Source organism: Tamandua tetradactyla, chromosome 13 (genome assembly GCF_023851605.1).
Source record: "Tamandua tetradactyla isolate mTamTet1 chromosome 13, mTamTet1.pri, whole genome shotgun sequence".
Taxonomy (NCBI): domain Eukaryota; kingdom Metazoa; phylum Chordata; class Mammalia; order Pilosa; family Myrmecophagidae; genus Tamandua; species Tamandua tetradactyla.
Window position 1 is genome coordinate 39120064 of NC_135339.1, and position 288358 is coordinate 39408421.

At 37.5% G+C, this 288358-nt stretch overlaps 2 protein-coding genes, 1 long non-coding RNA gene and 4 pseudogenes across 5 annotated transcripts; 4 read left to right on the plus strand and 3 right to left on the minus strand.

Moving 5' to 3' along the window:
- Positions 1-907: 907 nt before the first annotated feature.
- On the plus strand, positions 908-10011 carry LOC143653368 (aspartyl/asparaginyl beta-hydroxylase-like; annotated as a pseudogene).
- A 41966-nt stretch (positions 10012-51977) lies between these two features.
- On the minus strand, positions 51978-86376 carry CISD1 (CDGSH iron sulfur domain 1). 2 transcript variants are annotated; one of them, XR_013161600.1, is made up of 5 exons: positions 86166-86376; positions 83021-83115; positions 81999-82204; positions 63100-63209; positions 51978-52528 (listed from the first exon to the last, which is right to left on the minus strand). XR_013161600.1 is itself a non-coding variant. In XM_077125283.1 (4 exons), exons 1-4 carry the CDS (start codon positions 86228-86230, stop codon positions 52439-52441), a joined length of 456 nt encoding a protein of 151 aa, XP_076981398.1. In that variant the 5' UTR covers positions 86231-86341; the 3' UTR covers positions 51978-52438. The 2 variants fall into 2 exon arrangements, 1 of the variants encoding a protein (XP_076981398.1); XM_077125283.1 differs by lacking the exon at positions 63100-63209 and having other exon boundaries at positions 86166-86341.
- LOC143653896 (uncharacterized) lies at positions 86220-87407 on the plus strand. Its single transcript, XR_013161601.1, has 2 exons — positions 86220-86370; positions 87058-87407. It is a non-coding gene; the product is annotated as an uncharacterized LOC143653896 (long non-coding RNA).
- Positions 87408-88739: 1332 nt separating this feature from the next.
- Positions 88740-90834, plus strand: LOC143653369 (uncharacterized; annotated as a pseudogene).
- An 11544-nt stretch (positions 90835-102378) lies between these two features.
- On the plus strand, positions 102379-170702 carry IPMK (inositol polyphosphate multikinase). 2 transcript variants are annotated; one of them, XM_077125284.1, is made up of 6 exons: positions 102379-102915; positions 137755-137849; positions 143489-143585; positions 154529-154701; positions 163725-163806; positions 165448-170702. In XM_077125284.1, the coding sequence occupies exons 1-6, from the start codon at positions 102726-102728 to the stop codon at positions 166068-166070; spliced, it is 1260 nt and encodes a 419-aa protein (XP_076981399.1). In that variant the 5' UTR covers positions 102379-102725; the 3' UTR covers positions 166071-170702. The 2 variants fall into 2 exon arrangements, with proteins under 2 accessions (XP_076981399.1, XP_076981400.1); XM_077125285.1 differs by having other exon boundaries at positions 137755-137840.
- LOC143653897 (nucleophosmin pseudogene) lies at positions 146252-146941 on the minus strand (annotated as a pseudogene).
- A 116395-nt stretch (positions 170703-287097) lies between the features above and the next one.
- The window catches only part of LOC143653105 (NEDD8-activating enzyme E1 catalytic subunit pseudogene), a 1371-nt pseudogene continuing 110 nt past the window's right edge, over positions 287098-288358 (minus strand).

Here is a 288358-nt window from a genome sequence, read left to right on the forward strand (position 1 = left end):
TGCTGAGTGTGTATATTTTCACCCCCTTCAAATAAGAAAGTAAAGACCTTCCGAAAACCCTCCAGCCGGCTGTGCGTCAGAGTAGCTAGAACCACTTTGTAGAAATCCGGACGGGGCAGAGAGGTCAGGCAGCGGCCCCGCAGGAGCGCGCGGGGAGCCCCAGCCGGGTGCCACCCGGTCCCTCCCGGCGCGCGCTTCCCCCAGGCGCCACCCGCCCCGCCAGACCCAGACTTCGCCGCCGGGCCCCGCGCCCCAGGCGGCTGGGAAAGAAGACCGCGCGGTGAGCCTCACCCTCTGCAGTGAGGGGCCCAGTGAGGACGGGAGACTCTGCTGTCCCCTCGCAGCAGGGCTGCGGCGAACCACTTCTCCAGGACCCAGTCCAGCTTCTCGAAGAGGCCACAGGAATTTATGTTGCCTTTTCAAGAACTGCTGTTAAAGAGGAATTCTCTGCAGCATATGGAGAGAATTGTGGAATACACAGCAGTTGCCCGGTATTCATCGGAGAAAAAAGGGTCCAGAGAAAGAAGCTGAAATTAGGAGGATGGCAGATTTGGAGAAGTCTGTGGAGAGGACGGCTGACCGAGTGGAAGAGGTGCAGAAAAGAGCTCACTGGGATCAGGCAGGATTTTCTGGCCAAGGATTTGCCGGCTGAGCCCCTCTGCACACCCGACAGGAGACTAAAAGCGACAACCCAGCAGTTACTGAGGACGTTGGAGGAAACTGACACGCCGATTCTGCCGGAAAATTTCAAAGAGAATAGAGTGGATAGAGTTAGGTAAAAAGATTCAGGGTGCACGGGTGGTTCAGTGGTAGAATGCTTGTCTTTCATGCCGGAGATCCGGCTTCGGTTCCGGACCAGGAACCCAAAGAAAAAAGAAAAAAAAGATTCTAGGCATTCCTGGCGAGGATGCAAGGCATCAGCCAGGAATACAGCGGCTACAAACTTCAGCTTGGTCTTGGTCAAGAGGACAGTAGGGAGTGGCTGTGCTGAGTGAGAAAGCACCACCAGTTCTGCTCTCTGGAAAAGAAGGCACCTGAATTCTCAAGTACTGCTGGAGACAGTTGTCTGCTTGACAGTTTTGCTCCTTTCCCACTTCTCTATGAAGTGTTGTTTTTTCTAACTTAAGATCTCATTTCCTTTTCCCTCTGTGCCTCTCTGCGGCTGTGCTGCCCATTGGTTCATGGAGCTTGGAGAGCACCCTACCCAACTCTTTTGATCTGCAGGTGCTTCCTTCAGGCTGGTGAGACCCCTCATTTATCTTGGGATAGTTCCAGGCTTAAAGGCCACTCCAGGCTTCGGATACAAAGGGGCCTTTCCCCGCCTTGTGATCCAATAGTCCCAGAACCGAAACATCAGAAAGTGAAGTCCAGTTGGGAGAGTTGGGGATGGATCAGAGCATCCTTCAGTGAAGAATAGGACATGCATCACTGGGTCCTATTTCAGAACAGCTGCTGGATTGTTGGCTCACAAATCCTCCCCTCAACTAACCCAGTCCAGCCACAGACCATGAGATCTTAGGGGCCATTCCTGGGGCGGGACCTGTGGGTTGATGTGTGAACTTTTTTGTCCCCTAGCAAATCTCCGTAGGATTAGAACCCAGTGTGAGACTCACAGAGTGAGTCTGTGATTGAAACCAAGCTGGAACCCTGGTGGGAGGGCACAGAGTAGAAATGGAACTATGATGATGCCAACCATCAACTTAGTAGCGATGCATGCCTCCTTCGAGCGTGTTTCTAGACCATTCCTGTCTATTCTGTACCCTTTTCTTTCCATTGTTAATAAAAATCAGGTTTGAGCACCCAACAGCCAGCAGAAGAGTGTTTGAAAGGTTGTTGTTTTTGCTTTTCATTGATGAGGTATGGATTGGACGTGGTTCTGGTCATGATTTATTTTATTAAGTTTCTGAGCAGCCCTGGGTAGCTAGAAGTACCCAAAGAAGGGGCTCTGATGAGGCAAACTGGGGCAGGGAGCCATTTTACAGGAGTCCCAGGAATTTAGGACTGGGATGGTGGGAGCTAGGATAAGGTGATGGGAGGGCAAGAAGTGATTGAGGCTTTAGACTCAGTCCATCTCAACCCCCAGCTTTAACTGGAGCAGTTCAATATTTATCTCTTTTCCTAAACTAGCTGAGCGGCCTTGGGTAAGTTCCCTCACCTGAAATCGTAGGATAGCATCTCCCTTATGTGATCACTGACACAAAGCAATGTATGTAGTGCCCTTAGCATAGTTTGGGGAGAATGGTGCATTTTCAGAAAAATGTTATCTGCTGTTCTGTATGGATTCCACATTAGAGTTTGTTAGAAGATCAGCTTCCAAAACTTTAAGAACAGATTAGGATATCACTGGTTTACTCATCTCCCTCTTTTAAAAAAGACTGAAAAGAAAAGTTTGATAAATTATATGAATAGTATGTGAGTTCATCAGTATTAATATTTTTAGAAAGATGAGTCAGCAATTTTCCTTCATTGATTTTAAAATAAAAAATATGATACCATGGGAAAATGTCCCCAGTCAAAACAGTTCACGCTTTGCATGTAAAAAAATTAAGGCAGTGATAATCCAGAGTAGAAAGTTACACGTATTTCCTAATTAGATACCTTTTCTTCTTTTGCAGAGTTCTTCCTTTTCAGTTCTCTCTCTCTTTTTTTTGTTTTTGTTTTTGTTTTGTTTTGCAATTACTTTAAGCAGTTTTCTCCTATGCCTGGAAGTCTCTTTACCTCCCAAAAGCATTTTCAGAAACTTAGTGCCTTCTCCCTTGAACGTGAATTGTCATATTAAACTAAGACATAAGTATTCTGGATGCCTTCCACCCCACCCCCACATTTTGTCACTCTGTGTTACAATAACTACAAACTTTGCTTCTAGTAGTGTTATCTAATAGTAAAGCCTTTTCTGTTGAATCTCCCCTCTGTTGATTCTCTAGGCTATTCCAGGACAATATGTTGCAATTTACTGAGAAAGAGGGATGTTTATAATTTTACTCCCCAGTTTAAACAATAATAAACATGTTAATTCTATAAAAGCCATTGAATAGGTTTACATGATACAGCCATTTAACAAACAAATTTATTTCCAAGTATCCCTGAATCATGGCTGGATGTCCTTTTCTGCAAAGCTTGGCAGGATCTACTTACAGGCAGTTAATGCAGAGCCAATTATATAAGGATTAAGAGTGATGAGGACTCCAAAAGCCAATCTGCTCAGAGGACCTTTGTAGCTATATATTTTGTGAAAAGGCACAAAGGTGATTACTTCTGACTGCCAAGGAGAATTTGGTGGTTGGACTCATCCTGGGTGAAATGTGGGACAAAATGTACATTCCTAATTCTTTTCTATACTACCTTCTCCCTTTCAGAACTTTTCATCCTAATATCTTCCTCCCCCTCTTTTCATCTTCCTGCTTTTCCCTCTCCCTCTCCTTCACCCAGACTGTAAGAGGTGAGGCACAAAAGGATAGATACTGTATGATTCTACTTATATGAAGTAACTAGAAATTGCAAATTCACAGGAGCAGCGGGAAGGTGACTGAGAAGTTATTGCCTAATGAGCACAGGGTTTCTGCTTTGGGTGATGGAAAATTTGGGTAATGGAAAGTAGTGATGGTAGCACAACATTGTGAAAGTAAGTAATGTCACTGACTTGTATTTTTGGGAGTGGTTCAGATAAGAAATTTTATATTGTATACACGTTACCACAATTTTAAAGAGAGACTAAAGAGACAATTATTAAATATAATACATGAACCTGGACTGGAACTAATAATGGAAGAGAAAATGGTCCCTAAGGACAATATTGAGACATATGAAAAAAATTGGAGAGTAGGCTTTATATAAATGTTAAATCTCTTGAATGTGACAGCTGTACTTAAGATGGTTACATAAATATCTTTGTCCCTAGGAAATGTGCATGAAAGTGTTAACTGTTGAGCATCATATATGCAATATATTCTCAAATGTTCAGATAGAGAGAGATAGAATGATATGTCAAATGTGGAAAAATGCTAAAAGTTAGCAAATATGGATATCTAGGTAGAGGGTATGTTGGAGTTCTATGTATTGTTTTTGTATTATCTTTACAACTTTCCTGTGAGTTTGAAGTTATTTGAAACTAAAACATTAAAAAAAAAAAAAAACTGCAAGAGAGACATTGCTTAACTCTAAGGATGAGAGATAAAGTATTTGTTACCCTTCAAAAACCCACTAAAAAGAGAGGTGAGTGTTGGAGAGACTTGAAAAAACTGGAACCCTTATACACTGCAGGGAATGTAAAATGGTGTAATCACTTTGAAAAGACACTTTGACAGTTTCTTGAAAAGTTAAACATAAACTTAACCATATGACCCAGTATTTCACACTGAAAAAACTACCAAAGAGAAATGAAAACATATCTACACAAAGACATGCATGCAAATGTACATAGAAACATTATTTATAATAGCTAAAAACTGCATACAACCCAAATGTTCATCAACAGGGGATACGTAAACTGTGCTTGGTATAGCCATACAATGAAATATTATTAAACAAAAAAAAGGAACAAAGTGCTGACACATGCTATAACATGAATGAACCTCGAAAACACTATGCTAAGTGAAAAAAACACATGCAAAAGAGTTGCACATGTATGGTTCCATTTATATGAAATGTCCACCAAAGGCAAATCTATAAGGACCAAACGAAAGCAGATTGGCGGTTACTTAGACTTAAGAATACAAGTGAGGGTTAACTGCAAACAAACACAAGAGGAATCCTTGGGGTGGCAGAAATGTTTTAAAACTGGATGATAGTGATGGTGGCACAACTTGGTACATGTACTGAAAATCATGGAAATGGACATTTTAATTGGTGCATTTTACTGTATGTAAAACCCATCCCCCACACATGGGTGATCCATCTTGGCAATAGGTCTTCCAAACTGGGCTGGTGCCTCCTGGAGCACAGGTGAGTTGTCTCAGCTGCGTTCTGCACAAGTTGAAGATTTATAAGCAAAATAAATGCACACATATTCACAAACCCCTGTCCCCCAATATAAAAATAAATTCCCATGTTCCCACAGATGCTAACGTGCCTCCTCAACTTCCTTGAAAGGAAATGCCTGTTATCTGAGCATTTCCATCAGCCAAATACACTTTTCACACATTACAACTTTTAAGCCCTACTACAACCCAACGTGGTAGGTACTGGTAGATATGTAATATAAAATAGCGCAGATAAGATATCCCAATTTTATAAACATTTAAATACAAAAGAGCCTGCCTTCAAATTAAGGAACTATTTCATTAGCCCCATTTTACAAATACTCAAACTGAGGCTTAGAGAGAATAAGGTCATACTGGGAGGTCACGCCACCTTGTGACCAAGCTAACAGTCATGCTCATAGCTATGGCACTGTACCGCCTTCTACTGTACCGCCTTCTACGACACTATCATCTGGTTTTCAAAATATATATGCTTCCCCACAATTAAACCCCTTCCCTTGAGAATCCTTGCTCTCTTAGAGAGTGGAATTTTGCATTCACTCAGTCTACCCTTGGGCAGTCAGGTCAAAAAGTGTAGCTCAGCTCTTCTATTGTGGGGACGGCAGCTGGGTGGCCCTTAAATCTGTCAGCCAGTTTCTCCTGCAAGCCTCTCTTTCCAGCTTTTTGTTAGAGGGCTCTGTCGTTGTGCTGGGTAAAAAAGGGACTCACTCCATCATTAGGTGATCACAAAATGGAAGAAATGAGAAGAGATGGAAAAGAGGAGTCAATCCATTTTTGTGAAACTTGAAGATAAAAAAGATTACAGCTGCCAGGGAAAGAGGGAACAGAAAGTACAGCTGACCAAGAGAAAAAACTTGAGACTTCTGGGCAGAGGTCTTTATTTGTTAAAGGATAAGTGTGCTGCTTTGATGCTTGCCTGATGGGGGAAGGGGAAGAGAGCAATTGAACAGAAATGGGAAGGAAAGCTACAGTTTCTGGGTTTTGACAGAAACACCTCATAAAGTGTGAAGCTACATAAGTGACTGCCATGCTGTGAATTCCTTTACTTACCTCAGCCCACCCGTCTGGTGGGGGATAGGAGACAACTGAGGCACATCTGAGCTTCCCACCCACCTCAGAACAAAGCAACCTTCTGATACCGGGATTGAAGTTTCTCCTGTCTTTGCAGGAAAAGGAGGTTGAATTTGTATGCCTGTAGGTGTTGTAGCTACACAGCTGTTGTATTCTTCACACCTCAAAAAAATGAAAGATCACCGTATTCTGCGGTGTTAAAAAGTCTCAGACAATTGACAAGTTTAAGAACATTAATCCTCTCAGAATAATTTTCAGATATTTATAACACAGAATGCTGGAGGGGAAGAAAAGGTGAAGGAGAGAGAGACAGAAACAGATAATTTCTGCAAGACAGAAAATTCAGCATGAGGAAGGAAAACTGCAAGGTCATCCCTGAATATGCCAATTAGTGCCATATCATACAAGCCCCTGAATTACTGTGGTTTACCATTTGTGCAGCTGTGCCATCCGTATATATGCACACCACATACTTTAGATCCCTGTCCTTGATTTTAGAGTTTAACAGACTAGAACTTAATAACAACTATGTTACATAGTATTATGAGTACACTCACTGATCCAGTGGTGTGCCAAGGGTGCCGTTTACGCTGGGTGCAGACTTTACACAGGGGTGCGTTGTTAATAGAGAATGTTAAAACAGTGCAAAACTGATTAAAAGTCAGTCTGCCAAAGGCCAGTAATTCTAAGCAATGTTAGTGATGAGATACCCCTCCCCTCCACAAAAGTAATCTTTCTTGGTTAAAGCTCTAAATAATCTCTGCAATTCCTGTTGAGTTTTCTTTACAGATTTTCTGAGATATAACTTATATACTATCAAATTCACCTTTTAGAGTGTATAACTCGATGGTTTTAGTCTATACACAATTTTTTGCAGACACTATCACATTTCTAAGTTTAGACATTTTCATCACCTATTGAGTTTTATTAATACGTGTATAAGCTTCTAATTAGCACATTTTAATTACTGATCCTGTAATAGCTGTGTATACTACATGGAAGTTAATTTGGAGAATTGCCAGATATGCTGTTGGTACCTCACCCAGTTGAGGAAGACACACCCAGTTGTGTCTCCAACCCCTGCACTTTACATATTTCTGCATTTAAACAGTAGATTCAAAATAAACCATCATAAATATGAATTATTTTTTCCTGTTATCTTTTTTCCCTGACTTGAAATTTTGATATGAGGTTATCAGATACAAAAGTATTTTCAAGCAACCAGAATCCAATTTGAATAATGTACAGTGATACACCAAGTCTTAAAGTTGTTCCTTAAATATATACACTTGAACATTGTGGAGAAAGCTATACAACAGAATGTAAGGGAATGGGTCATTTACATAGAAAAAAAGAATAAAATTTCAAAGATGAATGCCAAGATAACAAATAAAAATGCTGGTGCTCTAGTTTGCTAGCTGCCGGAACGCAATATACCAGAAATGAATGGCCTTTAAAAAGGGGAACTTAATGAGTTTCTAGTGTACAGTTCTAAGGCCAAGAAAATATCCCAATTAAGACAAGTCTGTAGAAATGTCCAATCTAAGGCATCCAGGGAAAGATACCTTGGTTCAAGAAGGCCAATGAAGTTTAGGGTTTCTCTCTCAAGCGGAAGGGCACATGGTGAACACGGCATCATCTGCGAGCTTCTTCTCCTGGCTTCCTGTTTCATGAAGCTCCCCAGGAGGCATTTTCCTTCTTCATCTCCAAAGCGCTGGCTGGTAGACTCTGCTTCTCATGGCTATGTCATTCTCTGCTCTCTCAGAGATCTTTCATTCTCCAAAATGTTTCCTCTTTTATAGGACTCCAGTAAACCAATCAAGACCCATCCAAATGGGTGGAGACACATCTCCCCTAATCCAGTTTACCAACCACTCTTGATTGGGTTGTATCTCCAGAGAGATGATCTAATTACAGATTCAAACATATAATATTGAATAGGGATTATTCTGCTTTTACGAAATGGGATTTTGATTAAAACATGGCTTTTCTAGGGTCCATACATCCTTTCAAACGAGCACAGCTGGTTTTACATTGCTAGAAGAAATCAAAGTTAAAGTTTGAATACTGTCTTAGTTTGCCAGGACCAATACCATACTATGGGTTGACTTCAAGAAACATTTATTGTCTTACAATTTTGAAGGCTAGAAGTCCAACAACGAGGCCTTAGTAGACCATGCTATCTCCAGGGGTCTGTAAGTTCTGGGACTGGCTTGCCCAACTTGGGGGGTTCTTGGGCTCACACTTCCATCTCTATCACACTGTTTCCTCCTGTGGCTTTCTCTGACTTCTGGCTTCTACATATTCTGGCTCTTCTTTCTGTTTTCTAGTTTTTACTGATGAGCTGAGTTTGAATTTCTTCTCTTTATAAGACCTTCAGTAATATGGATTAAGATCCACCCTGATTGAGTTTGGTCACACCTTAATTAATAATAACATCTTCAAAAGGTCCTATTTATAAATGGATTCACGCTCATGGGAACAGGATTAAGATTAAGAATGTGTCTTTTTGGGGGGTGCATGATTCAGCCTACCACAAATACCAAGCAATGGACACCGATTATAAAGCAGTGGGTTTGAATCTAAAGTATCTCCAAAGAAAGATATTGCTCTGCAGGGGTTTACACAGAGGACACAAGAATGGGGTGAAAGGAGTGATGAAAGACTGTACTAGGATGCAGATGATGTCACATACCAAGACTATGATGGACCAGTATATGAGCCATCCGAAAGTGAAAGGAAAGATATTTCAGATAATGTCATAGAATATTCAGACATAATTTCAGAAGAATATCCCCCCTGCACAAAGACAATAAGAAGTGCCACCAGAAACATATAGAAAAACAGATAATCCAGAACAAAAATTAAAAGTTAAGAAAAAAGAAGCCTAAACTGTTAAATACATTTGATAAGCCTATTAAAGCTGAACTCCATGCTGCAGAAAAAACTCTACAAAAGGGAAAAAAATTGAGAAACAGTGAATGCATTTCAAGAACTACGCAATTGCCTATCCAATCCACGAGTAAGCTAGGGGAAGGCTCAGTGTGACGATGATTTGGCTGAGAAGAGGAGAAGAAATGAAGTGTTACCTGGGGACTTTGAGACCTAACAAGAGGTGGTCATCCTGCCCGATGTTCCTGCAGACCTGGTGAAGCTGGATTTGAAGCTACGGTCAGGCAGACAACAATTTCTAGGTCACAAGAGAGGCTTGCCGCTTACCTGATAGAGATTAGTTCAACTATTTCCCAGTGATACTTTCTTAAAGAATGACCTTGGGGTGGTTACCTCTTTATGGGAGATAATGACAGTGCAAGAAGGTTTACGAAGAGGTTCTGAATGTGACATCTAATGATGGTTTCCCTAAAGTACATTATGCCTTTATCCTGAAGACACAGAACAAGACTGAGGAGGGTATCCCTATTCAAAGGAAGGAATAGAACTAGGTGATCCTAGCACTGAAGACAGGTGATTTTATTTCCACCTGGGAAATAAATGTAGAGTGCCAGGAACAAAAAAAAGCATATAAATGGTATGAACTTGGGAAAAGAGAGGACACTTTGCATCTGTTTGACAGTGATCACTCCATAACGTGAATGAACTCAAAGCTCATCTGTAGTGGACTGCAAAAGAAGCAGGCTATACAGACTTAAAAGAATCCTTAGAAAGAAACTGGAAGCTAATTCACGATGAAAGCATTGCTGTGATGGATAAAGGCAAAAGCCTCTTCCTACCTGAAAATGAAAACCCCAGGGAGAAGAGTGAGTGGAACCAGTTCACACTGCGGCAGCAAGGAAGGAAAAATGAAAAAGTCTGTAAAGATGCTTCTAAAACCTACATGTTACTAGAAAAATTTCCTTAGACCATAGGATGCAGAAGAGGACAGATCAACTATTCTGTCATGCACCCTGGAATGCACATGTGGCTGCACACAGGAAACCATGTTGGTATTCTCCTATCTTGATTCTTTTGAACACTTATCTAGTTTACCGTTTAAAGGAATTACCAGAATTTAATTGGCCAACCCTCTATGATGCATATTTTTGGCTGTTTCTAGTCTTTGGTTAGGCAAGGTCAATTTTAATGTTGGGAGGGGTTAAAAATCAGACTTGGAGAGAAGAGGAGAGGACAGGAGAAAGGCAGGATGGGGCAGATGATCTAAGGGCAGAACAGTGCACTACCTCACCCGTCAGTGCCAGGGCCAGGAACGATTTAGACTGCTGCCGTCCAAAGCAACTTCAGCAATGATGGAAATGTTTCATGTCTGTTCTGTCCATTATGGTAGCCACTAGAAACATGTGCTTAAATGAAAATTGATTTAATTTAGATAAAATTAAAAATTCTGTTCAGTTGCACTAACCACATTTTAAGTACTCAAAATCATATGTGGCTATCTATGCAAGTCCTTTGCCCATTTTTAAATTGGGTCTTTTGCCTTTTTGTTGTTGAATTGTAGGATTTCTTTAAGTATTCTTTATATATATTTGGAAACCATATATCTAAACAGAGTATAATATTTAGAATTATTATAAATAATTATTATTCTAAATATGATACCCAATTTAGATATATGGTTTCCAAATATTTTCTTCCATTGTGTAAGTTGTCTTTTTACTTTCATGATGTCCTTTGAGCACAAAAGTTTTTATTTTTGGTGAATTCCCACTGTGCTGGTTTGTACCCCATAAAGGTCATACTCTCTTAATCTATCCCCGTGGTGGTAGACCTATTATTGGCTAGGACATTTTGATTAGGTTGTTTCCATGGAGATGTGACCCAGCCCATTCTAGGTGGGTTAGGTGGGTCTTAATCCTTTACTGGAGTCCTTTAAGAGTGCTCACAGAGAGAGAGCACGTAGAAAGCAAATGCCATGGGAGAAGCTAAGAGAAGAGGAAACACTCCAGGAGAAGCCAGAAGGATCCAGAGGAGCTGAGAGAGCCATTTAAAAAGCAGGATCCAGGAGAAAAGGACCAGCAAACGATGCTATGTGCTTTCCCATGTGTTCTAGTTTGCTAGCTGCTGGAATACAGTATACCAAAATCGGAATGGCTTTTTAAAAGGGGGAATTTAATAAGTTGCAAGTTAACAATTTTTAGGCCATGGAAATGTCCCAATTAAAGCAAGTCTATAGAAATGTCCAATCTAAGGCATCCAGGGAAAGATACCTTGATTCAAGAAGGTTGATGAAATTCAGGGTTTCTCTCTCAAGTGGAAAGGCACATGGCAAATACAGTCCAGGTTTCTCTCTCAGCTGGAAGGGCACATGGCGAACATGGTATCATCTGCTAGCTTCCTCTCCAGCTCCCTGGGAGGCATTTACCTTCTTCTTATCCAAAAGTCACTGACCGGTAGACTCTCTGCTTCATGGTTCTGAGGCGTTCTCTATTGTGGCTTTCTCGTGGCTCTGCTGTTCTCTGCTTCTCTCAGAATCTGCTACTTTCTCCAAAATGTTTCCCCTTTTATAGGATTCCAGCAAACTAATCAAGACCCACTTAGAATGGGTGGAGACACATCTCTACCTAATACATCTGCACCTAATCCAGTCTGACACCCACTCTTGAGAGAGTCACATTTCCTTAGGGATAATTTAATTAAAGTTTCTAACATACAGTACTAAATAGGGATTAGAAGAAACTGTTGCTCCCACAAGTTTCATTAGGATTAAAACATGGCTTTTCTAGGGTACATAAACCTTTTCAAACCAGCACACCATGTGACAGAGGAACTCGAGATGCCAGCAGCCTTTCCTCAGAGAAGGTATCTCCTTCTTGTCGCCTTAACTTGGACATTTTCATGGTGTTAAAACTTACACTTATAACCTAATAAATCCCTTTTGTAAAAGCCAATCTATTTCTGGATTGCGTTCTGGCAGCTTTAGCAAACTGAAACACCCATTTTGTTGTTTGTGCTCTGAGCATGAAGTCTAGGAAACTGTGGCCTAACAAAATATCCTGAAGATATTTCCGTGTGTTTTCCTCTAGGAATTTTATAGGTTTGTTTCTTATATTTAGGTCTTTGGGCCATTCTGAGCTAATACTTGCATGTTGTGGGGTAGGGAACTGCCTTCATTCCTTTTGCAAATGGCTATACAGTTTTCTGGGTGCCATTTGCAAAATATTGTACTTTCCCCATTGAACGGATTTGGCACCTTAGTTAAAAATGAAGTGGCCGTATACATGAGGGTCTATTTCTGAACTCTTAGTTTGATTCCATTAAACTATTTGTCTGTCCTTCTGCCAGTGCAATACAGTTGTTTTTGTTTTGTTTTGCTTTTTAATTTAAGAGAAATTGTGGGCTTACATAACAATCATGCATAAAATACAGGACGCCCACCACACCACCACCAACACTCTGCATTGGTGTGGATCATCTGACACAATTGATAGCACACTTTGACAACTGCACTATTAATTAAAGTCCATGGTTTAACATAGGGCTCACTGTTTATATACTCTATTTCCTCAGATTAAAAACAAAAACAAAAACAAAAAACCATAAGACTATACAAAAAAAACAGAGAATCCTAATGTAAATCATGAACTGTAGTTAATAGTACAATTATAACAATATTTTTCTATCAATTGTAACAAAGGTACCACACTAATGTAAAGTGTCAATAAAAGGAAAAACTACATGAGTGTGCATTTGGGAACTCTATTTTCTGCATGATTTTTCTATATATCTACAACTTTTCTAATTAAAAAAGAAAATTAAAGAAAAACAAGTATGAGGAATATATTGCTTCATCATCCCCATCTCATAGAGGCTGATAAACAACTTGTCCCAAGACACAAGGGCACAAGCAGTCATCAGTGATTCAAACCACAGACTGCTCTCCTAGGCCCAATGCTACATTGACATTTAAACTTCCGTGTCCCTCCCCTCCTTGCGAACTTCTATATCTCTAGGAAATTTGACTTTGGGCTTATGGAGAGGCGCTCTAGAGTGTGGAGAACTAAAATCCGACTATAAAACGGCCACCAACGATCACAGCCTCCTGATAATTACCCTTTTGTGCATTCTCTTCTCCTTGAGCGTGGGTGTGACCTGTGATTGTTTCTAACTAGTAGAATTCTACACAAGTGCAGGGATGTCACTTCAATCACAAAATGTAAGACTATAATGGTTGTTTTTGCTAGGGTATCTTTTCCCTTTCTGGTCTGATGAGGCAGAGGGCTGTTTTGGAGAGGTGCATGTGACACATGTGGCTGAGGGAGCCCTTTGGCCAACCACCAGCCTGGAAATGAGGCTGGCTTCCTGCAGGCAGACAGCCTCCAAGAACCAGACTCTGCATTCGAAAGACCACACAGACCTGATTTCTATCAACTATCATCTGATTTTGGAGGCTCCTTCCCTAGTTGAACCTTAAAACTGATACTGCAGCCCTGCTGACACCTTGACTTCAGCCTTGTGAACTCCTGAAGCTCAGTCATGCTGGTACTCCTGATCCACAGACACTGTGAGATAGTAAATGTTTTGTTTTAAACTGTTAAACTTGTGGTAATATTGTTATGTAATAATATATAATTTAATATATTCCCATTCCATCTTTCTCTTCCTATTCCTCCTTATTTATCTTTTCTTTTGAATGATCTCCTTTCCTTTCTCCCTTTTTTCCCTGCTGTTTTCCTGACTTTCATGCCAACTATGCTCTAAAACATTTACTTTCCTTTTGAAACAGGGCAAGTAATAACGTCAGCATTCATCTTTGTCTCGGATTGAGTGAAAAACAGAATTGTGTTAAAGAGAATGGAGTTTTGGTCAGTGTGGTAGTTAGATTCAGTTGTTAAGTTGGCCAGGTGAAGGTACCTAGTTCTGTTGCTGTGGCCATGAGCCAATGGTACATGAACCTCATCTGTTGCTGATTACATCTGCAGTCAGCTAGGAGGCATGCCTGCTGCAATGAATGACGTTTGACTTAATTGGCTGGTGCTCAAATGAGAGAGGGCAACAACATAGCACAGCCTAAGCAGCTTGGCATTCCTCATCTCAGCCCTCACAGCTCAACCCAGGCCTTTGGAGATGCTGAAAGGAATCACCCCAGGGAAAGATATCGTAACCCAGAGGCCTGGAGAGAAGGCCAGCAGAGATCACCCTGTGCCTTCCTGCATAAGAAAGAACCTCAGTGGAAAGTTAGCTGCCTTTCCTCTGAAGAACCAACAAAATAAATCTCCTTTTATTAAAAGCCAATCCATCGAGTGTGTGTGTGTGTGGGGGAGGCCCTCAGTTTGGCGCACGGGCCGGGTGAGGGGTGAGGGGGCTGGCCGGGGGTGGGGGGAGCACTGGGCGGGGAGCCGCGGCCGCGGAGACAGCCACCCACGTCGCACCCCTGCGCAGGCCGCGCGCCCAGGAGCAGGACTGGCATCGGGACAGGCTGATCCCCCCTGCCAGGGCAGGATTCCAGCAAGCAACTCCACCTTCAGTGGGTGGAAACACACCTCCATGGAAATCATCTCATCAAAAGTTACCACCCACAATCAGAGACTTCCGGAGAAGATGGTGGCTTAGTAAGACACGTGGATCTTAGTTCCTCCTCCAGAACAGCTACTAGGGGAGTAGAAACGATACAGAACAGCTCACGGAGCCATGACAGAGATCAAAAGACAGCGTACCCCATCCTGGAACGGCTGACTGGCTGGGAGAACCCGCTCAGGTGAGAGCGTCAAGGGGCGCGGGCTTCCCCGGGCCAGGGCGACAAGCGGTCGGAGTCCCTTCCTTCCTCCTTCCCGGGCCAGCTGGGAGAATTGGGCAGGCGGTCCACTCAAGCCACGGCGGCTGGCGCCCCCCCCATGCCTGACCCCCCGGACCAACTGGGAGATTTGGATCGGGGATCCCCAGGCTGCGGAGAACGGTGACCGCGGTCCCTTCCAAACACGTGACTTCCCGGTCCGGCTGGGAACGGTGCACTCTCCTGGGCCGCGGTGGCTGGTGCCCTCCCGCCACACTTGGCGCCCTGGGCCGTCTAGGAGATTCGGATGGGCGCTCTCCCGGGCTGCAGCAGCCGGCGACCCTCCCCGTGTTCAGATCCCCAGGCCAGCTGGCACTCTTCCAAGCTGCTTCAGCTGGCGAACCTCCCCCACGGTGAGATTTTCCAAAGTTAAAGGACCCACAGCACATTTTACTGGTGGGACCCGTAGACAAACGTGTGCCACGAGCACCACCTACTGGGCAGGATAAGAAAAACAGAACCCAGAGATTTCACAGAAAAATCTTTCATCCTGTTGGGTCCAACACCCAGGGAAATCTGACTAAATGTCCAGATGCCAGCAGAAGATAATGGATCACGCTCAGAAAATTGAAAATATGGCCCAGTCAAAGGAACAAACCAATAGTTCAAATGAGATACAGGAGCTGAGACAACTAATGCTGAATATACGAACAGAAATGGAAAACCTCTTCAAAAACGAAATCAATAAATTGAGGGAGGACATGAAGAAGACATGGGCTGAACAAAAAGAAGAAATAGAAAAACTAAAAAACAAATCACAGAACTTATGGAAGTGAAGGATAAAGTAGAAAAGATGGAAAAAAAACAATGGATACCTACAATGATAGATTTAAAGAGACAGAAGAATTAGTGATTTGGAGGATGGAACATCTGAATTCCAAAAAGAAACAGAAACTATCGGGAAAAGAATCGAAAAATTTGAACAGGGGATCAGGGAACTCAAGGACAATATGAAGCGCACAAATATACGTGTTGTGGGTGTCCCAGAAGGAGAAGAGAAGGGAAAAGGAGGAGAAAAACTAATGGAAGAAATTATCACTGAAAATTTCCCAACTCTTATGAAAGACCTAAAATTACAGATCCAAGAAGTGCAGCGCACCCCAAAGAGAATAGACTCAAATAGGCATTCTCCAAGACACTTACTAGTTAGAATGTCAGAGGTCAAAGAGAAAGAGAGGATCTTGAAAGCAGCAAGAGAAAAACAATCCATCACATACAAGGGAAACCCAATAAGACTATGTGTAGATTTCTCAGCAGAAACCATGGAAGCTAGAAGACAGTGGGATGATATATTTAAATTACTAAAAGAGAAAAACTGCCAACCAAGACTCCTATATCCAGCAAAATTGCCCTTCAAAAATGAGGGAGAAATTAAAACATTCTCAGACAAAAAGTCACTGAGAGAGTTTGTGACCAAGAGACCATCTCTGCAAGAAATACTAAAGGGAGCACTAGAGTCACATACGAAAAGACAGAAGAGAGAGGTATGGAGAAGAGTGTAGAAAGAAGGAAAGTCAGATATGATATATATAATACAAAAGGCAAAATGTTAGAGGAAAATATTATCCAAACAGTAACAACACTAAATGTTAATGGACTGATTTCCCCAATCAAAAGACATAGACTGGCAGAATGGATTAAAAAACAGGATCCTTCTATATGCTGTCTACAGGAAACACATCTTAGACCCAAAGATAAACATAGGTTGAAAGTGAAAGGTTGGGAAAAGATATTTCATGCAAATAACAACCAGAAAAGAGCAGGAGTGGCTATACTAATATCCAACAAATTAGACTTCAAATGTAAAACAGTTAAAAGAGGCAAAGAAGGACACTATATACTAATAAAAGGAACAATTAAACAAGAAGACATAACAATCATAAATATTTACGCACTGAACCAGAATGTCCCAAAATACGTGAGGAATACACTGCAAACACTGAAAAGGGAAATAGACACATATACCATAATAGTTGGAGACTTCAATTCACCACTCTCATCAATGGACAGAACATCTAGACAGAGGATCAATAAAGAAATAGAGAATCTGAATATTACTATAAATGAGCTAGACTTACCAGACATTTATAGGACATTACATCCCACAACAGCAGGATACACCTTTTTCTCAAGTGCTCATGGATCATTCTCAAAGATAGACCATATGCTGGGTCACAAAGCAAGTCTTAACAAATTTAAAAAGATTGAAATCATACACAACATTTTCTCGGATCATAAAGGAATGAAGTTGGAAATCAATAATAGGTGGAGTGCCAGAAAATTCACAAATACATGGAGGCTCAACAACACACTCTTAAACAATGAGTGGGTCAAAGAAGAAATTGCAAGAGAAATTAGTAAATACCTCTAGGCAAATGAAAATGAAAACACAACATATCAAAACTTATGGGATGCAGCAAAGGCAGTGCTAAGAGGGAAATTTATTGCCCTAAATGCCTATATCAGAAAAGAAGAAAAGGCAAAAATGCAGGAATTAACTGTCCACTTGGAAGAACTGGAGAAAGAACAGCAAACTAATCCCAAAGCAAGCAAAAGGAAAGAAATAACAAAGATTAGAGCAGAGATAAATGAAATCGAAAAAATGAAAACAATAGAGAAAATCAATAAGACCAGAAGTTGGTTCTATGAGAAAATCAATAAGATTGATGGGCCCTAGCAAGATTGACAAAAAGAAGAAGAGAGAGGATGCAAATAAATAAGATCAGAAATGGAAGAGGAGACATAACTACTGACCTCACAGAAATAAAGGAGGTAATAACAGGATACTATGAACAACTTTACGCTAATAAATACAACAATTTAGATGAAATGGACGGGTTCCTGGAAAGACATGAACAACCAACTTTGACTCAAGAAGATATAGATGACCTCAACAAACCAATCACAGGTAAAGAAATTGAATTAGTCATTCAAAAGCTTCCTAAAAAGAAAAGTCCAGGACCAGACGGCTTCACATGTGAATTCTATCAAACATTCCAGAAAGAATTAATGCCAACTCTCCTCAAACTCTTCAAAAAAATCGAAGTGGAGGGAAAACTACCTAATTCATTCAATGAAGCCAACATCACCCTCATACCAAAACCAGCCAAAGATATTACAAAAAAAGAAAACTACAGACCAATCTCTCTAATGAATATAGATGCAAAAATCCTCAATAAAATTCTAGCAAATCGTATCCAACAACACATTAAAAGAATTATACATCATGACGAAGTAGGATTCATCCCAGGTATGCAAGGATGGTTCAACATAAGAAAATCAATTAATGTAATACACCATATCAACACATCAAAGCAGAAAAATCACATGATCATCTCAATTGATGCAGAGAAGGCATTTGACAAGATTCACCATCCTTTCCTGTTGAAAACACTTCAAAAGACAGGAATACAAGGGAACTTCCTTAAAATGATAGAGGGAATATATGAAAAACCCACAGCTAATATCATCCTCAATGGGGAAAAATTGAAAACTTTCCCCCTAAGATCAGGAACAAGACAAGGATGTCCATTATCACCACTATTATTCAACATTGTGTTGGAGGTTCTAGCCAGAGCAATTAGACAAGAAAAAGAAATACAAGGCATCAAAATTGGAAAGGAAGAAGTAAAACTATCACTGTTTGCAGACAATATGATATTATACATCGAAAACCTGGAAAAATCCACAACAAAACTATTAGAGCTAATAAATGAGTACAGCAAAGTAGCAGGTTACAAAATCAACATTCAAAAATCTGTAGCATTTCTATACACTAATAATGAACAAGCTGAGGGGGAAATCAAGAAACGAATCCCATTTACAATTGCAACTAAAAGAATAAAATACCTAGGAATAAATTTGACTAAAGAGACAAAAAACCTATACAAAGAAAACTACAAAAAACTGCTAAAAGAAATCACAGAAGACCTAAATAGATGGAAGGGCATACCATGTTCATGGATTGGAAGAATAAATATAGTTAAGATATCAATCCTACATAAATTGATTTACAGATTCAATGTAATACCAATCAAAATCCCAACAACTTATTTTTCAGAAATAGAAAAACCAATAAGCAAATTTATCTGGAAGGGCAGGGTGCCCCGAATTGCTAAAAACATCTTGAGGAAAAAAAATGAAACTGGAGGTCTCACGCTTCCTGACTTTAAGGCATATTATGAAGCCACAGTGGTCAAAACAGCATGGTATTGGCATAAAGATAGATATATCGACCAATGGAATCGAATAGAGTGTTCATATATAGACCCTCTCATCTATGGACATTTGATCTTTGATAAGGCAGTCAAGCCAACTCACCTGGGACAGAACAGTCTCTTCAATAAATGGTGCCTAGAGAACTGGATATCCATATGCAAAAGAATGAAAGAGGACCCGTATCTCACACCCTATACAAAAGTTAACTCAAAATGGATCAAAGATCTAAACATTAGGTCTAAGACCATAAAACAGTTAGAGGAAAATGTAGGGAGATATCTTATGAAACTTACAATTGGAGGCGGTTTTATGGACCTTAAACCTAAAGCAAGAGCACTGAAGAAAGAAAGAAAGAAATGGGAGCTCCTCAAAATTAAACACTTTTGTGCATCAAAGAACTTCATCAAGAAAGTAGAAAGACAGCCTACACAATGGGAGACAATATTTGGAAACGACATATCAGATAAAGGTCTAGTATCCAAAATTTATAAAGAGGTTGTTCAACTCAACAACAAAAAGACAGCCAACCCAATTACAAAATGGGAAAAAGACTTGAACAGACACCTCTCAGAAGAGGAAATACAAATGCCCAAAAGGCACATGAAGAGATGCTCAATGTCCCTGGCCATTAGAGAAATGCAAATCAAAACCACAATCAGATATCATCTCACACCCACCAGAATGGCCATTATCAACAAAACAGAAAATGACAAGTGCTGGAGAGGATGCGGAGAAAGAGGCACACTTATCCACTGTTGGTGGGAATGTCAAATGGTGCAACCACTGTGGAAGGCAGTTTGGCGGTTCCTCAAAAAGCTGAATATAGAATTGCCATACGACCCAGCAATACCATTGCTGGGAATCTACTCAAAGGAATTAAGGGCAAAGACACAAACAGACATTTGCACACCAATGTTTATAGCAGCGTTATTTACAATTGCAAAGAGATGGAAACAGCCAAAATGTCCATCAACAGAAGAATGGCTAAACAAACTGTGGTATATACATACGATGGAATATTATGCAGCTTTAAGACAGAATAAACTTATGAAGCACGTAATAACATGGATGGACCTAGAGAACATTATGCTGAGTGAATCTAGCCAAAAACTAAAGGACAAATACTGTATGGTCCCACTGATTTGAACCGACACTCGAGAATAAACTTGGAATATGTCATTGGTAACAGAATCCGGCAGGAGTTAGAAACAGGGTAAGATAATGGGTAATTGGAGCTGAAGGGATACAGACTGTGCAACAGGACTAGATACAAAAACTCAAAAATGGACAGCACAATAATACCTAATTGTAAAGTAATCATGTTAAAACACTGAATGAAGCTGCATCTGAAGTATAGGTTTTTTTTGTCTGTCTGTTTGTTTGTTTGTCATTTTTTTGTACTATTATTATTATTTTTATTTTTTTTCTCTATATTAACATTCTATATCTTTTTCTGTTGTTTTGCTAGTTCTTCTAAATTGATGCAAATGTACTAAGAAATGATGATCATGCATCTATGTGATGATGTTAAGAATTACTGATTGCATATGTAGAATGGAATGATTTCTAAATGTTGGGTTAATTTCTTTTTTTTTTCTTTAATTAATAAATAAAAAAAAAGCCAATCCATCTCTGGTGTGTTACATTCCAGCAGCTAACAAACCAGAACAGTCAGAGAGACTTGGATTTGAATTCTGATCCCTCTACCAAACAGCTGATAATTTGGGCAGGTTATTCAATCTCTCTGAGCCTTACTTGCAGTAAAATGGGTATAAAAGCAGCGTACCAGGGTGGAAGCCTTGAATATCAGGAGTTAGCTTATAGTCAAGCTGTTTCTTACAAGGAAGACTCTAAATGTGCCCCTGATAGAGCAGCAGCAGGTGGGTAGTAATGTCAGCTCGTGGTAAATAATGTCAAATATGAAAGGAGTGCTCATTAAAAAGTCACTCATGTCATCTCGGAGGAAAATAGCCAATAGATATTAAATTTAAGTTCCTGGATAGTTCTTACAAGAAAATTTCCTTAGATATTTATTTGGTAATGGGGGAGATTTTACATATTTCATTTTACATCTTGAAATAATAGGAGATTTCAAGTTTGCTTTTATTTGACCTTTATAATGTTCGAAACAGGGAACTGCCATTTCAGTGGGTTCTATTGGAACACACATCATTCACTCAGTTAAAGACGATTCTAGTGCCTATTATGGACAAAATGCTTTTTGTTGCTGTTATTTAGTTGTCTTAGAAATGAGAGATGAATTGAAAGTATTTTTAGAGGAAAGTGGCTGAATATGTTAGGACGGAAAAAAAGAATTCCTATTATTGCTTAAAAAGAAAAGAAAAGAGAAGACAGAACAGAAGTTTGCAGTATTTCCACACCCAGCAGATGGACAGCAGGAAATGAAAGGCCAGTGTAAAGGCCAGATGGCCCAGTACCTCCAGGCCTGCACCCCAGGGCTTGGTGGCCCCTGTTTCTATGGCTTCTAACTGGTGCAAAGAAAGAAAGGAAGAAAAGATCTGGTAAAGAAAACAAACAAGAAATGAGATGAAAGGAAGGAAGGGGTCTAGGAGGAACAGTTTTTTGGGAGACACTTTCCTCTCCATTCTTTATTTAGGCTGTCTATGCTGATCTAAGAGGTCCCAGAAACTGGGTGAGGTCTCTATTCTGAGCATTTCTCTTTCACAAGGAGATTCCCGGATTAGAACCAGATGTTCCTAGGTTCTGCCTTGGTTCAGAAAGGGTATTTGGAAAAGATGGGTTCAGTTGAGATAAGCAGGCAGAGAATAGTAAGAGCTAGAGATGGGAAGTACATATGGGAAGAAAAGGGAGTTTATGAATAATGAGGTTGTGGGAAAGGATGAAAAACTAAAGTAGAAATAGTAGAGTCTTTTCTTCTGGTCATTCCTTTGGACTTTAATATGGGAACAGGGTCATGGAGGCCCTTGATTTGTTGGGAACTGTGTAGGAGAGGGGAGTTTGGGGGAAGGCCAGGGGAAGCTGGGCAACACTTCAGAGGGTGGTCTCTGGAGAGGGGCCACTCACCCTGTGGGGGACTATCAATAGTTTAACATGTGTTATGGCCAAGCTGGCGCTTCCTGGGCTGAACATTAACCATACCAACCTGTTCCAGTCATTTGCACAAGAACCCCATCCTATTCTTACCACATTTACCTGGCTCATGCATTGGATCAAATGCCCCTCTTCACCATACTCTTCTAGTTTTGAGCTGTCTGGAAACAGTGCTGAAATGCTATCACCACCTTTCCTTCCAAACAGCACATGCACCACACACATGCATTCACACTCTAAAGGAGGTCTGCTCTGTGATGAGTCTTGATAGTCTTTCACAATTTGCCTGTCCGATAGCAAAATCTCACAAGGATCATCCCCAAGCTACAAACTCCAGAAGCAAAACACACCATATATAAGGAAGGAAAGTGACCAATACTTCTATAGGAGCATAAACAATCATAGACAAGACCACAACACATTCAGCTCAATATAATAGAATCCATCTACCACCTCCCAAAGGCTCCTCTACAGTCACCTATTGAAGCATTCTGTCTGCATATGCAATTTGTGTGTCCCTGACTCCAGGATTGTTGCTGGGTTCAGTGACATGTTGCTGTTACCTTTAGTACACACTAAATTGTACAGAGAATTGCTTCCACTGGGCACTTGCCATCTGCAATGAGTCCTATGACTGCTGCTTTTATCAGACACCTCAAAAGGGACAACCATTCACATGCTGGATCCCATGCAGTGCTTGAGTGGCACTGTGTTCTCTGCAGTCTTCAGTGTCCTGGTGTCACATTGTATATGGTACATGAGAGCAAAGAATAACTCTTCTTACCTTTTCCATTCTGCTCAGACAGAGCCTTGATTCCTAGCTCTAAGACTTCGTACATCCAATCTCTCCATAGTTGCTTAAGAAACTTCTCTCCCAATAATATGGAATATTAAACTTTACCACCAGGGAAACCCTGGATACTGTATCAAACATTAAGGATACCCAAATCAATAGGCCATCCTTGATTTTGAGTCTTCTTGTGAAGCTTATGTATGTAACAGAGAAGCTTAGCCTACCTGTAGGTATGCCTAAGAGTCACTCTGGAGGACCTCTTTTGTTGCTCAGATGTGGCCTCTCCCTCTCTCCAAGCCCAACTCTGCAAGTGAAATCATTGCCCTCCCCACTACATGGGACCTGACATCCAGGGATGAAAGTCTCCCTGGTGGAGTGGAAGATGACTCCCAGGGATGAGTCTGTCCCTGGAACCATGGGGTCAACAATGCCATCCTGACAAAAAGGGGGAAAAGAAGTGTAACAATTAAGGTATCAGTGGCTGAGAGGGTTCAAATAGAGTTGAGAGGCTCTTCTGAAGGTCACTCTTTTGCAAGCTTCAGTTAGGTACCGCTACTATCATAACTTGCCAAATCCCAACCAAAGCCATTCCTGCCAATCCTAAAGAATATCTAGGGCATAGATTCTACAAAGGTTCCATGTACTAGAGTGCCTTTCCAGAAACCTACAACCTCCAGATGGGTCCCTGGACCAGATAAATCCTGAAATGCAGAGCGTCCAGCCTTTCCAGAACGTCAGCTAGTTCCATCCCCCATCCCATATTATTGACAGCTCCTTCCAATATGAAAAAGCTAGAATGGGCATAGCCCAAATACCCTTAAAAAGTGAGAGAAAGATCAAAGGTGATAGTGGAATTATACAGAGAAGTTTGGGTTTAGCAAATGAGTATGACTGCTGAATCATTATATTGATATTTGTTTTGGTCTCCAGTGTCTTGGAGCAGCTAGAAGAAAAAATGAAAAATTGTGGAACAGTAACCCATATCAAACTTTAAAATCTGTTGTAAACTACTTGTTAAAATGTACTTGAAAATTTGTTGCTTTCTTAAAATATATATTTCACAATTAAAAAAAAACATTAAAAAAGTAAAGAAAACTCTCTTCCTTGATCTGCTGTATATCTTTCCCTATCTTCATCATCTCATTCTTTTTAAATTCGCATGCTCCATCCCGATTCCCAGTGTTTAAATTGTTCTTGTTGCTTGGGTTATCAAAGATGGGGCTGGGAATTTCAGATTCTGAGTATTGGACAAGTAATAGGGAAGAGGTCTGTATTAGTTAGGGTTCTCTAGAGAAACAGAATCAACAGGGCACACTTGCAAATATAAAATTTATAAAAATGTCTCACATGACCGTGGGAACGCAGAGTCCAAAATCTGCAGGGCAGGCTGTGAAGCCGATGATTCTGATGGAGAGTCTGGACGAACTCCACAGGAGAGGCTCACCAGCCGAAGCAGGAAGAGCCTGTGTCTTCTGAATCCTCCTTAAAAGGCTTCCACTGATCAGATTAAGCAATACTCATTGCAGAAGACACTCCCCTTTGGCTGATTACAAATGGAATCAGCTGTGGATGTAGCTGATGTGCTCATGATTTAATTCTATGAAATGTCCTCATTGCAACAGACAGGCCAACACTTGCCCAACCAGACAAACAGGTATCACCACTTGGCCAAGTTGACACATGAATCTAACCATGGCAAGGTCCTTTCTGTGTTCTGGACACAGGGTAGATTATGGTCTGTGTTCTGGACACACAAGAGAAAGCTAATCTTTAACACTGTTAAACTTAGTTGCCTACCAGCATAGCTCCAATATGCTGAAAGGATGTCTGTCTCTTTCTTGGTGTTGAATTGCACTACCAAAGTTCCTCTATGTTTTCACAGCTTTGGAATATACCAGGAACCAAGAAGGAAGTGGGAGAAAAAACTTTGTCCTTACATGTCTTGTACCACGATGTCTTCTAGAATTTTTTTTTTGTATGCTGTATGGCAGGGTCACGTTTCATTATTTTTCCATGTGGGTATCCCGTTATTGCAGTACCATTTGTTGAAGTTTTGTTGGTTTGTTTTGCTTGTTTGTTTTTTGGATAAGTGCATGGACCAGGAATCGAGCCTGGCTCTACTGCATGGCAGGTGAGAATTCTACCACTGAACTACCTTGCACCCTACTGCCTTCCAGAATTCTAAAGAAACGATATGTTTGGTTTATATTTACAACATTTCCCTCCCTCTGCCTTTCCCATCCTCCAGTCCTCCCCAGCAAATTTTGGCATGAACCTAGGTGGGACTTGGCTCAATGAAGAACATGAATTAAAAACATCACGCGCAGGGGTGCAAGTGAAGTTCAGTGGTAGACTTCTTGCCTGCTTTGCAGGAGACCCAGGTTCAATTCCCACCCATGCACTTCCCAAACAAACAAACAAATGAAAAACCAAACAAAAACTCAACAAATGGTGCTGCAATAAGGGGATACTCACATGGAAAAAGAATGAAATGTGACCCTCACCATACAGCATACAAAGGAAAAAAAAACAAAACCCATCACGAGCTAATTAAAATCATTCCCATCAGTGACAACGACTTAAGTCTTTGGTACTAGTCTTAGTTTAACTGCCTTTTTTTTTCTCTCTCTGTAAATTATGACATATATTAAACATATAAAAATGCCAAAATTGTGTAGAAGACCTCCATTACAGCCTATGACCAGCAGTCAGATTTAAGGAATGTTTACATATTGCCACATTAAACATTAAAGATAAAGCTATTTTTATTTTATTTATTATTATTTTATTTATTTATCTTATTTATTTTATTTTCCTACTTTTTTTCCAAATGGGGTAGCTCCTATGCTGAAGTTTTATATGAACCTTCCTGTGCATGTTTTTATAACTATTTATTAAACCTTTATGAATACATTATTATATATAATATTGGTTTGTGTCTTAAATTGTACATTAATAGTAACACACTGTATCTATATGCAACTTATTTTCTTTGTTCAATAACTGTTTTTGAGCTTTATTCATTTTGATGCATATAGAGCTTGCTAAGTAATTATAATAGCTGTATATTTTATGAATATATCACTTTATTTTTATCTATAGTTCATGTCAGTGAATATTTAGATTGTTTGTTTCGCTAATAGGTTTTACCATTTGGCTCTTACGTGATTAAATTTTTTTCTGGGTTAAATTCTAGAAGTGGAATTGATGTTCACCTTCAATTTCATTTGATATATTATAAATTTCTCTCCAAGCTGGTGTGTCAACTTATGCTGACATCCCTCTACCTATATTTAGTATTATATGTTTTTGATAATCAAGTATGTGTCTAATGGTATGTTATTATTATTTTTTAAGTCTGCATTTCCCTGATTACTCATGAGGCTGAGCATCTTTTACCTGATTATTGACCACCTGGGTGTCCGTGTCTGTGAATTGCATTTCATATCTTTTGCCAATTTTTCTTTTTTCCCCTTATACATTTGTAGAAGTTCCCTATATTTTCTGCATACTAGCTAGGTTATCTTTTGTCAAGCAGAAGTTTTAAATATCTAGTAATACCTTCACATCTATGGCCAATTAATTTTTGAGTAGGGTGTCAATTTCACTCAGGGGGAAAGAATACTTTCTTCAACAAATGATGTTGAGAAAACTGAACAGCCATACGTAAAAGAATGAAACTGGACCCCTACAAAAAATCACATACAAAAATTAACTTAAAATGGATCAACACACTAAATATAAGAACTAAAACTCCCAGAAGAAAATACTGGGGAATATCTTTGGGATCCCATGTTAGACAATGGATTCTTAGACTTTACGTCAAAAGCACACAACAACAACTAAAAATAGACAAATGGGATGTCACCAAATTAAAAACTTTTGTGCACTGAAGGACATTATCAAGAAAATTAAAAGGCAACCCACGGAATGGAGAAAATATTTGGAAACTGTATATCTGATAAGAGTTCAATATTCAGAATATATAAAGAACTCTTGCAACTCAACAACAAAATAATAAACAACCCAATTTAAAAATGGGCAAAGGACTTGAATAGACATTTTTCAAAGAAGATACACAAATGGCCAGTAAGCACATGAAAAGATGCTCAACACCTTCAGCCATTAGGGAAATGCAAATCAAAACCATGAGATGCAACTTCATACCTACTAGTATGGCTATGATTAAGAAAACAGAAAATAACAAGTGTTGGTGAGGATGCTGGGGGAGGAAGGATGTGGGAAGAATGAGTTATAAGCAACCCATCGAAAAAGGGTTGCAGGTCTTGCCATTTAATAAACAGATTGCAATTTAGCCTTCCTGCTTGCAGTCCAGCTTCTCACCACGTCTAGAGTGCAGTAATCCAGTACTCTCCATGACAACCTCTCCACAGAGTAAACCTCTCATCATCTTTCAGAAAGTGGGAAGGAGGTTGAGGAGATGGAGGGAGCAGTCATCTGCCTTTGTGGGCCTGACACAGGATCTGGTGGGGGAGGTCTCTACAGTTCCCTAGACAGAAATATCTATCCTCTTGTTTTCAGTGCCCCCTTCTGTTGGGTAGCTGATGGCTGGTTAGCTGATGGCTGGGGGTAAGTGGCCGTACTGAGTCAGTCACACGGACATAGAGCACACAGCACACTACTCAGGGGACAACCCTTGGGGGAGAATGGAAGGCATCTGCTTTATTGAGCAAGTGCACAGGCTTATATATGTTGGGAGCATGCAGGGTCACGTGTCAGGCTGGGATTGGTCACCATTGTCGCTAGGGTGGAGGGCAGATTTCTGGGATTGGTCACTGTTGTTGCTATGGCGGAGGGCAGATTTCTGGGATTGGTCACCATTGTTGCTAGGGTGGAGGGCAGATTTCTGGGATTGGTCACTGTTGTTGCTAGGGTGGAGGGCAGATTTAAGGTCAGCCATTTTGTGTTGCCTTGCATCAGCCACGGCAGCCATTTTATGATTTCTCCATCACCTTCCCTCACCCTATTCATGTTCAAAGATACCCTCAATTGCTGAATATCTGAATTTCCTTCTCAATATTTTTATTATGAGATTTTTAAAAAGTAAAAGTGCTTATTAATACAGAAAAGTTGAAAAAAAAATAGTGTATATATCTATAATGTGAGTTACAACTACCCCCCCTGCCACCCTCTCTAATCTTTCATGATTAGCTTAAAAAAAACATTTTTTAATTGCAAAATACAACATAGATACAAAAAGCTATAAATTTCAAAGTACATTTTCATAAATAGTTATTGAACAGATTTCCACATTTGGGGTGGGCTGCAGTTCCACAATCTCAGGTTTTTCCTTTTAGCTGCTCCAAGACACTGGAGACTAAAAAGAAATATCAATATAATGATTCAGTAGTCGCCCTCATTTGTCAAATGCTGTTTTCTCTGTTATAACTCCTCCTTCTGCTCTGATCCTTCTCCCAATCTTTAGGGATATTTGGATTATGCCCATTCTAAATTTTTTCATGTTGAAAAGGGGGTGTTGACAATATGGGATGGGGGAGGGTACTGGTTGACATTCTTGGAGAGACTGGCACCTCTGGGTTTCAGGAATTATCTGGCCTAGGAACCATCTGAAAGTTCTAGGTTTCTGAAAGGTAAACAACGCATGAAACTTTTGTAGGTTCTCAGGTAAAGCCCTGGGTGCTCTTTAAGGTTAACAGGAATGATGTTGGTTGGGGCTTGGCATACTATGGCAATTAGTAATATCTAGCTGAAGATTGCATAAAAGTAACCTCCAGAGTAGCCTCTCAACTCTGTTTGAACTCTCTTAGCCACTGATACCTTTTTTGTTACATTTCTTTTCACTCTTTTGGTCAGGAAGGTGTTGTTGAACCCTTGTACCAGAGCCAGGTTCATCCCTGGGAGTCATGTCCCATGTTGCCAGGGAGACTTTAACCCCTAGATGTCATGTCCTACATAGGGGGGAGGGTAATGATTTCACTTGCAGAGTTGGGCTTTGAGAGAGAGAGAGGCCACACCTGAGTGACAGAGGAAGTTCTCCAGAAGTACCTCTTATGCATAATTTAGGTTGGCTTAGCTTCTCCACTACGTACATAAGCTTCACAACAGCAAGCCTGAAGACCAGGGGCTTGGCCTCTTGATGTAGGAGTCTCTGGTGTTTGAGAGAGTACTGGGGTTTCCCAGGTAGGAAAGTTTAATAGTTCCATATTTTTTCTCCAGTCCTTCAAGGGACTTTGCCAATACTTTTTAATTATTTGCTTAATGTACTCTGGGATGTATCCAGGTATTACATTAAGCCAACCAGAATTACCAGCCCTTGTTCCCATTCTGGGCTTCATGTATTTGGGTTGTTAAAATGAACTATCCAGACAGGTTGAGTTAGATTGTATGCTACAAAAATTTAGGTTTTGGACAAGATAAAGCTTTCCTTGGTCTCATAGAGGAGGTGAATTTCTAAAACATAGAATGTCACCCTTTACCCTGTATTCTGATTCACCTTAGTTCCAACCAGATTGGCTTTGTTCTTCTCTCTAATTGAAGCCTGGTCTCATTTTTTGTTTCTTTAACAGTTGCTGTATGTAGCAAGGCTTTCAGAGCTACAGAACTCCAACTCTGAGTCTTAGGTATCACATACTTTCCCAAGGTTCTAGGGAAATACCATGTATGTATAAATGTATAGCACACGTTTCAGAATCAAGGAATAACATTTACAACTCAGAAATAAATTTGACTGCTATAAGAGCTTATGATCTAGTCAGGGAGGGATTTTTAAATAAGTATTTTCTAAAAGAGACCATGCAATATTTGTCCTTCTGTTTCTGGCTTATTTTGCACAACATAATGTCCTTAAGGTTCATTCACCTCATTGTATGCCTAACAACTTTGTTCCTTTCTGTAGCCGCACAATATCCCATCATATGTGTACACCAAAGTTTACTTTTTTTTTTTTACTTCTCCATCACTTGGCCACCTCCATCCATTGGGTATCATGGATAATGTCCAAAATAACAAGCCATGTCTCATAGTCTCCTCAGTTGTACAATCATCATCATTCTCAATCTTAGATAATTTTCAATCCTCCAAGGTGAAAAATAACAGATAAACACATCCTCACCAAAAAGAAAATCCAAAACTTCCTTTAATTCTTGTTCCCCCCTCCCCAATTATTTACCCTAGTATTGCTGTGGTACTGGTGGTGTCTTCTTGTTATAGGTCATAGTACGCAATAGTAGTTCCTTCCATATACCCCTTTATTATTGACTCTTTATACAAGATTCATATCTTTGAAGTAGTTCATACAATAATTTATTTGTATTTGTAGTGTTAATTGGTGAGATATATGGCTCTATACAACCCCTTTCAAACACATTCATCTTCAATATGGCAATATTACTTGTAAACCCACTAATGTATTCCTGTCACCTCTACTCATTCCCATACATTTAAATTCAATCTCATTAGGTAACTTTGGTTAGCTTTTGATTTTATTCGTGTTTTCCATTAAGATTGTTTAAAAAATGAAGTTTAAAATGATGGCTTCTGTGTTTTGTGTTATATCTGAAAATGTCTTTCCCACTTCAAGAGTTTAAAAATATTGTCCTCTTCCTGACAACATGGGACAGAAATCCTAGAATGAGCTGGGACTCAGCATCAACAGATTGAGAAAACCTTCTGTGCTGGTTTGAAAGGATATATGGACCCTAGAAAAGCCCTGCTTTAATCAAAACCCCATTTCATAATGGCAAAATAATCCCTATTCAATACTGTATGTTTGAATCTGTAATTAGATTATCTCCCTAGAGATGTGACTTAATCAAGCTTGGTTGTTAAGCTGGATTAGGTGACAACATGTCTCCACCCATTTGGGTGGGTCTTGATAAGTTTCCAGAGTCCTATAAAAGAGGAAACATTTTGGAGAATGAAAAGGAGATTCAAAGAAAGCCAGAGAAGAATGACATAGCCACAAGAAGTAGAGAGTCCACTAGCCAGGGACTCTTGGAGATGAAGAAGGAAAATGCCTCCTGGGGAGCTTCATGAAACAGGAAGCTAAGAGAGAAAGCTAGCAGATGATGCCGTGTTCACCATGTGCCCTTCAAGATGAGAGAGAAACCCTGTGTTTTCCATGTGTCTTCTCACTTGAGAAAGAAACCCTGAACTTCATCAGCTTTCTTGAACCAAGGTATCTTTCCCTGGATGCCTTTGATAGGACATTTCTATAGACTTACTGTAATTGGGACATTTTCTCGGCCTTAGAACTGTGAGCTAGCAGCTTACTAAATTACGCTTTTTAAAAGCCACTCCATTTCTGGTATATTGCATTCCAGCAGCTAGCAAACTAGAACAGATTTGGGTACCAGGAGTGGGGTTCTGCAGCAGTTTGCAAATACCAAACATGTTGGAATGGCTTTTTAAATGGATAAGGGGAAGAATCTGGAAGAGCTGTGAGGACCTTGATAGAGAAGGCTTAGAATGCTTTGAAGACACTGTTGGTAGAATTGTGGACTCTACAGATACCTCTGACCAGGTTTTAGACAGAGATGTTATTAGGCACATGTTATTATAGACTGGAAGGAAAGTGAGCCTTGTTTTAAAATGGCAGATAATCTGGAAAAATTGACTAGTGACTTTGGCTGGAAGGCAGATTTTAAAAGCCATGAACTTGGATATTTAGCAGAAGAGATCTCCAAATTAAATGTCGAAAGTGCAGCTTGGTTTCTCCTAACAGCTTACAGTGAAATGTGACATGAAAGAGATAAGCTGAGAACTGAACTCTTGGGTACAAAGAAACCAGAGATTGAAGTTCTGGAAAATTCTGGGCCTCCAGAATGGGAGACCCCAGAGAATAGTGCCCCATGTGAGGATTTAACCAAATGTGGAAATAGTCAGCCACTTCAGAAGAAGCCGGGCTTGGAGATGGAGTTATCCAGGAAGGATTTGTGGAAATTCCTTATGTCTGATGGGCATGATCCAAGGCTACTGCATAGAAAGCCAATGAGATGCTGTGGGACCTGTATAAACAGAGCTCGCTGCCAGTCTGGACTGGGGGTGGGGGTGGGGTTCAGAGAAGGGACACATTGGAGGAAAAATAACTTCAGAGGCAAAGCTATGGAGGCTGAGGTCTGAAGGCAAGAAGCCTGGTGCCAGGAGAGTGGTCCCATCCAAGCTTGTGAAGAGGGTGACTTTTCCCCAAAGGCAGAGGATGGATCTTCCACCTCATTGCAGTGGAAGAGTCATGCTACCTCAGGCCTTGGAGAGGGTGAACCTTGGGGTTTTTGGAGAGCTTGGCTGCCACCACATGGAGGGGTTGAGCATATGCCCTGGAGATGGCAGAGTCCAGGTGTAGCCCCAAAGCTCGGAGAGGGTGAGGTTGAGAAAAAGGTGGTCTCTCCAATATCCCCCAAGGTTGCATTCAGAGAGAGGCAGGCCTTGTGTAGGCCCTTGGAAAGGGTGGGGGCCCTGAAGATGAATGACTCTCAGACTTTGGAAATCTAATGGACTTTGCCCTGCAGGTTTTCAAAGGTGCTTGGGTTCTGTGACCCCTGTGTTCTTTCCTCCCTATGGAAATGTGTATATATATCCCATGACTATTCCTCCTTTGTATGTTGGCAGCAAATAACTTGTTTTGAGTTTTCATAGGTCCAGAGCCAGAGGATAACTTTGCCTTAGAACAGACCATGCCTGTAACTAACTTTGATAGCAGTTTGTACTGTTTCTTTTCTTTTCTTTTTTTTTTTTTAACATGGGCAGGCACCGGGAATTGAACCTGGGTCCTCTGGCATAGCAGGCAAGCATTCTCGCCTGCTGAGCCACCATGGCTCTGTACTGTTTCTAACCTTGTATTGTATTTGTAATGTTACTGAAATGGTTTAAGGTTATCTGATATTGTTATGGAAAGAATGTATTTTGTATATGGGAAAAACATGTCTTTTTTAGGGCCCAGAGGGTGGACCCTAAAAAAGGGTCTCGGGTCCAGAGGTCCTTGAAAGGCCATGTTTTAATCAAAATCCCATTTCATAATGACAGAATAATCCCTCTTCAATACTGTATGATTGAATCGGTAATTAGATCATGTCCCTGGAGGTGTGATTTAATCAAGAGTGGTTGTTAAGCTGGAGTAGGTGATGACATGTCTCCACCCATTTGGGTGGGTCTTGATAAATTTCTGGAGTCTTATTAAAAGAGGAAATATTTTGGAGAACGAAAAGGAGATTCAAAGAGAGCCAGAGAAGAATGACATAGCCACAAGAAGTACACAGTCCACTAGCCAGCGACCTTTGGAGATGAAGAAGGAAAACGCCTCCTGGGGAGCTTCATGAAACAGGAAGCCAGGAGAGAAAGCTAGCAGATGACGCTGTGCTCACCATGTGCCCTTCCAGATGAGAGAGAAACTCTGTGTTCACCATGTGCCTTCTCACTTGAGAGAGAAACCCTGAACTTCATCGGCTTTCTTGAACCAAGGTATCTTTCCCTGGATGCCTTTGATTGAACATTTCTATAGACTTGTTGTAATTGGGACATTTTCTTGGCCTTAGAACTGTAAACTAGCAACTTATTAAATTCCCCCTTTTTTTTAGATGCAGGCAAGCCTGCCTTTTTTTTCTTTTTTTTTTTAACATGGGCAGGCACCGGGAATCAAACCCGGGTCCTCTGGCATGGCAGGCAAGCGTCCTTGCCTGCTGAGTCATCGTGGCCCACCCTAAATTCCCTCTTTTTTAAAAGCCATTCCGTTTCTGGTATATTGCATTCTGGCAGCTAGCAAACTAGAGCACCTTCTCATCCAAAAGGGGAAAGAGTGAAATAAGACAAAATAAAGTGCCAATGGCTGAGAGATTCCAAACAGAGTTGAGAGGAATATCCTGGAGGTTATTCTTACGCATTAAATAGATATCACCTTGTTAGTCAAGATGTAATGGAGAGGCTGGAGGGAACTGCCTGAAAATGTAGAGCTGTGTTCCAGTAGCCATGTTTCTTGAGGATGATTGTATAATGATAAAGCTTTCATAATGTGACTGTGTGATTATGAAAATCTTGTGTCTGATGCTCCCTTTATCTACCTTATCGACAGACAAGTAAAACATATGGAATAAAAATAAATTATGGGGGAATAAATGTTAAAATAAATTTAGTAGATTGAAATGCTAGTGATCAATGAAAGGAGGGTAGGGGGTATGGTATGTACGGATTTTTTCTGTTGTCTTTTTATTTTTTTCTGAATTGATGTAAATGTTCTAAGAACTGATCATGATGATGAATATGCAACTATGTGATGATATTGTGAATTACTGATTATATATGTAGAGTGGAATGATCAAAAGTTAAACAAGGGCAGGCCACGGTGGCTCAGCAGGCAAGGACACTTGCCTACCATACCAGAGGACTTGGGTTCAATTCCCAGTGCCTGCCCATGTGAAAAAAAAAAGTTAAACAAAAAAAGAATGTTTGAGTTTGTTGTTATATATTTTTTAAATTTTAAAATTAATAAAAAAAAAGAAAAAAAAATCTTGTCCTATCTTTTCTTCCTGAACTCTCATAGAATTTTCATAGATTTTTCTCCTGGAATTTTCTAATAGATTTTTCATTGATTTTAAAAATCATGTTCCATTATCACACCATTTCAATTATTATTGTAGTTTAATAAAAGGTTTGATTATCTGGGGTTGCTAATTTGGGGATTAATAACAGTATTTCCATCTTCCTATATTCTGGAAAATATTTCACTAAATGTTCAGGTAATTCTTTCTCTCTCATGCACTACATCCAATCCATCACCAAATCTGGTCTATTCTACCTTAAAAATATATCCCGAATCTGAACTTCTCTACTGCTGCATCCTAGATGAAGCCACCATCATCTCTCTCACCTATATTATTATAATAGCTTTTCAAATGGTTTACTTGCTTCTGCATTGGTGTGTCTCCATAGTTTACTCTCCACACAGAGGCCTGGGTTATGCTATTATACGTAAATCAGATATCAGTCTCCTGCTAATAAACCCTTCCATAACAAGGGATCTGGGCAATAAGGTCTTCGCTGATGGAACGAGTTAAAATGCCGGTGTATTGAGAAGAGTGGACCCTAATTCCAATATGACTGCTGTCCTTATAAGAAGAGGAGACGCAGAGATGTATAGATACATATAGAGAGAAGGTGGCCATGTGAAAACAAACAGAAACTGGAGTGATGCAGCTACAAGGCAAGGATTGCCAAGGATGGCTGGCAACCACCAGAATCAGGGAAGAGCAAAGACCTCCCTAGAGACTTTGGAGGTTAGACTTCTGGCCTCCAGAAATGTGAGAATAATTTCTGTTGATTGGGGTACTTTGTTATGGGGTACTTTGTTATGGCAGCCCTAGGAAACTAAGACTCAGGTAAATGAGCAAAGCATAGTGTATACCAGACTTTTCTACTGGCTGTTCCTCCTACTTGAAACTTGCTTCTGTCAGCTGTCCATTTAGCCTGGTGGCAGAGAGAAAAGAGAAGAGAAAGAAGTACAAATATTCCCATGTCATCATTTTTAGTAAGCAGTAGCTAGATGCTATCTAAATAGAAGATTTAAGTCTATTTCACAATAAAGGCAACCATTGAAACAAAAAGACAAATTTCTCAAAATAGCAAAAGAAACACACACAAAATAAGCACAAAACATAACTATTACAATATTGCAGTTAAAAATAAGAAAATATAAAAATGGTAGAACTAAGTCTCATCTAATTGTCATACCTATAGATAATGCTAAAATATACCTATTCTTAAAAAAAAGACTCCAATTGAATTATAAAGCAAAGAACTTTCTACAGTGTATATTCTGTATGTAGAGCACTGAATAAAAATTTATAAAGTTTGAAAATAAAAGGATGCACAAAGACTTTGTAGAAACATACAAACAAAAAGAAATTAAAGGTTGCAATATTAATATCAGATAAGATTAAATTCTGGAAAAAATTACAAAGACGGCACCTTATGAAGAGTATAATACACAATGTAGATCTTACAGATATGCCAAAATTATATGTATAATTTAATGAGGATTACTGGAGGTTGGAGGTGGTGTGAAGGTTAAGTTTGAGTGTCATCCCGACTATGTTCTGCTGTGCAATTGCTTCTCAAGCAAACACTGAAATCATTAGCCAGTTGATAATATCTATGATTGATTACATCTACAATCAACAAAGGAGCTTGCCTTTAGCAAAGGGAGAAATCTCATCCAGTCAGCAGAAGGCCTTAAAGGGAGAACTGATGATTTCAGTAATCAGAAAGAATTTCCTTCTCTACTTCAGCCAGCCAGCTTCTGCTCGGCTATTCATCTTAAATCTGTATGAGTTTCTGACTCGCAGCCTGTCCTATGGAATCTGGATTTGCAAGTCCCCCCACATCATGTAAACCAATCCCTACAATAAAACTCTTAATCTCTGGAGAACGCAAATACATGTGGGGTAGAGGGTGGGCAGTGGTAGGGAACCTAGGGGCCCAGGTGGAGGCTCTATGACTTCAACCATCAGCCAAGTATCATCTTCATTCTTTAGGTCATTTCCAAGTAACTATTTCCAAGCAACATTTCCAAATAACTGTACAGTTATTTCCCTTGTATTTTTGTTTAAAGTGACTCATTTCTTATCTGAAATAAGTTTATTTAAAATACAAACTGGTCAACTTCCGGGTCAAGATGGCAGCTTAACAACGTGCGCGTTTTAGTTCGTCCTCCAGAACAACTGCTAAATAACCAGAAACAGTACAGAACAGCTCCTGGGGCCACGTCAGTGACCAGACACACAGCGTACCCCAGTCTGGACCAGCTGGACCGGCTGCAAGCACCCCCCAAAACCGTGAGTTCCCAAAGCTGCGGCGGCCAGCGCCCCTCCCCCACAAGCCGCTTCCCAGAGGGGAAAGGAAAGGACTTTACCAGCAGCAGGGACTGGGCACAATCAAACGCCAATTGTGGAACTAATTAACAAATTCTGACTACTAAAAATAGGCCCCCAGCTTAGGTGAACCCGATCAAAGCGGAGGTTGCTCATTTTTGCCCTGGCACCAAGGAGGCAGGACTGACAGAAAAAGGGGGGAAAAAAAAAAGAAGGAAACAGGTTTTTGTGGCTGTGTATCTACAAAGAATTGACTGCCTCTGGATACAGCAGCAGGACTTTTCAGGCTGCAACTGCCCTAGGCATAGGCAGAAGTGAGTTCTTTTGGGGGCTTATCTGGAGCCTGTGTCTTCCCCAGGGGAGGGGTGAAGGCCCACCCAGGTGGAATCCCTCTGTTCTAGTTTGCTAGCTGCTGGAATGCAACACACCAGAGACGGATTGGCTTTTAATAAAAGGGGATTTATTTTGTTGGTTCTTCAGAGGAAAGGCAGCTAACTTTCCACTGAGGTTCTTTCTTACGTGGAAGGCCCAGGATGGTCTCTGCTGGTCTTCTCTCCAGGCCCCTGGGTTCCAACAACTTTCCCCGGGGTGATTTCTTTCTCCATCTCCAAGGGCCCGGGCTGAGCTGCAAGTGCTGAGATGAGTAATGCCAAGCTGCTAGGCTGTGCTACATTGCGTTCTCTCATTTAAGCACAAGCCAATTAAGGTAAACGTCACTCATTGCAGCAGACACGCCTCCTAGCCAACTGCAGATGTAATTAGCAACAGATGAGATTCACCTACCATTGGCTCATGTCCACAGCAACAGAACTAGGTGCTTTCACCTGGCCAAGTTGACAACTGAATCTAACTACCACATGTCCACCCCTTGTCAACTTGGCAACTACTCACATCACCTTAAACAGGTACAAAATATTCTCTTCTGGCTGTGGACCTGTGAATCTCAAAATAAGTTGTCTAGTGCCAAGATGCAAAGGAGGATATTCACAGGATATTTCCATAGGGAGAAATTGGAAGGAAGATCTGCAGGCAAACACCATTGGATTTCCAAGTCTGAAAGTTATTTATCCTTCGGCTGTAGAAAGCGGCAGTCCCACCCCTTCCAAGGGCCTATGCAGTGGCCGGCCTCTTTCCAAATCAACCTCGGGGAACATCGAGGAGACCACCTCTGGGCTCCACTCTCTCCAGGCATCAGGGCCACCCCTGGGCTCTCTGCCATTTCTGGGGCGCACGCTCAACCCCTCCACATGGTGGCAGCCAGGCTCTCCCAGTCCCCCAAGGAGCGTGCTACGCCTTTTCCAAGGCCCGAGGCTGCACAACTATTCCACTGCAATGAGAGGGGAGACTCATCCTTGCCCTTCCGGGTAAACTCACCCTCTCCACACATACAGGTGGGTCCACTCTCCTGGCCGAGGTTTCTTGGCTTCAGACCTGAACTTCCACGGTTCTCACTCTGCAAACTCCAATCTCTCCCTTTTGTGTCCTCCTTTGTCAAGATTGGCGGTGGTTCCATCTACACCAACAGTCTCTTCAAGCCCTCCAGGACTTCTCCATCAATCTCTTCACAGTTCCTCCAAAGTCTTCCCCTTAGCCATCCAAAACACAGTTCCAACAGATCTGGCATTTGCAAACCGCAGCAGCACCCCACTCTCCGGTACCAACTCTGTTCTGGTTTGCTAGCTGCCAGAATGCAACACACCAGAGACGGATTGGCTTTTAATAAAAGGGGATTTATTTTGTTGTTTCTTCAGAGGAAAGGCAGCTAACTTTCCACTGAGGCTCTTTTCTTACGTGGAAGGCACAGGATGGTCTCTGCTGGTCTTCTCTCCAGGCCCCTGGGTTCCAACAACTTTCCCCGGGGTGACTTCTCCAAAGGCCTGGGCTGAGCTGCAAGTGCTGAGATGAGGAATGCTGAGCTGCTAGCAGTGCTACGTTGCAATCTCTCATTTAAGCACAAGCCAATTAAGTTAAACGTCACTCATTGCAGCAGACACGCCTCCTAGCCGACTGCGGATGTAATTAGCAACAAATGAGATTCACCTACAATTGGCTCATGTCCACAGCAACAGAACTAGGTGCTTTCACCTGGCCAAGTTGACAACTGAATCTAACTACCACACCCTCCATCAAGGAATTCAGACACCAGGGCTTGGTAATTTGAAGCCATTAAAACCAGCCTACAACCTCTCCTCTGTCTCCAACAAACCCCCAGCCAAAGTTAAAGGTACCGCATCATCTTATGCTGGTGGGACCTGCAGTCAGACAAGCGCCACATACTGGGCAGGATAAGAAAAACAGAGTCCAGAGACTTCACAGGAAAGTCTTTCAACCTGCTGGGTCTCATGCTCAGGGAAAACCGACGCAGGTGACTCTTTCCTCCTGATAGGAGGCCAGTTTGGTCTGGGAAAATCTGGCTTGGGTCTATAATATCTAAGCAGACCCTCCTAAGTCTGTGGGGGGGGGGGGCAGGTACCACACAAGCAGGGCAAGAAAACAAGAACTGAAAAATTCTCCTTTGTTAAACAAAACCTAAGCTAAAGGTTCAGATAAAGCTGAACAGAATGTCAAAGAACAGATAGACAAAAAATTCATCCAGCAAGAAAACCCTAGATAAAAGAAGTGAAAGCAATCTCCAGAATAAACTAATTAAGGTAATCAAATGCCTAGACGCCAGCAAAAAATAACAAATCACACTAAGGAAATTGAAGATATGGTCCAGTCAAAGGAACAAACCAACAATTCAAATGACATACAGGAGCTGAAACAATTAATTCAGAATGTACGAACAGACATGGAAAACCTCATCAAAAACCAAATCAATGAATTGAGGGAGGATATAAAAAAGGCAAGGAAGGAACAAAAAGAAGAAACTGAAAGTCTGAAAAAACAAATCACAGAACTTATGGGAATGAAAGACACAGTAGAAGAGATGAAAAAGACAATGGAAACCTACAATGGTAGATTTCGAGAGGCAGAACATAGGATTAATGAACCGGAGGACAGAACATCTGAAATCCAACAAGACACAGAAACTATAGGAAAAAAAATGGAAAAATATGAGCAGGGACTCAGGGAATTGAAAGACAATATGAAGTGCATGAATATACATGTTGTGGGTGTCCCAGAAGGAGAAGAGAATGGAAAAGGAGGAGAAAAAAATAATGTAGGAATTATCACTGAAAATTTCCCAACTCTTCTGAAAGACTTAAAATTACAGATCCAAGAAGTGCAGCGTACCCCAAAGAGAATAGATCCAAATAGACATACTCCAAGACATTTAATAATCAGAATGTCAGAGGTCAAAGAGAAAGAAGAGAATCTTGAAAGTAGCAAGAGAAAAGCAATCCATCACATACAAGGGAAGCCCAATAAGACTATGTGTAGATTTCTCAGCAGAAACCATGGAGGCAAGAAGACAATGGGATGATATATTTAAATTATTAAAAGAGAAAAACTGCCAACCAAGAATTCTATATCCAGCAAAATTGTCCTTCAAAAATGAGGAGGAAATTAAAACATTTTCAGACAAAAAATCACTGAGAGAATTTGTGACCAAGAGACCGGCTCTGCAAGAAATACTAAAGGGAACACTAGAGACAGATACGAAGACAGAAGAGAGAGGTGTGGAGAAGAGTGTATAAAGGAAGACTATGAGTAAAGGTAAAAGGAAGGAAAATTAGATATGACATATAAAATCCAGAAGGCAAAATAGTAGAAGAAAGTACTACCCATACAGTAATAACACTGAATGTTAATGGATTAAACTCTCCAATCAAAAGACATAGTCTGGCAGAATGGTTTTAAAAAACAGGACCCATGTATACACTGTCTCTACTCAAAGGTCATGAGGCCAAGGACACAAATGGACATTTACATGTTTATAGCAGCATTATTAACAATTACCAAGAGGTGGAAACAGCCAAAATGTCCATCAACAGACAGTTGACTAAACAAACTGTGACATTTACATAACATGGAATATTATGCAGCTGTAAGACAGAATAAAGTTATGAAGTATGTAACAACATGAATGGACCTTAAGGACATTATGCTGAGTGTGATTAGCCAGAAACAAAAGGACAAATACCGTATGGTCTCACTGACATGAACTGACATTAGTGAATAAACTTAGAATATTTCCTTGGTAACAGAGACCATCAGGAGATAGAAATAGGGTGAGATATTGGGTGATCGGAGCTGAAGGGATACAGATTGTGCAACAGGACTGAATATAAAATCTCAGATATGGACAGCACAATACTACCTAACAGTAATGTAATTATGTTAAAACACTGAATGAACCTGCATGTGAGAATGATAGGAGGAGGAGGACTGGGGACATAAATGAAATCAGAAAGAAAGATAGATAGTAAAGATCAAGATGGTATAATCTAGGAATGGCTAGAGTGTATAATAATAGTGAAATGTACAATGTACAAATTTAACAAATGTTTTTGCCTGAGGAAGAACAAAGGAATGTCATTATTGCAGGGTGTTGAAAATAGATGATAATTAATACTTTAAAATTTCACCTTATGTGTGAGACTAAAGCAAAAAATGTTTATTTGTTACAAAATTTATATTTTGACTAGAGCATTTCCTAATATAACTCATTGTAGATAGTTTGAGTGAATGTCATAAGTACTTGGAATCTCAGGTAGCATATGAGATTTTGTTGGTTTGTCCAGAGTGATGCCCCGATGAATCCCAGAGTGATTTGATCAGTGACTGGAAAATTATTTGCAAGCCCCCTTCGGGGAATGGTGAGAGTGGGGAGAAATTCAACTTCCCCAAGTTGAATTCTTGATATTCTCACAAGCAGTGTGGACAATCAAAGCTATAGGCTGAGCCCCCAGGCTTGGGGTTTGTTCACATGAAACTTAACCCCACAAAGGGTAGGTCAAGTCTACTTAAAATTTAGGCCTAAGAGTTACCCCCAAGAGAGCCTCTTTTGTTGCTCAGATGTGGCCTCTCTCTCCAGCCAACACAACGAGCAGTCTCACCACCGTCCCCCTCTCTGCGTGGGACATGACTCCCAGGGGTGTGGACCTTCCTGGCAACGTGGGACAGAGATCCTGGAATGAGCTGAGACTCAGCATCAAGGGACTGAGAAAAAACCCTAGAATGAGCTGAGAATTAACATCAAGGGATTGAGAGAACCTTCTCGACCAAAGGGGGAAGAATGAAATGAGACTAAGTGTCAAAGGCTGAGAGATTCCAAACAGAGTTGAGAGGTTATCCTGGAGGTTATTCTTATGCATTAAGTAGATATCACCTTGTTGTTCAAGATGTAGTGGAGAGGCTGGAGGGAACTGCCTGAAAATGTAGAGCTGTGTTCCAGTAGCCATGTTTCTTGATGATGATTGAACAATGATATAGCTTTCACAATGAGACTCTGCGAATGTGAAAACCTTGTGTCTGATGCTCCTTTTAGCTACTATATCAGCAGAAGAGTAGAACACATGGAATAAAAATAAATAATAGGGGGAACAAATGTTAAAATAAATTTAGTTTGAAACGCTAGTGGTAAATGAAAGCGAGGGGTAAGGGGTATGGTATGTATAATCTTTTTTTTCTCTGTTATCATTTTATTTCTTTTTCTGTTGTCTTTTTATTTCTTTTTCTAAATTGATGCAAATGTTCTAAGAAATGATGAATATGCAACTATGTGATGATATTAAGAATTACCGATTGTATATGTAGAATGGAATGATCTCTTAATGTTTTGTTTGTTAATTTTTTTAATTAATAAAAAAAGTTAAAAAAAAATACAAACTGGTAAAAGTGAGAGTAATGCCCTAACTAGAAAAGACAGCTTTGCCTCAGTTCTGAGAATGCAGTCAGTCCCACTGTTACCATGTTTTTCAAGAGAAGCTGAAAATCCATCTTATTATATAAAATCTCCTGATTTTTGTGTTTTCAATATCAGCTTAAAGGGACAAACAACATTTGTCTGTGGTTCTCTTGTCCACCAGTTTTCAGCCTTTGTATCAGTGGGTGTTGGAGGATCAAGTGAATACTTCTCTTGGTCTATCTCAAACGGTGTTAAAAAGGTAGTAGAAAGAAAAGTGTATCTTCTTCCTGCAATAAATAAAGGATGGAATAGGAAAAAGTAGGAAAGGAGGTGGATAGGTCAAAGGGACATCTGAAACTTTTGGTATATGTTCATTCTCCTAAGGTCACGGGTATGAGAAAAGGGAGGTCCGCAGTGTCTCGGTGTGGGTGAGTGGGTGGGTGGGGTAAATGAGATTCTAGAAATCTGTGCAAAGGTTATCTGTTGCTAGCATTAGTTTCAGAGTCAGTTGGTTCTCAAGGATTATGGAGGTAAAATATTTATGTAAAATCCCATTTTGCCTAAATTTTAGACAGACTGCTAAAAAAGGAATAGGATGTAAGATTTATGGCTTATGTATGAAGAAACATCTGAAGGAATGATGAGATCTGAGGACTGGGTTTTACAGGAAATAGCATTAAGCAGTAATGCCAAGGAGACACTATGACTTGGTGAAAGACCTACTATACTAAATCAGCAGAGTATAACGTGGGGCAGATTTTTATATGTGGACCTGGGCATATGAAGGTACGGTGACATTGTGACAAGTGAATTCTGAAAGAAAAACTCAAGTCATATATCCAGTTATAATGTGATATTTTTAGATGATGTGAAGCTGTGGACTACGTCTCGAATCGAAGTCCCAGGGAGCATGTATGGATCATTACATGTTTCAACGTCTCTGATTAGCACAGGAGAGGCCAACCAACAGACATAATCCATGCCAAATGGCCTGTTGTCTGTTAAATCAGAATAGAACAAGGATGAGGAGAATAAGAAAAGCTAAGTAGACATTATTCAGATTCTTGAAAAGGAGATCAGGCTGAGGGTTAAGATATATGCAACAAATAAAGGAATAAATAAATGGGAGAATTTAATAGACCTGAGGAAAAATACAGGGAAGAAACCTCAAAAGAAGTGTGGAAATAGAAGAAGCTATAGAAAAGAAAATTAGCTATATTACATGGTTGGGAAGAGGTGATCTGTTGCCACAGATAGCAGGTGGGACTTGGAATCAGCATATAGGAATTTGACTCCTGTTCCTCTTACTAATGGTGTGACCTTTGCCAGATACCTAAATTTTCAGGCCATCTATAAAATGAGGACCAAGAAACACTATGTACTTTACAGGGTTGCTGTGATGCTGAGATGTATGAGAAAGCATTGTATAATCTTTGTATAATCCTATACAGACATAAGATAGTATTTCTTAGTAGGCAGGTTCTAATGAATTCATCTGGATTAAACTAGTTGCCCAATTGTAAATGGATATTAAGAAAATGTGATGGTATTAGCATAGGAAGAAGGTTGCTATGAAATTCAATTTCTTACTGAACTCTTCTTCCATGGATTTGAATCCATGCGCAAACATTTTTGAGGGTGAGGCTATTTATTTGTGCTCCTACAGCTGAACTGACAGCTATGACAGGTTTTTCATTATTGTGGGATTTAAGACCCAACTCGTGGTTGATTTTCTCCATGTAGTTTTTTCCATCTATTGAAACCTAAAGTGCTCTTTTTCCTTTTAATTCCTGCTTGTTCAATTGGCCTTCCAATACAAATTAGAATTCCCAAAGGCATGTTTACTCCCTTTGTAATTGCATATTTCAAACTTACAACTTTGTATCTGTAAAGTGACTTTTTAATTTGCCGTTGATACTTACATAAAAAATATTTACCATGCATATAAATACCAATAAATATAAAGAGATAGAGATAGTAGACTTTTGATTTTACCCTATGAAAGAATTATGGATATATGGAATCCTTACCAAGCAGCAAAACATATCATTACTCTGAGAAAAATGAGAAAATGAATGTTAGAGAAACGTGCTTCACTTGGAAAGTGTACTACTTTAAACACAGTCTAGTTTAAGATGTATTTGAAGGCAACATGAGGTTAGGAATAGTATCTGATATTGAACGTGGAGCCTCTTAGAGATCTTACCCAGCAAGTGTGCATTAAAAGAACAGTCTGAGATTTGTTTGTTTTGACTGGCCTACTGTCAGAGTTGATGGTGTCCTCAGGGTTTGATGGTGCCCTCAGGGTTTACATTCTCCCCCTACCTATTCTCCCCCTGGGGACACTGATAAAAAGGAAGCTGGTTGAAAGTGCTTTTTTGAAATCAAGTGGTACACTCCCTTTAGTCAATAGTACTGTAGTTTATCTAATCTTGATTAAATGTTAATGAGAAACTTACTAAAAAGAGACTTTGAGCCACTATACCTATTACCTTGAGATGGAAAGGGGTGGCCAGGATGCCCCCTGGCGGACATGGTAGTGAATGGACGGTACTCTCTACAACTTTGCATTTCGCCATAGGGTTTCATTCTAAGGAGCAGACATGGAGGACAAAGGTAAAAAGGGTAAGAGAAACTGCAGGAGGGCTTGGGTTACTTTTCTCAGTTCAACTTTCCAAATCCCTTCACCTTTGTGTTGCTTCTGAATTTCTCCAGTTCGTACTTCTGGGTCTTTAGACAATGTTGATCAAACAGCAGTTTTAACAACCAAAGTGATCTTAGACTCTATAACCAACTACAGTTAATTGACTGCAGTCCTCACCAAACTTACTGTGATCAAGAAAACGGCTTTGAATTGAAGTGGTCATGACTATGCAGCAGTGCTGATTCCTGTAGCAATCTGACATGCAGTTAAACAGCTGAACAATAATGCAGAATAATGAATAATTGAGCACACTTAGGTGTTGGGTGGTGTAAAGTGCTTCATATGTTTCTAATTTTCATGATAGGCCCATGAAATAGTGCCGCTAGAGTTAGGCCCTGATTTATAGGGGCTCAGAGAGGTTAAGTAACCTGTACAAGTTTACATAGTTATTAAGCGGGAGAGGAAGTGCCTTAGCTCTTTTAATTTGCTAGGGAGTTTCCAGGTGCTCATTAATAGGCAGCAAATACTGAGAATGTTTTGTTATAAACACCCACTTAGCCTTCCTCTTCAAAAGTATGCTATGGTTACAGCATAATTTAAAACATCACTATTGGTACTGAGATCACGAAACATTCCCATCTAGGTTAGGAAGTTCTTCATTAGGTAATGATGACAATACCTAGCCAATGTTGACTTAACTTTAGGTCTGGCTAAGTGATCATGGTTGAATGGTTGAATGTAAGACCTCTAAAATTTTGGTTAAGATAATAAGAACCTGCCTCTTCAACTTGGGTTTAATAGACTTTGTCCTGCCTTCTTCTGATAAGTTAGGGATGACAACTGGATTTCATCCTGTATGTTAAAAGCCAGGAAGAAGAAAATAGTATTAGTGATATAATCCCACAGGAAGGTGCACTGAAGAAATAAAAAGTGGTGAACCAACAAGGGCCAAGTCTATGAGTCTTGAAACTTGCCTTCCCGTCTTCCCATACAAAGATTGTTGGTCTTAATTTATTGCCCAGACTTCTAGGTCTGGGGTTGTGCCCCTTGTACTTACCTCCCCTACCTCATACTTCCAAACACATTGTCGATTATTTGTCTGTTACACTAATCTTCCCCTCCTTCTGGAGGCGGGAGGGGGAACTGATAAACTCCTCAAGGGTAGGGATTGTTTCAGTCTTGTTACTTGGTATGTAGCAAATAGTAATTATTTATAAAAACACCCTCTAATTTTAAATATTGAACTTTTTCTCATACAGAAAAATAGGGGAACTTTTTTTTCCTTTTTTTGCATGCTGTATGGCAGGGGTCACATTTCATTCTTTTTCCATGTGAGCATCCCCTTAATGCAGCACCATTTGCTGAATTTTTGTTTGGCTTTTCATTTGTTTGCTTGTTTGGGAAATACATGGGCCGGGAATTAAACCCAGGTCCCCTGCATGGCAGGTGAGAATTCTACCACTGAACTACCCTTGCACCACCCAAAATAGGGGAATTTTTTAGAAAATTCTTGGGAATGTTAAAATAAGTTTGCCAATGTTTAATCATTCCTCTAAATTATTTATGTAGAAAACTCTCAATCTCTCTATTCCTTTTTGTCAGGGGACATGAGTTTAGGGGTAAGGAAGCCACGTTTTAGGGGTAAGGAAGCCACGTTAATCCCTATTATTGGTCAGATATAGATGCTTAAATTCATTATTATCTTTAACTCTTTCAGTAAAGGTACAGTCTCTATTTTACATGTATTGAGAAAAAAAATCCAGGAGAGAATGATTTCTTCAGGGTCTTAGCTAATTAGTGGCAGAGCAGGGATTTGAACTTATGTCTGAGTTAGAAGTCCATGATTGCCCATCAGTCCACACTGCTCTCAAGGAGGAAATAAGTGCAATTTATAGGCCTTTTAGGCTGATAAACACAGAAGCTTTAAAAAAATATTTTTTTTTAATGCCAGTTCTTCCTCTTTATCCCAGAGTAGTGCCTGCAGAATTGAAATGTCAAGATCACCATACTTTTCCCCATTTATGATGCCCTACACACATACTTTTTAAAAACCAGCTGATCTGGATAGAAGTAATTTTTGCTTAGTGGTTTTTTGGTTTAGGTAAATAAAAATTGATTATGTAAACTAAATTAAACCTAATGTTGTCAGGATAAGACAGCTATTTAGCAAAATTTCATAATAGGCATGCTCAGAAGTCTAGAATGTGGGATGTAGGGGAGGAAGAGATTTGAAAAAATATATATATATCAGGGTTTGGGGGCCAAACAAGGCAAAAATATTGACTAAAGGCAATTGCCTTTTTGTTCCTTTAAAATTATATTCAAGTATCATATTTACTAACTTAAAATATCTATTAAGAACTTGCTAGGTAACTGTAACTGTTCTAGGCACTGGTGATACTGTTATGAACAAAATTTGAAACACTACTTTTTTTTCTCAGTGAGTCCTGGAACATTACAATTTGTCAACCAGATACTAAAAGACTCTAAGTCACAGAACTCTGCTGCAAGTGATCAAACTTTTGCGGGCACCAAGGTACTTCAGGTTTAGGGACTTAATTCAAGTATACATGCTCTGATGGCATGGGGAAACTGAGAAATGTAAGTTCATGGTTTAATCATTTCCTCATCAGAGTCTCTCCACTAGGTGGCGTCCAGGGTTAGGACAGAAGCAGTAATTAGCAAGGGAAAGTCACTAGTCACTATTTTTTAGCTTCTGTGCTATAAGAACCTTCACTGTGGATCATAAGAGAAATAGTAAGGAGAGAAAGAGGTTGCTTAAGTGATGATCAAAATGTTCTTTGTTGGAAGGGATGAGGAGGTGGAGAGATATAAAAAATGAACCCGTGAAAACGACAGGACTGCAAGTTTGGAAGGTGAGGGCTTGTCTGGAATGAGAGGGAGCTTGTGTTAGGATAAAGAAAAAAGGACTACTGCACAGAGGAGGCGATATGTCAATGGAACTCTTTCATATTTCAGAGATTTTGAAATAAATTGAACAGTGATGATCAAGCCATAAGATACAGCATCTCTTATTTATCTTACATATTGAGTTAGATGAGCCAAAATGTTATGTCTGTATTACCAACAAAAAATAATTTATCCCTCAGCAATTAAGCATGTGGGGCAGGTGGGTAATGCTCAAAACTAAAAAAAAAAAAAAAGTAACAAACCTAAATATCTATACAACTCTGCATGCTTACAAATGAAAACAACTTTTGAAGTAGCACTTGAAGAACTTGACAGAAACTAACTTCAAGAACTGAGAAGAGACAAGCTGGAAGAACTAGCAAAAGATAGACTATCTTCAGAGATTTAGGTATTAGTAAAAGTAAAGGAAATCTAATTTACACATGGCTGAGCTGACAACGTTGTAAGCTTCACATACTTTTGCTGCACGTTTGAAGTTAAAATGCCTTTTTTTTTTCAGAGACCAACGGGTGCCACCATACAGATAAATTAATTACGTCCAATTTATAATCTTAATTTCATCTCTTTCTGATAAACTGATTAGGAGCTTATTTCCAGTCTTTCCTTTTTGGCATAATTCCTGGCAACTTCAAACAGTTAATATATGCAATTCCTTTGTTTATGAAGTAGTTCTTCACTTAGGTTTTTGGATTTTTATTTGATCATTTAAAAATTACAAGGGAGAGGGCAGTGCAGGAGTCACTCAGTGGTAGAAACTTGTTCACCATGTGGGAGACCCAGGTTCGATTCCTGGAGCCTGCATGTGCCAAAAAATAGAAGAAAAAAAAAAGTTGTAAGGGAGTTGGGATGGATGGCCTTACTCTTAGACCCACGATCGTAAAGTGAATGGAAGTAAAAAACTTTCTTTTTACAATAATGACTTTCCATGAAGACTGAGCATTAAGCTAATAAATCACATAAGAAAAATTTCAAATATGGACATTAAGTATCAAAATAAACAAAAATGCTATTTTAAAACCTAAATAAAATAAGCCTAGGAACTTTAGGAAGGAACTTGGTTTAGGGGTTCCCAGTGAACAGTTAAAAAAAAAAAAAGCGGAACCAAGATAGGGCTGCCAACTTTTATTTGGCCAAATATGGATATTAAAAGCTAATATCTAATCAACAGCCTATAATAATAAAAAAAGGAAGCTTTAATATCACAGAGGCTGGAATACCCTTATAGTAAAACTTAGAATTCATAACAGCCCTTTTTTTTTATTTGTGGACTACTGAATAATTTAGGCTGAGCCTAGAATTTTGGAACAATTGCTTAAAATGTCATTTAGCACAATCAATTTAATTTAAAAGGCTAAAGGGTGAATGGCTTTGCCTGAGGTCAGTTAGTGTTAGAAACAGGGAAAGAAAGCATAGGTTCTGATACCTAGTACAGGAATACATGCTTATAGACACCCAAGCACTAAACATATTGCTAAGGAAACTTAGTGTTTTATCTTAAAATACATACCCACAAAACTAATATAAAATCAAATAATCCTACCTTACTCTGTAAGTGAAATATCTTTGGTATATATGACTGTAATTGTTAAGATTTGCCAAGAAAATTAATCCCAAATCATAAACTAAATTGTTTAACCTAAATTATGAGCTTCTAATTCCCCAAAAGGTTTCATTTTCAATGGCCCATCGGAAGATGATTACTAAATGTCTGTTGTGTAAACAAATGAATGTCACTTCAATCACTGCAGAACAAGTTTCTTTACAACATGAATAACTTCTCAACCCAGCACCAAATCTTCCTTAAAATGATAAAGAGAAAAAAGATTTATGGCAGCGATGGAGGCAATGGTGGGGTGGGGTGGGATGGGGATAGCTACCCATCTGATAAAAAAGAACTTATTTGGCAGACTTTAGCAGAGATATCTCATTTAAGCGATAAAGTAATTAGAATCTTTAGGGTAATTAGAAAAAAATCATTTTGTGTGAAAAAAATTCACTTTAATCTAATCACATTCGTTTTACTTTTTAGGTTAACTAAGTAACATGAAAAGGTTTTAACATCCGGAAGGAATTCTAAATCAAAAGCTTATGACAGAATTTTAACATGACCCTGAAAATACATATATCTAATTATTTTGGGCTATCAAAATGCTAAAGTCTGTATGGTAAATGATAGACTACAGCTGACAGTTCCATTATTAAAATGTTCTTTCATGAATTGTAACAAATGTACCACCCTAACGAAAGGTATTAATAATAAAGTGGTGTATGGGAACTCTGTATTTTATGTATGATTTTTTTTTTTTGTAAACCTACAACTTCTCTAATAAAAAAAGTGCTAAAGTAGATCTGAATTTCATAGTAAGGGGACCGTTTTTAATTTCACCATACACATGCATGCACACAAACACATACAATCCTTTATCTTTGAAAAATACGGTTTTGAGAACTGAAATTGTTTTTTTTCTTTCAATAACTACAAAAATATGATTAGCAATATAATTTCAAATTCAAAATTAAGAAGTTAATTTTGTCAAGTTAAAGAATGTTCCTTTGTCAGAAACTTGGAAAGTAGTTTATGGAAGGGTTTTTCTTTTTTTTTTTTTTAACTACCTTTAAAAACATGATGTTCTTTTGCGGAGTAATTCATAATTCTTAAAAAAAAAAAAAAAAAAAAGAGGGTGGTGGGGGGAGCATGGAGAAGATTTGCTCTAACAACCTGATAGGGAGAATCAGGATTTGTAGAACTTTAGATTTGGAGCTGATGATGTACCTTAAAGTCATGTTCAAATATAAGTCACAAAGGCTTCTTGAAACTAGTGTATACAATTTTGCTATTAACGTTATCTTACACAAATACATAATATACAACTTTATATTTTTAAAATATTAGTGATTCTATATAACAGGAATGTTAAATATCTACTTTCATGGATTCTTGAGAGTTTCAATGTAACTGGACTTTGGCAATAGGAAACTTGTGATTGACTATGACTGAGAATTCAATTATATTAAAGGAAATAATGGGCATATTTACCTGTTTGAGTACTTTTACCAATCTCAAATAATTTGTTTTACTTAAATATATATCATGTATGAACTGTCATTTTTTCCTACTAACGTATCAAACCCAAAAAAATACACTTAACTCCTGTTTTCTCTCTCTCTCTTTTTTTTTTTTTTGGAATGGGCAGGCACCGGGAAACCAATCCAGGTCTCCGGCATGGCAGGCAAGAACTCTGCCACTGAGCCACCATGGCCCGTCCTAACTCCTGTTTTAATTCATTGATTATTTCTAATTGTTTTTAGTTTTGATATTTTCTTTTTTCTGAAATAGTAATGGATGGAAGATTTCTAGTCTCAATCTTTGAAGAATATTATATAAACACATCTTCAAATTCTTGCTTTTAAGAAAAAGAGCATACAACTTAGAAGAATATGTAATTCTTAATTTTCTCTTCAAAATAGTTTCTCTATTAGTACTAGCTATGTGCTGGATTAGCCAAAATGAGAAAAAAGTCTCTCAACACCTAAGATTTAGATTTGTGACCACCATTTATGCCATGGATGTGTGGTTTTGCATTCAGAAGACGTGACGTTATGTCCTCCCCCAATTCTTTCAATGTCGCAGTTTAAGTGCTTGCTGTTCCTTGGGCTAGAACTTCAGAACATTATATATTAAGAGAGCCTTCACAATGACTTTAAATCTAATATCACTTTGTTCTAAATTTCCACTATCGGTTCCTTTAGTGGACTAATGCATACAAAGAAGTTACCACCCCTTCATTATTGATCTGGTCAACTCGAAATTAAATAGAATGCTATTCATAGTACATTTTGATTGAAAACTGTGAAAACCCGGAAGCCACATTTTCTCAGTGACATTATTGTCAAGAAGAAAAATCAAGGTCGTAAGATTTTTCCTAGATTGTATTAAGAAATTAATGTAGTTTAATCACAACCAATTTACTTGCTAGGTTAGTTAAGTAACATGAAGAGGTGATAATTTTTCTTTGAAAATTACAAGTACAATCTCTATATACATGATTTTGAGAATAATTTGTTAATGTCAACATACAACTATATTCTAATACCACTATTTTAAATTTAAAGAAATGGTTCCTTACAAGACTGAAATAACCCACAGGCCATGAGGTTGGTTTTTCCTTTTTCCTTTTTTTTTTTCTGTTTAAACAAATGTGCACCACGATGTTTCAACAAGTAAGGCAAACCATGAATGTGAAAGCTGTAGTTTGCAATATATCACACATCTAGAATCTAGGAGATGCAAATCACACAGAAGTGGTATTCATTCTAATTAAACAATCAGGTAACATTATGACAAGTTAGTTTGCAGCATCAAAACTGTTCATTTAAGTTTCTTTTTTCTTAATGATCAGAGGTCCCACGTTGTCTCCAGTCTCCTCATTGTGCTTTGTGTGAGAACCATCACAGAGTGGGAACTAGGAAAAAGAGAAAGAATGTGAAATGTCTACCAGCAAAATCAGTTGCTATGCTTGGCAGTGAGGGCAATACTTAATTCACACATGTAATGTGGTAACTCAATACAAAGATTTTTCTAACCATCTTATAGACTCTTATAAAGTGAGTATGCAGAGTAAATATACCAATTAGGAGGAAGATATCAACTTGTGGATAATACAGAAATTAAAAATCATATTTCCATTGTGTTATCTGATTATGAACGTTGAAAACTTTTCCTTGTATATATGCTAGTTATATATCATTTTTTCCCTAGATTACCGCTTATTCATTTGCAGGAGTCTTTTAAAATCAATTTGCAAATTATCCCTTTATTGATCATCTTTGCAGCCAAATCCGCCCCCTAATTTTTTCATTTTCATATAAACTTGCCAGTATTTTCCTTTAAATGTCCTTTACTGAGATTTCTTTTGTAAGGATGTAATAAGTACAAGTTCCCATTCCTTTTCTGATTTTAGATATAACTGACATTTTGGTGTCCAAAAGGATTTAACCAAATTTCTAACATACTGTTTCTCAGTGTGTTCCAAAGAAGACAGGTCCTGAAAGATTTTCTGCTTTGGTTTCATTCTGTGTTTAAAAATACATACCGTATTGGAGTTCCAGGAAGATGGCAGAATAGGATAGGTGAAGTTCACCCCTGCTCCAAGGAATAGCTAGAGAGGTGACAGAAAAACGACTGGGACAATGATTCCAGGGTGTGACCTGGGACGGTCTTCTATACCACACAGGGAGGCCCTGGTTGCAAAAGCTGAAGAATTGAGATGCAGAGAACTGGAGACCGATCAGCTAGTGCAAACAGTCTAACACGCCCCTTTCCAAATGGAGGCCTGGAGCCATGAAGAGAGCATGGACAGAGAGATGACAGGAAGCAAACCAAGCCATGTTCCTTGAACAGGCAACACTAATGTGCGGTGAGTCCCCCAACACCTCACGCACCTAAAGATCATCACCAGCCCCCCACCCGCACCCTGTGCTTCTAGTACCCCTGCTCCGCCCACTCCAACCCTCATGCATGCCCGCCACACACATCCTACCCCAGCCCGACCCACCTCCCCATGTAAGAGCACAATCTCTCCTTGATCCTCCTGCAACCCACGCCCAGTACTCATACAGTCGTGCTACTCTGCCCCACCACCCCTGAGCTCTGCACACATGTACATCAGTGTCTAGTCCGCCCAGACACATGCACGCTCACACCCCCACCATACCCTCTCCAGTTCTGGGCAAGCGCTGACCTGTGTATCCGAGCCACACCCAGCACCACCAGGCCACACAGGCACAACTCTGTCCCACTGCCCCTGAGCTCTGTGCACGTGCACACCAGGGCCCCGCCCTGAACCAGGCACACCAGGGCCCTGTCCCCCAGACCCGCACACATGCACAGACACATCTCCCCCCACCCAGCACCCAAGCATCCCTGCACTGACCTCGTGACCCCTGCCATGCCCACGTGCACACACTTTACTCACTCCTGGCACAAGCACCCTGCTCCCACACCTGGCAGGTGCTCACCTGTGCATCTGTGCTACATAGTCCCTGCCATGCACATGTGTGCATCACTGCACCCCACCCCCCACATCTGTGCCAGGGCCCTGCCCACACAACATCACCCACCCCAATCCACATTCCTCAACCCCCATGACTGGTGACCCACCCTTGCACTCTCAGGCACTGGCATCCTGGCCTCTCTGGATCCTTTTCCCTTTGCAAGGACATACCTGCACCTTGCCCTCCCTGTACCCTGACATCTGTGCCCTGTATCTTACACCCTATATCCATGAGCCTCATGATCCATGCACCCACTCACATCCTATCTATGTACCAGCCCCCTTGCATCTGCACAGCAACCCCATCCGCCTAATGCCACACCCAACCTCAGTGTCTCCCACAGGGCACCCTGCTCCTGTGCTCCAAGGCCTGCCTGAGATGTACTCTGCCCCCACAGCCCCTGCACTGTACCTCGATAACCCTGAGCCCCGCACCCCACATTCACAGGCATTGGTGTAGAGTCCCGGACCTATGCCTGAGCTACAAACTGTCAACACAGTTATGCCCTAGCCCACGGCCTACATCCTGGTCTATACCTGTTGCACAAATACAAACCCTGAGACTACTGAAGGAAATCAACTTCCTAAGCAACACTATCAAGACATTTACATGCCATGAAGGCAACAAAAGATCATTAAGCATATCAAGATGCAATCAGATATAGCCCAGACTAATGACCAAATTAAAACACTGGAGGAGACACAGATTCTGTAACAACTAATCAAAGATGTGCAAATAACTCTACTAAATAAAATCAGTCGGTTGGCTAAAGACACAAAAGAGATCAAGAAGACACTAGAAGAGCATTAAAAGGAATTTGAAGGAATAAATTAAAAAATAGCAGAAAGCACAGAGATTGAAGATGCTGTAGACAAATAAAATATACACTAGAGAAACACAACAGCAGATTTGAAGAAGCAGAAGAAAGAAAAGGTGAACTAGGACAACTGATTTCAAACACACAGAAGGGCACAGGGCAAAAAAGATGGAAAAATTTGAATTGGATCTCAGGGAAATGATGGATAAAACAAAATGCATAAATATAAGAATCATCAGTGTCCAAGAAGGAGAGGAGAAGAGTAAAGGGACTGGAAGGTTAGTTGAGGATATAATGGGGGAAAACTTTGCAACCCTTATAAAAGATATAGATATGCAAACCAAAGAAGTCCAATGAACTCCAAATGGAATATATCCAAATAGGCCTACTATAAGATACATACTAATCATTCTGTCAAATGTTGAGGAGAAGCAGAAAATCCTGAAAGTGGCAAGAGAAAAACAATCTATCACGTATGAGGGAAACACATAAGACTGAGTTCGGATTACTCAATTGGAACTATAGAGGCAACAAGGCAGTAGTATGACAAATTTAAGATCCCCAAAGAGAAAGATTTCCAGCTAAGAATTCTGTACCCAGTCAAACTGTCCTTCAAATCTGAGGGAATGATTAAAATTTTCATAGACAAGCAAATGCTGAGAGAATTTGTCAATAAGAGACCAGCCCTATAAGAAAAACTAAAAGGAATTCAGCTGACTAAAAAAAAAGAAAAGAAAGGAGAGGGAGGTCTGGAGGACAAAGAATTGAAGAGTACCAGTATGGGTAACTTAAAAGAGAAAAAGGGCAAAAAATATATAGATTTGACAAATAAAATCCAAAGGATGAGAAGATGGACTCAAGAAATGCCTTTACAGTAATAACTTTGGAGGTTAGTGGATTAAACTTAACAATTAGAAGATACAGATTGGCAGAATGGATTAAGAAATATAGCTATATGCTGCTTACAAGAGATTCATCTTAGACACAAGGATACAAATAGACTGAAAGTGAAAGGATGGAAAAAGATGTTCCATGAGAGTTGTAACCAAAAGAAAGCAGGAGTAGCTATACTAATATCAGACAAAATAGACTTTAAATGTAGACACCCTAAGAGACAAGGAAGGATACTATATATTAATAAAAGGGACAATACACCAAGAAGAAATAATCATAAATGTTTATGCTCCCAATCAAGGAGCTCCAAAGTACATGAGACAAACATTGGCAAAACTGAAAGAAGAGATAAATGTTTCAACAATAATAGTGAGACACTTCAATACATTTCTCTCCTCTATAGACAGAACAACAAGACAGAGAATCAACAAGGAAAAGAGAACTTAATTTGATAGATGAATTAAATCTAACAGACACAAATAGGTTGTCACATGGAAAAACACCAGGATATACATTCTTTTCTAGTGCTCACAGAATATTCTCCAGGATAGAGAGTATGCTAGGGCACAAAACAGGTCTTTATAAATTTAAAAACACTGAAATTATTCAAAGCGCTTTCTCTGATCACAATGGGATGAAGTTGGAAATAAAAAAACCACTAAAGAATGAGAAATTTCACAAATATATGGAGATTAAATAACAGACTTAAACAGTGGGTCAAAGAAGAAATTACTAGAGAAATCAGTAGCTATCTGGAGACAAATGAAAAAAGAACACAATATATCAGAACTTATGGGATGTGGCAAAGGCTGTGCTGAGATGGAAATTTATTGTCCTAAATGCCTATATTTAAAAACAAGAAAGAGTAAAAATTGAGGACTCAACTGCTCACCTTGAAGAACTAGAGAAAGAACAGCGAACTATCCCAAGCAAATAGGAGAAATAACAAAGATTAATGCAGAGTTAAATGAATGGGAGAACAAAAGAACAACAGAATTAGTAAAATCAAATGTTGGTTCATTGAGAAAATCAATAAAATCGATTGCCCACTAGCAAGGTTGACAAAGAAAATAGAGAGGATGCAAATAAACAAAATCAGAAATGAGAGGAAGATTGTTACCACAGACCCTGAAGGAATAAAAGAAATCATAAGAGAAGACAGAAGATCTCAAAAAAACAATCACAAATAAAGAGATTCAATCAGTCATCAAAAATCTTCCTATAAAGAAAAGCCCGGGCCATAAGACTTCACAAGGGAATTTTTTCAAATATTCCAAAAAGAACAAACACCAATCCTGCTCAAACTTTTCAAAAAAATTGAGGAAAAATGAACACAACCTAACTCATTTTATGAAGCTAACATTACTTTAATACCAAAACTGGGTAAAGATGCTATAAGAAAGGAAAACTACAAGCCAATCCTCTAATGAACATAGATGTAAAAATTCTCAACAAAAATACTAGCAAACTGAATCCAACAACAGATTAAAAGAACTATACACCATGACCAAGTGGGGTTTATACCAGGAATGCAAGGATGGTTCAACACAAGAAAATCAATTAATGTAACAAAGCACATTAATAAAATGACAGGGAAAATCACATGATCATCTTGAATGATGCTGAAAAAGCATTCCACAAAATTCAATATCCTTTTCTAATAAAAACAAGTCAAAAGGTAGGAATCAAAGGTAACTTCCTCAGTATGATAAAGGGCACATATGACAAACCCATAGCCAGTGTCATACTCCATGGAGACAGATTGAAAGCTTTCTCCCTAAGATTGGGAATGAGACAAGGATGCTTTCTGTCACGACTATAATTCAACATCATACTTGGGGTTTTAGCTAGAGCAATCAGGCAGGACAAACAAATAAAAGGTATCCAAATTGGAAAGGAAGAAGTAAAATTTATTTGCAGATGACATGATACTATATTCGGAAAATCCTGAGAAATCTACAACAAAGTTACTTGAGCTAATAAACAAATTTAGGAAGGTGGTGGGATATAAAATTAATGTGCAAAAATCAGTATTGTTTCTATACACAAGCAATGACCTAACTGAGGAGTCAATTAAGGAAAAAATTCCATTCAAAATGGAAATTAGGGAAAGGGAGGGGTTAGGGGTATGGCATGTATGAATTTTTTTTTCTGTTTTCTTTTTCTGAATTGATGCAAATGTTCTAAGAAATGATCATGATGATGAATATACAGCTATGTGATAAAAAAAGAATGTTCACATTGTATGTTGAAAGGTTTTATTAAGAAAAATTAAAAAAAAAAAAAAAAGAAACTAGGAAACTAGGGTGGCCATGGTAGCTCAGCAGGCCAAGTTCTCACCTGCTATGCTGGGGACCTGGGCTCGATTCCTAGTGCCTGCCCATGCCAAAAACAAAACAAAACAAAACCAAAGGTGAAAATGGAAACTACAAGAATCAAGTATTTGAGGTGCAAGGATAGTTCAGTAGTAGAATTCTTTCCAGCCATGTGGGAAAACCTGGGTTAGATTTCCGGCCCATGAACTACACCCCCGCCCCCAACCAAAAAAATTCAAGAAATGGTGCTGCAATAACAGGATAGTCACATGGAAAAAGAGTGAAATATGACTCCCACCGTAGAGTATACAAAAAAAAAAAAAAGAGAATCAAGTATCTAGGAATGCACTTAACTAGGGATGAAAAGGCCTTGTACACAGAAAACAACATAAGAAATCAAAGATCTAAATAGGTTGAAAGGATAGGAGTGTTAAATGTAGTTAAGATGTCAATTCTACTTAAATTGATCTACAGATTCAACACACTGCCAATCGTAATTCCAACAACCTACGTTGAAGAGTCGGAAAAGGTAGTTACCAAATTCATCTGGAAGGGAAAGAGACCCTGAATAGCTAAAAGCATCCTAAAAAAGAAGAACAAAGTAGGAAGATTAACACTTCCTGATTTTAAAACTTCTTATAAAGTCACAGTGGTCAAAACACAAGGACAGAGAAATACTAACCAATGGAACTGAACTGAGAGTGCAGAAATAGACCACTAAATCTATGTTCAACTGATCTTTGACAAGGTCCCCAAATTCACTGAACTGGGACAAAATGGTCTTTTCAATAAACGGGCATGGGAGAACTGGATCTCAATAGACAGAAGAATGAAAGAGGACCCTTATCTTACACCCTATACAAAAATTAACTCAAAGTAGATCAAACACCTAAATATAATAACAAGTACCACAAAGCTTCTAGAAGAAAAGGTAGGAAAACATTTTCAAGACCTAGCAATAGGAGGTAGCTTCCTAAACTTTACACCCAAAGCACAAGCAACAACAACAACAAAAAATAAATGGGAACTTCTCAAAATCAAATGCTTTTGTACTTCAAAAGACTGTCAAAAAGGTGAAGAGTCAACCAACTCAATGGGAGAAAATATTTGGAAATCACACATCAGATAAAGATTTAATATCCTATATACATAAAGAAATCAGATAACTCAACAACAAAAGAACAAACAACCCAATTATAAAATGGCCTAAAGATATGAATAGGCATTTTTCTGAAGAGAAAATACAGATGGCTCAAAAGCACATGAAGAGATGCTCATTCTCATTAGATATAAGGGAAATGCAGATCAAGACTACAATGAGATACCACCTCACATCCAAAAGAATGGTTGCTATTAAACAGGAAACTACAAATGTTGGAGAGGATGTGGAGAAATTGGACACTTATCCACTGCTGGTGGGAATGTATAATGGTATAGCTGCTATGTAAGAGTCTGACAGTTCATCAGAAAACTAAATATAGAGTTGCCCTATGACCTGGCAATACCACTACTCAGTATATATCCAGAAAAGCTGAAAGCAGTGACACAAACAGACACTTGCACACTGATGTTCATAGTAGCATTATTCACAATGGCCAAAAGGTGGAAACAATCCAAATGTCCATCAACAGATGAGTGGATTAACAAAATGTGGTATATATACACGATGGAATATTATGCAGCAGTAAAACGAAATGATGTCCCAAAGCACATGACAAACGGATGAGCCTTGAGGACATAATGCTGAGTGAAATAAGGCACAAACAAAAGGACAGATACCGTAGTATGATTCCAATTTTATGACCATGGTAAAGGTAAAATCAGAGGCTTATTAATACCGAATAGAGGGGACTTAGAGATATACAGAAGCTAGAGATGGGTGAATAGTTAGCTAATGGGGTTGAAATTAAATGTAAGGGGATAGAAGTGAAGGTGGTTATCTAGTGGGTCTATAAGTAACTTACCATATTGAAGGTGAACATGATTGAAAGAGGTTGTAGAGACCTATGTGTCCCACTGATTAACACTACAAATATAAATAAGTTCTTGTATGAATCACTACAAAGGTATGAATCTTGTACAAAGAGTGCATAATTTCGGGGTATAGGAGGGAAACTGCTATTTGCATGGACTATGTTTAACAGGAAACAATCAACAGAACCACAGCAATACCAGGGCTAAATAACTGGGGGGTGGGAGGAGAGGGACAAGAGTTAAGGGGAGGTTTGGATTTTCCATTTGATGAAGGTGTGTTTATTGGTTATCCTCTTGGGAACAATGAAATTATCTAAAATTGAGAGTATTGATGGACTGTTGACTTTGGACGTTATACATGATGTCCAGAGAATGGGGGTGGCTGAAGGATGCACTGAGTGAGAAGTAAATTTGCAAACGATGGTGTATACATATGCTTGAATACTGTGCTGCTACGAAAAAGGAACAAAGTTGTGAGGCATGCAAAATTGTGAATGAACCTGTGGGACATATGGTGAAGCAAAATAAGCCAGAAACAAAAGAGCAAATATTGTATGGTCTCACTTAGAAAATACTTATAAGAAAACAGGGGCCTAGATTGTAAGTACTTATAGCACTCACATTTAGTCCCAAGCAGTAGTTGTCATTTCTGGATTTTGAGAGGCTGTTCTATATAGGTATAACCTGGTATTTAGAGATAAAAATGAAGCTGATCAGGTCGGGAATAAGGCAATTCAGAATACAGGGGTAAGGAAGACATTGTCTACATTTTAGAACCTCATCTACTCTTTGAGACCAAAGGAAGAAAGATATTTTGCTAGAACCTAAATTTTTTGAGGCACATTATGTAACTCAATCTGTCTGGACAGATCAGTTAAACAACCCAAATACATGGTGCCCACGATAAGAATGAAGGCTTTTAACCCTGCAGTGTAATGCCTGGATACATCCCAGAGTATATTAAGCAGATAATCAAAAAGTATTGGCAAAGTCCCTGGAGGGATGGGAGAAAAAATATGAAACTATTCAACTTTACCACCAGGGAAACCCAATACTGTGTTAAACATCAGGGACACCTACATCAATAGGCCAAGCCCTTGATCTTGAAGCTTGCTCTTGTGAAGTTTATGTATATAGCGGAGAAGCTTAGCCTACAATAGGTATGCCTAAAAGGTACTATCCGGAGGACCTCTTTTGTTGGTCAGATGTGGCCTCACTCTCTCCAAGCCCAACTCTGCAACTGACATCATTGCCTTCCTTGCTAAGGAGGACATGACATTAAGGGGTAAACATCTCCCTGATGGAGTGGGAGATGACTCCCAGGGATGAGCCTAGCCTTGGCACTATGGGATCAACAATGTCATCCTGACCAAAAGGGGGAAAAGAAGGGTAACAAATAAGGTATCAGTGGCTGAGAGTTCAAACAGCTGAGAGGCTACTCTGGAGGTCACTCTTACACAAGCTTCAGTCAGACATTGCTACCTATCACAGCTCACAAACCCCAACCCAAGCCATTCCTGCCAATCCTAAAGAACACCTAAGGTTTTATATAAGATTCTACAAAAGTTCCACATACTAAGGTAACTTTCCAGAAACCTACAACCTCCAGATGGGTCCCTGGACCAGATAAGTCCTGAAAGGCAGAGGAGCTAGGATCTTTAGAACATCAACTATTTCCATCCCCTCATCCCATATTATAAACAGCCCATTCCAACATGAAAAAGTTAGAATGGGCATAGCCCAAACACCCCTAAAAAGTGGGAGAAAGATCAAAGTGATAGTGGAGTTATACAAAGAAGATAAGGTTTAACAAATGAGGATGAATGCTAAATCATTATACTGATATTTCCTTTAGTCTGTAGTATTTTAGAGCAGCTAAAAGTAAAAACCTAAAATTGTGGAATTGTAACCATACTAAACTCTGCAATCTATTCTACAACTAATTGTTGTGATGTGGTTTGAAATTTCCCGCTTTTTTTAATAGATGTATTCCATGGACAGATATGCTTTATTTTAACATTTGCATAACTATGAGTTAAGGTGGAACAATACTAGGTTTCTCTAAAGGGTTAAAATTTGTTTAGTCAACAACAGTATTTGTATCTGAATTCAGCTAACTGACACATTATAAGTAGTAGTCCCCTATCACTAATCATTTTTAGCAAAGACAAAATCTAAAATCTTTAGGTGGCATTTCTCATTTCTCTGGAAATCTTTTAAACTACTTCCAGTTGCAATAAGGCAAAGTTTTTTCTGTTCATATTCACTCCACTGGAGGCACAAACATCCCTCACTTTTCTCATTTAAATTTGCAAAGGTAATATATAAATATAGAACTTAATGTTAGCACATAATAAAAAAGTATAATCTGTGTATACTTTAATAACCTGTTTAAAATTTTTTAATTAAAAATTATTTGTTATCTTTCCACAGTTACAAAAAATTCCGAAGTATAATTATACATCTTGATTTAAAAGTAAGAATAAAATGTTAAATTCCACAGGTTAGAATTTCTGAATAACACTGACAGGCATTTAGTGGAAGGAATACAACATTAAACCTCAAAATATTTTGTATTTCAAGGCCAATTAAGTTTTTGAAAAGCTATAACTTTGTTGACAGGCACAGTCCATTCAATAACTTGATTTCCATAAAGATGAGATTAATCTGGTAGATGGAGATTTGCATACTAAACATGCTGCACACTTCCATGCAACTGAGTGGTCATCTCTTAATTTTTTGCCAAGAGACGCTGGCTGTAGGAGCTCAGCCAAGTCCAGCTTCAATGCCTTGGATCCTTCTGGCCACTTGTACATCCTTCAGGAAAAGGATGACACGGCCAGCATGTAAAGAGAGCAGGTAGGCGTCCTCGAAGAGATGAACTAGAAAAGTTTCTGCTGCCTCTTGTACGGCCAGCTTGGGCCTGGGTTTGCCAGTTAAAGTCCACACTGCGAGAGAATTTAGCACATATTTCTCTTACCAGGAGGCTGAAGGGCAGCTTCCTTATCAATAGATTTGTGCTCTTCTGAAGCTTTTGGATCTCCTTCAGAGTCCGATGTCTCTGCACACCATGCTGACTGGAAGAAGTGCCTGGGGGGGGGGGGGGAGGGGCACATCTCTTGGCACTTTCTTCTTCAGGCCTGAAGATGTGCCTTATTTTATATATTTTTATGGTTGCTATAATAAGGTATGTTTCCATATCTGATCAATCTTGCTATATGTATATATATATATATATATATATCAATGCTTTTTGCAAGTTTATCCTCCCTACTGTTAATAACAGTTAAGAATTCAGCAATGTTTTCAAGTGGCTTCTTAGGATTCTATACTTAGAAAGCCCAATGTTCAATACGTTATCTTCCTTCTTTCTGCATTTATATCTTTTGTTTCATGTTAAATGTTAGCTAGCATCTGTTTTATCCCTGATGTCTTCAATACACCTAGATTATTGATTTTCACTGTTTAGGAGACTGACAATGATGGTATATAATCCTAAATTTTGATAATCTTAAGTCTTTACTCTAAGATTAAAATAAAATGGTTGACCCCTGGGCTGATGAAGATGGCCCACTGAGATGCTCCAGGGCTCCATCCTCCTGTAGTAGCTTTGAACAACCAGTAAAAACTAGTAAGAAAATCCTTCTTAACAGTCCAGAATATAAAGGAGTCCAATAATGGGGTAAGGACAGATACAGCAGGCAGAAGAAAGAACCAGAGAAACTTTAAGATAAGACAATGGAAATCATCTAGTCTGAAGTTCAGAGGAAGAAAGAATAAAGACATGTGAACAAGACTGAGGAACTTGTGAGACACCATCAAGTACACCAATATATGCATTATGGGAGTCTCAGGAGAAGAAGAAAGAATGAAACATAGAGACTATTCAAAGAAATAATGGCTGAAAATTCTCAATTTAATGAAAGACATGATTATACATACCCAAGACGTTCAGTGAACTCCAAACAGGATAAACTGAGAGACGCATGTCTTGGTATATTACAATTAAACTGCTGAATGCAAAGATGCATGGTGGCAAGAAGGCAATAGGATCACATATTTGAAGACTGAAGGCAAAAATATTCTTTATCTTGCAAAACTTTTCAAGAATTATATACCTTGTAAAACTTTCAAAAATGAAGGAGAGATTAGGACATTCCTAGATAAATGAAAGTTACGGGACTCACACTGGCTGACTTTAGAGTATATTACAAAGCTTCAGTGATCAAAACAGCATGGTACTGGGCAGACCATGGTAGCTCAGCAGGCAGAATTCTCACCTGTCATGTTGGAGACCTGAGTTCAATTCCTAGTGCCTGCCCATGCAAAAAGAAAAGAAAAGAAAAAAAAAAACAAAACAGTATGGTACTGGCATAAAGACAGACATATTGATCAATGGAACCAAACTGAGAGTTCAGAAATAGGCCTGCCAACTGATTTGACAAGACAGCCAAGTTTACTCAACTGGGACAGAACAGTCTCTTCAACAAATGGTGCTGGGAGAACTGGATATCCATATCCAAAAGAATGAAAGTGGACCCCTAATAAAAAAATTAACCGGGACTTCCGGGTCAAGATGGCGGCTTAACAACATACGCGTTTTAGCTCGTCTTCCAGAACAACTACTAAATAACCAGAAACAGTACAGAAAAGCTCCTGGGGCCACGTCAGTGACCACAGTGTACCCCAGTCTGGACCAGCTGGACTGGCTGCGAGCACCCCCCAGAACCGTGAGTTCCCAAAGCTGCGGTGGCCAGTGCCCTCCCTCACAGGCCGCTTCCCAGAGGGGAAAGGAAAGGACTTTACCAGCAGCAGGGACTGGGCACAATCAAACGCCAATTGTGGAACTAATTAACAAATTCTGACTACTAAAAATAGGACCCAAGCTTAGGTGAACCTGATCAAAGTGGAGGTTGCTCATTTTTGCCCCAGTGCCAAGGGGGCAAGAGTGACAGAAAAAGGGGGGAAAAAAAGAAGGAAACAGAGGTTTTTGTGGCTGTGTATCTACAAAGGCTTGACTGCCTCTGGATACAGCAGCAGGACTTTTCAGGCTGCAGCTGCCCCAGGCATAAGCAGAAGTGAGCTCTTTTGGGGGCTTGTCTGGAGCCTGTGCCTACCCCAGGGGAGGGGAGAAGCCCAACTCAGGTGGAATCCCTCCATCAAGGAATTCAGACACCAGGGCTTGGTAATTTGAAGCCATTAAAACTAGCCTACAACCTCTCCTCTGTCTCCACCACGCCCCCAGCAGGGAGAGTCTGCCAAAGTGAAAGGTACCACATCATCTTATGCTGGTGGGACCTGCAGTCAGACAAGTGCCACACAGAGGGCAAGATAAGAAAAACAGAGTCCAGAGACTTCACAGGAAAGTCTTTCAGCCTGCTGGGTCTCACCCTCAGGGAAAACTGATGCAGGTGACTCTTTCCTCCTGATAGGAGGCCAGTTTGGTCTGGGAAAATCTGGCTGGGGTCTATAATATCTAAGTAGACCCTCCTAAGTGTGTGTGGGGGAAAGGCACCACACAAGCAGGGCAAGAAACAAGAAAACAAGAACTGAAAAATTTTCCTCTGTTAAACAAAACTTAAGCTAAAGGTCCAAATAAAGCTGAACGGAATGTCAAAGAACAGATAGACAACAAATTCATACAGCAAGAAAACCCTAGATAAAAGAAGTGAAAGCAATCTCCAGAATAAACTAATTAAGGTAATTAAATGCCTAGACGCCAGCAAAAAATAACAAATCACACTAGGAAAATTGAAGATATGGCCCAGTCAAAGGAACAAACCAACAATTCAAATGACATACAGGAGCTGAAACAATTAATTCAGAATGTACAACAGACATGGAAAACCTCATCAAAAACCAAATCAATGAATTGAGGGAGGATATAAAAAAGGCAAGGAAGGAACAAAAAGAAGAAACTGAAAGTCTGAAAAAACAAATCACAGAACTTATGGGAATGAAAGACACAGTAGAAGAGATGAAAAAGACAATGGAAACCTACAATGGTAGATTTCGAGAGACAGAACATAGGATTTCAAAACTGAAGGATGGAACATCTGAAATCCAACAAGAAACAGAAACTATAGGGAAAAAAAAAAAAGGAAAAATATGAGCAGGGACTCAGGGAATTGAAAGACAGTATGAAGTGCATGAATATACATGTTGTGGGTGTCCCAGAAGGAGAAGAGAAGGGAAAAGGAGGAAAAAAACTCATGGAGGAAATTATCACTGAAAATTTCCCAACTCTTCTGAAAGACTTAAAATTACAGATCTAAGAAGTGCAGCGTACCCCAAAGAGAATAGATCCAAATAGACATACTCCAAGACATTTAATAATCAGAATGTCAAGAGGTCAAAGAGAAAGAAGAGAATCTTGAAAGTAGCAAGAGAAAAGCAATCCATCACATACAAGGGAAGCCCAATAAGACTGTGTAGATTTCTCAGCAGAAACCATGGAGGCAAGAAGACAGTGGGATGATATATTTAAATTATTAAAAGAGAAAAACTGCCAACCAAGAATTCTATATCCAGCAAAATTGTCCTTCAAAAATGAGGAGGAAATTAAAACATTTTCAGACAAAAAATCACTGAGAGAATTTGTGACCAAGAGACCAGCTCTGCAAGAAATACTAAAGGGAACACTAGAGACAGATACAAAGACAGAAGAGAGAGGTGTGGAGAAGAGTGTAGAAAGGAAGACTATGAGTAAAGGTAAAAAGAAGGAAAATTAGATATGACATATAAAATCCAGAAGGCAAAATAGTAGAAGAAAGTACTACCCATGCAGTAATAACACTGAATGTTAATGGATTAAACTCTCCAATCAAAAGACATAGTCTGGCAGAATGGTTTTAAAAAACAGGACCCATGTATACACTGTCTCTACTCAAAGGTCATGAGGCCAAGGACACAAATGGACATTTACATGTTTATAGCAGCATTATTAACAATTACCAAGAGATGGAAACAGCCAAAATGTCCATCAACAGACAGTTGGCTAAACAACTGTGACATTTACATAAGATGAAATATCATGCAGCTGTAAGACAGAATAAAGTTATGAAGTATGTAACAACATGAATGGACCTTAAGGACATTATGCTGAGTGTGATTAGCCAGAAACAAAAGGACAAATACTGTATGGTCTCACTGATATGAACTGACATTAGTGAATAAACTTGGAATATTTCCTTGGTAACAGATACCATCAGGAGAGAGAAATAGGGTGAGATATTGGGTTATTGGAGCTGAAGGGATACAGATCGTGCAACAGGACTGAATATAAAAAGTCAGAAATGGACAGCACAATACTACCTAACTGTAATGTAATTATGTTAAAACACTGAATGAAGCTGCATGTGAGAATGATAGAGGGAGGAGGGCTGGGGACATAAATGAAATCAGAAAGAAAGATAAATGGTAAAGATCGAGATGGTATAATCTAGGAATGCCTAGAGTGTATAATAATAGTGAAATGTACAATGTATAAATTTTAAAAATGTTTTTGCATGAGGAAGAACAAAGGAATGTCATTATTGCAGGGTGCTGAAAACAGATGATAATTTATACTTTAAAATGTCACCTTATGGGTGAGACTAAAGCAAAAAATGTTTATTTGTTACAAAATTTATATTTTGACTAGAGCATTTCCTAATATAACTCATGTAGATAGTTTGAGTGAATGTCATAAGTACTTGGAATCTCAGGTAGGACATGAGATTTTGTTGGTTTGTCCAGAGTGATGCCCCGATGAATCCCAGAGTGATTTGATCAGTGACTGGAAAAGTATTTGCAAGCCCCCTTCGGGGAATGGTGAGAGTGGGGAGAAATTCAATTTCCCCAAGTTGAATTCTTGATATTCTCACAAGCAGTGTGGACAACCAAAGCTATAGGCTGAGTCCCCAGTCTTGGGGTTTGTTCATATGAAACTTAACCCCGCAAAGGGTAGGTCAAGTCTACTTAAAATTTAGGCCTAAGAGTCACCCCCAAGACAGCCTCTTTTGTTGCTCAGATGTGGCCTCTCTCTCCAGCCAACATGACATGCATTCTCAACACCCTCCCCCTCTCTGCCTGGGACATGACTCCCAGGGGTGTGGACCTTCCTGGCAACGTGGGACAGAGATCCTGGAATGAGCTGAGACTCAGCATCAAGGGGCTGAGAAAAACTATAGAATGACCTGAGAATTAACATCAAGGGATTGAGAGAACCTTCTCGACCAAAGGGGGAAGAGTGAAATGAGACTAAGTGTCAATGGCTGAGAGATTCCAAACAGCGTCGAGAGGTTATCCTGGAGGTTATTCTTATGCATTAAGTAGATATCACCTTGTTGTTCAAGATGTAGCGGAGAGGCTGGAGGGAACTGCCTGAAAATGCAGAGCTGTGTTCCAGTAGCCATGTTTCTTGATGATGATTGAACAATGATATAGCTTTCACAATGAGACTCTGTGAATGTGAAAACCTTGTGTCTGATGCTCCTTTTAGCTACTATATCAACAGAAGAGTAGAACATATGGAATAAAAATAAATAATAGGGGGAACAAATGTTAAAATAAATTTAGTTTGAAATGCTAGTGGTAAATGAAAGCGAGGGGTAAGGGGTATGGTATGTATAATCTTTTTTTTCCTCTGTTATCATTTTATTTTTTTTCTGTTGTCTTTTATTTCTTTTTCTAAATCAATGTAAATGTTCTAAGAAATGATGAATATGCAACTATGTGATGATATTAAGAATTACTGATTGTATATGTAGAATGGAATATCTTAATGTTTAGTATGTTAATTTTTTTAATTAATAAAAAAAGTTAAAAAAAAAGAAGATTAAGGTAATCCAGAATACAGGGTGTGCTGATTTGAAAGAACGTATGTCCCCTAGAAAATGCCATGTTTTAATCTAAATCCCATTTTGTAAAGGCAGACTAATCCTTATTCCATACTGTCTGTTTGAATCTGTAATTAGATCATCTCCCTGGAGATGTAATCCAATCAAGTGTGGTTGCTAAAATGGATTGGGGGAAATGTGTCTCCACCCATCTGGGTGGGTCTTGATTAGTTTCTGAAGTCCTATAGAAGAGGAAACATTTTGCAGAATGAGAAATTCAGAGAAAGCAGAGCAGAACAACACAGACACAAGAAGCAGAGTCCATGAGACAGTGACCTTTGGAGATGAAAAAGGAAAATGCCTCTCGGGAAGCTTCATGAAATATGAAACAGGAAGCCAGGAGTAGAAGCTAGCAGATGACACTGTGTTTGCCAAGTGCCCTTCCAGATGAGAGAGAGACTCTGACTGTGTTTTCCACTTAGAGAGAATCCACGAACTTTATATGCCTTCTTGAACCAAGATACCTTTTCCTGGATGGATACCTTTGATTGGACATTTCTATAGACTAGTTTTAATTGGGATATTTTCTCAGCCTAAGAACTATAAACTAGCAACTTACTAAATTTCCCTTTTTAAAAGCCAAAAAAAAAAAAAAAGAACTCAAAGTGGATCAAAGATCTAACTACAAGAGACAGGATTAAAAAACTCTTAGAAGAAAATGTAGGGAAGCATCTTCAGGATCTTGTATGAGACAATGGTTTCTTAGACTTCAAACCCAAAGCATGAGTAACAAAAGAAAAAATAGATAAATGGGACCTCCTCAAAACTGAATACTTTTTGTGCATCAAAGGAGTTTGTCAAAAAGGTGAAAAGGCAGCCTAATCAATGGAAGAAAGTATTTGGAAGCCACATATTTGATAAGGGTTTAATACCAGAACATATAAAGAAATCCTACAGCTCAACAATAAAAGGACAAACAAATGAATTAAAAGATGGTCAAAAGACTTGAACAGACATTTTTCCAGAGAGGAAGTACAAACAGCTAAAAAAACAACACATGAAAAGATGTTCAACATCACTAGCTCTCAGGGAAATGCAGACCAAAATCACAATGAGATATCATTTCATATCTATCAGAATGGCCATTACCAAAAAAAAACCCCAGAAAACTACAAGTGTTGGAGAGCATATGGACTAATAGGAACACTTAGTCACTGTTTGTGGGAATGAAGAATGGTGCAGCCACTTTGGAAGGCAGTTTGGTGGTTCCTCAGGAAACAAGTATAGAAATGCGATATAATCTAGCAATCCCATTATATGTATATACCCAGAAGAAATGAAAGCAGTTCAAACAGATACCTACATACTAAATGTTCATAGTGACACTATTGATAATTGCCAAAAGAAGGAAACAACTTATGTCCATCAATTGATGAATGAATAAATAAAATGTGATATATACTTATGATGGAATATTATTTCAGCATTAAGAAGGAATGAAGTCCTCAAGTATTCACAACATGGATGAAACTTGAAGACGCTATGTTGAGTGAAATAAGTCAGATACAAAAGAACTAGTATTGTATGATCTCATAATACAAGCTAATGATAATAAGTAAATATACAAAGTTAAAATCTATTATATGTTACCAGGAAATAGAATGAGGGTACATAATGGGGAGCAGAGGCTTAATGTATGCAGAATTTTTAAACTAGGTTGTATTTAAATGTTTAGAAATGAATAGAGTTGATGGTAGCACTATATGGTGAGTATAATTAACAGGACTGAATTGTGTGTGTGACTGGTTGAAAGGATAGGTTCAGAGTTGAGTATGCCACTCTGGAAGGAAAGCTAGAGGATAAAACATGGGACTGTATAATAGTGAACCCTATGGTTGATGATGACGGTGATTAATAGTACAAATATAAAAATGATCTTTCATAAACTAGAACAAATGTACGTCACTAGCACAAGGAGTAATAGAATGGAATATGGTAAAAACTGTACCTATTGCAAACTATGAACCAGAGCCAACAGTAATATTTTAATATTCTTTCATCAACAGTAATAAATGTAGCATACCAATACTAAGGGGAATGGGGTATGGGATTTTTTTTTTTAGTAATGGAAATTTTCTAAAACTGAACGTGGTGATGAATACCCAAATATGTAACGATACTGTAAACCACTGATTGTACCCTTGGATGGATTGTATGATATGTGAATATACCTTAATAAAACTGCTTAAAAAGAGAGTTGAAGGATTGCATTACCACTAGACCAGGCCTACAAGTGATGCGACAGAGAATGTTGCAAGCTGAAAGGAAGAAAACAGACAACAGACTGAAGTCACAGGAAAAAACAGATAACTCCAGTAATGGTAATGACAGGGGTAAATATAAATGCCAGTATTATTGTATTTTTGATTTGTAACTCCACTTTTTACTTCCTACAGGATCTAAAAGGCAAATGCATAAAATACAATGAGAATCAGGAGTTTTGGACTCATAACGTACAAATATGTAATCTGTGACAAGAGCTACATAAAGGTGGAGGGATAGAGGGGAGAGGAATAGTGTCTGTGTATACTACTGAAGTAAAGTTGGCATCAGAGCAAACAAGATTGTTATAGATTCATGATGTTAAATTTAAGTCCCATGGTAACTACAAAGAAAATATGTGAGGATATGCAAGCTCACAGACACAAAAATTAGAGTATAGGCTGCCAGGGGTGGGGACCAGGGAGAATGGAGAATTAACACAAAATGGGTATAGGGTTTCTGTTTGGGGAGATGGAATCAAGTTTTAGTACTGGAAGGTGGTAAGGGTACCTCAACAGAGTGAACTGATTAATTCCACTCAGTGGTGTGCTAGGAAGTGACTGAGACGGGAAAGCTTATGTTGTATGTATATTCTCACAATAAAAAACAAGATCTACTAAAAAGACAATGGCAAAGGTAATACATAATTCTTAGACAAGATCTGACAAGGGACGAGGGAAGACTCAAAGAGACCTTACCGGGGCATGACAAAATTAGAATATAGACTGTAAGCTCTATATCAATGTTAAATTTCTTGAATTTGTTAACTGCACTGAAGGTGGATACAAAAGTGAATATCCTTTTTCATAGAAATGTACATGTAAGTATTAAATGTTCAAGGAGAATGATGAATACCAAGTGTTCAGAAAATGGACTGATAAAAATAGACAGATAGATGGATCAATTCATGGATAGATTGAATGATATGACAAATGTGGCAAAATGTTACAATTGGTGGACCTGGGTAATGGGAGGGTAGGGGCTTGCTGGAGTAGTCTGAATGGGGTTTATATTATTTTTGTATCTGTTGTGTAAGTTTGAAAGTATTTCAAAATAAAAAAGTTTTTAAAAATCATATATATATTACTCTATATAGCAATAAGATTGAACACACTAAAATTGCACCCAGTAAGGGATGAATCACACAAACTTTATGTTTACTGAAAAAAGACAGCATGAAAGAGCAAATGTTTTATGATTCTACTCATATGAATTTCAACAATGTGCAAAGCTAATCCATGGTTTAATATGTCAGGATAAGGTTAATCTTGGTGCACGGAACTACTATTGATCATTTCTTGTTCTAGATTCTAGTCACATGAGTATGTGTATTTAAGGTTGAATATGAGGTTTTATTTATTTATTTTTTTGTAACTAGAGATAATATCCTATCTAAAAGACCAGAAGCAAATATTCTCATAATATATTAACAAAATGAAGTATCAAATATCAAATAGTGGTGACAAAAATAGTTGTTTAAATTAGGAAAAGAGTTGTTAGGTCTTTCTTCTACATTCACAAGCCTCTCTCCCCTTAGTTCATTCCAATTTCAGTTCAAGTATCATCACTCCATAGAAACCTTTCACCACCATCTTAGTTTAAAAAAAAATAGAAAATAAGCACCACTTATTACTTAGAAATTATCTTGCTTTAAGCTTGCCCTCTAACATCTATCAACACCCTAGTAATATTGTAAATTTATTTACCATCTCTCTTCTAGACTAAAATGTACGCCCAACCACGTCAAGAACGTAGCTTTTCTTCACTTTCACATCCCTAGAACCTAGATCAGCACCTGCATAGGGTAACGCTCAAAATGTATTTGTGAATTAATGAATGAATAAGTGAAGGAGTGTTATGGTTAGGGACATGTGTCAACTCGGCCAAGTTGTGTTAGCTGTTTATCTGATTGGGCAAGTACTGGCCTGTCTGTTGCAATGAGGACATTTCATAGGATTAGGTCATGATCACGTCAGCTGCATCCACAGCTGATTCCATTTGTAATCAGCTAAAGGGGAGTGTCTTCTACAATTAGTGATGCTAAATCTAATCACAGGAAGCCTTTTAAGGAGGATTCAGAGGAGACAGGCCCTATTCCTGCTTCGGCTGGTGAGCTTCTCCTGCGGAGTTCATCCAGACCCTCCATCGGAGTTGTCGGCTTCACAGCCCACCTGTGGATTTGGACTCAGCATTCCTGCGGTCACGTGAGACATTTTTATAAATTTTATATTTGCAAGTGTTCCCTGTTGATTCTGTTTATCTAGAGAACCCTAACTAATACAAGGAGGTTGGAACGGTAAATAGAGACATAACAATAAGCATGTTCAAGGTTTTAAAAGGACTATGAAATTCTTTGGAAAATAGGAAGTCACAGAATTTAGTCAAAGGACTATAATGATGATCTTTATAGTTTTGGAAAATTGCTCATGCAGTGGTGTGGAATACGGATTAGAGCAGAGGGGACACAAACGCCTGAGAGACCAGTTAAGAAGCTACTGCCACAATGTAGGAATTAGTTTATAGGATCTTAAATTAGGATTTAGTGAAGACCTAGAAGAGAAGAATCAAGTAATGTGATAGAAGTATAATGGCTAGTTGGGTGCAGGAATGGGGAAAAGAATAGTATCTAGGATGCTTGTCAAGTTTCCAGTGTGGTGGAGTGGAGGGATGGGATGCCCTTTAAGCAGGAAAGAAAACACTCTCATAGTAGTGCTTTACTTGCTTATTTGCTCAATTGATTTTTTTTCTTTCATTTAGTGGTGGCAGGTGAGTGGAAATGAATAAATCAAAACTTCAGGAACGCAGTCTAGATGAATGGCATAGTAAAAAAGGGGTTAGTGCATGATATCTCATATGAAATACTTAGAATAAGCAAATTTCATAGGGAAAGAAAGCAAAATAGTGATTACCAGTGGTGGGGGAGGGGGGCTGGGTATAAATATTAACTAAGTATGAGGTTAGGTTTGGGATGATCACAATAGAAATAGATACTGATGAGACTTACACAGTATTGTCAATATACTACTGTCAAAGAATTGTCCACCAAAATGGTTAAAGTGATTTTATGTATATCTTACCACAATTATGGTATATCTTACCACAAAAATAATTGTAAAATATCTGATTGATGCTAAAGAAATCCAGATTCAAATAATTTTACTGTCTCTATAAAATTCAGTATATCCTACATTTCTGGTATCAATTCCATCCTGGGGTAGATGGCTATGGAAATATTGATGTATGTAAAGCTTATATTATTTCTTCTTTTAGGTTAGTAAGATGTAGCATACAGTACATTCATATTAAAAACAAATCCTTGCAGCAACAACATGAACCCAAGTTTTCAGTTTTTTTCTTGGCATGGATGAGGAAAGAAGCTATAAAAAAAAAAACCAAAATGTATCCCACAGCAAAGAATAGCATTTCAAAGTGGCATATGTTTGATAAACAAACAGATGATTTTATAATGAAAAGTTTACATTGTAAAAGGCTCCACTTCTATAAATAGCACACACAAAACATTTCACTGTACAGTTTAATCCACACAGTTTATAAAGTGTTTCTAAAAAATGAAGTATTTTTAAATAAAAAGCCTCAAGTATTAAAAACCAAAGTCATACATCTAAAATGAGAATATACTTTTTATACTAATCTGATTCTGCTTAAAAACTGGGTAGCTTGTTTTCCTATGTTCTTAAAAATATACAAATAAAAAATAAATATTTCTTTAATAAGTAGTAAGCAGAATCATCATATGGTAAGAATGCTTGTGTTTTTATGTTGGTATGTTCAATAAATAAAGAAAAAAGAAAAAAAGAAGTAAGCAGAGATCCTGGTTATTTGTTAATAAACTTTTTAATTTTAAATTATATGGAACTTTTATGTCTTCAAAATGTAATCTAGGTATTAAAAATAATCTGATTCTGAGACAAATATATCCTTTAGTAATACTCTTTTGTATCACTTCACTCTAGATATTGATTTCAGTCAGCATCATCTCTCAAACTTCAAGTGAAGATTAGGTTTTCTCACAATATTTATTCTTTAGTGATTTCTCATTTTAAGTTAATGAAAAGAGTAAAAACTTTTTTTCAACCAAGGGCCAAAATGGGTAATTTCAACTTAGAATTAGCAATATCTTAAATACATTTCACATATTAATGGAATATATTTATAAAAATTCATGGTTCTCAATAACGTATAAGTGAATGAGTGAATGAGTAATTTACATAACAATATTCATGTTTTTCCATAAATGGCTTGTTTTATTTCTAACCTCGATGCACAAGAAAGAAATTGGTGAATATATACTTTCAAACAACTTATAAAGTATAATAACTTTGTATTAAATACGAATGTGATGAAACACGAGACGATCACTAACCTCTCACACTTAAAATTATGAACTTTTTAGAAATGTAAAGCAAAGAACTGAAATTACAAAAAAACCCCAATGTGTATATTTAATTCAGTTCATGTAGTATCAATCCTTAAAACTAAAAGCATTGACTAAGTAACATTGGCTCATAGTTGATTTTAAAATTTGTTCTAAGACATCAGTGTTTGTTTCTTAACAAATTATGGAGAAGGTTTGTGAATCAAATTGGCCGAATTTCCTGTATTTCTGGAAAATATCCTATTACGTTTGTTAACCAAATAAGAAAACAACAAATCCCAAATATCCTAAAAACTGGGGAAGAGAGAGTTGAGAAGAGTGGTTGGAATAAAGATTTAGGAGGAAAAACACTAGAAATCCTTGCTCTCCACCTGCAAAGATAGCAACACTATCAAGATCTTCAATTAAATAGACTTGTTTCTATTTAATGACTTCACACATCAAGTTATGATATTTCTGTGTTTAGGGTGATTCAAGATAGAAATCAAATAAATCCTCCTTGATACACCTATTTCCCTGTAACCATTTTTTAAAATTTAGCTTTAGTTTTGTAATTCTGTATTTTTAATAGAGTTCTGATCATATTTCCCAGGGAAGTGGACTGGGGCCATACCATAAACTGCTATGAGAAGCATGATTACTTTGGTAGAGAAAGGCAGCTAAATGAGATATTGAAGATTACCTCAGAAAACAATATATTTTGTATCATGCTTACGTATTTAACAAAATGTAAGACAGTAGATATAATAGAAAAATTTATAAAAGGAAATTAAGATTATATAAGACTATCCTTATGTGGATTGGCCAAGGAATGCAATCATTGTTCAGAATATTATTTCTAGGAATATAGGGACTTGGTGCAACCCACTTTCAACTCATTAACAGGATGGGGACCTTCTATAACTCAGCTGTCCATGCATGTGTGCACAAAAGCACATACTCCAAAACAAAAATAAGTTCACTCAAAAGATAGAAGCTCAAATCCCAAAGTTGTAAATAAAAGAAAATTCTACATATATGTCCAGTTGCATTTCATTTCAATTTCAGTTGGACTACTGATGCTAACTGGAAGATTTTGCTCTTATTTCCTAGATTGATTCCTCTGTTTTTTCTAATCATATTCTTCTGCCTCTTAGGCAGCCACTAAACAACTCAGCAACTGACATAAACGACCCAGGGTGAATGGGTGAGGAGATAGCAATCTAGCAAGACTGCTGCATACTCTTCCAGATTACATCAAAGTTCTCTCATCTTCTTGTTTCAAAATTAAGATTTCTTCTTTTTAAAGGTTAATATTTACATCTATGTTCTTACTACCATTTCCTTCCACCTTCTTCCAATATACCACTCTCTCAAATACTATCTTTCCCTTTAATTATTTCCTCTCTATCCTCACTTCAAATATGGTTAGCACTTTTGGAAAATCTATAAAATAGGCCAGAGTTCTAAAACAGTATTAAGTACTCAAGAAGCACGACATATACACCTTCAGTCAAGTGTTCAGAATATAGATCGGTATGTAGACAGGAAGACAGACGCATAGATGGACAAAGGAATGAAATGACAAATGTAAAATGTTAAACTGATGTATCTGGGTATCTGGAGTGATAGGGGTATGCCAGAGTTCTCAGTATGGGGTTTGCATGATTTTTTTAATTGTCCTGTAAGTCCGACAGTATTTCAAAATGAAAAGTTAAAAGACATATTACTACTAACACCCACAAGGATGGCTATTACTAAAAAGAAAAAAAAAAAAACAGAAAAAATTACAAGTTTTGGGGAGGATCCAGAGAAATCGGAATCCTTATACATTACTAGTAGGAATGTAAACTGTTACAGCTGCTGTGGAAGGCAGCATGGCGGTTCCTCAAAAACTTAAATATACAACTACCATATGACCTCCCAATCCCACCCCTAAATATATACCCAAACACACTGAAAACAGAGACTCAGGTACTTGCACACCAATGTCCCTAGCAGCATTATTTCACAATTGCCAAAAGGTGGAAATCCAAGTGTCCATCAACAGATGAATGGATAAAAATGTGGAATATACACACAATATAATAATCGGCCATAAGAAGGAATGAAGTTCTGTGATATGCTACAAGGATAAACTTGAAAACATGCAGAATAAAATGGGCAAGGCATATAAGGACAAATACTGTATAATTTCATTTATTTGAAATATATAGGTTAAGCAAATTCATAGAGACAGAAAATAGATTTGAGGTTATCAGGGGATGGGGCAAGGGGGTAGGGGAAGTTGTTGCTTGGTGGCTACAGGTGTTTGCAAATTTTTTAATTAAAAAAAAGTAATTTTTGCACATTGCTAAAAGCTTCTGATTTATTAGGTTAGGGAAGCCTGCTCAAAAATATTAGACACAAGACAAGTTACTAGTGACTGTACCTTAAGAATAAATTAGAATTCAAAGTTCATATCACATACAATGCTGTCTTTGAAAGTGGCAAAAATGCATTTATATTTGTTATATAAAATAAAATCAATTTGTATGCATGTAGGAAAGATTTAATATACACACAATACAGCCAGTGAATTAAAGGTATTAATTACAAGCCTTCTGTGAACTGGCATTAAAGTGTGTGACCTGGCACTTGTGTGATAACCTCAGGAATGTAGGAGTTTCCAAAGGTGTCAGATATAAGGAAGTAGGCTCTTAATTAATTAATTGTAATTGTAGGAATAACAAGTACCTGAAATTCAGTGGAAATTCAGAACTGATAAATACTAGATGCAAAGAGGATTACTAAACGTATGAACAAACAGTAAGCCAAAAAAAAAAAAAAATGCTCAAAGCAAAAGAAATTTGGAGAAAATTGAAAATAAAATGTCTGGTCTGGTATTCCTTCTCTTGATATTTGCCTATGGGAACTGGCAATCTCCAGTCTAACCATCTGGAAACTCTAAATACAAACTGAAGGACTAAAGAATAATCTTGGAATGTTTTGTTGAATTATCAAGTCCAATAAACATTTAAACCACGGGTCTGTGATTTGTCATTCTTTCTGCATTACTTGTGATCTTAGTCCATACTGGCTTTACTGGATCCCTTACCCTCTGAGTAAACCCAACCAAAGTAAACATCCTTTACTGGCCTTACAAAACCAAGCTTTAGAATTCACTCAAGCAATTACTTTCTTTCTTTTTTTTTTCCATTCACTGGCCCATTTATTGAAATTTTGCTGTATACTCAGTCTCCTAACATTTATTTTATTAGTAATTCTCATCACAACCCACTTGGACACAGCTTCTATTCTAATTATTCTGTTGAAATGACATCAGAATGTCAATTACCTCTAACTGCTTATTCCAACAGTCTTACAATAATTGTTTAGCCATCTGGTCATCTTTGCACAGGCCCAGGTTCACCACCAAGTCTTCTTTGAAACTTTTCCTTTTACCACTGTAAAGCCAGGCTATTCTTAGTTTTCTTCTAACCCCTCTTGCCCATTCCATCTCTTTTATTGGCTTTTTTCTTTTCAAAATGCAGACAATTTTCCGAGATTTCATACTTAGTCCTTGATTTCTATCTGTATCCAAGATCTCTTGCATTCCTACACTTGACTCATCAGTTTTCCTGATTTCTGTCTCCAACTGTGATGTTTCAGCTTTAGTCCCATATTTCAAGATTGTCTGCTGCACATTTCCATTCAATTGCACCTCAAATTCACTCTGAAATGACCTTCTATCACTGACCTGAAAAATCAGCTTTTCACCCTGAATTCCTCAGTTCTGTTAATGACACCATTCCTCTTCTAAAACTCCACACTTAGATCCTTCAACGAATTTCAGGCTTCTTCCTACTAGTTTTCCACCCAAATCAGTCTTCACTGATTTGGCTGATCCTTCGCTCAATGTTTGAATAACTGCTTTTTTTCCCCCATTCCCATAACCAGCACCCTAGTATAAGTATCAGAACTTTTATGTCTGAGACCCCTGCCAAGGAGCTCCCCTATATCTAGAGGAACAAACTTGTTCCTGACATTCAAGACCCTCTTCAATTTGGATTTATTGAGGAGAGCAGGGTAGAGGTGGTGATACAAAGACCAGAATAGATTTTGCAGGAATCTCACCTTTATACATGTAAGACCTTTCCAGCAGATTTTCTCTCTTTTTTTTTGGGGGGGGGTGGTGCATGGTCCAGGAATCAAACCTGAGTCTCCAGCATGAAAGGTGAACATTCTACCACTAAACCACCTGTGTATCCTTCAGCAGAGTTTGAGAAAGAATCCCCAATATTTGCTAGCTTATTCAAATGCTACCTATCTTTCCAGGACAACCGAACTTCTATGTATATCACTATGCCTTTCCAGAAACTTCTTGCCCACAGTATAAGCTCTCCCCCCCCCTTTTTTTTTTTTACATGGGCAGGCACCAGGAATCAAACCCGGGTGCTCTGGCATGGGAGGCGAGCATTCTTGCCTGCTGAGCCACCGTGGCCTGCCCAAGCTCTCCCTTTTATGTTCCTTTAGTTTACTTGTGAGTAAAACATCTAGCATACACATCTATGACACATGCTATTTTATTAACTTTTATTATACATGCATATATAGTAGATGCTAAATGAACTTTTATTTAAGATCACTGACTAAAGGCTATTAAACTCTGACTCAAAAATTTCATGATTTCTGGTTATCCTGGAGGTTATTCTTATGCATTAAGTAGATATCACCTTGTTAACCAAGATGTAATGGAGAGGCTGGAGGGAACTGCCTGAAAATGTAGAGCTGTGTTCCAGTAGCCATGTTTCTTGATGATGATTGAATAATGATATAGCTTGCACAATGTGACTGTGTGATTGTGAAAACCTTGTGTCTGATGCTCCTTTTATCTACCTTATCAACAGCTGAGTAGAACATATGGAATAAAAATAAATAATAGGGGGAAAAATGTTAAAATAAATTTAGTTTGAAATGCTAAAAGAAAAAAAAATTTCATGATTTCTAGAAACAGTACTTCCTATGTTTTTATGTTTTATAAAGCAACAAAAGATCGGAGCTTTTATAGACCAGCTTTTTAAAAACAAACAAGGTTTAGACTTCTGAATATTACTGCATGAGTATTTTCTAATAACCCCAGTAGTACTTACCACTAATAATCTCACATTCCAAATGAACAGTGCTTTTAAGGTACGAGTTGTTATAATGGGCATGTTTCATTGGTTCATCAAGCAGTTTCTGATCACAATGACAAAATATAAGCACTATATATCTACTGTACAAACCAATCATATGGAGAAAAGGTGGGGAGGGTAGTAGAATATACTTTCCAGTAGTTAGCATATAGCTTCTTCCATATCTGTGAGGTAATGGCTCTCCATTGTGGGAAGAGCTCCCAAATAAAAAAGGGGCTTTCAGAAATTCATTTATCATTTTTATTGCCTATTTTCTTAGGCCTTTTAGTGTTCTCTTTAGTGAAATACACTGTACCTGATTTCTAATAGTGGCAGTACATGCAGTGTTTTTACCATATTTCTCAAATACACCAGATATTCTGAAGTCATTCAGTGTATGAAGTCTTTCAAGATGACCTTAGGACAGCATTTTACATCTTTAGATCACCAGCTATCATCATTGCCTAAAAGCTGCAGGTATGAAAGATAACATTTTCAAATAGAACTTGATGAAATGCAGTTCTCACAAAAGGAAGTAAGATTTTTTTCATTCAATGTTCTTAGATATTTAACTACAGAGGCTGCAGCTCAAAGATGGCTTAGGATATAAAGAATATATTTATTTACCACACAAGGAAATTTCAAGAAAATTTTTTAAAGTTTCTTTTGAAATTTCTAAAACTTGTCCTAGAATCTAGGACCTTAAAAGTTCAAAGAAAGAATTTTCTACTTTTGCTTCTCTTTGTATTTGGGCTGCATATTCCCTTTTCTGGTAGTAGAGGCTAAGATCAAGAAATTCTAAGAGGAAATACAGGGATTTTTTTCTCTTCTTTGACCTGAACCCTATGAGGATATGATATAATTTCATGACACGGTGGTTATATATTTTAGTAAGTATATACCAGGAGAGCACTGGAAAACAAAGAACAGTTTTCATTAAAAACAAAGAAAGGGGGATATCTTGACAATACCTAGCAATACAGGTTTGAAAAAATAATTTAAAAAGAAATGTTATTGGCCTATGAACCCAAAAAACAAAACAAAACAAAACAGAAACATGTTGTGAACAAAATTCCCTATGATATCACATATTTGTCTCTGTGTTTGTGTATTTATAGATGTAGAAATACATATATGTAGGGAGACATTAAAAAAAAAGAAACATTACGTTAAATATGACACAAAGTAAAGGAGCTGTTTTCCTCACCTTTTTGGACCTCCAACAACGACAGTACACAGCTTTATCTCCCAAATCCTCCATGTCAAAAGCATGTACTACCTTCGGGTTGTCTTTCTGGATGTGAAGGTTTACCATAGCTTTGTTGCGATGATCTTTAACATAAAATCTTTTGTAGGCTAGATAACCAATTGCAGCTGTTCCAGCAGCAATTGTAACTGCTGCAATCCATTCAACTAGAGTGAAAAAAGAGAACAGGAATTATCAAAACCAAAATATATACTAATAATCTAACATGAATGTTCAGGAAATCCCAGTATTTGAGTATTAAGTGTCCCAACACAAAAAGGTTTTTATGTTAATAAAAACATCAGAACACATTGGTATAAAAGTCCTTTGTCAAGATTTTCCCCAGCCCTTACTGAGGCAACTCTGTATTTTCTATTGAGTGATGAAAGCTGAATTATGAGAGAAGAGGGAAACAAAAATTATTTTATAGATAGAAAAGAAAAAACAGGGCATAGTAGTCTTTTTAAAAGTGTTCATAAATAAATTTAATGCAGCACATGAGCTTGCAGGTGCCTATTGCTTAAAAAAATCTGAAAGGTAAAATATTTAGACAATAAACAAGACAACAACAACAAAAAATGTGATTATGTTAAAAAAAAAAAGACTCATCAGAGTTCATGTAAATAGCAACACCCCTTAGTGATTTTAGAATGATTTGATTTACCAAAATTCAATAGTAACTACTGCATAACTATAACCACAAGCAATCATTCAAAAGTTTTTTAATTTAAAACTGCCTTTCTTATTAAAACAAAAATAAGAATGTACTAATTTCATAACAAGATTAACAAAATTATAGCCATAATTCTCATTTAATAAATTCTAAATTTCTATTATTCACCAGCAGATGATGATCTAAATTCTCTATAAACTTCATTTAAAATATAATGACATTATTATGGGCAATTATTTGCTTGACTACAAACTTTTCTTGTAGGTTTTCAAGGAGCCCTTAGAAACCCAAGCATTTAACAACTAACTACCCCAGCTCCAGGGAATGTTGGAGAGAAGAAAGTTCGGCATAGTCTGGTTAGCCTCAGCCTCTGAGGAGAGTTGTCTATTCCCAGCATGGAGTGGGCTGCAGGAAGAAGTTGAACAGGGGTCAGAATAAACACACTGGACTGCTTCCCAGCATTTCCTGAGGCAGATCTTCACAGTGTTTGAAATAAGTTCCCAGACTATCTATCTTATCCCTAGAGAGGTAAGTACAAAAAACACATTCCAAGGCCAACCATAAACATAAGCTTAATGAACAATCAACCGTATGGCTAATTTGCACTACTGAGTCAAATTTCTTATTTTACTAATATGATCAATCATAATACCTAACAGTGCTTTACATAAAACTAGAGCTCAATCCTATAAAACTCTAATGGAAAGAGACAACTAATCTCATAATAGCTCCTTTCATCTTGGCCTTCTCTTCTAGATTATTCAATAATTTAGTTTTTATCAAATGTTTCTGATTAGCATTTTCTTTGGACACTATTTTCAACCACAGAAATATTTTTTTTTCTACAAAGTAATTTAGTTCGTTTTCCTTCCCACAACATTTTTACTCCTTCACACAGCAATCTCTTAAGATAAACATTAATGTTATGCTCTTCCCAGGTGCTGCATGACTGAGAAAACAACTTAAGTTAATAAGTCATCTGACAGCTTTAGACCTTTGACTCCTTTGAGGGAGTTAACTACAGGTATTGTAAGATTTTGTCCTGTGGTGATTCCAGGCAGAGCTGTATGTTTATGATTTTTTGATTCATGATATTCCCTTCTGATGTATTATTTACCATGGACATTCCTTTTTTCAGAAAATATTCCTTACACCAGGAAGTATAACAATATTCTCCTTAGGAAAGTGACTCTACATAGCCAATATCCTTATTGCAAAATGGGTTAAAATATTGCTTTGCTCAGTATATGCTCAATATTTTATATGTTCTTTAGTATAAGCTTAAAAGGGAAAAAGCGTCTCAAAACTAAAGTAACACAAGTCCCTGAATGCCGGTTGATCTTAGTTATATTATGAGGTATTCTCTAGCACACTTGTTCTTATGGTGCCTACATAGGGCAAAAAGCTCCACTACGAGATCCAAAGACCAACCACGTTCAGCTAGTATTTGTTTGTCTCCTGATACAAAAAAAGAATCCTACAGGATTTCTGCCTGAAAACCATGATAGGTCAAAAGAATCTCTTCCAGCCATTAAAACTTTCTTCTAGTTTCTATTCTCGTATTATCAAACGTTTATATCATGACTCCTTTTTTTAAACCTGATTTTTTGAGCGTGGAAGAAATGACATTAATCAATATGGAAAAGAGACAACAGCAAAGGCATCATCTAAAAAAATGGGAGCTGACCCTAGATATTACCCAGGTGTGGCTGCCCTATGGGAAAACAAACATGTATTCTGTGACTCCTGCCTACAGAAAGGGTAACCTCTGACCCTTTCACATGCAAACTACCTTATGTGTGCTAGAAAATAGCTCTGTATTTATTCCAACTGAGTTTTTTTAGAATCACCAAGCTAGATCAGGTCTTAAGAAAATAATTTCTATTTCTTTTTCTTTCTTTCCCCAAGCACTAATTCTCTAATTTCATTAAGGACAAATCTAAGAGTTCCCAGAAGTAAGATAAATGTTGCTGTTTTATCATTTCATTATTGCAGCCTGAATCAGCAAACAACAACAACAACAAAAAACTATGAATGCCACTGGTAAAACCAAGGAAAAGAAAGAAAAGGAAACTAGAGAGAGAGACAAAAATGATGAACTAAAAAGTCAACAATTAGTACTACTCTTCCCCCTACATGGGACATGACACCAGGGGTGTGAATTTGCCTGGCAAAGTGGGACATGATTCTCAGGGATAAGCCTGGCCCTGGCACTATGGGATCAACAATGCCTTCCTGACCAAGAAGGGAAAAAGAAACGTAACAAAATAAGGTATCAGTGGCTAAGAGATTTCAAACACAGTAGAGAGGCTATTCTTGAGGTTACTCTTATGTAAGTCTCAGTTAGATACTGCTAATTGCCACTGTTTGCCAAGCACCAACCAACAGAACTCCTGTAAACCCAGAGGTAACCCAGGACTCTATCTGAGACTCTAAAGAAGTTTCACTCACTAAGTTTATTTTTCAGAAACCTAAAATCTCCAGATGGTTCCTAGGCCAAATAAGCCATGAAATCCAGAGTTACTAGTCTCACCAAGAGCATCAACCGTTTGCATCTCTTAATGTTGATATTCCTCTTCAACATGAAGAAGTTAGAATAGCCAATGCCCTAATATTCCCAAAGATTGGAAGAAGGATCAACAGGGAAGGAGTTGGTGTAACAGAAAAGATAAGATTAAACTAATGAGTAAGACTACTGAGTCATTATATTTCTTTTTAGTCTCCAGTGTCTTAGAGCAGCTAGAAGGAAATATCTGGAACCGTGGAACTGTAAGCCATACCATACTGTGAAATTTGTTCTATAACTACTTGTTAAAATGTATTTTGAAATTTATTGCTTTTTTGTATATATATTTCACAACAAAAAATGTTAAAAAAAAAAAAGTCAATGATTAGGATAAAGATTGAAACCTAGAAGACAGCAAAAGAAATAAAAATAATAAAACCCAAGTAACAGTTCAACTGAATAGGATATATGACTACTGAAATTGGATTTTGTCTTTAGTTAGTCTCACAGACAACAAGGGACTTTACCAAGACCCAATTTGTCAAGATATATCATTTCAATTGTTACCTTTCAGACATCGTTTTAGAATTGGGTACAGAAATACCTGAACATTATTTGTGTTTCTTCTGGTTTACTTCCCTTTCCTGTTCTACAGATATCTCTCAAGATACAGTTAATGGTATAGATAAAAATACCACCGTAATGAACCTTGCTTAATAATGTTTTTCTATCTATACAAACACCATTAATATAAAGAAAATAAAATAGAAAGGTAACGTCTAAATAACTCTAACTCTTCTGTTGGTTTACTAATGTATAATCTTTGGATTTCGCTCTTAACATTATTGAGAGATTGAAAAAACAGAAACGTCTTCCTAACTTGTTTAATATCCATTCCTAGGCTTTTCTTTACTCTGGGGACTGTTTTGCTTTTACTTAGAAATCTCACCCAGCTTCTTTTCCTTTAGCTCCTTTTCTGCCAAAAACTGCTTTCTGACAACTGTCAACTGTCATAGAATCAGAATGTTCCTTTTATCTCAGGAGACGGGGAGGAGAGCTATGTTTAAATCTCACCTTCACCTTCCCTGAGGTCTTCCCTGAGCCTGGTAATATATTTCTCTCAAACCTGGCTTATAGATGGTACTCAATGTTAGGTGAGTAAAAAGAAATGAACGGATTATTAATTTATAATTCAAGCTGTCCATCATACTGTCAAATTATTCTTATACCAAATGACTTTCAGTACTCTTAGTCTTAACATATTGTATAAAAGCGTGGAATTTAAATAATTTCTCTGAGATTTTTTTTAAAAGTCTTTATTATGGAACATCTCAGATATACACAAATTATAGAGCATAGTATGGTGACCCTCCATTTCCCAGTGCCCAGCTCCAACAAATATGAACTCATGGCCACTGATGTTTTATCTACAGTACCCAATTCTCCCCATTATTTATTTTTTATAACTTAGAGGAGTTACCTTTTTTATTCTTAGTATGAACTCCACTTTCCTTCTCAGACAAAACAGAACTCTTAAATGGTCACCTTAAATGATCCCATGAATTTAAAGAACTCAAACTATATTTCCATATGTTGAAGTTAAATGAACTTGAAAATTATGAATTACTTTCAATAGATTATACAGTATATAAAAGTCAGAGAGTAAGAACTTATGAAAAGTAGTTTTGGCTACATGACATTGTAGTATTAGGTTTGGATGGATAAAAAGCATCCAGTTTGACAAACCCCTATTTTGCATCTTGAGGGTAAAGAAAAGGAAAAAAGGTGATTTGAGGGGAAGTTAAGTCAAAATATTTGGTTTGTTTCTTTTCTTTTTTAAGGTGAAGGTGAATATGAAAGACTTAAGGCTGAAGAGAAGAAAAATCCTTGAGTGGCTGACTGAAGATTTAGGAGTAAGAGATAACATTATCAAGACAAGTGCTTAAGGAAGCAGAAGAGAGTGAGCTAAGGATGAGTGCAAATTCAATGAGTCCTAAAGGTGTCAAAGAGTAGGACATTTAGTTAGATTCCTGAATGTCACCTATGCAACATGAAGGAGTCCATGGCAGTGAAGGCCTTAACAATTAAGGTCAGAAATGTTAATAAACTAATGGTATCCTCAATCAAACTGGTTATCAAGAACCAGCTCACTGACTGGAATCTTTGGATAACCAGTTTCAATTTTCAATCACTCATTCTCACTGCCTGAATCACTGTCTCTCTCTGGATTCAAGTCATGGTGTTGATCCCCATTATTTTTTATTTATAGCTTGCATACTATATTTCTTCTAAAGTTAGAATTGTAACCAAGAAGCTAGAATTTAGGGGATGATTATGATTACCGAATCTTTATATAGCTATTCCTTTTTACTTTCTAGTATATTAAAGTAGACTGAGGGAAATACCTGAAATCTCTGAACTGTAACCAGCTGCCTTGAACTTGGGTAATAATCGCATTACTATATAGCCTATATCTTATGCTCCTGTGATTATAAAAACCTTGTGACTGATCATCACTTGTATCCCTTTATCTGGTCAACTGCAGAGTCTTGTGATCACTCAGGACAGCCTTTAATGTTTACTAATGAAGGGCCTTGAGTCTACCGAGAACTCACTCACCCCAATTCCAAAGCTATCTTGATAGAGGTGGAACTAACCAAAATTGGCCTGCCTGACACATGCAGCAGCTTCGACTTTAACATATAAGTGACCCGTACCTCATCATATGTACTAAAAATCAAACCCATTATCATATTAAGACCACCATTTTCTTACATACATTCTGTGACTAAGCGTGTAATCAATCTGTACATGCTCAATAATGAGATCATCTCTAACCATGTCATCTTAAGCCATTGGGCTCATTATCCTAAAACCTGCTCATTTTTTGATACTATAAAACTATGAGAATTATTGCAGTTTGGGGAGACAGATTTTTAGGCTAATAGGCCATCCTTCGCACCTAGCAATAAGTTCTTTCTCTTTTTGAAACTCTGGTGTCTCAAGTATTGGTCATTTGAACACATCAGGCAGAGAGCCCCGCTTTTAATTGGTATCCATTTGATGACCCCAGAGGGGCAAAGATTTCCTAAGCAAGGAGTTTGACTCCCCAAAATTTGGAACCCTGGCGAGACAGTTAAATGTGGTAACTGAGCCTTCTATGGCTGCTAGACTCTTTTAGTTAGAGGCCTGGCAACTGGGTTTTTCTCTACTCTGTCAGCTCTTAAGACTCTAGGCGCCATCTCCTAGAAACAGTTTTCCAATTCTAAGTCTAGACATCAGACTGGGTAAGTGGGTTATCAATGTAAAAGTGGATCATTAAGTCAGTATGGTGGTTCAAGTCCCATGGACCTGGGTTTGAGGCCTGGGTCCTGCTTCCAGAATGATCCCCCCTTTGCTCCGCTCTGAACTCGACACCTTTTTAGTTTTTTGGGTACCATTCTGTATGGAGTTCAAGGCCCTGATCTGAGTTTGTTGAGCAGAAGCCCAGAAAATAAGTATTCCAACAATTAATTGGTATTAAATGAAAGTAAGTGTATGATGCCTGTTTAACTGTTGACTGGTGTGTTACTTAGGTACAGTAAGTATTCAATGCCTATTTAATTGTTAATTGGTGTGTTTGGTCTAGTTATTAATTGGTGTGTGTTACTTAAATATATAGTAAATGTTGTGTCTATTTAAATTTGTTAGTTGGTGCGGTACTACATTTGTATTGTTCAAGTGTTCCTAGCTAGTTGCTGACAGCGCAAAATCTTTAAAATGGGAAATTCTAATTATAATAGCATTCCTGAATATAGACCTTTGGACTGTATTTTGAAAAACTGCAAAGATTTTAATTATGAGTCTATGGAAAAAAAAAACCAACAAAAATAGTTGATTTCTGGCCTCAATATGATTTAGAATAAGGAAAGAAATGGCCTGAAAATGGTTCCACAGAAAAGGACACTATATTACAGTTCCAGCTGCTCCACAAAAGAGAGCAGAAAGGGGATGAGATGAAATAATGCATATCAATCCTTTATTTGTCCCTCTCAAAAGTATATTTCTGGGAAACCCCGCTGTCTCAGGAATTGGTCATTTGAGTGCATCATGCAGAGAATCCACAGCCTTTGTCCACCCCTGCCCTTCCCTAAGAGGGAGCCCAGGAAATGGCAGCCAGGTCCCTGACAGCCCAGCACCAGGACCATCTCTAAGCCCTCCTACTGTCCCCGTTATTCTATAATCTGGGTCTGAACCAGGGGGTTGGCTCTGGGGCAGCAGGAACCTTTGTTTTAGGAGGTGGTGACATTCGAGGCCATGGCTGCGTACTTCACCTGGACAGAGTGGGCTGGCCTTGCTCCCACACAGAGGGCTCTGCACAGGGCAGTGATGCTGATGAATTATGGGAACCTGACTTCCCTGGGATACCCAGCTTGCAAATGTGCCCTGGTCCCACTTCTGGAGGGAGGGGACTTGTGTTGGGGTCTGTAGGCACAGGAAGAGCCATCGGCAGAGAGGATCAAAGGCATCTATAAAGACGCTGAGACCAACATTTATAACGAATTCACATCAACACAGGGAATTTCTGAAGAAAGAGACATAAAGATATCACGTGAACTCCAAAAGAGTGAACTAGAGAAGTGCCAGGAAATCCCCACAGTGAAAAATATTAGAGGAAAGGATGAGAGAATCTACTGTGCAAGGAAACCCTTCAGATGTGAGGAGTGTGGGACATACTTCAGCTATTTTTGTTACTATGTTAGATATCAGAGAATTCACACTGGGGAAAAAGCCTTTGATCATAATGAGTGGAAAAGCCTTTAATGGCAGTTTTTCATTAATTTGGCATAAGCGAATCTACACCAGAGAGAAGCCCTATCAATGTGAGAAGTGTAGCAAAGTCTTTAATAACAGTGAAAATCTCATCAGGCATCAGAGAATGCATAGTGGGGATAGACCCTATCACTGCAAGGAGTGTAGAAATGGCTTTCTCAGTAGTTCTGAGTTAGGTATACATCATAGAGCCCACACTGGGGAGAAACCCTTTGAGTGTAATGAATGTGGAAAAGCTTTTGCTGTTAAATCAGTATTAAGTTGCATCAGAGAGTCCACACTGGGGAGAAACCCTACGTGTGTAGTGAGGGTGGAAAAGTTTTTGCTGTTAAATCAACATTAAGTCAGCATCAAGAGAAGACACAGTGGACTGTTCCAAGTGTAGCAAGTGGGGGAAAGCCTTTAGGACTTCCTCCCATCTTAATCATCAAGAGTATGCTTACCTCGGAGAGAAATCTGTGCTGGACCTTGGTTCTTTTGGGCTCACAGCATTCTTTATGCCCTTTTCATTGTAATACTGACCCTTTGTGTGTGTGGAGCAGGGGAGACTACTCTTTCTCTACTCAATGATTCATGTGGTTTAGATGGGGCTCTACCCCTTCTTCAACTGGCCCATTACCCTATTCCTTCCATCTAGCTGCAATGATGGGTTCAGGTGACCTGAGTTCATCTGATTCAAATGAACCCTATGACCAGGCAAATCCTGCCAAGAAGCAACAATTCTTCTGCTGAATTTGTTTGTTAGCCTGATACACTGAAGACTGAGAACGAATCCTACAGATGGAGAAAACTACATTTTTAAGTAATATGAATCAATAAATTCTTTTTTCTTTTCCTTAAGTAGCTCTGTGCAGAGTTTTCTGCCACTTGTAAGAGAAATCTCACTAATGTAAAGCTATTTCAATGTCTCAGATGTTTCAAAGCAGGGTTAACATAAACCTGATTTGGTATCCTTGAGTTGTACCATGAAGAAAATTTTATATGTTGATGTGTCAGAAAGACTGTGGCTATAATTCAGATAGTTCACACAGAGACAAACACTCTTAAGTATCATGAATGTGGGAAATCTATAAACACTCAAGTCACATCAACATTCAGGTACCCCAAATGGATGGAAGTGATAACAATTCAAGCACTGTAATGACATTTCCAAATTGTTATAAAACTAAGTCTTTATCAATGAATATTCCATACGGAAGATTAATGGATTAAATAGAAAAAATTTTAAAAAGTTTTTACTTCCTATTCAGTTTCTAATATAAATGGATGCTGGATTTTATATCATTTTAGATCTTTCAAGATGATAGTTCTTTTTTGACCTAATTACATATATTAATATTTTTCCTAATAGTGTGTTATCCTTATATGCTTACCATCTTAGCTGGATGCGATGTCTTAAGTTTCTTTCAATACTGCATGATTGCATTTGTTAAGATGTTTAAGATACTGGCATCTATAAATGAAGTGTGACTGCTCTGTAATGTATTTCCCATCTTTTCTAAGATTTGGGAACTGGGTTACACTAGATTGCTAAAAATAGTTAGGCAGCTCTAGAACAATTTGAATAGCCCTATGAGTTATCTGCTTTTTGGAAGTCTGAAAAACAACACCTATAAATCTGCCTGATCCAGAAACTTTTGATGGGAGGGGAGTAGAAATCTGAGCACTGTACCAATTTCTTCCTTTGGCATCAACCAGTGACACTGCTTATTCTTTTTCAGCCAATGCTGGTAGTTTATAATTTCCTACCAGCATTTACGAATTTGTTAGCCTAGAACTGTACGCAAGTTTCTAGCCAGGGTGGTTGTACCACCAACTGAGGGAGATAATAGAAGGGAGGAGCAATGTGTGGGATTAATGTGTTTGGGTTCAGATCCCAGAAAGTACAATTTGTACAAGCCAGGACAGACAGAGTATGAAGGTCTGTGAAATAAAAATCTTGGGGTGTGGGAAACGAGAGGATCATCACTGAAGGTCATCCAGGGTAGTACCTATGTCTGAGAGGGAAGACTGTGATCCAGGAACAGCAAATGTCCAGGAAGATGGAGATGACCTAGGAAGTAGAGACAGCATTAGGTAGAGTGGGGAAGTAAGGAACAGAGGTGTAAAGTAGAGACCAGAAAAGGGTAGAACAGCAGGCAGTGAGAAGACTGTGCTGCCTTTACTTGCCAGAACTGAAGATTTGTTAGGGATTAAGGAAAATGTTGAGAAGACTCATGGAGGTTCATGACTGAATGGGAACTAGCAGAAAACAGCACATCTTCAAGGAACGGCTGGGGCTCCAGTAGCTCCCACAGTATAATCTTATCCTTAGTATGGGCAAAGTTTGGGGCAGAGAAAGGGGAAGAGTCCTAAGAGAAAAACTGAAACTTGAAGAAGTAATCAGTGTTGGTTATGTGTCATGGCAAAGTAGGTTGCAAATGGGCATAAACACAGGAGGGCCAACTTAGGTAATTATGAATAAAACTGTTATAAACATTCATCTATAAGTTTGTGTGTGTGAACACAAGTTTTTATTTCTCTTGGGTAACTATCTAAGAATGGGATTATTAGGTCATATTGTAAACGTATGTTTAATTTATAAGATACTTACAGACTGTTTTCCAAAGTGCCTGTCCATTGGCAATGTTGCTCCCCTTTCTCACCAGCACTCAGTTTTTTTTTTTTTCTTTTTTTTTTTTAAAGAGAGAGGGAGGAAGGGAAGGAAAGACAGAGAAGGAAGGAAGGATAGAAGGAAGGAAGGGAGGAAGAAAGGGAAACATCTTTAAACATTTTCTTGTTTTATTATATTTTGTTTGTTTGTTTGTTTTTTTACATGGGCTAGGGCCGGGAATCGAACCGGGGTCCTCCGGCATGGCAGGCAAGCACTCTTGCCCGCTGAGCCACCGCGGCCCGCCCAGCACTCAGTTTTGTCAGTTTTTTTTCCCTAGCCATTCTAATAGATTAGTTTAATGGTATCTCATCATGGTTTTAGTTTATATTTCCCTAATGACTAAAGATGTTACACATCTCTTCATATACTTATTTGCCAACTGTATATCATTAATGAAATGTCTGTTAAAATCTTTACCCATTTTTCAACTAAGTCGTTTGTTTTTATATTGTTGAACTTTGAGAGTTCTTTATATATTCTGGATACAAGTTCTTTGTGAGAAATGTGATTTGTAAATAAGTTCTTCCAGTCTATAGTTTGTCTTTTTATGATCTTTGATGTCTTTTGCAAAGCAAAAAGTAAAGACAGTTTGTAAATTTTTCTTTTATTAAAAAAAGGAGTATATTTCTGCATTTGTTTCTTTTGTGTGTGACTAACTCTCTACTTGTGTCTGTCTGCTTTTTAATGTATATTTTTACACCTTCAGATGATAACAGCAAATTGACAAAAATTCTTAAAGAGCTCTAGGTACAGGGTTCAAGGCATTAGCATTTGTAATTAGGGTAAATATACCTGGACACTAGAAAGAAATCCCTGCCTGCTTTGCATAAATTTCCTGAAGGCAAAAGAGGACTGCTCTGGGAAATGGCAAAGACTTTTTCAATTGTATGGGTCATAGCCTTAAGTGAAATAGATCTAATAATCGGAAACAATTAAAATAAGTGTATAGGAATTCTTAGCAACACTAAGGCCACCTTAGGGGTCTTAAATTCCGCCTCCTTCATTTAAAACCTTTAAATCCAAGTTCAACAGACCAGGGGTCATTCCTTCTGTCTCACCAATCCCTGCCCTCATGGCCTCTTAAACCTTAGCTGAATATGAATGAACCAGCTAAGACAGTGTACCAGTTTGAAAGGATGTATAGACCCTAGAAAAACCACTTTTTAATCGAAATCCCATTTCATAAAGGTAGAATAATTCCTATTCAATACTGTATGTTTGAAACTATCAGATCATCTCCCTGGATGATGTAATTTAGTCAAGAGTGGTTGTTAAACTGAATTAGGTGACGACATGCCTCCACCCATTTGGGTGGGTCTTGGGAAGTTTCTTGAGTCCTATAAAAGGGGAAACATTTTGGAGAATGAAGGAGATTCAGAGAGAGTAGAGAATGCTGCAGTACCGCAAAGCAGAGAGTCCACGAGCCAGCGACCTTTGGAGATGAAGGAAGACACCTCCCGGGGAGCTTAATGAAACAGGAAGCCAGGAGAGAAAGCTAGCAGATGACACCGTGCTCTCCATGTGCCTTTCTAGCTGACACAGAAGCCCTGACTGTGTTCACCATGTGCCTTCTCACTTGAGAAAGAAACCCTGAACTTCATTGGCCTTCCTGAACCAAGGTATCTTTCCCTGGATGGATGCCTTTGATTGGACATTTCTATAGACTTGTTTTAATTGGGACATTTTCTCGGCTATAAAACTAACAACTCATTAAATTCCCCTTTTTCAAAGCCATTCTGTTTCTAGTATATTGTATTTCGGCAGCTAGCAAACTAGAACAGGCAGTAATAGGGAAGAGTGGGGTATAGAAAGATGGGGGAGCTGTGGGCTTGGTTTAGAATTCCTTCTACTGGGCACAGAGTTTAGAAATGGGAGGCACAGAAGACATGCTGTGGAATAAGCCATAACTGTTCTGAAAGAATTGCCCAATTAAAATTCTTTTTTCCAAAAATACCTTCGTAATGATAACAATTGTAAACAAATCACTATTAAAATATAAATAGCCTTGAGACAGATGTAATCGACTAAGATCTAATTGCTGAATTTCAGTAAGTATACGACAATGTCCTTGAGAGCTGTGGAAAAGTTTTCCTGGATTTACGCTTGGGATAAATTAGGCAATTGTGCTCTATTTTCTAGGCTTGGTAGTCAATATGCTTTTGAAGTTGTTCATAATTCCGGGATATAATAAAAACAGAGAGGTTTTTTTAACCTCCAACAGAAGAAATATAAAAACAAATACATCCGGAAAAAAAGGCAGTGACAAAGCCTAGTACTAGTCTTGATTTTCTAATGAGTTTGTGAATCAAACAATTACAATTTTATTCTACTTAGGTATGTTCTCCCTATATTTATACAAGTTTACAGATAGAATAAGCTATAATTATGTCTATTAGATCTTTATTATGGGAGAAAAATATGTAAGTTTCTGTTTAAAGAAATTAAGTTATTATTTTTGCCAAACTTTTAAAAATAATCATGTTTTGAAATATGTTTAAAGATAGTATTAAAGATCTCTTTGGTAACTTAAAGTATACAGGTATGTAAAATATATAACATGACCTTTACTAAAGAAAAATGTGGAGTTTTATCCTCAAGAATGAGTAGGCACAGCCTGAGTGAGATGGAAAGTTGTGGAAGGTTTGTGAAAGTGACTTTTGTTTACTATAGTCAATGCTGACCAAAATTTGATAAGCTTGTCTAATATCTGTCCTAAAGTAAAATGGCTAATGTAATACGTAAGACAAGATCTGAATGGATAGAAAATTGTAGGTTTGTGAAAGGAACTGTTTGTCATAGTAAATATTGACCAAAATTTGATAGATTCATTTATAATATTTTGCAAGAGTTTTTTTGTGCTAGACTGCATTAAAAAACTGGAGTTTATCTTTTCTTTTGGTTAAAATAATGAAGATTGCTGTTCTGTTCTTTTTCTTAAATATTTGTATTGAGATACCTTCACACACACTTCATTCAAAGTATACAATCAATCGCTCACAATATCCTCACATAGTATTCATCACCATGATCATTTTTAGAACATGTGCATCACTCCAGAAAAAGAAATAAAAAGAAAAAAGAAAAAAAAAAAAAAAACCTCCTTCATCCCCTACCCCTTATCCCTCCCTCTTATTGACCACCAGTATTTCAATCTCTCCATTTTTTTTCACCCCTAATCCCCCTCCATTATTTATTTGTTTTTATCTTTATTTTTTAATTCATCTATTCATACCCTGGATAAAAGGAGCATCAGACAAAAGGTTTTCACAATCATATGGTCACAATGAAAAAGCTATATAGTTATACAATCCTCTTCAAGAATCAAAGCTATTGGAATACAGTTCAACAGTTTCAGATACTTCCCTCTAGCCAGTTCAATACATCATAAACTAAAAAGGGATATCTATATAATGCATTAAGAATAACCTCCAGGATAACCTCTCAACTCTGAAATCTCTTAGCCACTGAAACTTAATTTTGTCTCATTTCTCTCTCTCCCCTTTTGGTCAAGAAGGTCCCAGATGCTGGGTCCTGGATCATCCTGGGAGTTCTGTCCCATGTTGCCAGGAAAATACATACCCCTGGGAGTCATGCCGCACATAGGGGGAAGGGCAGTGAGTTCACCTGTTGAGTTGGTTTAGAGAGAGAGAGGCCACATATTAGCAATAAAAGAGGTTCTCTGGGGGGTGGGGGGTGACTCTCAGGCATAATTATAAATAGGCTTAGCTCCTCCTTTGCTGGAATAAGTTTCATAGGGGCAAACACCAAGATGGAGGGCTCAACCTATTGATTTGGCCATCCCCACTGCTTGCAAGAATATCAGGAATTCCCCAGATGGAGACGTTTAATATTTCCTCCTTTCTCCCCAGTTCCTTAAAAGGACTTTGCAAATACTTTGCATACTTTTTTATTCTCTGCCAAATTACTCTGGGATACATCGGAGCATCAGACTAACCTGTGCCAACCAATAAAATCTCATGCCCTATTCAAAATTCTATGTAATTATGGTATTTGAATAAACTGACCATACAAGTTAAATTAGAAAATGTGCTAACCAAATTTACATTTGGTGCAAATATAAATTTTGCACCAAAATAAACTTCTCTCCCTTTGACCTCACACAGAAATTGAAATTTCAAAATATGGACCATATTATCCTTTATCTTATATTCTTAGTCTTATCTAGATAAGCTTCATTCATATCTCTCGTCGAAGACAGATCACTTTTTCAACTTTTTAACAGTTGCTGTATGGAGTGATGCTGAGTTTCACAGCTTCAGAACTCTAAACTCTGAGTCTCAGGTGTCACATAAATACCTGTAGTTTCAGGGAATGACCAGGTTATAAACAAACAGCTCAGTATCTCAAAATTTAGAAATAACACTTACAACTCCAGAACAGATGCGGCTGCTCTAAGAGTTTATAATCTAGGACTCTTTTCAATAGGCCCCAACCTGATAACCCATGCTCTCAATTTCAATTGTTTGTATATTACAGTTGGACCATATGAGTGAGGCATGAAAATATTTGCCTTTTGTTTCAGACATTTCATTCAACGTACTGTCCTTAAGGTTCATTCACCTAGTTGCATGCCTCACAATGGTCTGCTCGTAATGAAAGGTTATAAAAAGTTTTTCTTAACCATCTATGTATTCTGTCTATAAGACAAAGATTCTGTGTCACATGAGAATAATATCCTCATTGATGTTTATATTGAGTTATCATCCTTTGTTTCAGAAGCCCTGTCTCACTTTTAAAGGAAAACTATTACAAAAGATTTGTTCTTTCACCTCGTAAAAAACAACCAGTTTATTGCATAACAAGTGTTTGGGAAGCAGTACAACAATGAAAAGGATTCTTCTATCCTTCTGTTAGTTAAATCTGTATTGGTGAAATGCTATTCATATATTTAGAGACTATATAAAATTCCTAAAGACTTTACAATGTTTTCACTATTCACATTGTATCCTGATATTGATCTGCATAATGTTACACAACAGTATGATGTTGTTAGTCATGATTTTAACTATTCTTAGACAAAGGTTACAAATCAAGGAACCAGCCAAATTTATTTGTCAGTTACACTACTTTGCTCTAATGCTTCATCTTTGACAAAAAATGACTTTGAAAGAGAAGCAAGTCAAACACATAAATTATGTTCTACCTGTTAATTGACATAACCCTGGTAAATGTATAAAAGTGAGAAGGACAAAAACCTCTTCTATGGTTTGTGGTTAATGACCCCAATGTAAGTCAATTGTCAAATATTTTTATTTCTGAAGATAGCTTAATTTAGAAAACTCTTCTAAGAAAATTAGGGCCTACATTGTAAGCTCTTATAGCAATCACACTTATTCCTGAGTTTAACTGTTATTCTAAATTCTGAGACGTTTTGCTCTTTGTGCATAACCTGTTATTTCCCTGAAACTTTGGGTATCTGTGTGACACTGAAAATCAGAGTTAGAGTTCTCCAGTGCAATCAGCATTACACCAAACAGCCACTGTTAAAAAGCTGGAAAAAAGATTGGACTTCAATTAGAGCTACTAACGAAGCTAATCTGGGTAGGAAGAAAGTAAATCAGAATAAAGGGTAAAGGATATTGATTGTATTTTAAGACTTTAATTTCTATGTGAGACCAAAGGAAGAGATGTTTATTTTGTCCAAAATTTAAATTTTTTTGTAGCACATTAACTCATAACTGGTCAGTTTATTTAAACAATCTAATTCAGCTTTATTTGACATGAAACCTGGAATAGGAAATGAGATCTTAATAGTCTATGTAGGTTAATGTGATACCCTGATGTATCTCTGAATATTTTGAGCAGAAAGTGAAAAAGTATTTGCAAACACCCTTGAGGGACTAGAGGAAAAAACGTGGGACTATTAAATTTCCCCACCTGGGGAATTCTATTATTCTCATAAGCAATTCAGGGCTCTGAATTTAATAAGCCAAGCCCCTGATCTTGAGACTTGCTCTTATGAAATGTTTCTGTAACAGCAAAGCTAAGACTCCTTATAATTAATGCCTGAGTCACCCCCAGAGAACTTCTTTGCTTAGATGTGGTCTCTCTAAGCCAAACTGAATATAAACTTACTACCTTTCCCTCTATGTGGAATGCAACTCCCAGGGGATGAGCCCAGCCCTGGCATCATGGGACTGGTTGCCCAAAAGAAGGAAAAGAAATACAACAAAATAAAGTTTCAGCACCTGAAAGATTTTAAATAGAGTCAAGAGGTTGTCCTGGAGCAAGTTTCAGTCAGATATTGCAAACTACCACAGTAGTACTAAAAATCATACCCATCATCATACTAAGGGCACCATTTTTTTTTACATACATCGGTGATTAAGTATGCAATCAATCTGCACATGCTCAATAACTAGATCATCTCTAACCTTGTCATCTTGCACCACTGTGCTCATTATCCTAAAACTTGCCCATCTTTTGATTCTATAAAATATCAGAGTTACTGCAGTTTGAGGCAGATTTTTTTTCTCTCAGATATCCTAGTGTCTTAGGAATTGATCTTCGAGCACACTGGGCAGAGAAGTAACAAGAACACAAACATGCATACTTTTATTTTCTATTTACAAATACTTATGTAATGTTTACCATTGTCAGGCATCATTCGAAGGCTTTTATAATTATTAACACATTTAGCTGAGAAGAGACATGATCATCCTATATTCACTGCCGCAAACTAAAAGATTTAAGTTAAGAAGTATTGGTTTAAAAACAAAGTAAAACCAAATTTTATGAGATTTAAACATTACAAGGCATATCCCCAAGAAATTCTCTGCTTATTATACCACTGTATTTGAGAAGGAGGGTGCTGGTAAAAGAGAATTACAAAGGCCTTGGGCTTCTTTCCATAGTTGTCAAGACAACCTTTATGTTTTTAGGTAAAATGAAAGTAGTTATCCTCATAACAAAGTTGAGTATTTCAAGTTTAAACTAATAACTGCTTCACCAAGCAATTTTCTATCCCTTAGAAAAAAATGGCAAACTAATGGAAAACTAATAAAAAACAAAAACAAAAAAACCCTATTTGTCTTGATGTCAGGAAAGATTACCCTGCTGATAGTAATAAGTCCTAGGGTTTCTCCTCTTTCACCAATAGCGTGCTACTAAAATTAGAAGTATCAGTGGCATAAGTCACATGGACATTTTATTTTACATAACAGTCTTATCCCCAGAAAATATAGTTTTCTTTTTATTTAACAAAAACACAAATAAAAATCACTCTATTATATATACACCAAGGTGCCTCTGTTTAAAGGAAATCATGAGTATCCTTGGAAATAATTATTGCAAATCATCACCTACATATGTACTACATTCTAATTTCAAAATGTCATGGATTATCCAGCCTTATCCTGTGGGTAAAATTTGGCAATTTAGAATTCTCCAATTTACAGAATCAACCACTTTTACAAAAGGAGGACTGGAGGTCGTAGGGGCCTTTCACAGTACTTGGCATTCTAGATGCCCAATATTTACTGAGTGAATCAACGGGCTAGTTCTACTTAACTTCTGGACTTTTTATCCTTTCTGAATTTTTGTTACGGGTAACCAAATCGTGGAGTGTGGTGTTTTGTACCTGGGCAGAGAGATCACACATACCACGTAGCTGGTGTACAGTATTACACTAACAATTATACAATAGACAAATATCGTTATAAAGACAAACTTCACTCTTAACTACACCTATAGTGTCTTAATTTTAATTAGATCTTCTAAGAAGTGTTGTTTTCAAACGCTAGGTACTACTAGCACAAGGGAAGCAGCTGAAGGCTCAATAAGCTCCGGTTTCAATCCTCTCTCCTGGATTACAGCCGCTAAGAGCCAGATGCCAGAGGTAAAATTAAAAAAATGAGAAATTGGAAATCTAGCATTGGGTTTCTTTCCTTTAAAAAAAAAGTACAATACTAAAATGTGATTCGTCATGCATCACTTCAGGATTGTAGGAAATTGATGTTCTGACTCTACATTGATTAAAACGTGAGGGGGAGGGCATGTGTGTTCCCTCCCCCACTCTTCTTTTTTACAGGCTCTGTGATTTAAGAACAGAGGCTTCTTAGGAGAGAACAGGGAAAGCTAGCAACAGCGTTATTAGGTTTCAGAGTTTGGCTGGTGAAGGAAACACGCTTGCATAGCCCTTTAGACACTTGCGCCCGTTACACCGGCAATCCATACCCTCATCTCGCCCCCTTTCTCCATCCGCCCGGAGCCCGCAGGCTGGCCAAGCCCTTGCCCTTCAGCATCTCAAGGTCACAGGACCGGCGGACGCACGGGTTAACAAACCGGAGAGGTGCTGAGTACACTGCAACCTGTGCGCAGGCCACCAGCCTCTCCCGCCCCCTCCCCCCCCCCGCCCCACTTCACCTCGTATGCTGGAATTGGAGGTCAGACTCATTGCGTCGTTGCTTGCAAGGCGTGTGGACAGGATACTGAACACAAACGGGGTCGGAGAGGACAAACGCAGTCAAGGTGCGAGAGGCGTACTAAGGGTACGGACACCAGGCCTGCTACTGCGCAGGCGCCGCGGCGGACCTTAAGCACGTGTGTATTAACCCCCTAGTTGATGCTGCGCATGCGTGGAGTCTCTGTACAGAGCTTTCGGGAAGTCTGGAGTCCGGATTTTGACAGCGGTAGGAGAGAGAGTGAAAAGGCCTCCAGAGCTTAGTAACCGAGTTTGCGCAAATGAGGGGCGGGGCCAGCGAGCAAACGGGCAGGGCCAGGGGAATGGAGAATCCAGCCCAAGTTTTATGTCCCTTCCAGGTGTGTGCATTTCTGGGGGCAGAGGACAGGTGTTAGTAGGACACTTGCCATAATCAGATATCTACGATTTTACCTAACATATTCTTGCACAGTCCGGTAACTGCAAGGCCAGGTCTAGTTTTCTATAAGGTGCTTGTAGCAGGCACACAGGAATCAATGGTAGCGTCCCACTCCAAACCTCCTATCTCCGAATTTAACACTCCGTCTTTTCTTGCCTTTGGCCTGGTTAGTCAACTCTTCAGTATCTTGGAACCTGCGCTAAGTATTGGGTGCGAGAGAGGAAAAACTTGCTCATTTCTTCAAAAAAATGTATTCACTGAAAAAAATAAAGGATTCTCTATCTGCTACATGCTCAAATCAGCGTGGGGTTCCAAAATTCTTTTTTAAAGAGTGACAGCAATCTAGGGAAGAAGGCTAAGGGTAAATGTGAAGGGTGTTCTGAAGGTGCGTCTTCTAACAAGTTGTCAGCTTTTACTTCTATTGTACTTTTGTGTGTTGGGAGTTGGAGAAAGTTGATTGAAAAGGGGTGGCCTCCCAAGTCATCCTTGGCCTTGCTAGTGCCAACTCTCCTAGTAAATGACGGCTCCTCAAAATTGGAAGCCCCTGCCGTCTTTGAGCTGGCCCACGGGAAGCGCTGGAATGCACATAGAATGAACAGAAGCACAATAGCACCGGTGGCATCCTAACATCAACGCTCAGGTTGGGGTGCGAAGGACTGCGAACGCGCTCGCCCCGCCGTGGGTTGGGGGGGGGGGGGGGTGTCCTTTCGGACGGCCTCTGAGCATGCTCAGTTGCACCGGCGGCCGCGGGTCGCGCAGTCGGAAGCTCGCGGCTGCAGCCGCTGTACAGGCGGCGCTGACGCGCGCGCGGCTGCTGAGGGGACTGGAGGACGGCGGGAGGGGGCGGGGGCGCGGGAGGTGGGGCTGCCGTCACCGTCAGGGCCCGGGGGAGCGCGGGGCAGTACTGCCGCCGCTGCTCCTCGGCTCGGTTCCATCTCCACCGCAGCGCTGGGGTCGGCGGCCGCAGCTGTGGAGGAGCGGGAGCCAGGAACCGCGCTCCGCTGAGAATTGGGCAGGGGAGTGCCTAAGCCTTCGCGGCGCCATGGGCCCCCTCCCCGGGCCTCAGCCGGCACCAGCGGCGGGAACCCCCGGGCCTCCCCGCCGCGGAGCCTGAGCGACCCCGCGCTCTCAAGGCACTGCCACCCTTCTCCCTTTTTTTTTTTTTTTCCTGTTCTAGCCACCGCCACCGTTTCAGCTCTCCGTTATGGCAACGGAGCCGCCATCCCCCCTCCGGCTTGAGGCGCCGGGCTCCCCAGAAATGAGGACCCCGCCGGCGAGCGAGGCCGCCTCCGAGGGCACCCTGCAATCGGCTGGCGGCAAGCTTAGGTTCCTGAACGGCTGCGTGCCCCTCTCGCATCAGGTGGCCGGGCACATGTACGGGAAGGACAAAGTGGGTAAGTGGGGGTGGTGCGGGACTCGTCGCTCCCTTTCCGCCTCCGCGAGCCCCCTGGCCGGCCGAAGGAGCCTGACGCTCTCCGGCGGGGCTGGACACCCCCCGGGCCTCCCCAGGAACCTTGCGAACAGTGCTGAAGGGGCTTGGAAAGTGGGGCGTCAGGCTTGCAGCGGGGGTAGCGGGGAGAGGAGCGCTTGCACTCCCCAGGGAGGGTGGTTGTTGATTGGAGCCGGCGTTCTTGGTGAAAATAAGGAACTTCATTTTTACTGGATGGGGAAGTGAATTCTCCTGTGAGCACAAGATCTGTTTATTATAGGCGAGTAGCTATTGCAAAAGAAAAGGAATGAAATGCAGATGATGGGCTAATCTAGTGCTTCTCTTCTGGGTACAGCTGCATAGCTGGAGGGGAAGAAAAAAACACGGTTTTTTGTTTTGTTTTTCTTGGAAAGCTTGTCTTGACTTATCTCAGCTTATCCTGCCCCTTGAGATATTTTCGTGTGTCTCCTCAATTTCTCTGGCAGGTGTGGTTCCAGTAAGGCAAAACCTCGGATTTATGATAGGATATATACTCTGCTGTTGTACTAGAAAGGTATACGAAATAGACATTCAGTTGTTATTCTGGCTCGCCTTTGTAAGATTATATGTATCATAGCTTGTGAGTTCACAACTTTTAAAGCACGATATAGGGGCTACCTCAGTTTATTTTCTTGATAATGTGAAAGTTCACTTTAATAACTGTAATTCACCTGGCTTACTCAACAGTTTCCTTGGACCATAATTACATGGGGAACTTAGTGAATGAGTATGTGAGTATTTCAGACCTTAGACCTGGAAGGGTCACTAGAAGCAATTTGGTTTATGCTAGTAAGAAGATTCAGGTTTAGGTTGAATAATACTGATGTTTTCAATTGAGGTGTCTGAGGACAAGCTTGATAAAGGGACAAGCCTAAAATCACACTACTACTATGTGGTAGAATTATGAAAGCAAGGATCCTGTCTCTGAGCACTGTTTTTGTTTTTAAATATTGTGCTTGCTGAAACAACTCAAACAAGGTTTTTGAAAATGGATAAATATTAGTTTTGAATGTATGTGTACAGTTTAAGCCTTTGATTTCAGCCTGCTGAAACAAACCTCTGAGCAAAGAAGTGGCAAAAAAAAGTAAGAAATGCAATAAATTAACTGTATATAGTATGCTATTTTCTTAAATTGTTTTACCTAGATTAAGAATTGGGTTGTCACTTATTTTCTCCTGTACCTGAAAAGCCAGTTCATTTTTAGGGATATCAGAAATATGCTGGATAGCAAGGAAGAATTAGTCTTGGGAAAAATAAAATTTCCCAGGTTTACAAATGCTGTAAACATTCGTGTATTCACAGGAAAAATAGAAGTTTCATGCAATTTTTATTGAAGAGATTGGGTATTAAGTGGAGATGTCTGTATGAAATTAGCTTTTACTAAAAAGGATCATTTAGTAAGTGATTTTTTTTTAATTTTTAAAAAAATTTATTTTGTATTATCAAACCAAAACAACATGACAAACATGAACATTCTTAACATACAAACATTCCATGTATGGTGTACAATCAGTGGCTCACAATATTATCAGTAAGTGATTTTTTAAAACCAGATCATAGCTATATAAAATTACCTTAGCCGCCACTGTATGTGGTGTGCTTCCTAAGAGCTCAACATTGCCTGTCCCCCCCCCAAAAACTGACTGTATATCAAATGTAAAACTAATTATGCATTATGTATGCAGTACAGTTTTTGTTATATACTGTGGGAAATTGAATAGTGAACTGGACTGAGTAAGAAAGTCAGGTTTAAATGCTAGTTCTGCCACTGTTTAGCTTTGTGAACTTGGATAACTCATTTGACCTTTTAGGATCACATCGCCAATATAAGAAAATAATGAATCAGTAATCCCCAAGACCACTTTCAACTCCAAAACTTTTAAAAGCTGGCTGCTTTAGAACTCCTTCTAACAAAGATATTATCCATAGGATTTCGAATTGGGAGAAGGTGGGGAGTGGGGGAAGCAGAGGGGAGTCTAGTCCTAAGATTTTTCTAAGAGATGTCTTGATTTTATATACCTATTCTTAAAGCATTTAGGATAGTAAAGTGAAAGAACAACCAGGTAATTGAAAGTATTTGCAACAGTTTGTTCTATGTTTCTTTTTCCTTTGGGAACTGACAACTGTAAAGAAATGACCTAATTACTTTTGAGGAGGAGGATGAAGCATTGTTGAAAAAGTTGAGACTGAGGTACTCTAACTCAGTGTCAATATCTGTAACTGTGCTGTTATTTTATGAAGAAACAGTGTTTGTGGTTAAATATGAAACTTCCATTAGTAATGGAAATGTTCTTTGGCAGTTATAATGAGTTTGAGTATCTCTAGTTTTTATAGGTTTTGCTTGGTTTAATAAAAACTCGGATTCCTATTTAGGGAATTAAGCCTTTAAATTTTAGATGTATTATTTTCTTTTTTTCTCAAATTTCCCAGGAATTAATGAAACAGTAGATATTTACAGTGTCAATTTTATAGTTCTTAAGCGGTTATCTTAAGTGATTTGTTATTATGCAAGTGATAAACACTGTTTATATTTACGTCCAAAGAGTCCTTATTTAAATTTTAGGTTTTAACTGATTTAATATGGTCCTGGTAATCAAGGTATTTCAAATTACATGATGTTGAACTACTTTCATTGGACTCAAATATGCTTAAGATAATAGAAAATTTGTAACTATATCCATTTTGGGGGGTGATATTTAAAAGTGTAAGCATTCACCCATTGTATTTTGAGATTACTGTTATTTAATGTGATGAGGAATTAGTTTTATATTGATCTGGCCTGTAAGAATTGAGAGGAAGGACTGTGACACATAGAATAAAATGTGATGCAGAATGGCCTTGCAACAAATGTTTACTGGATGCCTGCCTGTTATTTTCCGGGTTCTGTTCTAGGCATTGTGGAAACAATTATGAGCAAATTCCAAAATGGATACAATACTTGTTATCATGTACTTTTAGTCTAGTGGGATAGAAAGACAGTCAAGGAATTACATTAATAAATATAAAATTATGATTATGCTACAAAGTGATACAAAGAGAAAGTAATTATTCTGCCAAAGTGGGAAATTGGAGAGGGTGGGTTGGAGAATGATCTGGTCAGGGAAATGAGAGAAGATATCCTCTAGAAAGAAATAAACTGTGTTCTGAAGAATCTAGGATTTAACCAGGCTAGAGGAGGTTGGGAGATTAAAGGCAATGGGAAACCTTATATGGTTAGGAAAAGGAAGAAAAAAGGGGGGGTAGGGAGCCTCGCAATGAAAGACTGAAGAGGTAGATGGGGCCAGATTGTGTGGGATCTTGTGGATCTAAGGATCTTTGTTCTTTATTCCAAAATCAATAAAATGTGGAAATAAAACAAAACAATAACAACAAAACGCTTTCAGTTTCTATAACAATCACTCTATATGGAATGTGGAGAATGAATTAAGGGAGAAAGGGGATTGGAAGAAGGAGGCACAGTTTTGCAGGGACACGATATTAATTTTAGTAGTCCTTATGAGAAATGTCTATAGCTTAGACCAAACTGGTAGAGTAGTCATGCAAGAAATTGAGAGGAATTTGGAAGGCAAAATTGACAAGAATTAGATGTATTAGGTTTGTGGGTAGGAGGGATGAAGAAGAAAGATATGTATGCAGCATGAATCCTAAGGTTTGTTTATGGCTTAGAAACAGAATTGGTAGTGGTGCCCTTCACAGAGATAGGGAATACTTTTGAGAAGGGGAGGTGGAGCTACATGGTAAGGGTGGGGAAGTTGTTTCTTTACCAGAATAGCTTGATTTAGTATTTCACTAATAGTTAAACTTGTCCCAGAGAAACAGGTACTTGAAATTGACTGGGAAGTAGAACAAACCCTCTTCGTATTTATTGTTCAGACTCAATTACCACATGGGATGTTTCTTGTGTCTTTTTTGAGCTGATCAGTTCAATTTTGGTACATTAAAAATTTCTGTCAGTTGATTCTCAGTCTTTCTGCAAATTTGTAAATTAAGAATTCACTTGAAATAATGCCTTAAATTTAATTTTTTTTTAAATTTAAAAGCCAGTTGTAAAAATTATACCTGAATTACAGAAACCTAAGTTTACATGGATAATTTTGGCTTCTTCCAACGTAGGGTGTCAAATACAAAGAATGTCACCATCTTCCTTCTAAGTCTTATATATGTCAATAAATGTACTTTAAAAATTGTTATCCACTGTTTATTTCTCAAAGAGGAGCTTTATCTCTAACACTTCTTTCCTATTGTTAAATGTTAGGCATCAGTGATGTCAAGTGAACTGTGGGCCTTTCTCCCCAACTAGATTGTGTTCCTTGAAATGAAAGGCCAGATAATTTTATCTCCATAGCCTGTGCACACATTGGTGCTCAATTACATTCAGTAAGTGTTGAAAGAGTGGGATTTGACAGTTCTTTCAGTACAATGAGATTTTTTTAAAAAAGCATTCTTAGGGTACTTAGCAGGGACATTTTCTCTTGTGTCACTTCTGGTAATGAGGGTTTCAGAGTCATGATAGGGTTACTGTTAATTCTGTCTTTTGACTTTATTAAGAATTGTAATGGCAGTGTACCTAGTAATATTTTAGAGCCTTGAAAAAGTAATTGTTTCCCCAAGGGTCCCTAGAGATTAAATTATGTGCAAAGAAGAATAGACAAACAAAATATCCAAGGTAAATAAAAAGAATCCCAATGATGATTGTCACTTTAACTGCTGGCTACCAAAAGTATGTAAAAGTGATCCTTTTTAGAGAGTTGTTTCTGACTAATTATAAATGTACCTTGAGTGTAATTTAAACTACAGTGCAAATAGTGGCTGAAAAAGTTGTATTTTCATCCAAATTGCCTAATTAAATTGGATTCTAGAAGTAGTCCTAATTTTCTTTATTTTTGCATCAAATTTAAAATAAACTTTTTTCAACTTTGCAAGACTCTTTTGACTAGGGATTGTCTTTGTGTCACCAGCACACAATGTGGTGAACATACTATACTAGCACCCTAGTAAATATTTGTTGAATTTAATTCTCAGGTATTTACACATCCCTACATATGCTGTTAGTAAAAGAATATGTGAATGATGATAATCTTCACTATTCATGAAATGTGCAAACAATAACAAGATGACCAGTAATGCAAAGTTCAACAATTTATTATGTTCCTCCATGATCATAAACTACTTATAGTTTTAAAGTACAGTGTTTAGATTGTATCTTGGTGTGATCTGGCAATTGAAATAATTCTCAGAATTAGCTTTGTTAAAAACATGGTGTAGATATTCTTTTTTGGGTTTTGTTTTGATACTATCATTACATAACCAGGATTTTTCCATTTAGAATTGATAACTTATACTTCCAAAAAGTAATTGTTAATTTTTGTTGACTTTAAAAATTAAAAACGTGAAACACAATAGAAAAGAAAGTACTTGAACAGAATAATTTTGTTATAGCTAAGTAACAAGTGTGTGTTAGTAGTTCTGATATCAAAGCTATATTTTATATTCTTCACTGTAATCATATTTCATCAGAGTACATTTAAATCTTAGTTCTAAGAATAAAAAGTTTTTTTTTTAATTGTAAAAGCCGTGCATGATCTTTTAGTAAAAACATTCAAATCTCTAGTAGTCTCTTTCCCCCTGCTCTCCCAAAGGCAATCACTGTTAACAGTTTTGATCCTTTTAGGCCTTTGTTTCTAGACATATGCATAATCATATTAGAATAATTTCGATTTTTCGTAGAATATATCAGCATTTTTAAACAATCTGTGGTCACTATATCCATATTTCTACTTATGATATACTTCATCCTTTCTAAAAACTTTTATTCTATAGTGGGATTGGATCATAATTCATTTAACTATTTCTCTAGCATTAGATTTTTAATTTTTACAATTATAAATAGTATTAAATATAGTTGTACAATATATCATACTCTCAAATGATTCAGAGTACAGCTGTTTCTGTAGGAAATGATTTTTACATTGTGTGGCCATTTCTGTAGGAAAGTTTCATAAATGTGTACTTGCTATCAATTTTAAATTCCCAAAGTTCTCCAAAGATAGAATAAAATTATTTTTCTGTTTTAATATTAACTGGTAGCATTAGTTTCTTTCAAAAATCTTTGAAGTCTCAAACAAATGGTTGTTTATAACTGGTATTTGTGTTTGTAACTGGATCCAATTTAGGATAGAGAAATGATATCATCTACAAGGAAAACAAGGATTTAAACTGATGTTGTGGAGTTACTGCTTTACTTTTATTAAATATCTTCTGAAACTGACTTTAAATACTTTCTAATCTACAGAAAAGTTACAACAAAGTTGCCTTTTGTTTTATTATCTATATTTGCATTTTTTTCTGAACCGTTTGAAAGTAGGCTATTTATATCATGCCACTTTACAGAGTAATACTTCAGCGTGTATTTTCAAAAAACAAGGGTATTCTGTTTTTAACCGCAGCACAGTTATCAAATATAGGAAATTTAGCAGTGATTCAATACTTTTATCTAATCTTTAGTCCGTATTCTAATTTCATCAGTTATCCTAGTAATTTCTTCTATCGTATTTCTTTTTCCTCCAGTCCAGAGTCCAGTCCAGGATAATTTCTTGCATTTAGTCAACATGTCTCTTAGTCTCCTTTAATTTATCTGTTCCCCAGCCATTGTTTTTTTATGACGTTATTTTTGAAGAGTGCAGGGCAGTTATTATTTTTTTTCAAGTATTTTTTGAGTTTTCTAATGGGTCCTTACAATGAAATTCAGATGGTACATCCCTAAACACTATACAAGTATGTCTTAAGAGTGTCATATCTAGAAGCCCATATTGTCTGTCTACCCCTTATTGGTGGTATTAATTTTGATCATCTAGTCAAAGTGTCAACTGGTTTCTCTACTCTATAGTTAATATTTTTCCCTTTGCTAATAATAAGCCATCTGTGGGGACATGCTTTAGGTTCATGCAGAGCATTCTGATTCTAATCAAACTTCTCACCATAGACTAGGCATCCATTGATGATTTATTGCCTAAAGCATTCTTTACTCTGATGGTTGCTAGTGGTTTTCCCAATTCTACCACTCCCTTGCATTTATCTGTCTGCATTCTATTATGAGGAAGATTTCTCCCTTTACTCTTATATATGTATGCATTTATATAGTATCAGTTTGGACTCATGGATTCCTATTTTGCTGCTTAAATTGTCCCAGATTTGGCTGGTGGGTACAATTCCTAACTTTTTGTCACAAGATATTTTAGATTTCCTCTCATACCTTCCATTCCCCAACTCTAGGATCATCCTTTTGTCAAGGAGCCCTGGTTTGTTTTACATTTAAAGTCTATTTTGTCTGATATTAGTATAGCTGCCCCAGCTTTTTTTTTTTTTTTTTTTTTACTGTTTGTGTGGAATATGTAAACATAATGTCTTTCTTTGTCTCTTTTTTATTAATTAAAAAAATTAACAAACAACATTTTCTTTGTCTCTTATAACAGCTTTGGCTTAATGTCTTTTTTTTCCTCTGATACTAGTATAGTGTTCTAGTATGCTACTGCTGCTGAAATGCAATATACCAGAAATGGGCTGGCTTTTATAAAGGGGATTTATTATGTGACATGTTTACAGTTCTAAGGTCATAAAAATGTCCAAACTAAGGCATCTAGAGAAAGATACCTTGACTCAAGAAAGACACATGACATTTGGGGCTTCTCTAATCACATCGAAAGGCATACGGTGACATCTGTTGGCTTTCTCTTCTGGCTTCTGATTTCAAATGGTTTCACGGGTACATTATCTTTCTGCATCTCCAGATGTCTCTGTCAGCTCTCAACTTTTTCCAAAATGGTTCCCTCTTAAAGGACTCCAGTAAGCAGATTAAGACCCACTTTGAATGGGCAGGGATATAGTTCCATGGAAACCACCTATTCAAAAGGTCCAACCCACAGTTGAGTGGGTCACATCTCCATGGAAACAACTTAATCAAAAAGATTCCTACCCACAATTGGGTGCCTCACATCTCCATCAAAACAGCCTAACCAAAAGGTCCCACCCTAAACAATAGGTCTGCCCCCATAAAACTGGGTTAGAAAAAAGAACATGGCTTTTCTGGAGTACATAACAGTTTCAAACCAGCACATTAGCTAACTCAGCTTTTTTTTGGGGGGGGGTGGCGGGAGGGGACACTATTTGCATGGATTATCTTTTTCTAACCTTTCACTTTCAGCCTCTTTGTGTCCTTGAGTCTGCTCTTACAGATAGCATATAGATGGCTCATATTTTTTTTATCCATTCTGTCAATATGTGTCTTTAGATTGGGGAGTTTAATCCATTAGCATTCAGTGTTATTACTGTAAAGGCAGTATTTACTTCATTCTATTCTTTGGTTTTTATATGTCATATCTTATTTTTGTCACTTTTTACCTTTTTATTTACCCTTAGTAATAATCTTCATTTCTACACTCTTCTTGAAGCCTCTCTCACCTGTCCTTTCCTTTCAGCTTGCAGGAGTCCCTTTAATATTTCTTATACAGCAGGTCTCTTGTTAATGAAATCTCTCAGCTTCTGCTTATCTGTAAATATCTTTTTGAAGGACTCTCTCTCGTTTTTGAAGGACACTTTTGCTGGATAGAGAATTATAGGCTAACAAATTTTCCCTTTCAATATCTTGAATATATCATACCACTGCCTTCTCCCCTTCAGGGTTTCTAATGAGAAATTGGTGCTTAGTTTTCTTGGACATTCCTTGTATGTAATGCATTGCTTTTCTCATGCTGCTTTTAGAATTCTCTCTCTGTCTTTGGCATTTGACATTCTGATTATTATGTGTCTTGCAGTGGATCCGTTTGGAGTTATTCAGTTTGAAATGTGCTGGCTTCTTGGACTTGGATATCAATGCCTTTCATAAGAGTTGGGAAGTTCTTGGTCATTATTTCTTCAAATATTCCTTCTCCCCTTTTCCCTTCTGTTCTCCTTCTGGGACACCTATGGCATGAATGTGTACTTTACATTGTCACTCAGTTCCCAGAGACCCTGCTCAGTTTTTCCCATTCTTACCTCTATCTCTTCTTTTGTCTGTTCAAATTTGGATGTTCTTTCTTCTAGTTCCCTGATCCTTTCTTCTTGTTCAAATCTGTTGTGTGTGCTTCTGTTGTACTTTTAATGTCATCTACTGTGTGTTTCATTCCCATAAGATCTGTTATTATTCTTTGCATGGCTTCAAATTCTTAATGCTTACCCATTGTCTTCTTAATATCCATTATCTCTTTAGCCATCTCATAGAATTTGTTTAGGAGATTTGTTTGAATATCTTTAATTAGTTCTAGATTTTGTGTATCATCTGACTTTTTGATTTGCTCCTTTGGGTCATATCTTCCTGCTTCTTAATATAGCTTATTATTTTTTGCTAGGCATTGGATTATCTTGATAAAATTACACTGAAAGTTGAAGTCTCTGTCTTGTCAAAGCATTTGATGTTGATTGGGTTTGTGTTAATGCTCTTCTTTGAAGCTTGGTTTGTCAGTTATACCCAACCACAGATGCGGCAGGGACCCACAAAGGGGACACACACCAGTTCCACAGGGCCCTAGGGAGAAGTCAGGTAAAGATACTATTCTAGTTTGCTAGCTGCCAGATTGCAATATACTAGAAATGGAACGGCTTTTAAAAGGGGGAATTTAATAAGTTGCTAGTTTACAATTCTAAGGCCAAGAAAATGTCCCAATTAAAACAAGTCTATAGAAATGTCCAATATAAGACATCCAGGGAAAGAAACCTTAGTTCAGGAAGGCCGATGATGTTCACTGTTTCTCTCTCAACTGGAAGGGCACATGGCAAACATGATGACTTCTGCTGGCTTTCTGTCCAGGCCTCTTGTTTCATGAAGCTCCCTGGGAGGCATTTTCTTTCTTCATCTCCAAAAAGTTGCTGTCTGGTGGACTCTCTCCCTCATGGTTCTGCAGCATTCTCTGCTCTCTCAGAATCTTGTGGCTTTCTCTCTTGTTTTTCAGTTTTTTCCAAATTGCTTCTTTTAAAGGATTCCAGGAAAACCAATCACGACCCACCTGGAATGGGTGGAGACAGCTCCACCTAATCAAATTTAATACCCATTTACTTGATTGAGTCACATCTCCATGGAGATAAGCTAATTAAAGTTTCAACATACAGTACTGAATAGGGATTAGAAGAAACTGTTGCTCCAGCAAGGTTGATTAGGATTAAAACATGTTTTTCTAGGGTACATAAACTTTTTCAAACCAGCACAGATGCGTAAAAGCCTTTAATTCTGCTTCCCAAGGACTTTTCTGTCCTGCCCAGCGTATGGCCCTCTTCCCCCAGCAACCTTTCAGAAAGAGCCCAAAGCTATTCCTGATGGGGCACTTTCCTTACCTACCAGCAGATGGCAGTCTTAGGCAACCTATTCCCCCCAGCCCTCAGAAGGCAGGCTATTTTTAACTCTCATCACCAGACTATGACCCTAACTGGGCCACGTGGGCAGGTTGAAACCTCTGGTGGTGGTCCCAGCAAATAAATTCTAGGTCACGCCCTGCCCTGTTTTTTTTTGCCTTGCTCTTTCAATCTGGGGCTGCCCACTGGCCAGAGACCAGAGAACCAGAAGCTTTCTGCCCCAAGAGTGGAGGATGGATACCAAGAATTGTGGCTGAGGGGGTTACTCAGATCTCTCAGTGCAGCTTCTCCCTCTTCTTCCCACACTTTCCTGTGTTTTGTAGTATACTTCTCCCGATCTCAAGAGCCCCAGATCCGTCATTGTAAATAGTTTCTGCCTGACCCCTAGTTATTTTTCTGGGAGAGAAGTGAGCCTAGCCTCTCCCTAATCAGCTATCTTGGATCTACCCCCTGGTTCTTTTTAAATGGTATTTAAGAAACTGTGATCTGGGTGCTAGGTATGCTGGTTGTTTACAGGCCTTTTCAGTGGATATAACTAAAAATATATTTATAAAATTTTAGAAATCATGATTTCATAACGGTATCTCCAATTCAGTCTAGCAGTGGAAGGTTCTTTCCTGATTCCAAATTTGTATTTTCCTTCTTCCACCCTGTGTGGAACTCGGGCTTCTTGCAGTATCAGTCAATATATTTAATCTCTGGATCAATCCTATAAGATGAAAAGAAGTGTTAGAATTTCTACACCCATAGCAATGCAGAAAACTCACCTTCAAAAGAGCGCCAGATGGGTTTTTCCCTAATGCTGAAGGTATCTGGTCGGAAACTGTGTTCAAAAGATATTTAAATTATATCTTTTTTTGTTACTTATTTTTCCCCTCTTCCCTATGGTAACATTATCCATTTGAAATACAGTTGGATTCATTTGTTTCTCTTTAAATTCAGTCCCTTCCTTTCCATTTTTATTGACTTAATTATATATTTTTCGATGTTTATAACTAACACGCTTCTAAAAGTCAAAACTCTCCAGAAAGACATAATAGGAAGTGTTATTCCTTTATCTATTATTCCATCCCATTTTTCAGCATCACTGATAGGTAACCAATTTCATGGTTTTCTGATTTATCCTTTTTGAGTTTCTTGTTGCAAAAATAATCAAATCTATGTAAATGTTCTTATTTCCCTTTTTTCCTGACATAAAGAGGGCTTACTGTATATACTGTTTTTTTTTAATTTAATAGCTATTCTAGAAATCAGTATGTTTTCAGTTCATAGAGCTCTTCCTCATCCTGTTTTATAGTTGAATTATACTCCGTTGTGTGTATATGCACTAATTTATTCACCTGATTTCCTGGATTTGTTTTTGTAGTTTTGTTTTCATTGACTTATTTATCTTAGCAATAATATTTCACTGTTCTAATTAAGTTGCTTTGTAAGTTTTGATGAATGTTAGAGTAAGCATCCCACTTTCTTTTACAAGATTGTCTTGACTTTTTCTGCCCTTTGCATTTCTTTTCTAGTTTGCTAGCTGCCGGAATGCAATATACCAAAAATGGAATGGCTTTTAAAGAGGGGAATTTAATAAGTTGCAAGTTTCAGTTTTTAGGCCTATGAAAATGTCTAAACTAAAGCCAGTCTCTAGAAATGTCCAATTTAAGGCATCCAGGGAAAGATACTTTGGTTCAAGAAGGCCGATGAAGTTAAGGGTTTCTCTCTCAAGTGCAAAGGCACATGGTGAACACGGTGAGGATTTCTCTCTCAGCTGGAAGGGCACATGGCAAACATGACATCATCTGCTAGCTTCCTCTCCAGCTCCCCAAGAGGCATTTTCTTTCTTCATCTCCAAAAGTCGCTGGCTGGTGGACTCTCTGCTTCGTGGTTCTGAGGTGTTCTCTATTGTGACTTTCTCGTGGCTTTTGTTCTTCTCTGCTCTCTCTGAATCACCTTTTATAGGATTCCAATAAAGTAATCAAGACCCACCTAGAATGGGTGGAGACACATGTCTACCTAATCCAGTTTAGCAACTACTCTTGATTGAGTCACATCTCCAGGGAGATGATCTAATTAAAGTTTCAAGCATGCGGTGCTGAATAGGGATTAGAAGAAACTGCTTCCTTTACAAAATGGTATAGGATTGACACATGGCTTTTCTAGGGTACATGTTTCCTTTCGAACCGGCACAATTTCCAAATAGATTTTAAATCAACCTATCATTTCCCCCAGAAAACCTAATGAGATTTTGTTTGGCATTGCATTGACACACAGATTGCTTTGGTGGAATTGATTTCTTTACATTGTCTTCCAATACTTAGACATAAATATCTCCATTTTGGGGAGTCTTTAATTTCCCTCAGTGATTTGTAGTTTTCATTGTAGAGGTCTTACACACTGATCATTAAATTTCCCCTAGATATTAGGTACTGCTGTAAATCATACAGCCTTTTAAAAGACCTTTTTTTATTTTGAAAACATTTCAAACTTAACAGAAAAGTTACAGGTGGTCACTTTTGTACATTGTACAGTGGTACAATGAACTAATGTATACATCTGTTCTAGTGTGTTAGCTGCCAGAATATGATATACCAGAACAGAATGGCTTTTAGAAGGGGAGTTTAATAGTTGCAAGTTTGCAGTTGTAAGGCCATGAAAATGTCCCAATTAAAGCAAATCTATAAAAATGTCCAAATTTTTTTGGCAGCAACAAGAGGTTACCTTCACTCAGGAAAGGCCAATGAAGTTCAAGGTTTCACTCTGAACTAGAAAGGTATATATAGAACATGGCAACATCTGCAAGCTTTCTTTCCAGGCTTCTTTGATTAAGCTCCTCTGGGGACATATTCCGTCTTCATTTCCAAAGGTCACTGGCTGGTGGACTCTGGTAGTTCTCATGGCTATCTATCTTACTGTTCTCAAGTTTTCTCCAAAATGTTTGTCTTCTAAAAGATTCCAGTGAAGTAATCAAGACCCACCTGGAATGGGTGGAGCCACATCTCTGTGGAGATAATCTAATCAGTTCTCCACCATACAGTGCGCAATAGGGTTTAAAAGAAATGGCTACCTCCATAAAATTGGATTAAGATTAAAGCATGGGAGCGGGTCACAGTGGCTCAGCAGGTAAGAATGCTTGCCTGCCATGCCCAAGGACCCGGGTTCGATTCCCGGTGCCTGCCCATGTAAGGAAAATAAAAAAAAAGATTAAAGCATGGCTTTCAAACCGGCACACCATTCATCTAGATTTACCTACTGTCAGTATTTTCCTGCCTTGTCTTTCTAACTTTCTGTATATGATAGTATTTTTGTGATTTTGCAGATTCATTCTAGGGTAAATTGCAAACATCATGACCCCTTTTCTCTAATTACTTAAGTGTGTATCTCCTAAAAACCAGAAACATTTTATTACTTAAGCATGGTGCAATTACCAAATTCAGAAAATTTAGCATTTTTTTTTAACCATTGTTACAATAATATTTTCTATAGCAGCATTTCCGTATCCAGAATCACACATTGTATTTACTTGTCATAAGTCTTTGGTTGCTTATCATTTGGAGCCATTCTTCATTTTTTCCTTATCTTTAATAACCATGAAATTTTTAAGAGTGTAGGCTTAAGATTTATAGAACATGCTTTGAATTAGGTTTTTCTGATTCCTCATGATTATTAGATTTAGATTGTGCATTTTGGTCAGAATACTATAATAGTTCTGTTGTATCCTCAAAACATCACATCACAAGGTAAAAGATGTCAGTTTGCTCATTATAGGTAATGTAATTTTGATCACTGGCTAAATGGTGTCTTCCAGTTGTTTCCACTGTAAAATCAATATTTTGTCTGTTGTAATTAACTAATTTGAGAGGAATACTTTGAGATTTTTAAATATTCTGTTTGTTATCAAATTTTTCATACAATGGTATTAGCATCTATTGACAATATTTGACTGACTCACTTATTACTGTGATGGTTATAGAATGCTAATATTCTGTCATTCCTGTTACATTTGTTAGTTGGTATTCCTACTTTAAGAAATTTTCTTGTCTCATTCATTAATTCATTTTTAAGGTGGACTAACCACTTTTTAAAAAGTTAAATGGATGAGTATTATCCATTATTGTTCCTGCTTATTTTGATGCTCAAGTTCTCCCAGATTTGGGCAGTGGGAGTTTTTTCAAGCTGACTTCTGTCTCTCTCTTTTTTTTGTCTTCTTTTTTTTAACATTTGTTCCCCCTGTTATTTATTTTTAATCCTTATGTTTTACTTGTCTGTCAAAAAGGTAGATAAAAGGAGCATCAGACACAAGGTTTTCACAATCACACAGTCACATTGCGAAAGCTATATCATTATACAATCACTTCACGAAACATGGCTACTGGAACACAGCTCTACATTTTCAGGCAGTTCCCTCCAGCCTCTCCATTACATCTTGACTAAATAAGGTGATATCTATTTAATGCATAAGAATAACCTCCAGGATAACCTCTTGACTCTGTTTTGAATCTCTCAGCCATTGACACTTTATTTTGTCTCATTTCACTCTTCTCCCTTTTGTCGAGAACGTTTTCTCAATCCCTTAATGCTGAGTCTCAGCTCATTCTAGGATTTCTTTCCCATATTGCCAGGAAGGTTCACACCCCTGGGAGTCATGTCTCATGTAGATAGGGGGGAGGGCAGTGAGTTTGCTTGTTTTGTTGGCTGGAGAGAGAGGCCGCATCTGAGCAACAAAAGAGGTTCTCTTGGGGCTGACTCTTAGGCCTAATTTTAAGTAGACTTGGACCTATCCTCTGTGGGGTTAAGTCTCATATGAACAAACTCCAAGATTGGGGGCTCAGCCTGTTGCTTTGGTTGTCCCCATTGCTTGTGAGAATATCAAGAATTCAACTTGGGGAAGTTGAATTTTCCCCCTTTCTCACCATTCCCTGAAGGGGACTTTGCAAATGCTTTTTTATTCACTGTTCAAATCACTCTGGGATTTATCGGGGCATCACTCTGAACAAACCAACAAAATCTCATGCCTTACTCAAGACTCCATGTAGTTATGGTGTTCAATTAAGCTCTCTGCATAAGTTATATTAGGAAATGCACTAGTCAAAATATAAATTTTGTACCAAATAAACATTTTTTGCTTTAGTCTCACACATAAGTTAAAATTTTAAAATATTAATTTGCATCTATTTTCAACACCTTGCAGTAATGTTCTGCCTCTTTTTGATGTTTACTGATTTTTCTTTTGAAGCATTTTCTCAGTTTTTGTAATAAAATGATCTCCATATTCATTTTGTACTTTTCCTGTTCCAGCCCTGGAATGGACCAGTTTTCTTCAGAGAACCCTGGTTCCCTTAGGGCTAAATGGTATTTAGAAACTAAGATCTGAAGACTAGGTGTGGACTAGGTATGCTCATTTTGTTGTTGCAGCTAGTGAGAAGGAACTGGTATAGAGTGGATAGAGGCCATGGGTGCTGCTAAACATAACTACAGTGCTCAGGACAGCCTCACAACAAATCATTATTGGGCTCAAAATTTTGGCAGTTCTAAGGTTGAAAAACCCTGCCTTAAAAAAGTTTCTAAATGCTGAGTTGCAGTTTCTGTGAAGTGAAATCATGCAATATTTATTGTTTTGTGTCTGGTTTTTTCACTTAACACTTAACATAATTTTTCAAGGTTCCTCTGTGTTGTAGCATGTATCAGAACTTCATTCCTTTTTTATGGTTGAATAGTATTGTGCCAGTTTTGATAATTTGTGTCTTAAAAGGAGTTTGTTAATTTCATTTAAATTAGTTTTTTTTTTGGCATGAAGCTGTTCATAATTCTCTTATCTTTTTTGGAGGGGTGATACATGCTCTGTGTTGCAGCATGTATCAGAACTTCATTCCTTTTTTATGGTTGAATAGTATTGTGCCAGTTTTGATAATTTGTGTCTTAAAAGGAATTTGTTAATTTCATTTAAATTAGTTTTTTTTTTGGCATGAAGCTGTTCATAATTCTCTTATCTTTTTTGGAGGGGTGGTTGGGATCTTTTTTATTGTTTCCATGGAGACATGACTCACCCAATTATGGGTGGTAACTTTTTCTTTAACTTTTTTATTGTATAATATAACATCTATGCAAAGTAGAGCAAGAAAAAAGCAATTGTTTTCAAAGCACTCTTCAACAAGCAGTTACAGGACAGATCCCAGAGTTTGTCATGAGCTACCATGCCATCATCACAGATTTTTCCTTCTAGCTGCTCCAAGAAGATTGGATGCTAGAAGGAATATATATATATTAATATATTTATCATATGTATATGTATTTATCATCATTTTTTTCTTTTGTGTGAAAAATAACATATATGCAAAAAGCTATAAATTTCCTAATATATTGCAACCATTAGTTTGTAGAGCAGATTTCAGAGTTTAGAATGGGTTATAATTCCACAATTTTAGGTTTTTACTTCTAACTGCTCTAAGACACTGGAGACTAAAAGAATTATCAATATAATGATATTATAACACTTATACTCATTTGTTAAACCCTACCTTCTCTGTATAACTCCACCATCAACTTTGATCTTTCTCCCACTCTTTACGAGTACTTGGGCTATGCCCATTCTAGCTTATTCATGTTGGAAGGGGCTGTCAATAATAAGGGGTAAGGAGATGAAACCAACTCATGTTCTGGAAAGGCTGGCCCCTCTAGGTTTCAGGACTTTTTTGGTCCAGGGACCTATCTAGAGGTTGTAGTTTTCTGAAAAGTTACCCTAGTGCATGGAACCTTTGTAGAATCTTATATATTACCCCCTAGGTGTTCTTTAGGATTGGCTGGAATGGTTTTGGTTGGGGTTTGGCAAGTTATGATAGGTAGCAATGTCTAGCTGAAGTTTGTGTAAGAGCAACCTCCAGCATAGCCTCTCCACTCTATTTGAACTCTCTCAGCCACTGATATCTTATTTGTTATATTTCTTTTACCCCCTTTGGTCAGGATGGCATTGTTTATCCCACAGTGCCAGGGCCAGACTCATCCCTGGGAGTCATCTCCCATGCCTCCAGGGAGACTATTACCCCTGGATGTCATGTCCCACCTAGGTGGGGAGGGTAGTGATTTCACTTGCAGAGTTGGGCTTTGAGAGAGCGAGGTTACACCTGAGCAGCAAAAGAGGTCCTCTAGAAGTAACTCTTAGGCATACCTATAGGACGGCTAAGCTTCACTGCTACATACATAAGCTTCACAAGAGCAAGCCTCAAGATCAAGGGGTTGGCCTATTGATTTGGGTGTCCCTAATGTTTGACACAATATCAGGGGGTTCCCCGGTGGTGAAGTTTAATAATTCCTGTTCTAGTTTGCTAGCTGCCGGAATGCAACACATCAGAGATGGATTGGCTTTTAATAAAAGGGGGTTTATTTTGTTAGTTCTTCAAAGGAAAGGCAGCTAACTTTCAACTGAGATTCATTCTTTACATGGGAAGGCACAGGGTGATCTTGCTTGAACTTCTCTCCAGGCCTCTGGGTTCCAACAACTTTCACCTGGGTACTTTCTTTCTGCATCTCCAAAGGCCTGGGCTGAGCTGTGAGTGCTAAGATGAGGTATGCTGAGCTGCTTGGGCTGTGCTACCTTGTGCTCTCTCATTTCAGCACCAGCCAATTAAGTCAAACATCATTCATTGCAGCAGCATGCCTCCTAGCTGACTGCAGATATAATGAGCAACAGATGAGGTTCATGTACCATTGGCTCATGTCCGTAGCATCAGAACTAGGTGCCTTCACCTGGCCAAGTTAACTACTGAATCTAACTACCATATATATATATATACGCCACATTCCTCTGTGAATGGGCACTTCGATTGTTTCCATCTTTTGGTGATTGTGAAAATGCTGCTATGAACATCGGTGTGCAAATCTGTTTGTGTTACTGCTTTCAGCTTTTCTGGGTGTATACTGAGAAGTGCTATTGTTGGGTTATAGGGAAACTCGATATTTAGTTTCCTAGGGAACTGCCAAACCGTCTTCCATAGTTGCTGTTTCATTATACATTCCCACCAGCGGTGGATAAGTGTCCCAATTTCTCCACATCCTCTCGAACATTTGTAGTTTCCAACATAACTCTTTGTTTAATAGCAGCCATCTCATAGGTGTGAGGTGGTATTTCATTGTAGACTTGATCTGCATTTCTTTTATAGCTAATGAAAATGAGCTTCTTTTCATGTGCTTTTTTTTTTGAATGCTGTATGGTGGGGGTCACATTTCATTCTTTTTCCATGTGAGTATCCTGTTATTGTAGTACCATTTGTTGAATTTTTTGTTTATTTGTTGGTTTTTTCTTTCTTTCTTTGCTTATTTTGGGGACGTGCATGTGCTGGGAATTGAACCTGGATCTCCTGCATGGCAGGCAAGAATTCTATCATTGAACTACCCTTGCACCCCTTCTTCATGTGCTTTTTTTTTTTTTTATTAACTAAAGAAAAAAAGAAATTAACACAACATTTAGAAATCATTCCATTCTACATATGCAATCAGTAATTCTTAACATCATCACATAGATGCATGATCATCATTTCTTAGTACATTTGCATCGATTTAGGAAAAGAACTAGCAAAACAATAGAAAAAGATATAGAATGTTAATATAGAGAAAAAATAAAAATAATAATAATAGTAAAAAAAAAAGAAACAGACAAAAAAAAACCTATAGCTCAGATGCAGCTTCATTCAGTGTTTCAACATGATTACTTTACAATTAGATATTATTGTGCTGTCCATTTTTGAGTTTTTGTATCTAGTCCTGTTGCACAGTCTGTATCCCTTCAGCTCCGATTACCCATTATCTTATCCTGTTTCTAAGTCCTGTTGGTCTCTGTTACCAATGACATATTCCAAGTTTATTCTCGAATGTCGGTTCACATCAGTGGGACCATACAGTATTTGTCCTTTAGTTTTTGGCTAGACTCACTCAGCATAATGTTCTCTAGGTCCATCCATGTTATTACATGCTTTATAAGTTTATTCTGTCTTAAAGCTGCATAATATTCCATCGTATGTATATACCACAGTTTGTTTAGCCACTCGTCTATTGATGGACATTTTGGCTGTTTCCATCTCTTTGCAATTGTAAATAACGCTGCTATAAACATTGGTGTGCAAATGTCCGTTTGTGTCTTTGCCCTTAAGTCCTCTGAGTAGATACCTAGCAATGGTATTGCTGGGTCGTATGGCAATTCTATATTCAGTTTTTTGAGGAACCGCCAAACTGCCTTCCACAGTGGTTGCACCATTTGACATTCCCACCAACAGTGGATAAGTGTGCCTCTATCTCCGCATCCTCTCCAGCACTTGTCATTTACTGTTTTGTTGATAATGGCCATTCTGGTGGGTGTGAGATGATATCTCATTGTGGTTTTGATGTGCATTTCTCTAATGGCCAGGGACATTGAGCATCTCTTCATGTGCCTTTTGGCCATTTGTATTTCCTCTTCTGAGAGGTGTCTGTTCAAGTCTTTTTCCCATTTTGTAATTGGGTTGGCTGTCTTTTTGTTGTTGAGTTGAACAATCTCTTTATAAATTTTGGATACTAGACCTTTATCTGATATGTCGTTTCCAAATATTGTCTCCCATTGTGTAGGCTGTCTTTCTACTTTCTTGATGAAGTTCTTTGATGCACAAAAGTGTTTAATTTTGAGGAGCTCCCATTTATTTATTTCCTTCTTCAGTGCTCTTGCTTTAGGTTTAAGGTCCATAAAACCGCCTCCAATTGTAAGTTTCATAAGATATCTCCCTACATTTTCCTCTAACTGTTTTATGGTCTTAGACCTAATATTTAGATCTTTGATCCATTTTGAGTTAACTTTTGTATAGGGTGTGAGATACGGGTCCTCTTTCTTTTGCATATGGATATCCAGTTCTCTAGGCACCATTTATTGAAGAGACTGTTCTGTCCCAGGTGAGTTGGCTTGACTGCCTTATCAAAGATCAAATGTCCATAGATGAGAGGGTCTATATCTGAGCACTCTATTCAATTCCATTACTCGATATATCTATCTTTATGCCAATACCATGCTGTTTTGACCACTGTGGCTTCATAGTATGCCTTCAAGTCCGGCAGCGTGAGACCTCCAGCTTCGTTTTTTTTCCTCAAGATACTTTTAGCAATTCGGGGCACCCTGCCCTTCCAGATAAATTTGCTTATTGGTTTTTCTATTTCTGAAAAATAAGTTGTTGGGATTTTGATTGGTATTGCATTGAATCTGTTAATCAATTTAGGTAGGATTGACATCTTAACTATATTTAGTCTTCCAATCCATGAACACGGTATGCCCTTCCATCTATTTAGGTCTTCTGTGATTTCTTTTAACAGTTTTTTGTAGTTTTCTTTGTATAGGTTTTTTGTCTCTTTAGTTAAATTTATTCCTAGGTATTTTATTCTTTTAGTTGCAGTTGTAAATGGGATTCGTTTCTTGATTTCCCCCTCAGCTTGTTCATTACTAGTGTATAGAAATGCTACAGATTTTTGAATGTTGATCTTGTAACCTGCTACTTTGCTGTACTCATTTATTAGCTCTAGTAGTTTTGTTGTGGATTTTTCCGGGTTTTCGACGTATAGTTATCATATCGTCTGCAAACAGTGATAGTTTTACTTCTTCCTTTCCAATTTTGATGCCTTGTATATCTTTTTCTTGTCTAATTGCTCTGGCTAGAACCTCCAACACGATGTTGAATAATAGTGGTGATAATGGACATCCTTGTCTTGTTCCTGATCTTAGGGGGAAAGTTTTCAATTTTTCCCCATTGAGGATGATGTTAGCTGTGGGTTTTTCATATACTCCCTTTATCATTTTAAGGAAGTTCCCTTGTATTCCTATCTTTTGAAGTGTTTTCAACAGGAAAGGATGTTGAATCTTGTCAAATGCCTTCTCTGCATCAATTGAGATGATCATGTGATTTTTCTGCTTTGATTTGTTGATATGCTGTATTACATTAATTGATTTTCTTATGTTGAACCATCCTTGCATACCTGGGATGAATCTTACTTGGTCATGATTTATAATTCTGTTAATGTGGTGTTGGATTCGATTTGCTAGAATTTTGTTGTGGATTTTTGCATCTGTGTTCATTAGAGAGGTTGGCCTGTAGTTTTCTTTTTTTCTTTTTTCTTTTTTCTTTTTTTGTAATATCTTTGCCTGGTTTTGGTATGATGGTGATGTTTGCTTCATAGAATGAATTAGGTAGCTTTCCCTCCGCTTCGATTTTTTTGAAGAGTTTGAGGAGAGTTGGTACTAATTCTTTCTGGAGTGTTTGATAAAATTCACATGTGAAGCCGTCTGGTCCTGGACTTTTCTTTTTAGGAAGCTTTTGAATGACTGATTCAATTTCTTTACTTGTGATTGGTTTGTTGAGGTCATCTATTTCTTCTTGAGTCAAAGTTGGTCGTTCATGTCTTTCCAGGAACCCGTCCATTTCATCAAAATTGTTGTATTTATTAGCGTAAAGTTGTTCATAGTATCCTGTTATTACCTCCTTTATTTCTGTGAGGTCGGTGGTTATGTCTCCTCTTCCATTTCTGATCTTATTTATTTGCATCCTCTCTCTTCTTCTTTTTGTCAGTCTTGCTAAGGGCCCATCAATCTTATTGATTTTCTCATAGAACCAACTTCTGGTCTTATTGATTTTCTCTATTGTTTTCATGTTTTCAGTTTCATTTATTTCTGCTCTAATCTTTGTTATTTCTTTCTTTTTGCTTGCTTTGTGGTTAGTTTGCTGTTCTTTCTCCAGTTCTTCCAAGTGGACAGTTAATTCCTGCATTTTTGCCTTTTCTTCTTTTCTGATACAGGCATTTAGGGCAATAAATTTCCCTCTTAGCACTGCCTTTGCTGCGTCCCATAGGCTTTGATATGTTGTGTTTTCGTTTTCATTCGCGTCGAGGTATTTACTAATTTCTCTTGCAATTTCTTCTTTGACCCACTCGTTGTTTAAGAGTGTGTTGTTGAGCCTCCACGTATTTGTGAATTTTCTGGCACTACGTCTGTTATTGATTTCCAACTTCATTCCTTTATGATCCGAGAAAGTGTTGTGTATGATTTCAATCTTTTTAAATTTGTTAAGACTTGCTTTGTGACCCAGCATATGGTCTATCTTTGAGAATGATCCATGAGCACTTGAGAAAAAGGTGTATCCTGCTGTTGTGGCATGTAATGTCCTATAAAAGTCTGTTAAGTATAGTTCATTTATAATAATATTCAAATTCTCTATTTCTTTATTGATCCTCTGTCTAGATGTTCTGTCCATTGATGAGAGTGGTGAATTGAAGTCTCCAACTATTATGGTAGATGTGTCTATTTCCTTTTTCAGTGTTTGCAGTGTATTCCTTACGTATTTTGGGGCATTCTTGTTCGGTGCATAAATATTTGTGATTGTTATGTCTTCTTGTTTAATTGTTCCTTTTATTAGTAGATAGTGTCCTTCTTTGTCTCTTTTACCTGTTTTACATTTGAAGTCTAATTTGTTGGATATTAGTATAGCTACTCCTGCTCTTTTCTGGTTGTTATTTGCATGAAATATCTTTTCCCAACCTTTCACTTTCAGCCTATGTTTATCTTTGGGTCTAAGATGTGTTTCCTGTAGACAGCATATAGAAGGATCCTGTTTTTTAATCCATTCTGCCAGTCTATGTCTTTTGATTGGGGAATTCAGTCCATTAACATTTAGTGTTATTACTGTTTGGATAATATTTTCCTCTACCATTTTGCCTTTTGTATTATATATATATCATATCTGATTTTCCTTCTTTCTACACTTCACTCCATACCTCTCTCTTCTGTCTTTTCATATGTAACTCTAGTGCTCCCTTTAGTATTTCTTGCAGAGCTGGTCTCTTGGTCACAAATTCTCTCAGTGACTTTTTGTCTGAGAATGTTTTAATTTCTCCCTCATTTTTGAAGGGCAATTTTGCTGGATATAGTTGCCAGTTTTTCTCTTTTAGTAATTTAAATATATCATCCCACTGTCTTCTAGCTTCCATGGTTTCTGCTGAGAAATCTACACATAGTCTTATTGGGTTTCCCTTGTATGTGATGGATTGTTTTTCTCTTGCTGCTTTCTAGATCCTCTCTTTCTCTTTGACCTCTGACATTCTAACTAGTAAGTGTCTTGGAGAACGCCTATTTGGGTCTAATCTCTTTGGGGTGCACTGCACTTCTTGGATCTGTAATTTTAGGTCTTTCATAAGAGTTGGGAAATTTTCAGTGATAATTTCTTCCATTAGTTTTTCTCCTCCTTTTCCCTTCTCTTTTCCTTCTGGTACACCCACAACACGTATATTTGTGCACTTCATATTGTCCTTGAGTTCCCTGATCCCCTGTTCAAATTTTTCCATTCTTTTCCCTATAGTTTCTGTTTCTTTTTGGAATTCAGATGTTCCATCCTCCAATTCACTAATTCTAGCTTCTGTCTCTTTAAATCTACCATTGTAGGTATCCATTGTTTTTTCCATCTTTTCTACTTTGTCCTTCACTCCCATAAGTTCTGTGATTTGTTTTTTCAGTTTTTCTATTTCTTCTTTTTGTTCAGCCCATGTTTTCTTCATGTCCTCCCTCAATTTATCGATTTGGTTTTTGAAGAGGTTTTCCATTTCTGTTCATATATTCAGCATTAGTTGTCTCAGCTTCTGTATCTCATTTGAACTACTCGTTTGTTCCCTTGACTGGGCCATATTTTCAATTTTCAGAGCGTGATCCGTTATCTTCTGCTGGCGTCTGGGCATGTCTTCAGTTTTCCCTGGGTGTAAGACCCCTCAGGTTGAAAGATTTTTCTGTGAAATCTCTGGGCTCTGTTTTTCTTATCCTGCCCAGTAGGTGGCGCTCGTGGTGCTCATCTGTCTGCAGATCCCACCAGTAAAAGATACTGTGGGTCCTTTAACATTGGAAAACTCTCGCTGTGGGTGGGGTCGCCGGCCTCCTAGGCTTGGGGGAATGCCTGTCCAAATTTTCCAGCCGGCCCGGGGTGCCAAGCGTGGCGGGCGGGCGCCAGCCGCCGCGGCTTGGGGAAATGTCTATCCACTGTTCCCAGCTGGACCGGGAAGCCACGTGTTTGGAAGGGATCCCGGTCGCCATTCTCCGTGGCTTGGGGATCTCCGATCCAATTCTCCCAGCTGGTCTGGGGGGGTGCGCGTTGAGGGGGGCGCCAGCCGCCGCGGCTTGAGGGGACCGCCTATCCAATTCTCCCAGCTGGCCCGGGAAGGAGGGAGGGAGGAACTCCGGCCGCCTGCCGCCCCGGCCCGGGGAAGCCCATGCCCCTCGGCGATCTCACCGGAGCGGGTTCTCCCAGCCTGTCAGCCGTTCCAGAATGGGGTATGCTGTCTTCTTTGTCTCTGTCGTGGCCCCGGGAGCTGTTCTGAATCGTTTCTACTTCTCTAGTAGCTGTTCTGGAGGAGGAACTAAGACCCGCGCGTCTTACTAAGCCGCCATCTTCTCCGGAAGTCCTTCACGTGCTTTTGAGCCATCTGTATTTGATCTCCGGAAAAATGCCTATTCAGATCTTTAGCCCATTATTGTTTTAATGACTGTCGGATTTGTAGTGAGGAGCTACCTTTTGTTTGATTAATTTTTCTGTTCATTTACAAGAAATTCATTGATTTTTTTTTTTTTTGCTTCCATCTTTACATTTATTTGGTGTTAATGTGATCTTCTCATTCCAACTTCTTAAGTTGGTACTTTTATTTCCTTTTCTAATACAAGTATTTGGAACTATGTTTCCCTCAGGGTAGTCAATAGTAATTATAGAGGCATTCCATAAATTTTCATAAGTTGAATTTTCATTGTCATTTAGTTTAAAAATACTTTCTAATTTCCCTTGTGATTGTTGGTCCATAATTAATTGGAAGTATGTTGTTTACTTTCCAATTATATAGCACTTTTCTAAATATCTTATTGTGGTTAGAGGATTTCTCTGTTTGATTTCAATCCTTTTAGATTTTAGACTTGTTTTATGCCCTGGTGTGTGGTCATTCTCAGTGAAGGTTCCCATTTATACATGAAAGAATATATTCCGCTGTTGGATATAGCCTGCTATAAATGTCAGTGGACCAAGTGGCTTGGTAATTTTCAAGTTTTATGAATCTTTGCTTGTCTGTCTACTTATTTTATCCAATATTGAAAGGATAATTGTGGATTTGTCTATCCTTTTTAGTTCTATCCATTTTTCATATTGAACTTCATATATTTTGAAGTTTAGTTATTAGGTACATGCATATTTAGGATTTGTATTAGCTAGGGGTTCTCTAGAGAAACAGAATCAGCAGGAAATATCCGTAGATATAAAATTTATAGAAGTGTCTTATGTAACCGTGGGAACGTAGAGTCCAAAAACCCTAGGGCAAGCTGTAAAGATGACAACTCTGATGAAGGGTCTGGATGAACTCCACAGCAGAGGCTGGGTGGCCAAAGCAGGAAGAGAGAGGGTCTCTTCTGAATCCTCCTTAAAAGCCTTCCAGTGATTAGATTAAACATCACTCATTGCAGAAGACACTCCCGTTGTCTGATTACAAATGTAATCAGCTGTGATTGCAGCCGGTGTGATCATGATTTAATTCTATGAAATGTCCTCAAAGCAACAGACAAGCCAGCACTTGCCCAGCCAGACAAACGGATGCCACCACCTGGCCAAGTTGACACATGAACCTTCCACGACAGTATTGTTTTGTTTTCTTAATGAATCAACCTCCTTATCATTACAAAATATTTTTCTTTATATATACCTTGTTGATGTTAATGTAGTCTTATATATGCAATATTAATATAGGTTTTCTTAGGAATAGTATTTACATAGTATGTTTTTTCCCCCTATTTTTTCACTTTCAACCCAGCTGTGTCTTTATATTTAAAGTGTTTCGAGGTGTATTTTTTCTATTTTAGGTTCTCTGTTCTTGTACATTTTTTATTAGTTTTAGAAAATTTTAACCATTATCTCTTTTCCTCAGTCCCTTTCATTTTTTTCTGAGTTTCAAATGATAGTTATCTTAAACTGTTTTGATATTTTTCCATAGATCCTGGATCCTTCTGATTTTTTTTTTTGCCTTATGTGTTTCACTTTGGAAATTGTATGTTGATCTATCTTCAAGTTTGCTGATTCTTCCCTTGGCTATTTTGAATCTACTGTTGAGCCCTTAGAAAGCATTCTTTGTTTTAGTTTTTTATTTCTAACATTTTCATTTGACTCTTAAAATTTCTATCTCTCTGCTGAAATTCCCCATCTGTCCCTGCGTGTTGTCTACCTTTTCTATTACAGTCTTTAACATATTAATCATATTCAATAACATATTAGTAAATTCAATTAAATTGAATTTAATTCTCTGGTAATCCTAACCTCAGTGTCATCTCTGAAACTAGCCTAAATATTGCTTTTTCCCCTGACAGTGTGTTTTTTCCCTTGTATTTTCATATATCTTGCAATTTTTTATTAAATTTTGGATATCGTGTGTAAGGTAGTAGAGACTACGGCAGACAGTATTTATGTCTGCTTACAACTCTTAAGGGTAAGGTGGCCCTATATCCTTCCCATGCTCTGCCACAGGTGAGCTATACTCCCATTCTTCATTTTCTTAGGGATGCAGCCTTTCCTTAGATTTCATGTTTTTTTGTAATTTAGCTCTCTGATGGTTTAAAGAACAGGATTTTTAGATTATCTGGCTTCTTTGTGATTTTAGGTGGGAGTGATGCTCTTTCCATCTTTATAGGTGAAAATTGGACAACCGGAACATTTTCTTTTTACCTTATGGTACTCCAAGTAAATGTTTGTTAGAATGCTTGATATTATCCTACAGGTTTCTAATGCTGTCTTTCCTTTTTGTTGTTTAAGTATTTTTTCTCTGTTTTAATTAGATATTTTCCGTTGTTCTTTCTTAAAGTTTATTGCTTTTTTCTTCTGTATTGTTCATCTTTTCCAAATCCCATCAATATTTTAAAATTTCAGACATTATATCTTTTTCCTTCCAGGATTTCTTCTGGTTCGATTTAGAATTTCTGTATCTTTCCTGAAATTCCTCATTAGGACTTATATCCGTATTTTTGTGTAATTTAAAGAAAAGTGGGGACTGAAGTATAATATTGTTTTGTTTTGCTCCCTCCCATAGAATACAAGCCCTTTCCTTGGGTTAGTGTTTAGGGTAAGTAGCTGATAAAACTTATTCCTCTTAAGAGTTACTTGAAGCTGGGGCTGGGCTATGGTCTTAAATTAGATTTGGTTTATAAGTTATTGGCTCAGCCTTCGAAAGTGCCTCTTCTTTTTATCCTTGACAGTGTTTGAGCTAGGAGGGATTTGATTGCCATTTCAGATACTGTTGGTTTACTTTGAGATCCTGGCTTCTACTCACTAGGAGAATGTCTGGGATTATTATCTTCACCTCCATAGCTGCTTTCTCAGAAAATTTGGTGGGGTTGTTAGGTGGTGAGTAGTGTGTGAGACTTGTTGAATAAAACAGGCTGTTTTTGTGCTTGCGACTATTTTAGTCTGTAATTCATCCTTCTTCCCCAGACTGTTTTTCACAGTTTGGTGGATTTCTGCTTGCCAACAAAATGTTGATCTAATGGCAACCCACCTTTATCCTGACCAGGTACTTGTCCCCAAGCTATGGAAGATGCCATGGTGGTTCTCTTCTCATTTAAGAATGCCCCTAAATTTTCTCTGGAATTCAGGCCATCAAAACTTCCTCACTTATACCACTTTTCATTAGGCCCATAGAAAGTGTCATTATCATGGGAATGACGGTGTCTACATTCTAATCTTCAAAAGAGAAGTTCTCTTCAGTGATTTTTAGTTATATTAGACTACTCATTGAAGTTATAAAATCTTTACACAGCTTACCAACCAGTCTTATCCATATAATTAATATTTACCTTCCTTCTATTCTATATCTAGGTTTTAAATAAGTTAGATCACTGTATTTTAAGTTGAGGCTTTCTGCTTATGTTGATTAAATTCTGTACTTTGCTGTGATTAAGAATTTCTGACACTTGCTGGAAAAACATAAAAATAAAAACTGTAGTGGCATATTTTATCAATTTTCAAGTAGATTTATTTCAGCCCTGTTGTGTAAATCCTTTTCTGTTCATGGTTTTCTGAAATCCCAATATGTGAAAATTTTTTAACACATAAACTTGGGAATGAGTCTTCATGGTACAAAAACAGGGCTAGTGCTAGCACATCAACATTAAGTTTAGAAAAAGAATACGTCTTTGAGTAGGCAGATTATAAAAAGGTACCCCTCTCTGCCACCTGTCAGAGCTCCAGACTTGGTGTCCCATTTTAGTCCTTACTTATCCCCTTGGTTAGGCACCCTTGTACCACCTCTACAACCATAGGTATCTTCTCTGGTGCAGGGAATCTTCTTAGTTACTTTCTTATAGCAGATGACTGAAACTTAAAAAAAAATTACCAAGTAGGTAATTCACATGTCACCACTGTTGACATGTATTTTTTTCTTCTTATAAAAATCAACTCAGTTTGTACTGTTTTAACCTGTTGCTTGTTTAATTATAAATTAACATTTTAGGAAAAATTTACTACTAAAGAATTTCTATAAAAATTTACATGTAAATTCTATTTATTCGAAAGCCTGAGGGGCTTGGAGTAGGAATGGTGTTTGGAGAAAATATGATAAAGCTATTTACAGTTTGTGTTCTGGTGCTCTCATGTAACAAGCACTGAAACATGTTGGTTGACTGTTAAAATGTTTGAAATAAGTAAAAGAAAATCCTTGTATTTATGATGTGATTTATATGTAACTTCAAGAATAAATCAATTCAATGAAGCAAGACATGCTGTTATTATTATTGTTTTTTTTTTTTACTGATGCTGGAGTATAAATATTTATTATTTTGAACTGAATTTAAAGGCTTCTATGTGGGATTTAGCAAAACGCTCCTTTAAATAGCCAGTTCCTACTGCATTTTTAAAAATTTTTATTGATAAAACAACATACAAGCACATACATTCTTAACATATGAACATTCCATACTTGGTGTACAATCAGTGGCTCACAATATCATCACATACTTGTATATTCATCACCTTGATCATTTTTTAGACTATTTGCATCACTCCAGAAAAAGACATAAAAAGAAAAAAGAAGACTCATACATACCATATCCCTTACCCCTTACCCCTCCCTCTCATTGACCACTAGTATTTCCATCTATCTAATATATATATTTTTTAATTTTAACATTTGTTCCCCTTATTATTTATTTATTTTTAATTCATATGTTTTACTCATCTGTCCATACTGTAGATAAAAGGATCATCAGACACAAGGTTTTCACAATCACACAGTTACATTGCGAAATCTATATCATTATAGAATCATCTTCAAGAAACATGGCTACTGGAACACAGCTCTACAGTTTCAGGTACTTCCCTCTAGTCTAATGCACCTTAATCTAAAAAGGGGGTATCTATAAAATGCGTAAGAATAACCTCCAGGATAACTTCTTGACTCTGTTTGAAATCTCTCAGCCGCTGACACTTTATTTTGTCTCATTTCTCTCTTCCTCCTTTCAGTTGAGACGCCTTTCTCAATCCCTTGATGCTGAGTCCCAGCTCATTCTAGGATTTCTGTCCCACATTGCCAAGGAGATTTACATCCCTGGGAGTCATGTCCCACATAGGGGAAGGATGGTGACTTTGCTTGCCATATTGGTTGAGAGAGATAAGCCACATCTGAGCAACAGAAGAGGTTCTCTGGGGGTGACTCTTAGGCCTGTTTTTAAGTAGGCTTAGTCTATCCTTTGCAGGGATAAGTTTCATAGGAACAAACCCTAAGATTGAGGGCTCAGCATATTGGTTTAGTTGTCCCTACTGCTTGCAAGAATATCGGAAGTTCTCCAAGTGGGGAAGTTGAATTTTCCCTCTTTCTCGCCATTCCCCCAAGGGAACTTTGTAAATACTTTTTTATTCACTATTCAAATCACTCTGGGATGCTTCAGGACATCCCTCTAGACAAACCTATGTAATCTCATGCCATATTCAAGTTCCATGTACTTATGGTGTTCAGTTATACATACCATATCCCTTCCTCCACCCTTTCATTGATCACTAGCATTACAGTCTACTAAATTTACTTTAACATTTCTTCCCCTTATTATTTATTTATTTTTAATCCATATGTTTTACTTGTCTGTCGATAAGGTGGATAAAAGGAGCCTCAGGCACAAGGTTTTCATAGTCACACAGTCACATTGTGAAAGCTATATAATTATACAGTCATCTTCAAGAAACATGGCTACTGGAACACAGCTCTATATTTTCAGGCAGTTCCCTCCAGCCTCTCCATTACACCTTAATTTGGGGAACTTCTTAATGACTAATCAATTTTTTTTTACTTGTGATTGGTTTGTTGAGGTTGTCTATTTCTTCTTGAGTCAGTGTTGGTTGTTCATGCCTTTCTAGGAAGTTGTCCATTTTATCTACATTGTCTAATTTATTAGCAAACAGTTAGTTCATAGTATCCTCTTCTTAACTCATTTATTTCTGTGGGGTCAGTGGTTATGTCTCCCCTTCCATTTCTGATTTTATTTATTTGCATCCTCTCTCTTCTTTTTGTCAACCTTGTTAAGGGTCCATCAATCTTACTGATTTTCTCATAGAACCAGCTTCTGGCTTTGTTGATTTTCTTGATTGTTTCATGTTCTTAATTTCATTTATTTCCACTCTAATCTTCGTTATTTCTTTCATTTTGCTTACTTTGGGGTTAGTTTGCTATTCTTTCTCTAGTTCTTCCAAGTGGACAGTTAATTCCTCCATTTTTGCTTTTTCTTCTTTTTTGATATAGGCATTTAGGGCAATAAATTTCCCTGTTAGCACTGCCTTTGCTGCATCCCATAAGTTTTGATATATTGTGTTTTCATTTTCATTTGCCTTTGAGATATTTAATGACTTATCTTTTAATTTCCTCCTTGACCAACTGGTTGTTTAAGAGTTTGTTGTTGAACCTCCATATATTTGTGAAGTTTCTAGCCCTCTGCCTATTATTGATTTCCAATTTCATTCCTTGATGATCTGAGAAAGTGATTTTGCATGATTTCAATCTTTTTTGAGACTTGCTATGTGATCCAACATAAGGTCTGTTCTTGAGAATGAGAAAAAGGTGTACCCTGCTGTTGTGGGGAGTAATGTTCTATAAATGTCTGTTAAGTCTAGTTCATTTATTGTATTATTCAAATTCTCTGTTTCTTTATTGATCCTCTGTCTAGATTTTCTGTCCATTGATGAGAGTGGGGAATTGAAGTCTCCAACTATTATGATAGATGTGTCTATTTCTCTTTTCAGTGTTTTCCTCATGTATTTTGCAGCAATTTGGCTTGGTGCATAATTATTTATGATTCTTTTATCTTCTTGTTGAGTTGTTCCTTTTATTAATACATAGTGTCCGTCTTTGTCTCTTTTAATTATTTTACATTTGAAGTCTAATGTGTTGAATATTAGTATAGCTACTTCTGCGCTTTTCTGATTGTTGGTTGCATGAAATATCTTTCCCAACCTTTCACTTTCAACCTATGTTATCCTTGGGTCTAAAAATGCATCTCCTGTAAACAGTGTATAGATGGGTCCTGCTTTTAATCCATTCTGTCAGTCTGTGTCTTTTTTTTTTTTTTACATGGGCAGGCACTGGGAATCGAACCCAGGTCCTCTGGCATGGCAGGCAAGCATTCTTGCCTGCTGAGCCACCGTGGCCCGCCCCAGTCTATGTCTTTTGATTGGGGGATTTAATCCTTTAACATTTAGTGTTATTATTGTGAGGGCATTGCTTTCTTTTGCCATTTTGTCTTTTGGATTTTACATGTCATACCAATTTTTCTTCTTTTTACCTTTACTAGTCGTCTTCATTTCTCCACTTTTCTCCACACCTCTCTCTCATGTTTTTTCCTATCTGTCTCTAGTCCTCCCTTTAGTATTTCTTGCAGCCTGTCTCTTTGTCACAAATACTCTCAGTGATATTTTTGACTGAAAATGTTTTAATTTCTCCCTCATTTTTTTTTTTTTTTTTTTTTTTTTAAAGGAAAGACAGAGAGAAGGAAGGAAGGATAGAAGGAAGGAAGGAAGGAAGAAAGGGAAACATTTTCTTGTTTTATTGTATTCTGTTTCTCCGTATTTTGTTACATGGGCTGGGGCCGGGGATCGAACCGAGGTCCTCCGGCATAGCAGGCAAGCACTTTGCCCGCTGAGCCACCGCGGCCCGCCCTCCCTCATTTTTGAAGGACAATTTTTCTGGATATAGAATTCTTGTCTGGCAGTTTTTCTTTTAGTATCTTAAATATATCATAGCACTGTCTTCTCGACTCTATGGTTTCTGCTGAGAAATCTACAGTCTTATTGGGCTTCTTCCCTTGTATGTAATGGATTGCCTTTCTCTTGCTGCTTTCAAAATTCTCTTTCTCTTTGACATCTGACATTCTGATTATTAAGTGTCTTGGAGTACGTCTATTTCGATCTATTCTGTTTGGGGTATGCTGCACTTTTTGGATCTGTAATTTTAAGTCTTTCATAAGAGTTGGGAAGTTTTCAGTGATAATTTCCTCCATTAATTTTTCTCCTCCTTTTCCCTTCTCTTCTCCTACTGGTATACCCACAACACGTAGATTTCTTCACTGCCTGTTGTCATTCAGTTCCCTGAGTGTCTGCTCATATTTTTCCATTCTTTTCCCTATGTTTTATTTTGCTTGTCAGATTTCAGATGTCCTGTCCTCTAGTTCAGTAATCCTATTTTCTGCCTCTTAAAGCCTAACATTGTAGGTTTCCATTGGTTTTTTTTTTATCTCTTCTATTGTGCCTTTCATTCCCATAAGTACTGTGATTGGTTTTTTCAGACTTTCACTTTCTTCTTTTTGTTCAATCCCTGCCTTCTTTATATCCTCTCCCTCAATTCATTGATTTGATTTTTTATGAGATTTTCCATGTCTGTTTGAACATACTGAATTAATTGTTTCAACTCTTGTATCTCATTTGAATTGTTGGTTTGTTTCTTTGACTGGGCCATAACTTCAATTTTCCTGGTACAATTCATTATTTTTTGCTGGCATTTAGACACTTAATTTCCTTGATTAGTTTATTCTGGAGATTGTTTTCCCTTTTTTACCTAGGAGTTTCTTGCTGGATGAGTGTGTTGTCTGTCTGTTCTTTGATGTTGAGTTCAGCTTATTCTAGACCTCCAGCACAAGTTTTGTTTACCAGATCAGAATTTTTCAGTTCTTGTTTTCATTTTGTTTCTTGCTCTGCCTGTATGGTGCCTTTTTTTTTTTTTTTTTGCCTTAGGAGGGTTTACTTAGGTATTATAGACCCCAGTCAGATTTTTTTCAGTCCAGACTGGCCTCCTCTCAGGAGGAAGGAGTCACCTGCATGAGTTTTCCCTGAGGGTGAGACCCAGCAAGTTGAAAGGCTTTCCTATAAAGCATCTAGACTCTGTGTTTTGTGGTACCTTTAACTTCAGCAAACCCTCCCTGCTGGGGGCGTTATTTAGATTGAGGAGAGGTTGTGTCTGGCTTTAATACCTTCAGTTTTCCAGAGCCTGGGGTCTGAATTCTTTGAGGGAGTTATTCCACCTAAGTTTGGCCCCACCCCTCTCCTGGGGAAGGCATAGCCTCCAGAGAATTACTTCCTTTCATCTGACCAGACTCTTTGTCTCTCAGACAAGGTTAATTCCTCCCTGGCCTGGGGCAGTTGGAGCCTGAGAAGTCTTGCAGTTGTATCCAAAGAGCAGTCAAGCCATAGAAACACAGCCACAAAAAAAGAAAAAAAAAAAAAAACTTTTCAGAGCATGACCCCCATTCCTCGGGTTTGCCAGTCAAGAGCTTAAGTTGATAAGTTGTTCTATGTATCTCCAGGTCCTATGTGCCCCCTACTTTCCTTCAGGGCCCAGACCCTTTCAAGTATTTTATGCTGTCCAACCTGAAGAAACCTCTGGGTTTTTTTGTTTGTTTGTTTTTCTTTTTCCATCAGACCTGCCCCACTCTATGCCTGGGCGAAACCTAGCAACCTCAGCTTTTACTTGAGGTTTAGCTGAGTTGGGGATCTCTTTAGTAGTCAGAATTTGTTAATTCCACAATTGGAGCTTGGTTGAGCTCAGCCCGTTGCTGTTAGTAAGGTCTCTTTGCTTTCCATTCTGGAAAACAACCTGTGGGGGAGTAGCGTGAGCCTCTGTCTTGGGGGACTTGTGGTTCTGGGTGGTATCACAGCTGGCCCAGCTTGTCCAGACTGGTGTACACTGTGTGTCAGGTCACTGATGTGGCCCAGCAGTTATTCTGTACTGTTCCTGGCTATTTGGTAGCTGCTGTGCAGGACAAATTAAATTCTACACCTCACTAAGCCGCCATCTTAGTATTCCTCTCCCTCAAGATATGCCATTATTAAGCCACTAAAAATTTCTGATTTTTGTGCTATAGGCATACTGCAACATCCAGATGGCACAGTTTTGAAACAGTTACAACCACCTCCACGGGGCCCAAGAGAGCTGGACTTCTATAATATGGTAAGTGAGGTAAGATTTGTTTTGTTGTATTCAGTGTTTTTCAGCAAGCTTTCTGGTGGTGATTCAACAGTAAGAAATACATTTTACATGTCTTAGTAAACTGTGAATGTATAACTGAAACAAAAGCTTCATGAAAGACAATGCATATCTTTACTGATTGTGATGCATTCTAGTATTTTCTACTCCATTTCTTTTTTTAAAACCTCCTTATTCTGAATCACTAAACTGATTTCAGTTAATGGATTGTAATCCACAGTTTGAAAACATTTAACCGAGAGACCATTTGTAGACAAGCAGTGAACTGTTTTTGGGCACGTTTTAATTTTCTTTTAAAGAGTTGTGATATTATCTTTTAGGGGGAAAAATGTATAGTAATATGGTATGATAGATAAGATCAAATCATATCCCCCCAAAAAGATATGTTTTTAATCCTAATCTGTGTTCCTATTTATAAATAGAACCTTTTGAATGTGATTAGTTAATATATAGCCAGATTGAATCAGGGTAGGTCTTAATCCATATTTCTGGAGGCCTTAAAAAGAGAGGAAATTTGGACACAAAAACAAGACATGGGAAGAAGCTAGAAGTTGGAGAAAGCCACAGAAGGAGCCCAGGAACATTGCTATGAGATGAAGGATTCACATTACCAGAATGGTACTGACTCTAAAGGAAGCATAGCCTTGCTAGTGTCCAGTTTCCAAAATTATGAGACAATACTTGTTACTAAAACCAATTCATTATGTGCTATTTGTCATAGCAGCTCTGGCAAACTAAGATTTATGGATTATCAATCTTACATAATTTTGAATTGAAGGTAGTAGTCAGTTATTAAAATTCCTATCAGAAAAGAAAAATGAGCATTTTTATTCTAGGTATTTCATTTTTGGTTTCCATTGTAAGCAATATTTTAAAAATAGTTTTCCAACTACTGGTAATATATTGAACTTAGTTGTGTTTCATTTATTTTAGCAGCTATATAGTATTTCAATGGGTAGATTGGTTATATAAATGAATATTAATTTGATTACAGAATTTTTGCTATTACAAACAATGTTACAGTAATATTCAATAGGTAATTTTGTGTACACGTGAAGATTTTTATTGGATAGATTTAAAGCATTTAATTGATGGATTAAAGAGCATTCACATTTTAAATGTTGGCACAAAATGTTTATTACCCTTTGCTTTTTAATCAGCAGGCTGTAAGAGTATATGGTTGTTTTAGTTTCCTAGGCTGCTCAAGCAAATACCATGAAGTGGTTTGACGTAAACAATGGGAATTTATTCACTCATGGTTTTGAGGCTGGGAAAATGTCCAAACAAGGCATCATCAAGGTGATTTTTTCTCCGTGAAGGTTATGGCACTCTAGGGCTGGCTGCCAGTGATCCTTGGTTCCTCTGTCCCCTGACAAGACACATGGCTATCTCTTCTGGTATTTTACTTTTCTTCTGGGTTCTGTTTCAGCTTCTTGCTTCTTATGGCTTTTTCTCTCTCTCTGTCTGAATTTCATTTTCTGATTAAGGGATACAGTAAAAGAATTAAGACATCCTGGTTGAGGTGGAACACACCTTAATTAAACTAACATCATAAAAATGACCTGCTTACAGTGGATTTACACCACAGGAATGGATTAGATGTAAGACCATTTTTCTGGGTTACATACAGCTTTACATCATCACAGTGGAGTGCAGTTGATATTTCACCACATCTTTTAGACAAAGAATAGCATCTCATTTGTTTGCTTGATTGCTATTGACAGCTAGAGTATTTTTTTTGTTCTTATTTATATTTTATGAATTTCCTGTGTATACCCACTAATTTTTCTCTTGGGTTTTCTTTTTTTATTGAAATATATTGACTCTTTGTATATTAAAAGTATTTTATGACATTATTTATACCATTTATAATTTGATTAATTTGAAGAGTTGATCTTTTTCCTATATTGAATCTTCCTCTCTATGAACATTTATCTCTATATCTTCATTATCTCTATTTTATTTAACACTTAATACTGTCTGCCAAATACTATTGTACATTCTATAGCTATATTCTCTAATTGAATCCTGACAATAATCTGTGAGTTAGGTAATGTTATTATCCTCATTTTATTTTGTAAGTGTGTAGACTGAGACATAATAAGTTTTAATAACTTGCCTAAGATCATTCAAATAGTAAATAAGATGGCCCTAAGATTTTAACTTAGGCAGTCTGGCTCCAGAGTCTGTGCTTTTAATTGTTGCATATTGCTTCTTTTTTGAGGAACGTATTTTATTTATTCAAGTCTTGTCCATAATTTGTGGGCTTTACTCTAGGTATTTTATTTTTAGTTTCCATTGTAAATAGAATTTTAAATAGCTTTCCAACTATTGCTAATAGATATGAATGAAATAGATTTTGCATAGTCTTTTACATCTAGCTATCTTGGTGAACTCTTATTAATTCTTATTTAACTGAAGTTCTTTGAGGTTTTCTATATAGACAATTAATTATATATTTTGTGATTGGTATTTTTGTGTGACCCCTTCAAATCTGTATACTTCTTTCTAAGACTTCTTCAGGACTGAATAGATGTAATAGGGGCATCTTCCTCATTAGGAGAAATGATTCTAACATTTTCCATTAAAGCATAACTTTTAAAATTTGGGGTACATACTTACAGATTAAGGAAATTGCCTTCTGTGTGAGTTAAGGCCCTAGTAAGAAACAAATGGTATACTCAGTTTAATATAAAGGGACTTTATCTGCAAGAGATAAATCTGTTCAACCCTGTTCCTTAAGGGGCAGGGAGAGGAAGTGACTGCTGGAACCCAGGGAAGGTAACTTTATGGAGAAGACATGATCTTAAGGAGGGTCGACGGGAAGCTGGGAAAAAAATGTAGGACATGGATTATTTGTTGAGTGTTCACCACAATTGAGTTATTTGGAATTATATTTATGTAACTAGTTGACATGAATATGGTTTGATATTATATAGTAAGAATTCTAACACTAAGCTTTTGAAAACACTTAATAGCACTTAACATTAATGATCTTTAATAATTAAGTAAACCATATTTGCAGAGTTCATTGGATAAAATGTCTTACAAATTGTTGTGGTTTATTTTGACACTTCAATACACCCCTTTTAATAATGGGTAAAACAGAATATCTAGACAGAAGATCGACAAGGACGTAGGGATTTGAACACAAGTATTAACACACTTGACCTAAAAGATATATACGGAACACTCCAACAGGCAATAGAATACACATTCTCAAATGCATGTGGATCACCCTCCAGGATAGACCACGTGCTAGGTCACCAAACAAGTCTAAACAAATTTTTAAAAATTGAAATTATACAAAGTATCCTCTCCAATCACAAAGGAATGAAGCTAGAGATCAGTGACAGAAGGAAAACTCACAAATATGGCTATTAAATGAAACACTCTTAAACCAGAAATGGATCAAAGAAGAAGTCACAGTGAAATATCTTTTTTTTCCTCATGCAAAAACGTTTTTAATTTGTACATTTAATCAACATCATTGAACACTCCAGGCATTCCTAAATTATACCATCTCAGTCTTTATCATCTTATCTTTCCTTCTGGTTTCATATGTGCCTCTAGCCCTTCTACCTTCCTTAACACAAAAATATTTTCTTCTCTCCTGAGGAAAAATACTTAGAATCTGGCTTCAGGATATCGAGAAATTTCTAATATCTTCTATAATTATTGTTATTTATAAACCAAAATATTAAATGAACAGTAGGCTGAGACTGTGTTAAATGATACACTTTTTAAAGAAAATTTTTAAATTTATTTATTAATAAAAAAATTAACAACAAACAAAAACATTAACGTATGATCATTCCTTTCTACATATATAATGAGTAATTCTCAATATCATCACATAGTTGCATATTCATCATTTCTTAGAACATTTGCATCAATTCAGAAAAAGAAATAAAAAGACAACAGAAAAAGAAAACGAAAACAGAAAAAAAAATTATACATACCATACCCCTTACCCCTCGCTTTCATTGATCACTAGCATTTCAAACTAAATTTGTGTTAACATTTGTTCCCCCTATTCTTTATTTTTATTCCATATGTTCTACTCGTCTGTTGACAAGGTAGATAAAAGGAGCATCAGACACAAGGTTTTCACAATACACAGTCACATTGTGAAAGCTATATCATTATTCAGTCATCATCAAGAAACATGGCTATTGGAACACAGCTCTACATTTTCAGGCAGTTCCCTCCAGCCTCTCCATTACATCTTGAATAACAAGGTGATATCTACTTAATACGTAAGAATAACCTCCAGGATAACCTTTCGACTCTGTTTGGAATCTCTCAGCCATTGACACTTTGTCTCATTTCACTCTTCCCCCTTTTGGTCAAGAAGGTTTTCTCAGTCCCTTGATGCTGAGTCTCAGCTCATTCCAGGATTTCTGTCCCACATTGCCAGGAAGGTCCATACCCCTGGGAGTCATGTCCCACATAGACAGGGGGAGGGTGGTGAGTCTGCTTATTGTGTTGACTGGAGAGAGGGGCCACATCTGAGCAACAAAAGAGGCTCTCTTGGGGGTGACTCTTACGCCTAAATTTTAAGTAAACTTGACCTATCCTTTGTGGGGTTAAGCTTCATGTGAACAAACCCCAAGACTGGGGGCTCAGCCTATAGCTTTGGTTGTCCACACTGCTTGTGAGAATATCAAGAATTCAACATGGGAAGTTGAATTTCTCCCCACTCTCACCATTCCCCGAAGGGGACTTTGCAAATACTTTTCCACTCACTGAATTGGTACACTTTTTAAAGATAAAATCATGCCTTCCATTCGGATATAAAATATATACTTGTTAAAGATTTTACTTAACTTATTTATTGAGGGGACTGGGCAGATCTTAAAACTGTTTCAACAGAGAAGTCAAAGAAGTTCAAATGTATATGGTATATGGAATAAAGGGTGGTTGGAATGAACTAACACATGGATACTGAATTCCTCCCTTTTCCCATGAAGTGTGGACAGAAGTCAGTTGAATATTCACTTGCCATAATATATTTTCTTGTCTATGGACAAGAATTATTTTGTGTTGCTGTGAGTTATCTACAACTGACAGAGTTGTAAAATAATTCAAGGACATTAAAAGGTTAGAAATAGATAAACCAGAAGGGTGTGCGCTAAACAGTACATAGTTTTTCATTGGAGACTCCCAGTGCTCTTTTCTGTTTATTCCTAATTTACTTCCAACTGAAGTTCATACCCTCATAAATTATGACTCAACTATACTGTGTTTTATTTGAGAAATGTGCAGGGCATTTCAAAGTCATTTATAAAGCAAACATTGATAGTATGACCTATGCGAGGTCTACTTACACATTTGTGGGTGTCGAGCGTTGTTTTCTCGGTGTCATTCTTTTCATTTCATGGAAGTTTTTTTTTGTTGTAATAGTTGTTTTTATGTCTTGTATTATTTATTTTTGAGAACTAGCATTTAAGTTAAACATTTGGTTTTTTAAAAAATTATATTAAAAGCATTATTATGTAAGATAAAAAAGTCATTTATAAAGCATGATAAGAAACTTAACATGTAAGCATTGTATGATGCCATCATTTTAAGAAACTAACTTGCAAGTGTTATATTTACCTTTGTTTCAGGTATATGCTGCTGATTGTAGTGACAGCGTTCTTCTAGAGCTACGGCAACATTTACCAAAATATTACGGCATTTGGTCACCTCCCACTGCACCAAATGGTAATCTTTTCTTAAAAATCTTTTAGTCTTAATTCATGAGGGCAGGTGGCTTTTTAATTTCTTTTATGTAAAATCAAGACAGCTTATAAAAACACAGAATACATGTGTTCTTCTCACTAATCCTTTTTAAATTTGTTAGACAAAACTTAATACTTTTCCTTATAACTAATTTCTTAAAAAGGTATACACACATAAATGACCAATGTGTTATAGTTCATTGCAAGTATATATGTTCGTACTTAATGCTATATTAATTTATAGATATTCATTTTTTCCTAGTTTATTATGCAATTTCTTTTCCTATTTTGAGTAAGAAATCAAGAAAAATATATTTCTATATGGCTTCCTCCCTACCTTCTATCCTTCTTTCATCCCCTACTTACAGGTCTGAAATTGCAGTGTTTGGAAAAACATTTAAATTTCATAGTTAGGGTACAGCAGTTCTCTTTCTTTATGTTAGTGAGCATTTCACTTAAAGCAGAATTTTCTACTTACAGCCTGTGCCAGAGCAGACTAATTAATTAATTAATTAATTAATTAATTAATAAGTAGCTTGACTACCTAACCACTGACTAAGGTGAATAGAGAGAATATGTTTCAAACTTGAATGGGTTTAAGAATAACCTATGGGCGGGCCGCGGTGGCTCAGCGGGCAAAGTGCTTGCCTGCTATGCCGGAGGACCTCGGTTCGATTCCCGGCCCCAGCCCATGTAACAAAAACGGAGAAACAGAATACAATAAAAAACAAGAAAATGTTTAAAAATGTTTCCCTTTCTTCCTTCCTTCCTTCCTTCTATCCTTCCTTCCTTCTCTCTGTCTTTCCTTTAAAAAAAAAAAAAAAAAAAAAAAAAGAATAACCTATAAACTTGTTAAAATGCAAATTTCTGGGCTCAACTCCCAGATCTTCTGATTGTGTAGATCTGTGGTGGAGTTGAATGATGTGCTTGCTAAATAAAAGCCATAAATTATTCTGATGAAGAGAGCCCTTAAACCACATTTTGAGAATAAGAGGGCTCCAGTTTGAGTTAGTTCCTTTCCTCAGTTCTTTGTCTTCCTTCTATTCATTGACGTGTATTCCAGGTTTTCTTTGCAGGGAATTATGGTTATATCTTCAGTTAAGGAAATCGGTGGGTTCTTTGGATATTGGGATTTTTCCTGTAATTAAATTATATGAAAAAAAGTAAGCTAAGCTCTGTTAACTTTTGTGTTTGTGTGTGTTTAAAGGTCTTTCAGTCTCAAACATATTGTCTGTGATTCAGATTACCTCTTGTCTAAATTATTTCGCAGCTCATTATAATTGCCCTTTTAGTCTTCATTTACTTCATATACTCTTAGACACATTCTGGCAAAGGCGCTTTTTTAAGAGAGAGTTCCATTGTAATGTCCTTTTTTTTCCCTCCAAGTGGTCCTTTTCAAGAATGCTATTTATGAGATAAAAGAAAGGAGAAATTAAGATAACTAAATCTGAATTAACTTTGCCATAGATTATTGTTTAATGTGCAATGAGGTGACACTGTAAATGATAATATGATTAACAGGTTGCTGAGGATGATGTTGGATTAGAAATCTAGATAATTAAATGCTCAGTTTATAAAGTTTGTTTGGAAGGGATAGATTAACTGAGCAAACACAAGAGTATTACTTTGAAAAGTAGAGTAAACAGAATTGTATTGAGAGGAAATATTTTAATTAAAATTAACATTTTTTAGTTTATAATTATATTAGCACCTGATTTAAAAATCAAAGCAAGAGCTTGCTTTCATCAACAATCTTTGGTTTTCAATACTAAATAATCTTGAGGTCATTGTGCTGGTTTGAGACTATTATGAACCCCAAAAAATCCATGTTATTTTTTTTATTAATTTTTAATTTTTTTAAAAAATATAACAACAAACACAAACATTCTTAACTTATGATCATTCCGTTCTACATATATAATCAGTAATTCACAACATCATCACATAGTTGCATATTCATCATCATGATCATTTCTTAGAACATTTGCACCAATTCAGAAAAGGAAATAAAAAGACAACAGAAAAAAATTCATACATACCATACGCCTTACCCCTCCCTTTCATTGATCACTAGCATTTCAATCTAAATTTATTTTAACATTTGTTCCCCCTATGATTTATTTTTATTCCATATGTTTTACTTGTCTGTTGATAAGGGAGATAAAAGGAGCATCAGACACAAGGTTTTCACAATCACACAGTCACATTGTGAAAGCTATATCATTATACAGTCATCTTCGTAGTACATGAAAGCCATGTTCTTTTAATCCAATCTTCTGGGGCAGACCTATTGTTGAGTGGGACCTATTTTTCACTTTATTAAAATACTGAGTTCATTTTACATGTGTATTTTTTTGTCTCCCCACCATTTCATTGTCTGACATTTTCATGTCTCATTTGTCTAACCACTGCTGCTACTATGTCTTATCATAACAATCCATACATGTTTAAAGCCAAGCAAAGAGGGAGGTTCCATCTTTAAAACTAAACAGATATTTTGGACAACACATTCTTGGCAAAGGAACCTGGACAACATTTATCAGACATAGTAGGGAAGGTTTTCACTCTGTATTATAAAAAGGACAGCCAGATATCAACTGTTAACAGAAATGATGTAAGACAGAAAACTTTAACGAACTGTTTATTTTCTTAAAGAGATTTACGCCACTCCCAGGGATCTTGAATAGCCTCCTGGCCAGTTATCTGGAAGCAGTTCTTCACATAATTGATGAATTTGGCTTCCACTTTGGGAAGACAACTACCTTTTTCTATACTTGCTTGCATTTTTACTTTAATGTCTTTTACACAGAACTAGGTCTTTTCAGTGTTTTAGGAGTTTTTCTTTTTTTCTGAAGGATTCTTGATCTTTTGGACTTGGTTTTGATGGTTTTGAGTCTTTTCTTTTCTGGTTTGATTTCTGTGCATTTTTCACTGGAGTATCTCATATAGATTTCTTCACTGGGCCTTTTTTTTCCATTTCTTCATCACCAAAATCATTATCTTCATCTTCATCCTCCTCCTCCTCATCTTCATCAGCAACAAGTTTTACATTTTTCTGTGGAACCTTGCTACTACTTCTAGGGGCAGATTGCTTCCCAGATATACTTAAGAGTTTCACATTATCCTCCTGTTCATCATCTGACTTTGCATCTTCCTCCACAGCTCCCAGGTGCTGTCCACTAATATGCACAGGTCCTCAACCACACTTCAACTGTAAGACCACAGGTGGTGTTATTTCAAAGCCTCCAAGGGAAACCGTTGGCTGTATGGACATTTTCAAAGTTGACAGTGTTACTTTAATTGGACTGCCTTCAAAATTCATTGCCTCTGCTTCAACAATGTGCAGTTCATCCTTTGCACCAGCCCCTAAACTGAATGTTCATAAAGATAACGTGTTAATTTTCATCATTATCCACCTTAAAGTGATCATTTTTGTCAGTCTTTATAAACAACTGAAGAGATAGTTCTGGGGCTCATGTCCTTGTCCATCAAATCTTCCATGGGGTGAAGGCACACACTTAGGTGGGAGAGAAGATGAACGGAGATAGATAACTACTGTTTTAGAGAACAGTTGTGCAGGACTTAATCACACCAGGGTGGGTAGGACCTTTTGATTATTCACACCAGGGTGAGTAGGACTTTTTGATTATTGTTTCCATGGAGATGTGATCCCCACCCATTCAAGGTAGACCTTTATCCTTTTACTGGAGTCCTCGATAAAGAGAATAAAAGGCAGAAAACACAGGGAGAACTCAGAGTAGATTCAGAGAGAAGAGAAATGAAACCAAGACACAGACGTTTGGAGATGCAGAAAGAAAGAGCCCCAGCGGAGGTCAGAAAGACCGATAGGAGCTGAGAGAGCCATTTGAAATCAGTTGCTGGGAATATAAGACAGCAAACATTGCAGTGTGCCTCCCCATGTGACAGAGAAACCCTGGGTGCCAGCAGCCTTTCTTGAGTAAAGGTATCCTCTTTGTTGGTGCCTTAATCAGGACATTTTCATGGTCTTAGATTGTAACTTCTAGCTTACATAAAATCCCTTTAAAGGCCAATCCAATCTGGTATATTGCATTCTGGCAGCTTTAGCAAACTGAAACAGTCATCTCTGCTAATGTAGAAAGAGTTGTAACTTTAAAGTCAAAAGACAAGTATTCGACTGGCAGAATGGATTGGGGAACGGGACCCATCTATATGCTGTCTCTACTCAAAGGCCATGAGGGCAAGGACACAAACGGAAGAAGAAAAGACAAGGATTCAAGTTCTTCTACCTTTGTTATTTACAAGTTTTATGAACTTACCCAGCTCATTAACCTCTTTGAGCCTCTACTTTTTCTTCCATAAATTGAAAAATAATATCACATAGATTTCCTGTGAAGTTGCAATAATTTTTAGGAATGCTTTATAAACTCTAATACCCTTATTTGAATATAACGAGATAATTGATGCTACTAAGATGAGAAATGGAAGGGAAATAAGAGGAAAAGAATGTATATAAAACAGGGAAAAATATCAGGAAATTAAAAAAAACTACGTAAGATACAGTGTGCCAGTAGTACTAATAGTTACCTCAGGGGATTTCCTGTTCCTTTGCTACCCTTTTAGTTCTGCAAGAAGTTGGACAAAACTGTTACACCAGGCATATTGTTTTCCTTTGATTTTGCAGCTTCATGGAATCATGTTTCTGTTTTATGTTTTCGATTGTCAGTGAACAAAATATAAGATGGGAAACTCTTATACATTTGCAGCTACCAGATCATTAAAAAATGTTAAACTTTAGTAGAATACTGTGTTTTGCCTTACTATGCTTTTATTTAGCAAAATAATAAAGCTTTTTTCATTTATAATACCCTTTGGTGATCCTATATTATCATCATCACAGCATGAAGCTTATAAATATTTTGAGCATGCTGACAAGCTCCTTAGTAACACCACTGAGGAATTTTGCCTAATAGTGTGCTTGTAACAGTTTGGAATGTTGTATTATAGAACTCCTGGTAGTTATTTTCATGATCTTTACCTCAAAAAATTCAGGAACTATAGAAAATCTATATATGTTTTCAATAAATTAATAGATAAGTAATAGATTATTGGTTGTAGCCTCTTAAAATTTGCTATATTTTTGTTACTGTGACTTCTTGTAATGATACCTCCACATTTTTATAAGTTAATGTCTGTTCTAGTTTACTAGCTGCTGGAATACAAAATACCAGAAAAAGAATGACATTTAAAGAGGGGAATTTAATAAGTTGCTAGTTTACAGTTCTAAGGCCAAGAAAATGTCCCAATTAAAGCAAGTCTATAGAAATGTCCAATCAAAGGCATCCAGGGAAAGATACCTTGGTTCAAGAAGGCCGATGAAGTCCAGGGTTTCTCTCTCAAGTGGAAGGGCACATGGCGAACACAGTCAGAGTTTCTCTGATCTGGAAAGGTACATGGTGAACACAGCATCATCTGCTAGCTTCTCCTGCCTTCCTGTTTCATGAAGCTCCCCAGGAGGCATTTTCTTTCTTCATCTCCAAAGGTCACTGACTCGTGGACTCTCTGCTTTGTGGTGCTGCAGCATTCTCTGCTTGCTCTGAAGCTCCTTCATTCTCCAAAATGTTTCCTCTTTTATAGGAGTCCAGAAACTTCTCAAGACCCACCCAAATGGGTGGAGACATGTCATCACCTAATTCAGCTTAACAACCACTCTTGATTAAATCACATCTCCAGGGAGATGATCTGATTACAGTTTCAAACATACAGGATTGAATAGGGGTTATTCTGCCATTTTACGAAATGGGATTTTGATTAAAACATGGCTTTTCTAGGGTCCATACATCCTTTCAAACTAGCACAATGTCCTTTTATTTATTATATAAATCCAAGCTTTACAAAGTATCTCTCATAGATCTGGCCAGTCTCTGGACTTGTGATACACTGGGTTCTTAAGAATCAGTAAAGAATCAGTTGTCCTAAACAGAGCTTTCTAGAAATAAAAAAATAAATCCAGTTATTATACTATATATCTTTATGATTTATACACACACATATACATCTATATATATAGACAGTATTTGTAAAAATCATTGTGGTTTTTGTTTTTGTTTTTTTTGGTATGCTGTGTGGTTTTTTTCCACGTGAGTATCTGTTATTACAGCAGTATTTGTTGAATTTTCTTTTCTGGGATGTGCATGGGCCAGGAATCAACAACTTTGTTTTTTAAATCTTCAAAATTTGGTTTTTACTTGCGAGCTTCATTTTGTCAAATAATTATATCATAATTATTTTCCAAACATCGTATTAACGTCTAGTTTATTTACTTGACCTTGGTCAGGGAGAACCTAAATTATTTCAGATAGAACATATTTATCGTATTAATTACTTCTAATGAAGATAGAGTGAAGCTACAGTCTTATTAGTCATAAAATATCTAATTTATAGGCATGATTTTATTCTAGCTCATCAGTTTTTTTATAGATATTAGAACATATTTTCCCTTTACTATTTTTACCATTAATATAAAATAAAAAACAAAACAGCTTTCATATTTACAGCAGCAATCTTTATCATCTATATTGTTAACTAATCTGTTAGCTTTTCTTCTGCAGAATTAAAAATATATGTAGAAGAAGTAAGCTGGGAATATGGATGAAGGAAGAAGTATAGGAAATAATAGTATTGGAGAATGGAAAAATAAATAGATTTGGGAATATAGTGTAATAGTGAAGCAGCCTTCCAGGCCAGCTTGAAGTTAGTGATCATGATGAAGTGTGTTTAGCAGCCATGCCATATGTAGTAGCATGTTATTTTAATTAAAAATGAAATCAGTATATAATCTGTAGAGGTTCTTTTTAATATTTAATTGCAGGCTGAAGTTTGATATTAGTCTGAAAGTTGGGGAGTAGTCAGTATCAAACACCTAATTGAGTTGTGACTACATCTGTTTATTTTTTCATTATGAAATTAAACTTGTCTTATAAGGAAGAGAAAGGATAGTCTCCAGAGAATTATATTGTTTTAAACTGAACGTTGAATATCAACCTCGATCTGTTAGGGACCTAACATATTTGACAGATTTTAATATTTAGCATTGGCATGCTTCTTTAATATTTATGTATACCTACTGGTAAAATTTAATAAATGTTCAATAAGTATCATATATGTTAAAGATAATGCTATCTTTACTCTAAAAAAGAAACTCTATTAAAGGTAGGGTTTTTTTCTGGTTTGGATTTGCATCTACTTTTTCCATTTCCAAAGCCATCACTTTAAACTCTAAACAGAAAGGAAGATTTTATTATAAGGATACAGGATATCTTGTGAAAGCCAAGGGCTGGGCAGCTGGGTCCAAGAAGGACGAGACCCAACAACTAAAAACTGTCAGAACTCGGGTGAATCTTTCTCTGCCAAGTCCACTTCATTTTCTTAACTACTTCTCTTCTTCCTCTGTCTTCTTTCTGCTCTGCAATTCCCCAGTTCCATCCAGGGATTTACATTGACAACACCAGACACCCACTGAGAATAACAGTTATCTCTATGTCTCAATTCCAGATTAGCAAGACTGGCCAAGCTTGGATCAGATGTTCATCTCTGTTCCTGTGACTATGGCCAAGGGTCTGGAGTTCCATAGTATATGGTTGTAGCTCCAAAAGGACCGCTCCGGTGTCTCTGAGGATAGCTCTAGAGCTGAGTAGACACCATAAAGATACATGGGCATTTTATGTATTCAAATGTTTTTAAAATTTTTTGCTTACGGTATATAATAAATATTTTCCACATTGCAACTCCTGGCATGTAAAGCTGGGATGAAAACATACAATAATACTAAAATGTGAAATAATCTGATATTTACTCTTTCATTCAAAAAGCCCATTAGGTTGAATTCACATTCTAGTAATGGATGGTAATGTACAAATTGAAAAATACTATTCTCTTAACCAGAGAGGGGGCATAGCTGAATTGATGTTCTGTATTATTAAATCTGTGGCATTGCTTTATATGTGAAGCTGCTCTATAGTGAAGTACCTTTGATCATTTAAGTAATTGAATCTCTGTTAGGCTACCCCCCCCCCAAAAAAAAATAACTGACCCTCTGAAGATAGCTCTAGAGCTGAGTAGACACCATAAAGTGTCTACCCCTACCCCTACCCCTACCCCTACCAACCATCCTATATAAGCTGTACTCTTTCCCCTGCTCAGGACTCTTGCATCTTAAGCATCAGCCTGCCTGTGCATAGCATCACCATAAAGCTCCTTTAATCAAGTTTGTTCTCTTCTCCTTCCTGGTTGTGAAACCTGTTAATCTCAGGGTTGAACTACCTTTAATTAAGCTCTATTCTAGAGTATTTGCTAAATGGCATTTTTTTTCAGAGTATATGTAGTGTTCAGATTTATTGCTAGTGATGATGCCCTGCAAAAAAAAAAGTAGTAAAAAATCAGATCATTCCCCTATTTTCTGATTTATAGCATTTGTAAGCATTTTTATGGTAAACTGCTAGATACATAGAGTTCTTTCTTAAGAACTATGCACATGTGACAGATGTTCTATACGAATGCAAGGTGTTAATAGGGTGGTATATGAGAATCCTGTATTTATGCGTGATTATTCTGTCAACTCACAATATATCTAATAAAGAAAAAAAAAGCTCTGATTGTCTAAAGCAGGTTTTGATGTTTATTTTTGAAACTTACAGAGAAAGTTAAAAGTGAGAAACCCGTATTTTTACTTCACCAAAAATAACAAAAGCATTGAGGCCGGAGAATTAAAAGAAAACACCAAACCAAGCCTTTAATTTAAGGTTTCATTTCCCAGAGTAATAATAATCTAGCAGACATTTGGTAATTCCAAACATCTAAAATATATTTAAAACCTGAAAGTAAGGTAAAGGAAAATATATTTGGCCAGTTGAAATAAATGTCAAATAAAACCCATGATACTCAAGCCTGTTTACTTAGAGGAATAACTTTAGTATAGGAATGACTCAGTTTATTATAGTGTGAGGAAGGTCAGGTCCAAAGTCCCACTGGGAAGTAGGAATGGGAAGGCAAACATTAATTCAGCAAACATTTATTGTATTCATACTATATATAGAATTGGTACTCTATTTCCCAACAGGAGGAGGTAATGAGGGGTTTTATATTCAGACTCTCAAAGTCTCTAGCTTCTGTCATCTCTATTATATCATAAAGAAACATGTTTTTAATCACTGCCAAATTGTCAAATAGAAAATAATAACCATACACTAAGATGTTATTGCTGAATAGTTGGCTAAGTTCACTCACTATCTTTAGTCTCCTGTACATAGCATCACCTCAGTAAGACTTTTGGATCCTCCTGAGTTAAAGGAATCAATGATGATAAATTTGAGAATGGGGGTTAGGATCTGTTTCATCTTTTCTGATATTTGAAGTACATACCTTATTACTGAAACTTATGTAGTTGCAGAGAGAAGATACATCTGTTTGCTTTTGCTCAAGGTAGTTGAAGGTGAGAGGAGAGAATCTGAAAGGGAATATCCTGTGTTTCTTTTTCCATCTTCTCATCTTGTCCTGTGGTTATCTTTTAAAGCCCAGAAGCTTAAGTGGGTTCCAGATCCTCATTCAGGATATTCCCACTTGTCCCATTACCCTTCACGGCCAGCTGTTTTAGGTCTGTGTCCAGACCGTTTTCTTTTATCCTGTTGAAGATGTCTGTCTGTGAGCGCCTTTAAACTATGAAGGGCTTCAGCTCCTTTTTTGTATGCTAATGCTGTGCTCTTTGGTTACATTTCCATTTTTGTAACGTTTGGGTTTAACCTCCCCTAATTCTATACAGCCATATCCCTTCCCCCAATCTTCCTTTGACTAACAGATATAATTTATCTGTTATCTTTATCTCCTATCTTTTGAGGAAGAAGATTTATATCTGTTATCTAAGTGACTCATAACTTTCTTAAGCCCTAACAGGGTTGGTTTCACTTCTGATTCAGCACATTGTTATAATTTAATCAGTGTACTAATCTTGGTGGAGCCAGGAAAAATGAAGGCTATCAGTGGTAAGTCTTCTCTTTCTTTAAAGAGAAAAGGTGTACCTTCTCTAACCTTTTTCTTTGTTGAAAGTTTTTAGGAGAAATGCTTCATATTACATTCAGAACTAAAAAAATGATTCCCAATTTAATTCAGAACTTTGTCTAGGAAAACTTTTTTACCTAGGAAAGGAAAAAGAATTTCTTTCCTTATTTCTTCCTTTTCTCAGGATATGAACCCTTATTTTCAAGCTAGGATTTGTAGTTTAGCTACAGTGTATGATACTAGGGTTTTATATGCTAGACTTGAATCTCCATGTATAACACTTTTCCGTGCAAAGATGCATCCAGGATGCCAGAGTGGTTTACACATGATCTTTTGGAGAATGTCTGTGTTCTAAAAAGCAAGATTATTTGTTTTTCCTTGGAAACTGTTAAGACTAGAATATGTATTTAGTGTAAAGCATTTGGATTGCTTTACCTTTCTTACTGTATATTTCTGTGGTATACTCTGTGGGAAGAATTTATTCCTGTTATTACTTTTAAATGAAGAATAAACTTTTAAGAAGAATATTAAAATAATTTACTAAGAAATAGAATTGACATAAATTATATTCAAAGAGAGAATATATTTCTGTAACAGCTTTTGAAATCTTATTGCCTTGTTAATGTCCTTAATAACCTTATGTCTGTTTCAAACCTTTTGCTTCACATTGAATGATAATCAGTCTACCTCTTGCCAGAGTGATATTTGTCCCTGTTATAAATATGTTTGTTGGTCAGCCATTTTTTTTAAGTGGAGTAATAATAATTGTTGAATCTAAATTTGTTTTAACTTCTTCCTCAGTTTTTAGAATTTCCTCATTTTGGTTTCCACTGGCAGTTATTTGAGTGGTAAATTGTTTGCCTATTACTAATTAAGGTTTTTCTTTAATAACAGATTTATACCTAAAACTGGAAGATGTGACTCATAAATTTAATAAGCCCTGTATAATGGATGTAAAGATAGGGCAAAAAAGCTATGATCCTTTTGCTTCATCTGAGAAGATTCAGCAACAGGTCAACAAGTACCCACTGATGGAAGAGATTGGGTTTTTGGTGCTTGGCATGAGGGTAAGAGTGATTATTGTATAATATACACATATTTCTTTATATTTTATTCCCTAGACAATTACAGATTTCCTTATAATCATAATATATCAGAAACTAACACATTTTGGCATTTGGTTAGCCACAACTTCCTAGTGTATAAACTCTATGACAGCATCAATTGTCCTAGCACACATAATAGGTGCTTAAAGAAGAAATGAATGACTATTTGTACCTTAAGACTCTGGCTCTGTTAATTTTATTTTAAAGAAGATTTAAGTTTAGATGCAGAAAAAGTTAACAGTAACATGATATTATTTATGATTTTCCCATGAGGAAAAGGGCTGTTTTCGGTGGTTTTTCTGTTTTTTAAAATAGAAAAGGGAAATTGAAAATCAGGTCATTGTCTTGGTTTACCAGGTATTCTATATACTGCAAAACTGGTTGGCTTAAACAAAAGGAATTTATGGTCTCATGATTTTGGAGGCTAGAAGTCCAAAATCAAAGTCTTCCCAGGCTGTGTTTTATCACCGGGTCTATAGATTTCTGGTGATATCTTTCTGAAATCCTTGGGGTTCCTTGGCTTGCATCTCTGCTTTGTCATGTAGTGATCTGCCTTTATACTCTGGCTTATTCTGGTTTCTGCTGACCCTGTTCAAATTTTCTCCACTTAGAATTCAGCCATATTGGATTAAGGCTCACCCCCACTTAATTTGGCCTTATCCAAATAGGATCTTCAAAGGTACTATTTATACATGATTTGACACCCAGAGTACCAGTAGTTAGGACTTGAACATGCTTTTGTTGGGGGAGCATGATTAATCTATAGCACTCATTGTATCAGACTTTTGCTGTATAATAAACCACTCCAAAGCTAAGTGGTTTAAAATAACAATGGTTTTTTTTGCTTAAGATTCTGTGGGTTGGCAATTTGACCTGTGCTCAGCTGGGCCACTCTTATGTTGTTGTCTAGGGTTCCTCAATGGCTGCAATCATTTGGTGACTTGAATGGGGCCAGATGGTCTAAGATGATCTCACTTTCATGTCTGGGAGTTGGTTCTAACCATTGTTGGGACCTCTTCCTATGTAGTTTCTCAGCCTTTGGAAGGCTAGCTCAAGCTTCCTTGTGTTCTAGAGCCATATTCCAAGAAGGTGAGAGTGTAACTGCAAGGTTTCTTGATGTCTAGGCTAGAAAGTCTCTGTCACTTCCATGGAATTCTATAGATGAGTTTATATCACAGGGTCAGCCTAGATGGAAAGCGCAAGGAAATAAGACTCCACTTCTGATGGATTGTTAAGTCACATTGCAAACGGGAATGTGCACAAAGATGGGAAGAGTTATTGAGGCTGTCTTTTCAGATAGTATACCACAGCTAAGAAGTAATTATGTGGGATGAAAATTTCTAAAAAATGGTGTGTCTTCAAGATAGGTTATCATTTGTGTATAACAAATGATTGCTTATCTATTTAAGCATAATAGGTAGTTTTCAAAATCATATGGGTCTCCCTTCTGAGTTTTAGGCAGGAGAGCTAATAGAAGGCATTATATATTAATTGTTGATTTAATGGTAATAATGGCACACTTGATTTTGATATTCTGATTATAAATAAAAGAAAAGGTATTCTTGTAGTTATTTCATTTTAGAAAACTATAATTAAATATGAATATACAGTAAAGGAAAAAAGGACATTGGAAAAATATAAAAATAGAATAAGAAATTAAACATCCCAGAGCAATGTGACTAGGCAACTGTTTGAACCTCCACTGTTTTCAAATATCTCATCCTCCCTCTACCCCTTTCACTTTCAGCAGACGACTTTGCCTTCTGCTTCAGAAAAAATAAAAGCTCTCAGGCAGTATCTCCCTTTATTTCCTACTAACATACATACCTCACTTGCACCATTTCACATTTCTAGCAGCAATGTATGAGGGGTCCAGTTTCTCCACATACTTGTCAAAATAGCCTTCTTAATAAATGTGAAGTGGTATCTCATTGTGGTTTTGATTTGTATTTCACTAATGGCTAATAATGTTGAGCATCTTTTCATGTGCTTATTGGCCATTTATCTACTTCGGAGAAATGTCTATTCAGATCATTTGCCCATTTTCAAATTGGGTTATTTGTCTTTATTATTCAGTTGTGAGAGTTCTTTATATATTCCAGATACAAGTCCCTTATCAGATATATATGATATGCAAATATTTTCTTCCATATTTTTGGATTATCTTTTCACTTTCTTGATAGTCTTTTATTTGCTTTTTTCTTTTGTTTCTTGTGCTTTTGATGTCATATCTAAGAAACCATTGCTTATTAACCCAAGGCCACAAATATTTACTTCTTTAACTTCTTCTATAAGTTTTATAGTTTTAGCACTTACATTTGGATATATGATACATTTTGAGTTTTTTCATGTATGATGTGAGGAAGTTGGTTGAACTTCATTCTTTTACATGCGCATACCCAGTTTTCCTAGTACAATTTACCAAAAAGACTATTCTTCCCCCATGGAATTTTCTTGGCACCCCTGTTGAAAATCAGTTGACTGTTAATGTGAAAATATTTCTGAACTCTCAATTCCAGAGCAGTTCTATTCCTTTGTTCTTTATGTCTATCCTTATTACAGTACCATGCTGTCTTGGTACTATAATTTCGGAGTAAGTTTTGAAATCAGGAATTATGAATCCTCCATCTCTGCTTTTCTTTTTAAAGATTTTTTTTTGCATGGGCAAGGCACTGGGAATTTAACCCGGGTCTCTGGCATAGTAGGCAAGAACTCTGCCTGCTGAGCCACCGTGGCTCACCATTTTTAAAGATTTTTACTATTGTGGACTCCTTGAATTTCCACATGAAGTTTAGGATCACCTTGTCAGTTTTTTGTATTTTTCTTTTATTGATATTTATTATATATTCACATACCATGTAATCATCCACAGTGTACAGTCAGTGATTCACAATATCATCATATAGCTGTGCATTTATCATCACAATTGATTTCTTTTTCTTTTTTGGAAAAAAATAACATATATACAAAAAAGCGATAAATTTGAAAGCATATTGCAACAATTAATTATAGAATAGATTTCAGAGTATATGGGTTACAATTCCACAATTTTAAGTTTTCACTTCTGGCTGCTCTGAAATACTATCTTGTCAGTTTTTGCAAAAAAGCCAGCTGGAGTTTTGGTAGGGACTGCATTGGATCAATTTGGATTCCCTATTTTGTTCTCATTGCTTCCTTCGTATGGAACTTAACCAGTTTATAATTATATATTGTTTACTTATCTGAGAAGATATAATTGAAGTATAAAATAAATGAAAATGATAATGTGAATATAGATTCAATTATACAATTCTAGAATATTAGAACTGGGAGAAAAACCTTGAGGTTTACTAGTAGTGTTAGGATTACTATTTAAAAACATTTATTTCTATAGTAGGTGATAAATTCATTGAGCTTTTTATCATATTGGCTTTGTAGGCTGGTAATAAAGATAAACTTGGATGATTTTCAAATTGATATTCCAAATTTTTAAGTGTTCTCTCTAGATGGATAGTCAAGCCTTTAAATAAAATACCTTTCATACCACTGTAGACTGTGCAGTTGACCAGGTATATCAGTTTTGTATATATTTCTGTTATCATGTTTAACCAGCAGTAGAAGAGATTTGGCAGATAAAATAACTTGGTGGTTTCTATGATGATTTAGGAATTCTTTATTTTTAAGCAATTATACTATATTTCTTTGATACCAAGATTCTATAGAGTGTTAAGACTCATCATTTAGTGAGATTTATTGAAATAAATGTTACAGTAGATAAAGGTAGAAACAGAATACTGTCTGAGGGAACAAGGAAGTTAAGGGTTGAAGGGAAAAGGTAAGTTTCTGAAATGAACTGGTAAAAAAAAAAAACAAGAAGAAGCAGAGCATATTTGTGAAAAGTTAGGAATATATGTAAGGAAACTAGAGTATACTATATATGAATGTAGATTTGAGAGAAGTATATCAGCAACTTGGTTGGAACTCAGTGGTTTTTTTGAAATAGTATACTCACAGGTTAACTATTATATACATATTTGTTTAATTTTCCAGTATTATATTGACTCTGTGCTATGTAATTATAGGGATTTATTGTATCTATTTACCAAGAGTAACTGAAATACAATATGTAAAAATTCACCTAAAAATTTTTCTTAATGTAATAGAAGATTTTAGATGGTTAAATTTTAAGATGTCCCAATACATTTTGTAAACTTAAATTTTTAACAAGGAAATACCCTTTGGAGAGAGGTAACCTTTCCTAATCACAGTGGAAAAGATGATTCTCTCTTTATTACATTGTCTAAAAATCAGACTCTGTATTTCTTTTTCCTTTATAATAGTAAGTATCAGTAATTCTTCAAATTTTCTTTCCCATAAATTGGTCTTAATATAAAATGTATTTTGCTAAAGATGTTTGAATTTGTTTGCTTTTGATATAAATTCATGAAAAATAAGCAAGCCCCTGTATTTATCCAGGAAGGGAGCTAAAGCAAGTCTCCCAGCTTTCCTTTCCATTAAAAAAATGTAGATGCCTTTCTCATTATATACTAAGATGTTTTCAAGGTAGGAGTGTAACTTTTTATTTTGAAATAATTTCAAAATTATAGGACAGTAACAAAAACAATACAAAACCCATACAGAAAGACTCAAACATACCTCAGTCCCACAGATATCTAGATCCACTAATTCCAACATTTTGCCACCTTTGCTGTATTATTCTATCCACCTAACATCTATTTATCTGCCAGTCTGTCTATTCCATCTGTCTTCCAAATATTTGATAAAAGGTTGCATACAATATACTCCCTGCACATTCACCTTAAGTGCAGTCACAAAGTTGAGGGAATTCTATGTTGATACAAAGCTTACATTCTCTTTTCCAGTTTTTTCTTATGTCCCAATCTAGTCTCTAGCCTTTTCTCTTCCATTCTTAGATCCCATCCAGACTCGTGTATTGCATTTATTTTTCACTATCTCTTTTTTGTTTATGCTTTTATTAGTCCTTGAAAGACTGTATATTATTTCAACATAGTTCATCCAGTGCCTCATATAATGTCTTTCATGTAATAGATGATCAGTAAGTATAAGCTCTAAAATCTTTTTCTTGGTATATAAAGACTACATACACTTGCAACACCTGCATTTTTAAGGAAAATCTTATATGCTCTTGAACAATTTTTCATTAAGTAATAATTTGAATCTGTTTATCCCACAAGATGTTTTTAAAAATTTCAGTGCTGAGTATGTAAAGCAAAGTGTAGGTATGCAAGCATCTTTGAAGCACAAGGCTGTTATGACTGGCAGAGGGCAGAATATAAATGACCAGACATTCTTTTTCTTTTCTTTTTTCAATATTTTTTATTGTGAAATGTAACATATATACAAAAACAATAAATTTCAAAGTATATTGTAGCAAGTAGTTATAGAACAGATTTGTATGATATGGGTTACTGTTCCATAATTTTAAGTTTTTCCTTTTAGCTGCTCTAAGACACTAGAGACTAAAAGAAATATCAGTATAGTTATTTAGTAGTCATACTCATTTGTTATGAGTGTGTCTTCTCTGTTACAACTCCCCCTTCTTCTTTGATCCTTCTCCCAGTCTTTAGGGGTATTTGGGCCATGCCCTTTCTAGCTTTTTCATATTAGAAAGGGCTGTCAACAATATGGGATAAGGGGATTGAACTAGTTCATGTCTTTGGAGAGGGTGGCCCCTCTGGGTTTTAGGACTTATCTGACCTAGGAAGTTGGTTTCTGGAAAGTAATCTTAGTGTGTAAAAGTTTTAGAGAATCTCAGATAGAACCCCCTAGGCGTTCTTTAGGGTTAACAGAAATGGTGTTGGTTGGGGTTTGATAAACCATGGCAATTAGCAATATCTAGCTGAAAGTTGCATGAGAGTAGGCTCCAGAATAGCCTCCCAACTCTATTTGAACTCACTTAGCATCTGACACCTTGTTTTATTACATTTATTTTCCCTCTTTTGTGCAGGAAGGCATTGTCAATCCCACGGTACCAGGGCCAGGCTCATCCCCTGGAGTCATGTCCCATGTTGCAGGGAGATTTTCACCCCTGGATATCATGTCTCATGCAGCGGGAACAGTAATGATTTTCCTTGCAGAGTTGGGCTTAGAGAGAGAGGCTACATCTGAGCAACAAAAAAGGTTTTCTGGAAGTAAATTTTAGACATAACTATAGGTTGGCTTAGCGTCTTTGCTACAGAAATAAGTTTTGTAAGAGTAAGCCTTAAGAGCAAAGACTTATTACACTCTCTCTCTCTAAGCCACCTCAGCAGGTGAATTCACTCTCCGCCCCCCGTTATATGAACATGACTCCCAGGGGAGGTTTCTAACACTTTCAGCTCCTTTGTCCCAGCCATTGCTTCCTGTTTTGTAATCTGTTATTGAAACCTGGACATTTTGATGATTTTAGTGTTTTGTTGCTGGGACTTACACTCTGAGGCATCTGTTCTTTAAGCTTGTATCTGGAAGTGTAACTTTTGATTTACAAATGTCTTTGCTACCGATGAAGACTGGGCAGTAGGTAGAGACTGGAAAAACTCTCAGATCTCTTTCTATTCCATCTTTAGCTAACTAAGTAGACATAAACAGAGGAAGAAGGAATATCACCAAAAGAGTTCCACTGAAACTCTTTAGCTGTAGTCCATATGTGAAATTTAATTTGGCTCAAATAATACATCCTGAAGAATAGAACAATGACAATTTCTATTTTGAAAATCCTTTTTTAAACATAGTTCTATGTATAGCGTATGTGAGTTTTTTATAACAAGTTTTGATATGCTGAGCTTTATCTTATAAAAATAATTTATCCTTATAAAAATCATTTATACTATAATGTAACTTTTGGTGTTTATAAAGTATCTTCTTCAATTCATAGTAACCACTTTGTTCAAGATGAATTATCTATCTTAAATAGGCTGTGTGTGATTTCTGCCTAAAATATGGAAAGTATTTGAACTTTTTTAATGTAGTGAAGGATAGACAGTAATTAAGTTATTTGGTAATTCTTTACATAACTTTCTGAAGAACTATAAACTATTTTCTGTAGTAGCTGTTATCATTTTACATCCCACAACAATGCAGAAAGGTTCCCTTTTCTCTGCATTCTTACCAACACTTGTTATTTTCTGTTTGTTTTTTTTTTAATAATGGCCATTCTGGTAGGTATGAAATGGTGTCTCATTGTGGTTTTGATTTGCATTTGCCTGGTGGCTTATTGGCCATTTGTATATCTTGATGAAATGTCTATTCAGGTCCTTGGGTTATTTATCTTTTTGTTGTTGAGTTGTAAAAGTTCTTTATTAAACCATTATCAGACAGTTTCTGAGTTCTAAATATTTTCTCCCATCTGTATGGTGTCTTTTCACTTTCTAATAATTTCCTTTGATGCACAAAAGTTTTTTATTTTGATGGTCTGTTTGTCTGTTTTTCTTTTGTTGTTCATGCTTTTGATGTAAAGTCTTAGACTCCATTGCCTGATATCAGATCCTGAAGACAGTCCCCTGTTTTCTTTTAGGGGTTTTTAAGGTTTAGTTCCTATATTTAGGTTTCATCCATTTTGAGTTAATTTTTGTACGTGATATGAGGTAGCAATTGAATTTCATTCTTTTGCATTTGTGTATCCAGTTCTCTCTGCACTATTTGTTGAAGAAACTATTCTTTAAAAATGCAAGGGTGTATTTCTGTATTCTCAATTCTATTCCATTGGTCTGTAGGTCTTTCCTTGTGCCACTACCATAGTTCCTTTCTTTCCCCTCATGAGCTTGTTTTTTTAACTTTTTATTCTAGTAGAACATATGCAACTCAAAATTTCCCCTTTTAACCACTTTCAAGTTTATAATGGTACTGTTTTGATTGCCGTAGCTTTATAATAAGTTTTGAAATTGGAAAGTGTGAATCTTCCAACTTTTATCTTCTTTTTCAAAATTGTCTGGCTCTTTGAGGTTCTTGCCCTGTCCTGTGAATTTGATGACTGACTTTTCCATTTCCAATTCAAAGAAGGCTGTTGAGTTTTGAGTGGAATTACATTGAATCTGTATATTGCTTTGTGTGGTATTGACATCTTAACAATATTTAATGTTCCAATTCATGAACACAGAATTTATTGCAATTCATTTAGATCTTTACTTTGTTTAACAATGTTTTGAAGTTTTCTATAATACATATCTCTCCTTGGCCAAATTTATTCCTAGATAATTGATTCTTTTAGTTGTCATTGTGAACGGAGTCATTTTCTTGATTATCTTTTTAGAGTGTTCATTGCTGGTGTATAGAAATACCACTGATTTTTTGTGCATTGATTTGTACCCTGCCACTTTGCTGAACTCATTTATTAGCTCTAATAGCTTTCTTGTAGATTCTTCGAGATTTCCTGTATATAGAAATGTTCATCTGAGATTAGGTAAAGTTTTATTTCTTCCTTTCCAGTTTGGATACCTTATTTTTCCTTTATTCCTTTCTTTGTTGCTTCCTCCCCTCTTTCTTCCCTCCCTCCCCCCCCCCCCTTTTTTCTTTTCTTCCCCCCCCCCCCCCCCCAATTGCTCTCATACTACTTGAAAGAAGTGGTAAAAATGGGCATCCTTGTCTTATTCTTGATTTAAGGGAAAGTGTTCAGTCTTTCACTGTTGTGTATGTTAGCTCTGGCTTTTTCACACATGCTTTTTAATACATTGAGGAAGATTACTTCTCATCCTAGTTTTCGGAGTGTTTTTTTTATTTTTATCAAGAAAAGGTGCTGGATTTTGTCACATGCCTTCTCTGCTTCAATTGAGATCACGTGTTGTTTTTTTTCTTTCATTCTAGTGATGGAGTGTATTATATTACTTAATTTTCTTATGTTGAACTACCCTTGCATTCATGGAATAAATCCCACTAGGTCATGGTATATAATCCTTTTAATATGCTGTTTAATTTGATTCACTAGTATTTTGTTGAGGAGTTTTATATCTGCATTCATAAGTGATAATATTTAATGCTTTTTTTGACAGGTCTATCATGTTCATTCTGATAGTTATGAGACACAGAACCAGCACTATGGAAGAAGCTTAACAAAAGAGACAATAAAGGATGGTAAGGATTAAAAAATATATTGTAAAACTTATTATTGGACAGTTATGAAAATAAATCTTTAGGTATTTCCGTTTTAATTCTCCTTTGTCATAGTGATTCCACTCACAGTAAAGAAAAAATTTTTTTGGTCAGTGGACTTTAGGTTCACAGAATTGTCATAATTCTTGGTTCATGACATGTCAAAACGATTTGTCCATGAATGCCCCTTTAACTTTTTTATTTTATTTATTTATTTACTTATTTATTTACATGGGCAGGCTCCAGGAATTGAGCCCAGGTCGAACTCTGCCACTGCGCCACCATTGCCCACCCCCCTTTAACTTTTTTATTCATCTTTTTTATTAATACACTTTTAAAAAACTTAATGTGTGTCTGTGAATCAGCCATCTAGTCCAGTTACTGCAACCTGCAGTTGTCTTTAAAGTAGTTTTTCCAGTAAAGATTGTAGATAATAGTATATAATTCTGCATGTTACATAAGAGACTTAAAATTGTTTATATTGTAGCATGTAGTATATTTTCATTGATATTTTCCATTTATCTTTGAGCTATATATATTTTGAACTTTTACAGCTATGTAATGATAATCAAATGATATTAAGTTGGTTTAAATATTTGTTAACTTGTATGTCTAAATATTTGTGGCCAAGATACTACAAAATTAAAGATATTCTAGAAAAGGAAGCTTTCTGGAAATAATATTCTATTAGAGGTTTAGTCTTAGCTCTGGCTTAGGTGGGGAAGAGCCTCAGTATAAGAATATGAAGAATTTTTTTTTACTTACAGAAACAAATATCCACAACGGTGATCTTAATAATTGGTGTTTGCCTTGGAATACTTAATAAATAGCAAGATAACATTCAGGTTGTCTGTTTATTAAAATAGTTTCTCAGATTAATAGTGTTGTCTTATGTGAATATACTTTTATCAGTTTCTGTCTCATAGTTGAGGGAAGGGTCTTTTTAAAAAGCAGAAATAAATTATATTTATATCCCTGAATTCCTAAACATAATAAAATTGGAATAATTTTAAAAGAAGCCTGACAAGTAAAACATTTAAAAGTCTCAATTTTTAATAAAATGGTCAACTTGGAGAAGTTCTAAATCCCAAAAGTGAGCTTAACTTTTGGGAAAAGACTAATTTAATCAATCTTACTAGAACCAAGTAAAAATTAGTAGTTATAGTTTGGCATTTTGATCATGGCTTGTTGATACCATTTTATAAATGGCTATAATTTGACTCTAGGTTTTAGATTAGTTTTTGAATATAATTTAGTAAACAATCTTTTCTGCAAAATCACTCACACGAGCAAATGAAACAAATCTTGGAGGCATCATATTTATTCCCTAAGAGAATATATATGAAGAACTAAACTACCAGTCTACCTGTAATAATTTCTTTTTTGTCTATATAGGAGATTTTACTTTCCATAAGTGCCACCTAAATGTTTTCCAGTAAGAGCATCTACACCAAAATTTAAGTGGAGGTCCAGATTTCTGTGCCTGACTGCAATTTTACCTGTGCAATTAATTGAAAGATATGATAGGGGGGGAATTGAAGAATTGCCTCTAAAATGAGTTTACTTCCCAAATGATAGTTATTTCATAATTTTATTATAATCCTAAAATTTTCTTTTTAATAGGATTCTCCAGGTTTTTTCATAACGGGTTTTGCTTAAGAAAAGATGCTGTTGCTGCCAGTATTCAGAAGATTGAGAAAATTCTAAAGTGGTTTGAAAGCCAAAAGCAGCTTAACTTTTACGCAAGTTCATTACTATTTGTTTATGAAGGTTCATCTCAGCCAACCACTACAAAATTGAATGACAGAACTTTGGCAGAAAAATTTTTGTCCAAAGGACAGTTGTTAGATACAGAAGTACTGGAGTACAACAATAACTTTCATGTGTTAAGTACAACAGCAAATGGAAAAATAGAGGCTTCAGTAGGTAAAAGCTTGTCTAAAATGTATGCTCGTCATAGAAAAATGTATTCTAAAAGGCATCACAGTCAGACTTCATTGAAAGTTGAAAATATGGAGCAAGACAATGGGTGGAAGAGCATGTCACAGGAACATTTAAATGGAAACGTATTTTCCAAACTGGAAAAAGTTTTCTACCACCTTCCCACTGGTTGCCAAGAGGTTGCAGAAGTAGAAGTGCGAATGATAGATTTTGCTCATGTGTTCCCTAGCAACAAAGAAGATGAAGGATATGTGTATGGGCTGAAGCACTTAATTACTGTACTGCGAAATATTTTAGACAATTGAATCCTTTACTGCAATCTTTTTTAAGGAGTGGGTCAATCATAATGAAGAGCAACAGTCACTATCTCTGCACTTGTAATGCTATGTAAAAAATTTGTATTGTGAGTCTGTATTTTATTTGTCTTTATACTTTTGGTAGAAGGGTTAACTTTTTTATAATCTTACTCAGGAAAACTAATTATTTGTTCATTAGAAAACTATGAAGAATAAAGAAACTTAGGAATGTTAAGCAGTAAGCAGGGAATGTGGTGGTACATGGCTTAAACATCTATTTGATTCAAGCAAGATACCAACCATTATTCAGTCATTAAGAATTTAGTTAGCTTTCTGTAGCCAATTTATCATGAAATCTCAGTCTACCCAAACTTGACAATGAGCCATATCTAAACTATTTAATTATTAGAAATCTTACAGAAATCTAGAAAACACAGGTTGATGTCTACAGTATTGTTATGTATGAAGTTAATAAAACTGGAGAAAATTCTACTTCAGAAGTAAGTACTGTTTAGGTTCTATATTAAAAGTTTAGACCAGCATATCAAAAAGGTGCTTCTTAGTGAAATGATTTAGAATTGCTGCATTCCAAAATCAGGCTTTCCCTTTAAGTTCCATTTATATATATTTCAAAAAAAAAAAAGCATACATACTTCATGAAAAAGATATTGGAATGAACAACAACAACAAAAATCTTGAAATTAATGGCAGTAATTATTCTTGCCAGGATTAGAAGAGAGGCTATTTGCAAAGAATGAAGTATTTTTCTTCTGCAATCTTTCATTTAAGGGAAAATTGAAATATATGTTTAATACATTATGAAAACTGTTTTAAACAGTATAATACTTTTTTTCTCTAATTGCAGTTTCGAAAAGATAGAAGATGATTGAAGCTTTGCCTTATTTTTTCCTTTAAAAAATTTTCAGGTTTTTAAAACATGCCCTCATTTAGTTAAGTAATAGTATAAACATAAGTTACAAGTAGTGTTCTCAGAAATCTAATAAGCAAGGTAATATTAGCATCCAATAGGGTAAGTGTTAAAATACTATTTGTTAATTAGTTCTATAGAGTTGGGTGCATAGCTAAATGCTTGCTTCCATTTTGCTCTTATTTAAAACAATTTTATGTCATATACAACAGGGAAATTTATTATAATTGAATTCCATGTGGGCTGGTGGGGGGCAATGCTATACTTTTCCTGGAAAAATTAGATTTTCAAGTATTGTCTGTTTCTCATCTACCACCTTTAAAAAAAAGTTGTTTGTCATTAAAAACATTTAAAACTTTGAAATTAAATTTGCAAATATGTTGATGCTTATGTTTTCACTGTTTGCATTTTGAGTCACTGATAACACTTCTAAATGGTTGAACAGTTTTGCCATATTTCTGGAAATGTTTTGAAGTTGTGAATTGTTTGATTTTTTTCCCCTCTTCTTTTCTCTCCTATAAGGACAAATTAAACTTTAAAATCCAAACACTTTTTTTTTGTATTGTGGAAGAAAGTATTGCAATTTTGTTTATTTCACCTTTCCACCTCTCCCTGAGGGTATTCTGCAAATACCTGAAGCCAAATAGAAAGAAGTACATATGCTTTATGGATTCTAGGCTTAATAAATTTATTATACCTGAACAACTTTAAAATTCATATGCATTTTGTTAGAGCAAATTTGATTACTTTACATTTTTAATTTAGTCAGTGTAAATATTTTCCATAGAGAGTTCATGTTTTTCTCTACTACCTAAATGGGTATTGACTGTAGATTTTTTCTGTGGGGATGAATTTCAAGATATAATTACAAGTTTTTAGTTTTACATTTTTTTCTTACATTATGGACTTTTGTTGTTGTTGTTTGGAAAATGGCTCAATAAATCTTAAGCTGTGATAATTAACACTATTTGAGTCTTACTTAAAAAGACTTTTTTTTTTTATATGGGATGGCATCAGCCTGTGTACAATGAATTTAATAAACTTACGTATTTTCAGATATTTTGCATATTTAGCCCAGTAAATTCTGAATCAACTGTTCCAGATTTCCTTCATCCATATTTGGAAATATAGGTTTATAAAATTAATCTCTTATCTTTTTATACAGTGTATCATGTTTGTTTTGTTTTAAAAAAACAAGAAGAGATTTTGTCCTTTTGTTTTTCAGGGAAGGGATTAACATTTAATTCTCTTTGTTTACATTTTTACATCACTGTATCCAAGGCCCATTTTATGTTACTTTATAAGTGAGTTTACATATAGTAGAGTTAGTATCAATTTATGTAGTCTACATGTGACTATTGTGCTATCTAGTCCAGTAATTTAAGATTATGCTGAATTTGACCACTGGGGCTGGTCCTCACCAAGCATATTTGAACATGTAATTGTTTAAGAAAAAGCAAAATAAGGATATAGTACATAGTTTGGTTAACAGGATTACGATAGTCCTCCCTATCTCCACCCAGGAAACAAAATGATATTAGCGTATTTTTAATGGAATGAGATTATAAAAGGGACTTGGAGAAATTGTTAATAATGAATAATACATTTCTCTAATGAAAATTTAAATTGTATAATAGTTTTATAATAAAGTATTTAACATTAATTCATATTTTATTATAGATAGAAGTTGCATAAATACAAATGAATGAAAAATTGATAAAATGATCATTATTTTATCTAAATAGTTTTCTAAGAAACAGTTATGAATATGTGTATATTAAATGGCTCTAATATGGAGCTTGGGGTATTTTCAACTCTTCATTCTTTGTTTTATGTGTCAAGGAAGATTATACTTTTGCCTCTATACACTACAATTGGCTGTTAAATTGTACTCAACTGGGTAAGAACTTTTTTCTGAATTTTTATTGAGTATAATTTAGTATTCTATGATTTCCAAATGATGTTTCATATCTATGTAAAGGCTATATATCAGATTTATAACATAACTTAAGAAAAATATTTGAATTCATTTCTAGAGGTGTTTCAGTTACAATTTTATTGTTTCTTGCAACCAAAAACCCATTTGTTTCTAGTATTTGGAATATTGTAGAAGATCTAGGATGAAGGAAAAAGGTAAAGCAATGAAAGAATTATATTTGTGAAATTACATAAAGTGTCCATTATTTTAAAGTGTCATAATTTTAGAACCATTTTCTTTTAGCAGTTTGGTATTTCTTACCTAAAACTTGATTTGCTTTAAAAATGGTTTAAAATACTTTGTAATTATCTATCTTATTCAGTGCCTTTCACAAGCTTGATTTATTTATAACCCCAATTTTTTCTGTTTTCATAGTCTAGGAGACCTCCATTTCTTTTAAAATTTTGTCAATTTGGTTATCTAAAGAGGTAGCAATTCTATATTAATGCTGTGATAAAACAAATATGATTGCCTTTGGAGGCCAGGCTTCTTAATTTGTTCAAAATTATTTATTGGATGTTCACCATGTGCCCACCATTTTTAGGCTCTGAATATACAGTTGTGAACCAATCAGACAAATTCCTTACCATTTCCAGCATTCTGTCTAGTTGGTGTGGGGGGGGTGACTTAATTAAAGTAGAGATACAAAAATATGCATTAAAAATAATAGAGATAACTAGCATTTCGGTCTCTTAAGATAAGTATTAAGTCAAGATGCAGCAACTGACAGTATGTTAGAAATGTTAAGAATAATATTTTGCAGCCTTGTAATCTCTATTTGACTTTTGAGTTTGTGTAGTAATTATAGATGGTATACAGAGGCCTTAATTTTTCGCTTTTCTCAGTAAAGGTACGTTTTATTTAGATTGTTCACTCAGAGTAGTGTTTAACATAACATTGCAGTGAAAAACATTCCATTACATATTTACTAGCAAATTACTGCACATTTCTATGTATTTTACAACTTAATGCCAATATTTTAGACTTCAGTCTTATCTTCAAATCACTGGTATTTTAAATTTGGCAGTGAATATGAAATTACTTTTTGACTTACAGAACGATTTTATTGTTACTTAAAATGCTTGTTAGTATTTTAGGAAAGTTTAAACCTTCCATTTTATGGAGTTAATGTTTAAATTCCTTATCTTGGTAGCATCTATTAAGAGGAAGTATTACTTATGTGATTAAACATATTGGTATATACTTTCAATATTTTTTCAATTTTTAAACTTTATCATCATTGGGGTTAAATATGGCTTGGTGTTCACTTAACAATATATATTAACAGTTCAGCTATGAAGTGAGATATTCTGAAGTGTGACATATGATGCACCTGCATATAAATGACAATGGTGTGCACAAAGACACTTTACTATGGGAACTGTACTGGAAGATTTATGAAAGCATGTGAAATTGCACCTAAAATTGTGTTACTAGTGACTATACGCAACAATACTAAATTTATTGTACTTGATGAATGAATGTACTTAATGTAGTCTAGTCTCAGTTGCCTTGGTTTAAATGTTTAATGTCTAGTTTTTCTTTTTTAAATGTATTTGTAATTTGTATTGATGGGGGTATTCTTGGATTGCAGGGGTTATTGTCAATGTGTGATTTGTGTTTTTATTTTATATAATCATCTAATGTGCTATACTGATTTTTTATAACTTAAGTGATATTTAGGTAATTCTAATAACTGTATATTTGACAACCTATTAAAATGTTTTGCATTGGTGCTATTTTTTTCATTAATTGTAACATGCTTCAGGAAACATTTGAATGAAAATTATTCATTCAGCAAATATTTGAGTGCATCCTATGTGCCAGAAACTATAGGAATCATTAGGGATAAAGTATGTAAATTATTTTTTAGGAATATTTAATTTTTTCCATCATTATGAACTGAGTTCTTTTGGAGTCAATTGTAGAGAAAGTTGCTATATTGTACACTGTGGGAACCCAGTTTCAGGCACAATAGAGGCTTTCAAGTGACTACTTTATTATTTATACAGCACTAAGGGTCCAAAAGAAAATCCCACCTTGGCCAGCACCTCCTCCAAACCCCCCAGGAGGCCAACTGCCCAGGTTGAAGATCAGTGGGTAGCAGCTCACATGCTCTCTGGCCCACAGATGAGGAACTGCTTGTCCTGAGTGCTGAGTTTTTGTTCACTCCAGGGAGAGAGGGCTCTGCCAAGGAGCAACCTTTGTGCCCTGGCAAAGCTGAGACAGGCTAAAATTTAATGTCTACCTCAGCTGCCTGTGGTTTGAAAGAGAAACATACAAACCACCTGTACACAAATAAAAATGGAGACAAGCACTTAAACACTAATAAGAGTAGAAACAAAAACACCTGCACATAAGTAAGATGAGAAAAGAAGGGGGCTAGGCAAGAGCTACAAGATGGCCATTAAGTGTATCCTTGACTTCTGCATCAGCCTAGAAAGAGAGTGGACTATAGGAAGAAAAAAATTATTTTACTATGAAAATATATACTATAATTTCAAAGCAGCAGATGTAGGGAAGATATTTTTGCATGTGTTTGAAATGTTGTGAGTCAGTTACTTTATTAGTAACCAAGTTATTCTTATTCACTAATTAAAAGGAGCGAGGCAGACACTATCAAACACCAGTTCTTAGCAGGTACTAAACTAGGCTTTGGAGATTTGAAAAAGTTGAATAAGAGATTTATCTCCTAAAGAAATGTACTGTCTTGTATGGAGAAAAAGTATTTAAATGTGGAATAAAATTTTATTTGGGCTGTGATTGATACCTATCAATATCCAGCAGGGTTGTGAAAGCAAGGACAGTCAATAGTGTGCAAGAGGAAGAAGAGTGTGCTTCATTACATCATTGGCAATTGTGTGTCAAAAACTTCAGAAGGATGTAATACGCTACTATGTGCATTGTGAAGAGGAGCAATAAGATGTGAAGTTATTTCTTCCCCTGTTCCAAATTAACACTAGCTGCCTTACTGCTGAAAATTACAGGGAACCCCACTACCATAGTACTCAAAGTATAGCTAAGTATAGGTTCTAAAACCTGGAGGGAAGTAACATAAACAAGTGCTTTTCAAATATTAATGCATAAAATAATGACTTGGGTTTGTTAAAATGCACATTCACCTTCAGTAGACCTGAATGGGATCTGTGATGTTGGACTGTACTTTGTGTTGCAAGTTTCACAAAAAATTCCTGAGGGTGACAGTGTGAAGTAGAACGTGAACCACTTTGAGTGGAAAGAGCATCCAGAGCTATTTGAAAGCCAGAAAGCATTCTAATAGCAGAGAAATAAATAGGCTTAGAATATAAGAAAATACAGCCAGCAAAGGCTCAAGATAACAGCCAGCCATCTCAATTGGAAGAAAAGTTCATCAGCTAGGTAAGATGATTTACTCTTACCTCCTGCAACAAGTCTTGGGAGTCATGTAATTATTTGTGCCATTGGTCTTTTGTGTGAATAATGACTACTTTGACAACTGGAGAAAACATGTGGCTCCTTATTAATTACATTGTACTTGTCTTCTAGTAACTTCTAGAAATGCTTTGTTCATAAACAACTTAGTATAATTGGTTCTGATGACCCAAAATGTTAAAAACCAAATCTGTATATTTCCCTAAAAGAAGTTAGGGAGGCTTTTAAAAATCATTAATTATGAAGTCAAAATAATTTGAAAAATTTAAGTGCCTTGGAATGGGCACAGACTCACCTGATACTTTTTTTTTTTAATTAGAGAAGTTGTAAGTTTACAGAAAAATTATGAAGAAAATAGAATTACCGTATATTCTCCCCACCCCTGCACAGTTTTCTAACATTTTGAATTGCTGTGGTACCTTTGTTACAATTGATGAAACAATATTATAATTAATATTATTAACTATAGTCCATAGTTCACATTAGGGTTCACTGTGTTGTACAGTCTTATGACTTTTTTAAAAAATTTTACTTAGTAACACAACCAACAACTTCCCCCCTTAAAACCACATTCAAATATATAACTCAGTGAAGTTAATTATCTTCTCAGTGTTGTGCTGTCATCACCACTGTCCATTACCAAAACACTTCCATCAACTCAAACAGAAACTCTACCAATTAAGCATTAAGTCACCATTACCTATCCCTACCCTGGTCCCTGGTAACCTATATTCTAACTTCTGACTTGAATTTTTTTTTTTAAACAAACAAAAATATGAGTCAAAGATATGAAATATTTATGGACAAATTTTAATGAGAGTTATGCAATAAATCTCTATTCTGAAAACTTGGGCAACTCCCTGTGAATGTCTAATAGGCGTTTCAAACCTAACATATTCAAAATGGCATTTTGAATTTTTCATTCCTACATCTACTCCACATCCCAATCTTGGAACATAGTACCATTATCCACCCAGTTGGTTGCTCAAGCTGAAAATCTAGCAGTCTTCCTTGATTTCTCTTATCCCTTCCTCACTATCACCAACCCACACCCTTACAATCAATTCATGAGTAGGTCTTCTTGATTGTGCCTGCAAAAGATATCTGAGTTTATCCACTTCTCTCCATCTCCATCACTTCTTCATTGAGACCATTTCTATCTTTCGCCTGGACTACTACAATAGCCTCCTAATTAGGCTCCATGTTTTCATTCTTGTCCCTTTACAATCCATTCTTTACAAAGAAGTCAAAGTAATCTTTTTAAAAATATAAATCACATTATTTCTCTCCCCTGCTTAAAACCCTTTCATTATATATCAAATAAAACTCTGACTTGAATTTCATGTCAGTGAGATAATACAATAGTTGTCCTCCTACATCTGGTTTCTTTCACTCAACATGATGCCTTTAAGAACAATGCATGTTTTTGCATGCATAAGAGTTTCATTCCTTTCTACAGCTGAACAATACTCCACTCTATGTATATATCACATTTTGTTTATCCTTCATCAGCTGATGGACACTTGAATTGTTTCTATCTTTTGGCAAATATTAATAATGCTATAAAAGTCATTGTGAAACTATCAGATTGAGTCCTTATTTTCAAATCTCTTGTTTTTATGCTTAGAAGTGGGATTGCCAGATCATATGGGTAATTCTACACTTAACTTTCTGAGGAAATGCCAAGTTTTGCACAGGCCTATGCCATTTTGCATTTCTCCAACAATAAATTTGTGTTCCTACTTTTCTCCATCCTCTCCAACATTGTTATTTTTCATTTTTTAAAGAGTAGCCGTTCTAGTGAGTGTGAGGTTGTATCAGACTGTGGCTTTGATTTGTGTTTCCCTAATGGCTAATGATGTTGAATATCCTTTCATGTGATTATTAGCTATTTTTATACTGTCTTTAGAAAAATGCCCATTCAAGTCCTTGGCCCATTTTTAAAGTAGGTTTGTCTTTTTGTCTGTTGATTGTAGAACTTCTTTACTATATTCTGGATATTTAACCCTATCAGATATGTGATTTCCCATTTTTTTCCTACCATTTTGTAGGTTGTCTTTTTACTTTCACAATGAAGTCCTTTGATGCACAAAAGTTTAAAATTTTAATTATATCCCATTTGTCTATTTTTTCTTTAGTTCATGCCTTTGGCATAAAGCCTAAGTAATCAAGGTCCTGAAGATGCTTCCCTATATTTTCCTCTAGGGGTTTTATAGTTTTGATTCTTTCATTCAAGTTCTTAAATTCTTTGATCCATTTCAAGTTAGTTTTTTCATATGTTATAAAGGAAATATCCACCCTTATTCTTTTGCATATGGCTGTCTACTTTTCCTAGCATCATTTGTTGAAGAGATTATTTTTTATTCACTGAGTGGACTTGGTGCCCTTGTCAAAAATCAGTTGGCCAAAAACATGAGGGTTGTTAATAAATTTTCAGTTCCATTGGTCTATATATCTTTCCTTCTGCTAGGGCCATGCTGTTTTAATTACTGTAGCTTTGTAATAAGTTTTAAAATCAGAAAGTGTGGTTCTTCCAATTTCCTTCTTTTCAAGGTGGCTTTGGCTCTTCTGCCTCCCTTGCCCTTCTAATGTAAATTTGGTGATTGACTTTTCTATTTCTGCAAAAAACACCATTGGAATTTTCATTGTTATTGAATTGAATCTATACATTGCTTTGGGTAGAATTGACATCTTAATGATATTTAGTCTTCTAATCCATGGACAGGGAATATCTTTCCATTTATTAAGGTATCTTTGATTTCTTTTAGTAATGTTTTGTAGTTTTTTGTATATATGCCCTTTACATTCTTGGTTACATTTATTCCTAGATATTTGATTCTTTATTTTCTATTGTAAATTGAATTTTTTTAATGTCCTCTTCAGGTTGTTTATTACCAGCGTATAGGAACACTACTGATCTTTGTGAGTTGATCTTGTACTCCACCATTTTGCAAAATTTATTTCCTCTAAGAGGTTTGTTGTAGATTTTTTAGGATTTTCTAAATCCTATAAAAATATAGGATCATGTCATCTGCAAGTAGAGAAAGTTTTATTTCTACTTTGCCAATTTGGATGCCTTTTATTTCTTTTTCTTTCCTAATTCCTATGGCTAGAACTTCCAGTACAGTTTCAGTAACAGTGGTGACAGTGAGCATCCTTGTCTTGGTCCTCATGTTCAGAGAAAAACTTTGTCTTTCACCATCAAGTAGGATGTTAGCTGTGGTTTTTTCATATATGCTCATTATCATGTTGAGGAAGTTACCTACTATTCCTAGTTTTCTGAGAATTTTTATCAAAGAAGTGCTGTATTTTGTCAAATGTCTTTTCTGTATCCACTGACATGTTTTTGCCATTCATTCTATTAATGTGGTGTATTACATTAATTTATTTTCTTATAAAGAACCACCCTTACATACCTGTGATAAAACCCATTTTATCATTGTGCATAAATCTTTCAGTGTTGCATTTGGTTTACCAGCATTTTGTGGAGGATTTTTACATCCATTTTCATAAGGGATATCACTCTGTAATTTTCCTTTCTTGTGGTATCTTTATCTGGCGTTAGTATTAGGTTGATCAGTGTTAGCCTCATAGAATGAGTAAGGAAGTGCTCCCCAAACTTCAATTTTTTGGGAAGCACTTGAGCAGTATTGGTGATAATTCTTCTTGGAATGTTTGGTAAAATTCACCAATGAAACTGTCTGGTCCTTGGCTTCTGTTTGTTGGGAGGTTTTTGATTTTTGATTATTGAATAAATCTCTTTACCTGTTATTGGTTTGGTTAGATCTTCTATTTCTTCTTAAGTCATTTAGGTAGTGTGTGCTTCTAGGAATTTTTCCATATCATCTATATGATCTAATTTGTTGGCATATAGTTGTTTATAAGATATTCTATGATCCTTTTTATTTCTGTGGGGTTGGTGGGAATGACCAGTTAAAGGGTATAACAGCTCTTATAGTCACAAAAGCACAAGATAACAGCTTTTATAATCATTTCAGATATCAGGGCAGCTGAATCACTGTTGAGGGCGTTCAGGTATTCCCCTCTGTCTACTCCATTATCACAGAAAGCAAAAAGGAATATGATTCAGTAATCAAAATCATCCCTTAGATCCTAATTTCTCGGTTACATTATTATGTGTCTGGGCATGGTTATCTTTGAGTTTATCATGTTTAGGGTCCATTTGACTTCTTGGACTTGTATATTTATGTCTTTTGTTCAATTTGGGAAGCTTTCTGCCATTATTTCTTGAAAGATTTCTTCTGCCACTCTCTCTCTCTTCTGGGACTCCCATAATGCATATATTGGGACACTTGATGGTGTCCCACAGATTTCTTAGGCTCTGTCCACTTTTTGTTTTCATTCTTTCTGCATCTCAGCATGAATCATCTCAAATGGTCTTGTTTTCAAATTCACTGATTTTTTGGTCAGCTACACTCTACTATTCAAACACTGGGAAGTTTTCATTTCGGTGTTTATGGTCTTCACCGCCATTATTTCTGTTTGGTTCCTTTTTAAAACTTCTATTTCTTTAATTTGTTTATTCTCATGTTGTTCATTCATCATTTTATGAATATTCTTTAGTTCTTTCTCTTTGTTTTCTTTTTACTCCTTGAGCATAATGAGAATCATTTTTCAAAGCCTTTGTGTGATAGACCTGGAAGTCTGGTCTTGTTTGTTGATGTTCTCTGGATTTTTATCTTGTTTCTTTGGATGGGTCTTCACTTCCTGTTTCTTTGTCTTGTAATCTTTTATTTCACACTGTATATTTTATAGTTCATACTTTAAACTTAAAGTATATTTTATATTTTAAAATATAAAGTGTTAACTCTGGGGTTTAGTCACTGAGCTCTCTGTTCCTTAAGTTTCTCTCCATCTAGTTCTATGACAGAGATTTGATTAAGTGCCAGGAGCTAACAAAAATTAACAAACCAATGCAAAAAACACATTTTCAGCTTTGCAAAATTGGTTCTGGGTTGGTTGGTACTCTTCTTCAGACTTCAGCCCTCCTTTATAAAAGATCAACCCAAGGCAAATATAAAATGCACGGTTCTCTCCAACTTTTTCTAAGCCTTTTTTTCTGAGCATTACATCTTATCCAGGGCTTTTGCTTGCTTATAGCCTTCTTAGGAATTCGCAATAGGAATGTGAATGCTCCCCTCTACTCGCTATTCGAATTCGAATGCCCCCTGTACTTCCTTTGAAATAGACCTGCTCTCCCTCCTGAGTGCCCTATTGTACTTCTTAAATCACCCTTTCCTACATGTATTTTGACTTGTTTCTTATACTGCTTTAGACTAGGGAGTTGGCAGCTGCATGTATGGAATTGGTTATAATGAAGGACCCTGTAATCCAAATTGAGTAAGAAGAAAACTGATGACATGCAGAAGTAGTAAGATCAATGCAGTGGAGGTCTTGGTAGGGTCAAGAAAATTTTTTTTGACCCTAAAAGTAGTAGAAACAGGGAACTAAAAGTATAAGAAGATGTACTCAGGGTGGGATGGTTGGAGATTTTGTTGGTGGGGACAATAATTAGTAATGTCTAGTGTATGGCCATAAAAGAATAAATGACTGAAGAGGGATGGAGAACAAAATCATTGGAAGTGAGGAGGTCAGGGTTGAAAGTTCAGGGTATTGGGAAAATCATTTATTTTTATGTGGATATTACCAAGAATTACTTTAGGAACTGGGATGGAGAGTATGACTAAAGCTAAGTGCTAAAATTGACATCACTGAAAAACTATGAATAGATGATACAATGAAGGAGCAGTTACTTCATGGGAGTTTGCTTTATTTTGTTTTATTTAATGAAAGAGGCAGATATAACAATATTTCTGGAAGTTTTTACCAGAGGTGACAGAACTTCTATTATCTCTGGGCATAAAGTTATTCAGATATGGGGTGGGGGAAGCCACCACTTCCCTACAATATCTGCTTTTGAAAATATAATAAATTGTATAATACCTTTTGGAAGGATTACTACAGTTTAAAAACTGTTATACTTGGAGAAATAAACTTATTTGCATATCTGTTATGTGGAAGTTTCTAATGTTATCTGCTATTTATGGTTTAGTATAAAATATATAAGATTATCGTATGCAGAGTCAACCACTTGAGCTGTTTTGTAAAAGCGAGGTCTCTATGAAAGCTACAAAGAAAATGCAAGAATTAAACAAAACAGCTACATAGAACCAGTCTCTCCAAGAACATAAACTAGTTGCATCCCCCTACCCCATAATGATGACACCCTTTTTCAACATGAAAAAGTTAGAATGGTCATTGCCCAAATATTCCCGAAGATTGGGAGTAGGATCTAATGAGAAGTGGAGTTGTAACAGAGGAGATAGGATTTAACAAATGATTATGACTATTGAATCATTATATTGAGATTTCTCGTTAGTCACTAGTGTATTAGAACAGTTAGAAGGAAATACCTGAAATTGTGGAGCAGTAACACATATGGTACTTTGAAATTTGCTCTATAATTACTTGTTAAACTGGACTTTGAAATTTATCACTTTTCTGCTATGTGAAAATTTTTTATGTTTCACAATAAAAAACTTTTAATAATGCAAGTAAAAGACTCATAAGGTAAAAAAATAAAAACTAGCTACATAGCTGATTAATCATATTACTTGAATTTAGGCAGAATTACCATACATATAGAAACTAGAAATCAGGGACAAATCCACTGAATTTAATTTTTGAATGAATTAAGTCGAGTGCTAGACTTAATGTTGTCATTCTTAAAAGAAGATTTACTTATTTGATATTTTCCAAGAGTGATTTTTCCCTAAAAGAAATATTCAAATCAAATTAAGAGGGTAAAAATCATCACAGTATTCCCTCTGGGAAAAATGTATGGAAAAAGGAAAGTATGAAGTCAGCAGACATTCTTTCTAAGAGTTTTCACCTTTCCTGATATTTTAAATACCAACAATGGAAAATGCAGTAGAGAGAAATGATAATGAAAAATGTAAAATTCTGATTTAGGTTAACTAAAAGTATCTAAATTGGGCTTGCCTTGGTGGCTCAGCAGGCAGAATTCTCGCCTGCCATGCTGGAGACCCGGTTCATTTCCTGCTGCCTGCCCATGCAAAAAAAAAGTATCTAAATTGACAAATCAAATAGCATATTCAAGTTCAAATTGTATTTTAGGATTAAATAGACAATGCACCTAAAACAAAAATGAACCAAAGTTGTCAGTTCCTTGAAAAAATAAATAGAAAGTATGCATTTGTTTCTTCCATAATTTTTATCATAGAAGTATAACAGTTTGTACACACTTAGAAGAAAGTCAATTGACATTTGAATTATCAGTGAGAAAGTTCATAAAGGAATAAGATTAAATGGCTTAGGGTATCAAGCCATTTCCCAAACTATAACATAGTAATACATATTGAAAAAGACACTGTGAGACTATCCAATCGTTCTATCTAGGGTAAGGATTGAGTAGACCTGGATGTAGTCAAAAGAAGGAGCAAGAAAAGGGATTTTAAATTTGCAATTGCTGCTTGTTCTGCTGCCTCTATTTTTTTTTTCTTTTTTTAATTAATTTTTCATTTTTTAAACATAAATATTTTTACCATATGATCATTCCATTCTACATACATAATCAGTAATTCACAATATCATCACATAGTTGTATATTCATCATCATGATAATTTCTTAGAACATTTGTATCAATTCAGAAAAAGAAATAAAAACAAAAAAATTCATACATATCATATCTCTTACCCCTCCCTTTCATTGTTCACTAGCATTTCAATCTACTAAATTTATCTTAACATTTGTTCCCCCTGTTATTCATTTTTAATCCTTATGTTTTACTCGTCTGTCAAAAAGGTAGATAAAAGGAGCACCAGACACAAGGTTTTCACAATCATACAGTCACACTGCGAAAGCTATATCATTATACAATCATCTTCAAGAAACATGGCTACTGGAACACAGCTCTACATTTTCAGGCAGCTCCCTTCAGCCTCTCCATTACACCTTAACTTAAAAGGTGATATCTATTTAATATGTAAGAATAACCTCCAGGATAACCTCTTGACTCTGTTTGGAATCTCTCAGCCATTGACACTTTATCTCATTTCACTCTTCTCCCTTTTGTCGAGAAGGTTTTCTCAATCCCTTGATGCTGACTCTCAGCTCATTCTAGGATTTCTGTCCCACATTGCCAGGAAGGTTCACACCCCTGGGAGTCATGTCCCATGTATAGAAGGGGAGGCTACTGTCTCTATTTTGATCAGCATAATTAAATATTCACACTATCTGACCGGTTTTGACATTGCTGCTTGATGAAACCATGGAATATGACAGGATTCACTTTGGGTGTTCTGAGTTGGTCTGAGATTGGAGCATAATGCAGTGCTTGATTGCATTATGGCCATTGTACATGCCTTTTTTTTGTTTTTTTTTAACATGGGCAGGCGTCGGAAATCGAATCTGGGTCCTCTGGCATGGCAGGTGAGCATTCTTGCCTGCCGAGCCACCGTGGCCTGCCCTGTACATGCCTTTTTCAGTACCCTTCCTGACACTACAATTGGCAGCACTTATAATTTTGACCCAAACGAAAACTTGAAATGTGCTGGTATGTTTCTACTTCTTCTCTTATCTGCTTTCAGTCCATGATTTTCCTTTTTTTTGTTTTTTAACGTTTTTACTAAGAAAAGAAATTTCTCATCACCCCATCACCAATTCTACCAACCTACCTCCTGAACCCTTTCTTCCCTACTATAAAAATGAATGAATGTAACCAATTTTAATGTGATTTCAACCTCTCATCTGATACATTCTTTACTATAAAAGTCACTAGTGGGAGAGGTGGAGCAAGATGACAGTGCAGGGAAGTCTGGAATTTAGCTAGTCCTCTAGATTGGCTAGTAAATAGTCAGGAACTGTCCCCAACAACTATTTGGGGGACATCTGTGACTGGGCACACATTGTACACTAGCCTGGAATGGGTGGAGGGCTGAGATCTCAGCAGAGAACTATAAGTAAAGCCTGCAAACTGTGAAGGACGGCACCCCTCCCCCACTGGCACAGCAGGCCATTGGAAACACTTGCCCATGGGAAAAAGAAGCATTCTCTAAGAGCAAGGAAAGGTAGCTCAACCAAGCTTCAACTGCAGTTTTAATTAATAAATGTGGACTACTGAATACAAGCTCTGAGCACAGATAAACCCAGAGAAAGCATGAAAGTAACCATGAGTCCTCTTCCAGCAAAGAGGAGACAGGGCTGAGAAAGAAAAAAACAAAAACAGAAGCTTTAGCAGTCAGCCCAGTTCAGAATACTAGAAAACGGCCATACCCCAAGAAAAGGGGCACATAGTGCCAGGAACCAACTCCACCTTTTGACTGGTGAACCTTGGGGGTTGGGGACTGGCTCCAAAAGAGAATTTGTTTTAATTTTCTTCCCTCTCTTTTTTCTTTTTCCTTTTAAAAAGTATTCTAAATAGCTCATTAGAGAAAGCCTCAGGCATTTTCAATTGTCAGCACTGACCCAGGCAAGGGCAGAGTTAAGATAGGTCTGAAATACAATGTAACAACTCAAGAAAAAGAAATAATTCCCTAAAAGACATATTTTCCCCCAAGAGAAGGGGGATGGGTGAGACAATGCTCAAGTGGAGGCTTACTTTCAGAGAATTCAGACCCCAGGGGCTGGGAATACAAAACACCTTAAGTTTGCCTTCCACCTCAACCTGTCTCAACCATGGCCCTGGCAGGCTGAAAATTAAAGGATCCACATGACTTTATGCTGGTGGGCAGCTGCGGACAAAAAGTGCCACCTGCTGGGCAGGATAGGAAAAGTCCAGTCTAGAGGCTCAGCAGGAAAGTCAGACGACCTGCTAGGTCCCATCTTCAGGGACACCTGATACTGATTAAACTCTGCTCCTGAGACCTCAGCCTGCCTTGTCTTGGAAAATCTGTTTGGGGTCAGTCATATCTGGGGAGATCCACTTCAGAAAAAGGTTCCATATAGACAGGGAAAGAACCAGAAGAACAAGAGCTGAAGAATTCTGATCAGTGAAACAGAAGCTATGCTAGAGGTCTAGAATAAATTGAACAGAATGGCAAAGATCAGATTGAGAACAAAGACAAGCAACAGGAAAACCTTGGGTAAAAGACTGAAAATAACTTCCAGAATAAACTGTTCAAGGAAATCAGGTGCCCAGACACCAGCAAAAAATTATAAGTTCATACTAGGAAAAACGAAGAAGTGGCCTGGTCAAAGGAACAAATTAACATTTTAAACAAGACACAGAAGATGAAACAAGTAGTTAAAGGTGTTAAATGAGCATACAAAATCAATTCAAAAATCAAATCAATGAGTAGAGGGAATATACAGCAAAAGAGATGAAGGATATACAGAAGACACTGGGTGACCATAAAGGAGAAGGAAAAAAGCTTGAAAAAATAAATGGCAGAACTTACGGGAACGAAAGGCACAACAGAAGACATGAAAAACACAATGCAGACATACAACAGCAGATTTGAAGATGTAAAAGAAAGGATTAGTGAACTAGAGGACAGGACATCTGAAATCCTACACACAAAAGAACAGATAGGGAAAAGTATGAGTAGGGTCTCAGGGAATTAAATGACAACATGAAGCATATAAACATATGTGTTATAAGTGTCCCAGGAGAAAGAAGGGAAAGAGGTGGAAAGAATAATGGAGGAAATAACTGAAAATTTCTCATCTCTTATGAAAGACATAAAATTACAGATCTAAAAAGTGCACACCCTGCAGAATATATCTACGTAGACTGACTCCAAGACATCTACTAGTGAGATTATCAGATGTCAAAGGCAAAGAAAGAATTCTGAAAGCAGCAAGTGAAGAGATTCCTCACATACAAGGGAAGCATGATAAGACTATGTATGGATTTCTCAGCAGAAACTATGTAGGCAAGAAGGCAGTGGGATGATATATTTAACACTGAAAGAGAAAAATTGCTAACCAAGAATTCTATATCTGGCAAAACTGTCCTTCAAAAGTAAGGGAGAGAAGACAAAAAAAAGAAAAAAAAGAAGGAGAGGGGTGCAAGAGTAGTTCAGTGGTAGAATTCTTGCCTGCCATGTGGGAGACCCAGGTTTGATTCCCAGCCCATGCACTACCCTCCTCAAAAAAAAATTTACAAATGGTGCTGCAATAATGGGATACTCACATTGAAAAAGAATGAAATGTGACCCCCACCATAGAGCATACAAAAAAAAAATGAGGGAGAGTTTACAATATTTTCAGACAGATACTGAGAGAAGTTTTGAGCAGGAGACCTGCTCTACAAGAAGTACTAAATGGGGCACTACAGGCAGACAGGAAAAGACAGGAGAAAGAGGTCTGGAGAACAGTATAGAACTGAAAAATATCAGTATTGGTTATAAGAGAGAGGAAAAATAAGGTATGATATATTAAAGTCATGATGCATACGAGAACATGGATGAAACTTGAGGAAATTATGTTAAGTGAAATGAGCCAGAAACAAAAGGACAAATACTTCCTGGTCTCACTAATATAAACTAACATTAATGAGAGAACTTTGAGAGTTCAAGTTGAGAATACTTACTATCAGGAGCTAGAAAGAGGGTAGAGGTTGGGCATTTGATGCTGAAGGAGTACAGAATGTTTAATAGGATGCATTGTAAAGATCCATAAACGGATAATACAATACTATCTGACGGTAGCGCAATATTGAAAGTACACTGAAGAAAGCTGACTGTGAGTATGGTTGAAAGAGGAAGGTTAGGGGCATATATGACACCAGAAGGAAAGATAGTAGATAAAGACTGGGACTGTATAACTTAGCAAAATCTAGAGTGGACACTGATGATGATTAAATGTGTCAATATAAGAAAGTTTTTACATGATGCAGAAAAAATGAATGTCAACAGTACAAGCTGTTGAAAATGGGATGGTATACAGAAAAAAATATGGTCAATGCAATCTAGCATCTATAGTTAACAATAACATTGTATATGCTTCCATTAAAAGTAACAAAGGCAATATACCAAAGCTAAATGTCAGTAAGAGGGGGGTATTAGGGAGGGGTATGAGATTCTTGGTGGTGGTGGTGCTTCTCCTTTTTACTTTTTGCTACTTTTATTTTTTATTCTTTTTTCCCCCCCCTTCTTTCTTTGTGGAAAAAGTGGAAATGTCCTCATGTGCATTGGACATTTGCACACTGGTGTTTATGGTGGCAGTATTCATGCTTTGGAATGGATGGAGGTAGCCTAAGGGTATACTGAGTGATGACAGGAAGGGTGTATACATACAATGGAATGCTGAGTGGTTGCAAAAAGTAAGGATGTTGTGAGGTATTCAAAGAGGTGAATGAACGGTGAGGACTCTAGTATGTTGAGTGAAATAAGCCAGGAATTAAAAGACAGGTATTATAAAGCCTCACTAGTATGGATGAACTACAATGTGCAAACTCTGAGAGCTGGATTCACAAGCACAGATTATCAGGGGAAGGCTTGTTGTAAAGTCTCCTAGACTGTAAGCTCTTACAGCAGGCGCATCTGTTCCTGAGATGTAATTGTTATTTCTAAATTCTGAGATGCTGATACAACCTCCTTGTTCCCTGGAACTTCAGGTATCTGTGTGACACCTGAGACTCAGAGGTAGGGTTCTGCAGCTATGAAAGTTTAAAAAGCTGAAAAAGAGATCAGACTTCAATTAGAATATGGTTGTTTAGGACTAAGGTAAATCAGACTAAAGCGTAAAAGATGATATTGATTGTATTATTTTTTTTTAACATGGGCAGGCACCAGGAAGCGAAGTCTCTGGCATGGCAAGTGAGAACTCTGCCACTGTGCCACCATTGCCCACCCTACTGATTGTATTTCAAAACTTCAACTTCTGTGTAAGACCAAAGGAAGAGATGTTTATTTGGTGCAAAATTTATACTTTCTGTAGTACACTGTCTAATTAACTCGTATGGTCAGTCTATTTAAAAACCGCAATTATATGGAAACTTGACTAGAGAGTGAGATCTTGTTGGTTTGTAAAGGTTAGTGTGATGCACTGATAACACCCCAGAGTTATCTGGGCAGAGGATAAAAAAGTATTTGCAGAGTCCCTTTGAGGGACTGGGGGAAAATATGGAAATATTAAACTTCACCACCTGGGGAAGACTTGATATTCTCAGAAGCTCTGTGGACTAACAATTTAATAGGCCAAACCTTCAATCTTGGAACTTGCCATTATGAAACTTATTCCTGCATAGGAGAAGCTAAAACTACTTATAAATATGCCTAAGAGTCAGCCCCATGGTACCTCTTTTTTTGCTCAAATGTGGCCCTCTCTCTAAGACAACTCTAGAGGTAAACTCATTGCCCTACCTCCTATGTGTGACATGCCTCTCAGGAGTTTAAATCTCCCTGGTAACATGGGAAAGGACTCCTACGGATTAGCCTGGCCCTGGAATCATGGTATTGAGAAAGACTTCTTAACCAAAAGAGGGAAGAGAAATGAAACAAAATAAATTTTCAGTGGCTGAGAGATTTCAAATAGAGTCAAGAAGTCATTCTGGAGGTTATTCCTATGTATTATACAGATATCCCTTTTCTGCTTAGAGGGAAATGCCTGAAACCATTGAACTGTAACCCAGTAGCCTTGATTCTAGAAGATGATTGTATAGCTATATAGCTTTTATGGTATGACTGTGTGATTATGAAAACCTTGTGACTGACACTTCCTTTATTCAGTGTATGCACAGATGAGTAAGAAAATAAAGACAATAAATAAATAATGGGGGGGGTTACAGGATATGGGATGTTTTAGGTGTTCTTTTTTACCTCTATTTTTATTTTTATTGTATGTGGGGTAATGAAAATGTTCAAAGATGATGGTGGTGATGAATGCACATCTATATGACGATACAGTGAACCAGTGATTTTATTCTTTGGATGATTATATGGTATATGAATATATCTCAATAAAACTACATTTAAAAAAAGTCAGTAGTGCAAATGTCTCTCTGCTCTTCTGCAACTTTAATTTGTCCCTCTCTACTGTTTCATTCACATCAGTATAGTGTAAGATCTTCCATATATATATTTATATATAATACTCCACTTAAAAATCTTTTATGCCCCTACATCTACCATGCCATTTCTTTGCTCCCTTTTTAGTGACATATTTGGGTTTATCTCCACTTCTCCTCCCATTTTCTGTTAACCTATACTTCAGTCAGGCTTTCATACCCCTTCCTCATCAACAGAAATTTTCATTGTCGATGACCTCCATATTATTAAACCTGAAGCTCAACTGTTAGTCCTCATCTTATATGACATAAAAGCATTCGACACAGTAAATTGATCATGCCCTTTATTTTAAATGCCTACCTCCATTTGACCTCCTTGAGATCTCATTCCCCTCATTTTTTTCCAACCTCCTACCTTTTTGTCTCTTTTACTGAATCATTCTTTTATCAATCACTGAGTTTTGCTGTACTCTGGAAGGTCATTTTTCTCTTTTACATAATAATTCTTTAGGTCAGATTCTCAAACTCAAGAGATCTAACAACCTTTTTAATAATAACTACTTTATAAAACCAAATTTGCTATCCTAATCTGAAATTTATAGATTATATAACCTACTCACATTTAATTTTAAAAAATCAATATAGAGTAGGTGCAAGGGTAGTTCAGCAGTGGAATTCTTGTGTGCCATGTGGGAGACCTGGGTTTGATTACTGGCCCATGCACTTCTGAAAAACAAACAAGCAAACAAACAAAAAACAAATAAACAAAAATTCAACAAATGGTGCTGCAATAATGGGATACTCACATGGAAAAAAGAATGAAATGTGACCCCCGCCATACAGCATACAAAAAACAAACAAACAAAAAACAAAAACAAAAAAAATCAATATACAAAAAACTAATGAAAGAACTCAAAAAGCATCAAAATAGATGGAGCAATATACCAAGCTCATGAATTAGAAGAGTCAATATTTGTTAGATGTCAGTTCTGATGCATTGATTCAACACAATCCTAATTATTTTTCTTTTAATATCTGTAGAATCTATAGTCATGACACCTCTCTTTTTCTGATATTACTAATCTGGGTATTTTCTTTTTTCCTGATAAATCTGATTAGAAGTTTATTAATTTTATTGATATTTTCAAAGAACCAGTATTGGTTTCATTGGTTTTCTTTCTTGTTTTTCTGTTTTCTATTTCATTGATTTCTGCTCTGATCTTTATTATTTCATTTCTTCACTTAATTTTGATTTAATTTTCTATTTTTTCTAGTTTTTAAAGGTGTAGACAGAGGTCACTGATTTTAGACCTTTCTTGTTCTCTAATAGTGCTATGAATTATCCTTTAATTTCTACCTTAGCTATATTCCTGTGTCCCACACAGTGTGGTATTGTTTTTTTTTCAAAAATTGTATTTGATTTATTTTAATATGATTTTCTTTTTTAAAAAAATATTTTTATTTATAGATCTTCACACACATACACTCCATACATGGTGTGCAAACAGTGGCTCACAATATCATCACATAGTTGCATATTCATCACCATGATAATTTTTGAGAACATTTGCATCACTTCAGAAAAAGGAAATAAAAAGAAAAAAGTAAAAAACTCATACATACCATAACCCTTACCCCTTCCTCTCATTGACCACTAGGATTTCCATCTACACAAATTATTTTACCCTTTGTTCCCCTATCATATATTTATTTTTTTATCCATACTTTTTTACCCATCTTTCCATTACACTGGGTAAAAAAACAAAAATCCTTGAACATCAGACACAAGGTTTTCACAATCACACAATCACATTGTAAAATAATATCTTTATACAATTGTCTTCAAGAGGAAAGACTACTGGAACACAGCTCAACAGTTTCAGGTACTTCCCTCCAGCCACTCCAATACACCATAAACTAAAAAGGGATATCTATATAATGTATAAGAATAACCTCCAGGATAACATTTTGACTGAAATCTCTCCCACTGAAACTTTATTTAGTCTCATTTCTCTCTTCCCCCTTTTGGTCCAGAAGCTTTTCTCAATCTCTTGATGCTGGGTCCTAGTCCATACCAAGATTTCTCTCCCACATTGCCAGGGAGATTTGCACCCCTGGGAGTCATGTGCAAGGCAGCGGAGGAGGGCAGTGCATTCACCTGCAGAATAGGTTTAGAGAGAAGGGGCCACATCTGAGCAATGAAAGAGATTTTTTGCGGGTGACTCTTAGGACTAATTTTAAGTAGGCTTAGTTTATCCTTTGCAGGAATAAGTTTCATAGGGGTGAACCCCAAGATAGAGGGCTCAGCCTATTGATTTGGTTGTCCCCACTGCTTGCAAGAATATCAGAAATTCTCCAAATGGGGAAGCTGAATATTTCCTCCTTTCTCCCCAGTTCCCCAAGCAGACCTTGCAAATACTTCTTTATTCACTGCCCAAATTACTCTGAGATATGTTATTGTAGTTTGTTGCTATGCTGAAAGGAATGTTAAATACAAGGAGACTGAAAAAGGACATTTTACTGCCAGTAAAGACTGATTTTATCATTTCAGAAGTTGGCATGAATTGATGAATGTTAAGCTATTTGGTGAAGCTACTGGTTCAGATAAGGATGCTGTGGTAAAATTTGCCTCCAAATTCCAAGGATTACAAGCAGTCCTCACTTTGCACAGTAGTTCAGGATAATACTTTGAAAAATATTTTGCAGGATTCAAATAGAATGGACATGGAGTTGTAGAACATATAGCTTACTGTGGGAATGTTGGCACTGCTGCTGTATCAGAGACTTAGCTATAGAGGAACTTAATGAAGGTGAACTTACAGATACAAATAAAAAAAGTGATTGTGGCGAAAAGGATGAAGATATTTCAAAGAAAGTGATTCTGGCAAAAACTTCACATTATAGGAAGTCTTCGAGATATTTCATGACATTGAAAGAGCACAGGTTAAATTTTGGAAGCTGACCCAGACTTAGAAAGGAGTATGACAATTTGCCATGGCATAGAAAAGATGGTAGCACCACATTTTAAGTAATATGATGAGAAGAAGGCAAGCACTGTTCCAACTACTCGATACATTTTTTAAAAGAACTAAAATTTTAATTCTCAATGTTTCTAATGTTTTAAATTCAGTGTGCTAAATAAATATTTCATTAATTTTTTATAATGATAAATAGCAAGAGAGTTCTTTAATGTTTTGACAAAAATTTTTAAAGGTCATAGAACAATCATTAATTTACAGATTCAGCTGCATAGTCAAAACTAGGACTTCCTGCAATTAAAACATATACAGACACTTCATACTTAATAAATATAAATATATACATGTCTAGAAAACAGCTAAATTTATCATTAGTGATCAGTAAATCGATTTCTTTTCATATTGCCTTTGTCTGCTACTAGCTTGAAGTTTCTAAATAAAAAAAGGAGGAGAAAGGGGGCAGAATTTCTAGAGGCTTTTCTTCTATCTCTGCTGCTCTTTATCTGGTTGGAGATTCATATTGGAAGGTGTTTGACAACCTGAACCAGCACCTATTGATGAAGACTTGATATCCAATTTTGTTCACATAGTAGGTGTTTTAGCTTGTGTCATGGTCAGGTTCATGTGTCAACTTGGCCAAGTTGTGGTACCTGTTTGGCTGGTTGGGCAAGTGCTGGCCTGTCTGTGGTGATGAGGACATCTTATAGAATTAGATCATGATCACGTCAGCTGTATCCACAACTGATTCCATCTGTAATCAGCCAAAGTGGAGTGTCTTCTGCAATGAGTGAGGCTTAACCTAATCACGGGAAGCCTTTTAAAGAGGATTCAGAAGAGACAGGCTCTTCCTGTTTCAGCTGGTGAGCGTTTCCTGTGGAGTTCATTCAGACCCTTCATTGGAATCGTCGGCTTCACAGCCTGCCCTGCAGATTTTGGATTCTGCATTCCCATGGTCATGTGAGACACTTTTATAAATTTTATATTTGTGAGTGTTCCCTGTTGATTCTGTTTCTCCAGAAAACCCTAACTAATACAGCTTGCTAATGCTGCTGGAATGCAATATACTAGAAATGGGTTGGCTTTTATACAGGGGTTTTATTAAGTTACAATGTTACATTCCTAAGGCCATAAAAATTCCAAACTAAGGCACCCAGAGAAAGATACCTTGACTCAAGAGAGATGCACCACATCCAGAAAATCTCTGTCAGCTGAGAAGACATGTGGCTGGTGTCTGAGGTCCTTTGGCTTTTGGTTTCAAACAGCTTTCCTGGGGGTGTTTTCTTTCTGCATCTCTAAATGTCTCAGTCTGTGTCAGCTCTCGAGCATTTTCCAGAATGGCACCCTCTCAAAGGACTCTAGTAAGTGGGTGAAGACCCACCTTGAATGACTGGAGACACATCTCGAAGGAAACCACTTAATCAAAAGGTCCTACCCACAATTGGGTAGGTCACATCTCCAAGAAAATGATAAGATCCTACCCACAATTGGATGGGTCATATTTCCATGGGTAAAACCTAATCAAAAGATCCCACCCTAAACAATAGGTCTGCCCCCACAAGACTGATTAGGAAAAAGAACATGGCTTTCTGGAGGTACATAACAATTTCAAACCAGCACAGTACGGATTTGTATCTGTGCTTCCAACACAGCTCTCTTGATCCCTGGGGGGCTGCATGACTTGTGTTTATTTGTTCTGTAAATTTTGAGTTCCTAATTTAATAAAATGAAAGAATAAAGGCACTGAAACTTACCTTTAATCAAACCTCTGGGATCAATTAGTAATAAGCATGCTAGACTGATCAATACCTACTACAATGTTTGGTTGTAAATTTCTTTGGAGATTACAAATTCTAAATATAAATACTTTTAATATATCTGTAACCTTAGCTCAGTTGACACTTTATATTTCAAAAGAATGAATAATGATACTACAATGACTATATTAAGGAGATTGTCCAAAAGGAATTTCTACACAACTGCAGAAAACATCACATGCTTAATTTAAATGAATGCAAGTTGACAGCAGTTTTCTTTTGAAGACACCTGCTTATTACATTTCACTCTTCACCAGTGTAAGTTACTGAATTTAACCATATCTTTTCTACTGAACTTTTGTGTGCTTAGTATCAGCTTTATTCTAAGGAAATCAGAGTGTACTTTAAAAGATTGGAAACAGAAAAAAAAAAAAACTTTGCCAAGTCCTTCAGAGATTACTGTATTTACATATGATTTAAAAACCAAATTTCATAAAAGCCTTTTTCATTAAACCAATAAACAAAACAAAAAAGTCTTTGTGGCCTCCAGTTAGCTAATGTTTCCTAAGAACACAAAGGGATCATCGGCTAAATAAAAGGTCAGCAAATACACCTTAACAAAATGATAAAGCCTTGCTCTGTGAAAGACACTTGGGAGAATGAAAAGTCAGACTGCGAGAAATATTTACAAAACATATGTCTGATAAAAGACTTCTATCAGAATATAAAAAAGAACTCTCTCACAGATCTCAATAATTACGAACAACCCAATTAAAAATGCTCAAACGATTGAACAGAAACTTTAACAAGTAAGATTTACTGAAAGCAAGTGTAAGAAAAGATGCTTAACATAATTTACCATTAAGCAACGGCAAATTAAAACCACAGTGAGATACCTCTTTAAAACAGTTTTTTAAAACTCATAACACAATTGCAAAAATGGGTGAATTTTACCATATGCAAAATATACCTTAATAAAAAGTCAGTATACTAAAGCTTCGTTCATTGAGAGGCGCGCGGTTACCTGCTTGAGCAGAGCCCGGACCCAACCAGAGGGCTGGGAACTAGTCCTTTCCATCTCCCCGCCTCCTCCCAGCGTGCCTGGCGCCCAAGACCCCGCCCCCGCCCCCGCCCCCGCCCCCGCCCCCGCCTCCGCGCCAGCACTGCGCGCAGGCGCCATTGCTTCTCTTCAGCCACTGCTCACGCAACCTCGTTCCCTCCTGGGGCTCCAGACTGACAACCAGGATGGGGAGACCCCGGTCAACCGCCTATTGGACCCGGAGCTGTACCCCTCTTAAGTCTGCCTTTCATTCTATGCCATGCTATTTTGACTGTGACAATGTGGCTTTGAAGAACTTTGCGAAATATTTTCTCTGATCTCATGAGGAGAAGGAACATGCTGAGAAGCTTATGGAGGTGCAGCATCAACGAGGTGGCCAAATCATCAAGGTAACAAGAAACGACACTGTGACCACTGGGAGGGCGGGTGGAATGCAATGAAGTGTGTGCCTTACACTTGGAAATAGAATTGAGCCAGTCACTCCTGGAACTGCACAGACTGGCCACTGACCAAAAGGACTCCCGCTTGTGTGGCTTCATTTCGTCGCATCATTGAACAAGCAGGTGAATCCATCAGCAGATACTTGGGAGACTATTTAATGGGCAAGACGCACCCTAGCTCCCCCAATCCGGCTTGACAGTTCCTTTCTTTGGCAAGCACACTCTAGGAGACAGTGATGAGAGCTAAACCTTAGACCGTCTTCCCTGTAGGCACGAGGGTGATTTCCGGGGTCACCAAGACAGTGCATGCATATTGGGATTACCTTTACGTTTTTCTAAACTGTATCAAAACATTCACTAAGTACTTTCACTTGCACCATTCTTCCAGATCATGTAATTAGGTCTTCCCCCATGCCCATCCCATCAATATATGATGGTAGTATGATGAATAACTTGGTAGGTCTTTGTCTGGGTTGCTGGGAGATAGCCACTAACTTGTTGGAATTTTCTGTGGTAGGGGTGTCTTTTTTATTCATAATGAGACCAAGAGCAACCCTTTGCTAACAAGACTTAGAGTTGGGGCTTTGAGCCACATGACACCAGCCCCAGCTTCCTGACCTTCAGCAGTGCTGAAGATTGATTTCAACCACCTGGGCAGCAATCATGCCTATGTGATGAAACCCAAAGAGAAGCTCTGGACACCTAAGGGTTTCCATGATTGATAATATGAATCCACATGCTGGGGGGTGAAATGCATCTAACCCCATGTGGAGAGACCCTCCCTGGCCCTGCCCTATGTGTCTCTTCTTTTGGCTTTTTCTGATTTGTGTCTTTTTTGCTATAATAAAACTCTAATAATAAGGATAGCACTTTCAGTCAGTTCTGTGAGTTGTGCTAGTGTATCGTTGACCATGAAGGACTGGTGGGATCTCCTGAATTTTAGTCAGCTGACCAGAAGTGAGGTTGGCCCTGGGGACCCCACCCAGGTGGTTTCTGATTGAGGGCAATCCTCCACAGGAATCTGGAAGAATCTGGCCTAACTAGGCAGAGTCACAATCGCGTTGTAGTTAATGATAGAAGGTATGTGCAGTCATCTACAAACTACAAAACATCTATAAAACTTACAAGCTTTATAGTTATCCATAAAATTAATTTATATTAACAAATTAATATAAAGTAGAAGTAAATTGAAAGTAGTTTATGATAAAATATATTTCATAATATGAATGCTCCAGCATGACTTCATTGGAAGATATACTGAAGTATGTACCTGTACTTCCTTAAAGTGAATGCATTTAGATTTAACAGAAAAAAGATTAGATACCAATCCTTATAGTACAGAAAAAAAAAAGCAGAAGTATAGGTAGATATTTAAATTGGCAAGAAAAATGGAAGAAAGATTAAGAATGGGTGTGTGGGGGTAAGGAATGGTAATTCAAGTGGCTGTAGAGAACCACAGTAGACCTCTGGGGAGAGTATTAGAATAAGACTGAAGAATAGACTAAATAAATAGTTTCAATATGGAATTTTCACAGTGTAAGTTTCTTAACATTATGTCCAAAATTAAAAAAAAATACCTGAGGGTAATTATATGAAATTTATTTAAAATACCTTGTTTATTGAAACTACTTCATTTGCAAGTATCTCTACTAACTTAATATTTGAAGCCTGTAAAAAAAGCAGATTCTCAAATCTCCTGTTAAATATTTGCAGTCCCTTTTGTTGCTTTTGCAATAACAGCACTACTTCTCAAGCTGTTTTCAACTAAACATTCAGTTGGAAATATATTTAGAAGACACAATGTGAGAAGTGAGTAAATTATTCAATAATTTTGAAATAATATTCACATTCTAAAGAAACTTTCCCCTGCAACTTCTAAATCTTTTTGTATCATCTATAAACATTTTAAACACTTTTTATTATGAAATATATATACCAAAAAGCAATACATTTCGAAGTACATTTTAAAAGTACTTATAGAACAGATTTCAAAGTTTGGTATGGGTTACAGTTCCATAATTTCAGGTTTTTCCTTCTAGCTGCTCCAAGACATTTGAAATTAAAAGGAAGTATTAGTATAGTGATTTGGTAGTCACACTCATTTGTTAAATCCTAACTTGTCTGTTATAACTCCTCCTTTTCCTTTGATCCTTCTCCTATTCTTTAAACTTTTAAGCATTATTATGTACTGATGTGCTGCTAAGATGTATGTGTAGTGGGTTTAGTGTGGCAAGGTAGTTGAAAGTTGTGTCAAGTGGAGGACAATTCTTCATTATGTGGGACTGTCCATTGTATAGCAAGATACTTAGCATCTGTGTCTCGCCCACTAATGCCAGTAGCACTCCTCCATTGTTGTGACAGTCAAAAACGAAACACAAAGAACAAAACCCCACGTATGTCCAGAATGGCCTAGAAGATGGTACCACCTTTTTGAGAACTCCTGCTTTAGGGCCAAGCCACAGCTGAGGCATCACCTGGGAGCTTGTCAGAAATGCAGAATCTCAGATCTCTTGCCTCTCCAAACCTTCTAAATTAGAATCTGCATTTAGACCAGATCGTTGGGTGACTTCTGATTCCATTTAAGTTTTAGAAGCACTGCCATAGGTCAGTGGTTCTTAACTGGGGGTGAATTTGCCTCTCTTTGGGGCTGACAATATTGTATTTGACCTGAGCCCTGTGACTCTGGACATAGCCTTCACCATAAGATTTAGATAAGACTCATGGATGTTCCCTCTTGTTTATCTAGGACAAGAGGAGACAGAACCTCCAAATTCCCGTTCTTCACTTCACAAATGATCATCTAAACTGTTTTGTCCCTGCAAATCAGTTGGAACAAAATGCTTATTTCCCAAACTTTATTGAAGATCTTATAGTCAAAACATTCTCACTATTGCAATAATCCCTTTCCACCCTCCTTGCTATAATTCTTTCAAATAAAGTCTCTCCTTACTAAGCCAGGATTTGGTTTCTATTAGGGCATTTGGCAATATCTGGAGATATTTTCATTAGTCACAACTTGGGCTGGGTGGGGGTGCTGCTGGCATCCAGAGGCCAGGGATAAGACACAGGACAGTCCCCGACGATGAAGAATGATCCTGCTCAAAATGTCAATAGTGCCACTGTTGAGAAATCTTACTCTGGGGCATATCTCCTCATTGCATAGTTTTAAGCACCATCTACAAGCTGATGAAACTGCAATTTATATCTGTGTTCCCAGTCCCTCCCCTGAAATCCAGAGTCACGTATCCAGTTACCAACTCAACACTTCCATTTGGCTCTGGAAGATATCTCTGATATCTTAAGTTTAAAACATACAAAATTGAGCTCTTGATATTCCGTCTCCAAATCTTCCTACCTGGTGTTCCCCAGCCTAATGTTAACGCAGCCTTTCCAAATTGTTCATGCAACAAAACTTTGAGTAATACTTTGGCTCTTTTCTTTGTTTACACCCCAAATCTTAACCGCTAGTAAATTTTGTTGGGTCTACCTTCAAAATATATGCAGGATCTGACTTCTTACCACTTCTACTGTTATCATCCTGGTCTAAGCCACCATTATCTTATTTCCTTCTTGGATTGTTTCAATAGTCTACTATTGCCTCCCCTCTTGTCACTTTATAGTCTTTGTCCACATAGTAGTTAGAATGATTATTTAAAGACACAAGTCAAATTGTTTCAGTCTCTTCAAAACCCTCCAATGGTTTCCCATCTCACAGATAAAATCTGAAATACTAAATATGGCTTCCAGGACCTTATATTCACTAATCTGCAACTAATTTTTTCATCTCATTTCCTACTGTTCTTCCCCTTTCTAACTGCCCTCTGGCTAAGCTGGCACTGCCCTTGCAAGTCCTTGATCCCACCTCTGGAATTTGCACTTGCCTTTACTTGGAACTTTCTATCCCCACATACTAAGTTTTTGGAACGATTAAGTGGGTTACATTGCAACAGTGCAAACAGATTAATCCAGAATGTTAAAGATCCTTATCTTAAACTGTCCTTCAGTCCCTCCTTCAGCTAAAGGAATTTTTAATATTTATTATATCTGAATCTTTAATAACCTTATAGAACAACAGGCTATCTATTTACTTCAGGTTATAAGCTTTAACAGTGCTGATCAAAGCTTTAATAGTTCGGTCTTTTTTTCCCTTCTTTTCTCAACAGAATCTGTAAATAGAAGAACAGAGATTTAGTTTCACTGATATAAATTGATATCTATTCTTTAGCAAATCCTATTGGCCATGTTAGCTTCATTAACATTTTTTTTCTCTGTGTTACCCACGTAGAACCCATTTAATTCTCACAACATCACTATAAGACACTTTTTATTTTTTAATTCCCAATTTACAAATGAGGAAAAGGCCTAGAGAAGGTAAGTAACTTGAGCGCTAATAAGTGCTATAAGGATTTCACCCTAGATTTAAGAGGCCAATGTGCCATGCTAGATTTGCTTACTTCTTAAATTTTTAACTTCTCTGACCAGGTATGGCAGGAAAGTGAGAATATGATATGCCATGCACTATTATTTCAGAAAAAAAAATTTATGACCAAATATTGAAAATATTATCCACATTAAAGAAGTGGTTTTGTGGGCTTTTGTTCTTTATGGAGCATGGTAAAGAAGATGTTAAAAGATCAGAACTAAAAATCAGACCATTTTTATTGGCAAGTACTACATAATCCAGGAAAAGAAATTTACATATGCACTTCATTATCAATTCATTAGTGCAGCATTATGGTGATTTTCTGGTGTTGGAAGGCAATTTTGAAAAGATGAAGATTAAGAGTAAAATTAGTACAGTACAGTGGTGGAAGCATGTCCAGATTATATAAGTGAATTAAAAAATTTGTTATGGTAACATAATTTATTGTGTGACATTAAGATTTACCATTTAAATCACTTTTGAGTATGCAATACAGTGGTATTAATTACATTCATCATGTTGCGTTACCATCACTGCCATCTTTTATGAATTTAAAGTTTTAACTTGTAGCTAAGCAGACAATTTTTTATGGAATATGTAGACAAATATATGAATATTCTCAAGATAAATGTAAAGTTTATTTTAGTTTTTTCTTTTTATAGCTTTATTAAGGTAAAAGTTAATGCTTAGTAAAGTATAGAGTTATGAAATATCACCACAGTCCAGCTGTAGAACTTTCTATCATCTTCAAAATTTTTCTCAAGCCCAGTTGCCCCTTTTTTCACTGTTCCAAATAGGCAGAAAGGGCAAAACAAAAATTTCTTACTTGAAGAGAAAAGAGAAATCACCTAGTGCCACCTAGTGGTCATTATGTAGTTAGCACGTAGATACTAAAGTTCTGAAGTTCTCAGATTACAGAATTCTTCCGTGAGATCACTTAATCAGCTACAAAATATGTATGGTTTATAATTGAAATCAACTTGAAAATATCCACAAATGTATCTAAAATGCTTGCTAGATAAAATTTTAAAACTTTGGTTTTAGCCATGGTCTCTTTTCTTCAAATGAAAGTGTATTTGGAGTCCCATTATGTTTAACTGATAAATGCTTAGCAACTCTGTTTGAAGTAGGCATGGGGAGCAGCCTGACCTGTTTGCCCTCTCCCCTCTGCCTTGGTGAAATTGACTTTATAAATAAAAGACTTGAGGGAAAAAACAGAAAAATCGAAAGAGTGGTTTTCTATAGGTACTGGAAAATTGAATTTTTTCTATTGGTTTTATTTTTCTCATGAGTATGCATTTAGATTTGAAAAACGTGTAAGAAACTTTGTTTTAAAAAGGAGGCATAAATTTGAAAGATATTGCAAAACTGCCTATCAAGGTCCCTGAAAGATAGTAGTTTTCCCATAAATATATTTCCCCTCTTCCATTCCAACCTATTGGTAGCAGTGGCTCTCCATCACTGACGGGTTAAGGTTGAAGGAATTGATTAATTGTGGTCTGTTGTCTTGGCCTCACAATTCGATTCCTTGATGGAGACTACATATGTTATCTGGCTTTATGGAAGCCCAACATCCTGAGAGTCAATTAAATCAGGACAAATACTGTAAAGCTCATATGGTGACATGCACGTAACTTAGATAATGTTCCTAGACAGCAGTGCTTTATTAGAGAAAAATCATTCAGAAAATAATTATGGCAAACAGAATTATGTAACTAAAGGCATTAAATAGGATAATAATAATAGTAATAATGGAATATTTTATAATTTATAATATGTGTTTTTATACAATAATAAATGCTTAATTTAGATTCAAATTCTGGCTCTGACTCCATGTGAGCTTGGCAAGCTACTTGGCCTTCTCCTGAATTTTTTTCTTAATTTTAAAATGCGGATAATAATATTACTTAACTTACAGGATTGTTATGGTTATTAAATGAACAATCAGTATATAACATACATAAAAGTTCAATAATTGTTGGGTATTATTATTATTATTATTATTATTATTCTTACTTTCTTATAGCATGGCGTCGAAAGATCTGGCTTAACCTATGACACTGAGGAAATCTGATCAAACAAAACTAAACTTGTGGTGGAGTGGGGGTGCTGGTGCTGTCCTTGGTCCTGGAACCATCATGTATCATTCATATCTCTCTCTCTCTTTCCTTCTCACTTTCTCTCTCTCCTTCCCCCCTTTCTCTCTCTCTCTCTCCCCCCCACCCTTTCTCTCTCCCTCACCCCCTTTTTCAGCAGGGGATGATTGTTTTCCAAACTTTCCGACACTGATTTTTTTTAGGGCAAGTAGGTAAGAAATGTATTAAGTATACATGCAGAGAAAAGAAGCATGTGGACACTTTCACAAGTAAAGATAGTCGGAGGGCGAGAGGCAATATACGATCTGGGGCCCTTTGCTTTTTTTTTTATTAATTAAAGAAAAAAAAGAAATTAACACAACATTTAGAAATCATTCCATTCTACATATGCAATCAATAATTCTTAACATCATCACATAGATGCATGATCATCATTTCTTAGAACATTTGCATCGATTTAGGAAAAGAACTAGCAAAACAACAGAAAAAGATATAGAATGTTAATATAGAGAAAAAAATAAAAAAATAATAATAATTAAAAAAGAAAAACAAACAAACAAACAAAAACTATAGCTCAGATACAGCTTCATTCAGTGTTTTAACATAATTACATTACAATTAAGTATTATTGTGCTGTCCATTTTTGAGTTTTTGTATCTAGTCCTGTTGCACAGTCTGTATCCCTTCAGCTCCAATTACCCATTATCTTACCCTGTTTCTAACTCCTGCTGGTCTCTGTTACCAATGACATATTCCAAGTTTATTCTCGAATGTCGGTTCACATCAGTGGGACCATACAGTATTTGTCCTTTAGTTTTTGGCTAGACTCACTCAGCATAATGTTATCTAGGTCCATCCATGTTATGACATGCTTTATAAGTTTATTCTGTCTTAAAGCTGCATAATATTCCATCGTATGTATACGCCACAGTTTGTTTAGCCACTCGTCTGTTGATGGACATTTTGGTTGTTTCCATCTCTTTGCAATTGTAAATAATGCTGCTATAAACATTGGTGTGCAAATGTCCGTTTGTGTCTTTGCCCTTAAGTCTTTTGAGTAGATACCTAGCAATGGTATTGCTGGGTTGTATGGCAATTCTATATTCAGTTTTTTGAGGAACCGCCAAACTGCCTTCCACAGTGGTTGCACCATTTGACATTCCCATCAACAGTGGATAAGTGTGCCTCTTTCTCCGCATCCTCTCCAGCACTTGTCATTTTCTGTTTTGTTGATAATGGCCATTCTGGTGGGTGTGAGATGATATCTCATTGTGGTTTTGATTTGCATTTCTCTAATGGCCAGGGACATTGAGCATCTCTTCATGTACCTTTTGGCCATTTGTATTTCCTCTTCTGAGAGGTGTCTGTTCAAGTCTTTTTCCCATTTTGTAATTGGATTGGCTGTCTTTTTGTTGTTGAGTTGAACAATCTCTTTATAAATTCTGGATACTAGACCTTTATCTGATATGTCGTTTCCAAATATTGTCTCCCATTGTGTAGGCTGTCTTTCTAGTTTCTTGATGAAGTTCTTTGATGCACAAAAGTGTTTAATTTTGAGGAGCTCCCATTTCTTTCTTTCTTTCGTCCGTGCTCTTGCTTTAGGTTTAAGGTCCATAAAACCGCCTCCAATTGTAAGTTTCATAAGATATCTCCCTACATTTTCCTCTAACTGTTTTATGGTCTTAGATCTAATATTTAGATCTTTGATCCATTTTGAGTTAACTTTTGTATAGGGTGTGAGATACGGGTCCTCTTTCATTCTTTTGCATATGGATATCCAGTTCTCTAGGCACCATTTATTGAAGAGACTGTTCTGTCCCAGGTGAGTTGGCTTGACTGCCTTATCAAAGATCAAATGTCCATAGATGAGAGGGTCTATATCTGAGCACTCTATTCAATTCCATTGGTCGATATATCTACCTTTATGCCAATACCATGCTGTTTTGACCACTGTGGCTTCATAATATGCCTTCAAGTCCGGCAGCGTGAGACCTCCAGCTTCGTTTTTTTTTTCCTCAAGATACTTTTAGCAATTCGGGGCACCCTGCCCTTCCAGATAAATTTGCTTATTGGTTTTTCTATTTCTGAAAAATAAGTTGTTGGGATTTAGATTGGTATTGCATTGAATCTATAAATCAATTTAGGTAGGATTGACATTTTAACTATATTTAGTCTTCCGATCCATGAACACGGTATGCCCTTCCATCTATTTAGGTCTTCTGTGATTTCTTTTAACAGTTTTTTGTAGTTTTCTTTGTATAGGTTTTTGTCTCTTTAGTTAAATTTATTCCTAGGTATTTTATTCTTTTAGTTGCAATTGTAAATGGGATTCGTTTCTTGATTTCCCCCTCAGCTTGTTCATTGCTAGTGTATAGAAATGCTACAGATTTTTGAGTGTTGATCTTGTAACCTGCTACTTTGCTGTACTCATTTATTAGCTCTAGTAGTTTCGTTGTGGATTTTTCCGAGTTTTTGACATATAATATATCGTCTGCAAACAGTGATAGTTTTACTTCTTCCTTTCCAATTTTGATGCCTTGTATTTCTTTTTCTTGTCTAATTGCTCTAGCTAGAACCTCCAACACGATGTTGAATAATAGTGGTGATAATGGACATCTTTGTCTTGTTCCTGATCTTAGGGGGAAAGTTTTCAATTTTTCCCCATTGAGGATGATATTAGCTGTGGGTTTTTCATATATTCCCTCTATAATTTTAAGGAAGTTCCCTTGTATTCCTATCTTTTGAAGTGTTTTCAACAGGAAAGGATGGTGAATCTTGTCAAATGCCTTCTCTGCATCAATTGAGATGATTGTGTGATTTTTCTGCTTTGATTTGTTGATATGGTGTATTACATTAATTGATTTTCTTATGTTGAACCATCCTTGCATACCTGGGATGAATCCTACTTGGTCATGATGTATAATTCTTTTAATGTGTTGTTGGATTTGATTTGCTAGAATTTTATTGAGGATTTTTGCATCTACATTCGTTAGAGAGATTGGTCTGTAGTTTTCTTTTTTTGTAATATCTTTGCCTCGTTTTGATATGAGGGTGATGTTGGCTTCATAGAATGAATTAGGTAGCTTTCCCTCCACTTCAATTTTTTTGAAGAGTTTGAGGAGAGTTGGTACTAATTCTTTCTGAAATGTTTGGTAGAATTCACATGTGAAGCCGTCTGGTCCTGGACTTATCTTTTTAGGAAGCTTTTGAATGACTGCTTCAATTTCTTTACTTGTGATTGGTTTGTTGAGGTCATCTATTTCTTCTTGAGTCAAAGTTGGTTGTTCATGCCTTTCCAGGAACCCGTCCATTTCATCTAAATTGTTGTATTTATTAGCGTAAAGTTGTTCATAGTATCCTGTTATTACCTCCTTTATTTCTGTGAGGTCAGTAGTTATGTCTCCTCTTCCATTTCTGATCTTATTTATTTGCATCCTCTCTCTTCTTCTTTTTGTTAGTCTTGCTAAGGGCCCATTGATCTTATTGATTTTCTCATAGAACCAACTTCTGGTCTTATTGATTTTCTCTATTGTTTTCAATTTCATTTATTTCTGCTCTAATCTTTGTTATTTCTTTCCTTTTGCTTGCTTTGGGGTTAGTTTGTTGTTCTTTCTCCAGTTCTTCCAAGTGGACAGTTAATTCCTGAATTTTTGCCTTTTCTTCTTTTCTGATATAGGCATTTAGGGCAATAAATTTCCCTCTTAGCACTGCCTTTGCTGCGTCCCATAGGTTTTGATATGTTGTGTTTTCGTTTTCATTCGCCTCAAGATATTTACTAATTTCTCTTGCAATTTCTTCCTTGACCCACTCGTTGTTTAAGAGTGTGTTGTTGAGCCTCCACGTATTTGTGAATTTTCTGGCACTCCGCCTATTATTGATTTCCAACTTCATTCCTTTATGATCCGAGAAAGTGTTGTGTATGATTTCAATCTTTTTAAATTTGTTAAGACTTGCTTTGTGACCCAGCATATGGTCTATCTTTGAGAATGATCCATGAGCACTTGAGAAAAAGGTGTATCCTGCTGTTGTGGGATGTAATGTCCTATAAATGTCTGTTAAGTCTAGTTCATTTATAGTAATATTCAGATTCTCTATTTCTTTATTGGTCCTCTGTCTAGATGTTCTGTCCATTGATGAGAGTGGTGAATTGAAGTCTCCAACTATTATGGTATATGTGTCTATTTCCATTTTCAGTGTTTGCAGTGTATTCCTCACGTATTTTGGGGCATTCTGGTTCGGTGCATAAATATTTATGATTGTTATGTCTTCTTGTTTAATTGTTCCTTTTATTAGTAGATAGTGTCCTTCTTTGTCTCTTTTAACTGTTTTACATTTGAAGTCTAATTTATTGAATATTAGTGTAGCCACTCCTGCTCTTTTCTGGTTGTTATTTGCATGAAATATCTTTTCCCAACCTTTCACTTTCAACCTATGTTTATCTTTGGGTCTAAGATGTGTTTCTTGTAGACACCATATAGAAGGATCCTGTTTTTTTAATCCATTCTGCCAGTCTTTGTCTTTTGATTGGGGAATTCAGTCCATTCACATTTAGTGTTATTACTGTTTGGATAATATTTTCCTCTACCATTTTGCCTTTTGTATTATATATATCATATCTGATTTTCCTTCTTTCTACACTCTTCTCCATACCTCTCTCTTCTGTCTTTTCCTATCTGACTCTAGTACTCCTTTTAGTATTTCTTGCAGAGCTGGTCTCTTGGTCACAAATTCTCTCAGTGACTTTTTGTCTGAAAATGTTTTGATTTCTCCCTCATTTTTGAAGGACAAGTTTGCTGGATATAGAAGTCTTGGTTGGCAGTTTTTCTCTTTTAGTAATTTAAATATATCATCCCACTGTCTTCTAGCTTCCATGGTTTCTGCTGAGAAATCGACACATAGTCTCATTGGGTTTCCCTTGTATGTGACAGATTGTTTTTCTGTTGCTGCTTTCAAGATCCTCTCTTTCTCTTTGACCTCTGACATTTTAACTAGTAAGTGTCTTGGAGAATGCCTATTTGGGTCTATTCTCTTTGGGGTGCGCTGCACTTCTTGGATCTGTAATTTTAGGTCTTTCATAAGAGTTGGGAAATTTTTAGTGATAATTTCTTCCATTAGTTTTTCTCCTCCTTTTCCCTTCTCTTCTCCTTCTGGGACACCCACAACACGTATATTTGTGCATTTCATATTGTCATTCAGTTCCCTGATCCCCTGTTCAAATTTTTCCATTCTTTTCCCTATAGTTTCTGTTTCTTTTTGGAATTCAGATGTTCCATCCTCCAATTCACTAATTCTTAGCTTCTGTCTCTTTAAATCTAGCATTGTAGGTATCCATTGTTTTTTCCATCTTTTCTACTTTGTCCTTCACTCCCATAAGTTCTGTGATTTGTTTTTTCAGTTTTTCTACTTCTTCTTTTTGTTCAGCCCATGTCTTCTTCATGTCCTCCCTCAGTTTATCGATTTGGTTTTTGAAGAGGTTTTCCATTTCTGTTCGTATATTCAGCATTAGTTGTCTCAGCTCCTGTATCTCATTTGAACTATTGGTTTGTTCCTTTGACTGGGCCTTATCTTCAATTTTCCGAGCGTGATCTGTTATCTTCTGCTGGCTTCTGGGCATTTAATCAGATTTCCCTGGATGTCGGACCCAGCAGGTTGAAAGATTTTTCTGTGAAATCTCTGGGCTCTGTTTTTCTTGTCCTGCCCAGTAGGTGGTGCTCATGGCGCTCATCTGTCTGCAGGTCCCACCAGTAAAAGATGCTGTGGCTCCTTTAACTTTGGAAAACTCTTGCTGTAGGGGAGGGTTGCCAGCCGAAGCAGCTTGGAGGAGTGCCAATCTGAATCTCCCAGCTGGCCCGGTAATCCGCACGTGGGGAGGGTCGCTGGCCTCCGCGGCTCAGGGGAGCGCCTGTCCAAATTTCCCAGCTGGCCCGGGGCACCAAGCGTGGTGGGGAGGTGTCGGCCTCCGTGGCTTGGGGGAGCGCCTGTCCAAATTTCCCTGCCGGCCCGGGGCGCCAAGCGTGGGGGGTGGTGCCGGCCGCCGTGGCTTGGGGGAGTGCCTATCCACCGTTCCCAGCTGTACCGGGAAGCCACGTGTTTCGAAAGGACCCCGGTCACCGGTCTCCACCGCTTGGGGGATCTCCGATCCAATTCTCCCAGCTGGTCCGGGGGGCTGCACATGGGGGAGGGGCGCCAGCCGCCGCGGCTTGAGGGGATCGCCTGTCCAATTCTCCCAGCCAGCCCGGGAAGGAGCGAGGGAGGGACTTCGGCTGCCTGCCGCCCCAGCCCGGGGAAGCGCGCGCCCCTCGGTGATCTTACCGCAGCGGGTTCTCCCAGCCAGTCAGCTGTTCCAGAATGGGGTATGCTGTCTTCTTGGTCTCTGTCGTGGCTCCGGGAGCTGTTCTGTACCGTTTCTACTTCCCTAGTAGCTGTTCTGGAGGAGGAACTAAGAGCCGCGTGTCTTACTAAGCCGCCATCTTCTCCGGAAGTGGGGCCCTTTGCTTTTATCTATTAGCTTTACTTATTCCCTCTTCCCTCCCCTTTTTGGGGGCTCTTTCTTCTACCTTCTCCTCTCCCCACAGTGGCACCTGGTGGTAGATAGTGGACACTGAATTTTGAAGAAAACCCAATTCTCCCAAGAATTTTGAAGCAGGTGAGGGTAGATGTGAAGGGGACGCATGTTCTCATGTGCGCACGCACATCCACATAGACACACACCTCCTCTTCTGAGAGTGAGAGAGGAAAGGAGAGAGGGAGAGAGAAATGCAAAAGCATAGCCCATGAGAAGTTGGTTGGGTGGGGAGAAACACCTGTTTGAGTTTGTGATCAAATTCATTGTTTGTTGTCATCATGAAAGGAATAAACCTCTTCTCTGCATTTAGCAGAGGTTAGTGTGTGCATGTGAGAGGGTAGTTTATACATCCCTTCCCCCAACTATCCCTGATGTACTTCCCTATCACAGCACTTTGTCTCTACCACTAGGCTGTAAGTTCCCGGATGGCAGGGACTTGGTTTTGTCCACAGCTGTAAGGACAAAAGATAGTAGTGCCTGTAAAGTAGGAAGCACAGTGTCTGTCACACTGAAAGGCATCAGTAAATAATAAATATATATGAAGGGGAAGCTATAACCCAGGCATCATTGTTTTGGTCTTACTGTATAACTAAGACAAATATTGTGGCTGCATATTCAGCTTCACCATTGTCTTTGTTTCCTGAGCTACATGCATCTGCTCAGCATAGCAGATGTGCAGAATGACCTGCTGAGAGTCACCATGATCCAAAGGTGTGAAACAGAACAGGATGGAACCCAAGAGGCAGAAAAGGCTGAGACTAACAGGGATGATTGTTAGTTGGAGTCCAAGTGGATTGTATCCAAAAGATAGTTTTAGGTGGGTGGCATACAACAACAGTTAATCAAGACTGACAGAGCACCTATTATGTACCATCTCTTCTAAGCACATTATATATGTTAATTCATTTTAATTGTTAAAAAAATCCTAAAGGGGAAAGGCTATTATTATTCAAATTTTACAGATAAGGAAACTCTGGCACAAATATCTAAAGGGTCTAAGATCACACAAGTAGCACAACTTATATTTGAATCTGGGCAGTTTGGTGCTATAGCCTGTGCTCTTTTTTTTTTGGCATGGGCAGGCTCCAGGAATCGAACCTGGGTCTCTGGCATGGTAGGTAGAGACTGTGTTCTTAACCACTGTAATAGGGTATCTCTCCTGAAATTTAAGCTAAGTACTGCATTGAGCCTTTTCCTCTTGGGTTTCATCTCTTGGAATATACTGTAGCCTTCCCTATTTAGTAAGTCTGAAAACTGTGAGGAGTAGTGAGAAGGGAAGATTGGAGATGGAAATTAAGAACTGACTTTCCTTTTGCAAAGTGACTTCCTTAGTTGAGGGAATTACTGTGTTAAGCAGGTGGAGAACAGCCACATAAAGCAAGGAAAGAAAGGCTGATTTACTTGTTTGGGGAGATTCATGAGGGTTGGAGGCTTAGGGTCCATCAAATCTTCTAAATCCTGCAATATATCTCCAGTCAAATTGTCGGTGTCTCGCTGCTTTGGGATTGGTGATATAATTGCCTGGTAAGATATAATGAGGCTGTAAATTCAGCAAACTGAAGGAACATATTTTGGGTTTGGTCCCCAGTGATTTCAGCCTTGGTGCCAAATAATAATACAAAGTATTTGGATTTCAGTTCATCCCTAGTCCATTCATTTTGTAGAGATTTTGTTCTTGATACCAAAGAGGTATTAAAAATCTTTGCCACTGCATTTAAGGAGATTTGTAGTCATTTTTGGTATGAAAAAAATTGTACAGAAAAAATTATTAGTAAATCATGGGATATCATAAGCAGAAATGCAAAATATTCTGATTTTAACTGTAAGTAGTTGGCTGCTATCAATCCCTAGAGTTCAAACAATAAAGCATTCCACTTTATAATACCACTGGTAAATTTGATTATGTACCCTTTCTCTGTTTCTTTGTCAGGCTAGATAATGGTTTGTAATTTTACTGGTCTTTTCAGAGAACCAACTTTTGGTTTTGTTAATTCTCTCTCTCTTTTTTTTTAAAATTCTGTATTTCATTATCTCTGTTCTAATCATATTGTTCATTAACTGATTTTCTGATATTATTTAGTTGTTTCTTTGTATTTTCCTTCATCTCCTTGACCATATTGAAGATCATTTTAAAAAGACTGTCTGATGTATCCATTGTCTGGGTTACTGTGTTGAAGTTTTCTGGATTTTTATCCTCTTCTTTTGGATGGGCCATCATTTCCTGTTTCTTTGTCTTTAAATCTTTTGCTGTACATTTTTAATATTTTAAAATGTTAACTCTGGGATCTATTTCCTAAGATGTCTGTTTCTTGAGTTTGTGTCCAGCTAGTGATAAGACAGATATTTTCTAGCGTGTTAGTGTTCTAATAAAACTAAGTCAGACTAAGCAAAAAATATCTTCCACCATCTGCAAACTGGCTTTGCATTGGCTGGTGCTCTCCTTCAGAGTTCAATACTCCTATTAGGAAGGCCATCCAAGGCAAATGCAAAGTACAGAGAATTCCCTGTATTTTTTTTAATGCAATTTTATTGAAATATAGTCACATACCATATAATCATCCAAAGCATGCACTCAGTGGTTCACAGTATCATCATATAATTATGCATTCATCATCACCATCAATTTGAATAACTTCTAGAATGACCCCTAGACTCTATTTGAGCTTTTTAACAGTTGTGGTATGGGATATGCTGACTTTCATAGCTGCGGAATTCTAGATATGAGTCTCTGGTGTCACACAGATACCTGAAGTTCCAGGGAATGACCCGGCTATACACAAAAAGCTCAACATCTCAGAATTCAGAAATCACAGTTACAACTCCAGAATAGATGTGACCGCTGTAAGAGCTTACAATCTGGGAATCTTTACAATAAGCCTTCCCCTAATAACCTGTGCTCTTGAATTCTATTCTCAGCGTTTATACATTGTAATTAATCCATATTAGTGAAGCATTATAATATCTGTGTTTTTGTTCCTAGCTGATTTCATTCAACATACTGTCTTCAAGGTTCATTCATCCAGTTGCATGCCTCACACCTTCATTCTTTCTTGTAGCTGCTCAGTATTCCATTGTTCATATACACCACAGTTTGCCCTTCTGTTCATCAGTCGATGTTTCATCTATTGCAAAGCATGAATACTGACACCATAAACACCAGTGTGCAAATGTCCCTTCATGTACCTGCTTTTCAGTTCTTCTCAGTCTATACTTAATAATGGGGTTGCAGGATCATATGTCAACCCTATACTTAACGTCCTGTGGAACCACCACAGTGCCCTCCAAAGGGGCTGCACCATTCTACTTCCCTACCAACAGTGAATAGGTACACTTCTTTCTCCACATTTTCTCCAGCACTTGTATCTTTCTGTTTATTTTTAAATAGTTTTAGTCACACATCTTGCCATCCATCCTAAATAATCAGTCAATGGTTCCTGATATAATCACATAGTTATGCATTCACCACCACAATCTATATGAGAATATTTCCATTTCTTCTGCAAAGAAAGAAGACGAGGGTGTATTAGTCTACTAAGCTGCTGGAATGCAATATACCAGGAACAGGAATGGCTTTTAAAAAGGGAATTTAGTAAGTTACAAGTTTGCAGTTCTAGTGCTGAGAAATGTTCAAACTAAGGTACCAACAAGAGGTTACCTTCACTCAAGAAAGTCTGGTGCCATCTGGAACACCTCTGTCAGCTGGGAAGGCATGTGGCTGGTATCTGCTGGCCCTTGCTCCTAGGCTCCATTGCTTCCAGCCTCTGTTTCTGTGGGGTTTCATCACATTGCTTCTTCAGGACTGGCTTTCATCTTTTGGCTTCCCTTGGCTCTCTCCAGGTTCTGGCTTGCTTAACAATTTATGGGAAGACACATGATGACATCTGTTGAGCTTCAAACATCTCCAGACATCCATGTCTCTGTCAGCTTGAGCATATGTTTTCCAGGCGTCTACTTTGTTCTGCTCTGAACTCTCTCCAAAGTGTTTCCTCTTTAAATGGCTCCAAAAAACTAATCAAGACCCACCTGGAATAGGTGAAGTCACATCTCCATCTAATCAAATGGCCACACACAGTTGAGTGCACCACATCTTCATGGAGAGAATCTAATCAGAAGTTTCTCCCAAACAATATTGAATCAAGATTGAAAACATGACTTTTCTGGGGTACATAATAGTTTCAAACCAGTACAGAGGGAAAAAAAGAAGAAAAAATACAAAATAAAATAAAAAGGAGAAACAACAATAACATAAAGAATTCCATGCCCCTCCCTTATATCCCCCTCTTATTGACATTTTGATTTGGTAGATTGCCTTTGTTACACTTGATGGAAGTATATACAATATTACTGTTAATTGTAGACCTAAGTTGACACTGACTGTATTTTTTCCATATACCATCCCATTTACATCACCTTGCACTGTTGACATTCATTTGTTCTTCCTCATGTAAAAACATTCTTTTTTTTTTTTTGTATGCTGTATGGTGGGGTCACATTTCATTCTTTTTCCATGTGAGTATCCCATTACTGCAGCACTATTTGTTGAATTTTTGCTTTATTTTGTTTCTTTGTTTATTTTGCTTGCTTATTTGTTTGGGAAGAACATGGGCCAGGAATTGAACCTGGGTCTCCTGCATGGCAGGCAAGAATTCTGTCACTGAACTACCCTTGTACCCCTGTAAATACATTCTTATATTGGCACATTTGATCACCATTATTGTCCACTCTAGGTTTCACTAAGTTATACAGTCCTGTCTTTATCTTCTGTCTTTACTTCTGTTGTAATACATGCCCCTAGCCTTCCTCTTTCAACCATACTCACAGTCAGCTTTCTTCTGTGTACTTACAATATTGTGCTACCATCAGATAATATTGTACTATCCATTTCTGGAATTTTATAATCCATTATTTTGAGCAAGCTGTACTCCTTCAGCACCAAATGCCCAATCTCTACCCTCTTTCAGTCTCCTGATAACATGCATTTTCAACTTTAACTCTCAAAGTTCACTCATTAATGTTCGCTCATATTAGTGAGAGCATAAAGTATTTGTCCTTTTGTTTCTGGCTAACTTCACTCAACATAAAATCCTCAAGGTTCATCCATGTTGTTGTATGCATCATGAATTTATTCTGATTTATCGTATCTAATTTTCCTCTCTTTTGATCCTAACTGATAGTCTTCATTTCCTACCCACATCAATTTCATTCATATCTGTAATTGAAGTCTGATCATTTTTTCAGTGTTTTTAGCAGTTGCTGTATGGGATAATGCTGACTTTCATGGCTGCAGAACTCTAGATCCAAGTCTTGGGTGTCACACCAATACCCAAAGTTCCAGGGAACAACCAGGTCGTACATAAAGGGCTCAGTGTCTCAGAATTTAGAAATATCAGTTGCAACTCTGGAATAGTTCTGACTGTTGTAAGAGCTTGTAATCTAGGAACCTTTACGATAGGCCTTTACCTGATAACCTATGCTCTTGAATTCAATTCTCTGCATTATAGTTAGTCCATGTTAATGAGGCATTATAATATTTGTCTTTTAATTTCTGGCTTACTTCATTCACCATACCATCCTCAAAGTTCATTCACCTAGTTTCATGCCCTGCAACTTCATTAATTCTTGTAGCCACTCAACGTTCCATTGTATATATGCATCATAGTTCCCCTTTCCATTCCTCAGTTGATGTACCCTTAGGCCACTTTAATCCATTGCAAAAGCATACATCAGTGTGCAAGTGTCCATTTGTGTCCATGCTCTCAGCATCTCCAAGTATACATTTAACTATGGGTGGCAGGATCATAGGGCAATCCCAACTCTAGCCTTCCATAGAGCCACCACACTGCCCGCCAGATGATTTTCTCAAGGAACCAACTTTTGATTTTATTGATTCTTTTTATTATTCCTTTGTTATTCCATTCATTTACCTGTGCTTTAAGTTTTGTTATTTCTCTTCTACTACTTGCTTTGTGGTTAGTTTGCTTTTCTTTCACAAGTACCTCCAGGTGAGCCATTAAGGCCTCAATTTTTGTTCTTTCTTGTTTTTTACTATAGGCATTTAGGGCAATAAATTTCCGTTTCAGCACAGCTTTGCCACATCCCATAAATTCTGATATATTGTATTCTCATTTTCATTTTCTCCAGATAGCTACTGATTTCTCCAGCAGTTTCTTCTTTGACTTTTTAAAAATAGTGTGTTATTTAATCTCCATATATTTGTGAAAGTTCTGGGTCTTTGTTAGTTATTGATGTTCAGCTTCACTCCATTGTGATCAGAGATAGTGCTTTGAATAATTTCAGTGTTTTAAAGTTTATAGATCTTTTTTGTGCCTCAGTTATTACCTCTCCTGGAGAATGTCCCATGAGCACTAGAGAAGAATGTATATCCTGGTGTTTTGCAGTGTAACAACCTATATATATATCAGTTAGATCGAATTCACGTATCAAATTGTTTAAGTTCTCTTTTTCCTTGTTGATCTTCTGTTTGGTTGTCCTATCTGTAGAGGAGAGTAGTGTGTTAAAGTCTACTACTATTGTTGTTGAAATGTCAATCACTCCGTTCAGTTTTGCAAATGTTTGTCTCGTACTTTGGAGCTTTTTGATTGGGAGCATAAACATTTATGATTGTTATTTCTTTTTGATGAATTTTCTTTTATTTATATATAGTGTCCTTCTTTGTCTCTTATGACGTCTTTTCATTTAAACTATTGTCTATATATTGTCTGATATTAGATACTCTTGCTTTCTTTTGGTTATAGCTTGTGTAGGACATCTTTTTCCATCCTTTCACTTTCAATCTATTTGTATCCTTGTGTCTAAGATGAGTCTCTTGTAAGCAGCATATAGCTGGATTATGTTTCTTAATCCATTCTGCCAATCTGTATCTTTTCATTGGTAAGTTTAGTCCATTAATGTCCAAAGTTATTACTGTAAAGGTATTTCTTGAATCCACCATCTTATCGTTTGGATTTTATTTGTCAGATCTGTGTATTCTTTTACTTCTTTCTCTTTTTATCCTTTAAGTTGCCATTACTCATACTCTTCAATTCTGTGCCCTCCTCCATACCTCCTGTCTTACTGACAGAACTCCCTTTAGTATTTCTTGTATGGCTGGTCTCTTTTTTGACAAATTCTTTCAGCATTTGTTTGTCTGTGAAAATTTTAATCTCTCCTTCAGTTTTGAAGGACAATTTGGCTGGGTTCAGAATTCTTGGCTGGAAGTCTTTCTTTTTTGGGATCTTAAATATATCATACCAGTGCCTTCTCACCTCCATAGTGGCAGTTGAGTAGTCCAAACTCAGTCTTGTGGTTTCCCATGTGTTCTAGTTTGCTAGCTGCCAGAATGCAATATACCAGAAACGGAATGGCTTTTTAAAAGGCAGAATTTAATGAGTTGCTAGTTTACAGTTCTAAGGCTGAGAAAATGTCCCAATTAAAACAATTCTATAGAAATGTCCAATCAAAGGCATCCAGGGAAAGATACCTTGGTTCAAGAAGGCTGATGAAGTTCAGGGTTTCTCTCTCATCTGGAAAGGCACAAGGTGAACACGGTCAGGGTTCCTCTCTCGGCTGGAAGGGCACATGGCGAATACGGCGTCATCTGCTAGTTTTCTCTCCTGGCTTCTGGTTTCATGAAGCTCCCCAGGAGGCATTTTCCTTCTTCATCTCCAAAGGTCACTGGCTGGTGGACTCTCTGCTTTGTGGTGCTGCAGCATTCTCTGCTCTCTCTCTGAATCTCTCATTCTCCAAAATATTTCCTCTTTTATAGGACTTCAGAAACTAATCAAGACTCACCCAAATGGGTGGAGACATGCCATCCCTTAATCCAGTTTAACCATTCTTGACTAAATCACATCAACCAGGAAGATGATCTCATTACAGTTTCAAATATACAGTATTGAATAGGGATTATTCTACCTTTATGAAATGGGATATTTATTAAAACATGGCTTTTCTTAGGGGGCATATTACCTTTCAAACCAGCACACCGTGTATGTAATAGATTGGTTTTCTCTTGCTGCTTTCAGGATTTTCTGCTTTTCTTCAATATTTGAGAGATTGATTGGTATGTCTTGGGGAAGGCCTATTTGGGTTTATTGTGTTTGGAGTTCGTTGGGTTCTTTGATTTGCATATTTATGTCCTTCATAAGGGTTGGGAAGTTTTCCCCCATTATATCCTCAATATGTTCCTAGTCCTTTACTCTTCCCTTCTCCTTCTGGGACACTGATGATTCTTATATTTATGTGCTTTGTTTTGTCCATCATTTCCCTGAGATCCAATTCAAATTTTTCCATCTTTTTTGCCATTTGCTCTTTTGTGTGTTTGAAATCAGTTGTCCTGTCTCTAGTTTGCTTATTCTTTCTTCTGCCTCTTCAGATCTGCTGTTGTGTGTCTCTAGTATATTTTTCATTTCGTCTACAGCATCTTTAATCTCTGTGGTATCTACTATTTTTCTATTTATTTTTTCAAATTCCTCCTTATTCTCTTCTTGATCTCTTTTATGTCATTAGCCATCCCATTGATTTTATTTAGTAGAGTTATATGGATATCTTTGATTAGTTGTTCCAAACTCTGTGTCTCCTCTGGTGTTTTATTTTGGTCATTAGGCTGGGATATATCTGTCTACATGCTTAGTGATCTTCTTTTGCCTTTGAGGCATGTAAATATCTTGATAGGGTTACTTTGGAAGTTGATTTCCTTCAGTAGTCTAAAGCTTTGTATTTGTGGGATGGATATGGAGCAGGATGCAGGGCAGAACAGTGTGGTGATGGGTTACAGTGTATGTATAAGCAAAGGCTGGGGATACTACACTGGTGCCTGTGAACCTGGGGTGCAGAGTGCAGGGTTGTGGAGGTGCACACTTGGGGGGGGGTTGGAGGGATCATGGGGGTGGGTGGCAGCTGAGGCAGACTTTGGGGCACAGGAGAAGGGTGCAGTGTGGTGCACACAGAGGTAGGGGGTGGTGGTAGGTGAATGGGGTGCTGAATGATGCACATGAGTTGGTGCACAGGCAGGATTGCGTGGTGCATGAAGATGCAGCTCGTGGGTATCAGGGTATGGGGTAGGTGGCACACAGGTTGGGGCACAGGGAGGGTAAGTCACAGGTGTGTCCTTGCACAGGGGGAGGAGTCCGGGGGCTCAGGATGAGTATATTTGAGTGTGTATGGGTGGGGCATGTGTCATGGGGGTTGCAGGATGTGGATCAGGGGCAGGTGATGTTGGATGGGTGGGGCCCTGGTGTGGGTGTGCGGGAGCTGGAGGGTTGAGGCATGGCTGTATACATGTGCAGGGGTGTCTATTTAACACAGATGCGTACGTGAGCACCTGCCAGGTGTTGGGCAATGGTTTGTGCTAGGTGGTGGGGCAATGGTTTGGGGTGCAGGGGTCAAGTGTTCGGTGCATGGATACATTGGTACTGGGTGGGGAGTCTGTCACTGTGAGCGTGTGTGGGCCCGTGGGGCAGGGCCCTGGTGTGTGCAGTCTAGGGGGCAGTGCCCTGGTGTACACATTCGCAGAGCTCAGGAGAGTGGGCTGGGGTTGCTTCTGTGTGGGCTGGGGGTAGGTATGGCCCAGATTAGCAGGTCAGCGCTTGCCCAAAGCTGGGGGGTGTGGTGTGGATGCACGTGTGTGCGTGGGTGTATCTAGGCAGGCCATACACTGATTGGGGTGGGGGGAGTGCTAGGCATGGTTGTGCGACTCTTTAGGCTCAGGGCCGGTGTGGCCCATGTAAGAAGATGAGAGCCCACAGCTTGGATATTCCATTGACCACTTGTAGGGATCAGGGAGGGAGTGGCGGAGGGTGAGCTGCGCACAGGTGTGCGAGTCTTGAGAGGGGCGGGGCGAGACTGCGTCTGCTAGAGAGGTGGGTCGGGCTGGGGTAGGTTTGTGAGCAGGGTGGGGATGTGGGGCAGGGCCTTGTGGCGGGGTGCAAGGGGTCTTGGGGGCCCAGAGCAGTAAGGAGGGCATGCAATGGGATTCAGGTGCATGGGGTGTGGAGGGCAGTCGCGGGTTGCGGGGCGGGTTGGCTCACGTGAGGGTAGCTCATTCAAGGAACTGGCTTGGCTTCCCTCCCTGTCTCCCTCTCCATGCGCTCCTGAGGGCTCTCTGCCTCCATTTTGAAAGGGATGCTCCAGGCTGCTTGCACCAGCTGGATGGTCTCCAGTTCTCTGCTCCTCAATTCTTCAGCTTTTGCAACCAGAGCTTCCTTATGTGTTGTAGAAGACCCTCCTCAGTCACTTACACCCTGAAATTGCTACCCCAGTTGTCTTCCTCTCCCTTCTGTGGCTGTTCTTAGGAGCAAGGGTGAACTCTACCTTATCTTATTCTGCCATCTCCCCAGAACTCCTCAATCTCTTTAAAACATAGGGGATTTTAAAACAAGGAAACTTTTCCATATTATACCTAATAGGTTTCTCAACTGGGAGGGAGGAGCGGAGACCAGAACTTGGTTAAAGGAACTTTATTGTGAGGCTTTGCATAGGCGGCCTGATTCTTAAGATGGTGACAGCACTGAGCAGGGGAAAAGGTACAGCTTACATAGGATGGTTGGCGGGGGTAGAGAAAGGAAAGTAGATTTTCATTGTCTAGCTTGGGAGTGAGAAATTGGCAGGCTAAGCGGGGAGTTATCACAAGCTTGTAGCTGCTGGGCTATAACGACTGGAGGGGGGGATGTTGGATAAGGGGCGCTATCACCAGATTCCAGTTGCCACAGGGGGATTAAAGGACACTCATGTGACTGTTGTGTGGGCTGGGGCAGGTTTGGTTTTGCAAAGGACCTTCTGGAAGTTATGGGTGGATGGGGTGGTTGGTTCCAGCTTTTTCTTTTTAGTTTTTTTGAGAGGCTGAAGAGCAAAGGTCTGTTTTCTATATCTGCTTCTGGCTGTTGGGGGACATAGAGCTGTCCCTACACTTCAGCAGGGCAATGACTGGTACTGATGTTCCCGAGGAATAACAAGTTGCTGAAAGCCTGATTTGTTATTGTTTGGACAGCTCTGTGAATAAAGTCGGCTAAATCCCTGAAATCGTGTCCCATGCTGCGGGGAAGTTTAGAGTTTGGCTTAGAGAGACGACATTTGAGCAACAGCAGAGATTTTCTGGAGATGACTAGGTTTAGTTTGCTATTACAGAAATAAGTTTCATAAGGGTAAGCCTCAAAATTGAGGTGTTGGCTTATTAAACTGGGAGCCCCTCTTGTGTAAGAAAATATCAGAAATTTCTCAGATAGGGAAGTTCAATAGTTTTATTTTTCCCAGTCCCTCAAGAGACTTTGCAAATATTTTTAAATTTCCTGCCTAAAGTATTCTGGCATGCATCATTGCATAACATTAGTTTGTACAGAATATTAAGATTTTATCCCTTAATCCATGTTCTATATCAAATAAAACTGAATTAGGTTGTTTAAATTAATGACTAGACAGATTAAATTAGATAGTATGCTATTGAAAACTTAAATTTTGGACAAAGTAAACTTTTTTTTTTTATCTCACACAAAAGTTAAAGCTTTGAAATACAGACAACATTATTCTTTACCTTGTATATTGATTTACTTCAGCTTTAACCAGATCAGTTTCATCACATCTTAATCAGAGTTTGATCTTTTTTAGTTTTTAATAGTTGCTGTATGAACCCATGCTGAATATCAGAGCTGGAGAACTGAATCCGAGTTTTAGGTGTCATGCAGACACTTAAAGTGTCAGGGAACTACAAGGCTGTACAAAAAGTAAAGCATATTAAAATTTAAAGATAACAGTTAAAGCTTACAATTTGAGGTTTAATTTTTATAAGCATTTTTAAATGAGGCTAATTTCAGAAATAAGAACATTAGACAGTTATCTTATATTAACAAACCATAGCAAAGCTTTTTGTTCTGTTTTACTTTGATCAGAGTTATTTTAATTAACAGACAAAATATTATATATATATATATTAGTTCTGCTTTTCTTTTAAAGTTTTTTCCTGTTACAGATGGAGCCAACTACATATACTTTTAAAGCAGTATGAGAGAAAAGCAATGCAACTGATAATTTGGCTGTTTCTATGATGCGTAGCTTTTTTTTTTGAATTTATTTATTTTCATTGATCTGTAGATTTTTAAGAATAATTAAAACTAAGATTAATAACACCATACCATTGCTGAATATCATACAGATCAGTATTAGTATATAACATGGACAGTGAGAACATTGTCAAATTTTTAGGAATTTTATATAGTTTAAAAATATATGAATAATACTATTTTACCCATATAAATTTAACCAACAACAGAATAGAAAATCTCCTTTAACCACTGTAGTATGTCTTAAACACTTCTTATGCAATAGGTTAAACTATTTTAGCATGTTATTTGTGGAAGGTGAAAGAACAAATGATTTGTAACAGTTTTTCCCTGAACAGTGAGATGACTTACCTTCTGAAATAAAGGTGAGAAGGCTAAGGATATTAACACAGATATTATTTTGATGTAAACTCTTTGGTTTTTAGACAAGAGTATTTAGATGATAAAGAAAAACTTTTTAAAACTTTAAAGAAAGAGCAAACTAACAACTCACATTATTTTAACAGGGAGAAAACTAAACTTTAGTATTATATAAATACCCAGCTTAACACAAAAACTTTCTTTTTTGAAATATATGATAAAAATATTATTACATTTTGGTCAGCACTGATTATGAAAGATGAACTTCACTTTCATAAATTGCTTCTTTAGAATTCTCTGCATTCATTCAGAACTTATAGTCAACGATGTCTATAACAAACACAATTTGCTTACTTTCAACTTTTAACTGCTTTCTGAATCTGTTCAGGGCTAGTCATTAACAATGATTATAACAAAATTCATTCTGTTAAACTTTCTATTATATTCAGAAAATATACTGCAGTTGTTCAATTTATTTTAAGCTTAAGTTTAGAAACACTTTTTCATACTTTTCAAAGACCTTTCATTCTAGTTCTTGAAATTTGATTAGATTTTATTCAGTTATTCTTGTTCCATGGCTATTTATATTTTAGTCTGGAGATGGGGAACAGGGAGGAGATGAAGGAGTGTTATTTTCTGGTTGTGTTTCAGTAGCAGTTGCAGCTCAGCCTGGAGAGGCTGCTTAGGGAGGAGGGAGAGGAGAAGGAGTGCTGGGTTTGGAACTAGATTGTTCTAGGAGAGGGAAGTGGAGAAGGATTTGATAGGTGGAACAAGTTTGGTGGAGAGAGGGAAAGGCACCTGCTCATGCTAAAGAAGGCCTAGATCTATGGGACTTCACTCCACTTGCTGAGATACTGACAGTAATTGTCAAGGTTTAGAAGAATTTGTGGGTCAAGGGTTTTGTTTTCTGGCCAAACTGACATGTTATCTAATTTGTACTGTGACCAAGTGGGATTGCAATAGAAAATTAATTTCTTAGGTCTTAAATCAGCAGCAAGACTAAGGACTTCCTGTTTTCCATGATAGTCATAGAGTAAGGACAAACTCTCACTCTTAGATGACTTAGAAACAATCAAGAGGGTGTCCTTTCTGAGAGTTTTAGTCCAGTTAGTTTTAGGGTCCCAGAGCCAGCAAAGTCAGCCCTCCCCTAGAAAGAGAGTGCCAGAAAACAGGAGAGTGTTTTTCCTTATGCTGAAATGATTTGCTGGTGTTGGTGCTGAAATTAGATATGTACGTTTTGTCCCTTCTTACAGAGGTTTTATTTCTGTTCCTTGTCCCAGGTTTCAGCACCAAAATCATAGGTTTCTTGACTGGGAGGGAGTAGAGGAGACCAAAACGTGATTAAAGGAGTTTTATTGTGAGGCTAAGCGCTGGTGGGCTGACACTTAAGATGGCAACAGCATTGAGCAGGGAAAGGGATATAGCTTACATAGGATGGTTGTTAGGAGCAGAGAAAGAGAGGTGGATTTTCATTGTCTAGCTTGGGAGTGAGAAATTGGCAGGCTAAGTGGGGAGTTATTTCAAGCTCGTGGCCACCTGGACTGTACCTCCTGGAGTGGGGGATGTTGGATAAGGGGAGCTATCGCAGGAATGCAGCTGCCAGAGGGGGATGCAAGGACCTCATGCAACTGCCATGTGAGCTGGGGCAGGTTTGGTTTTACAAGGGTTCTCTTGAAGTTATGGGGGGGGGGTTGGCTTAACATTGCCCACTTATTTACCCATTCCTGGTGCTCTTTGATCCTTTGTATAGATCGGGATTTCCATGTGGTATTATTTTAATTCCATCTGTTGGGTTTTAACTTTTCTTATAGGGCAGGTGTGTTGGTTATGAATTCTCTCAGATTTTGTATTTCTAAAAGTATTTATTTCACTTTTATGTTTGAAAATATTTTCACCATATCTAGAATTTCAGATTGATAGTTTTTGTTTTTCAATACCTTAAAATATTGCTTCATTGTATTCTGGACTACATTGTTTCTGATGAAAAGGTGGTTGTCCTTGTCTCTGTTATTCTCTATTTTTTTCATCAGTTCATTTTATGATTTTTTCTTATCACTCATCTACAGCAATTTGGTAATGATGTGCTTTGGTGTGATTTTCTTCCAGTTTCTTCTGCTTTGTAATTGTGGAGTTCTATGGATCTTTGTTTTTTTTGTTTTCATAAAATTTGGGGAAATTTTTGGTCGTTATTTTTTCAACTATTTTCTCAATATCCCAACCTCTTGTCTTTCCTTCAGGGATCCAATTAATTACACATATGTTAGGTCACTTGATATTGTCCTACAGTTCAGTTTTTTTTCCTTTAGTTTATTCTATTTGGACAGTTTTTACAGCTATGTCTTAAAGTTCATAAAATAAAAAATAACCGTATTTTTCTATAGTGGAGAAAGATAGTTCTGGAGCTCAGAAAACAATCGTTTAGGGAGTCTGCATACCAGCACCAGTAAAAATTAGTGATCTTGTTGTCCATCAGCTGAGCTAACTCATTTCAAAGGGCGCATAAGCTGGTAGGTGTCTGTGGGGGTGTAGGGGTCTCCATTGGAGACCAGGGACATTGAGCAGGCATATGGTTTGTCTCTTCTCAGGAAATTTGTAGTTTCCTGACATCATTACTTTATTTAAATTTCTCTCTTTTTCTCTTTGTTTCTTTTGTTCTTTCTTTCTTCCTTTGTCTTATTCATTTTTACCTATTCTCCACTCTTCATAACTCTGCTTTGCATAGCATATATCTAGGTTGTGGTCCCAAATGATAACAGGTTCAACAGTCTTTTGAAAACTGGCTACTGGAGAGTGTCTTGGGCCTATACTGTCTAGGACTCTCAATTTCCTGTCTATTTGAAAGAATGTCTCCTGTTTTCTTTAACTGAGAAAATGAGAGAGTATCTCATTATCTCAAGCATTGATGGTGATAATCAGTAGCTAGAACATCCCAGGCAGACTAAAAGGCCCAATATGTCCTGATTGTATCATATTTTCTCTATCTTCTCTTGTGACCCCAATCTAGAGACTGGAATAGAGGTCATGAGTCATGATGCTGAATATAGAGTAGAGCAGTGTCACATTCTGTAATCCTGCATAACTGCCTGTTCAAGGAACTGCTTGAAAATTTCAGTGATTGCTAAAAGACTGCTCTATGGTGATGGTAACAAGGAAAAGATGACTGGGCCACTTCTGGCTTTTAGTGAGGCCACAGAAGATAATGCTAGGCACATAACGAAGGGAGGGGTCTAGAAGTGGATAGTTGGGAACAAAAATAAAGTCAGAAATGATATATTGAGACAAAACTACTCATTTCCATCATTTTCTGGTTGTGTGATATTGTGCAACTTACTTAACCTCTCCTACGTCATATTCCCGTTTGAAAATAAGATAATAGTAGTAGTAGTTGTAATAATATTATCATAGAATTTTTTGAAGATTAAATGATTGAATAAATATTTCTAGGATACCTGGTATGTACAGATATCAAAGTATATCATTAAAAATTTTGGTTTTTTTTTTTATGACAATCACAGTTATGATTATTAAGGGCATTGTTAGGCACAGAGTCATTAAGAAATCCATGTAGGACAGCAAGTCGAAGTTTAACAGGTTTATTGAAGGGAGAAAGCAGGGTGAAAGCAGGGCAGGTGAGAGCCAGTGAAACCTGCCAGCAAAAAGAAAGGAAATGGCTCCAAATCTCTTTCTGAGAGCTGTGCTTTTAAAGGAAAAACCATGCTGGGAGGAGAGAGTTATCAAGCAGAGACAGATCTTGATCCCATAGCTGTTTATCGTCTTCTGATGGGTGAGGTACTCTCTGTTGGGCATGGTGCTGGCATACCTGGGGATCTTGCTGCCAAATCTGGCTCTGCAAAAGAAGCTGAGGGCCTCCTTGGCTAAAAAAGTCCCTTTTATATGTTAAGTTCTTTTTCTGAGTCCTGACATTCCTGCCTTTTTCTTTTAAAATTGAACGAAGCTGGGGTTGGGTTTGAGTTAATGCTTTAGCTTAGCTTAAAGCAATTTTTAGAAGTAGTAGGGGCATTGTGTTCTTTTTTTGGTTACTTCCTGCTGAATTTGGGCATAGTTGGGGGAGGAAATTGCTTTGAGTTGAGCAGGGGCATTTTTAATTGGGTTCAGGGGCTTCTTCTGTTGGAACTGGCTGATAACGATGTTTTTGCTGTGACAGGAGTACATTTTCAAATTTCTGTTGTAGCAACAATATGTTCTCAGAATTTTTCTGTTTGGTAATGGCTTCTATTGACCTGTGAACAAACTTAGATAGACATTGTAAGAGACAGGAGGCTAGGAGTAAAATTAACAAGAAGATAATTAAGGGCCTAATGAGGGGGAGTAGAAGAGCCCATAAAGAGGTGGAGAAGAATGAAAGAAAATTTGAGAGAAAGTTTTTTATCCAAGATGAGCCTGTATCTGCATTTACTAAGTTATTATTTATTATGGCCACATTTTATTTTAATACTTCTACATTTTGTTCTACTTGACCTGTATTATTGATGTAAAAAAAGAAGGTTTCATTTAATATTTCACAGGTTCCTCTGGCTGTTGTGGTTCGGACATCCAGGGCTTTTTTAACTGCTTCAAGTCTGAGAAAGGGGCATTGTTATTAAGGGGCAAATGGATGAATGGTGAAACTTAATTTTTATTCCTGGAGAGTCTAGCATCTTTGGGTTTCAGAGCTTGGAATAATTTGAAGGTTTCAAGTTTCTGAAAAACAGACTTAAGTAAAATTTTATAGAGCATTAGAAATTTTTTAGGGTTTCTAGGAACACTGTTGGCTGGGCTTTGCCGTATTGTGGCAGTTTGCAATATCTGGCTGAAGCTTGCATGAGAATGACCTCCAGATTGACCTCTTGACTAGATTTGAAATCTCTTAGCCATTGAAACTCTGTTTCTTTTCTCCCTTTTGGTCAGTTCATCCATGTCAGGGCCAGTCTCATCCTTGGAGCTTATGTTTCATAGTACCAGGGCCAATTATGTTTCCTGCTGCCAATGCCAGGCTTACACCCCTGGAAATTATGTCCCACATTGGGTAGGGGTGGAGGGCTCAGAGTTTGACTTAGAAGGAGACCACATTTGAGCAACAGCAGAGATTTTCTGGAGATGGCTCTTAGGCACTAATTCTAAGTAGGTTCAGTTTACTGTTATAGAAATAAGTTTCATAAGGGTAAGCCTCAAAATTGAGGCCTTGGCTTATTAAATCGGGAGTCCCTCTTTCTTAAGAAAAATGTTACACTTGTCCACCTGGGGAATTCCTAATAGTTCTTACTTTCCCAGTCCCTCAAGGGACTTTATAGACACTTTTTCATATTCTGCCCCAAATACTCTGAAATGCAGAGTATAAAACATTTAGATTTTGACCCTTATTCTAGGTTTCATATTAAATAAAGCTGAATTAGGTTGTTTAACTCACTAGACAGATTAAATTAGATAGGGCAAATTTTGGACAAAATAAACATTTTTCTTTTATGTCACATAAAGTTAAGGCTTTAAAATACAGACAATATTATTTTTTTACCTTGTGTATCAATTTACCAGGTTTTAACCAGATCAGTTTCATCACATCTTTAACTGGCATTTGATCTCTTTTAGTTGCTGTGTGGACCCATGCTAATTTTCAGAGCTGGAGGACCAAATCTGAGTTTTAGGTGTTACACAGACACTTAAAGCTCCAGGGAACTACTGGGCTATACAAAGAGTAAAAGTACCTCAGAATTTAATGATAATAGTTAATGCTTATATTCTGAGCTTTAATTTTTATAAGCATTTTTTTTTTTGGCTTGGGCAGGCACTGGGAATTGAACCTGGGTCTCCAGCATGGCAGGGGGGAACTCTGCCTGCTGAGCCACTGTGGCCTGCCCTTTATAAGCATTTTTAGATAAAGCTTCTTTCAGAAATAAAAATATTAGACAGTTGTTTTGTATTAGGAAACCATAGCAGAAGTTTTGTTTCATTTTTATACATTTACCAGAGTTGTGTTATTTAACAGATAAAATACAACATATTTATTTGTTTAACCTTTCCTTTAAAGTTGGCTACAGCTTAGCCAAGATACAACAAATCTGAACCTTAACACATCTTCCTTGATAGAGCAGATGTCAGTGTGGCCGATTGAGCAGAGGACTTTTCTAGTCCCAGCAACCACACACTTTGCACTTACGAACACGCAGCTTTTTAGGACCATTATTTAGTGCATCCTTGTATCATCTTTTTATTATTTAATAAATATCCTTCCTAGATAAAAAATAAAGTTGAGTACTTACACTTTTAGTAGTAGAGCAAAATAGTGCAACTGACAACTTGGCAGTTTCTATGATCTGCAGCCTTTTTAGAATAATTAAAACCATGACTAGCAACACCATATCATTGCTTAATATCATAAGATTAGTATTAGGATATAAAATGGACAGTGAAAACAATATTAAAGTTTTAGGAATTTATACAATCTCTAAATATATGAATATTTTACTTATTCAAATTTAACTAGCAACAAGATAGAAAATCCCTTTAACCATTGTTAATACTTCCCAAACACTTCTTATGCAATAGGTTAAGTTATTTTAGCACCTTATTTATATAAGGTGAAAGAACAAGTTATTTGTAACAGTTTTTCTCATAACAGTGAGAAGACTTGTCTTCTGAGATAAAGGATAATGCCAACATAAACACAAGGATATTATTCTGATGTCCATGTTATTATTATTATTATTTTTAGTTAGTACATTTGTCACTTAGAAAAAGCTATCAAGGACTTTATTATTTTATTCTACATTATATGCAGGTCATAAAAGACCACAGCAGTTTTTTTTGACATATAAACCCTTTAAAAGTAGGGGGCACTATGAGGGATAGACAAGTATCAAAGTGAAGTTCAGTAATGAGGGCATATACTTAGTGCAGTGTATCTGAGGAATAAGAAAGCAGATACCAAGTCATCTGATGTCCATGTTATTTTAGCAGGGAGAAAACTAAACTTTAGTTTTGTATGAATACTCAGTTTACTACAAAAGCTTTCTTTTATTAAATATACAATACAAAGCTTTTGAACCTGCATATTTCCTTCCCATGACAGAAGGGGAAAGAGACGGAGATATTATAAAATAATGGAGAAAGGGAAGAAATTCATGTTTGGGTTTAGAACATAGCCAGGCATCTATATACTTTATACTCAGAGCACACAAATGATTACTTTATAATATATCTAAAATCTCTCAGTCCAATTCAGCATTACCTTCAGAGGTCAGGAAAGCCCCACATTTGAAATATAAATTGCTTTTTGATATTTAAGGGATTTATATCCAGAATAAAACCTCAAATTTTTCTCAACAATATTCCCAACTGCTAAGCAATGCCAGGAATGTGTTAATTCACAAAATTAAGTTACAGTTTCTAAAAACTAGTTCAGAATTCTATTTGTTTAAGTGCTCTTTTCTTATTTAAAGGTCTTACACATGTCACCTTTATGAGGACTTCTTAGGTCATTCTTTATCTGTCAGCTTTTTAAATTCTTCTAGCATTTTTATTCCTTCATTATGACTGTTTTAAACTATGCCCTGGTACAAGTATATTTCAACTAGTATATAAAATTTTTAAAGCCAAGAATTAGGTTTTCTCTATTTATGACAGTATTTGTTAACAGAAATATTCTGATTGAAATTAACAAATCCACCACCGATTCAGATTCTTACACATACTGAGGTAACAAATAGCCAAGTAACAAAAGGCAGATTCTTTAAAATTCGAGTTATCAAGGTTATTAAAAAAATCCATTTATATTTCTTATTAAACTTAACTTATTTCTTAAATAGGATATATCTGAAGTATTATTATATCCTTATTTTTATTATATTCAAGTGTCAACATTACCAGGTACATTGCTCAGATTATGCAACCTATTAGGCTACTTTAAGAGGAATTTTGAGAATGTACTTATAAGATCAGCTTATTCGTTAGTAAGCTTATTTAAATTTAAGGAGAACATACCTAAGTAGAATAAAATTATATTTGTTCATTTCAAAAATTCATCATTCAATTCCTTCTATTTTTATGATATCCTAAAATTATGAAGAACTTTAAAAGTACATCGACTATTAAGTTCTGGGAAATGTATGAACTCATTTAATTTGTCCTAAGTCTAAATCTAGAAGATTTCTTAATCGGTTGTACAGAGAGAAAGATGTCAGTCTTATTTGGTTGCACAGACAGAAAGATATCAGGTTCTTTTTAGTTTAAAAGTTTTAGATAAGGGCCATGGAATTTTGAGAATGCCTATGCTCTTCTTTTAACTATTTCTAATTATTAGATCTATTTTATTAAAAGTTGTGACCAGGACCATTGGAAATGGTTTTGCTTTCTTCAGAGGGAGCTCTTTGGCAGTTTTCTGCTGCCTTAGGGAAATTCCAGGGGCAGTTTCTTTCTAATGTCCCCCTTTGTTTGCAGTAATTACAACACTAAAATTTTTGAATTGTGCTATTCAGTTTCTTCTTTCGTTATGAGGAACTCCTCAGCATTAAGGAGGTCTACTGAGGGGCAGAAAGCTAGAAGGCTTTTGTTCTATGAAGAAGGTGAAGCAATAGAGTGGCACAGAGAAGGCTGAGACTTCAATAAATTTGTTAGGCTTGAAAGTAGGGAGCTTCAGACCATTTGCTGTTGTGCCGAATAAAATTATCAAGTTTGGTGGGATTGACCAATTGAAGGTGTCATTTTTTTAGCCAGTGCTTTTATTCTTCTAAAAGATATGCGGCCAAATTGTATTGCAGAGAAAAATAGGTTTTTGTTTTTTTTTTTTTAATTTCCTCTTCTAATTGGAGTTTATTGAGGTTACAGAGTAAACATCTGAGGGGAGTAGATTTAGGGGGAATAGAAGTTTTAGGGTCACTGTGAGGTGACTGGGCATTACCCATGATTATGCTAGGAAGAAAAGGTGTTTGCTAAACTCCAATTAAAAAAAGAGGTGGGGTTTGCTAAGTGCTAGGGAACTTTGCTCGCAGGAGGCTTATGGAGGTTTGCTCATGGAGACTTATGTTTCACAGCTCCTTTCAAGGATTATGATTACCTTAGCAGCCTATGGACTACCCAAGGAATAGCTCTAAGTGAGACTAATCACCCCGATCCATGATCCAGTCACAACAAAGCAGGTATCCCCAGTTTGTTATTGGGAATCAGGAAATTGCATGCAGTCTTTCACTCAGACCATCCCCTGAACTACTTTTGACTGCTGCAGTGGGAAAAAATGCTGTTGGAGCTGGAGAGTTTTGGCTGAGCTCAGACTCTAGGCGAGGTGGGCCAGCATGTTACCCAGACACTGAACAAAACTCTTGAGGGAAGGATCTGAGCAGAAAGACATCACTTACCTAGGCCTGAATTAGTTGCAGACATTTGAGTGCCATAGATGTGAGCATCACATCAAGATGGTCTGAGTTGGTGGACTTAAGCCGCCAAGAGCATGGAAACCTGAACAACTCTGTGGTTCGGGGAAGAGTCAACTGAAAGGCTGTCCTGTTGCCCTGAGGGGCCAGAGACCCAAACCCCAGTCTGACCTCTGAATGGGGCCGACTGCAAGGCAATCCCATCACCCTGTGGGGCCAGAAAGCTAAGCATCGGTCTGACCTGTTTCAGGGTTTCAGCACCAAATGTGAGGCTTAGAGTCATTAAGAAATCTATGCAGGACAGTGAGCCAAAAGCTTAACAGGTTTATTGAAGGGAGAAAGCAGAGAGAAAGCAGACAGGCAGGGAGCAGTGAAACCTGTCAGTGGAAAGAGAGAAAATGGCTACAGCTCTCTTTCTGAGAACTGTGGTTTTAAAGGAAAAACCATGCCAGGAAGGGAGAATTATCAAGCAGGGACAGATCTTGACTGTATGACTGTTTATTAACTTCTGATGGGTGTAGTGTTGACATGCCTGGGGATCTTGCTGCCATGTTTGGTTCTGCAAAAGAAGCTGAGGGGCCCCCCTGGCTAAAAAAGTCCCTTTTATATGTGAAGTTCTTTTTCAGAGTCCTGACAGGCATCAGGGAAGAGGATAGGTGTTTTGGGGGTGACTGGTTGAACTGAAATTCCTTTACTAGAGAATTCTGACTCTTTTTCTTTTATAATGTAACAATAATGGCTGTTATTTTATTTACTGTTCTCTCTGTGAGAAACACACAGACAGATATGAATAACCTTATTTTTAAGGGTCAGGAAAATAGGACTCAAAAAAGTAGTGTGACTTGCCTTATTCTTTTATTGCTTGTTAGTGGTGGAGTCAGAATGCTGTTTTCAGATGATGTGAACTGTAAGAGCTGTTTCCAAAAGACCCAAGATAAAGTGAGACAAGGGCTTTTTTTTTAATTGTAGGAGGTGTGCTGAGGAAATGCAGTAGTTCCCTGGAAAGGAAAGCTAGGATGAGGCATCAAATTGGGGGATGCTTTTTGGATCCCTCCACTCACAAATAGGAACTGGACATCTAGAGGTCTGAAGACAGTTACCTAGCCAGTTCTTGCCCATCCTTCAAGACTCAGCTGCTGACATGTACCTTCCAAGAAGCCTTTTCTGATCAGGTTTGTCTCCCTCCTTCTTTTTCCATCAACTTCTACTTGCAGCCATATGTGTTTGTAGTTGGGCTCCCTGATTAATGTGAGCTCTGAGAATGCAGAGGTTGTCATGATTGTATCCCCATTTGTTAGAACAGTGTTTGGCTCACAGCTGGGGACTTAGTGAATGTGGTTACTGAATGAATGAAAAAGTGGGAGGCAGGTGCAGTAAGAAAGGTTGTACAAGATAATCTCTCAGATCCTATACTGCCATGGTCATTTGGGGGGCTTAATTGTAGAACAAGGGTCCCAGGAAGAGATATTCAGTCACAAAAGGAATTAGAATTCTCATGGATTTCCAGAAGGTAAGAGGAAATGGTAGATTTCTTTTATCACCTACAAAACATCTTTAGGGTCTGAAGAATTCAGGCCAGAAGATGGATAATAATGGTTAGAAGTAAGGAAATACATGGGTTAACCCACTGTTTCAAAGAGCTCAGCCCAAGACTACAGAGCACAGGAGGGAGAAATTATTTCAGGGAAAGGTTTCAGGGCAAGATGAGTTAGGAAGTGCTGTGTACCAGGTAATCCTGCAGATGGAATAAATCCTTGACTATGACAAAGCAAGTCAAATCTATGTTTAGAGACTTCCGTCATTCCTCCTCTAGATCACCACAGAAGTATTTGTTGGCCGGCCCTGCTTGCCTCTAAGGTCTAGATGAAAGTTTCTAAGTTTGTCCAAGCACATGACATAGATGAGATTTAAAGAACTCACATTCTTTATGTAGCTTTCCTAGAATAATACTGCTCATACCCTACCCCACTTTTCTCATTTTCTCCTTTCCTAAACTGTGTTCTTAATGTCAATTCTCCAAGTTCACTCATTAATGTTAGTTCATATTAGTGAGAACATAGAGTATTTGTCCTTTTGTTTCTGTCTAATTTCATTCAGCATAATGTCCTCAAGTCTCATCCACATTGTCACATGCTTCATGACTTTATTCTGTCTTATAGCTGCATAATATTCCATCATATGTATATACCACAGCTTGTTTAGCCACTCATCCATTGATGGCCATTTGGGCTGTTTCATCTCTTGACAATTATAATTAATGCTGCTATAAACATTAGCATGCAAATGTCTGTTTGTGTCCTTGTCCTCAGGTCCTTTGAATATATACCTTGTAATAGGATTGCTGGATCATATGATATGTCTATATTTAGTTTCCCGAGGAACCATCAAACTGCCTTCCAGAGCAGTTGTACCATTTCAGTTTTTGCTTTCTATCCTTTTTTCACAAGACTCATACAGAAAAAGCATAAGGCTAGGATACATTTTTTTTGGTCGCATTTACTCAGCTTCAGTTTCTTCCTGGGGAGAGAGACCTAGCAAACATCAGAAATTATTTAGAAGACTCCCTTTCTCAACACTTTTAAAAGAAAATAACAAGTTAGTCAAATTTCCCTCCCTTCAGTTGTGACAAAGTGTTCCTTATGGATTCCAGTCCATTTTTTATTAAAAGGATATCAAAGAGGTAAGCATATTTTTTTGCTGTCTTCTAAAAGCATCTAGCAATAAATTATTTGTGCCAAAGTGGGCCAATTACACAGAGGAATCAATTTTTGATGGAAGAGAGGAATATGTTTACAACCTAGTGGAAGAATTTAATTTTTGAATGTTTGAAATTATACTGAAAAATAGGTCCAAGGGGTCTAAATGAACTATTTCTGTTGGTAAAGTAAATTAGTGAGATTTCATTCATATGAGTAAATCAATATTCTTATACAGAAAATGCATTTTATTTGCCAGTTAATATATTTTTCTTCCCCCACTCTTATGTGAAATTGAATGATTTCTAAATATCTGATTAATTCATAATTTATATGGGATGTTATCTTACCCATCAATGCCTTTGATGTGAGATATACAAAAAAATGGCAGGATCAAATACTTAGTGACCCTTGATAAATATTATGAGTGTATATATAATGCACTGAAGTAGCTTATTTTCAAATAATATATAGTAGAGAATATGTAGTCACTTTTAGTCAAAGTAAAGTATATAAAAGCCCCATTATGTATCTTATTACTGAAAAGCATTTTATAGAGTACATATCAGGTGAATTCTTCAGAACTCAGCCCTATAGCTCCATATTACTAATTTAGATGAGCTGGATGGAAATAGCTATTTAAATTAGGTAACTTAGAAAAAATATATAAATGTTTCATTTTAATATTTTTCAAGTGCCTGCTTGCACTCAGAGCCTTTTAAAAAGCTTACTTTTATGAGTAGATAAGTTCATGAAACCACCCTTCTAAGTGTATTATGGTGGCATTGTTTGCAAGAAATAGACACTTTATAAACTGGTGAATGATGTGGACTGCTAAACTGTGTTTTAGTTTAGGTTAGGATTGTATTTTAATCAAATCAGGGCACAGTTTTTACCAGCCCAGGATCTTCTCCACATAGGTCAATTAATTTTCCTCTTTGTCAGGGTCATTTATCCTTAGAGATGAGAATTGCTGGTCAGTAGGAGGTTCATGGGAGAAAATGAGGATGGATAAGGTTGAATAAATTTTCTTTATCTTCTGCAACTAAAGAATAGCATATAAATGTCAATGTGTAATGAGCCAAAAGTGTTTGCTTCTTAAATGATTACTGCTTAAATTATTTTTTATTGTGGTAACGTAGATATAACATAACATTTTCCATTTTATGGACTTATAAGTATGCAATTCAGTGGTGTTAGTTATTCACAATGTGCTACCATCACACTACCCATTATTAAAACTTTTCCATTACTCCAAACAGAAACTCTACCCATTAACTATTAATTTACCATTCCCTACCCCCACCTCTGGTACACTGCAATCTTTTTGTTGATGATTACTTTTTGCAAAATAATTCCAAAAAATATTTGAACACTTTTTTATTTTTTAAGTTAAGAGAGGCCCTCTTCAAAATGCTTAACATATTGACTTTCTTCATAAAACATTCTCCCATATACAAGAAAATAGAAAAGCAACCATTGTGTGAATTATATTCAATTTCAAGTTGACAAAGTCAAGCATGTTGCATGTTGATTTGTGTATGTTAAACTTTGGTGATAGTTTCTCTGTGATGTTGGGAAATTGTAAGTTCTGTCTTTTGGCATCAGAGTTGCTTCCTGGTATAAATGTTCATTCTATCTTTCTCTCTTATTGCTGCTCCAACATTCTGAAGCTCTTCATAAAAACATACCCAAGATGATTTGGTTGTATCTACTTCCTTATCAGAATTGTACCTGATTCCATAAAGAATGTTTATCTTTACCTGAAATTACCTGGATTCTTTTTAAAAGCAGTGACATCAAAAGTACCTATATTTCTGCCTGCAGTGTAACACAGTTTGATAAGAAAGCTGATATGAAATAGCACTTTGGAGTATTTTTATAGCAATCTTTTTGGAAAAGCTACTATGATCGTTCATGTAATAATTGCATATAACATTCACATGGAACCATATTTGACAAAATAACATGCCCAGTGCGTTTGTTTTTGTTGGCTAAAGTAACCAAGCCATGGGCAAAGCCTTTAAAAGGAGTGTGTGTGTGTGTGTGTGTGTGTGTGTGTTTATGTGATCTGGGGAAGAGGAAAGGGGAAAGAATTAGGAGGATTAACCCTCTACCCAGAGGCTGGCCAATCTGGCTCCACTGGGAGAAATAACTGGGAGAAAGTTTTTCTTTTTGTCCCCCCACCCCAATTCTTTTATCTTTTTAAAATATTTCTAACCATCCTCCCTTTCTTCATACCCTGGTTTGAGCCTGCTAATGCCATAGGTGAGGTTTAGCAGAGACAGATCAGAATGGCACACTTTAAAAAATTCTTGCTTGTTTCTAAACTCCAGATTTTTGTTATTTTGGGGGAGTCTTGTGTAGCCACATCTTGAGTAGTAGTGAAATGCAGTGTAGGGCTACCTAGATGTTTTTTTGGCTCTGTGCCAGATGGACTAAATTAGGAGTTCTGGAGGAACCAGTTGAGATGTAGATATAGGAATCAGGTGGGCATTAAAATAAAGGATCTACTTTGTTACTTATGTAGGAATCTTCTTTTGTCTATACTCATCTTGACCTTGAGATTTGCCTGTGGCCAGAGTATGGTCTGTAAAGTCAATACTTCCCTGCTCCGAAAATTGGAAGATAGCAGCTTGCTCATAGTCCTTCAAGCTTAGATAAACAAGAGTGGAAGGGCCAAGAGAGAAGCCTAGAAGACACAGTCTGAGCCATGCTAGGGATACTTGTAGTATGGAAGCAGGAACAGATTGGATAAGACGCTCCGCTTGTGAACAGGTGTGCTCAGGAGAGAGCAAGAACCAGGGCCCAGAGGTCAGGCAGTAACCTCTCCCCAACTTCCCCAACCAGGGGAAATCATTCCTCTGCTCTTGTGTGGGAGCAAGGGGGTAGAGATCAAATGACTGGCAGAAACTTCTCTCCTAATGCTTAGGGTAAAATTCCTGGCAGAAGTTCCTATTTCATAGGCCACTGCAGGGACAAAGAAAAAGAAAAAGAAAAAGAAAAAGAAGGACTCCTGTGGTCTGGAGCAGAATCATTGGGCTATTTAAAAAATTACAAATTCTTGGGTCTCATTGGAATCATCATCAGTTGCTCCTTGTGAGGCCCAGAAGTTTAAATTTTTGAAAAGCTGACAGGAAGCTCTGATGATTAGTCAGGTTTGGAAATGTGAGCTCAAGGGGCTCTCTCATTTTAAAGCTTTTTCAAGGACTTCACCTGGCAGAAATGCATCATGTTGGCCAGTAGGAAATAGTTCAATCCATATGAACAAAACACTGAGTACAGTGAATTAAAACTGTAGAAAATGGTTAGTCACCCATGTAGATTGTCTTTGATTTTTTGGCCTTAATTTGCTTGCCAAACTGAAATGTTTGCAGACATTGAAATCAACCTCTGTATACATTATTATAAATATTGTTCAACTTAGAAGACAGGAACTTCAATTATTACATATTGCTCCTGTCGTGTAACCATGAGATGGACAGCGGCTATTGAGATAATGGTGTACACACATTGTCAGAGCTCTACAGGCACCACAGGTGGCTGATCTTGGTGGTGGTGGTCCAGGCATTCCTGGGTTTTCATTACCCGTCATAGCACTAAGTTGTGCTTTAGGAACAAACTGCCAAGTGTATTTATATCCCTGGGGAAGAATTAGGCACTAAAAAAAATGGTTTTCTGGGTGTTTCGTTTTTGTTTTTTTTGAGGAGGAGGAAGAGTGAAATTGTTGAGTTTCTGATTAAGTTTAAATGGTGTCACATTGATATACTTTTTTGTTCCTATTGGGCAGATGATAAGCTAACAGTCAAGGGAGAAGTAGGGTGCTATACTGTGAAGGGCAATGTAGGAGTTTAAGAGCCCAGATTCTAGAGCCAACCTCAGTCTGACTGAATTCAGTCCGTGTCAGCCACTGACTGTTGTGCCATTGATCTATTGCAAAAGAAATTTATTTGTCCAGTAAAATGGCCCCAATTCTGGATTTGGCTAATTGATACCTCATGGCCTTCCTTGCCTTTTCTCTAGATCCCCAAATTTCTCATGGGATGGTAGTTAAATACAGAGGGTTGATTTTTAGGAAAGAAGTTCTCATGCAGCCACATTCTTAAAAATTCAAACATAGTATTATTTTTTTATCTAAGTTCAAACTGCTCTATCATAACAAGATTGCATTGTCTAATTTATCACTTAGGTTCAGGTGCACCAACTGATTTATGGGACAGTCTTACGACAAAAGGAGAAATTCACCTCAAAAAATGGCATTTGTTTGTTAGGCTCAGTCTCCACCAAAGAGGGATTTTCTTTCATGGGATCATGTACCAATTTGTCTAAATGCTTGTGTTCTGCATTTCATACGTATGGGAATAAGTCAGAGAAGTATCTAACTGTGGTAAAGACAAAGCGACTCTATAGCATAGTAGAAAAAAACACATTTTGGAGACAGAACAACTTGGCCACATTTTAGATGATATTTAGAAGATTGTTTAAGGTTTTAAACAATTGTTTAAGTCTTTCTCATCTGAAAAATTGGAAAAATAACACCTACCTGCTAGGGTGTTTTTTTTTTTTTTTTTAAAAATTAAAACAAATAATGCCTGTATAAACATCTACCACAGTGCTAGGCTCAGCATATCCTTTGAGAGTGTTAATTTTTTTCTTTCTTTTTTCTGCAAATGTTTCTTGAATGTCTGCTTTAAGCCCAGCTGTCTGCAGTTGTTATGCTGGGAGTTGAAATAAGTATAAAATAGCACAAAGCACAGTGCTTAGCAAGAGAAGATTCTCAATAAATGTATTTTAAAATTGGATTGGAAACATGGTCTCTTCCCAAAGGAGTTTCAGTGGAATGGGAAGACACACACACACACACACACACACACATGTGTGCACACGTGCACACACATGCATGCACACATACACACACATGCATTCCTCCCATGAGTGATACCAACAATAAAGGCTGGAGGAGTTCCATGGTCAGAGTCACCATTGAGTGCGGACATGATGGGACAAGAAGGTACTACCAGAAAAGCTGAGACTAGAAAAATATGGGAAGCATCTGAACAAGCAGAGAAGGTTAACAAGGCTATTCCAGACTGGAATAAAGCAGTATAAGCAAGGACATTTTTCTCTGAAGTAGATACATGAAACTGATTAAAAGGAAGATTCATTAAATGGAGCAGTAGAAAAGGCTGAACTGTTAAGTTAAGGTCTATTGAGGAAAGCCTCAAAGCCATATTAAGTAGTTTGGATTCTATCTTAAACTACAAGAGAAGTATGAAAGTATGATGATGTTAAGATGAGGTAGGTATGTAGAAAAGTTAATTTAGGATATAATGGTTTGCCCTTCCAAATAAATTCAGTTGCTGTTTTTTCTATTTCTGGAAAGTATGTTGATGGAATTTATTTATTTTAATTTTCTTTAAAGTGGATATTTTTTTATTGGGACTTACAAACAGAAGTTTTCTGATAATGCACAGCTGGATGTTTAGTGCACCACGAAAGGAACAGAAATGCATAAGGCTATATATAATTTTAGAACAAAGACACTCCAAATAGTATGAGGTCACTGGATCTATAGTATAATCATTAAGGGGGCATAAAATCTGATGTTTTACTAAGGTTAGTGTTTAAGACTAAGATAAAATCACTGCCATTTTTTACATCTATAATTACATTCTTTCCCCCTCTGAGAAGATAGTTTACTTTCTTTTTGTGAGTGTGTGTCTGTTTATATGTGTTTAAATATTTTTATTGACAAATATTCACACAAATAAAGTCTATACATGGTATACAGCCAATGACAGTTGAAAGGATTTTTTATTTATTTATTTTTTTATTAACGGAAGGAAAAAAAAAAAGAAAAGAAATTAACACAACATTTAGAAATCATACCGTTCTACATATGCACTCAGCAATTCTTAACATCATCACATAGATGCATGATCATCGTTTCTCAGTACATCTGCATCGGTTTAGAGGAACTAGCAACACAACAGAAAAAGATATAAAACGCCAATATAAAGAAAAGAAATAAAAGTAGTAATAATAGTAAAAAACAACAACAACAAACAAACCAACAAGCAAACAAAAACAAAAAAAACCCTATAGCTCAGATGCAGCTTCATTCAGTGTTTTAACATGATTACTTTACAATTAGGTATTATTGTGCTGTCCATTTTTGAGTTTTTGTATCTAGTCCTGTTGCACAGTCTGTATCCCTTCAGCTTCAATTACCCATTGTCTTACCCTGTTTCTAACTCCTGCTGAACTCTGTTACCAATGACATATTTCAAGTTTATTCTCGAATGTCCGTTCACATCAGTGGGACCATACAATATTTGTCCTTTAGTTTTTGGCTGGATTCACTCAGCATAATATTCTCTAGGTCCATTCATGTTATTACATGGTTCATAAGTTTATTTGTTTAATGCTGCCATATTGCCGTATTTATACCACAGTTTGTTTATCACTCTTCTGTTGATGGAGATTTTGGCTGTTTCCAACTCTTGGCAATTGTAAATAACGCTGCTATAAACACTGGTGTGCAAATGTCCGTTTTGTGTTTGCCCTTAACTCTTTGAATAGATACCAGAATGGTATTGTGGGTTGTATGGCAATTCTATATTCAGCTTTTTGTGGAACCGCCAAACTGCCTTCAAGTGGTTGCACCCTTTGAATTCCCACACGTGGATAAGTGTGCCTCTTTCTCGCTCCTTCCAGCACTTGTCATTTTCTGTTTTGTTGATAATGGCCATTCTGGTGGGTGTGAGATGATATCATTGTGGTTTTGATTTGCATTTCTCTAATGGCCAGAGACATTGAGCATCTCTTCATGTGCTCTTGGCATAGTTTTTTTCTTTGGTAGGTGTCTGTTCAAGTCTTTTTCCCATTTTGTAATTGGGTTGGCTGTCTTTTTGTTGTTGAGTTGAATAATTCTTTATAAATTTGGATATAGACTTTATCTGATATGTCGTTTCCAAATATTGTCTCCCATTGTGTAGGCTGTCTTTCTACTTTCTTGATGAAGTTCTTTGATGCACAAAAGTGTTTAATTTTGAGGAGCTCCCATTTATTTATTTCTTTCTTCAGTGCTCTTGCTTTAGGTTTAAGGTCCATAAAGTAGTTTGTTTAAGGTTTTAAACAATTGTTTAAGTCTTTCTCATCTGAAAAATTGGAAAAATAACACCTACCTGCTAGGGTGTTTTTTTTTTTTTTTTAAAAATTAAAACAAATAATGCCTGTATAAACATCTCACAGTGCTTGGCTCGCATATCCTTTGAGAGTGTTAATTTTTTTCTTTCTTTTTTCTGCAAATGTTTCTTGAATGTCTGCTTTAAGCCCAGCTGTCTGCAGTTGTTATGCTGGGAGTTGAAATAAGTATAAAATAGCACAAAGCACAGTGCTTAGCAAGAGAAGATTCTCAATAAATGTATTTTAAAATTGGATTGGAAACATGGTCTCTGTTGTAAGATTCGTAAGATATCTCCCTACATTTTCCTCTAACTGTTTTATGGTCCTAGACCCAATGTTTAGATCTTTGATCCATTTTGAGTTAATTTTTGTATAAGGTGTGAGATACGGGTCTTCTTTCATTCTTTTACTTATGGATATCCAGTTCTCTAGGCACCATTTATTGAAGAGACTGTTTGTCCCAGGTGAGTTGGCTTGACTGTTATCAAAGATCAAATGTCCATAGATGAGAGGGTCTATTCTGAGCACTCTATTCGATTCATTGGTCGATATATCTATCTTTATGCCAATACCATGCTGTTTTGACCACTGTGGCTTCATAATATGCCTTAAAGTCCGGCATCCTAGACTCCAGCTTCGTTTTTTTTTCCTCAAGATGTTTTTAGCAATTCGGGGCAACTGCCCTTCAGATAAATTTGCTTATTGGTTTTTCTAATTCTGAAAAATAAGTTGTTGGGATTTTGATTGGTATTGCATTGAATCTGTAGATGAGTTTAGGTAGGATTGACATCTTAATTATATTTAGTCTTCCAATCCATGAACACGGTATGCCCTTCCATCTATTTAGGTCTTCTGTGATTTCTTTTAGCAGTTTTTTGTAGTTTTCTTTATATAGGTTTTTTGTCTCTTTGGTTAAATTTATTCCTAGGTATTTTATTCTTTTAGTTGCGATTGTAAATGGGATTCGTTTCTTGATTTCCCCCTCAGCTTGTTCATTACTAGTGTATAGAAAAGCTACAGATTTTTGAATGTTGATCTTGTAGCCTGCTACTTTGCTGTACTCATTTATTAGCTCTAGTAATTTTGTTGTGGATTTTTCTGGGTTTTCTACATATAGTATCATATCGTCTGCAAACAGTGATAGTTTTACTTCTTCCTTTCCAATTTTGATGCCTTGTATTTCTTTTTCTTGCCTAATTGCTCTGGCTAGAACTTCCAACACAATGTTGAATAATAGTGGTGATAGTGGACATCCTTGTCTTGTTCCTGATCTTAGGGGGAAAGTTTTCAATTTTTCCCCATTGAGGATGATATTAGCTGTGGGTTTTTCATATATTCCCTCTATCATTTTAAGGAAGTTCCCTTGTATTCCTATCTTTTGAAGTGTTTTCAGCAGGAAAGGATGTTGAATCTTGTCAAATGCCTTCTCTGCATCAATTGAGATGATCATGTGATTTTTCTGCTTTGATTTGTTGATATGGTGTATTACATTAATTGATTTTCTTATGTTGAACCATCCTTGCATACCTGGGATGAATCCTACTTGGTCATGATGTATAATTCTTTTAATGTGTTGTTGGATACGATTTGCTAGAATTTTATTGAGGATTTTTGCATCTGTATTCATTAGAGAGATTGGTCTGTAGTTTTCTTTTTTTGTAATATCTTTGCCTGGTTTTGGTATGAGGGTGATGTTGGCTTCATAGAATGAATTAGGTAGTTTTCCCTCCAGTTGAAAGGATTTTAATTGGTATTGCAATTAATCTATAAAATCAGTTTGGGAAGAATTGATACCTTAACTATTTTTAGTCTTTCAGTCTATGTTCATGGTATGTTCTTCCATTTATTTAGGTCTTTTTAAACTTTCTTTTAGCAACCTCTTGTAGTTTTCTGTGTATAGGTCTTTTGTGGCTTTGGTTAAATTTATTCCCAAATATTTGATTATTTTGGTTGATATTATCAATGGAATTTTTAAATGACTTCCTCCTCAGAAAGTTCATTACTAGTGTATAGAAACCTTACTGATTTTTGGGTGTGATCTTGTACCCTGCCAGTTCATTGTACTCACTTACTAGCTCTAGTAGCTTTGCTGTAGAATTTTGGGGATTTTTGACATATAGCATCATGTCGTCTGCAAACACTGAAAGTTTTACTTCATCTTTCTCAATCTGGATGCCTTTAATTTCTTTTTCTTAATTGCTCTAGCTAGAACTTCCAGTACAATGTTCAATACAATTGTTACAGTGGGTATCCTTGTCTTCTTCCTGATCTCAGAGGGGAAGCTTTCAGTCTGTATCCTGATGTTGTTGGGTGTAGTACTCTGTAAATGTCTGTTAAGTTTAATTCGTTTACTGTATTATTCAAAATTTCTGTTTCCTTATTGATCCTTTATCTAGATGTTCTATCTGTTGATGAGCTGTGTATTTAATTCTCCAACTATTACTGTAGAGTTGTCTACTTCTCCCTTCAGTGTTGTCATGTGTGCCTCGTGTATATTGGGCCACTGTGGGTCAGTGCTTAAGTGTTTATGATTGTTACGGCTTCTTGTTGAATTGTTCCTTTTATTAACACATAGTTTCTGTCTTTGTCTCTTTTAATTGTTTTACATTTGAAGTTGAATTTATCTCATATAGCTACCCACACTCTTTTCTGATTGTTGTTTGCAAGAAACAACTTTTTCCAACCTTTTGCTTTCAATTTCTTTTTGTCCTTCAGTCTCAACTGAGTCTTTTGTGGATGGTGTACACATGGGTCTGCTTTTTCAATCCATTCTGCCAGCCGATGCCTTTTGATTACGGAGTTTAATCCATTAACTTTTAATGTTATTACTGTAAAGGCAGTAAGACAGAGGATCAAGGAAATAAGGAACTTAAACAATGTGATAAATGAACTAGACCTAACAGACATATATAGGTTGTTATACCCCAAAACACCAGGATATACATTCTTCTCTAGTGCTCATGGAACGTTCTCCAGGATAGATCATATTCAGGGACACAAAACATGTCTTTATAAATTTAATAAGATTGAAATTATCTAAAGCACTTTCGCTGATCACAATGGATTGAGGTTGGAAATTAATAACCACCAAAGAACTAGAACCTATAAAAATATATAGAGATTAAACAACACATTCTTAAACAATCAGCGGATCAAAGAAAAAATTGCTAGAGACATTGGCAAATATCTGGAGACAAATGAAAATGAGAATACAATGTACAGAACTTATGGGATGTTGCAAAGGCAATGCTGAGAGGGAAATTTATTGTCCTAAATGCCTATAGTAAAAAAGAATGAACAAAAGTCAGGCCCTTAAATGCTCACCTGGAGGAACTAGATAAAGAACAACAAACTAACCTCAAAGTACATAGAATAAGAGAAATAACAAAGATTAAAGCAGAGATAAATGAACTGGAGAACAATGACAACAAAAAAACAATTAAAAAAATCAACAAAACTAAAAATTGGTTCTTTGAGAAAAATCAATAAAATCGATGAACCCCTGTCTAAGCTGACAAAGAAAAGAAGAAAGAGGATGCAAATGAACAAAATCAGAAATGAGAAGGGTTTCATTACCATGGGTCCTGAAGAAATTTAAAAAATCGTAAGAGGATACCATGAACAACTATATACCAACAAACTAGACAACTTAGATGAAATGGACAAATTCCTAGAAACACATGAGCAATTTGCACTGACTGAAGAAGAAATAGAAGATCTCAACAAACCAATTACAGGTAAAGAGATTAAATTAGTCATTGAAAGCCTTCCTACAAGAATAGCCCAGGGCCAGACGGCTTCACAGGGGGAGTTTCATCACACATTCCAAAAAGAACTAACACCAATTCTGCTCAAATTCTTCCAAAGAATTGAGGAAAAAGAGACACTACCTAACTCATTTTATGAAGTTAACATCACTGTAATATCAAAACCACAGAAAGATGCTACAAGAAAGGAAAACTACAGACCAATCTCTTTCATGAAAATAGATGCAAAAATTCCCAACAAAATACGGGTAAATCGAATCCAACACCACACTAAAAAAATTATACATCACAGCTAACTGGGGTTTATACCAGGAATGCAAAGGTGGTTCAACACAAGAAAATCAATGTAATACAGCATAAATTGAAAGGGAAAAATCACATGGTCATCTCGATTGATGCTGAAAAAGCCTTCAACAAAATTCAGCATCCTTTTCTGATAAAAACACTTTGAAAGATAGGAATTGAAGGAAACTTCCTCAATATCATAAACGGCATAGAGAAAAACCCATAGCCAGTATCTTACTTAGTGAGAGATTGAAGGCACTCCACCTAAGATCAGGAATAAGTCAAAGGATGCCCATTGTCACTATTATTATTCAACATCACACTAGAAGTTCCAACTAGAGTGATTAGGCATCTAAATAGAAAGGAAGAAGTAAAACTTTCATTATTTGAAAATGACATGACCCTATAGTAGAAAACTCTGAGAAATCTATGACAAAGCTACTTGAGCTAATAAACTAATTCAGCAAAGCGGCAGTATACAAGATTAATGTGCAAAGATCAGTAATGTTTCTACACAGCTGTAATGACCAAACTGAGGAGACATTAAGGAAAAAGTTCCATTCAAAATGACAACTAGGGCAGTGTAATGGTGGCTCAGTGGCAGAATTCTCACTTGCCATTACAGGGACCCAAGTTCGATTCCTGGTGCCTGCCCATGCAAAATAAATAAATAAATAAATAGATAGATAGATAGATAGATAAATAAAGGCAACTAAAAGAATCAAGTATCTAGGAACAAGTTTAACCAGGGATGTTAAGGACCTGTGCACAAAAAACCATAAAATATTGCTAAAATAATTTTAAAAAGACCTAAATAGGTGGAAAGACATTCCATGCTCATGGACAGGAAGATTGGATATTGTTAATATGTCAATTCCACCCAAACTGATTCAATGCAATACCAACAAAAAAATCCAACAACCTATTTTGAAGACTTGGAAAAGCTAGGTATCAAATTTATTTGGAAGAAAAAAAGAGATCTTGAATGCAGAAGATATCCTAAAAAAGAAGAGTGAAGTGGAAGGACTAACACTTCTTGACTTTAAAGCTTATTCTAAAGCCACAGTGGTCAAAACAGCATGGTGCTGGCACAAAGATAGATGTTTGGACCAATGGAATTGAACCAAGAGTGCAAAGATAGACCACCAAATCTTTGGTCAGTTGAACTTTGACAAGGCACTCAAATCCACTGAATTGGGACAGAATAGTCTTCTCAATGAATGGGCATGGGAGAACTGGATAACAATAGCCAAAAGAATGAACAAGGAATCCTACATATCACCCTATACAAAAATGAATTCAAAATGGATCGAAGACCAAAATGTAAAAGCCAGTACCACAAAACTCCTAGAAGAAAATATAGGGAAATATCTTCAAGACCAAGTAATAGGAGGTAGCTTCTTAAACTGTACACCAAAAGCACAAGCAACAGAAGAAAAAAACAGATACATGGGAACTCCTTAAAATCAAAAGCTTCTGCACTCAAAGGACTTTGTCAAAAAGGTGAATAGACAGCCAACTCAATGGGAGAAAATATTTGGACACCACATACCAGATAAAGGTTTGATATCCTGTGTAAATAAAGAAATGATGTAACTCAATGACAAAAGGGCAAACAACTCAATTATAAAATGAACAAAGGATATGAGTGTACTTTTTTCTGAAGAGAAAATACAAATGGCTAAAAAGCACATGAAGAAATGTTCATCTTCATTAGCTGTAAGGGAAATGCAAATCAAGACTACAATGAGATATCACCTCACATGTATAAAGATGGCTGTTATTAAATGAACAGAAAACCATAAATGTTGGAGAGGATGTGGAGAAATTGGACCACTTGCTCACTGCCAGTGGGAATGAATAATGGTACAGCCTCAGTGGAAGACAGCTTGGTGGTTCCTCAGAAAACAAAATATTGAGTTGCTCTATGACCCTGCAATACCACTACTTGGTATATACCCAGAATTGCTGAAAGCAGTGACACAAACAGACATTTGCTCATTGTGTTCATACTGGCTCTATTAACAATTGTCAAAAAATGGAAACAATCTACGTGCTCATCCACAGATGAATGGATAAACAATGTGGTATATACATACTATGGAATATTATGCAGCAATAAGAAGAAAGGAGGTCCTGAAGCATATGATATGGATGAAACTTGAGGATGTAATGCTAAGAGAAATGTCATTCACAAGAGGAGAGATACTGAATAATTTTGCTATTCTGACTCTGGGAACAGTAAAGTTATAGCCTTACAATGTAGAGTATAGGGGACCTGAAGGTACGCAGAAACTAGAGATTGTTGAATGGTTACCCAATGATGTTGAACTTAAATGTAAGGGAATGGATAGAAGAGATGGTATTTCATTAGTGAGGTTATAAGTAAAATTGCCATATTGAAGGTAAATATGACAGAAAGGGGTTGCATAGAGCCATGTATCCCACTGATTAACTTTATAATTATAAATAAGTTCTTGCATGAACTACTTCAAAGGTTGATCTTGTACAAAGAGTCAATAATAAAGGGGCACTGGGGGGAACCAATACTTCATGCTATGGTCTACGTTTAATAGGAAGACATCACCAGTACCACAGCAATTCCAGGAGTAAATAATTGGGGGTGGGGGAGGAACAAGAGATAGAGTGAGATAGATTTGATATTTGGTGAGGCTGTGTGGGTTCTTTGTCTCTTTGGATCAATGAAAATTGTTTAAAATTGAGAGTGCTGATGATTGTACAATGACATAAGGGCACATAAGACATGGCTTGTTTATTTGGGACATTATCCATGATGGCCAGTAGATGGAGGGGGTCATAGTGTACAATGACTAAGAAGCAGAAAGGCAAACTGTGAGGTATCATATGATGGAGTATTGTGTGGCTACAAAAAGGAATGGAGTCATGAGGCACACAACAAAGTGAATGAAACTTTGGGATACAGTTCTGTTCAAAATAAGCCGGAAACAAAAGAACAAATATTGATGGTCTCTTTTAGAAAATACTTACAAGAAAATTGGAGTCTGCTCTTACAGTAGCCACACTTATTCTGGAGTTGTAAATGTATTTCTAGATTTGGAGATGCTGTGCTAAATGTGTATAAGCTGGTACTTCCCCTGGAACTTCAGGTTTCTCTATGTACCTGAAACTCAGAGCCAGGGTTCTGCAGCAAAGTCAGTATTGCTATGTACAACAACTGTTAAAGTAACCAGTAAAGAGATCAGTCTTCAATTAGAGACAAAAATGAAGCTGATCTGTTGAAACTAAGGTAAATCAGAAATGGCATATCCTCTAGAGTTTCACCTACTGTTTGAGACAAAATGCAGACATGTTTATTATGTCTAGAACTAAATTTTCTGTAACACATAATCTAAATCACCCTGTCGGGATAGCACATTTAAACAACCCAAACACATTAAGCCCAAAGCGGGAATGAGGCCTTGTAATTCTGTATAGTTTAATGTAATATTCAGATATGTCCCACACTCTGTGGACCGATGATTAAAAAGTATTGGTAGAAAGAGAGCCTCTTTCGTTGCTCAGATATGGCCTCTCTCTCCAGCCAACACAACAAGCAAACTCACCATCCTCCCCCTGTCTGCATGGGACATGACTCCCAGGGGTGTGGACCTACCTGGCAATGTGGGACAGAAATCCTAGAAGGAGCTGAGACTCTGCATCAAGGGATTGAGAAAACCTTCTTGACCAAAAGGGGGAAGAGTGAAATGAGACAAAGTGTCAATGACTGAGAGATTCCAAACAGAGTCGAGAGGTTATTCTTACCCATTAAATAGATATTACCTTGTTATCCAAGATGTAATGGAGAGGCTGGAGGGAACTGCCTGAAAGCGTAGAGCTGTGTTCCAGTTTCTTGACCATGATTGAATAATGATATAGCTTTCACAATGTGACTGTGTGACTGTGAAAACCTTGTGTCTGATGCTCCTTTTATCTACCTTGTCAACAGATGAGTAGAATGTATGGAATAAAAATAAATAATAGGGGGAACAAATGTTAAAATAAATTTAGTTTAAAATGCTAGTGATCAATGAAAGGGGTATGGTATGTATAAATTTTTTTTTCTGTTTTTGTTTTATTTCTTTTTCTGAATAGATGCAAATGTTCCAAGAAATGATCATGATGATGAATATGCAACTATGTGATAATATTGTGAATTACTGATAATATATGTAGAATGGAATGATCAAAGTAGGAATGTTTGCATTTGTTATATGTTTTTTGGTATTTAAAAAATAAAATAAAATAAATAAAAGTATTGGTAGAGGGCAGGCCATGGTGGCTCAGCGGGCAGAGTTCTCACCTGCTATGCCAGAGACCTGGGCTCGATTCCTGGTGCCTGCCCATGTGAAAAAAAAAATGTATTTGTAGAACCCCTTGAAGACTAGAGAAAAAAATATGGGACTATTAAACTTTCCCATCTGGGAACCCCCTGATACTCTCTCACACATTATTTCTCCCAAGAAAATAGGCCAAGCACTTGGTTTTGAAGCTTGCCCTTAAGAAACTTATTTTTGGAGTGGAGAAACTAAGACTACTTGTAATTAGGCCTAAGAGTTGGGTCCAGGAAGCCTCTTTTGTAGCTTAGATGTGGCCTCTTTCACTCTCTAAGCCCAACTCTGCAAGGAAAATCATTACCCTCACTTCTGACTCCCTCCCTACATAATATTCAGGGGTGAAAGTCACCTGGCCCAGGCACTGTGGGATCGACAATGGCTTCTGGACCAAAAGGCGGAAAAGAGCTATAACAAAACAAGATATCAGTGGCTAAAAGAATTCAGATAGAGTCAAGAGGTTATTGTGGAGGCTACTGTTAAATGCAACCTTCAGCTAGATATTGCTCATTGCTGTGGTTTGCCAAACACTAACCAACAGCATTCCTGTTAACTCTAAAGAACACCTAGGGCTCTAACTGAGACACTACAAAAGTTTCATGCAAAGTTTACTTTCCTGAAACCTATAACTTCTGGAGAGTACCTAGGTAGACCAGATAAGTCTTGAAACCCAGAGGTGCCAGCCTCTCCAAGAATATCAGCTAATTCCATCTGCCTATCTTATTTATCAACACCCCTCTTCAAATATGATAAAGTTAGAATGGACATAGCTCAAAGATCTCTATTGAGTGGCAGAAGAATCAAAGAAGAAGGAGGAGTTATAACAGAGAAGATAGGATTTAACAAATGAGTATGACTGCTGAATCACAGTATTGATATTTCTTTTACCCTCCAGTGTTTTGGAGTAGTTATAATGAAAAACCTGAATTTGTGAAATGGTAACCTGGGCCAAACTTTGAAATCTCTTCTGTAACTACTTGTCAAAATGTACTTTAAAAATTATTCCTTTTTCTTTTTCTTTTGTATATATATTTCACTATAAAAATGTTAAAATAATAATAATGAGACTGCAATTGGAGCTTGGTTGAGCTGCCTTCTCTTGTTCCTAGAAGATCTGCTTCTTTTTCCCACTGGGAAGTGTCTTTGGCAGCCGGCTGTGCCAATGGGGAAGGGCGCCACCCTCACAGTTCGGGATTTTACTTACAGTTCCGTGCTGTGATCTTGGCCCTTCCACTGGTTCCAGACTCATGTATGATGTGTGTCCAGTCATGGAGTCCCCCAGACAGTTGTTCCAGATAGTTCCTGCCTATTTACTAGCTGCTCTAGAAGAGTAACTTACTTCCACACCTTCCTATGCAGCCATCTTACCCCACCTCTCATAAAAGCATTTCGAGAGAGCTTCTCATTCATCTGGGTTTAGATCATGAAAGTATCAATGCCAGATGATGCATACACACACACACACACACACACACACACCTGAAGGAGTCTAATGCTTGAAACATATTGGTTTAGAGTTCTCAAAGACTTTTTCCCCCTACAGCCTAGAGCCAAGGTAATACCTGGCTCCTGGTACCAAGGGTAAATGGGAACTTGGGATTCCTTGGACATTAGGAATCCTTCCAATCTAGAAGGGAATTGGGAAGAGCACTGGCTTTGGTATCAGATAGTTAATGCTATCTCACTGGTAATAAGGTAGGTAAAGCACAGTGCCTAGTAGATAGATAACAGATGCTTGAGTGATGCAGTTACTTCCCTTTGACTAAAGGAAGGGCCAGGGTTAGATGTTCCACAGTGATGGTTGGGTAGATTCTCATGGTGGCTATTAGCCATTTCTTTATTCCCAATGGGTCAGAGCTATTTTACCTCTGAGAGTGCAAAGAGGATAGGTTGCATAATAGAGGTGGAGTAATGAGAAAGTGATGATATCTTCATACGTCCTTTTCTCTAGAGCCACTACCTGGTGATCCACCTCTAGACACATTAGCTGTGGCATGGCTCTGACACAGCTGTGGGCAAGGGCATTTATACAATGTAAGGTATGTCTGCATCTTTGGTTCGACAAGATCTGTTACTCTTGCATGTAGTAGCTAACAGCTCCTTGTGAGTAAATTCAGGCTTATTTTCCAGTTGAGGAAACTCAGGAAAGACAGTGTCTTTGTCAGCATCACCTGGGGAGAGAGGGATGTTTAGTTGATCAAACTGTGAATCTGAGGTATTTTGTAGGGATGGAATATTTTGATGTCAATTGCATTTTGTGAAATATGAATTTCAGCACCCAAACATGGCAGTCTCTACTCTCATCCTCTTGTTGGAAGTTGAATTATTGAAACTGGACAGACTACCCTCAGCCAGTGATCAGCAAAAATTCTCAGGTTTAAACACAAACGTAAAAACCATGTATTGCTGCTTAGAGCAAGGGTTTGACTCTGCAAACTTGTATTTTGGGTTGTCAAATTTTTGTAGTCAATTTAATAAGAATGAGGGCCAAGCAGATGGATCATGGCCTTTTTGATTGTTTTTTTTTTTTAATAGCCTCCAGTGAGTGAGTAAGAAATGCAGGGGTTTTATTTGTGTTTTTATAGGTTTTAACCAGAAACAATACCTTCTCCTATTACACCGAAACATCACTGATTTGACCTTGGCTGTGGAGGAGAGCTACTTCTCTGTGAAAGCCGATGGAATTTTTATGCTGGCATTGAACACTAGGTGGCAGACGTGCTCTTGTTAATATTTGGTGACCGAGTTTGGAGAGCAAATGCTCTGAAGGGATGAGGAACTCTCTGAATTAGTCACACTCCACACCACCCCACCAGCCCCAAAAGGCCACACAGGATGTTCCCATCAAAATAGACGTCTATTTTGGAATCCACAGGAAACATGTTTTTACATTATTGATGGCTTGGCCAGGGATGTTTTTCTGAGGCCTTTCAATTCATTTCAGAAATGAGCAGAGTCACTAGGGTCTCAACTTTTCATTCATCAATGGTATGAGGAGAAAAATAAAATGCAGATTTAAAACCGTGACATCATGTTTGGTACTAAAAATCTTTGCCTAAGAATGTTGGGGTCCTAGAGAGGCTAACAGAGTTGACTGTGGGATGTTTTTTCTCTTTCCTGATCTGAGAGACAGAAATATTACTTTTGCATATCATAGAAATTCAGATTCAGGCTGGTCCTCAGTAACCATCTAACGACCACAATCTTATTGAGAGGCACTCAACCCTGGCCCTGTCTGAAACTCACCTGGGTGCTTTCAAAAACTACAGGTGCTTGAATCCCAACTCAAGCTTTCTGATTTGGCACACCTGGTTGTTGGGTGAGCTTCTTGCATTTGAAAAGCTGTAGAGGTGATTCTGGAGTGAAAACACTACCCTTGGAGTAGGAGATAGAGCTTCTTAAGCAGAAACATATTCTCTGGATTGGCCTCATATATGATAACAGCCAAGAAAGTGTGGTTTTAGAAGGACCAAAAGGACTCAACAACTAGAATCCACTCTCCCCTTTAACCTAGTAGGGGCGTTGAGAGTCTCTTCACGAGTTACTCCTTTATATCTCCTAGGCTGAAGCGCAACAGTAATTTGGGGTTTCATCTGTCACTGGACTTAAGCTTCTTATAGTTGCACGTTGTTTGATGCATTATCAAAAGCAATCAATAAAGTAATGAGAGCAAAGCACAGGCTTATCAGAGTTGAGAAAGATTTAGGATCTTGCATCCCCCTTGAGAAGGACAGGCCTGAGAACAGGAAGGCATGGAAATTCACTGGTCACCTATAGTGTAACCAGAAAGGAAGGATTCTGAGGGGATTTGGACTTTGTATGTTCTCCCATTTTGTAGAGCACTACTCAGTCTTACTGCTTAGTATGGAGGAGTCAAGTATAATAGTATAATAATACCCTCCTCCCCACCCCACCCCAACAGGGACAAAGAAGCTGAATCCAATGTGTCGAGGGCACATTCTAATTACTTAGCAGTATTGTAGACAAGGTCCAGCCTTGTATAGTGAACCCAGGGCTTCTCTTTGTGGGAAGGTCTGAGGGCTTAACAGTTACAGCTAGGGCTGGGTCTCTTAGACACTGCAATTCTAGGTTAAAATCAATAGGCTGAGAACACAATCTACCTGATTATTATTTTCCCTCTGGATTGATCTGCTATTTTAGTGTTACACATAATACTATCTTGAATAATTAGTTCATTTTAAGTCAGTTTTGTCTAAAATTCATCAGTTCTAGTGGAAAAAAATCAATTGGATCTTATTTGGCAATACAAATTGTATTTGGCAGTACAAACTATTTTGATTGACGTTAGCCTTCACTTTTATCATTTAGTCCTAGCTAGTCTTAGCAATAAAAAACTTAGAAAGAACAAAATTTTAAATTTGAGGTAAAGCATCCTGTCTGTTAACTCTAAATTACCTGCCTACTCCCATTAATTTTTATTAACAATCACTGGAGATTTTCTCTGTTATGTTTTTTAGTAACACATACTTTATTGCACTCTGGAAAAACAAACAGAATTAAGGATCTATAATTAAATGTGTGCTAGTGACATTTGGGATTCTCTAGGTGCCCATCTGGCTAATCAATCTCAGAAATATATGCTTTGGAAAATGATTTGCTCAGCTTTCCAATATTTATATTGATCTTGCTCCAGTTCCTAATGAATGAGCAGGTTTTATCCACAATAGAAAGAAGGGTCTACGAGACAGAAATTCAGCCAAGGTAGCTGTGCAACCTCTTTGAGCTTTAAGCTTTGTATGTGACACCCAAGCAGGATTCAGGGTTGGAGAGTTGAGACTTAGGGTCTCTTGCACCTTAGATCCCAAAGACCTAAGAAATCAGAAAAAACATACGTTTCCTACACAAAATTTTTTTTTTGATATTGCAATGATTTCTCAGGGGAAAATTTTCATACATATTTCTTTGGGATTTAGTCAAATATTTAAAACTTTAGCTCAGAAGTGGACCTGTTGGCAACTCTAAATATTTCTGACATTATACCCTCATGGTTTTCCTTCTCAAAGTCATAGGAAGCCATTCCAGTAGGTGTGTTCATCATTCTCTTTGGAATGAGAATTGTGATGCTAAGCCCATTGGATGACACAGGAGTGGCAGGGTGATAGTTTGAATCTAGCAGGCTGAACTCTAAATTTTAAACCAAAAATTTTAAATCATCAGAAGGAAAATAGGCATAGAAAAGATGAGGCAGATGCCTGAAAGATAGCCACCTTTTTAAAGAGAGATTGTAGGTTTATAGAAAGATTATGCCAAAACTGGAGTTGCCGTTTACCAACTCCTATTGTTTTTAAACATTTTACATTAGTGTGGTATTTTTGTTACAAATGATGAAAGAATATTATTATAATTGTACTGTTAACTATAGTCCATAGTGTACATTAGAATTCACTGTGTTGAACAGTCCTACGGTTATTGTTGTTTATTTTTATTCTAGTGACATATATATCACCTGAAATTTCCCTTTTAAATACATTTAGATATATAATTCATTGGAAGACACCTTCCCTTTAAAAGAAAGTAAAAATGAAAATGATTTCCTCACAGAGAAAAATTTCTCTCCTGTTTTTTGGCTTTCAGCAACTAATCAGTTATAGATAAGTTAGACAAAGCGGGCATTTTCTATTTTCTCATGATTGATTGGATCAAAAAAGTTTTGTTTTGCTTTAGATCTTTAAACTCAGACTCTTTTGCTTAATGAAAAGTGCTTTCACTGATTAACTGACTGACATACCACACGTCACAGAAAAGGTTGAGGTATTTGCATAGTGCCTTTATGGTTTTACCTGAGTATGAATTGCTTTATCTGGTTGTTAAATAATTTGCCTATTTTGTGAGGAGAATAATAATGGAGGATACAGAATGCTATGTGAGCAGCCTGACCATTATGAGTTATCTAGGTAATTGCAACAGTTCTTTTTTGCATTGTGTGAGCTATAGCAATAAGGCAACAGGTGTTTTGCAAAATGAAAATTTGTTGATATAATTTGACTGGGAAGTAGAAAAGCTGATGATGAATAGTAAAGAGATACCTCTTCCTTAAACACATCTTTAATTATAGTACACTGTATCCTAAGAATTAACTTGACCTTGGTTTTGAAGTGAACCAGAAAATGTTTCGTACCTTTTACATTATTTTATTTTCATCTAGCATTTGCAAGTTGATATTATATTTTTGCCAATGATATCATTGTCCTGCAGATGTGTTCTGTTTAGCCTTTATCTTGTCCCACAAAAATGCCAGTTATTATCATATCGCTTTTATTATATTAGAATAAAAGGGAAAATACAGTTGTCATAAATATTTTTCTTTATAATAATAAAAAGGTAAAATTGACACCTAGAAGGGCATGGCATTTCTAGAAAAAAGTCAAAAAGCATACATGTTTTTTGTAGAAATGAGTATATAGACTCTCAAAGGGTGCCTTTGTCAAAAGAATTAACTTAAATTACTGTTATGTACAAACTTTGTCCACTTCTTTTGTTAACATTTACTATTGGATTCTATAAAACGCTTCTGTTTAAGGGCACTATTTTAAACAGTAATGGGGTTTTACCTTGATGTTTTGTGCTTTTCCTCTTTCTGCTTTATTCCACTCATTTGTCTTTTATGTAGAAAGTTACCATTCAAAATTAGTGTCTCAACTGTTTGAATTTATTGCGTTTTTGGTCTTTCTATTGACTAGGCGGTGTATAGCTCTCCAAGGTCCTGAAACACCGTTACTTCTTAGAGCTCTGGTTTGTAACACTGGCTAAACATTGGAATTACTTGGGGAGTCATCCTTTCCACCTTTGAAAAAAAAGTACTGTAAAGCTCATGCTTCTTAAGATTCTGGTTTAATTGGTCTTCAGAAGGCTAGCCAGAGACTCTAATGTAAACTAAATTGAGAGTCACTGTCATATGGCCATGGCTGTTTCGTTCTGATAGTGCTGTCTAGCCTCTCTCTGTGTGCATATAGTTTATTATCATACAGTTTTTCTACCTTGATGAAGGTGATCTGTTATTTTTCATAGCGATAGGACAAATAGAATCATGGCTTCTGCTTTGTGATACCCATACTTATAGAAGTTTTGACTGACCTATTGTGTTTCTGTGAGATACAGATATTTTTCCTCCTTTGAAAGTTTTTTCTTATGATTCTTTATCACTTATGGTGTTTGCAGGGAACCATATAATAACTAGCTAGGACCTAGTTTTCAATTCAAGTGTTGTTGATGACCTGAGGAAAATGGGAAAGGAAAAGGGCACTATTTTAATTAGGGGGAAATGTGGCCTCTACAATCTGTGAAAAACATTATGGAGTAAGAGGGTGACATAGGGCTAGTGTTTGATCCAAAACCTTGAAATACTCTTCCAGTTTAACCATGCAAAATTCCTAAAGGGACTATATATATATATATATATATAACATATTATTATTTTTATTATTATGTATATAAAATGACAAGGTGGCACAAAAGAGCATAGTTATGTTCTAACTCTGGCTCCCAAACCTACTGTGGAACTTAGTCTGTCCGATCCATGTGGAGAACTTCTTTTTCCCCATCCTAAGGGCAGTCCTGAAGTCTGTTTCATTTGTTAACTATTGGGATTATCTGGGATTTTAAAAACTGTTTTTGCTAGGTCCCCCTCTCCCTCACCACCAGAGAAATTGGCTCAATTGGTATAGAGTGTCTGGCCTGGGTACCAGAAAATTTAAATCCTAACATGGTGAATTCTAATGTGAAGTCAAGGATGATAATCTCTGGTCTATTTGACTTCCTTCCCAGTAAGTGCACCCTTGATTCTCAGAGTTTTCTGATCCAATGACAAGGGCTAAAGCACTTCAAAATAAAGACTAAAAGAAGAAGAAGCTCAAGAAGCTGTCAGGAGGGAGCCATCTTCAGGCTTTCCTTTCCTCACCAGGTGGGATGGAATAGGTTTAAAAGGGAGAAGGAGGCTAATATGAAACAGAGGTGGACTGATTTTTCCCCAGGACACAGCAGGACTATTCTTGTCTTACTTCTTTAGATTCAAGATATCAAGGGAATCAAAAGAAAGAAGATACATTCATGCACATGATCCTTAACACCTTGAAAAATGCACATCCAAGGAGAGTGGTCCATCCAGAGACAAACTCCTTGTCCTTGGGAGTAGAATGAGAAGTGGATGTCAGGAAAATATCAGAGTTCTGATTCTATTTTCTTGGAGCCACTGACACAATTCCTGCTTCTGCATCTGTGGCATCTAATATTGTCCCAGAAGCCTTTTGGCATTAACCCCAGGGACAACATTACTTGAGAATCACCCTATTTTCTATTTAAATTTTGTTCAGCTATGTTTTATTCAATCTTTGCCATAGACCCTAGAATCAAAATGTCTGGATTTAGTATCCTAGAACCACTACTTATACCACCACCTTGACCTTAGTAATGTGTTCTGTCTCTCTGAACCTCAGTTTTTTCATCTGTGAGATAACTGTATCTACTCCATAAGGTTGTGTTGAGGAATAAATATAATAATTTATGCAACAGCACTCAGTACAGTGTCTGGCATGTAGTAGGAGCTCACTCAGTGCTAGATGTTCCTCCTCCTCCTGACTTACTCTCCAGTCTGGCTTACCAGATACTGAGTGCCAAAATGACAGTAATAATACCATCTAATATTATTGAACAATTATTATGTGCACTTTGTAGGCACTAATTAAATTCTCACATTAATACTCTGAGATGGTTGGTATCATTATGTAACTCATTTTATAGGTGAGAAACTTGAGGCTCACAGACATTAATTAATTTGCCAAAATCACATGCCAGTAAATGATGGATCTAGGGTTCTAACCCAGGTTTAAAGCTATGACATAATAAACCTCAATTTGAGAATGTGATTTTCCTTATTAAGTTAATCCTTTGTTTCATCAGAGGAACTAAAGCCATAGTAAAATGAATCTCCTCTCTTTTTGTTGCCACAGGCAAAACTAAAGTTCCCACATATATTAAAAACAGCTCAATTTCTGGTTTTCTCTTGGCTGGCTCATTCTCTGTAGGTGGTTGCTTGTTTGGAATCTGGGTTTCTTTTATAGCAGCTGTATCCTGGAGTGCTCTCCCTTAAAACTCAAGTTTCCAGCTTCACCATTACATCTCAAAAATTGTATTTACTTCAAATCCCACAAGTGCCTCTAATGTTCCAACAAAAAATAGAGCTTGCAAAATTGCGGCATCAAATATTCCTGCTTCAGCAACTGAATCGGAGCAGCAGTTTCCTTGTACAGTCACATTTCCCTTGACAAAGCATTAGTTGGAACTCAACATACATTGTATTCTAGATTTATGTTGTTGATATGAGTCATATATAATGAAAGAGATTTTTCAGGGAGATACAGAAGTAGGTAAACAAGAGAGAGCAAGAGTCAAAGACTTGGTTCCAGCTTTGCTGGTGGTAATCAAACTACGACAGTTTTCCAGAACCCATGACCTGTAGCTCTTGCATCTGGGGGGAAATTTACCACCATTACAGATATTTTTTTTTCTCCAGAAGTGCTGTCTAAACTCCTATCCTTTTACAAAATTTATTGACTGCTATAGTGACATTCTCATCCTCAGGTTTCCTGAGGTTTTCTTCTTCCTTTTGGTTTTGTTTAAAACCTCCTGATTTTCTTTCCATCTCCCTTTTGACCTCCTACATCCTTGGCTTTAGTTGCTGAGTTAAGTGTGGGTTGTGTCTGGGGATACAGCTCTTATTCTCTCTTATAGCTTGGTACTCTACATTTAAATCAGGCTGTTCCCTAAGAATAATTCATGATCTCTTTTTTTGACCTAGCATGATTCTAAGGATTTCTTGGCCCTGTACTGTTAGTATGCCACAGTACCTCTTCCCCTGGGATTCCTTAAAACTATAAGAATTTTGTCCTGGAAGAGGTGCACCCCACAATCTTTTTGTGAATTAACTTTTCCAATTTTCTCCAGTTTAAGCACTATCCTTGTTTTTCCTTGAGTTTCCTTTACTGTACAACCATGTTCATTGTTCAGAACCAGGCACTTGAGGTTATTCTTGCTTTCTCTTCATCCAAATTAAGTAGGGGATTTACTTACACTTCTTTGAGTCAACCTCCCCTCTGCTTTTGTTAGCCTGTAGAAATAAAGTACATTTAAAGAGAGGTCATGATCATGTATACTTGAACTTCTACCCTTTTTGAAGCTCCACCTCTTGGGACTATAGTCCGTGCCTTGAACAATCTATAACAACACACCTCACTCTTTGGTGAGGGGAACATAAAGGCACTGTGAACTTTCCTTCATTCCCTTAGAACATAAATCCTGAGTCCATCCATAACTACAAGTTCAGGAATTTATGGGAAAGTTCTGCACTGCCATTCCATAGTTTACACAAAGTTTTACTTTGTGATCATCTCTACCCACATCTTTATATAAAAACCCCTTCTCTCTAAATGTAAAATGAAGTATGTCACTGCTGATGTGTTTGCCTTTGGTCATGGAGAGATAGCTTGCACAGACAATTTTGTAGTGGTCAAAAACAGAGTCTGGGTTCAAATTCTGCAACTACCACTTATTATCTGTGTGAACTTTGGCCCACTAAATTAAACCCTCCCAACTCCCATTTCACAGATGCAAAATGAAGGTGACAATACTAGTACTTACCTAGTAACATTATTGTGAAAGATAGATCAGATGATGTATGTTAAACATCTAGTACAGGATTTGGCACATCATGAGCATTAAAGGACTTGTAAATTACTCTCCTTCCTCCTTCCTTCTCCTTAATCATAATCACCATCTTTTGGGAATACAAGATGATGGGAACTGAAGGGGGATTCACAGGACCACGGGTACGGGGGGCAAGAGAGAAGGTCTACAAAACAGAGAATTATGTTGGTGCTGATAATAAATAATAATAGTTACTATTTATTGAGTACTTTTTGGGAAAGAATATAGATGTGCTTTATATATATTATTCCCATTTTGCAAAGGTGGAAATAAAGCTTAAAGAAGTTAAGCATGTCAAGAACACACAACTGTGAAATGGTTCAAAGTTCACTTGTTTCTACTTTTCTCCATTTATTCTCCTTCAACTGAATTTAATGTTTATGTTCTTATTATTTGTCTATGTCAAATGGAAAAAGTAGACAGAGGAGCAATTGGAGAAGATGAGAAGAAAGGGAGATGACAGTAGTTGGGGAGAAAAAATAGTAAAAAGGAAACAAGCAGGTAAAATTAGTGGATCACAAAAAGATGGGCAGAGGTAGGGAGAAGGCTAGCAGTGTAGAAAGGTTTATCTGTGAACTGAGGATTACCTGAATTCTCATGTTTCTTGGCTGTGAATTCATGACTAGTGCATTCTGGGTTATTCCTCAAATTTTAATGTCACGATTAATCACCAGGATTCCTGCAGCTAAATTGGCACCCTCTTTCCTTCCTCTTCCCAGCTCTGTAGACTGTATGTCTGCCTACTTGGGTCCTGTAGAATGGCCAGAAGTGTCATAATGTCATCACATGACCAGTCACAAGCTTTATTAGCAATGGGATGAGATTTCAAAAGGAAGAAACTCAATGTACTGGTATGTAGAGTTGGGGAAAGGGAGAGGAAGCAGATCCAACCCAAGAAGCTGAACATCTAGTGAAAATCAATGACCCTGTAAATGGATTTCCAGGATTAGGGGGACAACTCCAGTATATTGCTTTTGGAAGGATTTTACTTAAATAAACGTGAAGAGTCTACTATGTTCCTTGCCCTGTGCTGAGTGCTTCCCATGTAAATTGTTCCATATTTTCAGAGTTTTATTATTTTCTTCCTCAAAGCAGGAAGTCTTATGCTGAAGACAGGCTGAAAAACCGATATAAGTGAAGACGCTCAGGATAGGTTTTCCCTGCCTTACCCTAGTTTCCCTGCATTACTTCTGAGATACCTCCATGGGGATTCTTTTGGTATGGTGAGAGACTTGGAGTAGTGTTGTCCACCTCTGTTTTAGCTCATAGATGTGGACTTGAAATAAGTGATTTATTTGCGCATGGTGACCACAGTTGAAGAAATTTGAACAGTGTTATAATTAATTTATTACTGGTATTCACGAATCAGTTATTGGTTAGCCTTAGTACTTCCATGTAGAAACTCTTCCTTGTAGCCCTTGGGAATTGTATATGTTTTTTCAAATTCTGAGCCTCCCCCATCAGCTTAGGAATTGGGAACAGGGGAAAAGTGTTTTGAATCTCCTGAAAGAATTAAAGCTCAACAGTGAACATAGAGGCATTGCTGATCTTGAAGGAGTCTGCTGAAATCAAGTCAAAATAAGAGCAGGAAAAGTGACAGAGGCAGTTGAAGGTTAAGTTTGATGTTTTTGTAAGTTGGGACAGGAGTACATGGGAAAGAAGTGGTCATGAACTAATCACTCAGTCTGCCTTGTAGTTGTTGCCAGGCTATTATGTGTGTTCATGGCCCTGTCTGCTTTTCACAACTAGTGGGTCTCATAAATAAAAGAGATGTTAATATTTATAAGTTTATGTGTATTATATGATTTATAGAAATCCTGTGAGTGGTGTTTCAGTAAATTACAAGTTTTATAAGCAAACTGAGTCTTTAAATTAGCAATTTTGACATGTGAGTAGTGCTATTAATGCTAGAAAATCTGAATTTTTGGTTGACTGCCCACTCAATAATATTTGCTGGTGTTTTCAAAGTGTCTGAATATTATACTATAGGCTACTGTTCTTTGTAAATACTTTAACAGAAAAAATGCAAAGAGAAAGATCTGAACATTTTTGTGTAGAATACTCTGATATGAAATCAGAAACTCATTGAAAATTAATATCAAAAGCAATAATAATTTTAATGTCAAAATTGAAATCAAAGCATATATGTAAATGAGTTTATGTGAAGCAACATGTACCCTAACATCCAATATAAAGATCCTTTGGACGCATGCGTAACAATTCAAACAATATCAATGCAAGATGAAAAAAGATTTTTTTCTTTGTGATGTATGTCCCAACAAAGATCAATACTATTTGATAGGGTAATTAATACTTTGTCTATTTTAGAATTTCATTTTATGAATAACTTTAGAATATTAGATACTTGTGGCATTACCATTTGATTTTTAAATGTTATATTTGAAATTTATTTTGTTTTACACATTATTGAAATATATAACCTTGTCACATTGTATTAGTTCATAATAATAGTAAATCGTGCATTTATTACTATGTCCTTATTTTTATAGAAAAGCCTCTGAAGCTTTTAGTATAATAATATCACCAAAATGATTCATTTTTATTATTATGGCCACTTATTATTGTTATTTAAAAATATTTAGAGTATTAAGAAAAATATAAAATAGCTTATGATTTTGGGAATTCTGATTTCTTGTTGCCAGATCTCAAAGATTAAAATCTGTTGGGGATTTGAAACACTTGCTGGGTCTGTATTCCTTCTTGGCAAGAACTTCCTGGAGCTGATCTCTGCTGTCTCCTTTAGACAGGGTGTGGGATCTATTTGCTGCAGTCCCAAGTTGAACCATTTCATTTTGTTACACTTCTTGCCTGGCTCCTCTGGGCCTCTATGTTGACAACCCAAGCTCCTTAGATTCAGGCTCTCACTCATTGAGGACTTGTTTAGAGGTTTGTTTCACTTCCAATGTTCCCTGTGGCTTTTCATGACCTCTGGCTTGTCAAAGCTCTCCACTCTTGTGTTCACTCCAGGGATTTGTGCCCGTTCTTTCCCTTCCTGGTGAAATGGGTCCTCTTCTCTCAGACCTCTGTTGTCTAAAGAGACAAACTGACTCCAATGCATTAGCACAGTTGTTCTAAGCCCTGGCTGCACATGGCAAAGACCTAGGTAGTTTTTCAAAATTACTCATGCTGAGCTCCATCCCAACCAATTAAATCTAATATGTAGAAGTGGGGCTGAGGCACACGTGAGTTCTAAACGCCTCTCTGGTGATTCTCATGTGCAGTCAGTGTTGAGAACCACTGAGGTAATAGCTTGAGTGGGAAGAGCAGAGGTAATGAGCCAAGCAAGGAGTGAAGGTTGTTATGCTAGGGACGTCTTTCTTGGAGCCATTTCTGTAGTATAAACAGCAGGGCTGTGTTGCTTCTGTGCATGTGTTGTGTGTCCTTGTCTTCTCTGAAGACGCCTACATGTTTGTTTCTGGCCCATAGGGAGACTTCTAGAGAAGCCCAACTTCCTAAGTGCTTATCACATCTCACCAATTATTCTCTCATTTTGCTTTTTACATCCATAGCTAGTGTCATCAGTGAAATGTTGTCCTGACCCGCAGGACAGTCAACGGGGTCCGCCACCTGCTGAGGGAAGAATGGCTATGGGACAGAGAGACGCAAGAAGGACAGCAAGACAGGATTCTGATCAAGCTGCAAATTTTATTAAGCAAGCCGGGTGTATATATACCGACTTGGGGAGGGAGTAGGGTATGTGGAGCATTATGATAGGAGGGAGTTCGCGCAGGCGGGAAGGTCCCGGCGGGAACCTATTTCCGTGAAGAACCTTGTTGTACTATATAGATGCCATTGCATTAGCCGGGGTGGCCATGTTGGCTCAATCGCCATCTTAGGTTAGCCTCTGGTCCCCAACATCTCCTCCCTTTGTTTTTCAAAAAGGGGATGGAGGAAGGATGCTGATTAAGCATTCTTTTGGCATTAACCTTTGCTGGGGGAAGTAGAGGCCTCATTCCCCAAGTTGTTTGTGGCTCTGTTTTTCTGGGGAGGGGAATTTTTGCAGAGCGAACCCCTATGCAAATGAGGCATATTTCTCAAGGAGCTCGAAAACGGCCTTTGATTGTTCTGGCCCTCCTTTGCAGTGCTTTGCCTTGCACCCAGCGGTACCAATCATAGCATAAGCTAGAAGCATACTTTCGAGTGGTAGGCTATTCCCGTAGGAGGGGGCGATTTACAGAGGGTAGATGTTTTCTTGGCCTTCCAGGGTTACGCCCTGGTCCTGGAGATGGAGCCTTTGGTAATGCACCTGAATGGGCCTCCCTAGGGCTGAATTAACTTGATCCTTTACAAGCTGGAGTATTTTCCTTATAACAGCAGGTGCAATAGATATTATAAGGAGTAGGGTTATTAAAGGGCCTAATATAGGGAGGAGGTAAGGCAGTAGTCCATTAAATGCGCTCCATAGAGGAGATTCAGCCAGTTCTTGTCTTCTTTTTTCCAATTCTTCCTGCAGCTTCTTAATTTTGTCTCTGACGATGCCGGATTTATTTGTATAGAAGCAGCAGCGTTCCTGTAAAGCCAAACATATTCCCCCCTTTTCTGCAGTTAATAAATCTAGCCCTCTACGATTTTGTAGGACTACCTCGGCAAGAGAGTCTAGCTGGTCTTGAACGTCCTGAATGGTACTTGATAAAGCTTGCACCTCCCCAATTAATTGTTTGGATAATTTAGTATACTGTGTGACAGAAACCCCTATACCAGCAGATCCCGTACCTAAAGCTCCAAGAATACCCATCGTAGCCAGGAGGGGGAGCATTTGCACGGCCCTTTTTTGGCGGCCAGCAATAAGGTCTAATCTGGGAATAGGTACTGGCTCCTCCCCTCTGATGATATCGATATTAGGAAGGAATATACTTAGGACACATAATCCAGTCCAATTTTGTGGGAGTGCAGTATAAGCAAGGCTACCGCCACATACGAATACAGTGCCGTTAGTGGGACAGAGGGGATTAGAGCTAGTGATTGTTTCCTGACAATCAATAGGGAGCACGCCGAGATCTATCTCATTACTATCATTAGTGGATGGCGAGGAGAAGCAAAGAGTGCTGTTTTCGAACTCAATCAGCACTCGGAAAGGTGTGGAGATACTGCAAGAACTAGAAGAGTTGCTATAGGTATTATTGCGTGGTGGCAAGGCAAGGGGCAGGGGGCCTCCCATCCGTAGGCAAAGCCAATTCTGGTTTGGACATATTGAGTAATTTCCAAGTGGCAGTTAAAATATCATATGTTTGGGGGTCTAGATCTATATTTTGGATTTTTATTTTTGCTAGCGGGTGATAATGGAGCTGAGGATATAAATGATCAATTATTGCTTGTAATTGTTTTTTAGCTACGAGCTCTCTAGCTTGATCTTGGGGTCCCCCTCCACCTGACATTTGTATTGGGGGTGTAGGTGACCAGCACACCTCCTTCCCTATTGCGGCGTCATTTCCGCCACAGTTACTGAGTTGGAGCTTAGAGTTGCTTATTCCTTCAGGCGGCTTAAACATTAAATCTGTGCGAGATAATTTAGTAAAATAGTAAGTTTTGTTATTACTTTCGTTTATGCACTGTGAATACGCCGTATAGCACTGGGTATGAAGAGAGGAATATATTTGGGTGCAAGCACACTTTGGTAATACCCCATTAATGGGGGATGCTAGATTAGGGAGCTTTAAACAGACCCATCTTTGATTTTTTCCTACCTCGGAGACGTGACCATGTAATAGGTAGGCTACCTTCTCCCCACAACTTTGCTGCAATGAGTATGTTCCCATCAAGGGGGTGTTGTTAATTGTTTCTTTACAATCGCACGCAGTATTATGGATTTTGTTCACCAGTTTTTGGATGGCTTGTGGGTCATCCATGCCACCAAAAGTATATTTTAGGAGCAAGCATAAGATGACAAGTCTAGAGGGAAATATTAATAAAGCCATTCTAATAAAGGCTATCTATTCCCTTGATTAAGGGAGAAAAACTAGCAGGGTAATGCATCCTATAGCGCATAGAAATGTTATGGCGAGCAAAATTCTCTCTAATAGATTCCAGTCTTTTGGGGCGATTTGTGCTAATATTGCTGCCCACACTAGGGCTAGAAGACAAATTAGTAAGAGCCAGTAATTCATGAGGTGTTAGTGATGAGGTAAACCTGTGAGTAGGAATTCTTCTGGCTTCCAGTCGCGTATTGGTTGGTTGCCTCCGGGTAGGCTATAGCAGGATTTGTTGAAGCGCTGAAAGAGAGAAGAAAAACATTTTTCTCAGGGAGAGACTTCCACCCTGGAGAGATTATTATTAGAAGGACGGGGGAAAGGTGTCTCAGAGGTGAGTTTCGATAGTGGAGAATCGATATGTTTTATCAGTCTTTCTGGAAGCCAGTGAGGGCCTTCCTTTTCTTGATCATATATGCAAGCAGAGCCTCGTCCCCAAATTATTACGGGGTCAGGCCCGTTCCATCTCGATGTTAAGGGGTCACGCCACATAACAGTGGCCTGATTTGTAGAGGTTTCCGAATGCCAATGTCGATCGGCTGCGGAACGCCCATTGGTGTCAACTGATAGAAAATTAAGAACGAAAAGCGCATGGTGAAGGAGGTCACGAGGGCGCTGCTTCATTAAGGAGAGAGTGCTATTTTTTAGGTGCCCTAGGGTATTTTTCAGGGTGCGATGTGCTCGCTCAATTATTCCCTGTCCCTGAGGATTAATAGGGGATTCCTGTAACATGTTTAATATTAAGTTGTAGGCAAAAGTTTTGGAAGTTTTTTCCCGTATAGCCAGGCCCATTATCTGTTTTGATGGTTTTTGGCTGACCTAAAACGGAAAAACAATATAGTAGATGGGATTGAACATCCTTTGAGGCTTCTCCAGTATGGAGGCTGGCCACAATGAACCCACTGAAGGTATCTATGCTAACATGCACATATTTTAACTTGCCAAACTCTGGTAAGTGCGTGACATCCATTTGCCACAGTTCATTAGGGATTAGTCCTCTGGGGTTAACTCCCAAGTGTGGGACCGGCAATTCAGTGACACAGTTTTTGCAGGCCTTAACTATGGATCTTGCCTGTTCCCTAGAGAGGTGATATTTGTGACGAAGGGTGGTTGCATTTAAATGGTGTTGAGCATGGGCTTTTGTGGCTGCTTCGAGTGGGCTGAGGACGGCCAAATGAACTGAGCGAGTGGCTGCGTCTGCTAGGGCATTGCCCTCGGTAAGTGGGCTAGGCAGGTTCGAGTGTGCTCTGAGGTGTCCTATGTAGAAAGGAAGGTGGCGCTGGTGGATAAGCCTTTGTAAGGTTGAGAATAACTGAGTAGTGCTGGTGGAGGGTTTGATAAAAGGTGTTGTTTCCAAGAGGGGTTTGGACTGTGCGATGTAGGCACTATCAGTGTATAGATTAAACAGTTGGGTTTGGAGTGTTTGAAAGATGTGTAAGACTGCATAAAGTTCAACGAGTTGAGCCGATGTAAAAGGGGATGGAAGGGGAGTGGCCCTGCCCTGAATTACATAGGCGGCGGTGCCATTGGCAGAGCCATCGGTGAAAACTGTGAGCGCTGGGGTAATAGGTGTTTGTGATGTGACCCGAGGGAAGACAAACTGATGAGTTTTAGCAAACTGGATTATAGGATCACTTGGATAATGATTTTCCAAATTGCCTGAAAAGGAAATGAGAGCGATGGCCCATTCGTCATTTGTTTGAGATAGCCATTGTATTTGTTCTAGTGTATATGGGAGAATGATGGTATCAGGGTCCCTTCCGAATAACTGGAGGCTCGTTCGTCGGCCTTTTATTAGGAGGGAGACAGTTAAAGATGGATATGGGAAGAGAACTTTACTCGGTGTGGAGGGAAGGTGTACCCAGTATAAAGGTGAGCCTTTATTTGTGGGAGACTTTGGATTAAGTTGCCAAAAAAACCCCTGTGGGCGCACGAGGCGTGGGAAGAATGATAAAATATAATGGTTGGCCATAATGTATTTGATAACAGGTTTGATGTTGGATAGCCGATTCTATAATGGTCAGTGCTCGAGCGGCCTCCTTCGTTAAAATTCGAGGAGAGGAAGGACTGGGGTCACCTTTCAGTAAGTCTATAAGGGGTGTAAGTTCCTCAGTTGTTAATTTTAAATAAGGACGGAGCCACTGGATGTCACCCAAGAGTTTTTGAAAGTCATTTAGGGTTGTTAAGTGATTGGTTTGTAAATGGATTCTTGGCGTTAGGACTCACTCCTGGTGGAGTTCAAAACCTAGAAACGAGAATGAATTTGAAACTTGTATTTTGTCTGGGGCTATTGAGAGGCCCATTGCTTTCAGGCGTTTTAAGAGCATTAGAAAGCAGGTATGTAAGTCAGTAATTGTTTGGCTGGCAATTAAAATATCATCCATGTAATGGAGGATATAATTGCATGGCCATTGAACTCTAACGGGACGGATGGCGTCGGAAACAAATTTTTGGCACAGTGTTGGGCTGTTAGCCATGCCTTGCGGAAGAACTTTCCATTGGAAGCGAGGCATGGGGGCTTGAAAATTAGTTTGAGGGACGCTAAAAGCGAAGTACTGTCTGTCCTCCGGATGGAGGGGTATAGAAAAGAAACAGTCTTTAAGGTCAATAATTATTTTATGCCAATTTGCAGGGATAGCAACTGGCGAGGGAAGGCCAGGCTGAAGCGCCCCCATGGGGACCATTACTTTATTGATGGCGCGTAAGTCTTGTATTAGTTGCCATTTGCCAGATTTTTTCTTAACAATGAAAATTGGAGTGTTCCAGGGCGAGTGGGTAGGTTCAATATGCCCGGCATGAAGTTGTTCCTGTACTAACTGTATGGCTGCCAGGGTTTTATCTAAAGTTAATGGCCATTGATCAACCCACACAGGATTTGTGGTTTTCCACGAAATTTTAGTTGCGTGGGGTACAGGAATGTCAATGACCATTAGGGTAAATTTGGATTATAACCAAGTCCTGTCCGGTCGCTTCGCGGGAATGTCATTATGGGTTGTTTTATGCCCTGGTTATTTTTCCCTAAACCTTGCCCAGGGAGATGCTGCATGTTCAGCATTTGTGCAGTGACAGCATCGTTTGAACTATGCATGATAATTCTCATTTGGCTTAAAATGTCCCAGCCCCACAAGTTTACCGGTAGATCAGGTACGATATATGGTAAGACATCTCCTGTGTTGCCCTCCTCATCTTCCCATTTTAATAACTGAGCACTCACGAGGGGTTCATTTTGGCCACCTATGCCTTCGATTATAGTATGAGTGGAAGTGAGGGGCCAAGCCTTAGGCCAGTGTTTTGAGGAGATGACAGTAGCGTCAGCCCCAGTATCAATAAGTCCTGTAAAGGGTTTTCCGTTAAGTCTTAAACATAAGGTTGGTTTCTCTTTAGTAATAGGTTGGGCCCAATAAGCATTTGATGACCCAAAGCTGTTTTTTGAGCGATAGGGCTTTTTAAAGTTAGTATTGATATGTTGAAGGGGGAGCAAAATGAGTTGTGCCACCCGATCGCCAGTATGGATGGGAGCGAGGTCATAGTTAGTGGCAGCAATAATTTGAATTTCCCCTGTATAATCATTATCAATTATTCCCGGGGTGATTTGGAGGCCTTGCAAGGCGGCGCTAGCCCTTCCTAGTACCAGACCAAAGGTGTTAGGAGACAATGGCCCATAGACTCCCGTAGGAATAAGTAAAGGCGATGTTTCTGGGGTTAGTATTGAGTCGGAGGAGGCACAGAGGTCCAACCCCGCACTCCCTGCTGTGGCCCTCCAGAGTTCTGAGACACGGAGGCGTGGTGAATGGTTGGTAGCCCCGGAACTGAAGGGAGGGGTTGCTGCTGGGGGAAAAACCGCACTGCCCCGGTGTTTGTCCTCTGAGGGGCCTGGGGCCAGCCCCGATAGGAGTTTCCCTGCTGCCTAGGCATTAAAGGCTGACCCGTGATGTCAGTTTTAGAGTGACAATCAGAGGACCAGTGAAACCCCTTTTTGCACCGAGGACAGATGGTGCGAGGGGGAGGTCTTGGATTGGGGAAATTAGATACCGGCAGACGCGTGGGAAAATTATTTGTGCGTAGGGGACAATTTTTTGAATAATGACCTGATTCGTTACAATTAAAACAGATGGGGCCGTTGTTTTGAGGACGATTTTGTAAGGCAGCTAATATTGCCTGAGTATTAGGATTTATTCCGTTACAAAGTTTAATATAATTGGAGAGGTCAGTGGTACGAAAGGGGCGGATTGCCGCCTGACAGGCGGTGTTAGCATTTTCATAAGCGAGATGCTTGATAAAATCGCTTTCGCTTTCCTGATCACCAAGAATGCACTGGGCTGCGGTCTGTAGCCGACTGAGGAAGTCAGTATATGGCTCATTGGGGCCCTGAACTATTTTCGATAAAGAGGAGGTGAGAGCCCCCTTTTGGGGAAGCAGCCTCCATGCCTTAATGGCGGCGGACTGCACCTGGAGACCAAGTCCTCGGGGATATTGTGCCTGGGTAGAATTAAGATGATAAGGACTTGACCCCAGAAGCTTTTTTAATGACCAAGATTTTGTGCTGTCTTTTAAAATGTTGCTTTCAGCGTACTTTTTGCACTATTCTTCATAATCTGATTTCCATAACAGGAAATCACCACCTGATAGGGTGGCTCTGGCGAGCTGTGACCAATCATTTGGAGTGAGTTCCTTTTCGCTAATACTATCTAGCAAAGCCAGGGTGAAAGGGGCAGTTGCTCCATAATCATGCACGGCCTTTTTTAGTTCCTTTAAATATTTTAGATTAATCCTTTTGTATTTATTGGGTCGGGGTATTTCCTCCCGCTCGCGGCTACGCTCGTGGCTATATTCCGATTTTATTTCGTCCTCATCATTAGCCCTCTCGCTCCCTTCCCCTTCTTCCTCACTGCTTTCTTGTTCAGACTGAGGCTCGGAAGTTTCTGACTTTGCCTTTTGCTGGCTACGGAGGACCGGAAAAACGTAGCGGGCACAGCGGGGGTTAGAGGGCTTATTTTGGTTAGTCATTAGAGAGAGAGAAGAGAGCGCCTGACTGGCAGTTTGCAGGCAGTTAAGGAGGTGATTATTTTGCAGTTGTTGTCGGTTAACCCTGGCCTGTTCCTGGGCAAAGAGTTCACTAAAGGCATGAGCACTGTTTCTGAGCGTAGTGGCCGCTTCCTCCAAGGCTGTATATTGTGGAAACCGGGGCATTATAGGATGGCAATGGTGAGGAGGTTGTGGTGCACAAGGCACATGGGGGGGGGGGGTCGAAAGGCTGGGAGATTATCAAAACCTGAGAGGGGTTTTTCGGCATAAGGAGTTTTATTTTCTTGGAGGTCAGTGTCATTTGGTATATCTATAGTGACAAAATCACATTCTGAGTGAGGTCTGGAGAGGGGGCGTGCATTTTTTAAGGCATTTTCTCCCTCTGTATAAAACTTTAGTATTTCAGGGTCTGAATTTTTTAAGGTGTTTTCTCCTTCTTTACAAAGCTCCAGTATTTCAGGGTCTGAAGGGGAAGTTTTTATGGCCTCATTGATTAAGTTCCAATAATTGAAGGCTGTAACTGGTACCTTTTCCGGTCCAAAAGTTTTATAATAGTCCTGTAAACAATCTCCTACTCTTGACCAGCATTTTTGGTCTATGGTCCCGTCAGCAGGGAACCATGGACAGGTTTGATAGACAAACTGAAAGAAATTTCTAAGGTCCTTTTTCTTAACTCTCGCTCCTCGCGTCTTGAGGGTTTCTTTTAATTGTCTCACGTAAAGCTCATGTGTACTAGATTCCTGTCCCATAGTGAATTTTTTAGATGAAAATGAAAGTGACTTACTGCGTGATCCTTCGCTCTTCTCTTTTTTCGTCCGTCGGCTCGAGGCAGTGTCGCCGGGGCTGCATTCACAGGCGAGTTACTTCTGTGGCAGTCTGGGGTTATGGGAGGGCCCTCCTCATTTTTTGGCATGCGACGCTTCTGTCTCTCAGCTAGCGGTCGAGCCCCACGTCGGGCGCCAAATGTCCTGACCCGCAGGACAGTCAACGGGGTCCGCCACCTGCTGAGGGAAGAATGGCTATGGGACAGAGAGACGCAAGAAGGACAGCAAGACAGGATTCTGATCAAGCTGCAAATTTTATTAAGCAAGCCGGGTGTATATATACCGGCTTGAGGAGGGAGTAGGGTATGTGGGGCATTATGATAGGAGGGAGTTCGCGCCGGCGGGAAGGTCCTGGCGGGAACCTATTTCCGTGAAGAACCTTGTTGTACTATATAGATGCCATTGCATTAGCCGGGGTGGCCATGTTGGCTCAATCGCCATCTTAGGTTAGCCTCTGGTCCCCAACAAAGTGTGACTCTGCTGGGGTCTGGCTAACTCTTTAGTGATCAGAAAGTGAGCAGTCAAGTCTCCTACAGAGTGGTGTTCTTGCTTCTGCTAACATTGCTTGGATTATTTATGTGCTTCTGCCAAACTTGGGATGTGAGCCCTAGTTTTTAAAAAGAATCTACCTAACTACCATCTATCTATTCTAGCAGGATTTAAACTTCATAAAGTTGGTGTTCTGGTTTGCTAAAGCTGCTGGAATGCAGTATACCAGAAACAGAACAGTTTTTAATAAACGGAATTTATTAAGTTTCAGGTTTACATGCTCGAAGGCCTTGAAAATGTACCAATTAAAGCAAGGCTATAGAAATGTCTAATCTAAGGCATCTAGGGAAAGATACCTTGGTTCAAGAAGGCTGATGACGTTCAGGGTTTCTCTCTTACCTAGAAGGGCACATGGCGAACACAGCAATGTCTGCTAGCTTTCTCTCCGGGCTTCTTGTTTCATGAAGCTCCCCCAGGGTTGTTTTCCTTCTTCATTTCCAAAGGTCTCTCGTTGCGTGGGTTCTAAAGCTTTTTCCAGAATGGTTCTCTCTTAAAAGACTCCCATAAGCAACCACACCTTGAATGGGTGGAGATACATCTAATCAAAAGTTACCACCCACAATTGGGTGGATCACATTTCCATGGATAATGAAAAAGCTCCCATCCAGCAATATTGAATGAGGATTAAAGGACATGGCTTTTCTTGGGTCCACAAGAGAGTCAAACTGGCACAAATGGGAACTTGTTTGTCTTGTTCCCTAGTATATTCCCAGCATCTAGTGCCAGCACATGTTAGGTACTTGTAAATTCAGTGAGTGCATGACTAAGGCATTGACTCTGGAGCTGGCATGGTTGTTTCTTCCATAAATCAAGAAAATCAGTTGCAGAAATAAAATTACTTGAGAAAATTAATTTTCTCTCATTCCTATTTAGTTAAGATAATTATATTTGAAGTTCCTTTGTTTATTACCCTACAAAGCTGCTTCCTTTGTCTCTGAGAAAGATTTTCTAACATGTGTTATTTTAATTTTACATCTAAGAAGCCAATATCATCAGCCTTCCCTTGTTTAATTTAGGGTTTTGTGATCCTTCCATGTTTAATTCATGCTGATATTTTGTAGGTTGTTATCAACCAAAAGCTGAAATCTAGCATACTGGTATAAAAAAAATCCCTTAAAGAATATTATGACATGATATTCATATACTGTGAAAGTAATTTCATACCTGCACTATAGGTTTTTCCAATGTTATCTTTATATCTGGGTGAGATGTAAAAATAGGATTACTTCTCCCCCTTTCCTCTTCTCCTCAATCCTATGATACTTTTTCATTTGGAAATGAATCCCATTTTAAATGAGACCATGAATCAAAGTATTTAATGGCTTGCCCATCACTGACTGGGTCTTTTGCATTTTCTGTGATGATGAAGTGAAATGCCATAAACCAAGTCTCAGTGGATTATCCCTTGAAGCATTAAGAATTTCTACTTTCTTCTCTTCATGATTTTCATGAATAAATTCTTAAATTAAAAAAAAAGGTATCACATTTTATTCAAATAACTTGATGGTGGAACTAGAGGGATAAGCTGCTTCATTGAGGTTCTCTTCAGTTTATCACTTGTTTTAATCAAGTTGCACTTTCGCTAATTGCTTTTGTCCCAATACATTTTCAGTGAAGAGTGACAACAGTGTGCTAGTTATTGTCTTAAGAATTGGTTGAATCACTTCTAATTAATAATAATAGCGAGGGAAGTGGCTAAATAAGGTTGTGAATATTGTTGGGGTGCAAACATTTCTAGGAATAAACCATGCTTATACATCGAGGTGCCATTCATTAGTGAGTTAATCCTTATAAACAGCTTTATATTTCTATGAGTCTCTGGATTTATGATCTTTCCATGTTTAATTCATGCTGATGTTTTGTAGGCTGTTATCAGTCAAGAGCTGAAATCTAGAGCACTAGAATAAAGCATCTCTTAAAGATATTATGGCAGACTAGCAGTGACCATGAAGCAGCAATTTCACTTACTGTATGATGTTGTTTGATGAGCTGTGAAATATAAAAGATCAATACCTAATAGGATTTTACCTCAGGGTGGGTCTCTGACAGTTTATTTGGATGAGGATTAATGTAGTTATACAATTTTCTTGTAAATGACATTTATTAGATACTAATTAAGACTGTGAACCACGTTAGAGATTTAAAGATTGGCATGAAATTGGAAACTTCTAATGAGTTTGTAAATATCTATTTTGAAATCTCCATTCATCCTATTTTTCAGGACAGAAGTTGCTTTTAGGAGGTAAAGTCACTCTCTTGGGTCTCCTTATAAAATAGTTTTTTTTTTCTGTGTCTTTTGGGTATCTATCCAACAAGGAAAACCACGAACAACACAGACAGAGAGTTCGTTCATATTCGGAATGCTGACATTCAAATTCATGCTTAAAATAATTGTTTCTTAGGGTGAAACCCATTGGGAAAAGCTTTCAAAGTGCATTTAAGAAAAAAATATGTTTGGTTTTTACCACACAATTCCATCTCTATGATAATTCTCTGGCTCTATGAATCAGTTGGAAATAAAAAAGCTACTCTAGTGAAAGGGGCTGTTGAAAATTAGTTGGAAAATTTCAACAACAATTCTTTTGTGAAAAACAAAATTAGCAAGACAATGAACTTGACTTTCTAAAGTGTTTGAAATACCTTAACTGGTGGTATTATTTTAACCATGATGGGAAAACAAATTGAGTTTATTCTAATTTTTCCACAAAAATCCTAAGAAAAGATAAATTTTCATTGACCTCTGTGGTATGCTTAACAATGGCCCCCCAATATATCCTAGGCCCTAATCCTTGGAACCTGTGAATATTAGTTTATATGGCAAAAGAGATTTTGCAAATATGTATAAATTAAGGATTTTGAGATGGGGAAGATTGTCCTGGATTATCCAAGTGAACCCTAAATGTAAATTACAAGTGTCCTTATAAGAGGGAGGCTATAAGAGAAGGATTTACAACAGAGGAGTAGGTGTAGTGAAGGAAGAAGAGAGAGATTTGACTGAGAAGGCAGAAGGGGATTGTGATGGTTGAGCAGAGAGTGATTTGAAGATACTATACAAAGATGGAGGAAGGGGCCATGAGCCAAGGAACACAGCCTCTAGAAACTGGAAAAGACAAGGAAGCGGATTCTTTCCTAGAGCCTCTGGAGAGAGTACAGCCTTGGTTTTAACCTAGTGAAATTGATTTTGGACTTCTGTTCTCCAAAACTGTGAGAGAATAAACTTGTGTTGTTTTAAGCTACCAGGTTTATGGTAATTATTGCAGTGGCAACAGGAATTTAACACAGCAATAGAATTCTAATACAGTTCTTCCTCTTATGAGAATGACAGGGAAGAGGACCCAAGGGCCTGGTATTTGGGATATACATGAGAAGCACATAAAGGTGATTATTACATTTGGCTGTTCTTTACAGACACAGATTGTGCAACTAAATGAGAAGTATCAGTGCTTTGGTGCAAATGGACAATAACCTCCACCACAGAGACCGTGTCTAGGTCCCTTTGTGTTATTCTGTGTTCTCTGTTCTCCAAATCCCCTGGTTCTGAAAGTGGGTTGTAGGGATTAGAGATGTACACGAGGACTTCAGTATAAGATACTAGAAGCAACAGTAGATTAGGGATCTGATAACCTGGACAGTGCCTTCCTACCAACAAGTAACTTTTGGCAAGACAATTAAATTTTCTAAATCTCACTTTTCTGACCTGTAAAATGGGTTAGAATTATATGCCCTGACTATCTCATAGTGCTTTTGAAAGCTTAAATGAGATAGAGGGGTATTTTAAAATGCAAAGCAGAGTCCTTGCCCCCAATGTCATTAGACGATACTGAGTAGGATAGGCATCTCTTGGTGAATCAAGGTGGCCCAAGCTGGATGCTAGAGATAGCATAGGGCAAGAAGGGTGTCCACATAGGTGGACAGTAGTGATCGCTCAGGATGGGGTATTGAAACTTGACTAGGGAAAGAAGAGTAACTGTACAGGTGCAAGAGTGCTGAAAGTGGTATTGTGATATTGGTTATATACAAAACATATACTGATCAATATATTAAGGATAATGTAACCCAAACTTCAGTTAAGGTGTAAATATTTCCATCATCCATGACAGTTTTCTCATGGCCCTTCTCAATCAATCTCTGTTCTGATCCCTAAAGGCGATCAATATTCTGATTTTTTTCCATCATAATTATTAGTTTTGCCTATTTTAGAATTTTATTTAAATTTATAAATTATCTTATGAACGCTTTCTCTTAAGGCTTCTTTCAATCAGCAAAATGTTTTTGAGCATCATGCATGTTGTTGTGTGTGTCATTCATTTATTCCTGTTTAACGTGGAGTAGTTTTCCATTGGTGGGAATATCATAATTTGTTTATCCATTCACTTGATGAACATTTCATTTGTTTCCATTTTTCACTATTTTGAGTATATTTGCTATGAAATATTTTTGCAGAGGCATGTTTTTGTTTCTTTGGATATATACCAAGGAGTAGAATTGCTGGGTTATAGGAAAGATGTATATTTAATTTTGTAAGATGCTACCAGACCTTTTTTCAAAGCTGTAACATTTTACACTCCTCCCAGTAGGTATGAGAGTTCTTGTTGCTGATCATTCTCATCAAAATTTTGTATTGTCAGTCGATTTTATTTTATCCCTCCTCATGGGTATGTAGTGCTATCTCATTGTGGTTTCAATTTGATTTCTCTGTTGACTAATGATGTAAAGTATAGTTTCTTTGGGTTGGTTGTTTTTCATTATTGATTGCAAGAATTCCTTATATAGCCTGGACTCCAGAACTTTGTTTTATGTATGCTTTTGAACCTTTTCTCCCAATCTGAGGTTTACCTATTGATTTTCTTTGTGTGTGTGTGGTTTTTTTTTTTTTTTTCGATTAACAGAACTTTAAAATTTTTCATTTTTCTCTTATGGTTTTTGCTTTCTGTGTCCTGACATTTGCCTATCTCTAAGCAACAATGATATTCTATGGTTTTAGTTTCTTATCCTTCTTAATCTGTATGAATATATTTCTTTTTTTTTTTCTTTGTTGCACTAACTGTGGCCTCCAGTACAATGTTGACTAGAAGTGGTGAGAGGAACCTCCTTGTCTTGATCCTGATCTTTAGGGAGAACTCATCACTCTTTCACCATCAAATAAGTAGCTGAGGTTTTGTCAAATATGTGTATTCTATTTTGAGAGTTTTCATTATGAACTGACTTCGAATTGTCAGTTGACTTTTTTTGTATCTAGTGCGATGATCATAAAGCTTTGTTTTTCTCCTTTATTCTCTAAATATATGAATCATTTTTATTTTTAAGTGTGAAATTCAGTGTTTTTTAGTACATTTTCAAAGTTGTGCAATCATGACCATGCTCTATTTGCAGAATATTTTCATCATTCCAAAAAGAAATCTTTTAATTATTAAGCAGTTACTCCCCATTACACTTTCCCCATAGCCTCGGGAAATCAGTGATCTACTTTCTGTCTCTTGTGGATTTGCTTATTGTAGCCATTTCATATAAATGAAATCATACATGTGACCTTTTATGTCTAGCTTCTTTCACTTAGCATAATGTTTTAATGTTCATTCATGTTGAAGCATGTATCAGTACATTTATACTCCCCCCTATTATTAACACCTTGCATTAGTGTGGTATATTTGTTACAGTTGATGAAAGAATATTATTATATAAATGTGTGCTCCTGTTTCTCTGCATTTTTTCCAACACTTGTAATTTTCTGTTTTCTTTTAATAGTAGCCATTATATTGGGTAAGAAATGGTATCTCATTGTGGTTTTGATTTGCAGTTTCCTTAATGGTGGATGATGTTGAGCATCTTTTTATGTGCTTATTGACCATTTGAATATCTTCTTTAGAGGAAAGCTAATTCTAATCCCTTATCCTTTTTAAGAATTGGATTATTTATCTTCTTTGAGTTGTGAGAGTTCTTTATTCCATTGATTTTTTTCTTTTTTTCAAAAATTTCACCAAGAAATATCTACATATGCACAGTCCAACCATGCTACACAATCAATGGCCCATGATAATTACCATACAGTTGCATACCTTACATGGTAGTCATCCCCAGAACACCCATATCACCCCAGAAAAAGAAACAAAAAGATAAGAAAAAGAACTCATACATCCCACACCTCCCCCAACCACAGACCCAAAGCACTTCAATCCACCCAGCTCTCAACCCTCATCTCCCTCCATTATTCATTCATTTTTTATCATTATTATTATTATTTTTACTCATTTGTCCATATCCTGGGCAAAAGAAGCATCAAAGCATCAGACATGAGCCCTCCACAATCTCACAGTCATACTGCAAAAGTTACACAGTCGCACAGTCACCCTCAAGAACCAAGGCCACCGGAACACAACCCAACAGCCCCAGGCACCCCCCTCCAGCCACCCCAACACACCACAAATCAAAAAGGGACGTCCACACAATGCATAAGAACAACCTCCAGGACAACCTCCAACCCAACAGAAATCTGCCAGCCACCAAAACTCCATGTTGTCTCATTTCTCTCTTCCCCCTTCCTGCCTAGAAGCCCTCCCACCTCAGTGATGTCAGGTCCTGGTCCATCTCTGAGAGTCAGGTCACATATTGCCAGGGAGATCCACACTTCTGGTAACCATGTTCCACACAGTGGGGAGGGCAGCAAGCCCATCCACCAAGCCAGGCCAGAGAGAGATACCATGTTCGAGCAATAAAAGAGGCTCTCTGGGGTGACTTCCAGGTACAATCGCTAGTAGGCTAAGCCTCCTCCCCTCGCAGGAACAAGCTCCAAGATTGAGGATCCAGCTCACCCAACTGGCCATCCCCATGCCTGTGAGAATACCAGGTACTCCCCAGATGGGGAAGTCCAACATCTCTTCCTCTCTCCCCAGGGGACCTGCAAACACTCTTCAATTCTCTGTCCAGATGACTTTTGGACACATCAGAGCATCACACCATCCTGCACAAACCAACAAGATCCCACACCCCACCTAAGAACCCATGAAACTATGGTGTTCAATCAAACTGACCATATAAGTCAAACCAGATAATATGCTACCAAAAATACAAACCCTGCACCAAACACCTCTCTCTCCCTGATCCCGCACAAGAGGCCAAAGCCTGAAAATATGGGCCAAATCATCCCCCACCCAGAACTCTGATTCACCCCAGTCCTATCCAGATCAGTGCCACCCACACCTCCACATGAAGTCTGAGCACTTCCCCAGCACCCCCAACAGTTGCTGAATGGGGCAGTGCTGACTCCCACAGCCCCAGTGCTCCAACTCTGAGTCTCAGGTCCTACGCCAACACCCGAAATTTCAGGGAACGACCAGGCCACACACAAACAGTTCAGTATCCCAGAATCCAGAAATATCAGCCACAACACCTAAATATATGTGACTGCCACAAGAGTCCACAATCTAGGAACCCCCATAACAGGCCCCAACTTGACAGCCCACACTTTTGACTTCAACTCTTATTACAATGATTTTTGAATGCTAAATCAACTTTCCATTCCTCGGGTAAATCTCACTGGGTCATAGCTTATTATTCTTTTAAAATATTTCTGGATTCAATTTGCTAATATTTTGTTAAAGATTTTTGTGTTTATGCTCATAATATTGGTTTATATCTTCCCTATAATGTCCTTGTCTGGTTTCTGGGAACAAATTGGGATAAATTCCCTCCACCTCAGTTTTCTGAGAGAGTTTAGATAACATTGGTACTTTAAAAAAAATGCTTGATAGAGTTCACCTATGAAACCATGAACCAGTAAACTTAAAAAAAAAATTTTATTAAGATATCTTCATGCACCATATAGTCCATCCAAAGTATACAGTCAATGGCTCATAATATCATCACGTAGTTGTGTATTATCACCATGATTATTTTTTAGAACATTTGTATTACTCCAGAAGAAGAAATAAGAAGAAAAAAGAAAAATCCATACATCCCATTCTCCTTAACCCTTCCTCTCCTTGAACACTAGTATTGCAATCTACCCAATTGTTTTTACCTCTTATCCCCTCTATTATTTATTTATTTATTGTTCTTATTTTTTTACTCATTTGCCCATACCCTGGATAAAGGGAGCATCAGCCACAAGGTTTTCATAATCACTTGATCATGCCGTAAAGGCTCTATAGTTATACAGTCATCTTCAAGAATCAAGACAGAGGACAAAGAGATTCCTGTGGCGGCAGGGGAGAGAACTTCTGTTGAAGAAGTGAAAAGCAGAACAGATTCAGCAGGATGGGTGTGAGTCCTTGGGGTGAGGAAAAGGGAGAGTGTGGGGAAGTCTCAGAGAGCCAAGGACAGAAATAGGGAGACAGAGGGATTTGATTTGGCTTCTGTTAGTCTCCTGCTTGCTATGGGGAGAAATCCCTTATCAGGTCCCAAAGGGTGGTCTTACCTGCTACCCTGAGCCTCCTTGGATCCACACTGTGAGGAGACAGGATCCCTGCCATCTCTAAAGAGGGAGCCAGAGGTTCAGGTTGCCTCAGGGAGCTGAAGTCATGTCCTTGGGAAGCCACATTAGAGTCCCTAAGGAAGCAAAGTGGCAGAACATGGCCAAGCTTTCTGGTACTCACAGTCCAGATGGTAGGAGAAAAGTGGCTCCTGGTAAGTCTCGCCAAAATATGTTACTGGATTTTGGTTTCCAAGGTTCTTGTCTGTACTGTAAGAAAGAATTCAGAAGCACAGCACAGATAGAGCAAGTAGGTAAAAATTTAAGTACACATACAGAGAAAAGGAGAAGGTGGGGACTCTTGCAAGTAAAAAAAGATAGAAGGTGAGAGGACAGTAACTTCTTTTTTTTAAAATTTTTTTTATTAATCAAAAAAAAGAAAAGAAATTAACACAACATTTAGAAATCATTCCATTCTACACATGCACTCAGCAATTCTTAGTATCATCACATAGATGTATGATCATTTCTTAGTACATTTGCATTGATTCAGGAAAAGAACTAGCAAAACAACAGAAAAAGATATAGAATGTTAATATAGAGAAGAGAATTAAAATAATAATACTAATAAAATATATATATATATATAAAGGAAAAAGAAAAAAACAAAAACAAAAGCTACAAACAAACAAACAAACAAACAAAAAACTATATTTCAGGTGCAGCTTCATTCAGTGTTCCAACATAGTTACATTACACTTAGGTATTATTGTGCTGTCCATTTTTGAGTTTTTGTATCTAGTCCTGTTGCACAGTCTGTATCCCTTCAGCTCCAATTACCCATTATCTTACCCTGTTTCTAACTCCTGCTGGTCTCTGTTACCAATGATATATTCCAAGCTGATTCTCGAATGTCGGTTCACATCAGTGGGACCATACAGTATTTGTCCTTTAGTTTTTGGCTAGACTCACTCAGCATAATGTTCTCTAGGTCCATCCATGTTATTACATGCTTCATAAGTTTAGTCTGTCTTAAAGCTGCATAATATTCCATCGTAGGTATACGCCACAGTTTGTTTAGCTACTCTTCTGTTGATGGACATTTTGGCTGTTTCCATCTCTTTGCAATTGTAGATAATGCTGCTATAAACACTGGTGTGCAAATGTCCGTCTGTGTCTTTGCCCTTAAGTCCTTTGAGTAGATACCTAGCAGTGGTATTGCTGAATCGTAATCCATTCTGCCAGTCTATGTCTTTTGATTGGGAAATTCAGTCCATTAACTTTTAGTGTTATTACTGTTTGGATAATATTTTCCTCTACCATTTTGGTTTTTGTATTATATATATCATATCTGATTTTTCTTCTTTCTACACTTTACTCCATACCTCTCTCTTCTGTCTTTTCGTATCTGACTCTAGTGCTCCCTTTAGTATTTCTTTTTTTTTTTTTTTTTTTTTTTTTTTTTTTTTTTTTTATTTTTTTTTAAAGGAAAGACAGAGAGAAGGAAGGAAGGATAGAAGGAAGGAAGGAAGGAAGAAAGGGAAACATCTTTTAAACATTTTCTTGTTTTATTGTATTCTGTTTCTCCGTTTTTGGTACATGGGCTGGGGCCGGGAATCGAACCGAGGTCCTCCGGCATAGCAGGCAAGCACTTTGCCCGCTGAGCCACCGCGGCCCGCCCCCTTTAGTATTTCTTGCAGAGCTGGTCTCTTGGTCACAAATTCTCTCAGTGACTTTTTGTCTGAAAATGTTTTAATTTCTCCTTCATTTTTGAAGGACAATTTTGCTGGATATAGAAGTCTTGGTTGGCAGTTTTTCTCTTTTAGTAATTTAAATATATCATCCCACTGTCTTCTAGCTTCCATGGTTTCTGCTGAGAAATCTACACATAGTCTTATTGGGTTTCCCTTGTATGTGACAGATTGTTTTTCTCTTGCTGCTTTCAAGATCCTCTCTTTCTCTTTGACCTCTGACATTCTAAGTAGTAAGTGTCTTGGAGAATGCCTATTTGGGTCTATTCTCTTTGGGGTGCGCTGCACTTCTTGGATCTGTAAATTTAGGTCTTTCATAAGAGTTGGGAAATTTTCAGTGATAATTTCTTCCATTAGTTTTTCTCCTCCTTTTCCCTTCTCTTCTCCTTCTGGGACACCCACAACACGTATATTTGTGCGCTTCATATTGTCATTCAGTTCCCTGATTCCCTACTCAAGTTTTTCCATTCTTTTCCCTATAGTTTCTGTTTCTTTTTGGAATTCAGATGTTCCATCCTCCAGTTCACTAATTGTAGCTTCTGTCTCTTTAGATCTACCATTGTAGGTATCCATTGTTTTTTCCATTTTTTCTTCTTTATCCTTCACTCCCATAAGTTCTGTGATTTGTTTTTTCAGATTTTCTATTTCTTCTTTTTGTTCAGCCCATGTCTTCTTCATGTCCTCCCTCAATTTATTGATTTGGTTTTTGAAGAGTTTTTCCATTTCTGTTCGTATATTCAGCATTAGTTGTCTCAGCTCCTGTATCTCATTTGAACTATTGGTTTGTTCCTTTGACTGGGCCATATCTTCAATTTTCCGAGCGTCATCCATTATTTTCTGCTGGTGTCTGGGCATTTGATCAGATTTCCCTGGGTGTGGGACCCGGCTGGTTGAAAGGTTTTTATGTGAAATCTCTGGGCTCTGTTTTTCTTTTCCTGCCCAGTAGGTGGCGCTCGTGGCGCTCGTCTGTCTGCGGGGCCCACCAGTAAAAGATGCTGTGGCTCCTTTAACTTGCCAATCCGAATCTCGCAGTCGGCCCGGGAAACCGCATGTGGAGCGGGGGTCGCCGGCCGCCACGGCTTGGGGGAGTGCCGGTCCAAATTGCCCAGCTGGCCCGAGATGCCAAGCGTGGCGGGAGGGCCCCGCTATCCAACGTTCCCAGTCAGACCGGGGAGCCACGTGCGTGGAGGGGACCCCGGTTGCCAGCCGCCCCTGCCGGGAAATTGTGCGCCCCTCGGGTATCTCACCGCAGCGGATTCTCCCTGCCCGTTCAGCCGTTCCAGAATGGGGTACGCTGTCTTTTTGGTCTCTGTCGTGGCTCCGGGAGCTGTTTCGTATTGTTTCTGTTTCTTTAGTTGCTGTTCTGGAGGAGGAACTAAGACCTGCGCGTCTTACTAAGCCGCCATCTTCTCCGGAAGTCTCAGTAACTTCTTTTTGAGTAAGACAATTACGAATTCAATTTCTTACATGGAACTGACTACATTTTCTATTTCTTCTTGTGACAGTTTTGGTAAATTGTGTTTTTTTCAAGGAATTTTTCCATTTCAAAAATGTTGGTATAAAGTTCATAATACTCTCTTATTACTCTTTTCATGTCTGTGGTGCTCTCTCCCTTTTTGTTCCTTATCTCAGTAATTTGTGTTTCCTCTTGTTTTAGTTTTCTTGGTTGCTCAAGCAGATACCATGCAATGGTTTGGCTTAAACCTTGGAAATGTTATGGTTTTTAGTTTTGAGGCCTGGAAAAAGTACTGATCAAGGCATCATCACGGTGATGCTTTTTCCCCAAAAGCTGTGGCATTCTGGAGCTGGCTGCCAGTGATCCTTGGTATTGGGCCCCAGTGCATATGGTGGCCTCTCCTGGCCTCTCTCTTCTCTTCTGGGTTCCACTAACCTTCAGCTTTTGGCTGTTCCCTCTGTGGTTTTCTCTCTTTCTGTCTGAATTTCATTTTGCTTATAAAGGAGTCTAGTAATAGGATTAAGACACATTCTGATTGGGTTGGGCCGTACCTTAACTGAAGTAACCTCATGAAAATGTTCTACTTATGATAAGTTCACACCAACAGGAATAGATTAAGTTCAAGAACACTTTTTCTTGGGGTACATATCTCCAAGCCATCATAACTCTCCTTTTTTATTGATTAGTCTTACTAGAGGCTTTTTGATTTTATTAATCTTTTTCAAAAAGCAGACTTTCAATTTTGTTTTTTCCTTTGGTTTTTCTCAGTTATCTCATTGGTTTCCTCTCTTAATATAATTATCTCCTTTCTTATACTTATCTTTGGGTTAATATGTTTTTTTATGATCTTAAAAATATTAAGATAGAACTTAGATTACTGATTTTATACTTCTTTCTTTTCTAATAAAGGAATTTAATAGATAGAAATCCATGTATAAAATTTCCTCTAAATAGTCTAGCTGCATCCCAGAAATTTTTATATGTTGTGTTTTTATTTTCAAATAAAATATTCATCATGTTTTGTAATTTTTCTCTTTGGCTTCTGAACAGTTTAGTAACATATTAACATCTAAATTCTTGGGAGATTTTTCTAAGTATCATGCTAGTTTCTAAACTAATACTGTGTGGTCAGAACATATACCTTGTATGAGGCAATCTTTTAAAATTTATTCTGACTTGTTTTATGGCCCAGCATATGGTTTGTCTTGGTGAATGTTTAGTATGGGCTTGAAAAGAGTACATATTTTGCAGTTGTTTTATCTAGTGTTCTATTAGTGCTCAATTTTTTAAGTTGGTTGATTTCATTCACATATTTTATATCTTTACAGATTTTTTTGCAGTTGGTTTTATATTACTAAGAGGTATATCATACTTTTCAGTTATGTGGATGGAGTTGTCTATTTCTGTCATTTTTTACTTCATGTATTTTGAAGTTCAGTCATTAGGTGCATGAACTTACCAAATTATTATTATGTCTTCTTGATGAATTGATCCCTTTGCAATTATAAAATATCCCTTTATCTCTAGTAATAATCTTTTCTATGAAGTCTTCTTTTTCTGATATTTATATAGCCATATTTAGTTTCTCATTCTTAGTGTTTGAGTGTGTATCTCTTTTACGTTCAGCCGCTGTGTTTTTATATAAAATGAATCTTCATAAATTGCACATATTTTGGTCTTGCTTTTATATCCATTCTTGTTAAAATTCTGTCTGATAGCTGCAATGTAGTAAAATTTACGTGTATTGTAATTATTGCCATTGTGGGATAAACATCTTGGTGTTTTGTAGGGTTTTCTCTAATCTAGAGATTACAATATTAATTAAAGTTATTGTAGTCTATTTTTAAATAATATTACACTACACATCTTACATTTTACTTTTATATTTTAATAAACCCCGTGACACTTGGTTGATACAGTTTTACGTACTCTTAAAAAACAAACTTCTGAAACTACACACATACATGCACGCATTATGTAGTTATCTTTACATCTTACGCAGACCTAGAGTTATATCTGGTATCGTGTTTCTTCTGGCTGAAGAACTGCTTTTAGCACTTCTTATAGTATAACTTTGTTGGAGATTAATTCTTTCTGTTGTTGTTACTCTTAAATGTCTTTATTTCACCTTTCTTTTTAAGAACATTTTCTCTTGATATAAAATTCTAGGGCGAGTATTTCTGTTTTTCATTTATTACTTTAAAGATGTTGTTCAATTGTCCCATGTTCTTAATTGTTTCAGGAAATTTATAATTTATATGGATTTTATTCTGGATGTAATGTTTTTCCCCATCTGCTTAAAAGCTGCAAATTTGCTTTTAAATTTTGCAATTTATCTTTACTTTTTCAGCAGTTTGAATACTGTGTCCCAGTAGTGGTACTCTTTGTATTTTTTCTGCTTGGGGATCATGGATTTTAAAAGGTCAGGTGGACTGATACTTTTCATTGATTTTGGAAAGTTCTCAACTATTTTCCCATTAAGTCTATTTTCAAATATATATGGACAAAGACATTTATTATGATACTTTCTATTGTAGCAAAAAGCTAGAAATAATCCATGTAATAATTAATGGGGAATTCATTAAAGTTCTAAAAAATTGGAATTCTATTTTTATAAAAAGGAGATAGATAAATATTGATAAACTTTATATTTAGTTTTACAAGCAAGGTGCCTCTGAGTTCTTGTAGTCTATCTTCAATTAACATTATGCTACTTCATTAAAAGTGTAAGAATCTTACAACTGTCTATTTTCATTTATAGGATGATTTTGATTAGAGAAATAAAAATGATATATATATGTATATACACATAAACACAACAAATTTTCTTGCACACACACACGCATATATGCATAGACATGTAAGAAGCTATAAATAATGGTTTTTGAGGAGGATTGAAACTGGAGATTAGAAGAATGACAATTTCTTCATTTTATAATTTTTTGCTGTTTGTCTATCGTGTGACAATTACTTTAAAAAAAAGGAATAAAATAACAAGTGAAAAGTTAAAGAGAAGTTTTCTATTAAAAGGAAAGTAAATAAAATGGTAGATTGTTAGAGGTAGCTCAGAGGGTCAACATTTTTAGGCCTGAGGAAGATACAGGAATGGATTAGTTTTTTACAGTTGCCATAACCAACTACTACAAACTCAGTGGATTAAATAACACAGATTTATTAGTTTACAATTCTGTAGGTCAGAAACCTGACATGGTGTCACTTGACTGAATTTAAGGCAAAAAATAAAATAAAATTAAGGTGTTAGCAGGGCTGCATAACTTTTTGGAGCTGCTAGAAGAGGATACATTTTCTTGTTCATATAGGTGGTTGGCAGAATTCAGTTCCTTGTGCTTATGTGACCAAGGTACTATTTTCTCTTTGGCTGTAAAGTGAGGGGCATTTCCAGCTCCTAGAGGCCACAAATTCCTTGGTCTTCTTCCAAGTCAGCAATGGCCGATTGAGTCCTCATATAACATCTTTCTGACTCTTTTCATCATTGTTTTCTCTGACCACAGCTGGAAAAGGATCTCTGCTTTTAAGACTCATGTGACTATGCTGGGCCCACTTGAAATCCAATATATTTTCTCTATGTCAAGTTCCATTACATTAAGCACATCTGCCACATGCTTTTTTTTTTTTTTTTAACATGGGCAGGCACTGGGAATTAAACCCGGGTCTCTGGCATGGCAGGCAAGAACTCTGCCATTGAGCCATCGTGGCCTACCCTGCCACACTCTTTTCACCATATAAGATAACATACTCACAGGTTGTGGGGATTAGGGCATGCACATCTTTGGAGGGCCATTATTTTACTTACTATAGGGAGTATTTTCACAGAGAGGGGAAGGAATCAGAGGAGACAAGAAAAGAAACCTATGAAAAGAGAATGAGACAGAGGGGAAAATGAACGGAATGAGATCTCTATTGAACCACAATAGCACAATCGTCAGGATTAATGTCGGTCAGGAGGAGAGATGCCTGAAGAGATGGTAACCCACTCTAATAGAGAGGTCAGGGTCTCCAGCCAAAGCATGACTCACAGAGGCTCTGTTGGAAAGATGTCTTACTCACCTAGAGAATAGATAGAGCAAGGTCAGCTTTACTGGTTTCCTACAGCCTGTGAGTCTCATTCCATGGCTGACATGGGGAGTTGTTCTACACACAGCACCCCTCTCTTGTGTTTATGTGCTGCTGCTGTGGAGGAATCCTGCTACTTCCCTGCTAGGACAGACACACCACACAGGTGTGAGTGGGATATCCTAAAACATGCCTACTAGAATCAGACTGTCTCCAGTGAATGTTTACATATGTCTGTGGCAATACAGGAAGGAATGTACTGACAGTACATTATCTGCTTATCTACTAAGGGATTGTGTTTTATCCTGCCAGGCTGACACCTAGCCTGGAGAACAGGATGTATTTATGAATCCCAGGGTAAAGCAGAAGACCCCACAAAGGCTGCCACCTACCATGATTAACCTTTAAGAGGAGAAGAAAATGATGTCATCTGCACCCTTGCTTCATACACAGCAGAAGTAAAGTTAGGTGGTTAAAATTTAGGTGGTAAAAAAAGTTGAAAGAATAATTTAGCTCAATAGTCTGTTTTCTTGTGAAATGGGAGGTAAAGACCATCTTCTGAGTGTAAGACTCTTAGGGGTAAAATAAGTGGGCTTGAGGAATGTGGTATATTCTATTAATGACCCCAAGTCTTCACTCCTTCCTGTGTCCATGTCCTTTGCCATGTGCAGTGCCTGGGTTGGGCCATGTGACTTGCTTTGATCAGTACAATAAGGTGGAAGTGACAATGTGCCATTTTAGAGCCTATGCCTCAAGAATGTGTTTTTGCTTGTACTCTTGTACTTCCACTATTCCCATAAGAAGAACATAATTAGGCCAGCTGGCTTATCCTGAGGGGAAGATATGAGACATGGAAAAGAGCTGTGTGACTCCAGCTGAACCAGGCTAGGTTGACCAATCCAGGCTGGAGGTACATAAACAAACTCAGCTGTGATACGCAGATCCATCCATCCAAATCTAGACTTCTGGGAACTAATATGTGTTATTTTAAGAAACTGAGTTTTGGGGCAGTTTGATACACAAACAAAGGGAACTAATAGAAAAATTAGTACCCAGAATAGGGCATTGCTTTAACAAACTTCTGAAATATGTAGTGGCATTGTTTTTGGAATTGGGTAGTGGGTGGGGTGGGGGTGGGAGCTGGAAAAATGGTGATGAAACTATTATGAAAGACTGAAAATAATGGAGATCTGTCTGGTAAAACTTATGGTATCTTGGAAGGAAGATAATTTACTTAAATTTGGACAAGAAGATCTCTCAGTGAAACTTTTTTCAATGAAAAACGTATACAATGTATGATGTTATTAATAAACAGTGTGAAAGCATCAGTGATAACTATTTAAACTTAAATTCTATTTAAACTTAAATTGCAATGCATAGAGGCCAATATGGACAATATTAAAGCTAAGACATGGATGTTAAACATGTTTAAGCACCCATGTTAAACACCATGTGTGTTAGTTAGATTCAGTTGTCAACTTGGCCAGGTGAGCATACCTAGTCTTGTTGCTGCGGACATAAGCCAATGGTACGTGAACCTCATCTGTTGTTGATTACATCTGCAGTCAGCTAGGAGGCGTATCTACTGCAATGAGTGACGTTTGACTTAATTGGCTGGTGCTTAAATGAGAGAACGCAATGTAGCAGAGCTAAGCAGCTTGGCATTCCTCATCTCGGCACTTGCAGCTCAGCCCAGGCCTTTGGAGATGCAGAAAGAAGTCACCCCGGGGACAGTTGTTGGAACCCAGGGGCCTGGAGAGAAGACCAGCAGAGACCATCTTGTGCCTTCCACGTAAGAAAGAACCTCAGTGGAAAGTTAGCTGCCTTTCCTCTGAAGAACCAACAAAACAAATCCCCTTTTATTAAAAGCCAATCCATCTCTGGTGTGTTGCATTCCGGCAGCTAGCAAACTAGAACACCATGTCTTGGCTTTAATATTCTGTGTGTTGGCCACTATGGCATTGCAAATAAACACATAAAATTATTTCCCGTTTCTATGCATAGACATTTGTCTATAACCCCATTTACAAATTATTATGTACAAAGTAACCCTTTGTCATAATTAATATTCATTTGGACAGCACAATTAAATGGATATTAAATCAAGCAACAAATATTCCATATTCAATATGCTTTAGTTATCACACATGTTGCAAAATTTAATGTTATTTAAAACTTAATTTTCTTATTTTCTTTAAAGGAATACCTTTTATATAAGTGGGTGCTCAACTGAAAATTGAGGAATGGGTTCTTTGACCATAACAACAAAATTCATATGTAAGAAGGTGTTTTTGGCCGTTATTCTAAGAGAAGCAATACATTTCATCATCTTTTTCTCCAGGCATCACCTTGCATATTACTAACGAAAATGCTGACACGCACCAACTCCAAAATGTATCTTCAAGGGAACATTATAAAGTTTAAAAAGTGGTTCTATATGTTAAGAAAGTCAAATTCCAGCAACACTAATGCTAAAAGTGACATAAATTGAATTTCTTAACATCCACAAAGTGATATTTCCATGAGTTTTCTATTATGTGTTGATTTATTTTTCTTAAGAAGTAAAATGAAGTTTGAATAGTATAGTCTGTGGGGTGGTGACGCCCGCAATTGCCAGTTCTTGCCCATCAACAACTCCCAATTCTTTTAATGTCTTAGAGAGATTTGGCCTTGTTTGCTCTTCAATAGAGGTTACCAACGGTAAGTGAAGTGCTCTGTTTTCCCCTCTAATGTGGCCATGATGGCTAGAGATTTCATCTGCAGAGATGCACTATTGGTTAGATAGTCCAAAACCTTGTGCAGTTTAGCTGATGGAGTAAACTGAATATTTTGAGGAAGCTGGCTACCAGCTGGACAGTTTCGCTTTCTCTCTGTTTCAAATGTATATGTACAGCCTCTACATTACTGAATATCAAATAATATTAGAGGAATGTATGCATGTATGGCTGTTTTAAAAACCTCAGTGGCATACACAGCTGCAATGACTGCATTTGTGGAAGCTTCTCCAGGAATAATTCATTTTACAACTCCTTGAGTAGCGTCGACATGTAACACCCTAAAATTATATTCTCTCTAGGGATTTGTGATGCTCTCTGTAGGGATTTTTGGAAAGTTCACTGAGGATGATCAAGATCTTCTCCATCTAATTGAACCTTGTCTCCAAAATGCTGCTCCTTAGGCTACTGCAACATTCTTACATACTCAATACAGTGTTCTGGTAGCCTGGGTGTAGATGCAGTGGTGCATGTAGAAAATTAACAAATAGTGGATAAAGTTGCAGTGTACATTCAATACAGCAGTCATTTCTGGCAGAATCACCCTGGCATTTCCTTTAAAAGGGACAATGGAGCTTGGCTCTAACACCATCTTCATCATTTAAAATAGATATCAGCCTGCCATTTATCCATCTTCTGGCATGGATAGAGTCCAGTCCATATACAATAATACGAAATTGTCAATAGAAAGTATCATTAAAATCCTGAATCTTGTTGAAATGTGGAACTACATTGCAATTAGGAATTCTGGCATTTAGAAATTCAGCAGAAACTTCAGCTTTCGGTCTCCTAACATCTTTAGGCCTAATGAAAACTGCCTATTTAAATTGGAAACACCTACAGTGTCCACGTCTATAACATGAATCTGTTTAAAACTAGACAATGCCAGAGTTCTTGGGCACTCACATCCCAAACTGCCAGCTCCAATGCCTAGTACTTTACAAGTATCTAAAAAAACCTGGAAAGACTCAATGTTAGGTTAAAATCAGGATGTGTAAAGGGTCCAGATCGCTTAAGGAACTTCTTTGTGAAGGTTCCAGT

Excerpts from the sequence above, each read along its gene's own strand:
- CISD1 (XM_077125283.1), bottom strand. The coding sequence starts at position 86,230 with ATGACAGTTGACAGTTGTCAGAAAGCAGTTTTTGGCAGAAAAGGAGCT. Across the intron at positions 82,205-83,020 it reads CAACATTCCCTGGAGCTGGG|TTGAATGGATTGCAGCAGTT; the intron begins GTAGTTAGTTGT and ends TTTTCACTCTAG. Across the intron at positions 52,529-81,998 it reads GTTGTTGGAGGTCCAAAAAG|TTCCCACTCTGTGATGGTTC; the intron begins GTGAGGAAAACA and ends TCTTTTTCCTAG.
- IPMK (XM_077125284.1), top strand. The coding sequence starts at position 102,726 with ATGGCAACGGAGCCGCCATCCCCCCTCCGGCTTGAGGCGCCGGGCTCC. Across the intron at positions 137,850-143,488 it reads TCTATAATATGGTAAGTGAG|GTATATGCTGCTGATTGTAG; the intron begins GTAAGATTTGTT and ends CCTTTGTTTCAG. Across the intron at positions 154,702-163,724 it reads TTTTGGTGCTTGGCATGAGG|GTCTATCATGTTCATTCTGA; the intron begins GTAAGAGTGATT and ends TTTTTTTGACAG.